At 42.1% G+C, this 236,944-nt stretch overlaps 5 protein-coding genes across 9 annotated transcripts; 1 reads left to right on the plus strand and 4 right to left on the minus strand.

The window, feature by feature from the left end:
* Nucleotides 1-2,367: 2,367 nt before the first annotated feature.
* CRYBG3 (crystallin beta-gamma domain containing 3) lies at nucleotides 2,368-91,713 on the plus strand. Its single transcript, XM_061365334.1, has 22 exons — nucleotides 2,368-2,522; nucleotides 17,806-17,884; nucleotides 29,641-30,077; nucleotides 41,836-46,732; nucleotides 47,746-47,793; nucleotides 47,983-48,098; nucleotides 49,136-49,283; nucleotides 55,763-55,902; nucleotides 57,228-57,342; nucleotides 58,286-58,321; nucleotides 59,225-59,358; nucleotides 61,321-61,444; nucleotides 66,892-67,034; nucleotides 68,287-68,413; nucleotides 69,390-69,422; nucleotides 73,784-73,893; nucleotides 74,411-74,537; nucleotides 82,452-82,591; nucleotides 85,690-85,813; nucleotides 87,906-88,064; nucleotides 88,662-88,821; nucleotides 89,805-91,713. The coding sequence occupies exons 1-22, from the start codon at nucleotides 2,416-2,418 to the stop codon at nucleotides 89,891-89,893; spliced, it is 7,593 nt and encodes a 2,530-aa protein (XP_061221318.1). The 5' UTR covers nucleotides 2,368-2,415; the 3' UTR covers nucleotides 89,894-91,713.
* Nucleotides 91,714-92,610: 897 nt separating this feature from the next.
* Nucleotides 92,611-104,383, minus strand: RIOX2 (ribosomal oxygenase 2). Of its 4 annotated transcripts, none has more exons than XM_061365337.1 (9): nucleotides 103,816-104,383; nucleotides 102,346-102,465; nucleotides 101,329-101,457; nucleotides 98,312-98,415; nucleotides 96,734-96,836; nucleotides 95,942-96,104; nucleotides 95,357-95,445; nucleotides 94,016-94,126; nucleotides 92,611-92,864 (listed from the first exon to the last, which is right to left on the minus strand). In XM_061365337.1, exons 1-9 carry the CDS (start codon nucleotides 104,245-104,247, stop codon nucleotides 92,703-92,705), a joined length of 1,413 nt encoding a protein of 470 aa, XP_061221321.1. In that variant the 5' UTR covers nucleotides 104,248-104,383; the 3' UTR covers nucleotides 92,611-92,702. The 4 variants fall into 4 exon arrangements, with proteins under 4 accessions (XP_061221321.1, XP_061221320.1, XP_061221319.1 ...); XM_061365336.1 differs by having other exon boundaries at nucleotides 92,611-92,861; nucleotides 95,942-96,107; nucleotides 103,816-104,381; XM_061365335.1 differs by having other exon boundaries at nucleotides 95,942-96,107; nucleotides 103,816-104,380.
* A 6,204-nt stretch (nucleotides 104,384-110,587) lies between these two features.
* Nucleotides 110,588-116,662, minus strand: CSTB (cystatin B). The gene is made up of 3 exons (XM_061365353.1): nucleotides 116,507-116,662; nucleotides 112,120-112,221; nucleotides 110,588-111,400 (listed from the first exon to the last, which is right to left on the minus strand). Exons 1-3 carry the CDS (start codon nucleotides 116,570-116,572, stop codon nucleotides 111,272-111,274), a joined length of 297 nt encoding a protein of 98 aa, XP_061221337.1. The 5' UTR covers nucleotides 116,573-116,662; the 3' UTR covers nucleotides 110,588-111,271.
* Nucleotides 116,663-118,855: 2,193 nt separating this feature from the next.
* Nucleotides 118,856-157,640, minus strand: CASR (calcium sensing receptor). Its single transcript, XM_061365354.1, has 6 exons — nucleotides 157,207-157,640; nucleotides 148,285-148,591; nucleotides 144,551-145,432; nucleotides 128,225-128,455; nucleotides 124,883-125,006; nucleotides 118,856-122,057 (listed from the first exon to the last, which is right to left on the minus strand). The coding sequence occupies exons 1-6, from the start codon at nucleotides 157,389-157,391 to the stop codon at nucleotides 120,607-120,609; spliced, it is 3,180 nt and encodes a 1,059-aa protein (XP_061221338.1). The 5' UTR covers nucleotides 157,392-157,640; the 3' UTR covers nucleotides 118,856-120,606.
* Nucleotides 157,641-214,353: 56,713 nt separating this feature from the next.
* Nucleotides 214,354-229,061, minus strand: CD86 (CD86 molecule). Of its 2 annotated transcripts, none has more exons than XM_061365355.1 (6): nucleotides 228,940-229,061; nucleotides 223,555-223,604; nucleotides 221,945-222,283; nucleotides 218,112-218,423; nucleotides 215,784-215,918; nucleotides 214,354-214,973 (listed from the first exon to the last, which is right to left on the minus strand). In XM_061365355.1, exons 2-6 carry the CDS (start codon nucleotides 223,598-223,600, stop codon nucleotides 214,954-214,956), a joined length of 852 nt encoding a protein of 283 aa, XP_061221339.1. In that variant the 5' UTR covers nucleotides 223,601-223,604; nucleotides 228,940-229,061; the 3' UTR covers nucleotides 214,354-214,953. The 2 variants fall into 2 exon arrangements, with proteins under 2 accessions (XP_061221339.1, XP_061221340.1); XM_061365356.1 differs by lacking the exon at nucleotides 228,940-229,061 and adding an exon at nucleotides 224,058-224,504.
* Nucleotides 229,062-236,944: the final 7,883 nt, after the last annotated feature.

Below are 236,944 nucleotides of genomic sequence, written 5' to 3' on the forward strand. Positions count from 1 at the left end.
GCAACTCTGCTGGTGGTTCCCATTTTGTTATTTTACATGTGTCAAAATTAGTTACTCCTCAGTCATGTGGTACTTAATAACTCCAGGGTATGGAAAAAGAAAGGATTATCCAACATGGGTCATGTTCCTCTTTTATATCGATATAGTTTTACTACTTGTATTAGAATTTACTTATGTGCCTCCGGTAGAACTGGCGTTTAGGACATTTATGTATTTTCTGCCTTTAGATGCAGTGATGAAAGGAGAAACAGATTTGAGCACAAAATGTTACTGTTTGGGATTAGCATTTCTGATTAGGTTGGCTCTTTGTTCTTGGACAAGCACAGCGCTGGTAATGCTTCCCGCTGCACTGTGGTGCCCCTCCAGGCGCCTTGCTGGTCGAGTGTGGATAGATTTTGGATGCAGCTAGGTGTTTTGACTGCCTCTGTGTGCAAACCACGCACCATAATATACTTAACTACATCCTGAGGTGGTTATGAGGATTAATTAACACTTAAATCCTTTGAAGATATGGGACGCTTTATAAATGCTAATTATTATATTCAGGTTTGCTACAGCTTAGGGATTAGACCCTACTTAAGCAATAGGTAGGGAAGCTGCGAGATGTAGGCGGCAAAGAAGAATTAAAAGTAATAAACAGTCACTGAGAGCCTAAGCCTCCCTGCAGCTTGTTGGTGCAGTCCCCAATAAATTGCCACTCTTCTAATTTGGTTTTGGAGCCTTAATTACTTTTATTTTCAATGTCAGAGGGAGTGTCTCCTCTATAATGTTCCATAGGGGCTGCTGTTATGTTTTGTAGTATATTCTGTTCTGGAATGAAACACTTCCTATTTTTGCGCTAGTTTAGGGGCATCTGTATGACTTGGATAATTGTCTGCACACTGAAAACTAGGCAGGACCTTGTTGTGTAGTAAATGCTGTTCCCCTGAATAAGTTTTGTGACTGACAATTATATGATGAAAAAGGTCCTTTTTGTAACCTGTTTACCCACCAGCTAGTCCTAACTCAGGCTGGTAAAGGTGTAAGTACATGCCCAATATCCACCTGTGTCTGTGCTTTTACAATCCACATCAAAGCTGCACGGGACCTGGACAACACAAAGGGAGCTGTCTGTGCGTGTCTTTAACATTTTGCTTATAGCTGAGGCAATGGAAAGTAGGCAGAAAAGTAGTCAGTAGTTTATTTTCAGGCTGTTTTATTGCTGCTGCTCTGCAGATGGGCCTAGAGTAGAGTTTTCTATCCACCCCAAGTTGCAGGCACGGCAGGTTGATACTATGGCACAGTGGTAGAGAATACGGGCACATAGGCCTTGGGTATAGAGGGGGGCTTGCACCAAGTGGTCTCTCAAGGTCCCTTAGAACATCAGCCACACTGATTCTGTGAGACCGCATGATGCAACAGGGAACTGGTTGATAAAAAGGTGAGGTTTAGAACACAGAGAACAGTGGAGATGCTCATGAAAGTGAGAAATGAAAGTGTGGCTCTGAGTTGGAAATCCTAACATCAAGGTTTGTTTATTTTACTGGTAATTCACGCTCAGTGAATCATTTAGGTTTTGTGCATCGCCTCTGTCTATAAAATGAGGATAATATTTGTCACCAGGTTGTTGCAATGGCAAGGTCATGTCTGTCGGTAGGGATGTTAACTCTAAGGAGGCCACAGTTCTCAGAGGGACAAAAGCGAAGGTTTCAGTATTAAAACAGAACAAAACTCCCTTACAGGAAGAGATCTCCAAAAGGGGAGCCCGTTCCTGCAAGTCACTGGTCTTCATGGGCAAGAACGGCCTGAACTGACCGCAGAATGACAGCGAGAGGCGAGTGGTGGAACCGTGCAGGTGGCTGTGGTGTGCGGCAGCCGGTCCAGGACAGGGCGAAGCCGATTACTGACTTCGCAGCGCCAAACGTGTGCTATCTCAGAGCTGGCACAGGGTAGTGCTGGTGTGTGCAGCCAGGCGGGAGCGTGAGTTCTCAACGCTGTTCTTTTTATTACAGAGTTAATTTTCCCTTCTGACCTTTCCTCTTTGCTCACGCTAATTACGCCGCATTAACTTACAACCACAGCCACCTCGCTTGGTGGCGGCAGCCTGCGTGCTGTGCTACTTCCACCTCCGTTCCCCCGTGCTCCACCTGGGCAGGAGCTGCTTCCCCACGCGTCTGCGGCCAGCGGAGCCCGCTCCGACAGCGGGGAAACGCCTTCCCCTGCCCCATCCGCACCACACAGGGCCCGGCCTCAACTCTCGGTCTTCCCGCCCTCCGCCAGCCGCGGCCGGCCCGCCGGCGAGAAGGGGCGGGCGGAGCGGCGGTTCCGCCCCTGCCGGAGGAGGAGGGAGAGGTTTGCCGCTGCTGCTCTCCCGCCGCCGCGGGGACTCGGTGCCGGGCGGTTGCTGACGGCGCCTTCTGTCCCGTCCCGGCCACGATGTCCGGCGGCGGCAGCCGGCGGCGGGCCGGTCCCTCCTGGCACAGCACCTTCTCCCGCTTCTTCACCAGGAGCCCAGCCGGGGAGGCGGCGGCGGGCGCTAACAGGTACGTGAGGGACAGGACCTGACCGGGCCGGTCGGGTGGCCGCTGCCGTCCTCTGCCCCGTCCTGCCTGGCCCGAGCCGCGGAGCGAGGGACGCGGGACCGTTCCGGCTGCGCCTTTCTCCCCCGGTGGATGTTGCGACACCAGTGGGTGCGGGAGGGAAAAGAAGCGGGGGTGCGTTCACTGCTGGCGGGGAGGGAGAGCTCCCCGGGCGTCCCGGGGCTACGGCCCCGGCGGTGGGGTACCGTAGGGCGGCTCGGCCGGTCAGCGGGCAGGCGCGGGCCTGGCTCCTGGGAGAGAGCAGGCTCGGCGGCGGGCGGGCGGGCGAGCGGCGGTCCCGGGCGGGGCGGTGTCCTGTCCTGTCACACGCAGTTCGGAACCGGGGGTGCGTGTGCGGGTGTTCTCTGGCTGCTGGCAGCGCCTGAGCCCGTGGTGGTTTTAATTTAACCCAACTTTGGCACGGCGCGGGCGGGCCCTTCCGGGCTTGTCGAGGCCGTGCGACGCCAAGGGGTTCTCGTGGTGGGAGGGCACCGGCGTCCCGCGGCCCCGCCGGCCCATGGAGCTCCGCCTGAAACACGCGTTCGGTGCGGGAGGGAGACTGCGGGGCCAGGGCCGTGCCGGGGAGCGGGTGTCGGCGGTGGGGCTGTGTCCTTTCCTTGGGCACCGAGAGCAGGTCCATGAGGGGTTAGAGGAGGGCGCTTGTTTTTCTTTTGGACTGGTGTAAATCAGACGTTAACTCAATATAAATATTACTGATGTGCTTAAGTCTCAATGCAAAACCTGTAGTTTATGGAAACCTGGGTATTGATAACTATTTTTCTTAGTGCAGGGAGACTTTGCAAGATGAAAAGGTTTGGAAACTTCTTGTGGGTTTATTCCTCTTCCATTTTTCCTTTTTGTTTGATTGGTAGTTGATTCCTGCATGTGCATAGGAAAGAAGCACAGCTGAAGTTTCCTTCTGCTTCCTATGCAGCCTTATTATTGGCCCTGGTTAATTAGGGTATTTTTGTGGTGAAAAGTTGCCAGCTGGCTAGGCCTTATTTCCTCAGGTGTAGTATTTGTTTTTGCATTTAACATGTTGGTTTTAATCTGTGAGTCATTCTCGATACTACATACCTTTGTGTTTGAACTGTCAGAGAAGTAAGTGCAGTTTAATCACGTAGATAGTGGGTATCACAGTAGGTCTTTCAGTGAGAAAACTTTAGGATCTTGCTTTGTGTGGTTTTGGCAATCATGAAAAACATCAGGTCTTATTGCTATCTTATGCTGACCATCTTAAATGGTCTCTTAAGTGCACCACGAGGACTTCTAACTTCAGAGGTTTTCTTTAAGTATCTGACCAATGCATCACCAAGGATTCGTCTGTTCATGAGCATGAAGCATTGCTTCTTATTTCCTGGGGGAAAAAAAGTTAGGAGCAAGGCTGCAGAATCAAGGACATCTTTACAGCCGTGGGAGTAGCGTGCCTGTTGTGTCTGGTGGGGTGGTTAAGATACGGCAGAAGGAAAAGGCTTAGATGTGGCTGAGGACCTGAAGAGGCAATAAGAGAGGTTCCATTGAAGCCCTCCTTGCCAGCTCCCTGCAGCTGTGGCTTGGAATAAACAAGCATAGCGGTCGCCTTGGTGAGAAGGAGGGTGATGCTAGTGTAGTGGTTTGTGTACTGAAAAGCCTATCTGTAGATAACACTCATGGTAGACCTGCTCCACTTCACTTGGAACTGGAGTCTATTATCTCTATCTAAATCACAGTTTCATTTCCTGCAGACGGGAGCCTTTCCTTTATTAGGAAACTGGGATAGTCCACCTAGGTACAAAGAGGCTTGGGTCTCTTGGCCTTGTCCTTGAACTCCTTGTGCAGTTAACTGGAGGTGCTTTCCCTTCTGGAATGGAAGCAAGCAAAAACCCTCCCTGTGTGAGGAGTTCCATTTGGTATGTTAAGGAGCTTTTTTACATTGTGCTGGGTTGCAGCGTGGCACGTTAGTCAGGAATGCTGACGTTCTAGTATTTGGTTTCCACTGGCAGCCTTCTTCACAGATTAGTGTAATTGCATGCATTAAACAGCGCTGGGTTGGGATGAGTGCCGCAGGTTTGCTTGTCATGTTTATTTAGTGAGCTTGGCAGCGTAGAAAAATGGATCTCTGAACAAAGCATTGTGTGTGGTGAGGGGGAACCAAGGCTGCTCTCTGTGTTTATTGTTAAGGTGTGGAGTGTGTGAGGCAACTTGGGGAATACATCTTCTGCAAAGTGTTGCAAGAAACGTGTAATATACCAGGGTGGTTAATTTCCTGTTCACGTTATTGGTATGGTATATGTTGGAACAAGATCAAATCTGAAATATATAGAAAGAAACTGATGTATGGAGGTACTTAACCTACCATTAAGTTTCAGAAAAGCAGAAGGCCTAAGTAAAAAGGGCAGGAGAGGGAGCAGTATGTTATACAGGGCCAAATACGCTCCCAGTGTACCTGCATTGACCTCTGGAGACATACATCGTGCTTAATGCCTGTGCAGAGCTCACGGTTTCCTAAATATTTAAAACATGCAAAAATGAGCCTGTGTATATCCAAAAGTCGTTTCCCATTTGCTCCCAGAAGTTAGGCGATAGCAACTGGATGGAAGCCCCTCAGCTTGGCAGGGTAGGGAGCTCTCACCCACTCCTTCTCCGGGCACTGAATTCAGATTTAGCTTAAAAAGAAATAAAACCCAAACGTACTGTGGCCCTGGTTTAAAATGAGAGGAAGGGGAGGGGGGAATTACAGTGTTTGTTAATCACTGTCTTAGGCTCTTCTGAGACCCTCATTTGATGAAGAGCTTATGTTAATAACCCTAGAGCAATTTGTAGCTCTGATGAACATGAGAATTGCTGGAGGCTTGCTTGCTTGTGCAAAAAAAAATAACCCATCCAGATTAGTTGCAAGTTTCATAGAAGCAAAAAGTACACCACATGCATTAACAGCTTACTTGGCTTTCACATAAAATAGAGACAAACGTGATGCATCTCCCACAGAGATTATGCCTGTGAGCATAAGCGTGTTCATGAGAGCTGGGGCTGCTTTGAACGATAGCTTAGGCGCAGTTCTTTATCATTAACTTCCATCAAAGGCTGGCATTATGCTCCACTTGGTTATTTGCTGTTTTCAGTAATACAAAATTGATTATTTGTTACCACAGTGCTTGTCTTGGAGTAGTCTAAATCCCCAGGGTGAAAAAGATCCCATTGAATCTTCACTATTCTAATGGGAGTGTGTTTGGTTTTGGGTTTGTTTGTTGTTTTGGTTTGGTTTTAAATGTAAGTTTCTTTAGTCCATCTGGATGAAAATAGAGCTTTTACGGTGCAAGTCAATCCACTGCTGATTCCTTCAGAAACATGCAGCTTCGGTGGCTGTGCAGTTGTTGTGTTGCAAATAAATGTGACCTTTCAGGTCATGCTAGAAGCTGCCAAGGAGGTGTAACACTTTTCACTGAGCTCTTTAACCCAGAGCTACCACCAAAATCTCCTCTAAACTATGGATTAATTTTGTTAGTTATTCTGCGTGTTGTTTAGCAGATTCATTTCAGGTTTATGTTTTTCCCCCCAAGTGCTGTTGGCTGCTTGGTCAAATAACTATCAGTGCAAGTGTGCCTTTGTTGGGCTTGTCCATATATTTCTTCTGCATCGCTGAAGTGTACTAGAGACATCAAACAGGGAATAGCATCCTTTTATTTGGGTTTAGAGGGCTTTCGGGTGGGTTTTTTTTTCAAGCTGAGATTATTGTTCTGTTCATCCATTAGATTTGGACTAAGAGCTTTCAGAGATGGAAGAACTTTGTTTATTCTGCCTGAGGAGAGATTAGAGAGTCTCTTTCTTCCTCCGGGGCTGCCAGTCATTGTTCCTGTTTACAAACAACATGTATTTCTGTAGTTGTAAAAACTGCGCATTTGGGGACTGCTGGGAACTGACTGAAAGGGGAGTAATACATTTCAAACTTAGCTCTTTGGAAGTTACTATCTCCTGGCTGGTCTTGGTTCAGATACCATTGGCACCACTGAAAAAATCCATTGTTTGCTGGGAAAATCAGTCTCTGCTTTCTAATAAACTTCCTCCCCAACCCCCACAGTAGGATTTGTTGTTAAAACTTAACTCATTTTTGAGTGTACATCAGGGGTGATGGTTTTTGGGACTGGCAAATGGAATGCTCCCAGCACAGAGAAAAATTCAAGTTAGATTTCCCTAAGCAATATGCATTATGAAAATTTTCTGTTCATTCGTTAATTTCAGAGTTTTATTTCTTTTTGCTTCCTAGATTTTTCTATTATGTCTTTTATTGCAGGATAGTTCAAAATAGTAGCAAAGGCCCTGATCCAGCAGGTTACCAAAGTGGTTGCCTGTCAATAAATAGGTAAATAGTTTTGTGTGCTACTGTGGGACCAGTTGTTCATTAGAATTAGGTGCATACCTAGATGTCTCATGGGACTGAGATCAGAGGGAGCAAGGCCAGCAGCTGGCCATGTATGTGTGAGACATTTCCTAAAGGAAATGTTACTAGAGTATTAATTCTAATAGTAGCGCTCTGTGGAAGAAACAAAGCAACTTCCCCACACACATGCACCACTCTTTTTTGAATGTTAACAGTGTTGTCTGCTTGCCAGTTATTGGTGTAAGTGCTAGAATTAATAAAAACCTATTTCTCAAATGGTTTTAAGAAAGAGAGTTCTGCAAAGATGAAAACTTCTCGGTCTTTGGTGAAGAAAAGGCTCACAGGTGGAAAAGAAGCAAAATTCAGAACATGGTGCTGTGGGGGTTGTATTTCTTATCACTGAAACTTCTATGGAAAAGTATTTTTGGAAATGTTTTTGAATTTCATACATTGTTTGTATATGTACTCACTCAGTATATTATTATTATTATACTTCCAGACAATAGCACAGCAATGTTGCATAGGCTTTCCAGGGGATACCTCTGTTCTTCTGGTATTTTAATTTTCACTTCTGAAATAATTCTTACAGTTTCTGACCAACTTTACAGGATCACTTTTGAATACTTTAACATCAGAAGTGTGGGTTTCCTTAGTCATAGAATTTTAGAATCACAAAGTGGTTTGGGTTGGAAAGGACCTCAGGATTGTAAAGTTCCAACCCCCTGCCGTGAATAGGGGTGTTTCACACTAGACCATGTTGCCCAAGGCTCTGTCCAGCCTGGCCTTGAACACTGCCAGGATAGGACATTTACCACTTTCCTGGGCAACCTGTGCCAGTGCCTCACCACCCTTGCATTAAAGAACTTTTTCCTTATATCTAACCTGAACTTCCCCTGTTTCCATTTGAACCCATCACTCCTTGTCCTACCACTGCAGTCCCTGATGAAGAGTAGGGAAAGTCATTTCCCTTTCTCATGTCAATTTTGCTACATGTAATATAGTCTCTAATGGTATCGTGTTAGTGTGATTTCAGAACTTGCTGTGTTTCAAAATGAGGTTTGGCTTTCTCAGTATTGCAGTGTTCCTTAAATTGCTGAATATTTCACTGAAGGCAGTATATCTGCTTAATCAGCTTGGAGGTGTTGGGCTCTGAGTGTATGAACACTGTGGAGCTGTGCTTTACTGTTGACAGCATTATGTACAGAAAAATGTAGGAAGTATTTCTTGTGAGCACACAAAGCAAAATAGGAGAACCAGAGAAGTATTTTCTTGTTTTGAACCAGTAGCGTTGTGTGCCTCTACCAAGAGTGTTCTGCTCCAGCCTGACTAGAAGAGCTCGCTACATTTTACTGGTGACACCAGTCTCTCTTGCTTGTTTTATTTCCTGGGTGCTTCTTCTTAATGACATCTTTTTAAACTTCTGTTATGCTCTTTTTATCTGGAGGACAGCAATTGCTGCTGCTTTAAAGCTTTCGTGGATGTTTATTTTTAATGTCTCCTATTTTCAAGCTTTTTGCAAGTACCATCGTTGATCCCCAGCCCTGCAAACGTGCCGTTTGGTAACAGTTGTATAATGGGCTGTCTATTCTCTATTAATGCAATAATTTTAACTTCAATACACTTAAATAGTTTATAAACCTATTTCTGGTTTTATACCAAGTTATGTGTTAGTAACATATTTATTTCTTAAGAATACTGGAAACTTTAATCAACCAGACTGGCAAATGTGGAGCAGATTCTACATTAATGTTGGTTACTATACTTGACAGATGCCAGAAGAAAAACCTTTATGTAACCTGGTATAATCGTACTGCCCAATATCAAAGTAGGCTCTACTCAGAAACATTTATATTTCTTTTCTCTAGCCTTTGTATGGCTGTTCAATTCCCTAACATGTAAAACGGATTAAGTTATTCAGCACGGATGATCATGGGCCATCATACTTACTTCATTTTGTTGTAGCGTTTGAACTTAAAGGTACATACATGTTCAGTGTAAAGACATGGTTTGGTTCTTGTATTTTAACTGTAAATTTGCATTGTAAAATGTGGCATACCTCTAATTTTACATCATCTTTATTTTCCCTGATATTTTTAGTTGCATTTTGAAAGAGGATTAAAAAAAAATCTCTTCAATTCATACTAACACACTCCATGTAGCTCACACAGTGCATATAATACAGTGCTGCTAATGCAGAACATGAAGCTGACCTAGCTTTGCAAAGAGCAGTATGGGAATAAGCAGCATAAGCAGGTCTGAAAGGAAACATTGTTTCGGTTGAAACAATCTAACTTGCCTAATGCTGTCTGTAATCAAACCAGTTTCGAAGTGGGATAGCTTAATTGAATGTAATACATCTTGTGCTATTCCAACACTTAAATTCATCAGCTGATTGTTGACACTTCTTTTGCTGAAGTTCCTGTCTCCTCCTGACTCTATTTTGTCCTTTACCTTTCTCTGCTTTCTGTCCCTTTGCCTCCACTTTGCTCCTTGTTTTAAACAAAACAGCAGTCTTGCTTTCCTTTGACCCTATAATTTCAAACTCACTAACTTGTTTTTATAATTTCCATCTGTCTTAATGTCTCTCTGTCTCCTCCCCTATGTGCGTGGCATAAGTTTAAGCACAGGCATAGGAGCCAGAAACTTCAGATTCTAATATCTGTGCAAACACTTCCCCTCTCTTTAAGACAAGCCCCAACAACCTTGCCAGAGATGAGGAGCAGACTTTGTCACTGCTGTTACCATTTGGTGTCCCAGGAACAGTGTCAGCATTGGGAATCTTGCTGAGAAGTTGGCCAAAATTCTTCATTTGAGGCTTTTCAAAAAGGCAATATTCTCTTGGGGGGGGGGGGAGAAGAAGGAAGTGAACAGAGAAAAGTGCTCGTTACTATTTTATGTTAAAATACCATTGTATTTTAACTGTCATTTGATGCAGAAGGCAGTTTTTAGGAATATTCATTGATTTCCTCATGTCTTGTTGCCACTGAGCTTTACAGTTTTCCTTTCGGTTAATTTAACCTATTACGTTTAGCATACCCTTGCTCATGTCGTTCAGTATACATGCTAAAAGTTTGACTCTTTACTTGTCTGAATTCTCTTTGTAGATCAGGTTCTGATAGTTCTGCCTGCCTGCACAGTGCACGACCGGCTTCACAAATGTGATATTAATATCTAGAGTAAGGTGTTGGTGTTTCACTTTTAAACCCATTGTATTTGGTTGAATTAAAGGGTAAGGATTGAATGTTGATTTACCAAGGGTACTGGGTGACCTCAGATGTTAATAAACACCATGTTGGTCCTAACATCATTGGAGGATGGGAATTGTCGAACTCAGTTTTGTTGATGAGATTGCAGTTTTAGTTGATAAACTGCTGAAATAGTATCTTTAGACTCCTTAAGGCATCTGACTTGATGCTGATGCATCAATTAAAGTAATTGCAAGTGTAATTGCAGTGGGCTAAATAATTGACATGTGGAGAGTTATAAAAAGACCAGATGTGAAAAATAATTTTCTACTTTATATATTTGAAGAAAATTAAAAGGATGTATTTTTGAATCAGTTTATTTGTTATCTTCACAAGTAATTTGAAAGAGGACAAAGCTGGAGCATGTGAAGTTTGCAGATGACTAGAGCAATAAGTGTGGGAATTGCCGTATAGATGACGACATTAAAAGCAGACTAAGTTGTGTGGTTCAGTATGAGCTTTGCATAAAGCAAAGTGGTGGCATGGAGAGAAAATGTGATTCTTGGATGTTTAAGTAACAAAGTACAGGTATTCTGTGGATGACCTCTGGTTACTAGAGTACCTAGTCTAGTTGTGGTGTCCACTATTTATTATGGAAAAGATGCTGCCAAACTAAAAAGGGCTCCGAGAAGAGCTCCAGAACAATTTGATGTCTGGAAAACCTCCCTCCCACAATAAAATTAAGTAGCTCAGTAGCATTTAATTTGTCTAAGAGAAGGTTTTGAAATGACAGGGTTACATTTTGAGGAATGACTCTGCCTCAAGGTATACAACTGGAAGGGAAATGAGAGTTCTAAGTGCTTCATGTCATAGTAGATCTGTGAGGATGTTTAAACCTGAGGCCTTTGTAATCTGTCCCACATAGATGTAGGTTGATCCTGTAGCTGAGAGATGAGGGTTGATGAACCAAACTAGTCAGCCTAATTTTAAGTAGGGAATTTAGTAGTAGTTTACGTGGGAAAAGTCTTATTTACAAATGTACATTTTTCCATTGCTTGATGGTTGTTAATCAAAGCTAGTATCTTTTGGTCAGGTGTTAAAGACTTGCCACAAGTCTCCCTTGGTAAAATTTCATCATCTAGATTATGCAGGAGGTCAGCTTCCATAATCATAAGGGTCTGTATGGCAAGTAGGGTAACTGGTACACATAGAAAAATACTAATCAAAAGGTCTGAATTTTTAGCAGTTATCTTTTTAATTACTACTTAGAAGCCAGAACAGAGAAGAAGACAATGCTAGTTAACTTATGGCTCTTTGCAGATGTATAATAAAAGTTTTATAACAACTACTGGTCTGTGGATGTGGTTTGAGACTGTAGTGTGTTGAAACTTCATGGAGATTTTGGTCTTGCACATGTATATTTGATAGTATAATTAGACTTGTGGTTTTCCGCTCATTCACATTCTTCATGGAGGCTCTTGCACAGATGGATTTTGAGTACTAGGTGATGAGATCCTTGTTAACAGTCTCTCTGTTGCTCTGTTGAAATATCCTTCTGGAAGGTCACCACTGAATGTGTTGCTGTGTTGGCACTAAGTAAAATTGGAAAGAAATCATGACACCAAGTTCAAATGAGGTGTTACTTCCCAGAGAGGAGCCTTGGTTTTGTTCAGAGAGAGATGAAAACGAGGGCTCAGGAGCTGGCATGACAGCCCAGAATGCTGAAATAAAGAAACTAACAAGAAGGGAAACCTAAAAATGACATTAGCCTAAGTGAGGACACCAGCAGAGAGTGAATTGTATCAACAATCCCCAAAAATACACATCACCTTGAGGAAAAGTGTTTAGAAAATATTAGGAAGGAGATGTCACAAGTGATGTCATGAAACCTGGATAGATAAATATATGTATAGATCAGGCTTAATTTACTAGCATTATGCCACTAAAACCAGGTGTAGAAGCTTTTTGCCTCTTGGCCCCCTGGGGCATCTTTCAGGTTAGGCATTTCTTATTCTCCCACCATTACAAGTCATCACATTAAATGGCTAAATGGTTTCTGAGGTAATCTGAAGAGAAAACCGGTTTAAACCAAGTGATGATAGCTTAATGCAGTAGCAAAGAGGATTTGACTTCAGGGAGTCATCTTTCCCTGAAAAGAGAAAAAGAGAGATGGCAAAATGGTAGAGCACTTGCCTATCGGGTAACATCTGGACTGCATGAGAAGTACATGCTGGAGCTGCCACACTGGAAGACACTTTGCTTCTGAGCAGTGGGAGGAGGGAGAGTTCACATCCAGTGTGGTTCGATTTGAGCTTTAGCCAACTGTCCCTGTTTACTTAAGAGACTGCCCATTAAGTTCCCCCTTCGCAAACAGCAATTAGCAGCCCTGTACCTTCTCCTTGTAAAAGGAACCTAAAATGTCACAGTGGTTTCTTTCAATTTGGTGAGCTCTGTGTGTGGTCAGCCTCACCAAAACTCGTGCGTTTGTGCTTTATTATACTTACATGCTGCCTGTAGCTCATGGGTATTTTTATCTGACAACACATTCACAATCTGCTGCGTGCATAACGTGGGTGGGGTAGATTAATAAAGGAAGAAGGGGATGGGCTTTTAATTTGCAACTTCTGAGGAATTGTTATGAAGAACTAAGATGGAGGAAGCAGACTTCTTGCGCCATACAGAGATGCCGTGAGGGCCTTTTGAAGATGTGGTTGTTTGCAGTTGTCTTGTTCTGGTTTTAGAGCTGGAAGAGGTCTTGCAAAGATGTATTTGCATTTGCTCAATTGATTTCTTTTTTCTTGACTGTGATCACTCATGTACATTAACTAACTTGAGGCACACACTTCTTACATGCGCCTACTTTTTGTGTGAGCAACAGCGTAGAATAGTATTTCCCCCATACGAATCTCTAACCTCCCCTGCATGAGTGTAATGATTAAAAACTTGGACCACAAACCTGCTTCTGATTCAGACACCACCTGTCCATGTATTACAGAAAGGTCAAAACAGGATTTCAGCAGCAGAGGAACAGAAAGCATTAGAAAACCACACAAAGAAAGGTTTGTGCAGAAGGTATAGAACGGGATCTTTTGTAACTTGAGTTCAGTCTTGATTATTTAAAGAATGGGAGTGATGCTAATCACATTAGGCATGCTGGCATGACAGTCTAGGAGGTCCCTCAACCTTTGCTGAAGCTTAACCCATCCATGTTGGATGCTCTAACAGGGAAAAGGGAATGTCTGGCAGAAATACCAGCAGGAAGGCAGTAGATTACAAATTTGAGTATTTGAGAGGCTTAGTTCCTAGTCTTAATTTTGACAGTGTCTTTATTACTCTGGGCATTATTTAATAATTACGTACTTGTGGGGTTTTTTTCTTAATCTATAGAGTGAAAGTAGTGTATGTGTAAGTATGTTAAACAAGTAGTTGTGACAGTTTGACTGCCTGTATACTTCAGAAGTCCATGGAAGTAAGCTGGTGTTGCAGAGGTGTTTTCTGCCTTCCTAGGGTCTCTTTCACTTCTTAAAAGCAAGTGCAAAGTTGATTCAGAACTTGGGTTAGTAGAGCCCTATTGCTGGGTATATAAGGTAACAAGAGTAGTTTGTGAAGCACAGAGTTGAAGACTCATGAGCTTCATCTTCCTAATTTAGCAAGTGCTGAAATGCTCTCCAAGAGCTGGCTGACTGATGCAGTAAACCAATCCGTGTGGTTAAGCACAAGCCCAACTCTCTATGTGCTGAACTGGAGATAGCCTGCTGAGTACCTGCCATGGCAAAGCACTCCTAAAATGCACCAATCTGGGAAAGCTCAAAGCAAGGTTCAAACTCTGTGGAGCCAAACTTTATTAATAGAGATGTAGTCCAGATGCGCAAGGTGGAATCCTTAGTTTGTGGTAAGCTTGTATGTAATACTGTTGTTTTCAGTTCTTATCAAAGGCATCAGAATTTGGTGGTGTAGTATCACGTAGGTATGAAGTCAACATTTCTAACAGTATTTAGTTGCAGAGATTGTCCTGTAAAAATATATATAAATATAAACCCTCTTAGAATACAGTTCTTGAAAGTATAACATTTAACCACTAATTAAAAAGGATAGCATGGGCATATAAACAGAAATTGAATGGATAATTTTCAGCATAAATACTAAATGTCTTACACATTTCCCAAGAATTAATTTTAACTGTGAATGTCATAGCTTAAGAACTGTGTTCTCTACATTTCTGAATAGACTTATATGGACAACATGGTCTTATGTTGCAGTGTAAGAATATGTGTGGCATAATTACATTAGCTCCACCATGGGATTTTTCAACAGGGATCGCAGTGTGTGGGCCTGTGAGCCTTATTACTTTATTTTCCTCTTCAGAGAACCTTTGGAGAGAATACTACACAGTGTTCCAAAACTTGTAAATAGTGACAGTAAAGTTATTGATGCAATGATGAGAAGGGGGAAACCCCTGAAAATTGTAGGGGGTTGGTAGTAGGAAGTGGTAAGTTGCATCATTTGAGCCCAGTGAGCTGTAGGCAGCCTTCGCTCCAGTCCAAGTACCAAACCTGGCATCAGTTACTGTGGCTGTGATGTTTAGGCTGTAAAAAGTATCTTGACTCTTTGGGAAAAACAAAACAATTTTATCCTGAACAATCCAAAAGGCCTGTTTGCAGCAAATCAAGGTTTTGTACTGTAAACTTCATTCATTCAGCATGAGTCATTCTGTTTCAAAGACCAATTTAAAACTAGCTAAGGGTAGAAGAGGTTCACAAAAAGTAGCTGCAGTGGTGAAGAGAGCTGCAGTGGTTGGTGCTTGCTCATTCCTGCCTGTTGAGTGGCATTCATTGCCCCTTCATTAGTGCTGGTACAAATCACTGCACTGTAAACTGGATCGTGGGCTGATTTTTTTCCTGATGGAAACTTCTGTTTCTGCCTTAATTTTCTTCTGCCCTAACTGAGAGCTCTGCTCAGCTGAGTTAAGGGTGGGAAGAGAAAGCTGAGGTTGAGAGGAGGAAGGCGTGGAGGTTTCTAAAGCTGGTTCTGCTGACAAAGTCTGCACCTTGAGGAACTATACCCTAAAGCAAAAGGTTAAGGAATGTAGAAATGCTGGTGTAAGCCATGAAAGGGTATGGGGAATTGCTTCCAGGTTTAGGTTTATTTTATGCTGGAAAGTAAAGTTTTGATACTTTTTTTATATGACTTGTTGATTTTTTAAGATGCTTATCAGCTGAATTGCATTCTTTTGGGTTTGGTATGTACACTATGGAATTTCACAGCAATCTGTCCAAGCCTGGCTAGCTAGAAGTAATGCAGGCATATATTTTGAATACTAAGTAGGAAAGTGAAAAGAGTTTTGGGAACATATGAAGAGAAGAGTATGAGCAAAACAAAGTGATAAAAGGGTGCTGGTGATCTGTGCTGGCAATACTGAAAGAAAGCAAGGATGTCATTTGTCTGCAGACAAGCTCCATAAAGAGTGATCTCCTGAAGCCAGGAAGAATGTCTGGTGGAGATCAACATCATTATTCTGCTTTTATGTACAGGGAATTCTTGTTCATGTCAAGTGTATCAGCAGCAGGAAAAGCTGTGCAGATCTGACAAGAGTGGGGGTTTTATATTAAAAAAAAACCCCAAACAAACCAAAAAGCAAACCCTGAAACAACCCAAAACCAAAATGTAATGAGAAACGCTTTTATTAGTGTGCCAGGTTGTCCAGAAGTGGTTGTGATCGCTCCTTCCCGAAGCACGTTAACAGCAGAAGAAATTAATAGGGTCTGCCCTGTCTTACATTGAAGCAAAGAACAGCCAAGACTTTCTGTCTGATGCTCTCCCTGAAAAAGCATCTTTGTGTTTATGAATGCATTATGGAAGATTACCTGGGGTGATGTGAAAGTACATGGTTTTCAACTTGAGGATGATCTATAAAAGAGGAAGGAGCTTTTCTTTTGATGTATCTGAAAAGATTTGGAAGGTCTTGAAAAACTTAATTGCAGGAGAGTGCTGTTCTCATTTTTATTCAGGAAATGTCTCTGAGCAGCTGAGAAGGAAACTAACATATAAGTCAGACTGGCTTTTGTATTTGTTTGTATACCAATGTATATTTAGCTTGAATGCGTAAACCACACAAAGAGGAAAACCTTCATTTTCAGAAGTCTTAATGAGACATGCTTTCCTGTGGTTAACAGTCAGTAGCAGTAGGAGTTCCAGTATGTTTAAATCCTTTCTCCAAATGATAGAACCATTGGGCTGGAAGTGACCTTGTAGATCATCTAGTTGGACCCCCCCCGTCTGCCATGGGCAGGGACACCTTCCACTAGAGCAGGTTGCTCCAAGCCCCATCCAGCCTGGCCTTGAACACTGCCAGGGATGGGGCAGCCACAGCTTTTCTGGGTAACCTGTATCGGTGTTTCACTACCTTCATAGTGAAGAACTTCTCCCTTATGGCTAGTAGAAATCTGCCATAGCAGAGGTGCTCCAGCCCTCTGATCAAAGCTGGATGCAGTACTGCAGGTGGGGGGTCTCACGAGAGCAGACTAGAGGGGTAGGATCACATCCCTTGTCCTGCTGCTCATGCTCCTTTTGATGCAGCCCAACGTATGGTTAGGTTTTTGGGCTCTAAGCGCACACTGCTGGATCATGTTGAGCTTGAAATCTTGGCAGAAAGACACCAAAATGAAAATAATTGGGTTTTAATTTTTACTGAAACAGCTTTCGATTCATCTCTTCATGCAAGTTCAGAAGTAAGGGCTTGTCCATTTGTCGATAGCAAAGCTAAGTTTCTAAAACAGATGAGGATTTTATGTGAATGATTATGACTTCTCTTCAATCCTGAGCATTTCTCACGTGATATATTGGTACAAAGTTATTTTAATTCAGCTTGTGATATGCAGTGCATGAACTGATACCTGTCATTAACATCCTCTAACATTCTCTTTGAAACATTCATGCTTTTAAATTGCATGTAGCACAAAGGTTTTGATTAGAATATTGTGAGATGGATTGTGCTTAATGATCCTTCTAAGAATCAGAGTCAGGGGGAGAATGGTTCCCTTCATTTCAAAGAGGGGTTCTGAAGAAAATTTTGGCCAAGATAAACTGGCAATAAGGGTATATGGGACTTTGGATTTCTGACGTTTAGAACGGAACAGGGCATGTTTCCTTGGCAAGAACAACATGCCTGTTGTTACCTTTCTAAACTTTCTTCTGAATTTGCCTGCAAAGCCATTCAATAACTCTTCACTGAACAGTGGTAGCTGGATTTGTAGCTCTTTCCATCTGCCCAGAGTACATTACACTCAATCACAGTCCTCAGTATAATGGCTGGGAGTAAGTTCTAGCTGCCAGGTGTGCCAGGTAGTGCCATGGCAGTGAGTGCTGCTGTGGTAGACGATTGGTTGAACTATAATACCTTTTTGTTTTGAGGCAGAAAATAATACACAGTAAGGTAGGGTTTGGGTTAGCTGGAAGAACTGAACTGCTGTGTGTCGTTTCTGAATGCTTGCGTTTGAAAACCTGTATGAGGTGAAACTGGCTTTTTGGGGCATGGCTTTTTTCAGTTGCAGTATGTACAGAATATGGGCTGTGGTTTGGAAAATAAGTTCTTCTGTCCTTTTAAGTTAATGTTGTCTGGTGTTTAAAATGAATGATTCTGTGTTGGCTCTCTGGTAGACTTGAATAATGCAATTCCTAAGTGTTACAAAATATCTTTGTTTTTCAGTTCTGAAAACAAAGGGAACGAAGCCATAAATTCAAAGAGCCACCAAAAGGAAAACACAACTCTGCCTGCACTTTTTAAGGTATGATTTTTATTTACTTATATAATTGACCTAAAGCCTGCTACCTCTTCTTGTGACTACTTGCTGGTGTTCTGATGTTGGATGTACTCCCGCGCTGCAATGGGGCACTTGGTTGCCATATTCTAGGTTAGGGTCCATTATGCCAGAGTGGGTACTAATGCACATGCAGAAGACACAAAACCTGCCTATGCTTCACATTCTTAAAACAAAATTGATGTCTTTACTTACATTAAAGAAGTGGGAGTCTAGTGCTAATTCTACATGTAGTTAACCAGTGAAGAAGGAAGCTAGTATTTGTATCAAACCATGGTTTCAGGCATTCCTCTAAAGCCCCATTTCTATATATTTTATGAATATCTAACCAGCAAGTGTTTGCCTGCCTGAAGGTCCACTGCTTGCCAACCAAAACACCCTAAGATCTTTCTGCTGAAATTCATACACATGTCAGCTGTTCTTAACCAGTGTTACCCATGTTAATCATGCTTGTCTTGTCCTCCAAGTATTTTACTGCAAAAAAAAAGACACGCTTCTCTGTGATTAGGGCTTTTTCCTAAGTTGCTTGACCCAACATGGTGGTATTGTAAATAAATATGTACATGACATTAATTATGGACAGGGCCTGGGGGTAACAGCCATCTTTGCTGCTTTCCTTTTCCTTGTTTTAGTTTAATGCGGATACTATTGTGGCTACTTCCCCAAAAGGGTCTTGACTAGCCTGCCAGATTTATTTGGGGATGCCACAGGCTTCTTAACACACTGAATCTGAGATTTCTATCCTGTGTTGCATTTACTGAGTACTAACAGTGTTTGAAGAAGAAAGTGGTGGTCTTCCTGTATGGCCTAGAGTCTCTGTGTAGTTGCATCTTCAGTATCTAGGGTCCATTTGTTTGGGCTTTACCAAAGGTGACACAGCAGTTGCCTCTAAAAAGACCAGGTTTAGTCCAACAGGGTTATTAGCTCAAGAACAATTCCATGCTGAACAAAGGTGGGAAACAATGCAGTGGCACTTGTTCAGGAGCTCTGTGGCTTCAAGCCAACTTTTGTCAGTTCTGAGCTCCTGGAAAATGCTACTGAATTCCTTCCTGTTAACATAAATCATGGACTATTGATTTTGTGGGCAGAAAGGAATCTGATAAATGAGAAGACATTCTACTCTAAGAGAATTAAATTTGCTGGCTTTTGTTTTTCTTTTTTTCTTAATCCTGTTTTTCAGTGTTAGATCATTGAAACATTCAGAACTAGGTTTTCCTGTTGAAGAAAGTTTTGATTGAGGAAGGGGAATAATTTAGCATACGTGTACATGGCATGAACACCAGGAGCTGCTTATAAAGGAAGTATGAAGAGGGCTATGTCTTAAGGAACAAGCGAGATATGGAGGTAGAGCAAAGGGAGCACAGCAGCTTGAAGTTGCCTGGAGAATGTTTCTTTCTTGCCAAAACCTAAATCTTATTTCTTTTTTTAATTTAAAGCCCAAATTCAGAATCTTCCCTACCGAATCTAAATTCATTGCAGTAAAGTCTTCTACTTGAAACTTGTGGTTTTGTAATGTACTAAAAGTTGGTGCCAGTATTAATCCTTTAGAGTTTTGTTCCAAGTATCTGATTGGTTTTCTTTTTCTTGCCATAACTTTTTGTTTAATTGTATTGTCTTTGACCTATGTTCAGAAGTCTTACAGTGTACGTTACAGTACCTTTGAAATAATACCTGGTGTTTGTATAGGCTTTAGAAGAAAGGTGCAGTTTTCATACTACTAGAATGTGCTGGCCGTTCAACTGAGAGCTTCCTGTCTCGCTTACTTCCCTCTTTCTTAAGCTGATCAAAAATCTTCTGATTCTCTTGAACTGTTTCATATGTACAGTAATAAGTACTTTTAGCACTATAACTTCATATCTTGTGTGCACTGAAATTGCAACTAGATAGTAAAAACTGAGGTGAAGAAAGTGTTTTCTATTGCCCCCCCCCCTTTTTTATGGAGAAAATCTTTTTCTTACCACTGTTTCCTCCAACATAACACTTCCATTTTGATAACACCACACTGTCCAATGCCTGACACTGTCCAAAATAAGCTGTTGTGTGCAAAGGTCACTAGAATGCAGCTGAACACTGGAAAGAACTTAGCCTGTCTCATTTGAAAGGGGTAATGTTTGATATTGAAAGGTGTTTCAGGTTTTTTCATTGAGTCAGCTGGAAAAAAAAACCAGGTTTTGTTGATATGGGAAGTGTACTTTGTGAGGAATAGTCTAAATCTGTGTATCTACATGGATGGGGTTTGGGCAGGTTTCCATTCATGTGCATGTGTCTGAACTGTACTTCTACCTAGGCCTTTCAGGTAACTAAAGGTACTTAAAGATATATTTTAGGCAGCTAAAAGTTGAAACCATATTGTGTCTGGCACCAAGTTAATGAATTACGTTTCTGATAGACTTACATGCAGACTTGCATGCTGTGATTTTGTATATTCATTGGCTATCTCAGTTGGAGGCCAGGGGCAAAATAGTGGGGAGGAACTCCAAGTCTCATTTAGCAGCAAAGGTTAGATGTCTAAATTGTCTGATAAGGAGAATGAAGCTGAGAAATGTGCTGTGCTATGGTAGCTCTTTGACTCTTCTAAGCACTTTAGTTACCAGTTCTGTACTTTACCCCTGCTATTTTTTCTCTGTGATTAACTATTTAGCTCATAGAGGGAGGAAAAGTTACCTTCATAGTCACCATTATGAAAATGTGAAGCCTAATCTCTCTGTGCCAAGGTGACTTTATCAATCATCATTTGACCGCTTTTGAGAAAACATTACTGAAATAAATGTGCCAGAAAGTTTGCACCACTATTTACAGATTCTGTTCCACTGCTGTTTCTTTTAACTAGAGCTGTAAACACTGCTCTTTCTGAGTAAATGGTCTATTTGACTGATGTAATTGTGAAACAGATGGTTTTGTGGATGTAAACACGTTTTGAACTTCATCTTTAGTGTTCTAAGTATCTGTGCAGTACACAGTAGTGTCCAGTACACAGTAGCATATTATTAACCTCACTTTTAGTGCTACAGGGACTTGTATTTCTAAAAGGAATATTGCAGTAGTGCTTCCTGCAGAAGTATGTTTCAGGTCATGTCCTTAAAACAGAGGTTTACAACTGGGACATAGGTGCCAGCTGGATTGTGTGGACCCACAGGAAATTTGTGCTACCAAGTAAGCTAACACTACTGTTGTAGTGAGTGACGTGCTGGAGAGCGTCATGTCAGTACAGCTTGGAAATCACACAATGCTCATGTTGTACGTGCTTGTGCCACAGGTCTAACCTACCTGTATTACGTATGGAAGCAGTAGCAGTGGTGGTGGGTGCTTGGGTTAGTTTCAGTAGTAGTAAATGCCTTAGGTTCCAGGCTTGCCCTGTCTGAGGTTTTCATCCAGCCAAAGGCTTTGCCTCAATAGTCTAGGCAAATCCACTTGCCTGCTGATCATATGCAGGTACCCTTCCTGTAGCGGCACATGGAGGAAAGAGCACATTCTCCCACAACTGATTAGGAAAGAATTCTTAACCATCTCAACATAGTTCACTTAAGTGAGCACTGTCAAGAAAATGCAGAAGTTTGCAAAAGTAGGTACAAATGTGATATATCAAATGTGTCATTTAGACCAGTATTTCAGTAGCATTAAATATTTTATAGTTTGGGCCATAGGCTCAAGCTTGGGTGCTAGTCACCTGGATTAACCAGAGGCAGTCTCAACCTTCTTAGGAAACACAGGGACAGAAATTACTGCAAAGATTACTTAGTCCACTGCTCTGCCCCAAGGTGAGATCTCTGTATCTGTCATACCTGACAGAAGTTTGTCTAACTTGTTCTCAAAGACCTCGAGGGATGGAGATCTCCAAGATCTCTGCAACTTCACCAGACAACTGTTCTACTGATTTCATAAACCTTGTAATTAGAATGTCTTTTTAACATCCCATCTGAAGCTTCCTTACTACAAATTAAACCTCTTGCTAATTGTCCTCTGACAAGTACTCCTGTATGCTGTGAACATGGAGAAGATTATATTATTCTGTAGCCCTGCTTTCTCACATGAATTTCATTTCAAGATAACATAAAGATGGCTATATTTAAACAGTAGACATGGTTTTAAAATTTGATGGCAAGAGCTGCAATTACATGATATGATGGAGCCAGATTCTTTTTGGAGTTGCAGCAAATAGGACAGGAGGCAACGGGTTCAAGTTGGAACATGGGAAATTCCAGCCACTTACAAGGACTTTTTCTCTTTTCTTCTGTTTTCCTCTTTACCATAAGAGTGGTCAGATACTGGGACAGGTTGGAACAATGAAGCTGCAGAATCTTTATCCTTGGAAATAGAAGCCCTGTTCTAACTGGAGCTGTTTTGAGCAGGAATTTAGAATACCTGACCTCCTCAGCCACATTCCTTTCAGGCTAATTTGTTCTGTAATTCTCTGTCACACCATTTTTCATTCAGTGTGTGAATTCATATAAGGTTCAGAAACTGTCCCATGAACTTGCTGAATATATGTACCTGTTCTAGGGAATATCCCCAATTCTGATTTAAAGTTGTACAAGAAGTTAGAGCTCATAATTAAGGCTACTGTCTTGCCTTTATTTTATATTGTATTTCATATGTATATTATCTAAGTAATTTCACCTTTATTTTTTATCTGATTTCAAACATCAGGAAATCATCAAGTAAAAGAGAAAATTATTACATGTCTGTGAAAACGTTTTTGCTAAAAAGCAAGGGAAGTGTAATACCAGGAGAATTATAGGAAACAATGGAAATAAGCTAAATAATTCTGTTCTTTCCAACTCCATACTAGATAATGGAGTAATGAGGCAATGGTTACAATTCTTAATCTTTAACCAAGAGCTTTGCCATAATCTCAGGAGAAAATTCAGAAGGGAGAAATTCTGCAGTAACTGTAAATGGTGTGAACAGAACTTTTAACTTTACACTTTGTCATTCTAGAGGCTTTCACCAAGTTGACAATTACTCTGTGAAGGTGGCCTAGCAGAAACTTTATTTCAGATTGGTACCTCCTTTACCTTTTCATTTGAAGTGTTCACCCTTGCCACCTTGGGGTTTGGTTTCTTGTCAGGGAAGATGAGTCTGGGTACTTCTCAGATTTTAGTAGAATGCTAGAGTTTCAGACAACGTTTGTGTCATCTTTTCTTTACTCATCTCACAAACCAAATCTATGTTAAGGACTCCTCGATGTTTTAAGAATTCAAATGGATAAACAAGTCCCATTCCTGAACTTTCAACAGAGGCAATAGTCTTTTCAAATGTTAAATAGTCACAGAATTTAAATAGGTTTCTTTTAAAAATGCAAAATTTACAAAGTTTAAAAGTCTCTCCCTGTTGTTTAACTTTCACTCCCAGTTATGAAGATGCCATGATTTCTTTAGTTCTCTAGTTATTCTTATCTTCCGGGATGGTCGTGACCTGATTTTTTCATGTCAAAACAAGCAGAGAAAGGAGGATGTGAAAACTCCACGATATAAAAAAGCCAGAATATTCAGAGATTCAAAGCATCGTTTACTTGTAGAGATACAGAGCTCACAATTAGCTGCAATCCCCCCAAAACACCAAGGCTGTCTTTGTTAATTTTAGGGGTTTGTGTTTTTTTTAATCTTTTTCTGATTATTTAAAACATATTTTTTAGTTAAAACTAAACAGTTTTTGTCAGTGGTGGACCCCCCCCCCCCCATCCCCACTCAAATTACTGGCATAAATAGGAAAACCCCACTTTGACAGTGTGGTTTTTAAGTCCATTTTTCTCATGAACACTAGCAACTAGGCTTTTAGGGGGTCTGTGCTTATCATGTATTTCACTGTCTGGTAGTACTTTTCCTGAATTTTTCTTGGTAACATGCTGGTTTTCTTGTTCCTAATCTCTCTCACTAGGGCTGGTCCATTCTCCTATATATATTGCCTCCCATTGATTGAGAACCCCTAACTTCTTTTCCTCACAGTAGCTGAAAAAATGAAAGCCTATTTCATATATGGAGTTAACAAAGCTCAGTGTGTCCCACTCATTGCAAACAAGTGGGAGATTACACCAAAGAAGCTTTAGTCTCCCAGAGAAGGGGTATCTGCTGAAGAGCTTCAGTGGTGGCTCATTGTGGGGCTGTATTAGTCTGCCAGCAACTCAAACTATTTTGCTGTGGATTTTGTTTAGCATGCAAAATGCACAAACTGTAACATATGAATGAGATGCTCATAACCGTTAAATGAAATGCAGCCATCTCAGCTATGTTGAAAGGTCAAAGCTGAGGCTAGGAATGTGGTTAATGTTACAATATTAGAGGTAGCAATGCCTAAACATGCTACTTTGTGCATCCAGCACTTCAGTCTGAAAGTCTTTTAAACTGTTTCTACATGCTGGCAAGCAGAAATTCTGGGATAGTGCTGTGACCATTTCTTGGATGAGTCAGTTGGGATGTTGGGGTTAAATGGCTTTGTTGAAGGTCCCTGTGGTGAAACAATGACAATCCCCAAATCCTGATAGCTGGCCATGTTCTCCCACAACCACAAGTGGGATGCACTGGTTGGAGTGCACACACAGTACACAGAATGTCCTCCATCAGCAGCTCCCAGTGCCGCAGGACAGGCAGTCTGTGGTCTGTGAGAGGTCTCCACGCGGCTGTCTGGAGTTTCTGCTTCATAATGAGCATTCGTTTGCTGGGAGTGCAATCCGAAATGTCTGGCTGTTGTGGCTGGAAGCTAATTCTTTGTTCACAGAGATCTGTGTTTTAATGCTGTTAATGTTTTCATTTCATTCACTTGTTAGGGCAATAAAAGAGATTGTATTCTTGGCAGACAGACGTAACTCCTGCTGAATGAGAACCTCTGGCAATTTGAACTTCTGCCACCCGACTGCTGAGAGATGCCAGCTTCCAGGGTGGCTGTTCTCAACTGATACAGGAGGCAAGGCAAACCTGGCAAGGCAATCCCTCTTCAGGGTGCTGTTGCGCTGCTGGAGCTGCTCTTTGTACTTTGGGGGGCACACACTGGTAGCAAGCCCTGTCCCCCCGATTGCGTAGGTACAGTTAGCCTTTAGGCGTATGTCTGTGCTAGTCAGGAGTGTATTACAGCCTGGAAAACATACCTAGTCTGCCACTGAGTACATTAGCTCACATGAGAGTCATGCTTGAGACATGACATCGTATGAGTCCTGGCTGCCAGGCACTCTGCAGCGGTTGCTCCAGAAAGGTGAGCTGGCACAACTTGACTGCACAGTAGATGCAGGTTCAGTTACTGCTGCAGTGTCTTCAGTCACCTAATTGAAGTCATAATCTTGTTTCATGCTCTGCTGAGCTTCCCTTCTACACCAGCCTCATTGCATGTGAGGCCACAGGACCATAAGATAATTCAGGTTGAAAGAAGCCCAGGATGTCATGTCGCCCAACCTCCTGCTTGAAGCAGGCTCAGCTGGAAGGTCAGGCAAGGTTACCCAGGGCTTGCCCAGTGAGACTTTTCAGTAACTAGCTGCTAAAAGAGTAAAAGCTAATTAAAGCTTTATGAAACATGTCACAAGCAGGAAAGCTCATGCAGAGTGGGGACGGGGAGGTAAGGGAAAGACTGATGACTGTATGCAAAAGGAGCAGGAAGACAACACTATGGCAGGACAACTTGTATTTGCACCAGCAAGGATCCCAAAGGGGATGTGGCAGGTAGGTTTTCAGTCAGAAAGTGTTGTTTGTGTGGTAAGCCTGAGAAACTATTGATACTGCTCTGACACTGGAGAGGACTTTTCCTTTTGTAAACCTTATTTTCTTAACTGATGACATGAAGTATAACTAATACAAGAGTCACTGGTGTTGTGAATATCAAAGTGCTTAAGCCTAAGTGCAGCACAGATGCAGTTGCTCTGTTGAGGTCAGCTAAAGGCCCTGACTGTTGAAAACTGGTGGGATTTACCAGGGAATGGGTTACTTTGTGTATACCCCCTCATCTTTTTTTCTTGAGCATTTGCTGGGGGTTTCTGTCAGCAGCAAGCTCAGAGAAAGGCATGGGAAATAATAAGCGAAATAAGTGAAAGTTGTCATGATACTGCCTCGTGGAATTGCCATCATACTGCTGCATGTCAGGCACTGGTGCCTGAAGGCTCTTGCTGTGCTAAGGGCTTGCTGGCTTTACAGCTCATGTGCTTTTCTGACAGTAATTTGAACTTGGCTTTAGCTTGAAGTGCAGACTTAGGAATCTGTAGTGTGAACAGTTCAAATGTTCAAAGTTTGAATTGAGCTTTTATGGGCAAATGTTAAAAGCACCAATAGCTCATGCTGTCTTTTGTTGCAAAGGCAAAGTGAAGCAGAAGAGAGAGTATATGGAGAATAGGATTGATTATATTGGAGGGAAGAAAGAAGGATTTGCATAGTTTCTGTGTTGGGACTTAATATCCGCATGTATCTTCAAGTTAGCACAGTATAAATGTTCTCCAGGGCTTTTTTTTTTATGCAAGAGACTATTTATGGTTAAAGGTAGGGAAGGACCCTTTCATTTAAAACATCCTGTTCTTTTGATTTACCAAAAGATAAGTAAGGAAAAAAAGATTAAAGGGGAAGGAAAGTCTAAATAGATTTCTGTTTCTGGAAACAGAGACTACAAAACAGCTTTTCATGCAGGGCATGAATTACATTTACAAATAAGAAGCACAGGCTTCACAAGCATTAAGTCTCGGAGATGCTAGGGGAAGCATTTCACATGTAGAGATGTGGCCGTGTTTGAAGTCTTAGTTATCTGTAGGAAAAAAAGCCCCCACATTAGTTCCTGAATACAAATTACTTTAGAAAAAATAACAAACAAGTAATAACAAAAAGGTGCTAAACTTTGTCAAGTTTTTAATGTTTTCTTTTGTAGCATTTAACTGTTATAACTATTATTAACAGCATTTAGCTGTTAAATTCATAGATACCATAGTAGTTAATGTAAAAGCTTATAGCCTATAATGGTTTTATCTGCAGGGAAAATAATGAGATTTGTGTGCACTTCTTGCACTGAGATATGCTTTTAAATTGACAAATTTGAGTGAATGATGCCAATCACAGTACAAGGGAGAATTGCCCTCCCTCACTAGAAGTTGTATCAAAACCTGATATTGAAGAATGCTGAGGTATTAAAGTAAAAGAAGAAACTGTGACAGTAGAACTTTGAAGGTGAATCATAGAATCATAGAATGGTTTGGGTTGGAAAGGACCTTAAGATCATCCAGTTCCAAACCCCCTGCCATGGGCAGGGACGCCACATGCTAAACCATGTCACTCAAGACTCCGTCCAGCCTGGCCTTGAACACTGCCAGGGATGGAACATTTATCACTTATTTGGGCAATCTTTTCCAGCACCTCACCACCATCACAGAGAGGAACTTCTTGCTTATATCTAACTGGGACTTCCCCAGTTTAAGTTCGAACCCATCACCCCTTGCCCTATTGCTACCATCCCTGATGAAGAGTTCCTCTCCAGCATCCTTGTAGGCCCCTTTCAGATACTGGAATCTGCTATGAGTTCTCCACGTAGCTTCTCTTCTCCAGGCTGAACAACCCCAGCTTTCTCAGCCTGTCTTTATTTGGGAAGTGCTCCAACCCCTAATCATCCTCGTGGCCTCCTCTGGACTTGCTCCAACAGCTCCATATTCTTATGTTGAGGACACAAGGACTGTACACCATACTGCAAGTGCTGCAACCCTTGTTTCTGTTTTGCATTTCCTCATGCAAAGTACTTAATTCCTATGACATAAAGTTAATTGTTCAAGAGATTCATCCGAGGTTTGCATGTTACTTGCATAGTTTGCCTAATTCTGAAAATACCAGCTTGTAGTGTGGTGCATCTGTAAGCTGCATTGTTGTTTTCATTTCTCGAGTGGGTTTGGGTAGGGGTGACTTGTAAAGTGGTAAATCCTTGAATACAACAGGCATGCCTACCTACATCCCTTTGCTGACCCATCCACTAATGATTAGTGCAGCATGTGGGGGAAGCAGGTGAGATGAAAAAATGCTAGAGTTTGCCTCGACCTGCTTTAGGAAGCTTACTTAAAAGTCTAATGTGGTTAAGTGTCTTGCCTCTGAAGAAAACAGATTGTATGGATTTCTTAAGGACAAATTAGTGCCATTCATTCAATTTCTACTCTCACATAAACAGCTCCATTTTCAACACATACATCTGATCACTTAATATTAAGAAATTGTACCTGCTGTTTGTATTAAAAAGGTGAAAAAGTTATTTCTTGAAGATTAAAGAGCAATGCTCCAGCATCACTAAGTGTAACTTGCAAGTTTTTAAGAAATTGCTGTTCCCAAAGAATTATACTGTGTTCATTAAGACACTTTTTTCATCATTAACATGGTCCTGGATGGACTATTAACAAATCAAGTTGAAATAGGATTAATGACCTAATGAAAATAGTAGCATTCTGCTGAGATTAGATGGGTAGGTGTTACCCAATTCAAACCAATTACTCTTACCCAAAGATATTGTTGACACAACTGAAATTTGGATAGGACTTTTTGTTCATGCGCTCCTTCTGAGCAGAACAGATTTAATTTAAGAAAAGCAGGGGTAACTTTGTTCTGCTTTAGTAAACTGGGTTGAAACAGGGATTGAAATTACAAAGATTTTACTGGAGAGATAAAATAGGCAGCAATATCATATGGCACCCACCAAAAAGGATGAGGATCAGGGGGAAGGTATTTCCCAGAACATCTTAGTCCAGGGAAAGAGCATTTGCAAATTGTGAAGCTGAAAACATGGTTACATGTGGTGTTTGTGAAGCCTACCAGTGAAGTTGCATCATCTTTAGGGGCAGATGGTGGTGGCAGAAGTTGGATGGGCTTGGGCAGTGGTTCTTGGATCTGTAAGAGAAACTGAAGAGAATCAAGGGTGTAAATTGGTGAGGAACAGAGCTTGTGTTGTCCCTTGGGGTAGGCGCTCAGCTGAGTTGTGGGAAGAAATTAGCAGGTGATTGAAATGAGGTGAAGCCCTGCCTTAATTATTTGCAGTTAGCTGGCAGAGCTGATGGGTAGTTCAGAAGGTTCTGGGTGCAGGGACAGTGGGGTAGGGCTTTGGCTGTATGGAAACTCTACAGTTTGAGGATGGTAGACTACGGACCTGTGTGAGACTACAGATAGATTTGGAAATAAAGCTGTGTGGTTAATTGTCTATGATGTTGAAGAAAATCTGGCTAAAGGGTGCAACATGGCAGTGAGCAGGTAGGATTAATCTTTGGCACATGAGTTGAGGTTTTTGTATCCAGATTCTGTCCTTAATTCCCCTGGGTTTTTTTGCAAGTGCAGGTTAGCCTGTGTTTGAGGCTATGGCATGTTTGTGTTTTGCTGTCATGTTCTTGCATATATTTGCAAGCTGAAAACTGTTCATCTCACAAGCACATACAGATTTGTTTGTGAAACTGTGCTTTTTGAGCAGATTAGAGTCTGAAGTGTGAAAATTTATTCCTTCTCTCTCAGTTTTCCTGCCAGTTGAACCAATTGTTCTCCATCTGTCCTTCTGTATTTTACTTCCACAGCAGCTGCTTCTTGAATCTTCTAGCCTATGCCATCCTCTTGACTTTTTGTAGAATAAGGACCTTTTTAGAACAAAAAGAGAAGAGAGAACAGGGCTTTGTTCTGAAAATGAACCTTTAAACAACAGATCTGAAAGAAATACAATGCATAGGAGAAAGTTAAAGTTAAGGAATTTGGGAATGTGGGAAAATGACAGAAAACATCATCTTTATGTGCCTCTTGTATTTATCTTAGGTTCGTCAAAATGAAGAGAAGAACCATTCCACTGAAGAACTTAGCAAGTCTGAAATCCAGGAGGAGCTGAAAAAGGCTAATAGCCTTCCCAGTTTGATTCCTGGAATCAAAACAGCGGATAAAGACAAGCAACCCCGAGAAGGTTTCTTTCATTTTCTTGGGAGCTTATTTAATATTGCCACAAGATCTTCTTTGGTAGAATCTAAACCATCTACCTTCCAAGATGAACCCAACAGATGTGAAAAGGATTTACAGAACACAAATACACTTCTGGAGGACATGCAGGCAAAGAGCCCGAAAATTGAAGAGCCTATCTGTTCTACAGCTAGAATAAAAGAGGATTCTGTAAATAAAGATGATGCCATCTTAAATAATACTGGGAAAGATAGCTTACAGGATCTGCCAGGAGGCCGGAAACGACCTGCAGATGGACGAAAGTAAGTTTCATAATTTAGTATTAAATATGTTAATGTTTGTGCATGTGTGCATGCACAGAGCTACCTTGACTAAGTTCTGCTGACTATGTAATGAATGACTGTCATTTCTAAGGATGGTTGGAGTGTCCCTGGCTCACTCTAGTAGCAGCTACCTTAAATAAATGAGGAAAAGCAGACTATGTATATTATAACTTTAAAGGCTGTTTTCTAGAAGTCATCTGAGTGTGGATACGTAACAGTGTACATCTGTCAGTTAAGAGAGGGTAAAGTTAGGAATATATTTGGTATGGTAGATCCACTTAAAAAAACCCCAAACAAGCCAACTCTAAAGAGCTTATTTCCATCTGTATTGTGGGCTGAATAAACGTTTGAATGTTTGTCCTCTTCGTATCTAACTAGTTCAGTGGTTTTACTTCTACAAATATGGTTTCCTCATTTTTAAATTAACTTTCCTGGGTTATTTGACTTGGTGATTTTTGCTCATGTGTTTTGGTTCCCCTTGTTCTTTGGGGTTTCCCTGCAATGTAAAAAAGGTTCTATAAAAGACTCGATTAGCTTAAATGTGGAAGATCCTTAACATTCCTGTAATATTTCCAAAAAAGATTAAAAGAAAATAAAATGGTGCCAAAGGCATCAATGTGCGTTTGAGAGTAGAAAAGTGAAAACATTGGCTGTGGTCCACACCATGTATTAAAAAAAGTCTTTCTGACTGTGCCATAAACATAAGTAATAGTATTTAAAAACCATTTGTAGCTGTTATGTTGAGTATTTGACTATATGTGCTGGACTCTAGTACAGCACAGGTTTGGAGTTAGGTGTGTATGTACACCTATGATACCTGTCCAGTTTTTGGTAGGTGTGTTGATTATGGACTTGTTCACAAGCAGTGAATCTGTAAGTAATGTTTTACTCAGATTTGTGATACTCCACAGGATATTTATTTTAAATTTAAGCCAAAAGGAATGATTTGGGGTAACCATTAAGTGCTCCTGCTTCCACTGCAGGATGGAAGGATGTACTAAGAAGAAATACCTTTTTTTCTCTTTTAACTTTTAAAGCTAATTCAGGTTGTGCTCAGTATATTTATCTGTGGCATGTGATGTGTTTAATCTCCATGTAGGAGGTCAGAGATTCTGAAACTAGCTGCGTAATGAATTTCATTTCCATGTTGGGGATGTCTGCAGCACTCTGTCTTTATTTATTCTTCAGTACACTAACAATTTGTGGCATTTTGTCGTTCACCTTTATATTATAAATCTAATGGCTGATCAGGATATGGATAGGGGATGTGATACCTCTTCAGGTAAGACTGTTTCCACCACCAAAATACAGTACTGTTTGTAATTGATAACAGCAATGGTTGTGTTCTCATGAGTACTCTGGTTTAGTCTGTGACGTGTGGTTGCCTGGTTTTTATTGCAGATTCTTATCATAGCAGCACACATCTGACAGAAGCCGTTTCCAGAGTGCATGCGGCAGCCCAGCACCACCACTTCACTGACTAATACAGAAGAACATTTCTTGTTCTCTTGGTTGTAACCTAGAGAGGCCTGGGAGCATTGTGTTATTCAGTCTAGTCCCTGAACAAACTGTGTTTCTTCAGGCTTGTTGGACAGGCTGGCTTCTTGCATCAGTCTTTTGCCTGCTATTTGCTGTTTTGGTAGCATACTCTGAAAACTGGTATTTTTTTGCTCAGAGAGCTTAGTCAAAAAAGACAGTAGACATAAATTGATCTTTTTTGCTTTTTACCTCATTCCATGTAGTTTCTTATGCATTGTGTCTCAGCATTATTTCTGCTGTACTTTCTTCAATGCTTGCTCCTTTTCTCACTCTTGCCACCCACAGTTACTGATTGCATTATTTGCAGTGGTAGTTTGTTCTCTATGCAGTTTCTTTTTTTGATTTACACTCTTTCCTAACAAAATCAATTCCTTTTTATGCTGTGCTTCTCTAACTTACCTAGAATTTCTCCTGTATTCAGACAAATATGAATCTTGGAGATTCAACTGAAGGCCCAGTATGTGGTGAGCTAAACATGGCAGTTGGATCCCGCAGTAAGTGGATTGGTGGCAGTGGTGGTCAACCCTTAGAAAGTCAGTCTTTCTCCTTTTGGTTTTTATCTTCAGTCCCCTAGCTGATGCAGTAAGGAGCTGATGCACACTTTGCTTCTGGGTAAAAATCTCTGATTGCCGATGGCTTTTCAAAGTGGATGCGTGAGCTTTGTCTCACTTTCCCATTTCATTGATACCTCCAAGCCTGTGGATAGGAGCTGTGGAAGTGCCAGAACGTTTTGGGATTTTTTTGCTGCTCTGTTCTTTTGATACTGCTGCATTTGAGATCTTGACCAGGAAACCGATCAGGTGCTGGATAAACTCTGCACAGGTTAGAGGGTCATATAGTCTCAGTATTCATTTGCTTCTTGTGAATTCTTCTTTAGAACAGTGTGCATTAATAAGTTTGGCTTACAGACTTTAGAAGGTGTGAATATTAACTTACTGAAGTGACCTTCTTGCTCTGTTCAAGCATTTTTGAGTTATTTGGGTTTTTTTCAAAGTTGCAGCAGGCATTTTCATATTGAGTATATTTTGACATTGTCCTATATTGTTAGATGACCTATGCAAATCAGTGTAGATTTCTCTCAGTACAGAGGACCTGTCTTACGGTCAGGCAAGCATTATAAAAATCTGTGTTGGTGTTTTGGAGGTAGGGGGGAAGTTGATCTAGATACAGAGCAGAGGTTTTCTGTGGAAAATTCCTATTTTAAGATGGAAGAAAATTTGTGGGGTTTTCATTACAGCTGTTGTGAAATTGGCCAAGCAGTAAACCAGTCATTTTCCTTTTAGGCTCATGCTCAAAAGTACAGTGTACATCCTGCCCTGTCTGGCTGAGGATAGAAGCAAGTTAATCTCAATGTAACTTTCATGTATGTTTTTCTCTGTCTGACTACACAATGCAAACTGTGTTTTTGAAGTAGGTAGTAAAGAGAAATAAAATGATGGTGCAGAAGCAGAGGTTTGTGCTGTTGGCCTTTCTAAATACTTGAATAGAGGATAACCTTTTTCCTGTTACGGAAGTGATTATACCATATTCTTCTCTTTTAATGTTTCTTTTTTAATTATGCCGTGTTTCTTCCATTAAAAGTTTAAAGGATGTAGAGCAGGTTTTTGTCTTCAGTACTAGCGAGCTTCCTTACTAAATATTAACTAACTGGTATTCGTTTAGCAGAGTTAAACTGTAAAAGTGCCCCCGATTGCTTATGGTTGTGTAGGTGGTTTTGTAGAAAGGACTAAGAAGTAGTTGGAAGTGGGTGCTAAAACCACGCAAATAATTGGGGAGTGGAGTGTGGAAGCTGTAAAACAAAGGAACAGGAAGGTCCATGGATACCATGAAGGGAAGGGATGATGCAAACGTGGTCTTTTGCTAATCTCTTGAGGACTGGGTCCCAAAAGATAGAAGAGACATGCTAGTGATCTGTGTAAATTCAAAGGTACTATTGATTTTACTGATTGATACATTAAACTACAATTTTACCATTTAATGTGAAAGCAAAGGGAAGCTGAGATCTTTACAAATCCTTAAGGCAACTGTGTTATTAATCTTACATCTGCTGCCGTTGTCGTGAAGAAGGTTTAAATTAATTGGTTAATTTAAACTACTGTCAAATATTTAATCGGAGGTTATGTGTGGTTAGGGAGGAGGTTGCAACAGTAAGTGTAAGAGGGACTGTTGTTAGATTGCATAACCCAACCCAAAACCAAACAACTTTCAGAACTAGAATATGTAACAAGTGGTCTCAGATGCCTCTACCCAGACAACTTCATTAACCTCATATCCTTAAAGCAAAACTTTGCAAAATACAGGGAAATCAGACTGCTCTGACCTGTAGGCTGAGGTTAATTTTGCTCTCAGTAGGAGGTTTGGCACTTGCTAAAGGCTCAAGTTTCCAGGCCTCGAGCCAAAGAAAGTGGAATTCATGAACTCAGTCTGTGGAGTACGTGTTTGTAAGGGACAAAATGTGGAGGTCACATTATTGCTCCATCACCCTGGCTGGTTGGCTCAGAGGTAATTGTGCTTTAAGGGCTTCTGCTCCTTAAATCCAGACAGTGGAAAGTGGTAAAGAAAGAGCACAGAGGACAGAACCATGATAAATTTGGCTAAGTCTGTAGACAACAACTACTGTGGACATAATAATTGCAGCACTGAAGATGGCTGAGGGTTGGGTTGGCTAAGTCTTGAGTTACTACATCTGTTAGTTTCCCATTTGTCTGGGATGGTTGAAGATTTCCTTGCACCTGGGAAGTGAAGCAAGAAATTGGGGTTTTGGTGTTTTATAAAAGGTTAATGATGAAGAGGTGAGGTTGGTAAAATATAAGATACAGTTTTGAAGTGATCCTTAAAAAGCTGTGAGTGGAAAAGAAAAATGCAAAGTAAGGTATGTACTAAGCACAGAAAAATCAAATGGGTAAGATGGCAACTTCGGAGTATAACAGGCCGCTGGGCAGAGGGTTAACTATAGAAATAAGTTCATGTTTAGTTTTAGCCTTTGCATTTCTCCTTAATGATGTTAAAAGCCTGACATCTCCTTTCTGTTACGAGCCTTGTGGACTTGGAAGTGAGAGAGAGAGCTCCCAACCCCATGACTGCAAGGATTTTCTAACTGTAGGTAGAAGATGTGAGGGGGTGATTTCAGAAACAAATTCTCCAAACAGGATGCTTTTACAGTGCACCCTCCCAGGAGCCAAGTCCTAGTAATAGTTAAGCGAGATCATTGCAAATTCTTTAATTCAGGAAATTAAATAGAAAGGTAGCCTTGAGGAGAGACCAATTTCTGACCATTTAGAGTTCTCCTGTGTTATTGTCGTTTTTTGTGAGGGGTTGTTTTGTTTTGAAAGTGTAGTAAGCCTGTTGCTATACATATAATCGCATGATATTTTCCATCTTGGTACTGTCAAAAAACCTGACCTTTTCTTTTGCTCTGCTGTAAATATGTCTAATAAAATCCTTCAGGTCTACATAATTCTGGTTAACATTTCTGTTTTGGAGGTTGTCATTCACCCTCGTGTTACTGCTCAGATGCAGGCTTGTGGTGATACAGAAGCTATGTACCCCTTTAGTTTGTCTGATGGATTGTGTATTGCGGTTTTGATTCAGTCGGTAGCAGCAGCATTCATCTTTCCCTACAGATGCCTTTGGCAGACAGTCAAGAGTAAGTGAGCGGAAAATAAATCACTTAATTCCAAGCCATGGTCTCACCAGGTAATTCCTGAGAAATAATGCAGAAGAGTGGGGAAGCTGCTGCTGCTGCTTTTGTTGAAATAACATCTGTCTTGTGGTCAGAGCTATCTCCTCCTCTGTAATTGCCTTCCCACATCCTATTTTACGTACAGGACCTGAACATTTAAAACCGTAAGTGTACACAACAGCACAGCAGTGTCCATCCATCTTAGAAAGCATCTGTTGGGTGATGACAATAAGAGGAAAACGAGCACTGTGTTGATTACTTCTATTATACTAATACCTGCATAAAAATTCACATTGTACAGGCAAATAGTAATAAGCAGCCCATCAGAAACAAGGGAGACAGCTGCTTCCCTTTGTAGTAAGAGGTTGCCTTGGTCGTGGCTTTGGGGAACACCAGGACAGCTGTGGACCCCAGGTAGTCCTGCCTGCATGTGCCCTGCATGCCTGTTTGGACCTAGATTGGTGAGTTCTGGTTATAATTCCCTGATGCAGTTTGCCACACAGACACATGAAGCAGCACAAGGAGGAGTGGGAGGCAGAGCTATGCATCTTGGGTTGGGGAAAATGGTGAGGGAGAAGGGAGGCATAGTAATTCATCTTCTGATAGCTTTCTGCTTCCTGCATTCAGAAACACACTGTGGAAGTGCAGTGTTGTTCAGCTCCTGATGCTCAGGCTGACAGGGAGTCATTGCTGAGTGTGACCTGCTGCCATTTCAGAGAGGTATGAACTATGTGGATAGCTCTACCCTTCTAGGACAGCCTGATATGACCCAAAATGGATTTAGCAGGCTGTCCCTGGGAAAGCATCAGGACCATCTCGCCCCTTACTCTCTTGGTGAGCTGTGAAGGGAGGCCTCCAGCAGTGATTGCAGGGTTACTGCCCAAACTCTCATGGATGGATTTAGCGTTAGGTCACTAAAGAAGAGGGCTTTGTTGTTCTTAAATATATTCTTCCAGGCACATCTCTATGCATATCTTGATTTGAGCAAGCTGCCCTTCAACACCACTCGTAGACATTCAGATTTAGACGAGAGCACAAGCCTATGTGGGTCAACTGAAAGATGCCATGCTGAGATTTTAGCGGCCCATTCCAACAGTGGGGTGGGTGAATTTCAGGGCTCTACTGTAGGAGAAATGCAGGTCCAAGCCTGCCTGCCTGCCAGAGAAGGGAACCTGCCCAGAGCTGGGATGTGGGCCAAAGGAAAGGTTCTGGTTGACATCGAAGCAAAGATTTCTGTGTTTCTGAAGGATGAAAGGTTCAAGTTCAAGTAATTCATAACAGATGCATGGTGCAAAATGAAGCTAACCTAATTCAGCTGAAAATTAATTTACTGGGTGGTTTTTTTCCACTGAACTTTTTCCAATAAGGTTGTTAAGCTGTGCACTGTATTCAGTAGTGATTGTTTCTTAGAAACAGCATTTTCCAGTGTGATTTTTGAAGTTAAGGAGCTACCTGTAATGTAGTTGCTCAGGTGTCCTAGGCCTTTAACTTGTCAATAAGGGCTTAATCCTCATCTTCCATGAGGATCATCTCATCCTTCATCGTTACTGTTGTTGGGGTGGCAAGTAGTGCCAGTTAGAGGGTCTGAAGCTCCCTTTAGAGGGCTTTCCTAGCTGTAGTTCTTCATTACATATGAGGAGAAGTCAAGAGTAGTGGCTTAGTGGCTTTCTTCAGCCTTGAGAAAGCTAAAGGGAGACCTAACTGCTGGCCTCAGTTCTCTTAATGGAGGCCTTAGAGGAGATGGAAGCAGACTCCTCTGAGAGATGTGCAGCTGGGACAAGAGGCTTCAGGAACATGGGATATTGGGAAATGTGGGTTTGCCATGAGGGTGTTCAAACCCTGTGGCATGTACACAGGGCTCTTGTCCCAAAGGCCCATCCTCAGAGTTGCTCGGAAGTGGTAGGACAAGACCGCAAGCACCCTGATCTGGTTGGCACAGCTTGGAACAAGAGTTCCAAGAATTGAAAAGTCTGACAATATCCCATGCTCCTTTCCAGCCTGTGTTACAACTGTATGCCCAAAGACATGGCCAACTTTCACGAGGCAACGCTGTGCCATCCAGCCTGTGACTGTGATTTGGTTTTCATTGGGATTTGAAGCGTCTTATAAACCCTCCTTGCATGTCAGTGTGAGGCAGCACAGGCACTATGAGGCAGATCACAAGCATTTCAGGGCCTGAATATCTGAGTGTGATGGAAGGGAAGGGACTGGAGGGCTGAACTCCATGGGATGCAGGGGAGCGAGGTAGGTGTGCATGGATACTTCCCACAGCTATGGGGCAGAAAGGCTGACTGCTGCTGGGCATTGGGGAAGATGACAGTGAAGCATCAGTGGTGATCCCAGGCTGGTGATGGTCTCACAGGTGTTTTGGATCTGCCTTGTTCTGTGCATTGTTCCTTGAGACTCAAGGGGTAACATTGCTTTCCAGACTTGGAAGATAATCAAGAAGTAGTACCATGAAGGGCAAAAGGAAGGAAAAGCATTCCTTCTAAGCATACAGAGACTACATTTGCTTTTATTAAAATTGTCTTTGACTCTTAATTGTGCATATGGAACATTAGCTTTGAAATTTCCTGCAGAATCAACTGTGTGCAAATGACTTTGTTCAACCAAACTTTTGACCTTTTGAAATGTACATTGTAAAGTCCCAGGACAACAAAATATTTCAAACTTCAGATTTAAATCACAAAGCTATCCCCTCTGGCTAAAAACATAATCATTTTCTTTCCTCTAAGTTGTATATGGCAACTTTTCAGTTAGGTTTTTATGAAGATCTAATGTGTGTAGAAACCATCTGGCCAACTAAGTTGGAATCCATCAGAAGGTTTTTCAGAATGGCTTTAAGACAGTTGTTTCCAGACAAAGAACCTTAAATAATTCAAGAAAGTTGTCAGTTAAGTATGCAGTAGGAAAAAAAGCCAAGTGGAAAAAATTAAACAATAGCATGATTTTGTAATAGTCAGGGAGGGATAGACTGGAACCAGAAGAGCTGGACCGATTTAGATCAGTGGTTTTCAGCCTGTAGCCTGCAGATCTGTCTTCTCTGGGAGATGCTTCTGAGGGGTCAGCGAGGGGGGATGAGAGGAAATGGTCACACATGTGCTTGATAAAGCAGAACACTGTTGGGCTGGGGAGAAAACTCCTGGAAAAGTGAGGTATGAGGGGAAAATAGCTGTTGCATGTCTTGGGCGCTGGTAAAACTGAGTTAGGGAGCTTGGAGCTAAGCAGTGATGCTGGTCCAAAGGACTTACTCGTGTGGATGCCATGCTGTGCAAATGGCCTGGGGATCCGAGATGCTGTACCCATGTAGTGCTGTACCATGCTGTATGATCTTCCTTCATCTTTTTGAAAATAGGTCTAGGGATGTCTGCTTTCCACGTTATTGTATGGTACAAAATGATACCAAGATTGGAGGGGTCACCGTCTTGATGACATACACTTGAAAAAGATGCTTACAGTGTAGTCTGTATGGACACACTGAGATGAGGCATTCAAGGTAGTAGGTTTCCTCCTGCTTCAGGGCTTCAAAACCAACAAGATTGTTTTATAATGATTGTTATGTGTATATTACTAACTAATGTCACTTTTTGGACAAGTCATTAAAGATATCTCCCATATCCCATGTCAGAAGATGTTTGCCTCTTCTTGAGTTAGCCCCTCTTGAACTTTCTATTTCTCTTTAAAAATAGAAGAAAGCTCTACAAGCACCAACTTTTGACAAATTTAATGTAACTCATGTTGACATCCTCTCTTGTTGCTGTCAAACAATCTTTTGTGAAACTGAATTAAGGCTTCATAGGGAATTGAATAGCTTCTTGTGAAGAATGGAAAGAAGGAATCTCCCAGTATTTGAAATATGTGACAGAATACACAGTGGGTTCTGTGTATAATCAGGCTTTCATCTGTATCCTCATGAGTTGAAAAAAAACTTTGCAAAGGGTTTTTAAGGTAGGTTCTGAACTGACATGTTCATTTGATGATCAGAAATGAATTACTTTAAATGTCTATAAAATAAGTTTCTAGTGACACTTTCAAAAGATCTTGTGACACAGGCTCCTTCTAAATGTATTTCATAAGGCTTACAGCTGAATTGCTGCTGCTGCATAGGAATGTGGGTTTTCGTAGAATCATAGAATAGTTAGGGTTGGAAAGGACCTTAAGATCATCCAGTTCCAACCCCCCTGCCATGGGAAGGGACACCTCACACTAAATATCTTGTGTTCAAATTGAACATCCATCTATGTGCTCTAAAAGTAAATACATTAGGACTAAAGGATATGTTGGCAAGAAGCAAGTTTGGTATCAAACGTCAGTTGCCATGTCTATGGAAGAAAAGATTGGTTCCTTTTCAAAGTAGCATCTGTTGAGTAACTCTTGGTAGAAGCAAGTCTGCAGGAAAGCAGAGCTGTCTGTTAGGAGATAGTGGCAGAGGCCAGCTACAGAATGAGGTTCTTCAGCTGAAGTGGTGCTGTAGCCAGTGCTAGTCAGGATTGGGTTTCTGCACAGAGCTCTGTAGGGCAGGTAGCTTTCAGTTGTGCTCAGACTTGAAAGTGATCAATTTGAGCATAAAATTCCCTCAGAAGACAGCAAAAAGAATTGGGACAAATGATGAAGGGAGCCACATGGGCAAAAAGAAAATTCTGAGGATGTTTGTTTTACATGACCACGTGTAATAAATGGTATAATGGTTTGTTGGGATCTGATCAACGTAGATGCAGTACCCCATCTTTCTGACTTCTTCTTGTCGTCCCTGTATAGGCAGTCTTCTGTAAAGTTAACCTATTCAATCCATTTCTGAATGCTTTGGATTTGAGAATTGCTGAGTTCATGGTAGAAATTCGAAGGCAAAGTTGGGTATGGGAGACAAACTGAAGACTTTCTCATCACATGTTTATAGATAAATCCTGAATTCTTACCTCTGCGTCTCAGACAAAATATCAACCATGAAATGAAAAATATGCAGTAAAAGTTAACTGTCTTCAAGTCATTTATTCAAAATAATGTCTTGGGTTTGGTGGAAATAGCTTGGGAGACATGCTGTTGGTGCATGATTTTCTGTTTCCTCTATACCTTAATATACCTTGCTAATATACTCTATATTGAGATCCTGCTAAAGCCTTCATCAGAGATTACAATGAATTTAACCTCAATACAAACTTAATTTTTGTGTTATCACAATGTCTAAATTCCAATATTTGTGTATTATGACAGTATCCTGAATCTACCTAGCAATGCTAAATATGCGTATTAATGACTTCATATCTCTGTTTGAGTGCTTATGGATATGAATAAATTCCCTTTTAGTTCACTTGTGCTCTTTGCATGTTCGAATACTGCACAAACAAGGAGTTTGTGATTTTAAATCATACTAAACTCCCTATTCAGAATAACATTGAAGTAAGAATATGGGCCTCTAAAGCCTTATCCAAAAAAAGATTCTCTTTCAGATTGGAAAATCCACTTAATTTTTATATTCTTCTGTATGTGTTGAGAGAATACATGCTCTGAATCTATACAGATAATATTTGAAGTTACAATTACTCAATGATACTCAAATAAACAGAATAATTTAATTTGCTGTTCTGTTTTCCTTAGTGAATTTGTGTTCTATTTATGACTTAAATTATGTATCCTCAATTCGAGAGCTGTACTGACTTCTCAGTAAATGTGAACCAAGCAAAGAGCTTTTAAAAATGCCATTAAGATATCTTTTATCTGTTGCAATGCTTTTATATTAGAAAACAAAATCTTAGCTAACTCTTTTTTTAAGGAGACCCTTCTGAAACAGGAATGGCAATTTCCCAGAAAGGTGAATGGCCGCTTCCAGCCACCACCTTAGCAGACATAGGGCATGGTGGATTTCAATGACACCAAGCTGTGTGGTTCAGTTGATATGCTGGAGGGAAGGAATGCCATCCAGAGGGACCTTGACACGCTTGTGAGGTGGGCTGATGCCAGCCTCATGAAGTTTAACCATGCCAAGTGCAAGGTCCTACACCTGGGTCAGAGCAATCCCAGGCAGAGCTACAGGCTGGGCAGAGAAGAGATTCAGAGCAGCTCTGCAGAGAAGGACTTGGGGGTGCGCGTCAATGAGAAAATGAACATGAGCCAGCTTCAGTGTGCACTTGCAGCCCAGAAAGCCAACCGTATCCTGGGCTGCATCAAAAGGATTGTGACCAGGAGGTCGAAGGAGGTGATCCTGCCCCTTTGCTCTCGTGAGACCTCACCTGGAGTATTGTGTGCAGTTCTGGTGTCCTCAACATAAAAAGGACATGGATCTGTTGGAACAAGTCCAGAGGAGGGTCACAGTAAATGGTAGCGTATATGTATCATTTGTCACACAAGTCCGTATTTAAGAAGAGCAGGGAAAGGACAACAGTGTGGTGTGCAGTCCAGAGTTTGTGCTAACCTATGGAGGAAAAGAGTATTGTACATCATCTACAGGTTGTGTTAACCTTTATTATCCCGCTGGCTATTTAGTCTTTCTTGTACTGATAATGATGGTCCTCGTTACAGGCAGATGCAGCGGAAGCCAGAAGCACCTGCAGTCACTTACGCAACGTATCGAGGTTCTGCAAGGATAAGGCAGCTACTGAAGAATCAATCAGAAACAGCTGAAAAAGGAGAAGAAAGTATTGAGAACACAGGTGCTTCAGTGGTCAGAGAAAATGGGGAAATCCATACAACTGTGTCTCTGAAATCAGAACACTTAATAAAAGAAAATGGAGAACTTGAGGGTAAAGGTCATGAAGTTGATGCTGTAGTAAATTCTTCTGCAGTTAACATGGGAAGGAAAAAGTCTGGTAAAGCTCAACATTGCATGGGTAGCAATAAACATGAAACAACTGCAAAAGCCACAACTTCTCATGAGATAGACTTCAAACCTACACCTGCTTTAACTGCAGCAAATGTTAAAAGGACATATTCACTAGATTCATTACTATCATCTAGTAGTAGAAACGGTGAGATCTTAACCAGTTCCACTTCCCAGATTACCAGTTCCCTTAAAACGAGTTCTGCAAATGATTTGTTGAGCAAAGAGGATGGGCTGCTGCGAGAAGCAGAAGCTGTGTTTCAGACAGACAAAAATGCCTCTTCTAACTTTGATGAAGAAAATGATTGTAGTAAAACAGCTAATAAGGAGGCCACAAATGAAATGCAGGATGATTGTTTGCATTCACCCAAATCGGAAAGCAAGACAGTTAATGAAGAACTACAGGTGAATAAGGGAGAATTTTGCTGTAACTATCAAATGGATCTTCACTCGGAGCTAACATTGGATGTCCACAGGCTTCATTCCAGTACCACTACATTTCAGCAGCGAGTGGATCAGCATACAGGTAGTGCAAATAAAAATAGTGATACACAGAAAATTGTGGCAGCTGTAGGAGAGCAAAGTCCACACAACTTTACTGCTACAGGTCCTTTACCTTTTAGTGAACAAGTACCTACTCTGCTTAGCATGAAGTCCAAAGGAGAAAAATGTGTAGCTTCAGGTAACCTAACTACTTCTGTGTCACCTGTTAAAAATGATGAAGATACTGTCATGGACAAGGGGACTTGTAATGAAGAGCTGTTAGAGAAATCGGTACATATACAAAACGATCACCAATTAACCTGTGTGGAGAATTCTGAGGATACTGCCACTCAGCAGACCTTTTTACCTGGTCTAGAAACTGAGGGTGAGGAAACAATGAAGGTTTTACCTGAAGTTGTAGCAGAAAACCTTGCCAATGTATCATCATGCATAAATGGGTTTGAAAGCGTGAAATCTAACTTTGATGATCTGACAGCACCTCTCTCTGTAACTTATGAGTCTTCCTTTGAAACTGGAGGCTGTCGCTCAGCTCCTCTATATCCGAGTTGCAAGTTCAACAATAAAACTGTAGGGAAAAGAGAAGTTGGTTTGAAAGATGAGAGAGAGACACTTTCTTGTTCTGATCTTGAACTTGAGAAGAGCAAATCCTTTGAGCCTACAGAGATGAGCATCCCTGAAAACTCTATTCCTGTCCACAACCATCGTCCTGTTTCCCTTGAAAGTGTTCAAGATGCTTCTGCTAAACCGTTAGTTACACTCACAGAAGGTAACACAGCAAAGCCTGCACCTTGCTCTTTAATCCCTGTTGACAAGACACATGATTGTGCTGCTGCCGCTTCTGAAGTTGACAAGACTGGTAAGCCTGAGGTTGCTCCTGTTCCTCCTGAGTGTAAAGATTACATCTTTGAACTTCCCTCTCATATTTCTCAGATGCAAGAAAAAAATCAGGAGGATTCTCATTCTGCCTTGAGAAATGGAGAAAGACCTTTGACAAATCATTCTGCTTTTGTCTGTGAAGGTGACATTGATGTAGACATCGTTTCTGAATCTCCACCCATTTCTGAAGATAGGTGTATTAATTTTTCAGACAGTAGTAAGTTTAGGCTGTCACCCACAGTACTTGATTCTTCATCTGACAACCAAGGAAAAATGCCTTCTCCTGACACTTGCTCTGAAAATGGCCAGACTGCTAGATGGTCTGCTGCTTCTGAAAAGGACAGCCTTATTTTTCCAGCTGCTAAGCCTAGGAGAATAATTCCAGAGGACAGAATGACCAAGGTGGCACTTTGCTCAGGAGACCCAAGAGCTTTGTGCCCAGCTGGTTGCCTGGAACCTGAGCTTAGTCTAGCTACACTTGATAGCTCCGCTGTAGGAGTAGATGTGGGGCATGTTTCTGTCCCCAGCCCCACTTCACCTACTCTGGGATCCAGAGAAGCCTCCAACCTTTCTGTTTTTGCCATGGAAATGTTAGGTATTGCTGAGGGGAACAGTAATTCTTCCAGTCACAGAACCAGTGATGGTGTAGAGGAGGCCTCCTGCATGCAAAAGGCAGACAGAAGTGTCTTGGCAGGGGCAATGCCTTTAAAGTCTTTGGAAACAGCATCCGAGTCAGCCTGTACTGAGAGTGTGTGCAGAAGTGCAGTAGGTCAGGTGATACTTGGTTACTGTCCTCCTATCTCAGAACCCCCTTGTGTGAGGGATAACGAAATAGCTGCTGCACCTACAGAGTTGAATGAGCTGTGTTCTGAGGAGGTAGGGGAAGATACTGATGTAAAGGGACAAGAACGTGCTAAATTCCAAGATGCTGTGGTTTTGTTTAAAAAAGCTGAGGAAATAACGGACTCAGTTTTACACTTGGCTATAGAAGAAATAATAGCAAAACAAGCCATTGGTATTTGCCAGCTTTGTGGGAGCAAAGATAGTTCAATAAATATGGATATTCTACATGATCAGAAAGATGAAACTGTGCAGCTGAAAGCAGAAGAAGTCCAGTCAACTGTGCAGTTATTAAAGCATTTTAATGAGAGCGGTAGAGGAGGCTCAGCTTCAGTTACAAGAAATGAAACAAATCATCAAGATGAAAAGATGCTATCTTATACCCCTGATAAAACTGACCTGCACAGCGCACTAACACTAAAAGCAAAAGAAACAGTTGATGAAGTCATTAACTCAGCCATACAGAAATTGGCATCCAGTCAGCAGCAAGGCAGTGAAAGTAAAAAAACTTCTGAAAAGGTCGAGCCTAAACCTAAGGCTGAAATACCAACAATTTTAAACCTGGATATCCATTTACCTGCAAAAGCACAGAAACTAGCAGAAAAGAAGGGAACATGGAGTGCAACTGTAAACTGTGAAAAGGCAGATTGCTCAGATCCTCCTTTGCTTCCAAATAATATGGCAAACGGCATAGACTGGCCCCAAAGAGGTGAAAAGATACCAAATAATGCATTTACATGTCAAGCAAATGGTTTTCTACCCACTGGAGGTTCAGCAAGGCCAGAATCAGATCTTATGACGCCAGTAAAAGAGAGGGACAGTAGAAAGGACTGTGAATATCTGGCTGCAGCAGAGATGTGTAGCAGAGCTGGAGCATCAGCAACTAACAGAAAATCTGATGGATCTTTACATTTAATACATAAAGATGCTACTGTGACTGAAGAGATGCTTTTGTCGTTGCAGTTAAAGGATTCTTGCAGTAATACAGATGTGCCTGAGTGTTCATTGCAGCCAATTATAAATGATAATTTGTCATCTTCTATGCCTGATGAAGAATGTATCGGTGTGCAGAGTGAATCTAAAGACAGAAGCAGTGCCTGGGGGTCTCTGGAAAGAAGTGCAGAGGACAGTTTTTATGAACGCTGCAGTAGAGAAGCTGCAGAAGTACCTGCACAAGTAAAAGCAATCTTAGAAGATTTAAAGGCAGTGGACAGTAAAGAGGAACTAGCAGAAGGGGCAAGTGAAATAGCAGAGATTAATGCTGGCTTAAATGCGCAGTTCATTGTACCTGAATTGTCTGTAATTGGAGATGAAGAGGAAAACTGCTTCAGCACGGCTGTTGCCCAAAATAATGGGAATCTGAAGCAGGTACAAATGAAAGATGAAGACATGAAGAGAAATGATCAGCTTCAAGAAAATGGTCTGGATTCTGACGATGTTACGAAGGAATCCACAGATCTTTTGGCCTTTTCTCCACTAATTGAACAGTGGGAAAACAGTTCTTTCACTATCATTTATGAAGGTGCTCTTCAAACTGAGAACAAATCTGTCTCAACTGATGACATGCAAACTTGTTTGCTTTCTTCTTCTGATTTGCATTCAGATAGTATAGGTCATTTAATGTGTGAAAGAGCAAAGAATAAGCATGAGCCAACGTGCCTTTATGGGAAGGATAACAAGCTGAATGAAGCAACAGATAGCCGTAGCTCAGAGTCATTTCTGAGTGTGGAGGCCAGGCGCTATAGAGTATATCCTTTCTCTTTGTCTCCAATATATGAAGACGACAGCTCTCAAGAAGATTTACTTTCCACAGATGTGTCACCAGAAGGCCACCCTAGTGGAATATCTAAAGATAACTCTGACCATGCTTCTGTGCTTTCTCTTCTCCAGTCAGTTTCTGAGCGCTTACAGTTTACTTCTCAGTTCAGTAAAGAGGAGGAGGAGGAAGGAGTGGAGGATGAGGAGGAGGATGAATCATCATATGAAGAAAATGCAGTTAATGTTGAGAGAGAAGACGACTGTTTTTCCAGTCAGTGGAGGAGAAATTTAAAACCAACCCTTCAATCAAATGACCAAAATGGAGCTTTGTTTTCTGAACAATCACTTTTTCTCTCAAAAGAGCTTGACTCTAAAGAGCAGCCAGAACTGTTTCCAGATGCAGCTTCTCCCAGTCAAACACCTTGTAAGCCAGTTTCGCAGAAAGCTGATGCTGCTCTAGAGCTTCCTCCTCCAAGTGTGTACTACCAGTACTTGAAATCTGCCAGCAGTTGCTCCTCTGAGAAGGGAACCAGGTTTGGAAGCCTTCTCCAGGATATGTTTCTGCCAAAGATTCACTGGTCTCAAGACAACACCATGCCAAAATTGGGAGAATTGTCAGCGGTAAGATGTTGTGTCACCTACTATTAATAATCAAAGCGATTGGCCCTGATTCCAAATTGCTCTCTCCCTGTTCTGCTTACTCCCTTTTTAAAGCTAATTCTTTTACCATAAACAGAAGTAATTAAGCTGTTTAAGATCAGAGGTTGTTTTGGGTTTTGTTTTGGGTTTGTTTTTTTTTAAGTCTTTTGATAAAATAATTTTTTAAACTTATTATTCTTGGTTTAGCAGATAGACGAATGTGACTTAATTTTAAAACAGAATATCTGAACAAAATATGCAACAGGAAAATACGCGTAAAAGCAAGTCTGCATAATAGTAAAACACGGACTTGTCCATGGTAAGAACATTTCAACCTGAAGAAGATGGAATTTTGAACGAACAGTGTTATTTTGCTCTACTTCTGAGATTAGTGGAGCTGTATTGTCCAAAAAACCAAATAAATATCTGCTTACTGAGCTATGTGATTGTTCTATCATGGTCTTCTACAAATTGTAGCTCAGTTAGCAAGTAAGAAATGTAGCTGCTTCCGAAGATGAGCATTTTTATTTAGTTAGGTATTTATAGCTTATTTAAAGCAATGGCAAATGAGGGTATGGAAACAGTTCTTTCAATATTTAGAAATTGAAAATGCCACGTAGACAAATTGCGTAACTGAAGAAAGTCTTTCCATGATGTTGAGAATATTTCAGCCTGTGTTAGAGGTCTCTTTTGGTTTTGCCACTGTTAAGATACGAAGTTTGTTTGCTGAGAAATGGTAATGGGTTTCCAGAAGTTATAACTTTTACAATAGTTCTTCCTTAATAGCACTTAAACTTTCTGTGTATTGTTTGATTCTTTCACATCAACTCTGAACGACAGTGAAACAAACCCCTGTTGTTTCTGCTCTGATGTTTCTGCAACTGTTTCTACAGTTGCATATGTTGATAGAAATAGTGAACTCAGAATAATCTGTATATGCTTTGTGCTACTGTTGTAGATGTTTATATTTGTTTTCCGTGTCCTTTTAATTTCAGAACCTCGTTGATAGGGCAAGTCTGAAATATAATCCAAGACCAGGAAAGGTAAGTAAGCAAAACTTGTGTCACATAGATCAATATGATACATGGAGTAATTTGTCACACGTTTTCTGGTTTTTAATGGTGCATATACTTGGGCAAAAAGTTGAATAGGTTTTATTCCATGCAGAAAATAACTGTCTACACTGCATGTTGCAATGGGCCCTCATTTGTATGCATTGTATGTTGTTTCAGATTATTATTTATGATATTTATGGCGACAAAAGTAAACAAGAAGTTCATTCTGATGTGCTAGATACCACGTCCTGGATCTTTCCCATTGGAGCATTACTTAGGATAATTAGAGGATGGTAAGAAATCTAGGTCATATTTAGTTTCCGGAAGACTGTATATGTTTCTCTTATATTTTCATTTATTTATGACACACGTCTGATCTGCAAGAGTGTCTTTTTCTTTCTTTATAATTAGACTGATACCAGTGAAAAAAAGCATGAAACAAGGCTTCAAATGCTGCAGTACAAAAAAAAGTAAATTGTTTCTCCTGGGAACTAGCTTCAAACAGAAAGTTGCTAATAGAACCACAAGTAAGTTTAGACTTCCTGCCTGAAGTGCTAAGACAGTACAGCCATAATCATCGCTAGAAGCATGTGTATGCCAAAGAAAATGTTTCTTTTACAGTTCAGTTCCATTATACAGTAGCTGTTGCGAAAGAACCATAAAATGAACAATCTCAGCTGCTGTTTGTAATGTAGTGTTTAGAGGAATGTGGATGCGGAAGGATATACAAGTACTTTTAAGGTAGATTTTGCAAGTGTGTCGTGGTTTGCTTTGGGAAGCTGGGTCTGGGACCATGTCCGTTGCATTGGAATTTAACTGGTGAGGTTTACAGTGAATGTTTTGATAATAAGCCATAGTAACAATGCATGTCCCATTTACATAGTTTTGAAGCAGCCTTGTTTGGCTTTGCATACATTTTTTTATTTCATGTCCTAAGAAATACTGAATGCCATTATTGTATGTAAATGTTTTATGCCTTGCATAGTATCTGCCTGAACAGGACATGTTTTGATGTGTCAATTAATATTTTTGTTCTGGTAAAGTAAGGCTTTCTATTTACATCGTGGTTTAGCTTTTTTTCTTATCCAGTTAATGTTTTAAGTTGGGTTAGGCTACATCCTGGAGGAGAAGTGTGTATTTTACTTTGGAAGCACGGAAGTACAAGCCCCATATTTATCTAAATTGAATGTGACTACTGAGGTACAGGATAAGAAAGGTGTGATAGTTGGCTTGATAAGAAGAGCTCATTACTGAACAGCACAACACATGTGCTGTGTAAGAACAGTCTTACCTAACTGCAACAACTCAGTTCATGATATCATTATTACAGTTGGATTTTTTATGAGAAACCAAAGTTCCAGGGTCGGAAGTATGTACTAGAAGAAGGAGAAGCTGTGCTGGATCACCTTTGGGATCTCCCAGGTGTGAAACATCATCGAAGAAACCTCACAGTTGGTTCGATCAAGCATGTAACAAAGGTATAGACTTCATTAATAACATACTTGCATACATAAATAATTTCTGTTGGCCATGCTGGTATGCTACTAGGAATGGACAATGTGTACATGCTGTGTTTCTGATCTTAATGAAATTTGTTATGAATCAGTTCTTTCACTTTCAAGAGAAATTCTAGGGATTTTGGTATGCTAAATTTCCCTTTCTTTCTGAAGATAATGAGCAGATGGATCATCTTTATTTGCCACCACCTTTACCTGACACACTCTTAGATATTTACCTGTCCAGTTAAATTAATTTAAATGGAATCAATTCATTTTTGTTTTGTTTCTCAGTGAAGTGTTTGGCTTCTGTTTCAGAAGTTAGTAGTTGAGTTTCTAATCCCATTTGTACAGTGTAGCCTCGCAGAATTACTGTCGCTCCCTCTACAACTTTGTGCCATCGGTAGGGTGTATGTGTGGACAAGTGGTACACCTACAGCATCTGGCTCTGAGTACAGCCAGAAGTTTAAAAAGCACTTTGTTGAAAAGATGGGAATCAAATGCCTGAAACTAACTATAATGCATCCATTGTTATTCAGTGAATGAGGAATATATTTACCAGATCTTGTGATTTAAGAAGACTTAGCGCTCTTGTATAGCATAACATTCCAGTTATTCACAGGGTAATGGTCCTTTACTGCAAGTGAATTGTCATTTATATCACAGTGTGAAGAGTTTTTCAGAAAAAGTGTCTGCTGGTATAGAGGTCATTTTAAAATGGAGATAGCCTTTTTGTCGTCAGTACGGGGCATAATGTCAAGCAGTCAGAAATGCTTTTTCGTTCTCTTATATAAATTCAAAAGAAGGTGACTGAAGGCATCAGTAATAAACTTAACATTTATTTGAGCTAAACAGATTAAAAGCATTTGAACAGTATGGAATCTGAGTATTGATCACTAATGTGGAAGGCAGCTAAATAATTAAAGAAATGCCACAATAACATGTGGAACTATGGTCTGAAGCCAAGGGAAACTGGGTGTGTCTTGGGTATCAAAGAAAACTCTTGCGTAGAAAAGACACTGGTGAGCTTTGTTATGCTTGCTAAAAGCCTTTGTAATACAGCTTGAGTAGGTTTGAGCATTGTTTTTCTTCCAGTATGGGGTTCATTTGTATGGAACACAGATGGAGAGCTTTGTTACATTACACTAGTTCAGTAACCAACACTGTTTCTCACGTAACTTAAACCTCTATCGGGTATGGTTGGTTGGGAAGACTTTACTGTTAGACCATAGGGCTGTGTGGAGCTAATGTGGGTATGGAAGTCACTAAGCTGGGTTTTGTCCTGTAAACCTTGATTTGTGAAAACATCCCTCTTTTTTTAGCTTGTACTTTAGTAGCTGCTATGGAGCCGCTTTTAGAAGGCACTTTGCCAAAGTACCTATTTTTTGTGGGAAATATAGGCATTGTTTTTAACTGACAAATAGCTGTGAATTTTGCAGGCAGCTCATGTGTTTGCAATGTGCAGCATCGCGTGTTTTACATCATTCCCTTTTTCATAGGGTGAGTAGCTCAGTGGCTTTTTTTCCCCCTGCCTACTAGGGTCATATTGTCTGTGTGTCCATGCTGCCTGACTTGTCTTCTAATTCTTAAGTGGCTTTTTATGGTGCTTGTTTAATGGCTGCTCAGATGCCTTGAATTAGCAGATTTGCAAATTGGCTAAGTATTTGAGAAGAAAATGGCTTGCCCGGAAGAGAAACCCAGATGTTTACTAAAGAAACTGTAGGAGGTACATTTAATATTAGTTTTACTTTTTACTGGTGGATGCTAGTGAGCTGAGAAACAGTCTGCCAGTAGCTTTATGCTCTGATTTGGCTTCAAGCCTCCACAGAAAGCAAAGATTCTGTTAGCTTTGCGGTTAGCTTGTGGCTTGACTTACTGTGGATATGCATTAGATGTATGCATGTGTATTTAATTTGAAGGAATTGGGAGAAGTAGAGGGGGAGATCCCAAAGGAACAGACTGTGCAACTAGTAAAGCGAAGACCTATTTGAAGTAAGGTCTGAACCTCTACTAAGGCAAGTCAACATGAGTCTAGGCTAGCGAAATCTGCCTGCACATACAGATTCAAGTGCAGCTCCTGCAGCACAGTCTGTTTAGCCAGGTCAGTTCTCTGGTCTATTGCAAATGCATATATTGGTCTTATGGAAATGGATGGCTTTCTCTACCTGATTCTAGAAGACCAAAAAGAGTGCTTAATGTTACTTTCCTGGAAACAAGGGCTGAGAAGAGTTGCTGACGTTCCCATTCTGGAGTAATCTTGTAAACCACTATTTTGGAAGGTGACAAGAGATCTGAAACAGCAGTTTATAATTGCTGTCTGCAAGATAATTAGGCAGGGAATAACTGGATTCCTGTTGGACTCTCCTTAATCAAAGTTCTTTTGTAATGGCAGTGTTCACAGTGTTACATAAAGGGCATGTTTCATTTGTGTGGTTTGCTAGGTGAAAGGTTATTAATTCAAGCAGGGACTACTTTGTTAGATGCAATAGGAAGACACCCAGCAGCTTCATATTGTATCATTTGCTAGTTGGTATTTATAAGACAGTAATAATTGATTTCATTAATATTATTTTCTTTTACTACCAGTCCTGTGGTGTTTTGTGGTTTGGTTTGGTGGTGATGGGTGGTAGCAAGAGTGGTACAGAGTAGGAGCACTGGGAGACAGAATTATGAGTGAGTAAAAAAGGCTGGAGGACCAATAGAGTAAGATTTAAAATAAAGAAATGCTGCAGAAGCTGATGTATCACAGACACAAGCTGTGTATCAAAAGTAAGATGCATGTCTAGACTGTATTAAAAAGCAATTGTGTGGATACCAGCAGTAATTAGGCCTGTTTTTTAATAGACTCTTCTGTCATCATTGTTTTCATATTCAGCTTAAGCAACCATACTGCAGTCATTCTTTGTCCTGGTGTTGACATAAAAGGCTGCCTCACGTAAACAGGCTATTTTGATCATTTCTGTCACAACAGATTTAATGTCCAAGGAAAAGACCTAACAGTGATGAAATTATCTAGCGCTGCTAGTCTGTTACGGCTATGACCCTAGATCCAGAAGAAGGATAAACAGCCAAGACCACCTTGAGAGGGCTGAAGGCTTTAGGTCTGTTACTTCTGATGAAGCTCTTGGTCACACTAGAAGAATGTCATGCCACCAAAGAGTAATATTTCACACTAAGGTCTTGAGGGTCATCTTAACCCTCTTCCAAGGAAGCCTTAACTTTTCTGCTGGTTGCTGTGTTACTGTTTTGCAAGTGTCTGTTCTCTATGGGCTAGCATGAGTATTCCCTATGCTTTTGTAAGCATCTCTGCTCCCAAAAGACCATGAAGGAAGCACAGGCACTGCTGATGACTCTGTGGGAGGTAGGAGGAGAGTACCACAGAGTGAAGGAAGACAGAGTGTGGTGCCTGGAGGCTGCGACCTACCTGAGCATCTGCTGGTTTTGTATTAGCATTGGAAATGAACATAGATAGCTAATCTGTTTGCTATGCTTTTTATTTTATGTTTTTGCTTGACATGTCAGTAGGATAATGAATATGATATGAGTTTTGACTGCATGTGATGGGGGTGGCAGGGCCAGGGCATTTATAGGGAGAAAACGTTCCAGTTTGGGATCTGACCTGAAACACTGTGGTAATAGTTTTGCATCTGAGTATCTTACGTCAAAATCTTGACGCCTTGCAAATGAAAGGGCTTCAGACTGAAGGCTCTTCTTCTCAGCCTGAGCACTATCATATTTGTATGGTTGTCATTTGGTTTCTGAAGATGGTGGCTTTATTGGGAGAGTTAAAGAAGCCTCTGGAAGTAATGATGCCTATTAAATATGTTCAGACAAATATGAACATGTTAGGGAAAATATTTACCAAGCTAAAGCTCACATGCTTAAATTATATAAATTAATGGCATAGTACTTAAGTGTACATCTGCAGATGCATAGTGTTCACCTCATACAGAAAATCCTAAATTTTACCTTTTTCTGCAGTCTGTGAATTAACATATGTAAATTGAATTCAGTATTTAAGTCAAAATGTATATTTGTGACTTTATATTTTCTAAGCACTTTTTTTTAATGTACTTCATGCTGAAACATGTTATTACCTTTAAAAATATGCATTTGAATGGCTTTTGGTGACAGCCTCAGCTTACTGTGTGGCGCTTCATGAAAAGACATTGTGGTCTTAATCTAGTGCACATAAAAATACCATAAAAACAAGTATTTTTTTTCATGACTGTCAAAATCTGGCTTGAGAGAAATGATGATAAACAGGGGAGATCTTAATACAAGTGCCTGTGCTTTACCTACCCTTTGGAAAACTGCTACATTCCTCATCTCTTGAGGTGGAGCCTGCCTCATGAGCTTCCAAGTCAGGAGGGCAGACTTGAAACGGAGAACACAGACTGGCTTTTCTTCAGACTTCAAATGAGGGGGGAAAAACCCAACCCACAAACCAACCAAAACAAAAGAAATCTATCCAACCTCCTACTGAATTAAAATTAAACTTCCTCTGTCTCATATTCTGTCTGAGCCCACAGGCAAAGATACTTTATTTTGCTACTTGCCTAGGCTTGTAGGTACTTTGCTTCAGCATTTATCTGAAACCATTAAGTCTAGAGTCATAACTTGTGGAATTCTTATACGTGCAACTTAGTTTTCTGTATCAAGCTTTATTTTGGATTCATGGGTTTCAGCCATACTACATATCAGGTATTATTAGAAAAAAACACAAACTTCATGGCTTTGTAGCTTATTAAATCACAGTTAAATATGTGAAAACTATGAAGAGATTTTCTCTTAAACTGGTCTAGCATTATACTTAGAATTGAGGAATGTTGTTCCTTAGCACTTTGCATAAAATAGCATTATACTAGAAAGTCTTTTTCCTAGTTTTTCTGGGTTTGCTCATCTGAATCTGGTATTGCAGTTTTTTGTTCTAAAAACAAATGATGTGCATTGTTTGCAAGGTACAATACAGAGGAAACACAATTGTGCATAAGGGAGGGTTGCCAAAACAATATACTGTGTTACTGCAGGTCTCATGGAAAGTGAAGTAATACCCTGAAGTTCATCTATTATAATTGCCATATTTATTGCTGGCAGTTAAATAATTACTGAGAGAACTTTGCTAAGCAGGAAGAAGTGTATTTCTAGGTGGGATGTTACTCCATCATTTGAAAGCTCCACCCAATACCTATGTAAAAAAGGAGATCGTGAGGGTGGCGTCATGAGGTGAGGTGCTCTAACTGTAAGAGCTTTTGTGCCCTGTTGTTGGGTTTCTCTGCAAACTCTTGTGTTCTGCCCTTCAGGGTCTGGAAGAAGCCACAGGCCATGTAAGATCTCAGTCGTGGGCTGTGCCTGGGTCCTCAACAGGTTCAGTAACCACGTGTTTCTCTGAGTGCACCCTCAGGGATAGCTTCTTATCCCTCTTTTCTAATGCACATACGAGGGGCATCTTTCTCAAGACACATTTAGCAGGTCTCTCATGTTGTCCAAGCCCTTTGGCTTAACGCAAACGGGCCTGTGTGTTGGAAGGGTAAGGGGAATGGTGCTTTGTAGTTATCACTGAGATCTCAAGTGCCCCAGCTACTGCTGAGCAAACTATAAGCACATGAGCTGCCTTTCACTGTAACAGGAGGACTTTTCTGTAACACACTGCTGAAGCAGGACTGTATAGAAAGTCCTCATTGATTCATGATGTGTTTGAATGAAGTGCTGGTAATGCATTTTATATAAATTTTATGAAATCAGCTTGATTCAATAAAAGTCCTGCAAATTCTAGAGAAAATCATGTATTCAACAAGTTGTTCTCTAACATGGTATCTGTCAGAAAACCCTTGCTAAGATAACAGAGGTTGCTCCATAGTAACAGGAAAATTGCTAAAGTGTCTACTTAACAAAACAAACATTTGCTGTTACTGATCTTTTTCTTTCGTTGTCTAAAATCCTGTAGATTTATTTAGCATGACAAAAAATAGAACTCATATGGCTTGAAACCATAGTTGGATGCATGCAAAACTTAATTAGCACTGAGGGAGGGAGGTGAGAACGTAGTAGGCATTTCTAGGAAGTTTTAGTTCTACGTGCATGTGGTATGTGTACTATGGAAACACTGTCTTTAAAAAACTTGGTATATTATATGCATGGTTCATCTGTCATTGAATATTGTCAGATCCTTTACTTGGAGAGTGTTTAAACTGAGCTTTTTGACAGTAGCCCAGCAGGCATAAATGCACAGTTCTTTGAAAGTTAATGGGAGTTGCAAATTTGCTTCCCTTAGCTTTTCTAAAAGTTCCAAGTCTTCACTTAAAAGAAAACCAAAACCTGTACATATGTGAAGCCTAGAGTTAAATTAGAAGGGTGAGAAAATGGGAAAAAAGAAGGAAACATTACTGGTTATTCTCCCCTTGCAATGGGGCAGGCTCTGTAAGTGCGGATAAGACTTACCCTTTGATTTCTTTCCACAGGACTGTGGTGTTCCAGAGGTTGAGTTCTGCCTGGCAGCTGGTTGTACAGAGGGACTTCCTATCTGCATACAGGGTGCAGTTGCCAATTTAGAAGAACTGGATGTTGAGAAAAACCCTTATATAAAAGTCAAATCAGGAGTGTGAGTACTGGACATTTTTAGTAGCATTTTGGCAGCAGGTAGAAGAGCAACATCATGGGATGAAAGTCAGTTGGTGATACAAACAGTATTTGGGGGATTTTGCTACAAATCGGTTAACATATGCTATATATTCTCAGCTCTATGCTTCAGTATTGTGCTGTGTGGGCTCCTAGGAGTGGAACCAAATTTTTGAAAGCATTTTTACTCTAGTTGCTGGCAGTTTTCTGTAATTCCATCTTTGAGTGGCTTTATAAATAGAAGAAGCAGCTCAGCTATAATTAGCTTTTAGTTCATTGGTGAATAGATACTGTTTCCCTAGTCACTCACCCTGTTATAGCTATAACACTATGGCTGAATAGAGAAAATTAATACTACATCATGTAAGCATTTCTCAAGCTACAGCCATATCCTGACTTTCTGGAGAGAGGTGATGCAGTATGATACAGGCCCCTTGGCAACCCAGCATTTCCTGTATTGAGCAGAATAATGTTTCCCGGGTAAATGGCCAACACTTCACAGTTCCTGAAGTTTGGGAGTTCTGTGCCTCTTCTCATAAATGGTTTCAGAATGACATTATCTGTTACGAGAGTGTTGAGTTTGCTTTTCATGAGACAAGCCTTCCTTTCTACAGCCTCACAATTCTTGTGAAGCTTAGGTGGTGAAGAAACTAAAAACATTCTTAGTTTCAGTAGAATTTAGTATAACTTTTAACTGCTTGTGGCTGTGTGTTAAGTTTTAAGAAAATAATTTTCTGTATGGATCAGTGCCTTTTCCTCCCTTCCTTATTTGGTTGACTTAACCATGTGCCCAACTTTTACATTCAGCTTGCTTTTTGATTTAAAACAGTCTGAAGGAGTCTCAGCATTTTAAATCTTAATGTCAAAATTACAATAGCCTGCTTTCCAAAGCAGTGTTGTAAATCCTCATATGTTAATAACTGAAAAAATAAGTGGGATTGATGTTAGAAACCTTTTAATTCCTAAGGTGACAATCCTTGGTAAAATTTGATGCGTCTCATCTTTAGTACTGACATTGGTTTTGTATACTCACGCTGTACCAAACTGGCTTCTTAAAGTAGGTGAACAAATTGGTTATTTTCTTCTCTTTCATTTATGTTTAGCTTGGAGTGAGAAAAAGTATTTGAGATCTTCTTAGCATTGATGTTGCCAATGTGTTTAAATATAGCTTGGTTTTGATGTGATGGCAGTATCTGGAACACATTATCTAGCTCTTATGAGTACAAAAAGGAAACTTATTTTAATAAGATCTTTGTATTTGTAATTTATCTAATGAGATTAATAAATCCTTTGTCCTTATTGTTGCAGATGGCTTGCTTATTCAGACTTTAATTACAAGGGAGAGATGAAGGTCTTGGAAGAATGTGATTCACCATCTGAAATTCCTTCAGCAGATGTAAAATCTCTGCGTCCCTTAAAAATGGTGAGGAGTGCACGATTCCTAATAAGTTGTGTGCCTTCCTTTTCCTATAGTTGCTCCCCTGAAGGTTTTGACCGAAATACATCTTGGGTTCTGATGTCCTTTCAGGGTTAATCCTTATACATGTAACACTTGTCTCATGGCACAGCAGTCGCTATGGCTTGCTGGGCTTCTGTGTCTGCCCAAGTAAAACCATGTAGTCAGAGGGAATGACTGATTAACTAGGCTGTATTCCTGGGAAACAGCTCTTGATGAGTGGAAATCAAATAATACAGAACTGAGAGGGATAATAAAATATGAGAGGTGTGGAAGGGTATAACAATTCTATTGTATACATAGCAAGCCTACAGAAAGAGAATTTAAAAGCTACAAAGGCGTAAGACTGAACAGCTGTCTCTTTAGTCAGTCATAGGAGGTAGGTGTCTTGTTCCCTCACAGAACATCATTCACTAACATTTCTAGAGGAAATCCATTTAATACATTTGCTCTTTGACCAAGAAATGAATATGTCTGCCTATATTTTCCCTCTCTTCTGGTGTTTATAGTTTCTTAGTATTCTACCATCTGTTCTTAAGAAATTGAAACATATACAACAAAGCTTTAGATTTTAATTTAAAAATTTGGTCAATATGAATTAGTTTAAAACAGTAAGTACTTGCTTTAGATTGCTAGGACAGCAAAGGAATATTTTTAAGTTGCTTGCACCGCTGCAGGCTTGTCAATGCACTGATTTGTTTTCAGGACAGGTTTGTAGTGTCCCTAACCTTTATGAATTACCAGTGCATTTGAGCTAGTGTTTCATTTAGCCAACACTGAAAGTGGTGAGTATAATTACAAAGACTTTGTGCTGTGAAAATACTATAAGTGCTATAAAATACATGTCCAAGCATAATTTCAAGTTTTATATAAATGCATTTATTTCCCCTTTCCACCGTCTCTTTTTTAGGGTGGGCTAAAGGTACAAATGCCAATGAATGTCAAGGTAAGCACTGAAGATGGTGATAAAATGGGAGCACACTGGAAATACAAAACCTTTATTTAAGCTGTTTTCTTTTTGTTGGGTATATGATGTTTGTTTTTAAGTATTCAGTGTTTGCTGCTGAAGAAAAAAATCACAGATGCTGTGTCAAGCCGGCTTTCTTACTAGTGTTTCATGAGTTGCAAAAGTAGCAATAGTCTGGTTTTCACAAAATAGAATGTGAATTTCCTGAAGAATTGTAAAACTTACACAAAATATGGTGAATTTTCCTGACTTGATACATCAGTCACTAATGAACCCTTCTTTTTTTTAGTCTGCACAAGAATACTAATGCTTTAGGTAACTTTTAATGATACAAATACATGCCAGACAGAGGCGTTTTTCTAATAAATATTGCAATAAATATTAATACTGTTAATACTTGATATGTGTGTTCAGCAGATGAGCAACCTTAAGAAGGTGTTAACTGCAGTCACCGAAATAATTTCAGCAAAGTACAGAGAAAGAGCTCTTGTCTGCTTGTGAAGGATTAAGCTCTGAATGTCTAGCTGTGACCATGTAGGATTCACTGAAGGCTAATAAACACTGTCCAGGCACAGGATTACAGGATAAATTACAGCCGTATAACTGCAGAGTATGTTTATGTATGTAGAATTGTGTGGATAAGTATCCTTCTGTGGAAAAGTCTGCAGATAGCCTGACAGGCCTATCTAAATCCAGATAGTGTCTCTTCAGCTTCTAGGGCACTCAAGAATCAGAAGGGCTGAGGAATGCAACCCTGAATTTTGTTCATAGTGATGGCTTGTTGGAAGTGGTGGAAAAAGATGTCTTCCACACCCTGTATCAGTGCACACACCTGAACTGTTCAGGGCATACTCAAGGCATTGTCGATATCATGTTTTCTAGATAATAATATATGAGAAAACCCACTTTGGAGGAAGGTCCAAAGAGTTTTCAGAAAACATCAGTTCTGTCCCAGCTCTGTTTGGTAATGAAGAGGGATTTAAGGAAATTGGATCAATACGTGTAATTGGCGGAGTGTAAGTATATTTCACTTTTATATTGGCTTACTTTCAAATGGGAAATCATAACTAAATGCCAAGAAGTGCAAAGTGATGATTAAAATCACTAGTAAAATATTTCTAAAAGAATATATTTTTGTTGTTTATCAACCTTGGATAAAACCGCTTCTCCACAGCCTCAGTATTACGGTATCATCAAGATTAGGGTTAGGGTTCAGAGAGCCACAAAGCCTATAGGTCCAGAGACATTAGGGCTGCAAATTTTATGCATAGGGTAGTATGACACTACACCAGTACTGGTCTTTGGACACCTTTCTCATTGGCCACCTGTAGTGCCGGGGACCTCAGCCTGAGCACCAAGATGCCGTTCAGGTGGGGTTAGTTCAGAGAGCCACAAAGCCTACAGATATAGATATGGTTTATCTATCAAAGGGAATATAGGAAGATAAAACTACCTGTGTGAGGTGTGAAGTCAGTGTTTACTACTTGGATGCTGATAAATTAGGCCACTTTGTTCCTTAATGACAGTATTCCCACAGACCTTTAATTTATATTGCTTTATACTTCTGATAGTCTGTACTTAATCTGCCAAAAGGATCTTGGGTAGGTGTAGTCACTCTTCAGTTTGACATTTTAATGCCTCTGAAGTCTATAAACTGTTTTATTGTCTTAATGGTTTTCCTTTGCCACCTGTTGTGTGTTGTCTGGAATTAAGAATCTACCCTTATTTTCCTCCGTTGAAGCCTCAGAATGATTGTCTGTTGCCCTGCAACACACACACACACACACACAAAAAGGGCTGTGCAATGCCATTTGATCACAAGGTAGGCTCAGAGCCAATTATTGCCAGCTCTTCTAGCAAGCTACCAACCCCACACATTATTCTTTCAGCCTTTCCTGACACTCAGAAGGGTAGGACTCCTTAAAGTGTTCAGGATGCTTGCTCCTCCCAAACAACTTAGCAACAGAATAGTTTTCAGATTCTTTTTACTTCGGGGATTTCAGTGTAAGGATTGGATAACATACATCCTTTCAGGCTGTTGTCAGAATCTTACAAGCACCAAATTCAAACTAAGTTTAACTATGGATGTTCAGATAATGTGTTCATAAATACATGAGGTATTTGCTATCTGGGAAGCCTCAGATTATTAAAACTCATCCTTCTCTCTGTTGTGGCAGCTTTTATTTTCAATACTGCGGTAACTTAAACAGCTGAATTAATGTAAACCAAATGGTACTAAAAGTAAAGCAATCCCTGCCTGCCAGATTCCAGTGCCAACAGAATTTGTACAGCACTTCTAATACTTACAAGGGAACTTTAATGAAAGAAATGCTTACAAGAAAGAAAAGAGGGGGGACCACTTTTTCAAAATAGAGTTTTCAAAGGTGATATGGAAATATCTTCTTTTCATTGAGCCTTATCTGCTTCTTCAAAATACTTTATAAACTTTTGTTCCCTCAGTGCTAAAACATATTCCATACACAATATATTGTATATATTCAGTTCACTTTTCTATTCATATATATATGTTTAGATTAGAATGAGAAACAATATTAGCACATGACATTTTTTTCTTTTGAAACCATTAATTCTGTTGCCAGCTCCAGCAAGGGTAGAATCTCACCATTTATTAATACACTGAAGGGATCTGTTTGTTTTTTATCATTAATATTTGGTGGCTTACGGTGTTTTGGCCAGCCTCTGTGCAGCGAATACTGGGCTGACCAAGAGGAGATACATGGAGAAGCATTGCACAAATAAACTGTTGTAGGAGAAAGAATCACATGGTGGGATTTTGATCCACGATGAACATGGGTGCTGTTGTGATTTCAAACAAGCATTGCTTTGTTTGCTGAGTCTGTGATACCCATTTCAGTGTTCTCAGGATGTTCTCTTCCCCTTTTGTTACAGAAAATCATGTGTGCAGTTGTTTTTCCTTTTAGTTATTTCTCTTTCTTCTGTTGTGTGGTTTGCTGTAGATGGGTTGCCTATGATAAGGAGCGTTACAAAGGCCATCAGTACTTGCTGGAGGAGGGAAATTACGAAGACAGACACTCATGGGGGGGAACTGACAGTATCCTGTCTTTCCGGTTCCTTCAGGCTGTAAGTACTTCTATGAATTTCACACAAATTCTGCACCATTCTATGCATAAAGAGAATGGTTATTCTTTGTATATGGTATGGCTGTCTTGGGTTAAGTCATTCTGTCTTTTGCCCAAGTTCATTCTCATTCTTTTCCCACTTCATGAAATCTGGACTGCGCTGTATACATTGCAAAGCAGAAGCAGGTTCTAAATAGCCTTTATAAAGTTCATACAAAGAAGGTATCATGCAGAATTCCTTGTCTACCTGCCACATTTTCCAGGTATCTTACTTCTGCCCTAGAGATATTTGTATCTCTAGAACAGAATTTTCTTAAAAGTTGAATGTGCACAAGTGTACAGTATAGCTCCTTATTAAAATAAAAATAGCTTTTCAGCACAGCAGCTGTTGCAAGCCTTAGAACAGCATTACTCTGTCTCTGTGATTTTTGTGCCAGGAAGTTTTGGCAGCAAAAATAATCGTGGTGACAAAATCCCTGCTACTCAAATGTGCTTAGTGGGGACAAAGAGGAAATAATAAAAACTATATCGGAGTCCAGTATAGGAAACAAAGTTAGATTTTACAGTGACAGTGAAACATTGGATTAGAACTTCCTTATAATTTCCTTTGATTTGGGTTTTTCTTGCTTGTTTGGGGGTTTAAAGGGGGGAGTGTCATCATAATTGAAACTCTGAGAGCTTTAAATACAGCTGATATTTATATTCACTCTGAGATTATTCAGTCTTTTACAATCAAACTGCTCATCTCCTCATGTGAGCAGATGTGATATTCCCGAGCCAGGAATTTCGTGAAGTTTGAAGACAGGCATTTAGAGCAAACTTACTGTCTCAACAGTCATTATGGAAAAAGGCCGGAGGGGGGGATTTACTGTGAATGCAGAAAGGCCATGCTTACATTCACCATTTGCCATTTTGATTTTTTGTGAAAGGCACCTAGTTAAAGCTGTATTTATAATTAACACCTATCATGTAACTTAAAATGAAGACAGAATAAGCTGAAGGGAGGAAAAATGCCCTTCCTTAATTTCTTTTTGTGTTTATGGGAGAAACTGGAAGAAGTTTTCTCTGACTCCTCATTTTAAATGTGCAGAATCCTATTAAATTCTTGAGTAATCTTACTTTTTCTTTCTTTTCAAGCTTTACGTAGGGTGCTTGGACAACTTAAATGGATCTTTTTAGATCTTTCTCTTGGTGGAGGACATAATTACAAGCTTAGAATTGTGCACCAGCCGAGTAGAGTGACCTGCGTATGCATTTAATATGACTTGTGCCTAGAACAGTCAAGAATCTCAAGTCATTAACATTTTAAAACCATGTATGATTCACATGTGTATTTCATCATGTGTCATTTATATTGGCAAATAAATATACATCAATATGTACATATTGATAATAACAGTCTAAGTAATACTTCTCCTTAAACTGTACCATAGCTAATGAGCTATTTGCCAGTAAAATTACTAATGGTGCTGGCATTTTGCTGTTTGGCTTGACCAACAGATTGACTGCCTCTCTGACATGCAGTACATAGGTCAGTGTTCAGGCTTGCCATATGCTCCCTTAGTGACTTTGTATATGATACTTAGGGTCAGGATATTAAAAAGACTTTAGTAACAAACTCTTGTTTCCAAGAGGATCTGGCCAGAAATCCAAAACTAGTGCTGTGTGCTTTAAGGCCCCTCAGTGCACAGCAAATCATAGAGTCGTGAAATGGTCAGGGTTGGAAAGGACCTTAAGATCATCCAGTTCCAACCCCCCTGCCATGGGATTGGATGGCAACCATAGACCATGTCACCCAAGGCTGTCTCCAACCTGGCCTGGAACACTGCTAGGGATGCAGTGTACAGTACAAATGTTACTGTAGTGACAGGACAAGGGGCAACGGGTTAAAACTTAAACAGGAGAAGTTTAGATTGGATATAAGGAAGAAGTTCTTCACTGCACAGGTGGTGAGGTACTGGAATGGGTTGCCCAGGGAAGTTGTGAATACTCCATCCCTGGCAGTGTTCAAGGCCAGGTTGGACAGAGCCCTGGGTGATATGGTTTAGTGTGAGGTGTCCCTGCCCATGGCAGGGGGGTTGGAACTGGATGATCTTAAGGTTCTTTCCAACCCTAATTATTCTATGAATTCTGTGGAGCATTTACTACTTATTTGGTCAACGTGTTCCAGCACCTCACCATCCTAGTTCTTCTGTTACCTCAGATTCTGTCAGGAGAAATGCAGTAAAGGTTGTGATGGTGTCAGACTCCACAGAGGTGTTTCCAGGTATCAATCCTTATTGTTCTTCCCTAGAACTTATGTTTTAATCAGATGAACTCAAGACTTTCTATAGAAGAGTAAGGATTTGGGGGAATGTAGCCAAGTTGCATTATTCATGGTCAGCTCAGGTACGGAATGGGGCTGGTTTTTGCAGGTACTTGCTGGTGTGCTGTCATATGGGGGCCTATCTAGCTAGGCTGTTTTCTTTCTTTCTCAGGCATGACACCACATGACCTTGACTGTGTTGGCTTTAAGGCCAGCCCAGACCTGAAAGCAATTTAGCCTGGCTTACATGGCATGAAGCTGAAAGTAATGAGCCTGTGTACCTGAGTCAGCTTTAGGCAGAGTCGGATCAAATGTCTCTGTGCTGTGCTCCCAAAGCAGGGAGTGTGGTACAGAAGTATGTAAATGGCTCTGCAGAGAGCCAGCCTGGCTACAACGTGCCTCATTAGCCTGTGTCAGTACCAGCTCTGTTAATGTGGCTTAGTACTATGCAAAGCTATTCAGATGTTTCTGCGCCACCGTGTTCAACATGACAGGTTCCACCAGAGCCTTATTAGTGCTAGGAAAATCCAACCCATGTTTCTGTGCACATACCAGTGACTGCAGTTGAGCCAAGGCATGAATATAATTTCTTGACAAATTAGAAAGGTTAGACATCACACACAACAGAGGGGATTGTTGCAAGGCATCCCTTCCCATCCACTGGTGAAGGTGTAATCACAGGTAGGCATACTGCAAGAGCTTTTAGGTTTTTTTCTGTGTTCAGTATTTCTGCTGTGAACAGTCATAGAATCATCTAGGTTGGAAAAGACCTTTAAGGTAATCAAGTCCAACTGTAAACCTAACAGCACCAAGTCCACCACTAAACCGTGCCCCTGAGCACCATGTATACATACCTTTTAAATACCTTCAGTGGTGGTGACTCTACCACTTCCCTTGGGTCGCCTGTTCCAATTCTTGACAACCCTTTCAGTGAGGAATTTTTTCCTAATATCCAGTCTAAACCTCCCCTGGCACAACCCGAGGCCATTTCTTCCTGTCCTATTGCTTGTTACTTGGGAGAAGATAAACTCTTTGCTAACAAGCTCCTGTCAGGCAGCTGCAGAGAGCAATAAGGTCCCCTCTGAGCCTCCTCTTCTCCAGACTAAGCAACTCCAGTTCCCTCAGTTGCATCTCACAAGACTTGTGTTCTGGACCCTTCCACTGACTTTGTTGCTCTTCTTTGGACACACTCCAGCACTTCAATGTCTTTACAGTCTCTAATGTGGTGATTTGAGGAGTGTTTTGAAAGCAGAGATATAAAGTACTTGCAGAATTGTTTTCTCCAAAGTACTTCCAACTCTGCTATCTGTATCTATATTGGACATGCTGGAGTCAAATGCAGGGCTTGTTCCTGATGGCAGACAGCAGTTTGTGCTGTTTTGGGGAGCAGTTGCATTTGCTTCTTTTCTGCAGTGTCACATAAGAGAATCTGTGAGGCTGAGGTTTGCCTGTGGCTGTCGTGACCAGGGAAAGAGCGACATTTGAGTTTCTTTCAGTGGAGCAGAGTAGAATGCCTTTGGAGCTTTCCCACTAATGTTTTCAAGTGTAAAATGAATTGCCTTGCTCTGAAAGTCTATTTTTAAGTTTTTTTCCTATTGCTTATTGTAAGAGAAAATTTAGGGAGAATAAATGATGGCTGAATTTGAAACATGTATTAAATGTAATTACAATTGTGAGTTTATTTCAGTATTACAAATTTAGTCAAAGGAATTATCTGTAGATTTGATCTAAATGGCTTTTCAGGAACTCCTATGAAGTCCCTCGCTTTACAATTTAAGAGTAGCTGGTTTTCTTTCTTCCCTACTCCTCCTTTTTGTGTCTAAAAAGTAGCATGAAGCTGCAGTGGTTCATGATGATTCTGCCTAAGCTGTCACTTGAATTTCTAGTGTATACATGAAGTAGTTGCATCTTTTTAATAAGTGAAAGGAGGAGATGGGCAATGTAGCAGGAAGACCAGGTTTACTAAAGAATTTGTTCTCTCACTCTTTACTGTCCTGTAAGCAATGCAGAGAAGTTGAGCCACAGCAAGTGTTCATTCTAAAATAGGTTTTCATTATTAATTGTGATTGAATGCTGTACAAAGGCATAGTATCCTCAAAGAGCTTGTTAGATGAATTGGCCAAACAAATCTGGCTGCATGCTTGGCACAGTCCTAATTTCTAAGTGTTTTTGCTTTCTCAGTGTAGCCTTCAGTTTACTGCTCTCTGGTTGGTGTCTGGTGCTACAGCAGCAAGTATTTAGTGTAATAATTCCTATGATGGTGTCCTCCATACATTTGTGCATCTGTGTCAGTTCCTTTATTTGCTTAATCCTTTTCTCTTGCTTGCAAGACCTACTTATTTTTTACTTCCTACAACTTTGCTAAGTATTTGATTTGAGTTCATGCTTTTTGATCGAAGTTAAAGGAATAAAGTGAATGAATTGCTGTGTTCTGTTCTCCCAAGCAGTGACTGAACTTTGTGCCTAAAATTGCTAAGTAGTTGAAAAGCCGGAGATTTGAAACCCAAACTCAAATAAGCTGGAGCTGTGCAAGTAATCTGATTAAGTAGCTATGCAAGCTGAAAGAATAAAGCAGTGTCACATGGGTGTATAAAAGAGAACGTGACAGTGTCATGTGGGATTTATTTTATAGCTGTAGTGATTAATCATACAGTGGATGTATCCAAAAACTACCAACATCTTGTGCTGGAAAGGTAATCTTTCCCAGTCTTTCCTCTTCATGTTTGTTGCCTTATTGCTGGAAGGGATGAGGAAGGAGAGCTTAAAGTAAAAGACTGTAGTCATAGCGATGCTTGGAGTGGTCATTGGTGACGCTGTTGAAGATCAATGCTAAATCCCCAACCCTGAATCTTCTCTTTCTCACACAGGCATCATTGCACTCTCAGTCATCCTCGTAGAGGAACGGGTGGTGCTCATGACCAGTAGGTTCTTGTCAGTGGAAACCACTAAAGGCCATATCAGGCTTCCAGCTAGACACTTCAATGCCAGAATATCCCCTAAATATCCCCACAAGGGACCTAATTCCCCTCACTGCTTTATAGAATGCTGTTTTTCAGGCAACAACTCTTTTCCAAAATGTTTTGTGTTGTGAAGTGTCACTGAGCTATGACAGCCTGTCTTTTAACTGCTGTTCTGCCTCTTAGGATTTCATAGAGTCATCAGTGGCACTTTTTCAGTCTGATGATGAAGACGGGAAAGCATTAGATATCGTCAATGAAGAAATCCCTGATTTGGAGAAGGCTGGATTTGGTTCAGAGACAAGGTCAATTCTTGTGAGAAGTGGAGTGTAAGTCTGCTCAAATACATGGATTGAGCTATTAAGTATTTTTGTGCACAGTTGTGTTTGGGTTCAGAAATACGTTTCATGTGGTGCAGGTGGTAAACATCAAAGGGAGAGCAATGTTTCTTTCCCTTTCCTTGGTGAATGGAAGAAAAAAAATAATAATCTTAGGTTTTGTCTAAATCTCATGCCTACACCTTCGTTTGGATCCAGGCATTCTTGTTACTACAGAAAGGTTGTGATGTCTCACACACTGTAGTTTCTCACACACTGTAGTTTCATGATAGAGGAGTTTTGGTAGTAATACAGAAAAGGGATTTTAGGTATGTTAATAACTGGGATACCTTTTGGGACATATACTTAAAGGATGATCTATGCCTTATTTGTAGTGAAGTCAGGCTGCTGGCACTAAAAATAAAATACTTTTCAGAGAACTATAAAGCAGGGGATTGAAGGAACACGTGTGGTAGAGTACCTGGTTCAAGATGATACAGCCTACAGGGTGGACTTGGCTGACTTTTTGTGTGCATATGTGAAGTCCAGGAGGAAAATAAACACCACAATTGCAGTAAATAAGGGAGATAAATTATACCACCTGCAGTGGTATATAGACGGAGATAGGCAGTACTAACTGGTGGGGCAAGGGCAAAACTTAGAGGAGCTAGAAGCCTAAAAATTAGAATGGGGAACTGGAATGCTTGGGATGAACTAACAGCTCTGATAGAGCAGATTCTGAAGAAATCCACAGGAAGGATAAGCAGAGGAGCTACAAACTCTTTAGGAAGGATGGAGTAGGCTCTTATAGGCAAGGAAGTAGTACAGAATGGTATCAAGTGCTAAAACATAAAATACATTATGGGAAAAGAGCACTGTGGAGTCATGGGTGGAAATTCCAGACTTTAATAGTAATGTTAAAAGTGCAGTATTAAGATTGTCATACCTACCCTAATGATGATGACTGTAGGGATCAGCAACCGTTAAGTGGCACTATGAAAGATTCAGACTCTAGGACAAGTAACAATAGTGGGTGTCATGGTTTAAGCCCAGCCAGTAACTGTGTCAAAGTAGTGTTTGCAAAGTAAAAGTAGAAAATCAAGTGTGAGATAGTTACATGCTTCTCTTTGGGATTAGTATTGCATTGTCTGTCAGATGCACTTGCCAAGGAAACTCCAAAGACAATAGTTCCATTTAACTTGTTAGTAATTTCACCAAACTACGTTTTCTACGTTTTCAGTTTAATTTTTGTCTCATTCTCCAGGTGGATTGCATATCAGCAGAAATACTTCTGTGGAGAACAATATGTGCTGGAGAAAGGAAAATACAAATGTTTCTTTGACTGGGGAGCATCTAGTAAAATCATCATGTCGATTCGACCTATTAAGTTGGTGAGTTACTGGAACTTGTTAAGGGGGAAACTTAAAAGAATTAAGACCTTTGGAGTTCAGAGTGTACAATAATGTTGCTGTGCTGTTTAATCAGTTTGTCTGTTTACTTGGAAACAATTTGTATGTGAATGACAAAGTGTCTGTTCAGGATGGAAACTGAAATGGATACTCTGGATCTTTCTTTCTGTTGAGAAGAATTATCAGGGAAACTTTGTAAGAAGAAGTTCCATTTGTCAGACTTCACTCATGGAAAGAACAGCATGGCCTGAAAAACTTGATTTGCCTTAAAACATAGTAATTTATAATGCCTTTATATCCACTATCAATGGATATAAAAGTACTTGAAAACTTACCTGACCCACATGTTGTTGTATAGTAGAAGTCTGACTTCTTTTCAGTATTTATGCTACAATATTTGTGATGCATATAGGAAATAAAGACAGGAGATCTTTTTAATCCATTATTAAATCTAAGGTAGTACAACTTGCCCAAATAGAATAGTGCCAGAACTTCAAAACCATGATGCAGAGCAAAGACAATTCTCAATAATAAATACATAATAAGTGATACAATACACTGAAAACAAGGAAGGAACATTTAACCTTATTTTGAAGAGCACATGTTGAAGAAGTTGTCAGTCTGCTGTTGTTTTTCATTCTGTCTTTTTTGAAGAAATAGACTCAAAAATAAATGCAGAGATATTGACATGGACTCTAATCCCCATTACGTGAACTGATCAGTGCTGATGCAAGTTCTTTGTGTGAATGGCACTGAACAGTCAGGCAGGTAGTCATGAGTTTGCAGGCAGCTGGTGGCCAAGACCAGGGAGGAGAATTGTGCTGAGAGCCTGGGAATTGTTTTTCTCTGTACTTGACTTGGTAATCAACAAATTTGAGGAGCATGACTTGACTTCTAGGAAATGAATAGCAATTAGTTTGATTTATTTATATGTGTGTGTATATATTTATTATTGCAGGAACCACTTGGAATGAATGAGCCTCCACATTTGGTATGTTGATGCTATATAACAGTCTCTAGTACTAAACTATAGTTAATAATTAAATACAGGTAATCTTGAATGTCTTGCTTCATTACTTCAAATGGTATCTTAGTATTACCATTTTCATGCAGCAGACCACTGATGGAGGAAACGGGTAGATGTATAACAGTTAAGTTTGCTAACATTCTGCTGTTGCTGTATTCTGAATCATACCCTTTAGTATTATGTCCTCAAAAATACAAGCAGTTCAGTAGGTTTTGAGTGACTTTGGATGGATCTCTTTTTATTCTTTCCTTCCTGTTCCTGGTAACTCACTATCACATGCATTTATCCTTCTCTGTGGCTTATTTTCTTTCCATTATTTTGCACTGTATCTGCTTGTCACTGTCTTGTTCATGTATGAAGTGAAGTAGGAAGTATAAACTGCAGAAAATTGAACTGCAGTCTTCATACCTGCATATGCATCAACAGGGGAAGTTGTGGGTTTTAGTCGCATTTGCTGGTCACTCTGCTTCTCATAGTCTCTCAGGTATGTATAGCTACTCCTTAAGGAATAAGCACCACTTACTCCATGCTTCCTGGTTATAATCAATCTGTGATAAATCTCTTGTACGATAGGTTCTGACTATTTCCTTGCAAGTGGTGTGTACTTTGGTGACAACTTACAAAAAGAAAACAGTCTCTATAATTCACTTTTAGTCTCAAGAACAAGTTAGTTGGAGGTTTTACACTTTTGGTCCTTACCTTACAAGGTTAGATTCCAGTAATGTACCTTTGTGATGCCTTTCTAAAACAAAAACCTGCTCTAAGTGTTTGTGCTCCTCACCAAGTGTGGTCTGTGTCTCCTGCAACACTCTGTCCCAACAGAGCTCTCCTCCATTCCTGCTTTAGTTGTTTGGTTTCTCTTTTTCTGTCCTGGAGTGTGCTGCTAGCCTGGGTGATGATCTGTGGTTGTATTACTCTGTCTATGACATGCTTTTGATTAGGCAAATTCTCTTCAAGAAACAGGACATTTCAGATAAAAGAGGCTTTAGAGCTCAGTGATTATCTCACAGAAAACTTAAGTGTTTTGCCATGTGAATGCAGTTTTGCTCTTTCTGCCTTGGATAGGTATAATAGCCGTAAGTGCATGGGAAATACATGCATTGTATTACTTAGCAGGTGGACCGCACCCTGCTTTTTTCTTCAAGTATTCTAGCTCTACAATTTTATGATTAACCCAGGACTACAGGAAATGCTTCCTGTCTGAAGACATAATTAGGGTATTATTTTAGTCTTAAACACTTACTTCCTGCCCGACCTATTCATATGGCAGTTTGTGGCCAAATCCAAAGACTTGCAAGTGTGTTCCCAGTAAGGCCTTGGTAAATGATACCACGTAAAGTAATCAACTCAGAGACCGGTGGGATCCAAACAGTTGAAGGTATTTTTCTCTTCCACCTTCAAGGATTCTGTTTTTTTGAGGCTCTTCCAAAAACTGTTCTTTGAGTGCTTTAGTCCAGTTTTGCAGACCTTGAAGATACATTCAAACCTTTAAAGTTTCAGTAAATTGTGCTTTACAGTCTTTATTTCCAGTAATGAGTAAGACACAAAAAGCCAACTCTGTGTGTGTATATGCACAATCACCTTTAAATACTGATATGTACTAGATAGTGTTTTGTCTTTTGTGTCTTCTAACACCAGTCTTAACACCATGTGGAAAGAATACTGTTCTGATTTATCACAACCCTGGTTTTCCCAGGGTTCTGCCCCAAGGCTAGAGAAGGAGGAACATCATTCGTATTGCTACAGTTCTTTTAGGAGGGGAGTTATTTTGAGTAAGTTTTAATGGGAAAACATTTAATTGCATAGGATGGGTAAAGGGCGGTCTTTTGGCTAAATATGACGAGTTCTCCATTCAGAGTAGAATAAAAGTCTCTTAGGTTGGAAAATCAAATCAGGGTGTGTATGATCTGGCAAATCCTTAAGCATCCGAATGCTTGACGTTTGTATAAGCCACATACTAGTTATTTTGAAGGATATACATTTTTCCACCTTTAATAAACATAGTTCTGAGCTAAGGGAACTGTTGTAGCGGTGTACAAGATTGTGTCTTTTTGCACTTCACTTTTCAAAGCAACTAAATTCTCTTAAATCTCTTGGTAGCTTCCCTGACCTTTTCCTCCTGCCATATAAACAAAGTACGTACAATGTAAGAATGCCTGAAATCACCAATTCTATAAAGCCATTCATTTTATTTATTAAAACTTGGTTTTGCCCAGTAAGAACAAAGCCTCTTTCAATAGCAGCTGACTTGTACAGATAATTGAGGAAGCAGGGGTAATTGCTATGATAAGTTGCATTTATATTTAACATGCTGTCTGTTGAGTTTTTAGGAAGCAAAACCTGAAGGGGGCCTATAGGGATGCTGGGGAGGGACTCTTCATTAGGGACTGTAGTGATAGGGCAAGGGGTAACGGGTTAAAACTTAAACGGGGAAGTTTAGATTGGATATAAGGAGGAAATTCTTTCCTGTTAGGGTGGTGAGGCACTGGAATGGGTTGCCCAGGGAAGCTGTGAATGTTCCATCCTTGGCAGTGTCCAAGACCAGGTTGGACGAGGCCTTGGGTGATATGGTTTTGTGTGAGGTGTCTCTGCCCATGGCATGGGGGTTGCAACTTGATGATCTTAAGGTCCTTTCCAACCCTAAAAATTCTATGATTCTATGATCCTATACAGTAATGTAAAATCCTGACAAAGTGGAGATACCTGCAGTCTGAGACTGATTTCCTGGACGTGTTTAGGAAATGTGTAAACATGGTGCTTAGGGACTTGGTTTAGGTGTGGACTCGGCATTGTTAGATTTACAGTTGGAACAGATCTCAAGTGTCTTTTCCAATGTAAATGTTTTTACAATGCAGTGTTTTCACTGAGGAATCAGAGCTTCACCCCAGCTTTTGTAAAAGTAAGACCATCATTCACAATTATACATATTCTGTATAAAAATGAGTTATAGATCTTTTTAAAAGCCTTGCATAGCACATGGCCTATGAAGACAGAAGGTATGCGTGTGTGCATGTATATGCACACACACCTTTATAGAGTTTTGAGGTAAGTGGGCAGAAAACACTATGTAATTACAGCTTAAATAGCTGCTTTCTGACATGGCAGTGCAGTTATATTTACAGAAAACCCAGACTTTATTCATTATATTGTAGGTGATTTGTGCTCTCTAAGTTGCAGTTACAGCATGCAAGGCCAGGTTAAGCCTTTCTTGTTCTAACAGGAAACATGTTTATTTCTTTTAAAAACACAGGCTGAGCTTTTCCATAAAACCATTTGCCGATATTTGTGTTTGGCCTTCTCTCTGTGTACTGGCGAAGGCGTTTGATTTCTTTGGCAGGAAGCTAGGCCAGTTTGGGGCGTGAAGGGGGAAGTAGCTCTTGCAACAGCCATCGTGTTTTTCTTCCATTACAGACTATGGGCTGTTCTTTTGATGCAGTTAAAGTTTTAATTCTTTTCCAACCTTTCTTCAGGCTTTAAAGTGAAATTCACTTCAGTTACACAGGGGCAGCCCAAGGGTACAGAATTCTAGGCAACTTTGCAATAGATCATAAGTTATATCATTCTATTTTTTTTTTCCTTGTTTTCCTTTATTCTTTTACTGCAACGCTTTCAATCTTGTTGCTGTTTCAGGCTGCATTGGTCACATCTTAACCAGCAGGGTATGGTTCAGTGTGGTTTGAAGTTCTTCACTGCAGCATGTAGAATCAGCTTAGCTTAACTTTTGAAGTTCCTAGTGCATCTAGAAGGCTGTACCCAGTTCCTGCAGAAATTCTCCTGCTAGTCTTAAATGAGAAGCTGTCTGTGATCACTGCAGTCACAGAAGATTTCAAGGCCCTTTATCTTTTGACCAACGCTTCCCCATCCTGTTCTGAACACTAGCTTGTTGAGCTGTAGCAAGAGCACTGCGGTTCAGGGGTACTTTGGATGGAACATAACATCATTCAGTCCTAGACTTCTTTTTCTCTGGGCCCTCGCCTGCTGCAGTTGAACTTATGTTTGATACCGTCTGCCTTAGTATCACTGGGAAGCATCCTGTACTGGGCCCAGAGATCATAAAACACTTTGTCTTTCTCAAAATAAGGCAGCTGTGGAAACATAGAAGATGCTTTTAATGAGAATTCATTCTATTTATTGTATCTTTGTGAATTGAATGGGTACTTCTCATTATCCCTGCTTATTGCAGGGGGGTTGGGCTTAGATGATCCCTTCCAATCCAAACTATTTTATGATTGATTCTCTAAGAGCACAGCTATCTCTGTTTACATTAATGATAATGCATTTGTTTTCCTTCTAGTCATTGGTTTTGTTTTGTTTTGTTCTTGTAGCTCAAAGCTTTCAGTAATACACATTTCCAAGGAGCATGTATAGATTTCACAGCAGAAGTTTCTGATTTTACATCATTCATACCATGTTCTTTTAAGGTTCTTCGGGGATGGTAAGTCTTGTTTTACATGCCACCATTTTAAGTAATAGGAAAACTGGATTTTTTAACCATTACTATGTTTCAGACAGCTGTAAGTGCATAACACATGCGCATCGTATTCCATCATGTATTAGACCCTTTGTCTTGCAGTGCATCTCAGTAACTGTTGTCTTCTCATTGCTTTGGGTAGTGTGCATTTTCCTTTCCCCGTGGGAAGTTTGCACAGTTACTGTAATTCTTGTTTTTACTCCAGTTAGAATTTATTCCAGATTTTGAAAACTTGGTGCAGAAGAAGTGTCTGCATTCCACTTGCATCGTTTGACTCGGGAACTGAGATTTCTGTACCACATGATCTGATTTTTCCTATTGTGGTTGCTTTGTCCTGTAGCATTTCAAGTCATGTTACTTTTAAACTTAACAGGAACAAACATTTTTTTTATTCCTTATTTCCTTAGCAAACATTAAATCTTGAAAGAAACTTCATAAGCAGCTGGGGCAGCTGATCTCTTCTGTTATATTATTCTTGCAGTTGGCTCCTGTATTACCAAGGGGAAACCACTGACAATCACTGTGTGCTGGAAGAAGGCCTCTACGTTGACCTCAGTTCCTGTGGCTGCCCGACTGCTACAATCAAATCCCTCAAGCCTATTCAATATGTAAGGACTTTATAGCAAAAAAAAAATGTAACCTGTTGGAACTGTTTTCCTAGTCAGATGTCTGAAGCAAGTGCTTGTGCTAAACAAACTCTCACTCAGGGAATAGCCTGAAGTTTGGTTTCTTGGCTTACTTTTTTGGGGGCTGGGAAGAAGCCAGGCTTCATGTATGCGTGTACGTGGTCACTTGTAGGGACATACTTTTGGGTGTTCTAGGCTCAGAGTTGCTCTCTTTTGTCCAAGTTGTATTAGTTGGCATTTTCCTGACTGCTCTTGTGGTCAGTTGACTCTGGCTGGGTGCCAGGTGCCCACCAAAGCCACCCTATCACTACCCATTTTCAACTGGACAGGAGAGAGAAAATACAATGAAAGGTTCATGGGCTGAGATAAGGACAGGGAGAGATCACTCACTGGTTACCATCATGAGCAAAACAGACTCGACTTGGTGAGAAATTCATTTATTACGAATCAGATCAGAGCAGGGTAACGAGAAATAAGATGAAGTCTTAAAAACACCTTCCTCCTACCCCTCCCTTCTTCCCAGGCTTAACTTTGCTCCCAGTTCTCTCTACCTTCTCTTACAGCATTGGCACAATGGGATAGGGAATGGGGCTTGTGGTCAATTCATCACAACAACAAAACCAAACACTAAAAGCCATGGGCTTTGAGAGCTGGTCTCTCTAAGTTACATAGATACGGTGACTTCACTCAAGCTATAGCTTCCCACCTGCTGAGAGCCTGGGTTTCAGATTAAAGATCTCCTTTTCACATTAGGCTTTTGGACTCTGTTAAACCAGAGGGAAGTTTTGACATGAAGTGGTATGTCTTATTCTAATCCCCCAGCCTGTCACCTCACAGGGAAGTTACTATGCAGTTTGGCGTAGTAAGAAGCTACTGGCAGCCCTTGATTTACCAAAGGCCAAGCTCTGGGAGAAGTGTGTTTGGCAGGCCAAGTGTGGGAAGCTTACACACATCTTCCTGTACTTTGTAAATGCCTTGCACCTCATAGTTCAGTTCTCTCTTGCAAATAGCCCTTGTATTTTACAAAACCAAGGTACTCAACAGCATAAAACGCTATTGAACTACACCTGTTTCACAAATAGTAACGCCCTCATCAGCTCCTTATGCATTGTGTGTGCTGATAGCCTGGGACAGCACTCGAGCCGTTGTGTAGTACAGACGTGATGTTAAGCACGCAGCCCTAAGTTTCGTCAGTGGTCAGAAACAGCCGTAGTTCATTCTGTGCATTGTCCACAGTGCACTGTTCTTGGAACAGAGCCCTTCTTATTACAAGATATTTTTGTTAGCTCATTCAAGAGAACAGCAGACATATTCCCAAGTGGAATTGTTGTGCAGCTTTATTGAATTCAGTTGTGACATCAGGTTTATTATTGAGTTTTAAATACCAGCCCAAGCTCAGACCCAAGGTGTGTATCTCAGTAGCTTATGTGTGAGAGGAAGAATGTTTGACCCTGACACCAAGCTCTGAATGTGCATTGTCTCCTGCTTTCCTTTAAGTGAGATGTATTTACTGTTAAGTGTGACTGTTGGAAGGACTCTCATGCTGGGGGGGAGCCATGTATTGCTTCAGTGTGTGAGGTTTCTGCTTCCCAGATGCTGACTACAAGTAGAGACCCATGTGTGGCACTGGCAGACGGGAAACAAAATACGCTTTTAGCAGTACAAAGGACTCATAAGGCTTGCTCATTACCAGCCTTTGAAGATGGTCCAAGACTGTTGACTGGTGTAGGTGTGGTCCAGCTGTATCTTTAAGAAGTAGATTGTTTCAGCCAGTCCTTTGGGATAGGAGAACAAATCTGTTGGAGGAAATGGGGACCTGGGATCTGGGTATTCCCTTCCTAATTTGCCTGATTGTAGTGATAACTAATGATGTGTTACATTGATACTGTACAGCTGAGTGAAGTCCCAACTCTGGGCCTCTTCAGGGTATATGTAAGAGTACAGATGATTTGTGTGGGACTGACTCCAGAGTAGCTGTGAAACGGAGCAGTCAGCACAGGCCACTGACACATGTGGGATGTGCAGCTTGGCCACACGAGTTACTCTGAATCAAGATGTCCTTTCTGTTCCAGTAACTAAAAGGAACATCCAGCTTTCTTTTTTTCTGTTGCATGCAGCAGTACCTTCAGTGTAACTTTCTGAGTTTTCACTTCAAATCTGTTACAGTTTTGAGGAGCTTTTGGGATGTTGTCAGGTGCCACAGGATTTCTGGCCTCTGCATTTTGGAATGAGAATTTGGGAATTAAAGGTACATACTTGTAGTACTCCATGGCATGGGTGTGATTCTGTTGGCAGAGTTTGGCAGGTTTGTAAGGAGAGTGGGAAAGGTGTTCCCTTATTCCTAGGAGCCTCTTTCCATCTTGGCTTATTCTCTGAGGTGTATAATACTTCAGCTAAATCTTTAATAGGCCTTACCTGTATTTTTGCTCCTCCTGATCCAGTTCTCTCAGAAATTGACTATTTTCTCCTTCTGGGAGTGTTCAGGAAAAGCGGTAGGTTAATCAGAGGATACAAAGAAGAAACAAAGCATATTTGTATCTTGATAATGAGAAAATAATGTCCTGTGTTTTTGGTGTTCTGGGAGGGAAAAAAGTGTTGTAATATCCATGTATTAATCGAGATTGCATATTGAATAGCATTGTGTTACAAGGCACCTTCCCTTCTGAAAAGGTGAATGCTTCTGAAAGAACAGTCTTATTCATATACAATTTTGTGTGGAAAATATGCTAAGAAGTGTCACAGGAATGTCTGTCTTTACGTGAGCAGGTAGTGACACACTTTGGAAGCCCACTTACCATTAGATGGCTACACATGTGTTTATTAGTGGTAGGAGGAACACTGGAATGAATGTAAGCTGCTTCTTACTGTTAATAACAATTCTGCAGGCAGGCAAAAGCAAAGCCCAGGTTAAGGGTTGCTGCATTTTCTGCAGAGGTGCAGGTTTCCTTGCCTGCATCAGCAAGGACTTAACATCTGCGTGGCCATGGATTCGTGGAAGGGAAAGTGTGGGCCACTCACCTGGTGGCAAGAGAACGCGTAAAGGCAGCCGCGCCACTCAGAGGGCCAGGGTTGCTTATGGGGGCTGTTGTCCAGTGTTTGTTGCTTGAAGAGGTTAATCTTTTGGGATAGAAACCCTTATAGGATGTTCTTTCAATGGGAAGTTCAGCTCTAGTGCTGCCTTGTCTCAATCATGTTATTTTGCCAAACTGCCTGTAATGCTTGGTGTGACTTAACGTGGACTAGAGCATCCAGGGCTGTTGCAGTGAGCAATTACTTTTCCTTCTATAATGTTGCCTAACTTTAGGGCTGAAGTTAAGTCTTACAGTTTCTAAAAACAAAAATGAGATCTGGGTTTTAGGTTGCACAACGTCTTTGGCTTTAATTCCTTTTTGTTTGTTTTCTTATCTTTTCTTTTGAGGCATTCCTTATTCTTGCTGTGATAGTTTGTGTGTTTCTGCATTGATTATCTTAGTTAAATACAGGTGTTAACTAATCTCCCCAGCATTCCTGTGAGGCAAGTAATGAAATCAGATACAAAATTGAATCCGTGTTTCCCAGGGCCAGTCAATGAGTCATTCTGTGGAGCTGGGACTGGACTGTGGGTGTTCCTGTCATCCAGCACAGTGTTCCTCTTCCTCAGCCAGGCGTCCTTCCCACACTGAAGGGAGTAGCCAGGCGAGTGCAGCTTCAGTAAAGGCAGTTGTAAATGAGGAGTTAGCCAAGACTAAAGGTTTTTCCAGGGATGGTGTAACACAGCTGTGGAGGCTCCTCCAATTAAGGCTCTGGCAAATGGTGTTTGCAGAGCAGCAGGGACATGAAGTGTGGCTAGCCAGACTAGGGAAGTAATAATACCCCTGTACTGGGCACTGGTGAGGCTGCAGCTCGAATCCTGTGCTCAGTTCTGGGCCCCTCACTGCAAGAGAGACATTGAAGTGCTGGAGTGGGTCTAGAAAAGGGCAGTAGAGTTGGTGCAGGGCCTGGAGCACAAGTGTGATGGGGAACGGCTGAGGGACCTGCGGGGTTCAGTCTGGAGAAGAGAAGGCTTAGTGAGGACATTATGATTTTCTACAACTGCCTGACAGGAGGATGGAGCCAGGAGGGGGCTGTGCTCTGCTCCCAAGGGACAAGCGATAGGACAACAAGAAATGGCCTCAAGCTGTGCCAGGGGAGATTTAGACTGGTTATTGGGAAGCATTCTTCATCAAGGGTGCTCAGGCATTGGAACAGGCTGCCCAGGGCAGTGTGGAGTCACCATCCCTGCAAGTGTTCAAAACCCGTGTCTATGAGGCCCTCAGTGGCACGGTTCAGTGGTGGTCTTGGCTGTGCTGGGGTAACGGTTGGACTTAATGATCTTAAAGATCTTTTCCAACCTAGTTGATTCTGTGATAACCCTTGCAATGGTTGGGTTACAGTCATGCCGTAGTGTGGCCCCATGGATTTCTTTCTTTGGCTTTATTAGGCTTTCCCTTCAAAATCTGCAAAATCTAAGCTTGCAAAAAAAGGTATGAGGAGCAGAATGTTTTGAGGCGAGTCCTTCTCAAAAGAGCTTGTTCAGTAATAATTTGCACAAAGTTCATAATGAGAAATGACCCTGATGTTATCCATAGCTAAAACTCTACTTGTTTTTATTATAAGCCTGTGTGCACATTCACCCATGCACTTGGATCTCAACTCTGGCATCTCTGGGTGAGCTTCTTTGTGTCTGCTGTTGCCTTACCATGGGTCAAGCACTTAAGCCTTGTACTGCAAACAAAAGGCATTTGAAGGACGCTCCTCTTGCACTGATCTTTGTTTAATATCAAATGAGGCTTGCATTGCATCTGTTTCTGAACTGGCAAAACATGAAATTCTATTCTGACTTGTGAAACACCAGTGGTGCCTGGCTTCTCTGGTTAAAAAAGGTAGAAGTCACGGGGGGGAAAGTCTGAGCTGAGTTGAGCTGTGCAAGGGATTTTTAATACATTGATTTCCTTGGCTTGCTTTTCAGCCTCTGAAATCACACGGTGGGGAGGAAAAGAATCAAGCTGTGCCTCTTTCATTGCATGGCGTGCTGCATGAGCCATAGACTACCACACCTGCTAAGTAAAGAGTATCACTGTGTTTAACAGTTTACAATGCTGCTTATGTCTTGAAGTGCTATGTAAATACAGCCTTCCTTAATCACTGGCCTCTTGAATGTATTAAATCTCTTCAAGCTTCTCCCTGGACACTAGCATTCAAAACCAGGGCAAGCAAAACCTATTGAAACTTAATTGGTGCTGGTTTAAGCAAGACAGTTCCTTAATGCACAAAGATCAGGTAAAGTAATTCCTTAGTGCTCTGTCAACTGTTGCAGTTGGCAAGCTTCCCCCAGAGGACGGCATTTCTAGTGTTCTCCTTGAAATAACTACAGAAGGAAGCAAAGGTAATCCTGACCCAGACATGGGAATAATTTGCCAGTCGTGGGTAAATGTAGATGTCTTCAGCTCACCTTCCAAAACTGGGGACTGGGGTCCACCTAAAGCAGCTGTTGTATTCTCTGCCCAGTTGCCCTGTTCCTCCTTTTCCTGTCAGGATAGGAGGAAGGGTGGGAGCAAGATCCTCTGTAGTAAACGTAACTGCATAGCCTCAGAACCCTGGGTTTTGCTGTTTGTGGTTTCCATGGAGCTGTGAAAACAGAATCAGAGAAGAAAGCCAGGCCAGGTCTTTGCTGCCAGCTGTTGGTGTAAAGCGGTATATATAAAGTGAGTAATCGGCTCGTTGCTCTGTGTTTGGTTATGGAAATACAAGAGCTTCAGCGCTTGAGGCAGCAGCATGTTTTATTTATTCTGTCCTTCACATCCATGCCAAGGTCAGTGGAGTCCTGAGGTCCCCCTGGAAAGGTGGTCTGTGTCCTGATGATGGGTTGTGTGTGTGTGTCATAGGTGCAATGTCTGCTGTGTACTAACAGGCTTGGGAGCCTTAGCAACCAGATGGGGCTTGCTCAGATCTAGTAAGTTCAAACAGCCTCCACCACAGAAGAGCTATAAGTCACTTAACTGACCCCAGCAATTTGCTGTTCTGATTCTTGGTGTACAAGTGGATGTGCTGGATCAGATGACTTGTTCATCTTGTACGGCATCCCTTGTCTCTTAACGTATTGAATATTGCAAAAGCAACATGAATTTTAGGTTTTGGGAACAACTTCTAGCAATAAGGGTGTCAAATGGTGTTTCCCATAGTTGCTAATGCACTTGTGAAAATTGGACCTGTTCTGGACATGGCTTCTGGTCTCCACTCAAGTGAAAACCAGTGCTGAGGGAGCAGGCATTTGCAAACTTGTTTGTGATGATACTGTCTTCCTGAGCAAAGCAGCCTGCACTAGGTCTTGTAAGTAAGACCTTTAGGCTCATTTTAGAGTAAACCTTTAGAGTCACCTCATCCAGTAGAAGGTAGGTGGGAAGAACTGACATAGAAACACAAACACGTTATGGGTTTCAGTCTCCTTCTGTATTGTGCCATTAGTTTTTTAGGAGCGCAGTGGGCTTTAAAAGTCTTTCTGGGTGGATGATCCCAGGCCCTGCTTTTAAATGTGTCAGCAAACTCCCTGTCCATGCAGTGTTGCATGGCTTACATTGTCCCTGCACTGGTTAGCAGAGGAAAGCAATTTTTCTGGGGCAGGATTTGAACAACCGTATACATACCAAGTGCACTGAGTCGGTGCCAGTAAATTGGTAAGTCCTGAATCACCCCTGAGCTCTTCAGGGGCACTGCACTACAACACATGTGCCTCTTCAAGCATGAAAGTGGAGTTGTCTTCATTATGCAGTGCCTGTGTCAGCTTTAATTCAGGATTTTGTTTCATTTGTCCCACCTGAGGTCATGGCTTCACTAAAGAAGAAACCCTGCGTTTTGCCTGGGCTCATAGTCCCAAGGTAACGTTTCCAAAGAGCAAAGTGGCTTCCTTGGGAAGGGGTTGCTGATTGAAGCAGTTACTCAGACCTGTTCCCTCTTCCTTTACCAGCTGCATCAGGATATAAGTTACAATGCTTATGATTTTGGTCACGATACTCCCCTTACAGTTTCAGGTTAACAATGCTGGAAGACTGTACAAGTGTTCCTTGTACTAAGGCACAGACTTGATGTATTTCAGTCTGTTCCCTTTGTGCTTTTCTGCTCATCTTACAGCTGCACCACATTTTTTGTGCAAACTGATCTTTTTATTTGCTTTCGTAGGCAATCTCTCAACTGTGGAGAAGGACATTGAGTGAAAAACCTTTCAGTTCTGCATGAGCTTGAAGGGGTTACTGATTACACTGCTTCTTCAAGGTTGTCAGGAGAATAATGGGAATGCCTCTAAAAACATGGAGAACTTCTTAGTTCTGATGTTTTTAACCTTTTTCAATCTGTAGATCCCTAAGACTTTTCAGTGAACCACTGCTAATTGAAGTCCATAGACAACAGGCTTGTGATTTGCCTCACTACTTCAGACGCAATCCACAGATCGCCCTGAAAACTACTGCTGTAACCTTCTCCATCAGTGAGAAAATGGAGTTAGGAGAAGGAACCAAGGCCCTCATAATACAAACCAGATCAAAAAGAGATTTTTCAGATGTGACCAGAGGCACTTTGTTGGCAAGTTTGTTCCTGGAATTTTCTCCGAATCACTCTGCATCTTGGAAGTGACTCCCTGTGTCTGGCCTGTGTCAGTGGGGCACCTTGCTGACAAAGACACCCATAAATCCGGTGTTTCAGCTCCGTGTGCTTTGTCAGTGGACGTGCATTTTCCTTTTCCTTATGTTACTGCTGAGGGAGCGTGATCCAACCCAGAAGCATGTGGAAATTAAGCTGAAGTGGGCCCATGTGCACACATCACACACTTAACAACTGAAGTTAGACTATTCCTAGTTAAGCTTTGCTTTCTTTCTTCCCTCCCAGGTTTTTGCTGAGCCCTCCATCAGTCTGTTTGCTCTGGAATGCTGCAAGGGCAGAGAGCTGCACTTCAGTGAACCAATCAATTCTGTTTTGAATGAGGACCTTCATTTTTACACTCAGTCTGTGTGGGTGAGAAGTGGATTGTAAGTATGGAAGAAACGTTCTCGTCAGTTTTGCACTATGGCTGATAATAACTGAACATGCATTTTCTCCTTTTTTTCATAGGACGTGTTTTACATTCTAACTTCTATTTTGTGACAATATAAAATCCTAAAATGTGGTTGAGTGTTAGACTTACTTTTTGTATCAGGATTCAAAACGAACAACAACTGAACAGAGGGTATATTTCCCTCTGGAAGAATCATCCTTTTATCCCTATATGTCCTTTTATCCCTATACGGTAAGGAACAATGGAGCCTGTTGTTCAAGTCAGGAACCAGAAGTAAGTTTTGATTGCTGACTTACAAAGACAGGTGGAGTAAACTCAGAATGCCATTATTAACTGGCTGGAAAACACCAGCTATAAACTGCAGTGATTTAACTTGAAGCACTGCAGTGATTTAACTTGAAGCACTGCAGTGGTTCAGTGGAGCTTGACATGCTCATTGGCTGCCAAAGAGCTTGTGAGAGAAGCTCAGGGTGGATGTGACAGCTGGAACAGTGATTTGCTCTGTTATTAGTCTAACCCCCTCCATGACTGTCAAGACACACCCAGGACCTTCTGTGAAAACCATTTTATATCTGCAGAAGTGACCACCTAACCCTAACCTCTGCCGCATTTCTCCCTTTCGCCTTTTGGAGAAGCTCCCAAGGACTCTGTCTGGGCCAGGTTTTCAGCCTCCACACCCTCAGCAGCAACAAATAACTTGCAGAATCTCATCCTGTAACTGAGACTGACTGGAAACTGGTGTTTTTCCAATGTGACACATTTCCTGTTTATTTAACCTTTTCCCCACCTTTCCCACATAGACAAGGCTGTAATTTTCTCGAGAGATCTTGTGGGATGACACTAAACCATGCAGAATCTGAACTAATTGGGCATATAATCAGTATAGACTGTTCATGGCTTAGGTGTATCTGTGTGATTCTTATGGTGAGCTTTTCAATGCACCTAGTCTGTTACCACTTAGTAGTCAAAACCCTTCTAGGAATACCTGTGATAACACTGCTGAGCCCTTGCTGGAAATACAGGGAGTAAGGGACCATCTGCTGCTGCTGTTGTCTTGAGGTGCCTCAGGTGACAGTACCAAGCAGCTGCTGTCTGAGGCTGAGGGCAGCATACACGCATCACCCTTGGTCTGTGCTTGTTTGGAGAAGGAAAGGCTTTCTCCTGGAAGAATACCTGACTTATATCTGATGGCAGCATGTAAATGTTCATGCCTTTGTTGGAGATCTGACAGCCTGAAGTGTGTCCTGTTGGGGTATGTCTCTTCATGAGCTTTCTCTGCCCTCTCCCGTTGCCCCCGAAGCTGGCTGTAAAGGAAGGATGATGGCTTTGGTACCACACAGGAGAAAAGAACTGAGAGCGCAACAGATGAGCCCTTTGTCCATCTTTCTCTTTGGTCCTGAGTATCCAAGCCAGGTTAGGTGCTTCCCTGGCTCTGGGAAAGGTCAGGGCAGAATGGCTGGGCTTTCGAAGCTCTGTAGGAAACAGAGCTCCCCAGCCTGTCCCTGTGCCTCATTGCAGCTAGGTAGCCTCAAGGCTGAGGGTGACATGATTGTGGGAGGTCTGTGGAATGTCTGTATGGGGTTTGCTTGCCTTATCTGTGATGAAGTGTTCAGGAAGGTGGATTTAGAGGGGTTTTGGCTCCTTGCCCCAGAGCCCACTGTCAGCTTTAGACAAACGGCAAAGGTTTAAGTAAATATACCTATATTGGCATCTTGCTGCCAGGCCTAGGCTTGAGGATCCTTCCTGACCTCCTCACTGAGGAACAGCCCAAGCCTGGACTGTGACTTTGCAAAAGGGGCTAGGGACTGATGTACTCCAAGGTGTGGGAAAGATGGCACAGGGGAGGCTGCTGATCAGCATCAGAGCCAAGATGAGCTTTGTCTGTGCCACTGAATGCCTGAAGCCCAACCTGGCTTCACGTGGTTATTACTGTAACAGTTTCGATACTGTTTTCTACATATGTCAGCTTTGAAACCGCATTTCACATGAGGTGCTCCAAGAACATGAACAGTGAATTCTCATTGACTTGACGATTGGCAAGAAAGAAAGTCAGGAATGCATTACAAGTATAAGGAGCACACAGTGGTGGTCAGGCTGCTCTGAATACCTGGTAGGCAGGAGGTATGGGGCTTAATCTGAAGAGACAGGCTCTTTAAGAGGCATTCATGGTTGGCACGTTCAGCCTCCCTGGAGTCCTGAGCAGGGCTGGCTGGCAGTTTCTCCACATTAGCAATGGGAAAAGGTAAATTACAGGTGCTGTGAGCGCTGTGGATGCCTAAAGAGTGCAGCCATCCCTCGTGTGCCTGGCAGCTGACCTGTAAAACAGGTAATGTGGGGAAACCAGTGTTTTCCTTATGTTTGGATGAGTTAATGAGTCAGGCATTTAGGATTCACTGCCTGCACAACAGTGTCCTATTGATACAAACAAAACCAATCTGTGATCCAGAGGCTGCCTTTGTAAGCAGCTACACAGTACTTACTGAGCAGATGCCTGGATAACAAGAGAGCTGTATTTGCTTGTGCTTTAACTCTGTGTTAAAGGGTTCAGCTGTGTCCATGGCTCAGATGTATTCACTACAGGAAAGTCTGTTGGAGCATTGTGTAGGTTTTGGAGTATTTTATGTGTGTTTTCAGACAACAGCTATAGAAATAGCTATAAAAAGCTTTATTTATAACAAAAGAAAACATTACACAAGACCCTCTCATAACTGAGATGTACCACCAGGCAAAGATGGAAGTAGCGCATTGTGGTATGTGGCTTTCTGGATTCCAAATGCATCCCAGTGAAACCTCCATTAGTTGCATCTGGGTTCATGCAGAGGTTATTTTATTTGTGGGGAAAAACTGGGGGGAGCGGAGTTTGCAAGTTTCAGGCAGGCAAACAGAAAATAGCTCTTAATTTAGACTGAAAACGGTTAAATCACTGAAATGGATGGCGTTTTGCAGTGTGGCAACAGAGGTTTGATAGGAGCACTGCTGTGGGGAGGTTTGCTGACTTTCATGAACCCAAGCCTGCAGTTCAGTTCTGCTGTGGCTAATGTGTATTCTTCAATGTTCTGTTCCTGTGTCCAGGTGGATTGCATACGAGGGATGTAATTTCTTAGGAAAGCAGATTCTGCTGGAGCCCAGTGAGATTTCAAACTGGGATGAACACAGTGGCTGGAAAGTGATTGGCTCCCTTCGTCCTGTGAAGCAGGTACTGTAGGACTATATGAGAACAGTTCTGGTTTTGAGCAGGGGGTTAGCACACAAGTATCAGCGCTACAACTAAGTATAATGGGGTGCATTGTACTCCTTAAATCGGGTCAAATGATGACAGCCCAAAGGACCTACTGGAAGATAAGTGAAGCAGAAAATTCCTCTAGTGGCAGTTAGGGATCAATATTAGGCTCCAAAAGGGAAATAATTCCTGGTTCCTTTGGAGCCAAGCTTTGTTTTTCCTGAATAGCTCATTAGCATGTTCTGTAGCTGCTCTATTTTTATGTTTTTGCCATATAATGAGAAACCCAATTTTGCATTGGCTTGATTCATAATGAACATAAATGGAAGCAGTTTTATTGTGCTCTAGCCTGGATTTCCAAAAGAAGCGAAGCTTATGCTTTCCCACCAGGATTTCCCTCTCTGCCTCGCCCCAAGCAGTGCCGGTTTCAGTCTCATTCAGAGATTTGGGTCTCAAAACCACACAGTGCTCAGGAGCTTTGGGAAAGATGGGTGGAGAGGCAAGACTTGAGATAAAAGCCCCTCACTGAAGGAAGAGCAGGTACAGTTCTGCCCCTTGGCTTAGCCAGGATGTCTCAGGATGCATCCAGACCAGTCAAAGCAAGTGTTGATGTGTGCACCTCACACAGCTGTGGGAGGACAGCGTCCAGGTGGATAGGAAGAGGACAGGGAAGCACTGCAGGGAATGTGAGCAGTTGCTCTGCTGGGAATGTTTGTTTCTGCTCTGTTTCTCACAGGCAACTTGTCTCCACTTAGTGACAAATTCTGCTTTATTTTTAAACACAAGATTCAAGTGGGAAACATTGCAGTGAAGAGAAACAGCAGTCATGAGCACTAGTTATGCGTTATCCATTACCTCCCTGCAAGGAGTTTTTAGTCTAAGAAGCTGATGGCTCCCTGGAATTCTTTTGGAAGTGATAACTTAGAGAAGGATGTCATTTTGGCAAATAACACTGAAAATAATCTGCACTGATCTTAAAACCAGAATCCTCTCTTCAGCCAGCAGTCTGAAGAGCTTTTGTATTTGGTAGCATCCTTTTTTACAGTGCAGCAGTTACCCAGCCTGCTTCAGCCACTTTGCTGGGTGTTCTGTGATCATTGCTTTGACTTGGGTTTGGTTTGAGTTTGTGCAGTCAGCTACCGGTGCCTGGTGCTTCTGTGAGTGCGTGGTGTTTTGAGACTGGGGGGGATACTGCAAACCTGCACTGCTTTATTCTCCCTTCCATCTCCATTTCATATTATAAAACTGGCCAAGTCAAGAGGTAGTGCGACAAAAAGCAGAACATCTGAAACTCGTCCAAAATGAGACGCATTTTGCTTAGTGACTTCATAATACGATGCCTTCCTTGTGCAGAATGTGCTATAGTAATGCACATTAGTTTATGGGTGCTTGGTGGAAGAGAGGCTTTATTGTCTGTACCTTAAGGTTTGTTTGAATATGGAAAAAAGTAAGGGAGATTCAAAACTCCCAGAGGAAAACTATGCTTCAGTTGGGGTTCCAGCAGAGCTGTCCTTTATAACTTGCTGTTCTTTGTGCCAAAATCAGTGAGTAACAGAGCAGAGGCTTGAACCCTACAAAATGTCCTTATTATTTGAGTAAACCAAGTAGTCAGGGATGTCAGGGCAGCACCCTGTTTTCTGTGCGTGTTCAGAAGCAGTGGTGTAACCCTCTGCTGTATATTGCAGTTAGCAGGGGTGGAAGTTGTTGGATTTGTGACTCAGTTTTGTGTCCTGAGAACAGAAAGCTTGTGGAGTACAGCACATTTACTGGCCTTGGAATGAGTGAAATGTGCTTAACTAGATAGTTCCATGCTGCAGGAATTAGTTCTGTAGACATACATTGTTTTAAAACAGCTTATCTGCTATTGCTGCTTACAGCTGTCTGTCTGCATGTGAAGAACATTGATTGCTGCTTTACCATGCACATTTGTTTCCAACAAGAAAAACACTTTCTGAAATTGGAAATTACGAACTTTAGAACTGGTGTAAGATGGAGGGGAACCAACTATTAACCAATTAACCAGTCCTTAATCCCTGTGTTATAACTACCTACCTTCACACTATTTCAGCCAGCAGTGTACGTCAGAGTGAAGAACCGAGGCCAAGGCAAATACCTGACAGTGGCTGGGAGCCTGGCTGATGTAAGAGCCACATCAGTGTGTGCATCCCCATACAATGGCAAGAACACCCAGATCTGGCACTACTGTCGTGGACTCTTCAAATCCAAGGTGAGTCTCCAGATGCTGAAGTGGGCGGGTTGTATCACTGGTGGTACTTTCACCTTCGCTTCTTGCTTTTGCCCTAGGCTAGCATTAACACCAGGATAGCTTTTGGCCTCTCCCAGGTGTCTTAGACCAAAACCCTTCTAACCTACATCCTCCTGCTATGTAGAGACAGAAGTGATGTGTCTGCTCTGGCAAACTGGGCTGCTTTTGACATCTGTCTAAGGGCACTGGTGTTCCTGCAAGTAGAAACCTGTTTTTTGTCTAAAGTTGCAAGTTTTATTACCTCTGAAGAGTTAAGAAATTCTCTAGAAGGTAATACGTGTAGAAAGTAATGATTTTTGTATTGATGCTGCTTTTGCTAGTCTGTTATTAATACCAAAAGCTGATGATTTAACATAAGCAAGACCTGAGTTAACAAAGACCACCCCCTTTGACCAAGCTGCTGGTCAGATGCTGAATGATCAGTTCCTAGCTTGCTTGCCAGGCTTGGTACCAGCTGCAAGAGGATCACTGCAGTGTGCTCAGTGCCTCAAACAGAACCAAGTCAGACACAAACACAAGGCTTTGGTACTGGGTCTCATTTCTCTTCTCTTCTCTTAGGCTAACAACGCCTGCCTGGATGTCATTGGGGGCAGAGACGTACCCGGGGCCAAAGTGGCGCTCTGGGCAGAACATGGGAAGGACCGGCAAAGGTGGAGACTCAATGAGGATGGAACCATCAGTTCATACCTCAGCGAACAACTGGTGCTTGACATTAAAGGTATTTGAAGAACAGACAAACACACAACTGAACTTCCAAGAGCATTTTGTGATTGTTGTTAATTGCCATATTTCAGCTCTTTTTTCACTTGAATACTTAATCCTGTTGTTCCTGTTAGGTTTATGTCCAGTTGCCTGACAATTGGACAAGAAACAACAGGGCAGGGGGGAACCTTACTCTGTAGATCCCAGAGGTTTATTTTGATCAGGTTAACTGTTCTACTTGAGGGAGATCAGCAGCGCTCATGGCAAGAAATGCAAGTGACAGAAGACAAAACAGTGAAGGAAAAGCAACCACAGAATAGTTTAACCACCAATTCATGAATAGTTACTACAAAGCCATTAAATGCAATCAGGTGATAGTGGTGGCAGCTCTTACAGTATCTGCAAGCTGTGCTGCCTAGGTTACAGCACAACACAATGTTGAATGCTGGGGTTGTGCAATCCTGCTCAATAGCTCTTCAGAACTTGTTTCTTTTAGTCAATTGCTATGTATGGTATAATGATTAAAAAAAAAAATCAGTGTCATTTCTATGCTACATGTATTCAGAGAGAAATCTTATTTTAAGGACCTCTAAGTTTGTGGTTGAAACGGATGTGCTACACCAAATCTTTACACATCTACTTGTGAACTTGTGTATTCCTTGTAGAGCAATATGTGCCTTGAAAATCCATATAGCAGGAGCTCAGTATCTGCTGAAAGCAGAATGTCTGTAGGGGTGCTGATTTCTGTGCACCAAGGTACATTTGTGGTATGTTCTGCTTCCTGACCAATGGAGCCTCTCAGGGCTGAAGCTGACAAGTGACTATTTGAAGGAGACAAACATAACAGAGGCAGAGGGGCACAAACAACTCCCTATCTCATAGAATTTCTGGTTCCTATCTGATTTTCCTACTTAGTCACACTTCTTAAAGATCATACATAGGCTTCTCTGAGCATTTCTTTTTACAATTTTGCCTTCATGATTTTGTTCTGTTTTTTAGGAGGAAATTATTATGATAAGAATCACATCATTATGAATCAGCCGATAGACAACAAACAGTCACAAAAATGGGATATTGAAATATTGTGAATAAAACCCACCGCACAGATGCACCTTGTGTGTGTTATTAACACCTAGAGGGGAAAAACACCCAAACAACTACTGAAGTCACACACCACTGGAACAGTAAGCAGCAACTCGTCTCTGCTTTCCTTCCTACCAAGCACCAGCTCCTAAAAACAACTGAATTTTGCACAAATACAGAAGATGGGAGGTTCATATCATGTGTTTCTGCAGGGAAGCTGTGCTTCAGAGGCCACTCCTGTGAAGGTCACTGTTACTTTTCATCTGGAGTATTACATGAGACTACATGCAAGTTTTGCAGGATGTGAACTGCAAGGGATAATATGGGAAAGCCTCTTTAGAAATGTTGTCTTTACCTTCCCCTCAAACTGATGGAAGCTCAGTGAAGAATGAACGCAGCATGAAAGAGGTTGCGTTGGACTTCCATGTCCCAGTTGAAACTGTTTAGGTTTCAAGTGACCATGAAGCTCAAACCATATCTCTTGCTAAATGCAGTTTACTTTGTTCATAGAGACAACGCTGAACTGGACTTACCAGCTCAGCATGTGAAATGAAGCAGTAGAGAAAGCTTGACTTCCCCCTGCCCTGATGTTACTGGTAGGTCTTTGTTTTCATTTGTTTTAGCAGTACCAACTTCCCAGGTTCAGGAACTGGTTTTGCTGACCCGTGGCCTGTTTCCAACCAATGAAATTGTGAGTTATCACTGAAGATCACCTTCAACACGGAGCCGTATCTACACGTATCAGAAGAAACGGTCCTGGGTCAGGCTAGACTTCTACAAGGGCTAGCTGCATTTAGAGCAGTAATGATTTTTAAGTCTAGCCAAACTTTTGTTTTGCTGTATATAGATTAATTTAATGTAATTTGGTCTTGAAACCACATCCTCCTTCAGAAGATAATTCCTAGTAGGTATTTTCAAAGGTGCTAGCAGGCTATTTCCAAACTAGTTTAATGTAAAAAGAACAGCATAACTACATGCTCACATTACTGTGGCTCATCAAACCTCAGGCATCTTAGCCCAAAGGATAAGGACATGCTGGCCCTTCCCTCAGTTTCAGCACTGTGCACCCAGTGATACGAGCTATCACTTGAGACAGACAGCACCAAATACCTGACTGGAGTGCAGCTGTTGCAGGCTTGAAAAGCAAACGGGCAGAACTGTAGACAGCTGTTGAAAACCTGATGTGAAGTGCCCTTGGATTACTGGTAACTTCATTTGGTTTCAGTATCACTAAATTAATCTATTTCATTAAAAAGGGTTTTTTTTCCTTCTTTGTATATTCAGGGTATATATTTCTGTAACTATTTAAAGAGTCCAGGTTAGCTACAGATGGATATTTTGGTTTCCAAAAGCTGTAACTCTTCCAGTTGTTCATTCAGACACATCCCCAGACAAATCCAACCACATAACCCTAAGTTTGCCACAGAAATAAAATAAATGGATGTCTATTTTTGTATGAAATGGAGTTCTATATAGTATTATTTAAAAATAAATCTACTTGCACTTACTATTTTACATTCTAAAGTTATCCTAGCTCTTTAAGTAACAGATTTTCCACTGTCTGTATATATTTTACCAGCTAAAGCACTTGTTTAGCCTTTTCTATGTAAGTCAGTGTGTCAAGTGTTCTACATGGGACTTGCTCTCCATATGAAATTTTAAAAGCCTGTGTAAAAAGTTCTAGTCTTTTAGCCCAAGGATGAGTAAATCCTCTTTGATGTGGCAGTGTTAAATAGCAAAGTAAAAGCAGGCTTTTGTACTGAAGAGATCTCGAATGTAAAATGCCAAGCGTGTATATTTTAATTGTATGAAACTTTTTTTAGGAGGAACATTTTGCTTGTTTGTTTCTTTTTAAACAAACTAAATACAACTCTCGTTTTTAGCAGGTGGCAAAGCATGCTCCTGTAAAATACTTCCTTTGGAATGGACAGAAAAGGGATGAGGATATTGAATACATGACTGTGACATTAGACTGGGGGGGGTTGGAAATAAGATGATCTTAAGGTCCTTTCTAACCTTTACTATTCTACGATATCAAATATTGATGTTCAATATCTGCAGTACCTGCACTGCTCCCATCAAACTCCTCTCAGTGAGCACTGAAGATGCATATTCCAGTTAAAGGTTTGGGTTACTTTCATGTTAAATGGAGGCAGACATTAAAATAGTACAGTTTGATTATTCCAGTGGTTTCCTGTGGTTATAGGTTGATTACAAACTATGCAACCATACAGTTTGATTACAAACTACAACCAGTGGTTACAATAGTTTGATTATACCAGTGGTTTCCTCTCTTCTGAGAGGAAAGGGGTTTTCTTGAGCAAAGTCCTCACCCCTTTGGGAAACAACAGACAGCTTTTCCTGAGCAGCTTTTAGTCTCTGGGGGGGGGCAAACAAACAGAACAAATGGGTTTTCTTGCTGGTGAACTTTACACATTAAAAACCAAAAGTTCCTGTTTTTAGCCCAAGCTCCTGGAGCGTGCTCCATCTATACGTTTGGATGTCCTCCACATGAAGGCATATAAACAGAGGAAAGGGGACACCACAGCACTATGGTCTTACTGTGAGTAGATTCATCCAGTCACAGACCCATAGCTGCAGTCACTGGACACGAAGCAGCTTACCTGTTCTTTCCCAGTGCCCGTTTTCCCAAAGCTAAGGGAAGTATTTGGCATCAAATTTTATATATATTGCAATGCCTTGGCAGACAGCACTACAAACCTGGATATATAAAAAGGTATTTAATAACAAGAATCAGGAGAGATTCTTAATGGCTAGAAGTACTATCTGCAGTAGCAGCTTTTCATAAAAGCATCAAATAACTTCAATTAGACATTCAGTCCATAGTGACAAGGCAAGGTTTTCCTTCTCTTCATCTGAAGCCAGGTTTAGCTCTTTAACACTAACGGTGCTGCTACACCAAATCTGCTTCAGTGCATCCAAGTATGTCAAAGGAAACCGCAGTCCATGGGTCTGCTGGGGGGGAAAGAAGAAAGAAAAAAGATCTTTTAGCAAAACACTGTGTCCCTTATTGCACACAGTGTGTTAGGGTCTAGTTGCTGACTAGCAGGTATATGCTCCTTTCCCACATCACACTGGTGTTTGTAAGTGCATCTTCCAATTGATGTAGTATTATCCTATCACCTCTCAACAGAAAAATCCCTCCCATCTCTTACATGTTCTAGCACACTTCACCCAGGAGCCTGGCTTCTATGCTGAAGAATGACATACCATGTTTAAATTCATACTCTTGCCTCTTACCTTTGGATAGAAAGAAGCTTCCATATGCCACACACAGCCTTTGGACACAGTATGCCAGCACCACAGAGGGCCCCCAGTACTATGGCTGGAGTCTTTAAGCCAGGAAGGTATAGTCTAGGATTTGCACACGTTGTACAGGAGCCAGCGTGCAACATCATCTACCCCTATTCTCCGCACTGGAGGCCAAGTGAGATTTACCTTAAAAGGAAAGTAGCTGCCAGCCAAAAAGCCTTGCTGTGATTACTGGGCCAAGAACAGGCTGTGTTCTGCCTCTACAGTGTGTTTGTGTAGACCTGTAGTCAAGTGGTTCAGGGCACAGACCTAAGACAGATCTTCTTAGTATCATGAAGTGGAACAAAACGTTCCAAAGCTCACAGCCATTCTTCAGGAGTGCTTATGTTTCCACCAAAAGCACATTCTTACTCAGCAGGTATAATGCAGATGAACCACCTGCAGCCTTTATTAACAATATTAAAGTTCTTTCCTTACATTTCTCATCTTGTGGGATGGTTCAGTTGACACAGAACCTAACAGGTTCAGTGTGGCATAAACATGTGCGTGAAGCAGTGTTCCCTGCTATGAGTGACCAGGCACTAGTGTATTTAGTAGCTGTAATAAAGGACGTACTGAAGGACACAGCAGAAAGAAGCACTTCTGGCCACTGCAGAGGCTTTGTTAGCTAGGAATGAGGGATGTGCAAGAAATTCTGTTAACATATCTAACATTTAAAGTGTGAGATTACATTCCTTAGCTTTACTGAACTAACTGCCTTTGTGTTGCAATGCAGCACCCTGCTACCGTTCAGTCAGGCTCATCTAACACAGCAAACAGAGCAAACACAGCAAAAGGTGTGTGTGGGCACAAACCTGGGGTGTGCCTTCCTCACTGGGTGTATCCTCTTCGGTCCCCATCATGTGAGTTTCTCTTTTGTTCTTTAAAGAATGATACACGTAAACCATCTCTCTGCAAATTTCATCCTAAAAGACAAGAAGAGAACACTTAGTTACATGTGACCCACAGCCTCAAATTTAGCTCACTGAAGTGACAACAGCCCCTTAATTCTGGATTCCACTGCTGCATCACTGAAAGCAATTAACATTCCCAACTGAATGATCCAACAGCCATAAGGGAATCTTCAAACCCTCTTTGAAAATCTATGTACCACATATAACCTTTTGCTTTAACACTGCATCCGCCAGACTCACAGGACTGATGCTCTATAGAAAGCATAGCATTTAAGGTGCATTTCCCAAAAGGTCTTAATGAACAAGTGGGCATCAGTAAATTTCCATTCTGAGCCTGATCTGTCGCTTAAAGAGTCATATGCCTGTTATCACTTCTTGGTCAAAGCTGTGCAAACCAATTCACAGCACTGTGGGCAGGTCTCACACCAAATCTGCATCAAAAGGCTTGCATGTGGGCTGTTATTCAGGGTTTATCTGACTGACATCAAAAGGCAAGGTGGCAAAAGATAACAGAATATCCAAACCCTACACAGTCTCACAGCAATAAGGACACAAACAAAACAGACGAGGGAAGTCAGAAAGTCACAGCATGTTTGCCTGGGAGGAAAACATTCTAGGTGTACAGAACCAGCCAACAGAAGTACAAGATATAGTCTGTCCCATCCACCCTCACCCTCCCCTTTCTGATTAAGACAACAAAAAGCACTTCTACAATTCCATACTAATAAACCTCCATAACTAAGAATTAGTCTGAACACAACATACTACAAGATGCCAGCACCTATTTTGTAGATCAACTTTGTAGTGCCACTGGTCCCTGTTTAGGGACAAAGCTAACTAACTGGGAAGTAAAGACTAAAGCAACCACAGTTGGGAGCAGCTGCGATCAAGAAAATTCCCTCTCTTAAAGGAACCTATTTTTATAATTTATTCATGCTGTCAAATACAAAGAATAAAAAACAAAAATCCATTATCAAAAGCTACAGATCATTACGCCTGCTAAATGGCCTGAATCTGTAATGATCTAGCCTCAGATAAAAGCCTGCAGCTCTCCAGGAAGGCCTGCTGTCTCTGCTTGACAACAAGCCTACTGTCTCCTACCAAACCCTAATGGGATGCAGAATCTAAGCATTAACTGCACAACCCTTTTAGACCAGTACAGAGCAACAGTTCACATACCTTCTGCTCCCCACTACACACCCCCAAGCACAGGCATAGCAGGCTGGGCATCACCATACTTACAGAGTTCTCTTGGTCTGGTTCCACTGTGATGATTGCATGATCTCTGAACTGCAGTCGGATTTTGCTATCAATTTTTGGAAGTTTCCCACCTATGTAAAAGAAATTCTTCATTAGAAAGGAAGGAAACCAGATGGACAGCACAAACTGAGACCTCTGTGCGCTGCCCACTCTCTTGTGGTGGGATTGCTTTGCTAACATATGTTTAAACACCCATGTTGTCAAACCCAGGGAGCAAAAAGGGAGAGAGGGATTTTTTAGTTCTCTCATCTTTATGGTATACAGACAGCTGTAACAGCAAGCTAGTACATAAGGTCAAACTCTACCAGTTAAACAGTCTCAGTACACAGCAGTTTATTAAGGCTGCAGTCTAGTACCTTTATTTCACTGAGAGAGATGTGTTGTCTCTTCCGTTAGGTACAGGGAATTAACCAGCTGGAATGTGCACATGCACATGTAGAGCCTAGCACAGCATGGGGCTGATGCTAGACCAGGATCTCTGTCTACCATAAAATATCACAGTTCTAAGAGGCAGAGTTAGCAACAGCTGTACTGTCTCATCAGCCACTTTGGTGACTTCAAATCTACCTGGAGTCAAAGCATCAGAGTTGCATCCCAAGCAAGGTGGCAGCCGGTTCATAATGAAATCCTTCTTCATGTCAGATGACCTTAGTTCTCTGGTGTTTTCCAGATGGTCTGCAAGCCGCCTCAAAAGGCTGCTCAGCTTTTTTGTTGAGTCAGTTACATCCACCTGCTAAACATGCACATAGTTACTCACATGAATTTAGGCTAAACAGACTAGCCTAAAGAGGTGCAGCAACACAGTGAAAACCTGGACGTTCCTCTCTCAGCTTTGCAGAGGCTAACACTTACTCCCAACACAACCCTTTCTCCTACCCATTCCCCATGAGCTGTTCACGCACCAAAGCTGATGTTCATTTTCTCCCACCCCACAGCTACCTGCTGTGCTAAAAGACTTGCTAGTGTAGCTGAAAAAGGCACCTGTTCCTTCTGTGTGCGCTTACCAGAGGCACAACCGGACTACCACAATGAGATCACAGAACAATTTACAGCTTTGCTGACTTTTAAAGATTCAAAAGCTTGTCTGACAGCTCCAAAGCAAACACCATTACTTATAGAAGGAAACAAGCTATACAAGGACACTGTGATACAAAAGAAAGGCAGTGCAAAGAAGCAGACAGTGCTTCAGATGGAGCAAACCTCTGAACAGTCAAAGACTTCAAAAGAAGTGATTGTGCTAGTGGACAATACAGTGCCTTTGCATTGAGCTTTCAAAGCAGATCAACAAGATACACGCTTGCCGCAGTGCTGAAGTTCCGGCTGGATGCACCGTTACTCCCTTTAGTCCCACCTACTTACCATAAGCAGCTTCCTTGGTATGCTTGTCCGCAGTGCCACATCTTCTTTTGCTGCATCAAACACTAGGCCAGGAATTGCATCCAGTAAGAAATCTCCCCAGGAGCTGAAGCACGGGAATTAAAATAGTAATAATAATTACTAAAATAGTTGCACTGAAATAAAACAGACAAATGATGTCAAGAGCTGGAAACACAGTGCTCCGATTCCAACTCTGCTTCATGCCTTTAGCCCTTCCATTACCACTCCGTAGTCCTGTGCAGTAGCTCACTCTCAACTGTATGTGCATCCTCACTAGTTCCAGGTCAGCAGCACAGAGGGAAAGGACTGGCTTGAGAAGGGTCCAGTTTGTTTTCATTCAGGCACCTGCCATTTACCAGTGGATTCAGCTTAAAGCTGACATCAGTGAATTAAGATAATACTCGCAGGGCCACTGTTATCCAACTGCATGCACATACAGCCTCACTGCATACAATGAAGTGTGGGGGAAGGTCATTTAACATGCTTTCAACACACTTCTATTGAAGGAAGTAATGCACTCACGTTTATCAAATCCTTAAATCAGCTTTTATCTTTACTACAGACTTAATTGTGACCCCAGGAACAAGACCCCTAACATATCTCTACAGCTATATCAATGATACTTAACAGACACCCTGTAGGTGCCTTGTGTTAAACCCCCACTGTTAGCCTGCATACTTTAAACAGCAACAATAAAAAGCCTTTTAATCTTGTGCTTCTGTTCCCCAATTGCAAGAACAAACAAGAGGAGGGGAGGTAGAACTACTGCCTGCACTCTCTGCCCAGCTTGAGTCAAGCTCATCAGGAATAGGCGTGCCGCTCATGCAAAAGTGCTCTCCTGTCCACATGTGGCCTCTCTCCCCACCACATCCTCAGAGGCTGGTTTAACAGGCAAACAACACGGGCAAATGCCCAGTACCCATGCTGTCAGCAGACTCCACAAAACTAGGGCAAGGAGCAGAGCAGGGCCTGTCCTCTATCACATGCTTCACCCTCTGCTCTTGCCCTCTCTCAGCACTCTCCATTTCCAGCACTGACCTCTGGACACTACTTTAGAGGGCTGGGTTTTTTTAAACACACCAGTTGAGTTTGCAGGTGTAACATTACCTTCCACGTTAAAGTCTACCTCTGGTAAATAATAAAATAACAAATTAAAAAGCAATCAAGCTTGTGGCACAAAAACCTGGTAAGCAGGTGGCTTCAAACAAACCCTTCCTTCTCCCAAACACCAAGCCTTCAATTACTGCTACCTGAACACTAGCTTAGATTCTGTAACTAACACCAGGGCACATACGTAATAGCGGGGTACCAACATATATTCATATCATTACATCTCTGGGGCAAAGGCAACATGCCCTATCCCTGTTACTCACAGAAAAACAAATCACACAAGGGCCAAACAGAATGAACACAGAGAAGAGCTAAGCAGAGCTCATTATAAGGGGGGTTTCATTTTAAGAAACAGCACATTGCTTCTTTGAAACACCGATTTCAGGTCTGTACTATTCACACACATTATCTGGAAAAAAACCATTTCAGAAAAGGCTAAAGAATACTTACTTGTTTTGGTAGGTACTGATGGTCACATGTGTAGAATAGGGGATCCCAGGAGGAGTGTCAGCTTGGTGAATAGTCCCTCTTGGGAAGTACAGCAAGTCACCTGGCTGCAAGAAAACGAAGGAGAATTGATTCAGGGCACCTGGTCAAGCCTAAATGTAGTCAAAATAGAGAAAATACTCCCTGAGCAGACAGACTGACAGCATCTGTTCTTTAAAATCACAAAATAAGAGATCTGCCATTGTACACTTTAATAACATAGAAACTAATAGAAACTAGTAATGTAGAACCACTCTTAAGCCAGAAGTCCAATACCTTAAACTTTCCAACTTACTGTCAATATTTACTATACACCAGTCTGAAAATAGGAAGCAAGCTTTTACCATGATAGAACATGCATACCCCAACTCAGCTGCATAAAGGAGACAAGCAGCTGAGATGAACCTGCTGACAATACAACGGGTTAGCAGAGGAGCAATACAAAGTGAATTTGGTAAAATCACGTTAAAAGAAAAGATCAATATCCCACAAGAAAAGCCAAATATTCTATTAAGATGTTAATGTGTTACAATACTGCTGTCTGAAACTTCCATTTAAAACACTTAAACAAGGACAACCTTCCTCCTACCTATCTTTCTTCTCACCTATCTAAATTAAATCTCCACACTGATGAAAATTTAGATCCAGGGAAGTCAAGATAAGGGATAAGCGCAAAGTACACAGTTTACTCATGGCTTCTCCTATAAACATTTATATAGTTGGATAGCACAATCAAAATCCAAGCAACAGTGGCGAAATCTGATTCCATTTTATTTTACCATTCCTTAAATTCAGTCACGTCACCTACTTAGAGCCCAGGGAACTGTAACACAAATACATTTCAAGTGAATGCTACTTAATTTTTCACTGAAAGGTCTCTTTAGACTATGAGGCTTCACAGGACTCAGCAAGATCAAGTCTCCTCATCCATTTCTCACAAGCTGTAAAGCACCACAGATCAGCTTTGTACGATCCACTTGCTCTGAAGCAAGCCTGTCTCTGTCATTAGTAAACTGCCTTCCTTACCAGTGCAGGGACTACACTAACCAACTAAGAGTATTTTTAAATTCTCTTCATTTGCTACGTTGCACATCCTCAGCAAGAAAATAAATTGGAGGAAGGGTCACACAGGGGAACAGCAAGAGCCCTGAACATCTACCAGAGTGGTGGCAAACTAGTCTGCAAAAGAAGTTACTTTGTGATGCAGCACCCTATGCCTACCACTAAGAAGCGGGGCATCATGATTTTTCCAAGCAGTCTTCACTGCGAAGTCCAGCTCTTATCGATCTTATCTGCTGGACAATATCATCACCACCATTCACGTTAGCCAGCAATCACAACACTCTGCCATCAAAATAACCAGGATCTTCAGATTCCAGGTGGCAACACCCAGGCTGGGGGAGGACAGAGCATGTGACAAGAGACAATGCAGATCTGGTCACTTTGCTGCCTTCTTCTTAACTGGAGGAAGGAGAGGAGAACAAGGGAGAAGGTACCAGGAAATCCAAATGGAAAACCATGCAGGAAAAAGGATAGATCACCTCCTGTCAAATAAGCTATGCTTGACATCAGTAACAAACCAGCCACTGCAACAGTCTGCGGGGACCTTATACACAAACCAGCATGCTTTGCTCTCACTCACCTACCAGGTTTTGGTGGAATGGAAGAACACCACCAGCACAGTCTCTAACTGGTTCATTTGTTCTAAACTGCCCAAGGAAGGCAGACTGCAGGCAGGAATACGAAAAAGGAGAAAGGAACTATTCTAGCAGGATGTTTGGGCAGGGAATCTGAGAACATCCCTGTTGGAGACAGCTCCAAATAATGAAAATCTGACAGAAAAAATGGGTCATGGGAACTGCAGAACATCAAACAGAAGAAAAATAACCCTAAAAAACACATCATTTATAAGCCCTTTCCAGAAGCAAGTACTGTCACCCCATTAATGCCAGTAAAATGGCTTGTGACAAACATCGTTATTCCATAAAAATCAAAGGCATTGAAGTCCAGCCCAAAACATTCCCAAAATTAAAAAGGGACTTGTAATTTACTAGGCTTTGCATCACCCAATAGGTCATGACAATTGCAAACATTACCAGCTGTCAAACTACACAGCTCATGATGTCAGTATCATATCAAATGTGTCACACAGAAACTACCTACAGCCAAAGGCAGGACTGAACAATGGGAAGAGCACAGACCTTGCAGAGAGAGGTCCTACAGACAGGCCACAAGGCAGAGAAACTAATGAGGCTTCCAACAGAGCAGCGCTGTCTGCAGGATAAACACCATGCTTCAAAAAGCACAAGCACGTAGAGCAGAAAGGGACAAGTACCAGATGCCCTGCTGTCAAATGGGCTGCATTCATTAATCTTCATGAAATGCTCTTTTTATTCCAAATAACAAAAAAACAGTCATACTGGTTTGGGGTTTTGGAAAGGGAAAAGAAACAAACCAAAACCAATTAATACATAAAATGAATACGGGGATAAGGTCATGCTTTTGTTTAACAGCCAAGGGTAAATATTTAAAACTGATTCACCAGAACAGTGACAACCTCTGGTAAAGCAGTAAGTCTCAGTGCATAGAAGGATTACCCTGGTGGATTACAGACAGCATGTAAAAGCATTAAAATGTTTCATAAACATACATAAGCCTAGGGTTTTTCATGCACACAACTCCACAAACACGATCCAGGAGTCAGGATGCCCGACTTGGAGAATACTGGAGAGTTTCCAGAAGTAACTGGTTTATTCGTCCATTGTTTAAATGCTACAGCAAAGGAAAACTTTGGAAAAGGATAGGTTAGACAACTGGCACCCAAATCTCTTGTGCTCATGGCGTTTTGTGCACCAATCCTCCCCTCAACTTCACAACCACCATCATTCAGAATACTGCCTTCAAGAAACAGACCATTTTAAATGTGACTACTTTTCTGGCAACCACAACCCAGGCCATGTAAAACAATTCAATTATAATACCTTTAATATGAATTCATGCGTGGGATTCCCAATCCTGTCTTCTGATTCAACGCTATATTCCCGAGCTAAATGCACCGTTGGTTTATAGAGCCGCCAGTGTTTCTCGCCTTCCAGCTGAAGGATAAACACCTGCAAAAGAGCATCAATCCAGATGCACAAGGAGGCATTGCTGCCCCTCACACATCCAACTGATCAGGAATTCCAAGTCATCTTCTGACTTGGAAAGTCTGTGGAACCATGCCAGAAATAAGGGATGGAAAGCAAATGAAAGTGACAGAGGTTGCTTTTCTGACAACAGAAGAAACAGATTTTATCTTCCCAGCCCTCAGCACCTCCACAGCACAGCAGGATTCCTTTCACATTACTTTTTAGATGTCTACAATGCAGAAATTTACATCTGAACTAATTCCTTAGGCTCTAATTAGAGGTAACAGAGTTGTGAAATGTGATCTGTTTCATCCTAAGGCAGGCATTTGCAAATCACTGTTTCTCTCCAGTCCCTTAGATAAGTGCCAGACAAGTAACTCAAAAGTAATGCCTACCACACAGATACTCAAGATCTCAGGTGAGAGAGGTCTTATCACCATTCACTGACAAACAAAGCATCAGAAACATGCTGTGAGCATCCAGGGTTGATGACATACACCAGAACATGCAGACTGGGGGGCTGCTGAACAGCAAGCATAATGAAATCAAAACTCTAGGTGTATTTAAGGGAAATTAAAATAATAAAGAGCAAAAAAATAAATGTAAGGGAGGGGGAACAAATTATCTTTTCATCTAATGGAAATGCCAGGGCTGGCAAGCACAGTTCACATGGCATTACCATTAGATATACTATTTTCAGTAAAATTAGAGAAGAAAAATTACTATAAGCCCGTGCAACCAACTACTGTTAAGTTTTCAGTGGGGAAAAAAAGCCAAACATTTTCGGGGGTGGGGGCAAAAAAAGGACACATCCACTGCCACTAGCAAAAGCCCATGCAGAGTCTGACAGCCAGCATTGTGCTGCCCTACCTCAACATCATCGTAGTGAGGGGGAAGGCCCTGGGACCCCTGGGGAGTCATGTAAACATTGGATCCAACCAGAGACCCGAAGTAGCACTCCAGCTTCTCCTGAATCTTCCATAGCTCCTCCTTTAAAAAGAAATGATGTCGTTAATGCTGAAGAGCTCAGCCAAGCCAGGCTGCCACCCAGCCCACAGCCTCCCCATCACTGAAGAGGCTGCTCTACAGGATGATCATATCCCCACATGGGGACAGAGGCTGTGAAGGCAGATGCTCTGTACAAGTGTTTCTCCTGCAGTGAAGGTAATTGTAAGCCAAGAAGTTTGGTGCCCCAACATAGCATTGATGTTTGTTCTCTTCCCTGTAACATTAAGTTGCACAAATAAACAAGACCAGACAGAAGCAAATAAATCATCCTACAAACCACAGAGCATCTGAAGACAATAAATACATGCAGAACTTGCATCAAACAGAGCATACAAACGTTGGACACCTTTTTCTGGTGACTCCAACTGTTTGAGTATACATAATATTATATACATAATATATACATACAATATAGTATTTGAGAACAAATATTCATCTACATCTCACATGTGACAGGCAATGCCCCAATGGGATGACTGTCATGTCAGAAAACTCCCAGACCCGAATAAGTGCAACTTCAACCAGAATTTAGGTAGGTTCAACTCAAGCTGCATGACTTCAGCATAAGCCACACAACATTTCAACTTCACCTGCAGCTACACTTAAACTGAGATCAGCCAGTGACCCTATGCTTCAAACTCAGATGCCAATTTGGGTCTTTATGGACCACTTCACAATTACACTGTATTGGCACTGAGGGACAGAAAAGACTACCTAAATCCAAGTACTTTACCAGTATGGAAACCCTTCACACAACTGTGCAGACAACACTGCCTCATTCTCATACATGAAGACTGCAAAAGCATCAAAAAGAACAAGAGAGGACACTCAGCCAAGAAAGGGTGGAACATTTCCATGGTACAGTACAGAGGGAGTCACTGGCAAGAATAGTAGAATGTCCTGGAAACATTTTACATGGTTTCACACCTTGCCCTCCATTAAAGGAAAGCAATACAAAAGCCCCTGTTTGCACAATGAAAGAGTGGGGCAGAAGTGATAACTTAAGAAGACACAGATACATAATCAATTTTGTGCATTTCTTTTTCTAAACTTGTATGTGACAAAGCAAAAAACTGCTTTGGCACATAAACTAAAGAATGCTTAGTTTTATAGCACAAGTCAGATTTTGTTCTTGTTAAAAGAGCACTGAAACATGATGGGCTGTGCAAAACTACAAGATTAAATTACTACAGTTCATGTATGGATTTCAGCAGGTCACCGCTGTCCCCCCGGATTTACTGAGGCAGAGATGAAGCTCTGTCTAGTATGACTGAAGCAAAGCATAGCACATTATAAAGTATGCATTGATTATATTCAATTAAACAAAACAACCTTAAATCTCTGAGGCTGATGAAACTGTATCGTTGCCTTTTTCTGTTCAAAATCCTTCTTCAGCTGCATGTAGTTCACTTTGCCTTCTTTATTTAAAACTTTCTTTTTTCCATTCACACATCTGCAGATATTTAGATCCCGCCCATAGTACAGACCCCGGCCACACAGTTCCTTCAGATCCGACAACTGGAACAGGGACTGGTAGTAGGCAGCCAGCAGGGGATTGTTCCTCTGAACAAGCAATGGCTTTTGCTCCCAGTACTCCCTGAAAAACACCTCTTGTTTGATGGGAGAGATCAAGCTTTCAAAGAGGCTGTCTGGGTTCTCAAAACTCATGGCTGATGGAGAACAAGATGCTTCCACCTTTGGTCGTTTACACTGTGAAGGCCCATCTTTTCCCGTGTCAGCATGCCTCCCTCCTTTCTTGGGCATGTTCCTGTTGAAGAGGAGAGAGAACCAAAGCAGTCAACCAGTAACAACCTCAAGAGCTCATGGGCCCAGAGCAGCTCCTCTTGCCTTATCCAGTGGGATAATCAGAGCAAGCTGAGAACAGCTCTGTTTTCTGATGCTCACTATGTGCTGCCAAAGAAATAGAAAACCTCAGAGCAAACTCCCTGCAGCTGAAGCAGGCTTTAAGAACACAAAGTAAAAGCACCTGATTGAGGTCTCAGGCCCTGGGAACAATTTTAGTGCCAGGCATCTAGCCATGCTCACCACACAGTGGCAGTGGCCCACACATCAGCCTCTGAAGCCATCTCTGTACTCTATCCTGAATGACCATGCTTAGCAAAACTAAGTTTGCAGAAGAGAGGGGACATTGTTAGGCCTTTCTGTTGGTGCTATGCCATTACACCAAAAACTAAAATCATAATGATTCTGCTTTCATTTCTGCCAAGCTGTCAAACTTTATGGCTTATGTAGCATAAAAATATTATTTTCATTCATTTAATTTTAAAGCTGGAAGCAATTAAATTTATTTTCCCAGGTAGACAATAAGCTTGGTCTATCATGTAGAAATAAAAACGTTAATTCACAAAGGGTTTAGCTGCCAAGTTCTCAGGAAAGTTAAGGTACAAATCAAGTAACGGTAGGTCCAACACCACAGTAGGTGTATACTTGACATAACTTTAAGTATGCACCAGCATTTCATCCCCCAGAGTGGCCCAGGACACCAGGCAGCAGTAAAAGCCTGCCTGAGAAGCTGAATTAAGTATCCTGACAATGAGCCAGCACCATGTCCCCTAGCACAGCAGCCTGCCTGCTAGGGCTGGGCTGGCCAACTCAAAATGACCCTGGACATGTCTGAGCAAGTCTGTGAAGCCAACACAAGGAGTTACAGTATGCTGATGCTTTCATTTTGGACTAAGAAAAAAGAATAATCTCAGCTTTACTCCCCAAAATAAATGCTCTCATTTATTAAGATGCTTTTACTTACACAGATCCCTTATCATGAAACTTACACTCCAGTTATGGTACTTACACACAGCACTGTTTCTCCTGCACAGCACAGTGCAGGCCCCTCAGTGGTCCACTAACTCTTGGGCACTGTTTTATCAGTAGTTCCTGTAACACCCTCAACAGTAACCTGCAGTCGACTTACTGGTCACACCCCTTTTGATGGGGCCCAGCATACAGCTGGCTTTCTGGGCTGTAAATGCACACAGGGACTCGCATCCAATTTTTTATCTACCAGTACTTTCACGTCCTTCCCTGCGGGCCTAGAGAAAAAACACACCAAGAGAACGGACCTGCTCCACACCGGAGTTATTTCACATCGGTGTTTCCAACTCGCACACCCCACGCACCCATTCGTGACCACTGGCCTAGCAGCTGCGGGGCTCTCAGCTCCCTCCGAAGTGATCGACGAGAAGGAGGATGGCCACAGGGACTCGGCAGCCAGGCTGCCGCCCCGCACGGCCGCACCACGCTCTAGCCAGCTTTTCCAGACGGGAAAACCGCATTAACCCGTGCTCCCAAGAGCAGCCAGCGCTCCTCGCCCCCAGCCAGCCTCCCGGCCACGCTGCCTGCAGCCGCACCGGCCGCGCACACAGTGACGGTGCCGCAGCCGCTGTAACCCCTTCAGAGCCCCTCTCCTCCCGGTGCCATCAACCCCCCTTTCCCACGGCACTCGCCCCGCGACACACACTCACCCAGGCGGCGGCCGAAGGAAATGACGGCGGAGGCGCGGTGGAAGCGTCACGGGAGGCGGTGTTTCCGGGTGCCGGCGGGAGCACCTGCCCGCGGGTCCGGTTGAGAGCCGGGTCCGGGGGTCTCCTCGGACAGCTCCGGCCTCTTTCCGAGCCCCTCGGCGGTCTCTGACTCCGCTGCGGAGGGGGAAACGCGGTGTCCCGTGGTGCTGAGGTAGCGGGAAGCGGCTGCTCGAAGGACGCGGAGCAGGGGCGGTGCTCACCGCTATTCGGCAGCAGCGGAAGCCCGTGTGCCTAGCGGAGTGCCGAGATCGCGATGAAGTCTTAAAGCAATCGCCACCTGAAAACAATCAGTGCAAGGAGTTTTTTCTTCGTCTGCTCAAGTTATTTGGCCATTATGTGCGAGAGAGAAAAGTACTCCTTTATTTCCCAATATTACACAGCCGTATCCCCACTGAAGTTGGAGATAACACGGATTAGATGGGATATAGAACATAAAACCTCATGGTTGATACACAGATAGACTCCACAACTCGTTAGAGTTGTAAAGCAGGTATGCTTTATTCGGCACTGAGGCACATGGGGGTTGCTCCTCCAAAATCACGCGCACCTTTCCTTTGCCACTCAGTTCGTTTATATTACATATAATGATTACCTAAACATGAGAGTGCTTCACGCCTAATACATATGCAAAACCTATTCCCGTCTACTATTATAATTAGTTTTCTGGCATTCATCCCATTGGTGCACCTGTGCAGTGCCTCCAGGTGGTGGTCGTTAGGGGGTCATGAGGATGAAGGCCTGGAGTTCCTCTTCATCACCGCGAGTAACCTTGCTTTCATGCAGACTATAGGGTTTCGGCTCCTGTCCAAACCTCAGGTTCAGTACAAGCCAGTTTTATGTATCTTAAAGCAGAAACTTGTCAAGTTTGCAAATTTTGTTACTCTGGCTGTCTTTTGTTCCTTTTCTTTCTAAAGATACTATTTAAACAAGAATGTCTCAAATATTAAGTTATAAATCTTATCTACTACAATTCTGCCTGGCAGCTGTAACTCCTACAATTCTGCCTCACCATTCTAGCAACTTTGCCTCCTACAGTTCTGCTTCACCAAGCACAGCGACTGCTTAAGAAAGCAGGCACAATGTTAACCCTTTATTTCCCAGTATCATGGTTATTTGTATGACGTTAGACTTCGTGCACACAAAAGTGCCTGGTTTTTAGCTGCATTACTGTTTCCTGGACCAAAATCTTGTTCCAGACCTCGTCTGAGGCTCCTCAAAGAAAACTTTGCAATCCTCACTAAGCAGATGGAAACCTCTAGAAATATTCTTAGTTACCCTCATTAAAGATGTCTCTGTTGTTGGATTTATATGGGCTGAAAGACGTCAGGAGAATTGTTAGGTAGGCTTTGCTAAAGGTTTGATCCCCTGTACTGAAAACTTGAAGCATGCAAAGCAGAAAGACAGCATACAGAATGCACCAGTAAAAGGTGCATTTTGGAAACCGTGGCAACCTTACATTAAATTGCTAATGTAAGTACAGTTAGATGGGGCATAAGTTAGTTACTAGAATGACCTTCCAATGACAGGTAAAAGAGGGGTGTTTTCTATCATCTCCTTATGGAAGGAAATAATTAGGAAGGAAATAGTTAGGCTTGGAATAGACTTTAAGATCATCCAGGTCCAGCTCCGCTGCCATAGGCATGGACACCTCACACGAAACCATGTCACCCAAGGCTCTGACCAACCTGGCCTTGAACACTGCCAGGGATGGAGCATTCACAACTTTCCTGGGCAACGCATTTCAGTGCCTCACCACCCTTACAGTAAAGAGCAAGAGCCAAGCCTAAATCATCTGACTAACTCACTTTTAGAGTCTTGTACTCCATGGCCTACAAGTGAAGTCTAGGCAAACTACATGGCTAAGCTCGGTTCCTACAACAGGGAGAACGAATAAGCTATCACCTCTCACTGCCGCCAGGAAAGCGGTGTGCTGTTCGTCACACGCTCTAAAGCGCACAGCTGTGCTAAACCAGAGCTTTAGCGCAACACTTCGACATAAACAGCCCAACAGCTTCACAAAGAGCTCATCTCCCACTTCCTCAATTACTCTTGTGGATTTTTCCAAAGGAAGGTGCAGGCAACAACAGTCACTGCTACCACCACAGACACGCTGCACCCGCAGACTCCCAGGGGAGAAAAAGCCAGGCACAGCGAAGCATGCAAAGCATGGCTGTTCCCTTCCATAGCCTGTCATCTCCAGAATGCATTATTAATCTCAATTCTATTTTTCTCGCTAAATCAGCAAAGCAGAACTTTCCTTTTAACATATCCAGAGCTCAGGAACTCCTGAGGGAAAAACCAAGTTTTGTTCCAGTCTCCTGGCCTGTCCATTTATATGTTGCTATCGAGCACTTGTAAGGTCCCCAAGTCTTAATTATATAAACAGATCCCACATCACATACTTTTAACCTGCCCTAGATGTATTGAGTTTATTCCAGTGCAAAATCTCAGTGTCAGGCTTAGGCCACAAAACTCACCTGATTTTATAATGGATAAGGTAGCAATATTTGGGGTTTTCTTTTTAAACAATGGCATCTACCATCCTATTGCCCCTCCTCTCTCCAATCAAGTGTACAAGCCTTGCTGCAGAGAGAATACAACTCGTAACTGCCAACCAGAAAAACACACAAACACTACAAAAGCCTACAGTTTCATCAGAAATTAAATCATTTGCTACTACACAGAACTGCATTGGTTTTCTGTCATAAACGTCATTCAATTCCTACATACACTTAGAAGACAATCATTAAGATGTGTAAACATAGAACAGGTCTGCGTGGTCAGTAGAAAGCACCACACAAAGTACCTAGAAAGCCTGATCATAAATACTTTAACAATTTAGCTCTAGAAAACTATTACTTTGAAAGGCACCTTTTATTAAGTTATTCCTTTTGGCCAGGGCTGCTGGGGTTGTTCTATCCCTACTATATTGCAGCCACCTGACTCTGTCTCCAAATCCTTTAACTTTTCTGGGAGAAAAGGCTACATGTGGCTGGGATCTGTGAGACTGATTGCTGCAGCTGCTAATGAGCAGCCCTGATTAAAAGCTGTTCTTTTCCGTCCATAAGAGTACTCTGAAGCAAGTTCCTCTCATAAATTAGCTCTTGAGCAAAATGATCACTAGCGGGTGTAGGTCTTGAAAGGATATCCGAAAGCTGGTAAAATGGGGTAGAGCTGAACGTGCTGTCAATTAATTTAGGGTCAAAGAGTCGTCTCTGGGGTGTCAAAGTGATCTGTCACTATCACCATTCCCCCCAGTTACACCTGCGAGAACCAGGTGAGAGAGGGCAGTGCCCTTCCTAATGCAGCTCATGCGTACCACTGGTCACCTTTGCTACAAGGTGTCTGATGGGACAAATCCCATCTCCTTTTCTGCAGTGCTGCTTTCCAGCCAGCCTGCTTTTTCCTTTCCAGGTGCAGGAATGTGTACCTCCCTTTGCTGACAGTTGCAAGATGCCTGTCTGCTCACCTCTGCAGCCTGTTGAGATCCCTCTGAACAGCTGCACAGACATCAGGTGTATCAGCCACTCCTTTGGGTTTTGTATCTGCAAACACGCTGAGAGTGCACTTGGTCCCATTGTCCAGGTCACTGATGAAGATGTTAAACAGCACTGGTTCCAATATCAGCCTCTATGGTGCACCACTAGGGACTGACATGTAGCCGGACTAGGCGGTCCTCAACTTCTGGAGCACAGCCATTCAGCTAGTTTGCAGTCCACTTACCTAGCATGTCCTTAGTTTCCATATGAGGATGCTATGAAAGACAGTATCCAAAGGCATACTTAACAATCAAGGTAAATAACATCCACAGCCCTTCTCTACCAAGACATTTATCTCATCCTAGTGGGCTATCACATTGATTAATCATGATTTCGCCTTTGTAAGCCCACACTATTTCCAGTCATCTTTTTGTCCTTAATAATTGTGGAAATGAATTCCAGCATTATTCACTCCACTACTTTTCCAGGGACTGAGGTGAGGCTGATGAGCCTGTACTTCTCCAGATGCTCCTTGAACATAGGAGCATCATTTTCTTTCTTCCAGTCCTTGGGAAGCTCCTTTCATGCCCATGACTTTTCAAAGACTTTTGAGTGTGGCATCCATGGATGCATCCCATCCTACCCCATGGCATTGCCTAAGTCCAGCCAGTTTAAATATTTCCCTAGCCTGATCCAGCTCTGCTGAGGGAATTCTTCTGTTCTCCAGGCTTTTCTGCTCCTCTTAGTTTCAAGTTCCTGAAAGCAAGTCCTACCAGAAAAAAGCCGAGACAGGGGCAGTGCTCAATCCCTCAGTCTCTTCTGTGTCCTCTGCCGGTAGGTCCCTGCTCCACTGAACCCATTTTCCTTAGTGTGCCTTCTATTGCAGAAGTCTTTGTTACCTGGCATGTCTCTCATCAGATTAACATATTTCTAATTAAGACATAGAAGAAACATAAGGTTATCTGAAATATGAAAAAAACGTATTTCCCATACGAAAATATGGGGAAAAAATCTGAGCAAGATAATAACCAATACTGAAAACCAGTAAAGAGAACAGTGAAATACCAGTCAAAATATGCCATGTCAAGTCAAGAGAAATATTTATTGTTATTAGTGCAGAAATGCTTGTCCAGCTTAAGTTCCTTTCCAGGACTTTTCTTTAGGACTGAGAAAATAAGCAAGATTTTTGGGTTCTTTTAAACTCATACACCCTCTACTAGACATTATATTCTACTGCTGCAACAGCATAAACATGATTACCAAGGGAATGTTTGTTACAAAAGATGCACTCCTCTTACTTTCAAAATTGCTTCAGCTCAAGTCTCTCCTCAGGTAATTCCCAATAAAATATATAGTACAATTTGAATCTGCAGAGACATTCACAGTTGCAGAACAGCACAGAAAAGGTTCAGGCTTTCCTCTTGCTCCCTGCTGCAAATACACGAGTGCTAGTGTCAGTCCCCTTCCAATTTCCAGACCAAGGAAGTCCACAAATGGGACTCAGCCACAGTATTCCAGTTAAGTTGCACTGAAGTTGGTGCAGCCACTTGGGTTTGCATTGGTGAAGGTGAAAGGAGAGCCATGTGACTCAAATTTAGATGCTGCAGAGGAAGGGAATGGCATAAAAAACATGGATGTTTTCCCCAGCATTAAGTTAAAAAAAAAGAAGATACTTTCTTTTCTCCTTTGTTGGCACAGGAATCAATACTTTGCAGCCTATAGCAAATGCACATAAGAAACCGTAATAAAAGACCCAAGATAAGCTTGCTAGAAAAAAGACAGTTCATCATGCTTAGTCTTGCTGCTCTGATAACTGTGGAGACTCAGTGGCTTATTCTCATGAGGAAGGCTTCTGAACACCCGCAGATGCATGAACTCATCATTGCCAATATGGACCTGCAAAGCATGAAAACCAGTGAGTTACTCCATGGAGTAACAGCAGCCTTAGACTGGTGTGTTTCAAGGATGGAGAAGCAGAGAAGTAGTAAGAAAACCCATCACCTCAGAAAGTAAGGTCTTGTTTTAAACCAGAGTCATGACTGTGGAAACACCACCTAATTCTTCTTTGCCTGTTAATCCTCTCTATACCAGAGATAGGGAACATACAGGGAGGGAATCAGACAGGAGTTGCAGAGAAGTGATTACTGCATTAAATACATGCAAAATGCTCTCATCTTATCTGGCACAACAAGTGCTTGGTTTGTTGTTTGGCAGCACTACAGGCAAAGTCAGAGCAGGTTGGATGCTTTCTTGTGGCTTTGCACATCTGAACTTCACTTAATGCAATGTTAGTGCTCGACATCACACACGTGTAATTATCCCCCAAACCAAGCTTCAGAGAATAACGAAAAAGTAAAAACGATTATGGAAACAGAGAAGTATTTTTATCTCCATTTAATACAGGCTGGGTGGTGGGTGGATTATTAATTTTGGTTTTTTAACATTGGCGTATTTTTAAATGGACAGAGTTTTTTCCTATTCAGGCCAAATCATAAGCAACCCTCTCTAGGAAAGTAAAAACCCAAACCAGAACAAAAAAGCAAACCCCACTACTCCAAATATTATACATGTTATTTAAAAAGGAAAATAAAGCCTCATTGCTCAGTGTCCTTTACCTTGATGAAGTAGTTTGTTCCAGCAACCACCTGAGTTTTAAACTCCACGGCAGTGAAGACATCAAAGGTTTTCCCTTCTTTTTCTTCTAGCTGAGATTTCACCTTAAGGAAACAACAGGTTATTTAAGGCTGATTCAAGTATTTAGGACCTAAAGCTTACACTACCAGTGTGCTCCAGCACCCTTCAGGTCACTGCTGCTGAATTCCCACACAGAGAATTCCTGCTTTTCTTAAGTTATTAAAAAATGAATAATGCTAAGTTTGGTGTTAAAGCAGGTCCAGAAATGTAGACAGAAGCAAAGCCAGGACAGCGGTGCGATTCAGTCGCCAAGGCTGGAGTCTCCAACAGAGAACTGTGAGCATATTCCAGATTTATTTGACAAATTATTTCCTCTGTTGATATCTCAGCTTCTCTTTCTGTCCTCTATATCTAACAAATGTAAAGTGGTTCAGTATCTAAATGCACAGGACTACACATTTTTAAAGAGAAGTTTTCAATATACATCATTTTTACAAAAAGAAAAAGGGCTGCTTCTGCATTAGCTCCCTTTTCAAATTCAGAATGAGTTCTTACTGATCTGGCATCACAGAACAGACATCTGTCCACAAATCAAGCTTTGAAAGCAAACTACCCAAGCCTAGGCTTTTACAGCTCTTATTTGGTACTTCTGCCATATTTGCTGGAATCTGTAGCATTTTAAAACTGCAAATATTTTCCTAAAAATAACAGAACCATAAAGCCTTCTGAATTATCAACTGAGTTTTCAGAGTGTAGAACCATTGCTCCAGAAGTCAGAATAACTTGTCCAGCACCCCAGAGGGAGGCACAAACTTGTAAGAGTTGCAGTTTTTCTCTCCCATGCTTGACTCTCTAGAACATCATGGCTAGATGGTGAAATTCCTGGTCAGGAAAGCAGATGATTTCAGGCTTTGTTTATAAGGGTGAGATGAATTAGTCTTGGAAGTCCTTGCTGCAAGCACAGCTCTACCCAGGCCTTAGCTCCTGCACTGCATCATTATGTAGCCTTCCCTCCACTCTGAGTGCAACTGTACCAAGCAGTGAGCAGATCTTCACTTTCCAGTCATACGGTGTACTTCCCCTTCTTCCTAAATTCAAGGGGAATAAATACATTTGCTCTCCTGCCTGAATTCCACCTACTTCCTTGGGAGAAAACAAGTGCCAGTTTACCACTACTCTTGGTGAAGTGGGAACAGAAACAGTTCCTGCTACAGGGTACGTTCTCCCACCTCTCCTAGCACTGAGAAGACACAGGACTAGACTCTGGTGCCTTTCCAAGACAGCTCAGCAGTGACCAACCTGTCCCTGGGAGCCATGACCATACTGCACCCCTTCTCTCAGAGGTCTCTACACTTCTTCCAAGCTATGAACAGTACATCAAAAGTAGGATAATGATGTTTGGATGCTTTTGTACATGTTTTTTGCCATATGGAAATCAAAGTGCACCCAACAAGCTTGCATTCTAAGATACAAGGAAGGGGACAGGCCAGAAAGCACACTGACTCAGTCCTCCACTTTTTCTTTCCCCTGAGTCAGAGGAAGGAGCAAGTGGTTTCAGTTGTCATCACCAGAGCTACTACTACAAATCTCAAGCAGGGGAGAGGGCAGACATCAGTATCCCACTGACCCTATCCTGCCCTGTGCTCCTTTAGCAGTCCTAGGCACTGTACAAGGTTGGTTTCGTAGTCTCAGAATCGCTCTGGCTCAGCACATTTTGTATTTCCACCAGGAAGCTGACCACTGGGCTCCATGACCACAGACAGCTCAGAGCCGGATGTGGCTGGAAGCTTATGGCAGTGACTCACCACAACATGTTACTAGTTACTAGTGAGCATCCTGATTCAGTATGGAGAGGGAGAGCCCAGAGGGAAATACTCTGCAAGATCTGGTATCAGCCCACCCTGCTAGCTCATGATCTCCGTCTAGGTCTGGGGGTCCCGGTGGGCAATGCACTAAGTATGAGCCAGCACTCTGCCCCAGTAACACAATAACAATCAGCAGGAACCTAGCTGGAAGAGAGAGGCAGGAAATTATTGGGCACTTGTTGGAGAACATCTGGAATATTGTGTCCGGTTTTGGGCCTGCAATACAAGAAAGATGTCAGTAAACTGTAGTGAGCTCAGATGTCTGGAGCATTCGTGCTGTGAGAAGAAAATGAGCTTGCTCAGCTTGGAGAAGGCATTGAGGCTTTCCGGTACCTACAAGGAGTCAGGTCACTGAGGGCTGATGGCAGAATGATGGGACACAATGATCATAAATGGAAACTGGAGGTTCAGACTGGGTATAAGGAAAGCTTTTCCCCTGGGGACACTCTCGCACTACAGCAGGTTGCTCAGGGAAGCTCTGCAGTTCCCATCCTCTGACGTGACTGGACAAAGTCCCAAGGAGCCCAAGGCTGCTGACCCTGCACTCAGGCAGAAGATGCAGTCCCTTTCCACCCAAACAATCTGTGGTTCAATGACAGGGCTGAAAATGATCATACCCCAAAGGCTATTTACTGTTGTTCAGTGTGGCTCTTTTGCTTAGTCTTGGAGCAGTTACTAAAATGCAGATGGCTCAAAATCACCCTGAATAACCTCTGCCACAGCTGCCGGTGACAAGCCAAAGGCTGAACAGGCTCGGGTGGAAATCCCTGCAGTACAGATGCAGTGCCTATGGGACTCCTAAACCAGACACCATCAGAAGGAAGATGTTCTGCTCTGCCTCATGCTGTACCTGTTCTAGGTGAGCAGCAGTACCTGCCAGGGCCACATCTGGTCATCACCAGAGTTCTTATGAAACAATACAATGGAGGCAAGAACTGGAAATGTATTTATGGCAAGTGTACTGTCAGGTTGTAACAAATCTCCACAAAGATCTGATTTTAAGCAAACAAACCGATTTGAGGTATCTACCTTTATTTAACAGAACTAATGTTTCCTTCACAGTCTCTGACATTTTGGGTTTTCCCACACGTATTTCAATAATTTAAACTGGCAGTCAAAACAAGCTGGACAAACTTTGAAGTGTTTGTGTGATTTAAATGAAGATAACAGATTTTTGTTAATTATGTTCACTTCTGAATCCAACTGGGTGTTGTTTTTATACTTTTCATCTCAGTTTTGGATTACCAACCCCTTGCAGCCTGCCACAGAACAGAAAATCAGGATTTCAAACCTAGTGTTCAGCCCCTGTGCAATGCTAACTGCATATTTGCATTACCATTAACACGACATGTAGGACATGTCAGGTCAAAACAGTAATTGTGACTCTCTCAGCAACTCTCAGTAATGTAATCATTACTGCAACCCCAGGCTGGTGCTTAGGAGATGCACATCTCTTTTTTAAATGCAAAATCATCAGATTCTACAAGCTAAATGTTAAATTCAATGACTGTTGTGCCTTTGGGCACTCTGTAGGTGTTTAGAAACAGCTGCAGCCTGGGGAATAAACCCAGGGAATAAACAATGACAAAGCACATAAAAAGCTGGAGCTCATCCTTCATCTGTCTTCACTGGCTTGACACACCCTACCTACAACCAAAAAGCAGAGGGAACTTGGGTTTCTCAGGACTGCAACACCACCACGTGCTTTGAAACAACTTAAACTGTACACTGGCATTTTCAGAGTAAAAATATAGGCAGTACTTAAGTTACTGTAAGTAATATCAGGAGCTGGAGCTGGCAGTGATTAGAGCTTAATTCTGTGTTAGGAAAAAGCAGAAGCGGCAGTTTTTTTGCTTATCCCCTGACACCCTCCAAAAGCCCCCCCGAACAAACAAGGAACCAAACCCCAACACACGAACGTGGTTACAGTGTTTAGACCTTGTAAAAACCACCTGAGGTCCTTCCTCAAGCTCAAGAACAGGCACACGCTAGAGCTGCCCCGTGCGCCTGCACGGACGCTGGTAGGCAACACATCACCTGCACAGCCAGCAATGGAGCTGGGCTGGCCCCAGCTCTCCCTGAGCACTTAAACGCTGTCTACGGGTCCTCTAAATCCTCACTAACGTCCTTCTAAAGTGCTGAACCTGCTCTGAACAAAGCCACGCTCGGCCAAGCGGGCGGAGGGCGGGCTCCAGAGAGGCAGTGACTGCGCACACATCCCCGCCGCTTGGCAGCCTTCCTGCTTTCACCCTCATGGCAGTAAAGGCGTCTCCGCGCTCACCTGCGCACACGGACACCCGGGCCCCGCCATCCCCTGCACTGGGATCGCGCCCGGTCGGCGCATTCAAACCTACCGCCGGTTGGTGCGGCCCCCGCCGGGGAGGCCCAGCCCGGCGGCAGCCCAAGCTGGCGGGCTCCGACCGCCAACAGGCCCGAGGGGCGCAACCCCAAGACAACCGCCGCCAGGCCCTGCCGGGGCCCGCGGCTCACCCGAGCCCCTCACCTCGTCCACGATCTGCTGCGTCTCGCCGGTGGCGGGCCGGGCCGCCGAGGCGCCGCCGCACAACATGGTGGAAGCGTCTCCGTTCTGCTTCGACCCCTTCCTCCCCGGCGGGGGGGCGGGCCTGGTGGCGGGGCGGGATCGGAGGCAGCACCGGGCGGGTCCGGGGGCGGGGGGTCCGGCGAGCTGAGCGAGTGCTGCGGCAGCAGGGGGCAGGCGGGCTGGGGGGGTTGTGGTACAGCACAGCGGCGCCCCCCTGCGGTGACTGGGCAGGAAGGGGGAAGAGGGGAAAGCTACAAGCGAATCGCAATAAAAGCTCCTGCAGGACGGCCCCACCGGTGACACCGCCGTGACAGGTCCACACGAGGGTTGTCCTCGCCTCCACTGTGGCTGCTGTCTTTCCCAGTGTGTCACGTTTTCCAGCAGCTGCCACCTTTCGCTTTACCATGGCAAGTTCCATGGCTGGGACTCCCTCGTTCACCACGTTGTTCCCTCTCCCCGGCTGATTTTGCTGTTCCTCACCCAGCAAACTGAAGGCAGTGTTGAATTATCCAACTTTTGAGACCCCTCTTGGTGAGACTGCAGTCTGAACGTGCAGCTTTTTAGCTATATTTCCCCCCAAACATCCGGATTTCTTGGGAAAACAAGAACAAAACCCTACCTCCCCCCCTGCTTCCCAGTACCCCTTGGAAAATTCGTAAATACAACCCTAAATTTCGCAGCAGGAGGTATTGCATAGTGGATGGATGTTCTGCACTGATACGGATGACATGGTGAGAAGCATGAAACAGAACGAGGAAGCAGGGTATCTTTCCTCTGGTATCATCTCTCTCCTCTGTGGAGGGCAAATACCCATCCTGCTGGGGCTTTGGGAAGGCAGAGCTCTGCCAGGTTTGTGAGCAGAGTGAGGATGAAAGATCGGGCTCTTCACTGGGACATTTCCTTGCCTGTGAACCAAGTTTGCCAATAGAAATGCCACCACAGAGCACATACACTCTGTTGTTGCTTTGCTGCTGGTTCGTTCAGGAAACACCACAGTGGCACATGCTTCCCAGTAGGTTTTTGAGCCGTGGTAGGTGTTGGGGTGGGGATGGGGCAACCATTCACATGGTCAGCTTCTAGTGGGACATGCCAGTGGAGGTTCTCAGGCTTGAGCTTTCAACAGAAAGGTGTTACCCAACATCAGTATTGTCTTGTGTGACACTGGTTTTTGAGTGACCGGCTTTTGGGTGGGTGTCTGAGCAAATCTCTTATGCTGGACTTGGCAGGAGGAGAACATACACCCTCCTCTGTGCGTGGGAAAAGGGGTCTGCCTTCAAACCCCTTCACGGAGGGGGTCCTTTTCTGCTTAACTTTCTTTGCATCTAGTGCGTGTGTCAGTTTACAGGCTGCAGGAGAGGCTCTCACACAGTGTGTGGGGCTTGAGGCTTAGAACTCCAGGTGGGTGTGCACTGGAGGTAAATGGGGGTTCCCCAGCAAACTGAGCACGGTTGGTCTGTTGCAGTAATATTATGGCAGCTGTTAGAGCCTCATTGTGTGCCAGGCTATAAATTCCTTTTAAGTAGATGTAAAGAAGTAAAAAAAAACATCCAAAGAATGAAAACTACCCAAAGAATGAAAACCACCCAAATGTCAACATTACCTACTGTGTGCCTAGCCAGTATTGTTCTCCAACCGAAGCAGCTGAGGGTGACTTTTTGTTTTTCATGTTGCATGTGTTTGTGCAGTCTTTGGTTTGTGTCTTGTGTCATTTTCATTTCATTCATTAAGCTCTTCTCTGCTTTCAGTGCTGTCAGTTTCGCTTCAGTTTGGGTTTGGAAGGATTCACTAGCACTAAAATTACTCGCTTGCTGATAATTTGGGAAGTGCGGGCCGTAGCCGAAGTACTTTTTTTAGCCCTTTCTGCCACCTAGTGCCTATCTCCATTTGTGCAGTCAGACTGAGGAGACCAAGGATCTCGATTCCATAATCCAAACTAAACCTAGAAGCCATGGTAAGAAGGGACCGGTTTTTTTTTAGCAACTTTCAGTGGGTCCAGGGATGGAATGTGGTTTCCAAAACTGTGGCCACAAGGATTTGTGTTTTCAAACTACTTTTTCTTTTTGAGTTTGAAACAGAGCTCTTGAAATTCAAATACTTGTAGTTTGCAGGCCTTACAGTTGAAGTCAGATGGTTCTTATGTGCTGCAATGAAATTTTGAGCCCATTCTGTGGGGGGATGCAACAGATCACCAAACAGGCTAAAATAACTTGTCTGAATAGCATACTTCTTGGGCTTCTGGACTTCCATTTTGCTCTCCTAAACCAAAGCCCCTGTTCTCAGTCAGCAACAAGTGGAGGTGGCAAAACAAAGTTTTTATGCAGTAATGTTGCCTGTAAGTTTTATTTCCTGCCCTGGCAAAAGAACAACCAAGCAAAAACAGTAACAAGAGAATTGTGGTATTTTCCCTAACGTGTTCACATAGTCCTTTCATCTCTGCTCACACTAGGCTGCAGACCTTTCCATACTGGTTAAGACTACCTTTACGCCTGATGAGGGAGGGTGCTGACATCTTCATGTCAGACAGTTGTTCTTGCACATGGGATCTGGGAACAGGGAAATCAGTTCTGCAGTGTAACCTGCCCCCCTCCTGCTAGGCTGTTGAGCGGTGCTTTTTCTCTCATCAGGCTGCGCCACATTTCTCTTCTAATGACTCTCTTACTTCAGCCTTTCAGGCATGGATGGAGAAGAACCAGGCGTGCCTTGCAAAACCAGAAGCACTTATGTCTGCTTTTGGGGGAATGGGACAAAAGTAATGAAGTTCTGCTATGCTCTCTTCTGAAGTCCTTACAGTTTCAATTTAGGTACAGTCCACCCTTCTTGTGCTAAGTGCCCTCTATTCAAGACGGGCCAGGAGGGAAATAACCTAATAGGTGGCCTATAGGAGCCAAAACATATCTGATTTATCCATTTGTCTTTGTGCGTGTCTCAGAGCCCAGGCCTGTACATCTTCCTCATCCAGTCATGTACCAACACACACACTTAGATGCTCATCCATTCCTGCAGTCATATTACCACACCTGGAGGCTACTTCTCCACACCTAACTCAATTTCATTTGTTTCATTTGCTTTGTATCAGGCCCACCGTATCATCACAATTAGCTCAATGCTCTGTGTAGGTGCAAGGCAGATTAATATGGCAAAGCACAACACTGACTATGGTGCAAAAGGGTTAGCCATGTATGCCATGTGGAATATTACAGCAGCAACACTTTGTTAAGCATACAACTACTAGTGACATAATTGATCATGGATACATCTCATTGTGCTCTCACAACGTTCTCTGGGAGGGATTTATAAGATGTTCTCCCCCTCCATTAAAGCAGGCAGGCTGGAGGTAAAACTACCTCAGCTGAAGGAAACCAGTAGGAACCCAGTAGCTTGGGCTAGTGCAATGGAGTCTATGAAGATTATTGTCCAGTATTTCCTGCTGGGCAGAAGGGAGTGACTGGGACATTACTAAATATAAATAGCAGGGCGCTCTGTCACATTAAATACTTTACATTTTCACACCCTTGGCTGTACACAGCATGCAGGATGTTGGGGGCTTTTTTATTTTCCCCATGACCGTGCTTTCCCCAAGTGAAACCGTGTACCTTGCTTTTGGTAGAGCTGGGAGTCCTGATGCACATGGTTACAGATCACATATACTGGATAAAGAGGGAGTATTATACATAGTGGGAAAGAGGAATATTATACATAAATGTAAAAGCAGAGTATAATGGAATTGCCTAGTGCCTCCCATAGTCAGCTGAGTTGCAGTCTGGTGGGAAAAGCTTATGGAGGCAAGGCAGCATGCAGACTTCTGCTTAAGCCCCACCAGAGGCGATCTTCACTTGTCCTTCTGAGATGTCCTGGTTTCAATAAAGCGAAAGCAAATCCAGTCCAAGGCTCCCCAGACACAGTCCTTCCTCTGGAGACACGTGTGTTACCCTGCCAGTGCTAACAGTAAGGTTTGGTGGGGCTGTGTCACAGGAATGTGTCTTTGTTATCTTTCCCATTCAGAAGCAAGAGGTGAGCAAGTTCCTCTTGGGGGCTGTTGTGCTTTTCATGATCTTCTTTTGTTAGGAATGTACCGTGTTCTCTGTTACAGAGCCACCTCCAGTGCCTATAAAATTTCGGGAGTTAGCTGATGGCAGGGAAGGCTCCACCTCAGGGCTTGGTATCTCTTCTTTGGTGTCACCTACCACTGACTCCTGCGAGCTGGTCTCTGGGCTGGAAGCTGCCTGGAAGCTGGGCTCAGCGCTGAGGGGCTCATTGTTCTGCAGGGGAAGCAGGGCCCGGTGCCGCATCAGGCTTTCATCACTGTTCTGAGCCTCCAGGGAGTTCCTGCGCTTGGCATTCCTGTTGGCCATGGCGTTCTTCTGCGGCTCCTCGAAGCTCAGTGACAGGGTGACCGCGCCGCTCCCGAAGCTGACTTTCTGCTTGCAGCCACGCTGCTGCTGGCGCTGCCGCTCAGCGGAGGCTGGTAGAGGAAAGGGGTCTTCGTGGTTGCTCTTGCTGCTGATGGAGGAGGAAGGAGTGGATCCGGTGGAGCCCCCCAGGCTGTTGGAGCGTTTGCGTGACACGTTGCTCCGTCTCAGCGTGGCCCTGGCAGCCACCTTGAAAGCATGGGCAGCTGTGCTGCAGCGCACCTCCTCGATCGTGTTGCGGGAGGGCTTGAAGAGGATGATGTAGACTTTGTTGAAGAAGATGCAGGCCAGAAGCCCAAAGCTGGCAGCCAATATTGCAATCACCTCCACGGCAGAGACGAACTTGCCGTATGTGCTGGCGTATGCAGGGATGAAGGAGATCCACACAATGAAGAATATCAGCATGCTGAAGGTGATGAACTTGGCTTCATTAAAATTCTCAGGCAGCTTTCGAGACTTGAAGGCGAAGAAGAAGCAGATGGCTGCCAGGAGACAAGTATAGCCAATGAGGAAGCCAAGGGCCATGAGGGAGCCTTCATGGCAGGTGATGAAGATAATCTCATCCTCCAGTTCATGGTTTCGGTAACTGGATGGCGGGGCTGTGTACAGCCAAATCACGCAGATGACAATCTGTACAAACGTGCACAAGAAGACCAGGAGGAACTGGAGGTTGAGGCCCCACCACTTTCGGTGGAGGCTCGTGGGGATCTTTGCCTCAAAGACGAGCAGCACACGGTTGGTTTTCACGAGGATGCAGGAGATGCAGAGGACAAAGCTGATGCCAAAAGCTGGTTGCCGCAGGCGGCAAGTCCAGTTCTGGGGCTCGCCAATGAAGAATAATGAGCTGGAGAAGCAGCAGAGCAAGGAGAAGAGGAGGAGGTAGGAGAGCTCCCGGTTTGTGGCCTTGACAATGGGTGTGTTGCGAAATTTGGTGAAGACTCCCAGGACAAAAGAGGTCAGGAAAATTCCCAGCACAGCAAAGAGAGTCAGAGCGATCCCAAAGGGCTCGGTCCAGGACAGGAATTCTATCTGCTTGGGGATGCAGGATGTGTGGTTCTCATTGGACCAGTAATCCTCAGGGCACTTGTCACAGGCACTTGCATCTGAAAAAGAAGCGACAGGGAGAGGGAAGGTTTGTCACACTGAGAGGCTGAAACGTGGGTTGACATGTATTGCGGCTACATACCAGCCTCCATCTTAAATACACGGGGTGTTCCCTTCAGGTGTCTGCAGATTCACAGAATCGTATGTTGGTGTTTCAGAGTGTCTTACACTGAAACAACTGGCCTCCCACGGGCAGATCACAAGGCATGCTTAGTTTCAGCTTTAAGCTGGAAAGTCCTGCCCCTGCCCTTCTGTTTTTGGTATCTGTTTCTTGGCAAAAACTTGCAGCTACTGTAACACAGGCACTGTTCCTCTTTCTTGCTGCTCCTTCATTTTTATCATCTACTTCTCTCTGTCTTCATACCTCTCACACTTTTACCATCATGTGAAACATCCCGCATATCCCTATTACAGAGAAAATCAAAAAAACGTGCCTGCCTCCTTTAGTGCTTTGAGATCCTGTTTCATATTCTACAGAGGCAGGTCTTAGAAGTGTTTAAATCGGTCTTTCCTGAAGGCAGGGAATGCCCTTGACTCCCAGCACACTCATTTCACGTTGGAGCATCAGGGGAAGATGTGTCTTAAATATATCACTCTCACCACACCCAGCAAAGTGTCCCACTGGTATTTTCAGAGGGAAAATTGATGCCTCCATCTCTTTCCTCTGCATCAAACTAGTTGTGTCTGCTGGGAGGGCAATGTATGTCTCCAATGACTGCCATGATCAAAAAGCAATGACCTGCTGCTTCTGGTCTTCTCCTTTGATCCAAATGGGTCTTGGCCTCCAGTGGAGGCAGTCATGACTCCTTTGATGGCAGTGGAACGGGGTTGAGAGCAGTGAGTTGGAAGTCACAAGCTACCTCAGCCTTTAGCATTTCAGCAGGATAGCAATGGGCTGCAGTGAGCTCTGGGAACAAACATTCAGACAACTCCTTCACCAGCAGCCTCCCTCTGAGCTTTGCATCTGAGCACAGAGACTCAGAGCATAGCTTCCAGAACAGCATGGTGCTAATGAGAAAGACAGGAATACCCAGCTAATAAGGAAGGAGGATTTCAAGCTCTCTCCTGCAGGCGTCGTTGGGAGGAGCATCTGTAACCTGATACTGCTTTCCTAAGGACTGATTGCCTGACCTAAGCTGTTGATGTGAAAAACTGGCACTAGATGCAAAAGCTCAGCCAGAAGGTCCCATCACCATGTGTCATTTCATTTACATCCATTGAGCCAACACTTTGATTTTTCTTGTGTCTTTTACCTGAAATCTCCTGCAAACTGCAGGCAAGGCAGAGCTAACTTCACATAGCAGGGATTTCATCCCTCTCCCAAGAGACAGGGGCAGCTATCTAGCACTGCATCCTAAAGATGTGCTTTCACTGTTGTCTTGAGGTGACCCAGAGACCGTGCTGCCACAGAAGGGAGTAAACCAGATCTTTCTCCTCCCCCAAGGCTGCTCATTCCGGCCTTTTCCTTTGTGTTAGCACTAGAGGTCACACAGCTTCTCATTCTAGCTGGAAATTCAGCCTGCCAAGAGCTGGTTTTCAGGAAGACTAGATAAGTTGCAAGGAACCAGCGCTGCTGCCAAAGGGTGGGAGCAAGCAGCTGCAAGGGGACACAACAGATTGTCTCCTTCAATAGCATCACTGTCTCAGCTGGATGAGACTGGTTGTAAAACTGCTCTCTATGCCTGTAAGACTGGCAATCACAAGAAATAAAGAGCATTACTGTCAGCTGAAATTGAAGCAGGAAACTGTCAGAAGGCAGTTGCCCCCCTCAGCCCCACAGATTTCACCAGTGGACCAAGTGCTAGCTCCCAAAATCAGGAGGAAAACACCAAAGACCCCTGTTACACATGACCAGAGCTACTTCCATTTAATCTGAAAATGCTTCTCCCAAGCATCCTGTAGCAGTATATGTTCATGATAAAACATAGAATTCCTGTGTGACAGGATACAAATTAGGTTCTCCCAAAGAAGAACGCTTGCTCTAAGTGTTGCAAGCAGCTTACTGAAGTTTTCATGTTGGCCAAGGTCTGCAAGTGTGCACTGGGACCAGTGCTGCTGGAAGGGGAGTGAAGAGATCCGAAGTGCTCTTCAGTGTGGAGGGAACTACTGTCCTAAAAGGATTTATTTGCCTTCATTGCCCAGCACTGAGGGAGCACTAATGGTGTTGGAAATACAGAATTTTCCAGCCAGTTCTAAAACTGAGGCTGCAGAACTTGAGTGGCGTGATCCAAGATCCTACTGAAACCAACAAATAAGATGTCCATGGGTGTTTGGTAAGACCCCAAGATTTTGGTCTCTTGCAGTGCCAGTGATCAAGAGAAACTGTGGTTGATGATTCCATAAAGGGAAATAATCCTCTCTGCTTGTGAACTCAGGGATGGAACTGACTTTCTTTCTTCATAAAGCATGAAATAAAATTGTGCTAACATTAGGAAAAGATGGAGGCGGACAGATAACTATGGAATTTAGGATTAGGGTAGGAAGTGTCTCCTTCCTTCAGGTTTTTGGAGGAATAAAAGCTACTTCTACAGTGCAATGGAGTTTATTTGTGGCTGCCTGAAAGGCTTCCTATATGCGAGTCTTTTTCTCAAGTTCTCTGCCTTAACTTTTGTAACTGAGCACAGCAGAAACAAGCAGGTTTAGCAGAAGACAGGATTTGGGAGCCACAGGACTCAACTCCTGTAAGCTTTTCAGAAGCCCTTGCAGACCTTCTGTGCAGCCCCCAGCTCAGCACTGCAGGAAAGTGCTCTCAGCACAACTGCAGGTGATGCCCAGGGGCTCGTGTGGTCCTCTGCAAGCCCAGCATAGCTCCGGGGGTATTTACCTGTTTCATCACTGTACTCCCCATCGGGGCAGTCCACGCACTCAAAGCAGCAGGTGGGCTCTCCCTCAATGATGCCCTTCCTCGTGCCTGGGAGGCAGTCTCTGCTGCAGTTAGAGAAAGGCACCTGCAAGAAAAGAGCCCAAGGAGGGTTAGCAGTGTCAGTGCCCCATGTGCAGCTTTTCTACAGCGGGATCCTCGGCTTCCTCCAACAGTGTTATTGCTTGACTAGCATGCTGGATGGAGAACCTCAGAGGCTCACCTCTTTCCTCCACACAACAGACATTTTGCACAGCAGTTCTCCCCCAGCTCTCTGCAGTGGTATTTCTTTGAAAGAACACATCAAGGGATGGTAGATCAGCAGATCTTTGTAATCTCTTCTGTGTTGTGGGCACTCTGAATTTGTATGTGACCCATGATACAAACACCAGAAAATGGTCATTAGAGGGTTAAAAGACAACCAGTCTCTACTGGCAAGCATTTGAGTCAACCTTGCGAATATATCCCATAGATTGCATGTTGAGTGCTAACAAATTTATGGGAGTTAAAACAGTTTCATGAAACCCAGTTCCTCTTGTTCTTCTGAGGACCCTCTCCAACCCAGAAACAAAACAGGTAAATTAACTAAACCAGAAGAGTTTCCATATGAAAGAAAGGCCTTGTTTTCTGGAGCATTGAGCATCTAAAGATGCAAACTGGCAGCTATGTGCAAATCCAAAGGCTTCCAGGTTTCTGCTGCTGCAAATGATGAGCTGTGTCACCTGCTGGCTGTGCACTTACGCTGTGTGTGAATCCACCTGGGCATGGTCATATCCCTGCAGCAAGTGGTTGCATGGGTATGCTCCCTGCATGCCTAATGCACATGGACAATGAGTTCAGCATAGTAAGCAGAAGGCTGCGCCTTCTTTACTGAGGAGCACAACCGGAGGCTGGACTCACCTTTTCCCAACTAAATTAAGGAAAGAGGTAGCACAGATGAGTTTCCTAGCTCAGGGAAGGTAAACCCATAATTTCCACTGCCAGCAAAGTACTATGATCCATACATACTTAGTGGCTGCTCTGGTTGGAAGCCTCCATTCATCTTTTTATAAGTACTGCTAGTTTGCTCAAGTGCTGATCTCCAGGAACCTACTGCGTGGATGCACTTAGGTGGTGAGTCTGGGATACAGTTTGGTTATTTCCTGTATGCAGGCACTGACCTCAGTCACAGGGTACGTGAGTACTGCAAGTAAGTTGCCTTGATAGTGGCAGCTCCTATGTGGAGATGCCTGTTTTGATGCTCACCTGCAGCTGCCAGTGATCGCTGTTGCCTATCACTCTGAAGTACAGGTGCAGCACAGTCTGGGAACACTGTTTCTAAGCTGTTAATCAGGATTGCAAAATTCATTGGACAGATACACGTCCAGGACAAATACCTGAAGCTCCCCACTTGAAGCAGTCTTTGCTGTTAAGACCTATTCCTTGGGACAGTCTTTCAGCATGCAGTGCATCCACCAAGAGGACTTCACCAGTCTAGACAGTCTGCTGATTTTGAACAGGGCTGAATCAAAGGCCTGTCTGAAGTCATGCACTGCTTCCCCATTATCTACTAAGCTGACTGAGCTTCGAAGGAGAAACATCAAATTGATCTGGCATGATTTCATCTTGACAAATCCATTTTGCTTTTTCTTATCTTCCATTTTACTTTTTCTTATCTGTTTATTGTCCTGTGCTTATAAACTGTTTAATAGGGTTTTTTTTTTTTGTCTAGTCTTTGAGGTTACTGAAACCCAGCTCAATTGTGTGCAATGCCCTTGGCTCTCCTATCTCTGCTTTTAAAAACAGGTACCCTCCTGTAATCCTTTGAGATTACAATTTTGAGATTACAATCCTTACAATCACCCTCCTCTAATCCTTTGAGACATCACCCATCCCCCACATTGCTCAAAGATAAATTGCTAGTACTTTTGAGATTGCTTTGGCTGCCTTCTTAAGTATTCTGTGGGGAATTTCATTAAGTTCTGCCAAAATGAATCTATCTTACCTGCTCTTTAACTTGTCCTTTTGCAAGTCTGGCCAGCACTGAAGTTCCTGTGTTAGAATTAACTACATTTAATCTTTTTCCGAGGATGGCAGAGGCACAGAATACTTCAGCAAGTGAAGTACTGACTACTCACTTTGAGCAAAGCCTTTTACCTGGAAGAAGTTCAGACTCTAGAAACAGAAACTAAGCTGCAGCAGACAGAGGGATCACAAACCCCTCCACTGGCACACAATTTACAGGACACTTGGCAACACCCAGTCTAACTTTTAACAATTTAGGACAGAGAATGGAGGTAAATATAGGGCTGTTGGAGGAATTTAGACCAACGGAACGCAATTACTTGGTTTAAGGAAAAACCAGTAACATCTTAGGTCTTGGAAAAGGTGCCATTGGCATTTGCAATGATCAGAAGCAGGGGTTAGGACATCAGGTTTTTAAAATGCTGCTTGCAGCTTGTCTCAAAGACTCCAGCTGCTTAGAAAAGCCTGAGCTCAGTATTTCTGTAATGTGCTCTGCCTGACCCATGCCTTCTTCAGAGAGTTCTGGATTTAAGCTGTAAATGAAGCAGGGCTACCTGGAGTAAGTATGGCTTAATGGATAGTGTAGTTGTATTAGACAAGTGTAGCTACTGCAGAGGCAGTTACCTATCTGTCAACCAATGTGAATAATCACCTGGAAGTGAATTGCCTTGTTCAGTAATCAGGTACTGATTTAACACATCTAAACATTGCAGCCAGGCCTCACAGTGACATTTCTAAGCTCCCTGTGTCACCTCCCAGGCCACAGGCCAGATGCCTGCTTACCATCCCCTCTGCAAACCAGGGTTTCTGTCTAGGCTGGAGGGGGCTCTTATCCAGGGATCTCTCCATCACCTTCCCATCACACGAGAGAACACAACCCTGCCTGCTAGCAAAAATGGTTATGCTGAAAAGTTCTAACATAAGTGGAGAAGGATTTAGGCCTGACTAAAATCATTGACTACATCATGTACTCTTGAGACTGCAGAAGCACCTTCTGGTAGATTAAAAACAGTAGCAGGCACTGGCATCTCTATTTGAGCACCATGTCCAAGTGAACCTGGGCAGACTGACAGGCCTTAATACTCAGGCTCATCAAAGGTATAGGAGGGGAGAAGCAGGTGCCTGTTATTTCCAGAAGTGTGTAATCAGGATGTGAGAGACTATGGCAGAGACCATGTATACAGTAAGATGAATGGATCTTTTTAATGAGACACAGACATAATACAAGAAGTGTGCAGGGTTAGTTCAAATTTCAGTCCGCAGAGACTTGGGAAATGGTGCTGCGAGGATTTAAACACCTACCTCTTTAGAGAATCCACTCCACAGGATCTTGTTTTCATTGATAAAGAGCCTCTCCCCTTTCTTGGCGTAAACATTGTAGTGCCCAACCTCTTCAAAGACGACGGAACCATCTTCTGGAGAGAGGTGCCAATTGATTATGGAGTAATTCCCTACCAGGTCCCCAAATTCATCAAAATCCACTTGCTCCCCCATGTTATTGGTGAAATTTAAGTGTCGCAGATGCTTGAGCACCTAGAGAGAGATGAAAAGACATCATGAATGTTTGCCTGTCACAACTCTACCACAGCACACATCAGCTATGGGGACAGAACTGGAAATAATTACTTTACTACAGTTCTTAACCTCTTAAAAATTAATTAATTACAGTAGTAGCAGGTTTCTCTCATAGACATCACACACAGAGAGAGCCTGTACAAACCCTGTAGGCAGCACAAGGTATCACTGCCCTCAGGGTGGTTGGCACCCATCTGTAACACCAGTTGTTACCCCATCAGCCATTTAGCATTCCTATTCAGTCCCTTTTGACACACCTCTGCAAACCCATCAGGCAGCTCTTCATCAGGGGCAGAGAAGTGACAGCAGCCACTGAAGTGTTTCGGTCACCCATGCATCCCTCTCGCCCTGCTCTTGTAACCACTCTGCATAAATGCTGTCAGTTGGCATTGCTCATCCTGAATAATCCAACACTCAAAATGGGAATGCTGGAGAAACAACTCAAAATTGACTTTTCATTGAAAAATCCAAAGTGCAACGCACTGCAGTAAAAACCAACAAATCAAGCTGGAGAATTCATACTCTTTTTTCTTTGATCCTGACTCTTGGTCGTGTAGTTTCAAGTAATCGCATTCTGCCTGTCCCCATATGTTGACTCCTGCAGTTTCCACCTCATGCTTTAAACTGTCATATGCTGCAGACAAGCGCAGTTAACCTCAGGGAAAACTGCAGCTGCAAATTTCATGATCTAGATAGCCTGACAGGTAGACCAAAGGAACTGCAGCATGAAGGAAAGCCTGTACTGGCTACTGCAATACAGTTCATCCATATATCTTCAGAAGTCAGTTGCTGGTTTATGCACTTTCAGATTTCCAGCCCTCCCTCTCTGCCACCCCCCCCATCATTTAACAGCCATGGCAGGGGGTTGGAAGTAGATGATCTTAAGGTCCTTTCCAACTCTAAATATTCTATAATTCTGTGATTCTTAGTTTCTCTGTAGAGGTCGTCTATGGGAAGCTGAGGTGTCGGCTGTCCCTAGATCGCTGAGGTATAGTCGCTGCTGTGGTTCTAGCATTTGTGGCAGGCCGTAAGCCCAGTCTTCTCTCTCTCACCTGTAAGTGCCCAAACTTACAATCTTGGATGGCAACATATAAGAAAAAACTCAATGTAATTAATTTGTCTGGGCAGGTGGAGCCCTCCTCACCTCGCAGACATAGAACAGACAACATTGTTTTGATGAAGCCTTTCCACCTGAAAGCACAGGGACAGGGGAACAGAATCACTTCATTAATTCTCATCAGTTTTGCTAAATTGTCTCATTTTTCTCTGTTTTCTTTTGGGATCCTCCTACCTCAGACTAAAGTCTCCAGAGCTACTGACATACCCTCCTCTCACTGCCTATATCAATGCCAGCCTGATAGGGTCTGGAGAAATCACAGTATTACTAGGCAGGATGTGGCTGGCAGCGCCTTTTCAGTTTTGTGTGATGTTGATGGAAATACCTCAAAATGTTGCTCCAATATCCAGTCTTTGGATAACGGATGAGATGGTGGAGGCAGGAGTTTTTTCTGTCTTTTTCATCTTCGCTGGCCCTCCTCTGTAGACCAGCTACTCTGTAAGTTGTGCAGCTGAAGTGGTCTCACTTAAAAGCCAGGACCTGTCCCTTGAAGACCTCACCCTCTGATGGACATGGCAAAAGAAGGTGTTCTGCTCTGGCACTTTGCAGTGGAGAGCCAGGGCATTCCTGCCATAGCTCTCCTTTCCTCCCCCTCCTCCCTGAGTGGCAGTCAAGAAGATGCTACTTGCCCAGTTCCATCAGGGAACAGTGAGAACAGAGCAGGAGCAGCTCTGAGTTCAGAACAAGTGATACAAGGTCTGCAGATCCCCAGTGACATCTGTACTGCATCAACTCGCTTTGGCCTCATTTTACTGGGGCTGCAATCTTGGACATGCTAGCAGGAACCTTGTTCATCATCAGTGTAAAGTCCCAAGCAGGACTTTCCTCTAGCACCTTGTCCTGGGTTCAGCAGTAGCAGTCATATTTCTCCTTCTTAGTAGCTGGTGCAGTGCTGTGTTTTTGACGTTCAGCCTGGGAACAGCACTGATAACACTGATGGTTTTAGTTGTTGCTAAGTCATGTTTAGTCTGACCAAGGACTTTCTGAGTCTCATGCTCTGCCAGGGAGGAGGGGAAGCTGGGAGGAAGCAGAGACAGGACACCTGACCCAAACTAGCCAAAGAGGTATTCCATACCACAGCACATCATGCCCAGGATGTAGAACTGGGGGCAGTTACCCGGAAGGGCAAGATCACTGCTCGGGTCGGGCTGGGTATCGATTGGCAGGTGGTGAGTGGTTGTATTCTCTTCCCTTGTTATTTCCCTTATCATTATTATTATTGGTGGCAGCAGTAGTGATTTATGTTACGCCTTAGTTACTAAACTGGTCTTATCTTGACCCATGGGAGTTGCAGTCTTTTGATTCTCCTCCCCATCCCTCCGGGAGCAGGTGGGGAGGAAGGGAGTGGAGTGAGAGAGAGACTGCATGGTACTGAATTACCGGCTGGGCTTAAACCATGACACACCTACCACAGGGTGACACCTGCAGCTGTGACATCCAGATCAGGTTTGAATCACTGAGCTGAATTCCATGTTTCTCCTTACTCTAGCTCCGCACTGCACTCTCATGCAGCACTGTAGCACTCTGCAGAACAGCACTAGAATATGCTGACTGGGTATCACTTCTGGGTTGACTGTTATCTGTATAGACAGGAGGTGTAGGCTTTGCACTTCTTTTGATTACAGCTACTACACACATTAGGAGACAATCTTACAAGAGCCATATTGAAGATTCTCCAGTTTGAGTTTTGCCTCTCCTGGAAGGAGGTTGGCTGGTTTTATAGTCAGCAAGAACAACAGTGGAAAGTGCTGGGTTCCCTTCGTGCACTTTCTTTTTTTCTTTTCTTTTTTTTTTTCCCCCCACAGCATTCATCTCAATAGTCTATTCCTTTCCTTTTTCCTATAGTCTTTTCTTATTCCTAACATTATGACGCTTAGAAAATGATATATACCCCTAGCTCCTGGCGGGGTTTTGTAGGATTAGTTTAGCAGCGTGTTTCCCCACCTACACCTGACGATTCAGGTTACAAACCGTTTCATGTATGGGCTGATATCTCTATCTGGCAGGTAAATATTCATATAAAAGCACTGATCTGCATTTAATGTTGTTTTTTTATCAGGCACACAATAGCAGCCTCAGCTATGCAGCCGTAACTAGGGAGCAGCAGAGCATGGTGTATCAGTTCATGCAGGAAAGACACATGTCCTATTTAAAACACCAAACGGAGGGGCAACGGAATAACAGGAGTAACAAAACCTGGCTTCTCTTTCCAGGAAATACCAAAGCTTGCCTACAAGTCTAAATTTCTGAAGGGCATCTTGTGAAACGGTAACTGAACACCTACTAGGACATGTTCCTTGGTTAGATGGTAAGAAAATCCCAGGATGATATCTGTGTACTACACAATGAATACTTTTAGCAGGATGAAAATACAGTTTCAACAGCCAAGGAATACAGAAGCACTAAACTTTAAAAGAGGAAGTTGTAGACTCTGACTAACTACAGTATTCTTTTTACAGGCAGCAGTCTATCAATGATTAGCTAAAGGCTTTACACTGAAGAATGTGTCACAGTGTTTTGTAACTAAAAATAGAAACATAAATACCCAGGGCTCAATGCACAAAGACTTAAAAGACCCTGTTTCCGTGAGGGCAAGAGCAGGTGTCAGAGATGCATGTGTCATATTCTGGAACCAAAAGTTTAGGAAAGAAGCTTTGACCTCATGCCTTGAATGCACCATCAGTAGCTGGTGGAATCCCACAGGGACAGCATTGTGCAAGCTGCTTCAGGTAGAATTTTTCCTTCTTTTTTTCTTTTTTCCCCTCTGTCACCGGCTTCAGGTTGAATTGCAATGCTTTTTCATTAAAACACCTATTATCAGAGAGGACTTGCAAGCTGCCCTATAGTTCACCCTCCTGTTATTCCTGGTAAGGCCATTCCCAGCCTCATAGCATCCCATGCTTTATCCAGGCTTGATATTCTAGGTCATGTGCTTTTCAGTTTTATGGGAGGACCATAAATACAGCTCTATTAGGGCAGACTGGCAGCCCCTCTCCCATGACCTGCTTCTGACTGTGGCCAACAGCAAATGCCAACACAAGAGTAGAAGGGGATGTGATAATTCCCCAGAATACTCTTGCATTTTGCAGCTCAGTTACTTCCTAGGCTAAAGGTCTTTGTACCTGGTAACCTGTGGTGGATTTTTCTACCAAGACATTGCACATTTGTGTTCCGCACCAGTGCAAACTTCTCAAATCCACAGCCTCCGACAGCAAGGAGACCTACATTTGATGAGAAAAGCACCTCTTGTTGCCTGTTGGAACAGAGTAGCTACAAATCTCTTTTGATGACCTTCATGCTGATGTTGGAAAAGACTTGTCATTTGCTAGTCATGTTTTCCATGTCTATCAGGACTTTAGAAGCCTTTATCAGAGCTCTCTTCAGCGACCTCTTCCCCAGGCTGATGAGCCCTATCTGACTTAGCTGCTTCTTGTACAGAAGCTGTTCCATGGACCCTTCTCCAAACTTTCCCAGTTTGGAAGTTTCTCTTTCATCCATTCTGAGACCTGAACGTGATATTGAAGTGAGATGCACCAAGGGTTAATAACTTGGCCCCAGGACACTCTCTTTACCTCCCCGTCCCTTTTCCAGTGTGAGTGTTCTTAAGAGTACCTTTGCTTCTTTAATTGCTACTTAAGACCTGAGGAGTTCACCCAAGGACCTGTTCAAGCTTGAAGATCACATCTGTGATTAGTTAGAACTCACCACTTATTTTTATCCTCTGATGACTTTCAACCAACTATTCATCCATGTGAGGACTGAATTTGATAACAGGCTACCAGAAGCCTCTTAGAAGCCTCAGCATTCCCCATGAGATTCCTTATCCGTATACAGCCCAATGCCTTCAAACAGCTTCAGGAGAGGCAGTTTCTCTTTGCAAAAGTCATCAAGTCCTCAGTATATTCTGTTTTTCCTTCCTGATATATATATATTATTTTCTTTACTAATGTTTCTAATAAAGGTCTCCTCAGGCTCTGCTAGTTCCTTGGATTTCCTCCAGGGCCCTTTTAGGAAATTGATGTTATATGTGTCAACTTTCTAGGCCTCAGGGCCTAAGACTCTTTCAAGTGACAGGTTGAGCATCATAGTCAGCACTTCAGCTACTTCATCTGTGACAGAGCTCATCTGTGACAGAGCTCTTCATCTGGCAGAGCGCTCAGGTGAACATCATTCACTTGCACTGAAGTATTAAGGTTCATTTCACTCTTGTGTCCCATGGCTTCTTCAACAGTCACTTCAGACAGAACCTCTACAAGTCCCTCATAAATAAACAAATGCAGGAACTTTCTCAAGTTCATCTATTAAAAGCACACTTCTCTTCTGTCACGGCCTCACCTTGTCTTTTGCAGTGATAATCTATAGCTCAACAGACAGCCCTACTGCTGAAGTGTTTAAATAAGGATTTATGAGCTTTTTCCCATTTACAGCATGTTCCTCATTTGTTTTTTGTCCTGCCTTATTTTATTTTTGCATTTAACCTGCCAGAGTTTATGATCTTTCCTGTTTTACTCACTGGACATAACTCAGCTATTTGAAGGACGCTGTCTCACTTTCAATAAACACCACTCAATACTTTGTTTTTGCCTTGCCAGCTCCCTTAGCTTTTCTTCACCTCTTTGTGATCTGCAGTAGACACTTATTTTATATCACTAGTATTAGGGCCAGTGGCAGGCAAAAAACCCCACTTAAATTGTGAACATTGTTAGGCAGCAGATACTTGTGTGTGTGCTGTGTGTAAGCTGAACTATCACACTCTGGAGCACAGGCTAGCTGCAAGCAGTGTGTACTAGCTGTACATTTTGATAGCAGCTGCACTAACCAAAAGTGGCATGTCCCAGACCCTCCAGTTAGTAACAAGATGTGAGACCGAACCCCAGTTAGGAGGCCAATTGCAACCAAAACCTAGGGCTCAGGGCTAGAAAGAAGACAAGATCGAATCGGGATGAGAAACACTGGAAGTGGGGAAAGATCCTGGAGGAGGAGATGTATGGAGACAAATGTTGGGGGAGCATCATCATCAGGTTAATGATGATGCTCAAGACTGGTAAACGAAAAGCTGCAGAGCACGAACCGATGACTTCCACATTGACAGCCCACCACCGTGTCCCTGCTGGGAGGGGAAGGTGAGACCTGGTGAATATAACGGTGTAGGGAAAGCAAGTGAGTGTGTGAGGCACCATGCAGGTTAAATGCTCTAGTCTTGATAATTCTTAAATAAACATCAATATTCAGATCTGCTATAGGTTGTAGTTTCCTTTGTCTCAAGTGTGACAATTCCTTAACTGGTCCCCATATACCAACAAGGGTTTAATACCATTTGCTTTCTTCTGCGGTTTCTTTCTGATGTGTTTCCTCACTAGGCCAAATGGCCCTGCAAGGGAAGTGACCCTGGGCACATTATAGGTGTCTGTCCCTATAAAAGACAAATGATGGCACATTATAGGTGTCTGTCCCTATAAAAGACAAATGATTCCCCCTTCTCTTGATGCTTTTCCCACACTGAGTTTTGATTTCTGCTCACCTAGCTATATCCAGGCCTCTAAAACAGGTCTGGACCAATGGCTACCAGATGTTTTTCTCTTTGCTTTGACAGAGTGCCCATGCTGAGAGCAGCGAACAATTCTGCTTCATGGCTTAGTGTGAAGATGAGAAGCTGGAAACTACACTGAAGATGGCACATACTCCTTTGCATTCTGAATTGCTGAGGGCCCATTCTCTACTCTCGTTCTGGATTCCTAATCAAGCACCCAGAGAAGACGATTTCATGATGCTGAAAGAGGTGTAAGGACTTGAGAGCTCAGCTGTCATGTTAGCCCAGGGGTCATGGCATATAGGATTTGGTTTCTGCCAGTGGCCAAGTATCAGGAGAAAATATGCCCATGTCAATTCTGAAAGAGTCACTTGTAAAATGCTTTAAGAGAAATGTTCCCTGAACCAATAGTTGTTTGGTTTTTTTTTCTTCCTTGTTTCCATCTATCTATATGTCAATCTTTATATACATGATAGCAAAGCTCTAATTTTTGCTGTCTATATAAATGTTTAATTTCTGCTACATTCTCCACTTTGGGTTATCTTGTTCTGCCTGTTTTTTTTATGTAGGGCCAACTCTTAGGCTCTCTCAAAGGCAATGCTGTCATCACACTGTTGACCAGTTCTGATGCAAGGGACCTGACCAGGCAGAAAGGCGCTAGCCTTAGCCCCTAGAGTCAGTAATACCTGTTTCAAGAAGCCTGGAAATAATCACACCAGTCTTCACCTACTGTACCAGGACTGGACTGTACTCCAGGAGTGAAACTGTCAGGTTGGTAACAGTGCAGATGAACAAAGGGAGATGAACTCTGGAGAAGGGCTCGTATCAAGAGGTTGACATAGATAGTCAGTCAGAGATTCATTGACAGTACTGCAAAAGAATTCTGGCAAGATGGGGTGGAAATCCCAGCTCTGATGCAATGCTAGGTCAGCCACTGACTTGAAAAAGAGGGTGAAAGAAAGAGCTTAGTTCAAGACACAAAAACAGCTATAAAAAGGCTGAGAATAACTCCAGAACATTCAAAGTTGTTATGCTTTGAGTAACATCCTGGTAAAGCTAGGTAGGTGGACAACTTGACTGAAGGACGAATGGGTACAACTAATACAATGTGCAATATGTTGGAAGTAGTAATTTAAGCTGTTGATTACTTTTATTGGAAACTTAATTAATTAACCACTCAAGACAAAGACCTGTTGATGATTGTAGGCAGTTCAGTAAAAACACTGTGCATTATACAGTTGAAAGAGCAAACAAAATATTAGGATATGAAAGTAAGAAAGAAAATGACAGTGAAAATACGGTGCCAGTACGTACATGGATAGTACAGTTTTCCCTGGAAAATGCACTAAGTTCTAGTCACTTGATCAGAAAAGAACAAAATTAAAGGGAGGTTAGAGAGGTCCAGAGGTGGTCATGATAGACAGCCAGTTTGACTTCCATTTGAACAGAAATGAAGTGTGGAATTACTTAAGTCCTTATGACTCGTGTAGTTATTTGTGGGAAAGAGAATTCCTCCAGTCTCAGTAAAGACACACTGTTACCAGTATGTTCATCATCAATACTCCCGCAGGAAATACAAAGGTGCTGCTGGAAAATATGCAGAAAATGCATGGATTAAGGTAAAGGTAAGTAATGATCAGTCAAAGCATCTCCCGTAGATCGCTCTCAAACATGTGTTTTATACAGTGGATTTTACACTTATTCATCAAGGCATAAGAAATTCAAGCCACAGGCACAGAAAGGGTACCATGTCCTGCAAAGTATTACTGGTAACTTAACGTAACCCTTCTGTGCATGCTGTGGCAAAAGCAAGTCTAATGTAACTTGTGCACATATAAATAAGAAAGTAATAAGAGTATGTAAATGTGGGATCTTTTTTTTCCACTGTCTGGCTGTGTTGAGGCTGTTAAAGCAATACTGGACATGTGCCAAAAAGGGTGAGTAAGTGGACAAGATATAGAAATAAAGCAGAAAACATATTTCATGACTAAAACCCCCATTCTGTTTAAATTATCAAGACAAGACCAAGGAATAATTTGATCCAATTGCATAAGTACCATATGGAGAAAAATTACGAGTACTTCATCTGGGCTGTTAAGTCTAATAAAGCAAGGCCAAGTAATGACCAATGGGGCTAAAGGTCAGTTAAATCCCAACTAGAAATAAGACACAATCTGTGACAAGAGGTGGGACCTGGCATGGATCATACTAGTAAAAGTATACTTTTACTAGTAAAAGTATAGTAAATACTAGACATACTAGTAAAAGAGGTCTACCAGTCAGTATGACTTTTGGGAAAATAAGTCTTGCTAAACCCAAGTTTGACTGGCAAACATGGCCCTTCAGAAGTTAAATACTTAGGCTTTACAACCAATCTGAAGCATCCCTTATCTGGATCAAGATTACATTCCTGAACATGGCATAAATTCACATTTTTTATTACACAAAGGATTTCAAACTGAATGATCATTTGGGAAGTGGCTCCAATTGAACATTCTTTAGGTTTTATTAAGGTTTTGTGGAGAGAGATGGTCTCTGGACAGACAAAGGCAACACTACAGGTACAGGAAGAACTAACTGTCAGTGCTGTTAGATGGTATTTTGTACTCTGTTTGCTACTGTCTTTACCTACAGCCATGCTATGAAAGAACGATCATGGCCACCTACTCTAGTCTTGATGCTATAATTCCACTGTTTTTCAAATTCCATTGTAACAAATATAATATGGAGAAATCCACTGGGTACAATGGCCCAGGGCGCTGTGTGTACTAATGGTGAATACTGCTCAATAACTGCTATGGTGAATTACTGAAGAACTTGAGATAGGGCTCTTTCTATTAATTTAAGTCTGAATTTAATGCTAAATAATACAGAATTAATTGTCCAATTATTAAAGGTAATAATAGAGCCAATCATTCAGTGTTTTCAAGTAGCATAATTCACATATAATATCTTGTATAATCAAAAACTGAAGGAAATGTCTTTTCTGGGAGGTGTTCAATGCTACCTCTACCCAGCTTTTCAGAGAATGAATCTGTATATGAGTCTCTCTGCACCCGTTTGATGTTGCTTTCTTGTAACAGCCCTTTATGGATCAATGTCCCAATAAGATCTGAAACTGCATCTTGCGGCTAACACTGATGATATTGATTTGCTGATATCGTGCCTTTCTCTAACAGAGGAGGAAGTCATAGTTTTTGACTGTACATTCATTTCTATTTGGAACTATGGGATGAATCATTTCAATGCCTGGGTAAGTTGCCTCTCTGTTAGAATAAGAACCAACTAACACTGGTATGTTGTCATTTCTTCTAATGAAATGATGTCCATTCATCAAACCTAACCTCAATGGTTATTATAGTTTATGTAAGAACTGCTATCTGTTAAAAAAGTAAATAAAAATAAGAGTCCTAAAGTTTCCTATAGTCACACTGAGTTGAGTGAACTCCTGCAACGATTTCAGGCATTTAGAATGGGAGCCTCTTGCAAACACAGACATGGGTCCCATCAATGGCCAACTGAAGTCCCAGTGGATTCACTGTTACTTTGTTTGGACACATGATACACTTGGACACCAGCTTAAAACTGGGGTTTTTCCTAATTCCTTTATCAATATAGGGCTTGGCCAACAAAAAAAAATCTCATGTCAAGGCTTTAATTTCTACAGTTCCTAAATAACCTTAATGTAATTCCTCCTAGAAACAGAGGTAACAGTTCTTTCTAAGCAAGGTATTGCTTCTGGTCCAGTAGGGAGATCACTCTTAATCCTGCAAGACATAAGGGTCCTATGTATGTCAGGAAAGGCAATTTGTTCTCCTTCCTCCAAACTTGGCCCACTGTGTGAAACGAACACCAGTCCTTCGTAGTGCACAAAAGTGCACTTTGGGGTTAAAACTATGTGGCTGGTCAATAAAGCATCTGTGCAGATGACTGACCACCCATGAAGAAAAGAAATAATAAACTATGCTATGATTATCATGCCTTTGAACTTAGCTTCAACACTACCTTGGGATAAATGGAAATCAGCCAAGTCAGAGGAATGATTATAACATGAAACTGAATTTTCTATAAATCCACTTGTTTCCTCACCTCACTTTCTGAGTGCCTTTCAGGAGGCTCTCAAGGAGCCCTTTGTCATCAGCTCCATTTGTCGGTAGCATCAGAAAAGGTAATTCTTAGAAGAAGCTTTACATCCTTTTGTGTCAGAAAGACATGCTGTGTTGTAGTAAAAGATACTAATGTCTTGGTAATTCAAATGATAAATATCCAAAGTCACTACAGACAGAGACATTATATGAACATCTCATGGAGCCTTCCTTAAAGTTGCCAGGTGCAATACAGGCTGCAAAACTGACTTCTTTCCCCCAGGTGACAAAGGTACAAATAAGTGTCATAAATATTAGAAAATGCTTCCTTTCAAATACAGCACATAAGTGACTATATTAAAAATTACTTTTATAAAAAATTCAACATGCTTGGGGTTGGGCAGGAATCCTGTGGTTTTTTGTCATCAGGCAGCACGTACTACCCTGATTGAGAAGAATCTCAGCCATCCTTTATGAAGTAATTAATAACCACAACTCCTCACTTTGCAACATAGAGACTGTGTGTTTGCTGTATGCAGTTCACTCACCCTTCTCCTAGCAAGAAGGGTGATGGCTTCCCTGTGCATTCTCTATTGGAGACCTTACACACCTGACACCCTCCCTCTCCTGCCCTTAGTAAGGTCCAGATAAGTCTTGTTTTCTTTAGTTACAGAGACATCTGAGTAATACTCCATTTATTGTCTGTTTACATGAAGTCTGTTTACACCACAAGCCATGCTCTCCACTTACAGCAAGTTGTTATCTCCAGACTGATGAATAAGTGATCATCTGTTATTGGCCTTGTGGGGAAATGGCTGTGTGTGCTCTATTGACCCACACATTTCTTTGTGTGGCTCAAGCTGTCTGCCCCTCTCTCAATTCAGACTCCTATAACAAAGGCACCCTGGTAAAACCATAAAATCATAGAGTAGTTTGAGTTGGAAGGGAACCTTCAAAGGTCATCTAGTCTAACCCCCCTGCAATGAGCAGGGAAAATGCTTGCTTTCTCTTCTTAACAAATATAGCTCCAGTGCATTTGTAAGGCAGACTAGGTCAGGTTTTGCAGTTGCTTGATATTCAGCAATTGTGACTAATTTTCACACCAGCCTCAGTTAATACCTGTTCTGAGGGCGTTTCAATCTCTATACCACAAAGTGCCTGCTTTCCATGCACCATTTTAATTGTTCAGACAGGCCCATGTAGTTCAACAGACACAAAATTGATTAGATAACCCATTAGGCTCAAAGGTCTGGAGAGATGTGTGTCATCTAAGGCATCATTCACTCCTTTAAAGCCTTGCAGAATCAATTTCCAGCCAGCCAGACATACGTAAATGTAAGATTGAAGAAGGTACCAATCCATTTTTACCTTTTCATAACACAGATCACCAGTGCAGAGGAAGGAACTCTTGGCTGGAAGGTGCATGGGTGCAATAAGCTTTAGGTGTTGCTAGGTGAAGCCAATTTGTGTTTGCTTTGATTTTGTTGAGCAGCATATGGCAGCTTTTCACAAAGGCTGAGGTCAATCAGATTTCTAGGCACAGCATAATTTAAAGGAGCACATCTTTAACCTGCTAATCATTAGGACAGCTCATTTTTCAGCCTGTGCAGCATGCTTTGCCTTGATGCCTAGAAGAGCTAGCTCATTTTTCACTCATGAACCTGCCAAAGTTCACAGCTTGCAGCATAACCACAAGCAGCAAGTCTTGTGGGAATCCACCTAAGGATGCTCTGCTCTGTGACCCTGTGACTGCACACCTTTTGCCTTCTCAAATCCACAGGAGCCTCTCTTCCCCATTTAGTCACCATACTCTTAATGTGAGTCAGAAGTGACTATGGAAAGAGCCACATGAACAAAGACCAAGAAGATGAAGGAATCTGAAGGCACTGGGAAATCTGATCAAGGAAGATACTAAGAAAAAAGGGCTTCAAAAGCTGTTTGAGCTGGTATGGAGAAACAGGCCAAAGATGCAGCGAATTTCGAGAAAGATGCAAAAGTCTTGGGTCCATGTCCCAGCTCTTGCCTCACCTTCCCACTGCTATTCTGTAGCTTAAGGGAAAGCCTGTGTTTGGGGGAGACCAGTTCATGATCAGAGCAACACATAGAATTAACTCTACTTAACACAGTCTCTTAAAAACATTCACAGCCCACCACAGAAGAGAATGGGCATCTGACAATCAGAGGTGATGGAGTCTTTTAAGAGAATACTTTCTGTTTTGCTATTTGCTGTCCTGCACTTTAAACCTCAGTGTTTTTAAAATGTTGCCTTTTCCAAATGTGACAGATTTGGTGATACATTTCCTTCTAGATTGCTCCTCACCTTGTCATTTCCTGAACAAAACACTGCAAAAAATAAGTAATTAATCTAACCTTGTGCAGGACACAACAAAGGCACATGCAGAGAATACTATCTGCCCTTTGATAGCTGTGCTGTGGTAGCCTGTGAGCTCAGGCTTACCAGTCCTGTCTGTGGTGGGGAAGCCCACTGCCAGTTTCACAGGCAAACAAAGCAATGTCTCTGGGTCTGTGGATAGGGTCTGTCATCACAAACCACCCACTCAGGTGGAAAAAAGCACGGAAGCCCACCCTGGTTTGGGTTGGAAAGGAGCTTAAGATCATCTGTTCCCAACCCAGTGCCATGGGCATGGACATCTTCCATTAGACCAGGTTGCTCCAAGCCCTGTCCAACCTGGCCTTGAACACTGCCAGGGATGGGGCAACCAGAGATTCCCTGGGCACCCTGTGCCAGCACCTCACAACTGTCTTAGTGGTGAAACGAACAAGCAGCTTCTTGAACAAGCAGTGGTAAATAAGTAGAGAAGAAAGTTATTAGTATTTGATATTTCAGCTTGGAAGACACAGAAAAATCCCATGTTTCTGATGCTGAAACAGAGTTTTCTTAAACTGTAAATGGCAAATTTTTAATAGAAGAACAATACTCAATTTAACCAACTCACAGTAACCCTGTGCTAGGCTTCCTGCTGTCCAGTTCAAATGAACTGATCACTTAGGTAAAAATGTTATTTTTCTATACAGACTCACACAAGTATCCTCCACAAATTATATAAAGCAGTTCCTCCGAATGATTTGTGTTACAAGTACATAAAATTAACAAGTAGCAGGCAATGAATAAATAACAAGTCACATATGTTAACGGGATAACACCACTGAAAGGCAACAAAACCAAATGGTACCTAATTAAATTGTGGAACGCACCATTTATCTTTCCTAGCCACCAACCCTGCTGGTAAGGGCTGCTTGGTACAGGATCAGGCTAATCTAGCCATGAGTTCATCAGGTTTGCCTTATCTGTCCCCCATGCCACCTGGTCAGTTATTGCAGACAGTATTAGTGGCTGCTGCCTCTAGTCTCATATGTGGATGCTTCCTAACACTGTCCTTGCTCTCCCAAGTCACCTCCTATCCAGCTGATTATAAGAAGAGGGAGCTGGTGTTGACCACCAGCAGAAGCACTACTGAAAATGAGACTGACTTCAGCAGAGAGATTTTCTTCTTTCTGGCTGTCATACCCTGTAGAATGCTCCTCTGTGAGGTGAATTCATTAACCTCATGGCTGAGGAAAGCTTCCTGAGGGTAATGAGCCGCAATGCCTGATATGAAGTAGGTGTGCACACAGATTTGGCATTTACCTGCTATTCATGTGTTTGATTTTTAAATGAAGTGAAAAAAACGCACAAATATTGAATCTGCTTGACAGCCAGCACCACATAATGGCAGTCATTTCAGGTATAGCCTATTCCTTTGTAGCACCCACTGCTCCTGCCCGGTGGTGTTACCCCCCACATATTCTTTCTTGATGCTGATTCCCTCCTTTAAGGCAAGTATGCAAACCCAAAAGCCTAGATGACCAGGATGCCTTACGCATTGGTACAGCCATCCTTCAGCACCAGACAAGCAACACCGAAATTAAAGGGAATTCTTCCTGTTTGTGGAATCCTCAACAAACACCACATTACCTTGCTTAGCTGGGGTATGAATATCCTGCTTTACTTTCCAAGCTGACAAGGCATAAAGGACCAAATTAAAAGTACATTTATTCTGGATCATTTTTACCAACATAGTGAAAGCTAAACCTGCCTGTGCCTTGCCCACTTCTGCCAGAGTGCTCCTGAAAAGCAGAATAGCTGTGAAAGACACAAATCTCAGAAAGAGCCAGCAATCACCGATTTACCTGATCATGGTCAAACCCTGAACTCATCAACTCGGAGTAAACTGGCTTTGGTAAACCCAAATCAGGTACCTAGAGGAATGCAGGTTTCCCATAAAGCCTTTTACTTTGATCTGACTGATGTTTTGAGTTGACTGAGACTAGACAGGAACCAAACTGCAGTTCCCACTGCAAATGTTGACCCAATACCTGCAAGGTTTATGGCAGAGATAGCCTTAGTTTTGGTTAGATTATCCCAAACAGAGGAAATCATTCATGCACGTGTGGATGTGATTTCACATCCATCAATATTCACTCATAATATTCTTATTTCATGCATATTCGGGCCTAAGTCTTCTGTGATGACCAGAATGGGGCAAATGGAATTTGCTACCAGTCTGGCATATCTTCATTTGATAGCCTTACAAACTGATCATCTGATGTAAGAATGCAGCAGATATTAAAAACACATACTGAATATCGCATCAGATAACACAATCAAACATATGCTAAGGTACAGAGTATTCATAAAGGATGCCAGAATACTGTGGGCAGCACACATTGAATGAATGGATAAATGTGACTTAAGTTGTTAGTGTCATTTTATCAGTTCATACATATCACTGCCAAATCAAAGCATCTATCTATTATTTGCCCAGTAAGCACACATTTTCTTTCATTACTTAACCTGCTTTAGTTTGATCCTATATAAGCTTAAAACTGTGGGAAAAAATACAGCCTGTATAGAAAATTGCTGTGGGATTGTAAAACATACAGCTTGCCGAAGCAAATGAACTCTGAAAACTGTTTTCCTTGCTTAGGTGCTCTCTAAAGGCCCTCTTGTTTATGTAAGACTCAATATATGATCAGGTTACTTTGCATCAGGCAGGCTGTGGTAATTGTCTGTGGGTGCACTTTTGGACCATAGGAAATGCAAGAAGATTTAACTTAGATTAAGTCCCTTTTGTTGCAGACAAACCTAACACAACCTACCTTACATTCCCTGTGGGGTGGGAGTACAAGCCTAACTCACACACAGGGATATCCTATGTCCCAGGAGCCTTATGCTGTGTCTGAGGACTGCGAAAGGCATCTGGGACAGATTGTCTTTTTTCTGCAAGTGTATGGCACAGGCACACAAATGAAAGACTTACCTGCCATGCCTCAACCTTCTTAATGTCTGCACAGGATCCGTTCGTGAAGAGTCCTTTCCCAGGTGTACAGGTATATATATCCTGCAAGGCATGGGCAATAGAATATACTGCCAAATACACATTATAGGATATCCGCAAGTGCGTGTAGTCCATGTACGGTGTCTCCACACTGGTGATGTTTTCATCCCCTGTGCATGGAGGTCGGAAGGCAGCTGTTCCATTTCCAGCTCCCAGTCCCTCTTCATGGCTCTTGTGGAAGGAAGTTGAAGATGGAGAATTTTTGGAGCCATCGGGGAGATAGCAGTTAAATGTCTCCTCCCAAAACTCCTTGGCAAAGCCATTGTTGGTGGACTTCTTGGGATGCACCTTCTGCAGGAACTCACGAAATCCTGGAATCTGTCCTGCCTTGAGTGCAAACCCAATGGTGCTGCCAATTACACGGAAGAACTCCGGCATGGCTATCAGGGAAGAGCTGGCCCAGGCCTCACTTGCCAGCCAGATCTTGCCAGTGATGTTTCGCCTGACAATCTCTTTGATGAGAGGCTCCAGGTCTGGGCCACTGGAGAAAACAACGATCACCCTGGCTGTGGAGTTCTGGATGACCTCCACCACCTGTTGGATTTCCTCCTCGTCTGAGTACTGCGAGATGAGCTCGCTAAAATCAATGCAGATATCCCTCTCCTCTGCCTCCTCCCGAAACTTTTCAATCCCTGGTCTGCCATAGTCATCATCAGCTGCAATTGTGCCCACCCAGTTCCAGCGAAAGTACTCAATGATGTCTGCCATCGCTGTGGCCTGATGCTCATCGTTGGGGATTGTGCGGAGGAAGGACTTGAACTGGTTCTTATTGCTCAGGAGACGACTGGATGAGGCATAGCTGACCTGTGAGGGCACAGTAAACAAGGAAAACACACCATGAAGAGAACTGCCTGGGAATAAATTGCCTACACTTATCTAGCATCACTGTCAACCTGTGTAACCTTGGATGGGATGAAGAGAGAGCTGAGCATCCCACTGGCAGCCATGTACTCTAAGCCTGCAGGTGCACAAGATTCACTCTGAGATTCTGTGTGTTGTAGCCGACTATCTTACAGGGGCACACATACAGATGTAGCTGCTCAGACCAAGAGGCTGGAGCAAGCTCATGTCCACCCATAAGGTCAAGGACCTGAAGGAGAGAGTCAGTGACAGTAGTTTGGAGGAGTAGCAAAGAGGCGAGCCACCTCACTGCACTTTATTCCAAATCCACATACAAGAAGAATGTATATTTTAGATAAATGAGGGCAATACAGATAATTCAGACAAAATGCAGGCTTCCCCTGGCACGAACGTGACATGAGACAGCAGGGTGGTATTGCCATCCTGAACCTACTCTATCTGTCTCTCCTTGCCTCTGTCCCCATCCTTAAACAGGCTTCATCCGGCACTCTATGCATGTTATATACAATCTCTGCTAGCTGAAGTAAGAAGAATGTGTTGTATATCTATCATCCTGACCCTGCAGAGTGTTATGGTCAATATGGTCAATACTACCTTAGCAGTATTTCCAGACTGCTGGCCAGAATCAGCAAAGAAGCCAGTAGGCATTCTATCCTCCATAAGCCATCACTTTTTACAGTTAAAACGGGATTTTATTTCCTTTTCTAAAGCTATTTAGAAATCATTTTTTCTTTTCCTAATCAGAACAAAGGCCATATGCTTTTAACATATAATTTGGATTTTCTACAAACAGGAAAAAAGCCATACCACCCAGGAAAGAATAAAGTTGTGGAGAACTTTTAAATCTCACTTATCTTTGCATTTTGAAATTGGCATCTGAACTCTTTAAGACTGACTCTCATTTGTAAAGGTCTTCTATAAGCAGTTCATTTTGTACAAAGTGGAAATTCACAGAAAACCTTATCTCCTCCTTAAACGCTAGCATATAATGTTTCTGCAAGAAGGAAGAAAAGGGGGTGTCCTTGCAGTCTCAAGGGACACAGGATTACTCCCTTCACAAAGCTACACTCTCCCCTGGACAGGCTCCTGCTCAGTGCTACTCTCATCTCCTAGAACCTATTGCCATGAGGTAGAGGCAAGGTACCACACTCCCGCATGTGCTGTAAGGGTACACTGAGGAGAGAGATTGAAAAACAGAAGTCCTTACATTTTCAGTTTCTATGTCAACGGAATGAGTAATGAGCTCTGATTAATTGTAAAGTATATCTCCAACTTGGACTGAAACACAGGGTCTATTAAGGATGGATTTACTAATGGCCTTGCTATAAATGGCAGTGATAATGTGTATTCTAATGCTGCCCAATAACTCGCAGTTTAAAAGCCTGCTTTCAGTTGTCATGCTTAACCACCTGGCTGAGATTTTGTTCCAGGGCTGAACCTCCTGACACCTCCCCATTTTGGCAACCTCTAAATACAGCTCCTGCCTTGTAGCACAAGCACCATTCAAAGGGAAAATCTGAGAACTGCAGACATCTCTTATGCTCAGTTCAACCTACCAGCCCTTCTTGGCTGCCCTTGTCCACCTGGTAATGTGATGTGTAAATTAACAATGCCCCTTATATGCCATTTTGGTATTTATTACAGATAATGTAATAATGTAGCCACTTTCCAACACTACGCCTGGAAATACCTAGGTAGCACATACTGATCTTGGCTTAAACCATTCTTTTACTCTGTTCAAAGACCAAATGTGTGTTTTTTCAGCCTCCTGCGAGGGAGTCAGACTGATAACATGAAGTAGACAAGAGATATTACTGTGCACCAGGCAGTCAGGAATTCTTCCTTCTTCATTTGTTGTGCAGATGAGAATTGGAGCCCTGACTGAAGTAAAGATGTATCATCTCAGGATAGACGGTATTGTGTGACACAATCTTGTTATAAGATGTGAGCTCTGGCACCTGAATTCATTTCTGAAGAGGAGCTGGAAGTATTAGACTATGCAAGGCAACACATAAATGGATAAGGCAAAGCATTTTTTCCAAAGTTGTCTTTGGAAGAGCAACAACATTAAGCTATAATATACTGGCCTCATACTTATGGTCTTGACAGAGCAACAAGCTTGTTAAATAAAAGGATGGGACCATGGGTACTAGCACTGGCCCCAGCAGAGGCAGCATACAGCAGGAAGGATGCTGTGACATGGGAGCTGATATAACTACACCACCACACAGATGACCCCAGGGCAAGAAGGGGCATATACATGTGGGCATATACAAGAAGGGGCATATACATTTCACAAACCCTGTTTTGGAGGTCCTAGGGCAAAACAAAGGCAGGTCAGCCCAGAAGAAACCTTCACAGCACCTGATCAGCAGAAGCAAATAATTGAATAACCAAAGATGCTGTGAGACCCAAGAGTAGCTGGCAGTGACTGAGTTCTGCCTTACATGGGCTCTGTGGCCATGACTAGACAGTGACCATGGTGAAGTAACATGATAACTAACCTGTTGACGCTATCAACTGCCAGTGACTGACGTAAAATACACATGTTCACGGACTAAACCACTCCAAAGGACTCTAGTCCTCCTAGACTGAGTTGGCTGAATGTTGTTATTGGCTGCTTGCTAACCTTTGTGTTTTGGGGACTGCAAATAGCTAGCAAGATGTATTTCCACTGTAAGAACCACCCCCCGTTTGTATTGTTTTTCTCCTTGAGGTTCTACGGGAAATGGCAAAGATGAAACAACCTTTGTTTAACCACTTCTGTAACCTAAACAAGAGAGGTGAATGCATACCTGAGGTATATAAAAGAGTCCCAGCAGATTGGCCACAGCGGTAGAGATGCCAGAGCCGGTTGCCCCCACGACTGCAATGGTGGAAGGGATATGTTCTGAGCAGTTGCAGAATTCGTCCAGGTTCAAGGAGTCTATTTTGTTCTGGGCCACAAAACTCAGTGTGGCCTCCAGGGCTTTAGAGACTGTATTGCAAGTGTCAAATATCCTGTATCCCAGGGTCATGTTGGGAAGGAGAGTTGGGCTACTGTTTATTTCTTCTATGGCAAAGATCATAGCCTGGAGCCAGCGGAAGCCTCGGAAATTATACCTGGGGGAGCAAAAATAACAATGAAATAGAGTAAGAAGGAGGGAAGCAGAGGAGATCAGGACTGAGACAAAAAACACAAAAGCCATTTTTGCCATTTCTTGCATCCTACTGGATTTGGGAAGTTTTGATTTTGTCTCTAGTGGTTACAGAAGAGCGTGCATATGCCACAAGGTTTTGTTTGGTTTTTGACTTTTCAGTTTGGGAGTTCATTTCAGAGGTCACGTGGATGGGATTTCTGAGTCTACTGAAGTCTGAGAAAGTTGACCAAGAACACTGCCTGGGGGTTGGCTCTGGCCTGTCCCTTCTGCTCAGGACCCTAACCTGCGCCTGGTGATTTCTAAGCAAATGCTCTGATACAAAGCTACACCTACCACGTTTCCTTCCAGGCTCCTCTGACATGTTTCTGAATGCAGATGGCAGTGTGTGCTAAGCTTGTGCTGAGCGTGATGCTGCCAGGGACTTGGGCTCAGGGGTACTCAGTGTGTCAGCTCCTCATGGCTTTAGGCAGGCAAAGCAAGCTGAGACACTGCACTGGCATGCCACCGGAGCTCTGCTCAGGGAAATTGGGCCTCGCATCACACGCTTCACATTGTGAAGAGAGAGCACAGTCAACCTGTTTACACCAGAGAACACAGACATGCTATAAATGGAAATCCAGGCGTAGCTTGCTAAGTTGTTAATTAGTTATTTCAGTGCTTTCATTGAAGGAATGACTTTTCTCACTGTGCTCTCATACATTTGCTTTAGACATGAGCTCAGAAGATGCCCTAAGAGATGACCTGTGAAAAAATGTGTTTTTTGAAGCCTTCTCTGATCTCTAAAATGGAGAAGCTGAGTTTCTGACTGCTTCTCAGCAGTGCATGGAGCTAACCCAGAGTGGTGGCAAGTGTGCTGCAGGACCTGGGAGTCCTTGTTCAGAGCATCGCAAGGACTGGCAGTGAAAGAAGCTGATGCAGGGTGAGGGACTACTCATCCACAAGAGAGAGAAGCTCCTTTGTGGAAAGCAGCAGGAAGAAAGAAGCTCTGATACATGCTATTCTCAAGTTTCACTTACTGTGTTTCTTCCTGCACAAGCAACCAGGTGCATGCCTGTGAAGCTGCCGTGTTTTAGGGTAATTCAGCTGGAATGGCAGAATCTTTTATGAACTGAAACCTACCTTTCCTTGTAATGCACTAGGGGTCAGGGCAGCAGTCAGTCTACAGTTTTGTGTTGAGTTGCAGGTGAAAACAGGAAAGTGTCAAAGCTGTTATGCTTGAGATCCACTGGGAAACTGACAGGCTCTTCCCAGAACTCGAAGAGCCTGGGGAAATAGCCTGCCCAAGAACAGATTCTATATGAAATGGTAAATTGCAGCTTTCACTTGAGTGCCATTTTGAAGTGCTTTGAGAGACGTTTCTTTTACCAACGTGACGATTTCTGAAGATAAACTTTATGAAATCACAAACTTTCTGTCTCTTAGATACATAATTCGATTTTTATATCTTTTTTATAAATTGCTGGATTAAATGGATCACTTCTTCAAATGGAACGAACGTAGCCACATTACTTCCATCCCAGGAGTTTTAGCTGATTCATCTGGGATCAGAATTTCTAAAGATACCACATCTCAGGTTTATCCTTAAATCTTAAAAACTTCTTTTATTCAACTTCAGTCACCTACTCCAGACATCTTTGGCCAATTTCCAAACGAGGCTCTGCTCTGAGGTTGTACGCCAATACCCAGACAGCACAGTTTCAGTACAAAATGTCTGAAGCCAATAAAAATCCTTGCTTAGAACTTACAACCCATGGGACAGCTTTCTCAAGATCACTCTTTCTAAGGACACCATTTTGAAACATGGGAGTGTGGGTCACTGTGAGAAGTAACTTGGTCATTTAGATGATATTTTCTTCTAGTTCCAAACCACTGAGGAGTGAGATGCAGTAGGAGAGCTTGGGAAAAAAAGGGAAAGCCTCAGAGTGAATGAGGCAGTGAGTGTTGCACACAGCAAAAAGACATGTTGGGTACACCATGTTGCCTCACGTGGTCAGTAATGCGCATGGGATGAATGGCAGCAAGGAGGGGTTTTGAGACACTTCTCTTTAAAAAGTTAAATGTGTTTACAGATATTTTTAATTAGAGTGAAAATAGGATTGGAAGAAAAAAAAACCCCTATATCCAGGCTCCTCATGTAAAAGAGAAAAATCTGAAAGCATTTTCTGTATTTAAAGAGAAGACTGCTGAGGAGCTGGGAAGTTCAAAGGTACCACTTCCCTACTGTGAAAAGCTTTACATATTTGAGTATGTGTAAAAGTAAATTTAAGCCTCCCAGTAAATGATACAGGTGGAATATGAGACAAAATCATTTTCCCTGCTTGACAGCAATTTGGATTAACTTTTTTAAATGCCACAAGGAGATATTTTCAGGTGATACCTTCAAAAGCCATGAGAACTGGACTGTCTCCCCTTTGTCTTCAAACAAAATATTTGCCACTGAATTAAGTAAATGCAGACTAAGGCCCATGCTACACAACTGATTTTATTTCCCTTTGTGACAAACGCTCTTAATGACTGCTTATTTACAGCATAAGGCCAGTACTTCAGCACAGCCTTGAGTTAGGACTGGTTCCATTTTGAAGGGGAAAGGAGGACAGGGGGTGTTTTCTGGGAACTAGACTCAAAAATATCCCTGAGATGCTCTTGGCAATTTACCTCAAACTAGCCTGGGCAGGAGACATGCAGGTCTCTTCAGTTGTACCTCTGCTGATAACAGCATCAGCAGATTGGAAGAAGAGGATCTGATGGGATGGAGAAAAACACATCTTGCTCTATCTCCTCTAATACCTGATACAGCTTCAGAGAAGGCAGTATGACTAGTCGATGGAATGCTCTGTCAACTGTTCAGGAATTTAGCTCCTAATTTCCATGAAGAAAACTGGAAAGGATTTGCTAACAGAAGCAAACCTTCCATTAGATTTCCAGAATATTTAAAAAGCCATTGATATTTTCTTGGTGGAAAAGAAGCTGCTTCCAAAACTGCCATATTACTTTAAGGTATGTTGGCAATAGTCTTAACATTTCTGAGATGCGGTACTACGAAAAATGGCCATTAAGCTCTAAATGAGAGATTAACGTAAATAATTCAGTGCCTGAAGGTATAGATAGGCATTTTTATTTACTCTCATTTCTTTAAAGGTTTTCCTTCTGATGTCTGTTCTCCCACCTATCAGAGCATGCAACCCACTGATCTTTTTATTCCCAGGGAGGAGCACAAACAGGGAAAGAGAACTCGGAAACAATTCCTACACAAATCTTCACTTTAATTGTCATGTCTGCAAGGGACAGATTATCTTTGCAGCAGCTCAGATTGCTAGATAGCAGCTTCACAAATGTCACTGATGCCCACAGGTTTCTTTCTAGTTGTTATGAATGTGTCTGTCAAGGGGTGCTCAGTCTGGCTTAAGTGTCTCAGTCAGTGTTACAAGGGTATGTAAATTAAAGGACACAAGACCACTGCATGGTTTAAGATCACCATAGCTTCATCCCGTTTGCTTGTTTGTTTATCTGGTTTGGTTTGAACAATTCTTATTGTCTGGATCCCACATGGAAATTAGTCCTGATCCCTGTTGGTCTCCATAAAGGAATAATTCACAGTCTCATGTGAATTCATGATCTTCATTTGTCAACACTTGCAAAGCACTAAACTAAAAGCAATAGAATAGGAAGGAAAAGGAGAAAGTAACGTGAAAGCTCTAAATACAGCTTTCCCTTACCCTCCCATATCCGACAGGTAATTTTATTCAAGAAGGGCGGCAAAGCCTGCATATGCCTCTCGGCTCATGCCAGTACTCCTCTTTCTCTAGTGGTTGTATGCACATACTAATTTCTCTGTTCTCTCTAGATTTCCAGTACATTAATTACACGTTATTGCTGCTACTACCACTGCTATTACTAAGCTATGCAAAGGGGAGACCTTCAGTCACTTGCTGGATTCCTGCGGTCGGTAGGTATAATGAGTTGCTTACCACTCTTTCAAACTAGGACTATGGGTCCTGTCCAGACCAAGGAAAATTAAAAATTAAAAGCTCGGAAGGTGTGTGGAATGCAAAGCAGAAAAGGAAATAATTTGGTCTCAGAAAGGAAATGTTAAACATCCTATTATGTATTGAGTGCAAAAGCGGGATTAGCAAATACATCTGCAAAGGGTAGAATTAAAACTGTTCTCTCAGATGGACAGACTCAGTGAGCTAATGTGTCCCAGACCTGTACTCTGTGAAGCCCTGCACTATGACATGGAGATGATGTCTCACCACAGCGTGTGTCACAGTGTGGGACCTTGGCCTCATTGCTGATCAGAATACTGGAAACACGCACGAAACCCCATGATCTAGTGACACCGTACTGGCCACATTGTATCACACCTCAGGAAGATGCATTCCTCATTGCAGTTCATTACAGTACGAGGAACACACGGGTATGGCCCATCACTGCAGTAATGTTAACAATAACACCAATGATACCACCACTACTGCTAATTTACCTGAAAACAAGAAAGGACAGAGAAATCAGGTTACGAATAGGCCTTTGCAGGTGCTGACAGGGAATAGGGGTCAGGGATCGCTTGTGCTGTGCTCAGCCACTGTCTCCCCTGTACACATCAGATGAGCATCAGAGAATGTTACATGGAAAGTTGCTGCAACAGCACCTGAGGCATACATAGACAGAAGGTGTATTTATATCAAAAGTGGGATACTTGATTGCTTAAGCAATAAGCAGGAAACAAAATTGCTCTCACTTTCTGTACTCCCATCTGACATTTGGTGTGGCAAAATTGAGAGTCATTTTTCACTTTGGACTCTACAACTCTGCTTAAAGCATGAAGATGCATTTTCTGCCCAAAAGAATGGAGAACAGACTGTTACTGTACTCTTTGTCTTTCACTGCTGAGTTATGTATACATAATCAAGTGCAAGGTATGCACAGTAGGTTCAGGCCAGTACATATGCTGAGCTGGGGAGAAAAAGTATGAGGAGTTTGAAAAGCAAAAAAGGGTACAGTAAGTGTCCTACCCATTTTGAGAAGCCTTGTTTGGGAGCATAGGTATGCCACTGAACACAGATAAATGTGTGGAAAAAGGTTCAAACAGCGCAGATCAGGTTGAACAGTCCTCAAAAGAAAGGAAAAGCCACATTACCTTAAATTGTTTGATACTGAACTCCAGAAGAGACTGGGGCAACCGCCCACAGGGTTTCAGTGGGAACCTTAGGTCCCTTTTCTTCATTTCAAAGCAAGGAGCTTTTCATATGATCTGATGATTTTGCCGCTGCCCAATGGAGGAGAGTATGAGGAAAGATGGAGCATGCCCATACTCCTACAGTGACCTGGGTCTAATTTTCGTATGTGACATGAGACACTTTCCTATGTACACAGATACCTGAAAAGGGGACAGGTCTAAACACAAGTGCTGGAGAGAGCTCAAAGGCAACAAGAACAGTCAAAGGTATGGGACAGATAGAGCACATTTAGGTTTGCCAGGTACAGCCACATTCAAGCTTCTGTAGCATTTGCCACCCTGCAGAACTTTTTGACACTAGAAGACTGGGGAGGTTTTACTTTGGGAAGAAACCGGAGCCTTTCCCTGCCCCTCTTCCCCTCCCTGAAAATACATCATTCAATCATTCCAGACCAGGCAATTGTATAGAACTGCAGAAACTCAAACGTGGCATGAAAGCCTTTAGCTCATGACTTTAAGAATGTATTGGACTCCTAGAGTCAGCATGCACAAACAAGCCACAGGCTACCACCGAACCACAGAGCCCAAAACTATAAAGGACCACCACGGTTGTGTTGAGAGATCTCTGTACAAATCCAGCCAGAGGAAAGTTGTGACTTAAATGCTGCTGAAAATTGAAAATCCTTTCAGGAAAATGATCTGCTCTCAGTTTAACTGTAGCAGTAACAAGGAATACACATAAACTGTCCCATGGAATAATTATCTTCATCCTTAAAATATGATGACCAGCCACAAAAAATCTTCTCAACCTAATTTCTTTTGAATTAAACCTTTATTGGAAATGGGCATTTTCTGGTAAAGACATCTGCAATCAACAAACTTCCAGTCTTCTCAGGTCTAACCATCCTATCCTTGTTCCTGCTGATTGCTACTACTTCTGCAGCTAGACCTCTGACCTTCATTAAGAATCCTTTTTCCATTTGCATTATGCTGTCAACTCACAGTTTACCCAGTTCCTTGAAGGAGTGCAGTGAAGTGCCACAAATGCCTGCTTCTTCAGTTAATTCTCTTTTTTTTTGCACCTGCAGCTTCTTTGTGCAGGGACAATGGGCACACAGATTTTTACCCAGGCAAATTTCAGGTGGAAGATGCCACTGACCAGATCAAATGCTGCTCAGGAGGATCTCCACGCATCCTTCTCTTCTCCAGGCTGAACAGCCCCAACTTTCTCAGCCTATCTTCATACGGTAGGTGCTCCAGTCCCCTGATCATCCTCGAGGCCCTCCTCTGGACTTGTTCCAACAGATTAATGTCCTTTTTATGTTAAGGACACCAGAACTGCACACAATACTCCAAGTGAGGTCTCACAAGAGCAGAGTGAAGGGGCAGGATCACCTCCTTCGACCTGCTGGTCACGCTCCTTTTGATGCAGCCCAGGATACGGTTGTTTTCTGGCCTGCAAGTGCACGCTGCCGGCTCAAGTTCATTTTCTCATTGACCATCACCCCCAAGTCCTTCTCTGCAGGGCTGCTCTGAATCTCTTCCCTGCCCAACCTGAGGCTGTGTCTGGGATTGCTCCGACCCAGGTGTAGGACCATGGTTAAACTTCATGAGGTTGGCATCAGCCCACCTCACAAGCGTGTCAAGGTCCCTCTGGATGGCATTCCTTCCCTCCAGCGTGTCAACCGAACCACGCAGCTTGGTGTCATCGGCAAACTTGCTGAGGGTGCATTCAATCCCACTGTCTGTGTCAGTGACAAAGATGTTAAACAAGACCGGTCCCAACACCGATCTCTGAGGGACACCACTCGTTACTGGTCTCCAGCTGGACATTGAGCCATTGACCACAACTCTTTGCATGTGGCCATCCAGCCAGTTCTTTATCCATGGAGTGATCCACCTATTAAACTGATGTCTCTCCAATTTAGAGACAAGGATGATGAGGATTTTAATAAGTCTTTTGGCAACCACATGCTTTTACTACTCGTGGGGGAACATTGTCCTGTGATCCATTCTAATAATGAGTCACTAAGGCTGACTCAGCAGTGACAGAAATGAAAGCTATGTTCAGTTTGCAAATACCTGCACTGTCCTGCTTGCCACCTGGAGTAGGTGAAGAAGACAATCAAGCTGAAAACATCTATTGCTTTTCAGCATTCCACTTTCAAAATACAGCATAAAAAAAAATGAAAATCTGGCAGAGCTTCTTGCTCCATGAAGTAGACATGCCTCATCCATTTAGTTCATGTCTTTCCTATGCATGCACAGAAGAAGCCAAAAGAACCCTTGCTTAACTGCACTTCTTTCTGTTTGCTGCGTATGAAAGCATCTGGGGACAATCTCCTAACCTAGATGGACGTGTCTTGCTCAGTGCCTCAGTGGGAAACTGCACCTGAAATCTGTAAGCATAGCAGGAATGCTGTCAGCCATTCTTTACTGCCATCTGCAACAAAACTGTACTACATCAGCAGTCTAGGATGAGCAGTCCAAAGAATTCCAGATACACAATTTTTCAGGTATGATTATGGAAGAGGTCCCATAACACTGAAGTGTTTTCCCATGCATGGACATGACAAAATTCCACATCCATTTCTTATATTTTGTTTATATAACATTTCAGTTGCAATCAGTTTCTGTCACACTTTCATTTGTGATGTGGATTATGTGTCAGGTTGTAAGGTTAAAAATTCCTCATGGTTCATCCTAAACATGGCTACACTTCAATAATAAGAGAAATTGTTTTCATGTGCATTTCTTCCTCCAGGGGTAACTGCCGAAGGCTGAAGACAAAACCTACATGCACTGTATGCATAAAAGGAAAGGACTTCGGGTGAGGAAAGCCTGTGTAAGGAGTTCAAGTCTGGGACTTTGTAAAGGTCCTAAAGAGACACCTATGTGTTCAGTGGGAATATTTAAAACGCAGTGACCTATCTCACTTTCACCTATTCAGTTTTTAGGCAAGTGAACAGTTTGTAAAATCTTAGAAGATGAGAGGCATAGCTGGGGGGAAAGAGTATTTCTAAGCTATTTTGCTGTGCACGACTGTAACCAGATGAACTTGAGGGCACTATGGGTTATTTTTCATCCTTCTACTAGGAAAGCTGCTTTTCAGATTCTACTCAAGTATCTCCTGTGAATGGCCAAATAGATCAGTAAATTCATGTTTTCATAGCTTTGAGTAATACAAAGATTGCCCCCCTTCACTGTCCAAATATTATTAATGTTACTGTTTAACATATTCACTTCCTGACCTTACACACTTGTTTCTTCTATTATTTACACTATACCTTCCCATTGCCCCTACAAGCATGAGATCACAGTGTGTATTTATGCAACATATAGCATGTCACCTGAAATTGAGAAAGGTCAAGACTTCCTCAGCAAATTTTTTTCTGGCTTACCTTATGCACTCCACTGATTCTGGTCTTGATTTTAGATCCTGGTCTTTAGCAGCCACTCCAAAATGAATGGGGAACAATCCTCCAAGAATAATGTCTCCCTTCTTCTGTGCCCTTTGGTTTGGCCCATAGGCAGCAGTGTTCCAGGTAAATAGCAAAAGAATCAAGCAGCAGCTATATAAAGTCATTGTTCCTCTTTTCACCAGGGAGTTATAGGATGCAAAATTGGAAAAGATGATGTAAGAAAGCAGATGTTGTAATGTCTAAGCTTTTCCTTTCCTTAATATAGCACAGAGAGGATATAGGACACATGTCTGCAGGGAGATAAGCAACAAGGTGGCAGCCGCAGTGCTGATGTTTCTCCCTCTGTCTTCTCCATTGCAAAACAGCAATTCAGCAGTCCTTCTTTCTTCATAACCAAAGCATTATGGAGAGCCCATCTCTGAGAACTGTAAAAGAAAGACATGAAAAGTGATCCCAGTTACACACCAGGGCCCCATGCTGCCATGGTGGCTCTGTTTTGTCAAATCAACCTCTCAGTATGCCCCTGAGTCTGCCCCCACTCAACAACCTGCCTGGGACACATACCAACCTGACAGCAAGGCAGGCACCTCAGTGATGCCAGCCACACCTCCTCAAGTGTGAGATGCCTGATTCTATGGTTCTCTGTGTGAATCTGGTCACAGGCGACGCTGTAAAACCTGTGACTGGATGTCCATCAAGACACCACATAGTGAGAAACTTGGATGGGCAAGTGGGAAATAAGGACGCATCAAATGCAGTGAGAATCAAACCTTTCTCTTAAGCAAATAATTATGATAATCTGTTGATGCTGGTCCACCCCTCCTTTCCCTTGACTGTTCTTAACTCTGGTTTGAACTTATTCTCACTAAAAATGAAACAAGGACACAAGAAAGACTTCCTTCTCATTGAAAGTGAAAATGACTTCCAGGGAAGCCTTTGAAATCCAGATAATACTCCGTAAGGAATCATGAAGGCTTGAAAGCCTTGGTGATCATGTCATTGCTAGCTTAGCTGTAGAGCTTTAAAGCCTACATCTTGGAATGAGAAATATTACAGCTTCTCTGTGCTCAGTATATTTTCCCTGCAGCATATCTAGAGGCTTGCCAGATGAAGAACTAACTTAATTATGGCTTATGAAAATGGATATGGCTATGGAGGAGGAAGCAGCACACAAAAATCACAATATACAGCTCTTTAGTCTTTTTGGAATAGGTCTTAAAACTAGTAGTGCGAATCTAGAGTTAGTCAAATTTGGAATAGAAGTTAGGCATATGCTGCTAATCCTGAGGACAGTGCGTTTCTGAGGCAAGACATCAAGAGTTTTCAAGTGCTGGGGATCTTCTTATGAAGATGATGACTTATGTACTAAACATACCTAGATGGACCTGATCTCTACCTAGGTCAAAAAATGAGATACTGCCTGGAAACACTGTGATCATGAAGGTTCTTCTAGCAGCTATCCTTAATGATTACACATGCTGTATAAACACCAAGCATTTGTAAATATTATATACGTTTTTGTTAAAATGGAGGTCCAGATGCAGCAGTCAATGGAAGAAGAGACAAAGCTCACATCATTCTCATGCCTTTGTGGTCAACACACTTAGACACCTGGGTAGATGCTGCACTTCTGTGTGGTAGGCCCACTCTGTTCTTTGGTCTTGTCTTGAATAAGAGCAATTTATTGGCAAGGGCAATCAAATCTGCAGCTAGAGATCAAAATACATCTAAGTAAACAAATTTCTAACAGGAAACGGGGAGTCACATGGAACATTTGGTTTTCACATGAAAAAAATACGTATTTCATGTTCACAGCATCCAAGTGACTCAATCCAAAGTCAGAAACTCCCATTTTTTACAAACTTGACTGCTAGATCCTTCCTCCTGACTGGAGATTCCAACACCATTCTCAAAATCTAAAACATGGACATGAAATGTCCAGTTACTGCTGACCCTGGCAGTCGAACACTTCAGGATGTTCCTCTGGCAAGCAACTGGAATTATGTCACACTGCTCTAGTCAGGATGCAATACTGTCTACCACTCGTGTTGTTTTAACATCTGATTGCTACTCTTCACTAAGGAGCCACTGGTATTGGCATGTGGCCCTTTGACAGCAGGATGACCGAACTTTAACCAGAGACAGGATTAGGTGTCAACAGACACAAGTAAGCGTCCCCAAGCTTTTGGGTTCCCATTTTTCTTGGCAGATGGATGGTAGTTTTTGCTTCTTCGGTGCCCAACAGAACGAGGAAGGAAACACTCTGTCACATTTCACCTATGGTAAGGTCATCCTCCTCCCACCACTTATGGATTCAGAAAAGATGAAAAAGGGTATCAGATATTTTTCAGATGGATGTTCTCTCTCTCCACCTGGCTGAGGCTAACTCTGCCAGATCCTGTGAGACAAATTACTGGAAGGCAAACAATCACTGCAGTCAGATGCAGACACTTTCCATTCCGTCCTGGTTCACAAAGCCCTCCTGCCATCTGACGCCCCATGGAAATATGAATGGGTGTTTTGGGCTTGTGCCTGGAAGACAGACATGGAATGCCAGCTGCAGGAGAGTGTTTTACACTATGGCTCTCTGTCTTGACAGATAGCTAGCCTTCCTGTGCATACAGCCAGACAGAATAGCGAATGTGCAGCAAGCTCAGTGCTTCAGGAGTGCATCAGACATACTGCAGAAGGGAAGGTCAAGTATGCCATGCATGCTTTCTACATCTGCTCACAGCTCCTTCCCTGCCCCAGTGTCAGGACCACCTTGGAAAATTTCCACCCACATGGAGGATCGTGGCAGGAGCATCCCAGGTGCTACCCTGATTGTCCTTTTGCCAAGCACTACTCAGGTCAGGCAGCAAGGAGACATGTATTCAAACCGTTCTACTACTGTCAGCCTGCTCCTTGCAGCCCTCTTTCCAAGGGCACCCTCCTAGCACTGGGTGAGCTGATAGCATGGGGTCCCTGAGGAAAAGAGTGGTCTGCTCTTCAGCTGAACTGCTTCACCTGCTTTTCAGTCTGCTCTTCAACCACATCCAAAGGTGGGTAGGGCCCTCACGAATTGTTCTGGGACTGCAAATATCCTGTGAGGGACTGGGGTGACAAGTGAGGTTCAACACATGAGCTCTGGTCCAGCCAGTCCCAGTGTTGCATCCCAGTGGAGGATTGTGCGCTGCCTTTGGTGGAACTGGTTGCACTTGCCTCTTCACCTGCTTCGTTGATATTATCTGAGTAGATACACATCCTGCTTAACCACCATTTCTGTCTGGCACAGGCATGAAAAGTTATGATGGGAATTTCTGTTCTTAGAAGCAACTATGAGATGAACAATATATTTTTACACTCATTTTCATTAGCTTCTGTGCATGTTCCAGAATGAGCACTCGCAAGAAAATCAATAACACAGGCTAAAATTGGGTTCTCTTCTGGACATTTCAGTGAGAAATGAGTCAAAAATAAGTAAAATGCTCTTCTGGGTAGCAAAGTGAGATTAAAAACTATGAAGTAATGTGGCAGTATTATTAAAGTCAATCTAAATATGCCTGCAGCTACTTTTGGCTCAGAAACGCCTTTCCCAGTGTAGCGTAGAGCACAAATGAAAGCAGATCAGAAAGCCAGAAAGAAAGTTGTGTGTCCAGGAGTGATTTTGTGGTTAGAGAGGTTTGCACTGTCTGAATTAAGAGAGGATACAAAGGAAAGGGAAGAGTAGAAGAGATCTGAGATTATAAATAGTACATGAAGCCTGTTGTGACAGGCAAGAGCTCATGGCTGACACTTGTGGGCAAAGAAAAGCAACCTAGAACTTTGGCCAGAGGCCACTTTCTACATCTGTGAGAGACTGAGGGGATGCAGGGGAGCTGTCATCATGGGCACAGCATTCTTGTTTAGGTTTGAGGATAGTATGACTAAAATGATGTTAATCACATCTGGTAAGGAATGGGCAAACCCTGCTGTGCTCAGGGCCAGGCTGGGGGGGGGGTCACCCCAGTCATCAATGTAGCCTTCCAGGAGAGCAGGGAGGAGCCCTAGGAAAGGGAAACAAGAGGAAGAGGGGTTTGGATTTTAATTCCTTTGCTAGTTGTAAAAGAAAGAAGCAGCAGGTAAGAAGCTGATTCAGCTATACTGAGGTGAGAGGCAGTGCAGGTCGGGTCAGGGCTTACAAGAGATGTTTGAAGCAGGGAGAATAATTTCTGAAGGGAAGCTACAAAGAGGTGTGATGGTCTGACTAATGTTATTTAGCCTAGGGCATCGCCTCCCCTCTCTTCCTCCTGGCTGGCAAAGAGACCTGACTGCATGCTCCTTCAGAGGCAGGGATGGAGGAGGCCAGCATGGGGTCTCCTGAGCCTGAAACCAAACATAAGACTCCGCCAGGGTGGGATGGGATCAGTGACTTCCCCATCTGCTGTGGACAGAGGGTAAGCTTGAGACCACAGCCTGCTGATTTATTACTGGTTTTCTGCTTTTTCTTTAATAACACTTTCTTTTAGCTTCAGGGTTCTTTGCTTATGAGAAAGGAAACTGTTTTCATCATGAACAGACAGGCAATGTAATTTAGCTTACTGAGATGCTATGGAGGAGTTTGAGCTGATGCAATGGAATATTTAGGAAGCACTCTTTGCCACCAGACAGTACGTGGCAGAAGTTTTAAGTGTAGAAAGAGTAAATTCACATTCTTATTTCTCTTTTTCTCAGTTGGAAGATCTAAAGTGGTAAAATAGGGTTCATTTTAAAACAGCATTTACAGCACTCAGTATTCCAAGATGTCATTTAAGAGCGCAACAAGGGATTAGACAATGAAAACAAAGTTATTGATTCATGGTACAACTTGATATCCCCTGAATACTTTGGAACAACCTAGTCTCAGGCACAGGACACAGAAGTGAGATAGTATCAGAGGTGCTGTCTGTGAAGAAGATGGGATGTGGGATGTAGGTATATGAAACATCCCTGAGGCAGCAAACTGAGGGATCAGTGTCCAAAGATGCTCTGGCACAAAGTGATAGCCAGGAAAAACAGAACTGTTTGCCCAGCTCCTTGTAAATCTCAGTGTCAAAATTTACAACTCTCTGTACCTAAATACCAATTATAGCCATGTAACCAAGTATCTCAAACTCATTTAATAGGAGATACAGGTCTCCCAGCTGCTTTCAAGTGCTCTCAGTGCCTGAGGTTGAAAATATTTGAAGATACTGATTTTCTGATGAATGTTTATTAGATTGATGCCAGTGCCCCAAGGTAATATCCTCTAGTATCATCTTTTGTTGTGGCAAATTTTCCTTCAGTTCTCTTTCCTTTAATTGGATTAAGATTATGAGCCTCTTCCTTATTAAAGGAAAGCATTATGCAGCCAAAGATTGAATTACCTGTTAATGCATGCCTGAAGACATGAAACTTAGCAAAATATAGCTGGAAATTATATTACTAAGAGAACAAATTGCTGGGGTCTCACAGTTATCAGCTAATAAATTGAAAAGAATAAATTAACAAGCATCTGAATTATGAAGGCAGCTTGGAATCCATTGCTATTTGTTTCCTTTGCAAGGATTTTTACATAGAAAACATTATTTACTCTTAGCACAAAAATTCTTTTATTATGAGCTCTTCAATGCAGAACACCTTTTCCCTGTACATATACTCAGCGAATACAATTCCATTAGAATTCATTTGCAAGAAACATATAAAACAATAAATATTATAATTTCTTTTTTTTTTTTTTAAATATGGCCCTGCTTTTAATCCCCCCCCCCCCCCCTTTTCAAAATATTCTTTAATACTTCTTTTTCCACCCTGTTTTATAGCTATCAGACATTCTGATTTTTAACTTTCTTGGAAGTAAGGTAGCAGCTATCTCACCTAAGCTTTGGTAGAGGGAGTTGAAGTGGTTCCAGGAACAGGGGGAGACATCAGACCACTACTGTCATGGCAGAAACAGTACCTGAGCAGGTACTGTCAAGGCTTGCAGCAATTGGTACCATGCTAGTTAGAATCATAGAACCAACATGGTTGGAAAAGACCTTTAAGATCAAGTCCACTTGTTCCCCAGTACTGCCAAGGCCACCACTCACCCATGGCACTGAGGGCCTCATTTACACGGTGCGCAAGCACTTCCAGGGATGGTGAATGTTTTAGTTGTCAGATCAAACCATACAGAAAAGCCAGAAATGTTCAATGAATCTTTGTACTGCGGATGAAAAGAAGATGAATGGCAGGCTTATAGCATGTATTACTTATGAAGTACTTCTTAATGAAACAGTAACTAATCACTGCTTTAAACAGCAGCTTCTCAAGCTCATGTAATAGCTGGGTTGGAAAGGATCTCGAGCAGTCATGCAGCCTGTACCTTAGCCTAACAAGGGCTCGGCAATGGTAATGCTGTTCCCAGCATATTTTCTCTAACACCTTTTGCGAAGGAAGCCCTGTCAGTCAGCCAGGCCAGCCGATTCCCATGTTTCTCTGCTCTTACCATGGCAAATGTTTTCTCACACCTAAATTGGGTAGTTTGGAGGAACCAATCTGCTCACCCACCCCCTGGGGCCTGATGGGCAAGAAGCAAAAGCTTGTGAGAACTCCAGGTGCACCTCAGCAAAGCACTGTCCCACTGGGAGTCTTCCACTTTTGACAAATCACTGTTTCCTGATGGAATGCAGTTTTGTCAGAAGATGCTGCTTTGAGCACCCCCTCTTCAGCTTTTTCTTGTTCAAGTTTCAATATTTCTGTATCTTTCCAGAAGATCCAGTACAGCTTATTCAGAACCTGTGCATGTGATTAAATAATGACTATCTGGAGAGCTATACCTTGTATAATGCAGGTGCCAGAATAATTCATTAGGGATTTTGGTGGCTTTTAAACCTGGGATTCACTAAGCCTCACTCTAACGGAGAGTCGTATCTTGCTGAAGTGACAGGAATTCCTCAACAGATATCCTGCTGTACCTTGAAATTATCGATGAAAGGCATACAGTAAGATCATGGTAAGCCTGAAGCCATGATCAACACACCTGCCTTCAACAGACAAGGAAGAGTTCAGGCGTGGCCAAAGTTGGCCATGAAAAACCGAAGCACTTGTCATAGAGTAACATTATCAATTCTACAAGATAAATAAAACATTCTAAAAAATACAGTAAACCAGGCAATTGCATCACATTTAATTCTGCTACATCTAATAAGCCCAACATCGTTAAGTTTTTCAGTGAGTTACCATTTAAATCTCTAGAATATCCATACCTATAACATTATTTCACATAGCAGTCATAAAATTAGTTTTTCCTTACTCTTAAGTTCATGTACAGGTGTCTAAGTAATAAAAAGCCTACTATGAAAGAGTGTGGAGTCATAACCTGACCCATGCTTAGCACGAAGAAATACCGAAGTGGCAGAAATATGCCTAGGCTGTCACTGCTCATACTCTGCTCAACACAGACACTTGAGAACAAGGAAGCCTAAACCAGTAAGAGCCTCAGAGTCCTGTCCGAGCCTCTGGGGAACTGCAGAGATTGAAAAAGGAAACCAGAACACTTTGTTTTAATGGGTCTCATACAAATTTGGTGGTAGGAACAGCAGTCAAGAAGAGCATCAGCTCCTGTGTCTTGCACAACCAGGTAAAAATCAAAACCTGCCCAAAGGCAGCATTTACCATGTGTGTGGATTTAATATGCGGTTATGAGGCATTTGGTCTCCCTCCCACTTCAGCACCGGCTCATAAAGAGCACACGATAACATTCCAAGCAATGTAGCTGGGGTTGCATGGCTTTATAGCAACCTCCTGTCAACCATGACTGTTCTTTGGGATTCACATAATACTTCTCAAGTAACTTGCATCAGTATCATGTTCAAAATCCCTGATCAGTATAATTTTGGTCCTGGGAACTTATATGCCTTTGTGGAAATAATTCTGTATTTGCTGATGGTGGTAAGCAAAAAACAGAAACAGAGGTGGTAATAGAAAATACCTTAGAGACTCATTGAATGCACTCAATGAACACCATTAGCAGACACAGGGATGTGTTAACCAACACAGAGCTCAAAGTGTTTTCTGAGTCACGAGTACTTGGTGAAAATCTATGTGGAGGGTGACCTATGTTTTTGGAGCCATTTCCACATAGGCACGGCTGTAAACTAGCCTGAGAAGCAGCTCTAAGGGCCTTATAGGCCTAACTGCTCTTATTCCTCTGAAGGGTAAGAGTTTCATGCACGAAGAGCTAAAACTCATTTCTACAAGACATATCACAAAGTTCTGAAACAAATACTGGAATGGATTAAGACCATTCTGCAGTTTCTCATCTTTCCACTCCTGTGATTTCTTCACTACAAATGAAGCAAAAGTGTATGTGTGTACACATAACAGGGAGTACTGGGATGCATGAGGTTATCAAGGTATCATCCTACTAAGCAAAACACTCTGCTGCACCCCAGCACTCACTGTGAAATGACTAGACAAGAAGCAACATGTGACAAATTCATTAGACTGCTTAATGAACTGGCAAGAAATGCTGAAGAGCTACAGCACTGCACAGGAGCCATAGCAGAACAGCAGGGCTTGGAGTGACTACCAAATCCTAAGGAGTTCCAGAGCCACAGCAGCCCATCTACAGCCTTTTGGGAAGTTGCCATAAACCCACCAGTTATTAACTACCCTAATTTATGCTGTGAGCTGCACCAGACCCCTGAGCAATCTCAAATTTAGAGAACATAAGAACCAGGGAATCCATCTGTCTTCATCTTAAAGCCATCCTGTTTTGCCTCTCTATGTTCTAGACTCTGACCTTCCCTTGTTGTGTCATGGTTTACTAACTTGGTTGTTTCCTACCCCTCCTCTTAAAAGCCTACCATCATATCAGTTGAGTAAAGTGAAAAGATACCTTAGATATAAGATCAGTCTAAGGCTTCTCAGTAGTTTCAATGATTTTTGTCTTCAAGTACAGGGGAGATTAGGAGCCTTAAAAGTTGCAGTAAAACAGGAGGTGAAATATATTTCTAAGGTACCATTTTTTATGAAATTGGTGTTTCCAGCTGTCCTTGTTTCCAAAGAAAGCTCCACCAACCACACTAAGGGACACACATTTCAGTGACAGCTACTTTGCCTCACTCCAGAGTTTTGGGAAGTGACTAGATGGAGAAAGAAAGCCTGGGAATGCTCTGCAGAATTAAGACACTCTGCATCCTTGTGGGATGGTGCACATGGCACTGGGCTGTTGTTTGCAAAACTGGAATAGTTCAGACTTCTGTGTGCAGGTGAAACAGCAGGCATTCAACCTGTATGCCTTTCAAGGTACCTTACATTCCTGCATATTATATATACATTCCTGCATCTCAAGCAAACCTTTCCTCCTACATCCAATAAAGAAGTTTTGCCAGCAAGTGTCACCCAACTGAATTGCTCTTAATTCCTAATTTGCAGGATTAATAGCTTTTCTGAGGATACAGAAGTGTTAATGGGTGTTGTGTTCATAGTCCTCAGAAGTAAAGTCTACCCCTGCTCTACAGAACAACCCTGTGTATATAACTGGGAAGTTTCTCCACCTTTCCCAGCTCCTGGTCTATCTTCTTCCTCTCACAAGAAACATCTCTGGGGTTGACAAGAGGGCTCAGTCACCTCTAGAGCAGTCCTTCTCCCTTGCTAAGCATGCCCATAAGACAACATGGTTGTCTTAGGGTCTTTTGCATCAGGGCTTTTCTTTTTTTTTTTGAGATGCACTTCTCTAAAAGCAAATGAAAAAAGGCTTCAGCTCAATTCTTTAATATCAATAAATACCAATCCAAGAACATAATTTATGAAACTGTGCTGCTCTAGTCTGTCTTGGAAAGAATAAGAAGGAACTATCCCTGTTATCACCTCCTGGATGCTCTATACCCTACATCTTAGAATCATAGAATGGTTTGGGTTGGAAAGAACCTTACGATAATCTAGTTCCAACCCCCTGCCATGGGCAGGGACATCATGCACTAAACATGTCACCCGAGTCTCTGTCCAACCTGGCCCTGAACGCTGCCAAGACATTTGTCCTTAATTTTTGTCTCATATGTTTAGACCATAAGATGTTAGAAAGACTGGTCACCAGGATAAAGCCATTTTGAACCGTTTTCATTCTGTGCTACACTGTGGGGCAGGAAAGAATGAGGAAGTGGTTCAGGAGATGCCAAAGCAGTTAGCTGTTAGCAAGTAATTAAAATCACACAATTTAGTGCAGCATTACTCAAAAGGGATGTCACACTTTCTGACTGGCCAGAGTAAGATCAACTGGTGAGTGAGCCAAGAGATCAGGGAACATGAAATAACAGAGTAAGAACACTAGAATAAGGAAAAGCATAATTAACTTTCTGCATTTCTCTGCATTAATCAAACCAGCTTTTGATCATTCTTTTAGAAAATAGCAGGAGCAAATAAGGTCAGATCATGTAAATAAACACAAGAAGAAGAATCTGGTTTGTATCAGCAAAATTCTTCTTTCCAAAACCTTCTGTGATGCATTAGTATTAGGTGCAAGCCACTAGAAAAGTCAATCTGCCTGTAAAGTGCAGCTTTTAAATAAACTAAGAGAACAGATTTCTGATAACCACTTGGTATGGCCTTGTTGAAAGTCATGTTCTACCAGAGCTGGCGTGGAGAAGGATCCTCGACATGATACCTGCTTCTTTCTTCTGCCTGGCTCGGCAGCCTTGTGCCAGTTTATCTGTCTTACAGTGTCCAGAAATAAGTTCAGAAATGTATCACAGCTATGTTTCATCCATGTCAATGGATGTCAAGCTGAGGATCAGCTGAATCAAGGCTGATTCAGGCATTTCTCTAGAAAAAAATTAAAATAAAAATTACAGATTTGAGAGTTGAACATTTTTTCTAATTCAGCTTTGTCAACTGCCTACAAGAGAAAACCGTAATTTGCTTTGTAATTTCCTTTAATTTTACTTTTATTCTAAAAAAACCTTTGTCTGAGGAAAATGTTTTATTTGATCCCTTTTTTTTCGCCTGCAGAATCCTCAGTGAACCAAACAATAAGGACAACTGTAGTTCCGAGCCAATTTCAACATAAATCTAATTCAGGAAAAACACTAAAGTATGTGCTTAGCTTTAGTGAGACTTGACTTTAATGAAATTTAGTAGATTCTAAAAGCTTAGCATGTACTTTGGTGGTTTGCTGAATCAGAGACTAAAGTAGCCTCTGGCTGGCTGTTCCATTCTCATTTATGCTATTATTAAAAACAAATAAACACTTTCTTTGTGTTGGATGGTTTATTTTTACATAAGTCCAACATGATTTATTAATAAATCTTTATGAATCTTTTGTGGTCTTTTTTTCTACCCTTTCCCTTACATTTCTACTTCTGTACAGTCCCAGGATGTCTTTACTTCCTATTTTCTCACTGCTTATTTTCTCTTCTTTGTGATTTTCTGAACGGCATACTTATTGTTCCTTCTCCAGCTCTCCTTCCACCCCTTCTGTTATTCTAATACCCAAACACTCTTTCCCATTTTTTGTATTTCCTTTGCCTGTATACTATGTGTAACCTCTTCCTGTTAAAGAAGGCAGGAGTGAATGGAGTCCCCAGAAAAACAAAAATAGGTTCAATGTAAAGGGAACCTCCATAAGCTCACTAGAAATGTTGGATTCTAGCAAGGACAGAAGTTCTGTTGAACCCACAAAATCACTAAATATATACCAGTGGAAGGCAGAGAAGAAAATCACGTGTAGAAATTCATGTGTGAGGGGAGGTAACTGGCCTGAACAGGCAGATGTCCCACTCTAGTCCTACAGTGTGAGAAGGAAGGTTTTGCTGACTCTTCCTTGCAGAGCTCGCTTGTATTAGCATGTCTCATGGGGGATGGAGCACGGGGTGGAATACAATACTGTATGCTACACTGACCCCTGAACAGGAACAGTGACCCTTACCTGCCTGTGCAATGCACTGGAAGATCAATGAGATATGCAAGGACTTGTTTATCAGTTAGGACTATTTACATTATTCACTGAAGAAATGCTGGCTTGGCCTGTGGGGCTGCCCTTCCCTGCTGAAGATAGCAGTAAGATGACTCCTCAGACCCATGACACACTGCCAGTACTGCCTAGTAGCAATACCAAAGCAGCTTTCACCTATTGCTCCACCTGCCCTTCTTAGACATGCACTGTATTATTTGCAAGTTTGTATGAAGCAAACTTTCCATGCTCATCTGTAACAGATGGGGAGGACAAGCATAAACTTGCTTTCAATAATCCCATTTAGATTGTTTAGAGGATTCATCTTGAACCCCACAGAGGCATGTTTTCTGCCCTGTAACATAGGAGGATGATGGAAATTGCTGTCCAGACTCAACTCAGAAGTCCGTCTAGCGTAAGAAACTGGCTCCAGAAGTACCCAGTGATACCGGTTTCAAAAATGCCAAGTGTGCTAGACAATTACAGCATCACTGTCTTAAAAGGAATATTTCTAGCTCCACTAGTTAGGAGTTGATTAATACCCCTGAGTGATATTCCCCTATTGGAAATTCCCTGTCACTCTGCTCAGCTGACATGAACACCTAAAATATCCCTAGCTCGCTTGTGATTTTTTATTGCACCACTCACTATTGGAGGTCATCAGGAGCTTGAAAGAGTCATCAAAATAGATCTTAATCCTTCACCTTAGCTTTTCCTGCAAATCCTGGCAGTTTAGCTCAAACTGCTTTGAGGATTCAATTGACCAAATTAGCTAGAATTTGACACTGAAGCATGGTTCTTGCTGGGGAGACTGCCCAGTTGAGGACCATGCTGATGTAAGAATAACTCCTCAAACTGCTGCAGCTACATCCAGACGAACATGACAAATAATGCTTAAGTGTGGGCTTCATCTGGCTACATTTATCTCAACAAATCTATTAACACACTTTTAATCCACAGTAAAAGGGTAAGGAATTGCATCTTTCTCACTTCCAGATTTACTTAGCTGGTGAATCATAGAATAATTAGGGTTGGAAAGGACCTTAAGATCATCTACTTCCAACCCCCCTCCATGGGCAGGGATAGCTCAAGTAATGCATCTGATTCTACTACCATATTCTGCAAATGGTTTCATGTGATTTAGCTGGTAACTAAGTTATCGCTCAGTGTAAGAAAGGACAGCAGAACTGACATGAAGGTAGGGAAGGCTTCTAACATAACCTATTTCCAGAGCAAACGACTTCATCCATTCTTTTCATTGTGCAAACATAAAATTCATAAAGTGCACATGCTCATTTTCTTTCAGCACAAAAAATCTTATCTGCTTAAAACAGTGTGTCAGAAAATTGCCATCCTTCCTGGCAGAGCTCCTCTCTGAAATAAAGAAAGAGATCCCAGGCTTGTCTTTGATGAGTCTGATTGCTAGGCTTTTTGCTCTCTGTCTTTCTACATGAAGCCTGGCTTTTTCCCCCTTGTGTTAGAAACTTCCAACATCATTTTTCCACTTCATAATTTACGAATGATTGGTAAGGGCTACTAGAGCTTCAGGGCAGGACAGGTGACTCCCTCCTCTGCATCATTTCTGCATCCAGCACAAAGAGTTCCCAGCAGCTTGGGAATAGAAGCAAACCTGGTATTTGTGTCATGGAAAGAGCTGAAGAGCACCCTGCTTTATTGCACAAGCTAGGAATGACTTGAAGGCCCTCAGCTGGAAAGAAAGCTTGGTCGCTGGAGTACTGGCTGTCCCCCAGCAGAGCTGGATTGCCTGGGAGCACTGCAGAGCTGGGACAGGCTGCAGCAGGGAGGGAGCCCTGGACCAGCAAGGGAAAAACTACCACCAAAACCACTGGAAGATACATGGCAGCTTTAGTGGCCTTCACAGCCCTTTTGGACACGTTCACAAGACACTGTGGCCACTTACTTCCTCCGAGCATCCCTAAGACACGCAGCCACCTTAACTGCCCATGGTGTGGCAACCCCTCATGAACACAGCACTATGAAATCAATATGTTTGCATTGACTTCCCCCTGCTCCACTCTGAAGGTGATCTTTCTGGAACAGAAAAACACGTGGGGTCACACTCCGGTGAGCCCCAGCACCTCGCCTGCCTGCCAACTCTGCAGCGATACGTGTTTCATCTCCGGGACGACGGTGTGACTTTTGGAGGCTCCATGCCTCATTTAGCCCTGGTAATGGCCTAATTGGGTTGGAAAAATGCAGGAGCAGGAGCGTGACAAAAAACCAGCTCTGCTGTGCTTATTTAAGCAAGTGGAAAAAGGAAAGAATAGAAAAAAAAAACCCCAAGCCCCCCCAAAAACCCCAACAAACCAACATGTTCTACCTTGACTAGATATTTTGTGTGTGTATTCGTTTATAATGGGGCATTTTGCTGACTGCTTGTGCTGCTGTCAGGATTAAAGTGGCAAATGAAAGAACACGAGAGGGGCACACTCGGATGTGTGTTTCACCTCTGGTAACGTTTTCCATGGGAGTCAGCCCCCTGTCCACAGGGCTTCACTCCATCCCTACATGGTTCTCAGAGGCATAGTTAATGGGCGCTTTCGTTTTCTACGTGGGAGGGGAAAGGCAAAAGGGAGAAAAGGTAAGTAATGAGAGTCACTGTTCCAGGCCCAGGAATGGAAGGAACTTGTGATATTAGCCAAATGTTCATTCACCATTTCTTACCCATACTTTCCCCTCTCCTGGGAGGAATTTTGCTCCCTACTGAAAGAGAAGAATCCTTCCCTCCCTTGAGCTACTCCTGTAGTCTTTCCTGCAGCCTATAAACCTCCCCAAAAAGGGCTTCCATCGGGAGATGTCAGAAAAAGAACTGGAGGGAGGCAAGACAGTCCATTTTTAAATGTCAAAAGGTGAAGAGCCTCTTCATTTAGGGGTAGTATTGCTGTCCCCTAGCAAGGACATGAGTGCAAGACCAGTGGATGAACCAGATTCCCCTTCACCAGAAGATAGAACCAAACTGTACTTCATAGTGGAAAAGGCAGCCTTCCTTTCTGATTGTCCTTTATTCATGAGCTTTCATCATCCCCAACAAGATCCCAGGTATTTAACTTGAGTTTTTTATCCCTTTTCTCTCTAAGGGGGAGCCCTATAATATCTCAGAGTAAAACTTCCTTAAGATGCAGCCAAGATTGTTCATACAGCACTGAAGTTACAGAAGACAGCATGTCAGCTACACTTAGAATCATAGGATAATTTGGGTTGAAAGGGACCCTCAAAGCTCATCTAGTCCAACCCACTGCAACGAGCAGGGACATCTTCAACTAGATCATGCTGCCCAGAACCACATCCAGCCTGGCCTTGAATGTCTCCAGGGGTGGGGCATCCATCACCTCTCTGGGCAACCTGTGCCAGTGTTTTACTACCCTCAATGTAAACAATTTTTTCCTCACATCCATGTAAAGAATTTTTTCTCACATTCACCCTGATTCTCCCTCTTTTAGTTTTAAATCATCCCCCCTCATCCTGTCACAACAGGCTCTTTCTTATTTCTTATCATTTTAAGAACTGAAAGGCTGCAATAAGGTCTCCCTGGAGTCTCCTCCAGGCTGAACAAACCCAGCTCTCTCAGCCTTTCCTCACAGGCTTTCCTCCACGTCTTTCCTGTACTGAGCACTCCAGAGCTGGACACAGTGCTCCAGGTGGGGTCTCACCAGAGCAGAGCAGAGCGGCAGGATTACCTCCCCGACCTGCTGGCCACACTACTCTGAATGCAGCCCAGGATACACGGGGCTGCAAGCACACACTGCCAGCTCATATCCAGGTCTTAATCCACCAGTACCCTCAAGCCCTTCTCCTCAGGGCTGCTCTCAATCCCTTCATCCCCCAGCCTGTATTGGTACCAGGGGTTGCTCCGACCCACTGTGCCACCGTGTAAAGAATGACCTATATCCAACCTAGCTCTCTGCTTTGGAGACAGGGACAAAATATACTGTCCTGTGCTTTATTCAGTCTGGTATTAAAACTGCCAAGAATAGACATTTGTCTGATAAAACTTCCAGGGAATGCTGCTATATATCAGAACACATCATTGGTTACAAAATCTGATTGGGTTTTGGTGCTCTTATTTACAGCACAGCTCTATAAACGCTTCCACTAGCACAACAGCAGGGGCTGCAAACAGCATGGAGCAAGCATGAGCAACCAGCAGAAGGGAAAAAAACCCTAAGGATTTTGAGGCAACCCTTCATGCTTCCTTTGGAAATCTCATTGGAATTGTTCTTAATGACTTATTGCTCACATTTCCTGCCCACTTTGTACTACAGTTCCCTTGGTAACTTGAAATAATCTGTATCTATGTTAAAATAAACTGGGTCATGGGAACGTACTTTGCAAAGGGTATGTGCTATACCTGTCAAGTGGCCAGTAACAAAATGATGGTCAAGTTTCCTTGGGTTCTACTGGTAACACAGAATTTTCCCTGTGAAGTTCAAACAGCTCAGCCACCGACTTGTTTGTGATGGCCTAGAAGTTTTAAGTGCTTTCCTTGAACCTCGCAGTTTCCCAGGTACCAATACTGGGTGATATCGTTACAACTACAATATGCAAGCAGAACGTGTCATCGATCAGAAAGAGAGTACTGGTTCCACAATGTAGGCTTGGAGCTTTCAACAGGCCAAACTTTAAGCTTAGAACATTAACCAATTCAATTGACTGATAATGTAAAATGAAATGGGAAATGTAAGCTGAAGTGTTAACCTACCCAATCACAGCCCAAATAAGCACTTACAAGCATAAAAATATTTATACTAAACCAGAAGCTGTCTGGGGAAAAAAAATGGCAATAAAACACGCTAAAAATCACTTATTTGTAGCATGGAAGAAAGAGGAAAGTAAAAGTTAATAACCATTTTAAGATACAGTATGCAGGGAACTTATGAGGGCAGTTAATAAAATCAAGGAAGTACTAACAGTTAACAGAGGTAAAGAGACAAAAAAGATATTTTTATGAGTATCAGTGTGCTTGAGCCTGGCCATGAGCCCATTGCTGGATGCGGGTGATAAAACTGCAACTGACAATCCCAAAAAGGCGGAAATATCCAATAAACATTTTGTCCTTCGCACATTGTTTTGTCCTTGGAATGAAGCTGGAGAATGTATCATCCCATATTACGTCAGCACAACAAAATTCACTGTAGGTAATAAAAGGAGATGTGAGATGAGGTCTGCTAAAATTAAATGTTTTTGAATCAACAGGCCTGGAGTCTTACATAAACTCAATGAGGAGTTCTCCGAACCACTAGTGTTGATACTGAACAACTCATGGAAAAATGGGAAAATTCCAAAGGGTCAGAGAACTGCAAGTATCTAGGTATTAAATGGCTACTAAAGAAGGAAGGCCCAGGAAATTAGAGACACTGTACCCCAACATCAATATGGATACAACGAGGAAATGAGTTCAGACAGCATTTTTCCTAAAAAACAACAAGGATAAACCACGATTAATGTGCACCATGTTGTCAGAAAAACCCACCCCACTGTTCTATTTATGAAAAGCTGACTTGATAAAGGCAACTGTACAGGGTAAAACATGGACTTCTTCAAGGCATATGACTATACACATGTAAAAACTCCAGTAATAGAAAGATTCAAAACTACTTTATGGATAGAGTTCAAAAGTTTTGTTAAAGGCCTGATATCAATGAGCGGAGTAATTTCTAAAGACATCACTCAGAGATCAACCTCATTCTGAACCTATTCAATATTGTTTAATCCGTCCTCTAGATAGCAAACTGAAACTGTTTGTTAAAGACGGAGAAGAACACAAAGCTAGCAGTGAAGAAGACAGTTTTGATGTATCAGTGGTCACTAATGTTGGAATATACAAAACTACAACTCTTCCTGGGGACCAGTGGTTTCCTGCTTTGTGCTCAACATACCCATCTTTCTGGTAGCTCTGTATTGAGATGAACTCTACACCTAAATCTCATGTTTCAAGGCTTCTGCTGACAGCCTGCAGGAGGGAGAGGACAGTTCCCTTTCTGATGCCCAATTTACTCGCAGGCGCTAGGATGCTGGAGGGAAGACAAAGCTTCACTGATTGGCAGCGGCTAGACTGGGACCCTGAAAAAGTTGCACCAGTGTCCTGCTAGAACAGAAAGGATCTTTTTTCTTTTCCTGAAGTGTGTGTGTTGGTCTATCTTGCTCACATGCTGAGGGTCAAATTTAAAGTCAGATATGGAATTAGGAAGGAATTTTCCATCCCACAAAGACTGGCGAGAATCCCAAGCGCAGCTAACTCACTGTTTTCTCTTCTTATCTCCGTAGACTTGCACAGGGAGATGTAAATAACAAACTTAAACCCAGAGATTTCATAGATTTACAAGATCTTAAAAAAATCAGACATATTTCTTCAGGGGATGCAATCACTGCATGACTCAGAGGCTTGTTTTTTCTCGGTAAATGTGGGGCAAAAGACATGCATAGTATTTGGGTAAAGGAAAGGTATCTATGATGTTGCAGGTCCCATGACAGTTTTACTGCAAGCTCCTCAGGGCATAACACAAGCTGGTGGCATAAGGCAAGCCAATGTGTGTATAGGATGTGCTACGGATGTGCAACTGTCATAGAATAAGAAGGCTATGACACTGAGTTCTGCTGGAGATCATCTGAACTTTGGTTGTGGAGGCATTAACTCCCTGAGCAGAGCTGTCAAGCTGCAGTTGTTTAGGCAGTTCTCTTACAGGATCTAAAAAAATGACCAGAAAAATAGCCAAAAAAGTAGCCACTAACTCTTGTAACTCTTATAACTCCTTCTGCTGTTGACATATCAACTTACTGACAAGGGAAGCGTTTCCTATAGTGTCAGCACAGTAAAAGTTGAAGTCTAGGTCACATGTACAGTTGTCTTAAGCGTAAACAAAAAACACTGATAAGTTCCAGATTCAGAGTCGTTTTCCTGTGGGTGCTACTGTAGTGAAGCAGAACAAGCCTGGCCTGATGTTCAGATAGCAGGCTAAAACCTGCAGTGTTAGCAATGGTGTGATACTTTGTTTTGACTTACAAACTGAATAGAGCAAAGAGTAAACCTCAAAAGGAGAATAAATACAGATGAGCAAGAGGTCATTTCACTGATACCTCACTTTCATGAGAGCTGCCCGTACTTACAAGGGGAAGTGCAAACACTGCACCTGAAAACTCATTCTCAAACCCTCCTGAGGCTCCTCACTAAAGTGATATCCTGTTTTCTTCTCTTTCTGACTGTACAGATTCAGTACTCAAAATGCACCCTTGGTAAGCCCAAGTCTACCAGGTCTTTAGACAGCCAAAAGAGCTAATATGACACAAAGGGAACACTCTTAAAATTAATCCATCAGTGGAAAATAATGGCCCTATTATTTACCTTCAGACTAATGAAAAGACAAACCTAAGGTGTACCACAGAATCACACACGAGCTAATCTGGATTTCTGTAAACTAGAAAACTCTATGAAAATACCACATAGGCAGTGAAAACGTCAAGGCAACAAACATTTGGACCAGGAGCAGCAAATTTTAATCAAATTGTTCAGCCCTTTTGTTTGTTTGTTGTTTTATGCAATAACACTGGAAAGAGCCTTGCTAAAGCCTCAGCACAATCAGCTTTGTAAATGATAAAATACCGAGGCAGGCTGCTCCTAAACCTCCAGAAGACAGCATATTCTTGTCTCTTGCTATTTGCAAAGCTGAAGGAAATAATTTGGAACCAAACAAAGCACCCCCTCCATGGCCTTTCTGCAAGGAATCAAAAAGAGCACAAAACTGTCATTAGCATTTGTAACCTCCTTCTGAGCTCAACCCATTTGCAACAAAAACATCGCTAGGAAGACAATAGTAGTAGGCACTCCTGTAAACAACTGCATCAGTTAAGATTTCAAGTGCTCACTGGTTATGCCTTACTTCTTGACAGCTTCATTTACTTATTATGCTGAATGCAGCAAAAGGAATCTCTGCTCCCCCAGCCAGTAACAATTATCTTTGACCTCTTCTGTGGAGGATGAAGGATGCTGAGACTGAATCGTTGTTCCTCAGCAAACAAAAATAACAGAATATATAATTATACATAAAATTATGATACTGATACTGCATAGTCCTCTTACAGCTTCTCTCCAAGGATCCAAGACTTCCTAATAAACATAAAATTAAGCCTTGCTACCACAGTCTTGGAAGACAAATGGCTCCTCACTATAAGTTGCAAGTGGGAGAATATAATGAACAGCTAATGCTTATACACCTAATTTTAGAGAAATGCTTTAATTATTTTATTTGCAAATGTTGATTTGATTTCCCAAAAGTGAAATCAGGAAAAGGATACTATTTCATGCCAGCATCTCTCCACCCCTTCAGGTCTTTGAAGCCTTAAAATATTGAGCCTGTAAATTCAATTTCTGTGTCTGGATGCTCAGGCACTAATAGCTCTGTCTGGCATATCAGTATCAGGGGGCAATAAGTGTCTTCAGAGTTTAGAGGAAGCCTACAAAGGGCTTTCTGGAGAGACAAAAGAAAATTTCCGTCATTTCTTTTAGAGAGAGCTTAGTAAGGGGGAATATTTTAACAGATATTTTGATTATCAGCATTCCAGGAAAAGCACCAACACTTATGTACAGACACAGAAAACTGTGGATCCACACTTCTGCAGAACTTGCCCGGGTTCTCTCTCCAGCAGAAATCCACCCCGGGTATTTCAGAACAAGATACACTGAGCTGGGACAATGCACCTCCCACCTCACGTCCCACCGTCATCTCCAACAGTTATAAGTTGTTTAAGCCCCAAGGACTTCATCCTTCTACCAATAGGCTCATCATTAGCAATGAATATCTTTACTGTTACGACTATTCATCAATACTTTCTTTTTTAAAAAAAAAGCATTTTTCCAAGCCTGCTATATTCTTAGGCCTGTAAATTCTTTCTGCTGCTTATATTTTCCACTGACATATACATATATATCCAGAATGCTTTTAAAAACCTACACTGATTTTCTGTATCTATCCTGACTGAAGGGCTGGGTAAGTGTCCCCAGACACATTACTGAGTATACATGAAGACCATCAGGAAGAGATAATGATCAAACTGTACTTAGGAGACAAAAAAAGAGGAACACTGCTGAAATCCAGAAAGTTCACTTGCTCCTTTTCCTTCTTTTAGCTCAATTGTCCTTATGTGTGTTTGTCATCATATCTTCTATCAAGAACTACGAATCAGACACCATCACTGTTCTTATTTGCATATTTGGGTGACTAATATTTCTGAATTTATAAACATTGATTTATATTCAGTTCTTTAATGTATTTATGTATTTAGAGTAACATAAACCCAGCAATGTGTCTCTGTCTGCCAGCCTGTTCTTCCTGGCTTTGGCCTTGCTAGTCAGACTGTCAGCTATGCTGTCTTCTGGGATATAGCCATATTGAATGAAGTTTTTTTTTATCCCAGTAAAAATAAGCAAATTAGTCTTTACCTGCAGCTTTAAAACAACGCAGGTTTTAGGGGGAAAAAATGATGTCTCATTTGCAGTTGAAACATGGGTTCCAATCCAGCATGGTTTACACAGCTCTGTCACCTTAAAAAGTTCAGGCCTTGAGGCAGGCAGCTGGTAAAGCATCATTTGCTATTAATGCATTTGACACAGGTTGAAATGCATGAATCACTGTAGTTTGTTCAGCTTTCCTTAAGCCAGAGTGTCTTATATAGACCTATAAATATGTATGCCTATAAATAGAGACCTATTTCTGATATACCTCCAGCAAAACAAATTTCTGAATAAAGACAGCTACAATGATTTCTAACAATAGGAAATGAAGAAATTAACAACTGAAAGTAAGAAGTGGAGATTTAGTGAGAGAAAACATACTGTGCTACGGTTTAACAACATACCACTGTCACTTGCCATCTCAATGGACGCTCCAGAGTTGGGTCCTCAGGCTTGGGAACTGAAGAGCCTAGACAGAGCTGGGCAATTAGGGGCATTGGGAAAGCCCAGTAGGCTACTAATCATATATTTAGGTATTGATCAAAAATCTAACTGTTGAGAACCTAGGTGGTGCTGAAAAGCATCAGGAGTTTGGTTTACACCTGTCTAAGGGGTAGTTGTTTACTATAGAAGTGCCACTTGGAGTTTCAAAACCACACGTCAGCCATCCCTATAATGAAGCTATGTAAGAAAAAATTCCCCCATGCAGTGAATGCTGAGAGAACTTAGGTCATTTTTTTCCATTCCACATCGGAAGAACTGCAAGAACTTTCCCAGTTTTAAGCTAGAAATGTAAGAAACATTGGTCAGTGGTCAGTGAGGCCAGTGCCATTGGCGAGATGTGCGCTTGTCCGCCATACACACCTTCTGGAATCCAGATAGGTCTACTTGGCCCTGATCTGGCTTAAAGGCTAGAACTGGGCCATCCTACCTAGCAAGTAATCTACCTGCACATTAGGTTATGATCATTCAACCATGAAACGGGTCTTCCTCTTTTTGACCCAAAACTGTATTGTGTATTTGAAGAAAAACCAATAACTTTCCCAATACAACTTTAATACTCTTCCATGATTTGATTTACATCATTTCACTTATTCTGTCAAATACTATCCTCATTTCCCCTAGAGCTGTATAATCCAAAACATTTTCAGACTCTATTCACACAGAACCACAAGAACCTGCTGTTTTGTTTGTGAATGTACCTGCACTCTAGACTGCTCAGACCCCTGGTCAGGGTCCAGAGGCAGGGCTGTTAACTTAGGCTGAAGAACACAACTCTTGCCTGCAAAGCACCAGCCTTTGAACATGCTCTGCCACTGGCCAGACCACACAGCAAGACGACTGAACCAATCTTAGTAACACAGGGAAGGTGTGACAAGAGGAAATTCTGGTTCAGTGTGTGAAAAATGCACAGTACCAGAAGCCTGGAGATGGATTAAAAGAGGACACAGATTTGAACAATGATGCAGGATAGTTGTTCAGAAAAATAACATTTGAGGAAGCTTCTTTCTCTTGGTATCAGATGACCTTAAAAGGATCAAACTTCAACAGGGGAAGTTTAGATTGGATATAAGGAGGAAATTCTTTCCTGTTAGGGTGGTGAGGCACTGGAATGGGATGCCCAGGGAGGTTGTGAATGCTCCATCCCTGGCAGTGTTCAAGGCCAGGCTGGATGAGGCCTTGGGTGACATGGTCTAGTGTGAGGTGTCCCTGCCCATGGCAGGGGGGTTGGAACTTGAAGATCTTAAGGTGCTTTCCAACCCTAACTATTCTATGATTCTATGATCCAGTAGTTGCATATGTGCTTTCTAATTTCTAAACTAATAGTTTAAGACTATGGAGTAGCAAACAATACATGAAGAACTGCAAAGGAAATTCATTTCTGATAGAAATTTCTGATAGAAATTTCTGAAAATTAAAAGCTGTGTAAAGTTAATTCAAATTTCAGAACCTGCTATCAACTTTATCTATATTCAATTTTAACCATCTGATTACTTATGCATGATTAAATCATCCTGTAACCAGGGAGCATGAGCCTTTCCTCAAATCGCAGCTATTTTGTTTAAATAAGCTGAAATAACTTCAGTCGTGGTGGCACTGAGCTGAAGAATTAACTGGCTCAGCTCCACAACATGAGCTCCAATTTGTACTGCTCTATTCAACCATGTTTTCATTTTTCATCACAGTATAGAATAAACGACAATGACTTTTTGATTTCTCAACTAGCTGAGATGCTCATTATCATGCAATGCTTATTTACACAGTCATGCAATATATTCCTAGAATAATACCATGTCAGGCAGCTGTTACTGTAATTTTATATGTATCGATGCCGAGTCTTGGAACATGCAGAATATGTCTGAAAAAGTGGTCCAAGAAGATAGTGTAACAAGGACAGCTCAGCTACCAACCTGCAAAGGAGCTACAAGATCCTTTCTGTTTCTTCAAGCATTCAGGAAAAACAGAGGTATAGCGAGTAAAGGGGTAAGGGTTGCCAATTTAATACAGTTATGAATTTTGTTTGAGGTGAGGCCATCTTGACATTTTTAAATGTAATTATTACTCCAAACCATTTAGATTGTACCTATTAACGTGCACTGTGTTAAACAGATGTCAGGACTGCAGTGGGCTGTACACATTAAATAAGCAGTGGAAGAGGGATTTATTGTTTGCCTCCTTCAGATTTACACAGTCCATGCAGACAAAGATTTTATTACTTTATTAATAAAAAATAAGGATAACAGCAAGCAATGAATCTAGGCATCTGTTACAACCCATAGCTTAAACATCTGACTGAGAAGGGACTATGTGCTGCAATGAACAATTACACATACGTAAATACTGCTGTAAAAGCCATACCTAGATTCTTTCTTGGCATAAGCCCAGAGAAGGTGAAATAAAAAACAGCTTTATGCCATCTTTGCAGTTGCCCAAATCGAGTAATAGACAGTGAAGCCAACCCCATCCCTACAAGTCACCTTGTACACGATCACACTGTACATCACCCACTTGCCTGTGGTTCCAGCAGGCGTTTTGATGACTGAGGGCCACTGAGAGAAGGTGAACTTTAATTGCCACAGGTATTTCCCCGACTATAAGAAACATCAAGGGGGGCTGGCAGGTACTGAGGAAAGAGAAAAACTGTACTCCATGAACTTTTTGGATGAAACAATGCCATAAAGTTAATACGATAGAACTTAGATTTAAACTGGGCAGTGTACAGGCAAAGTAGAGAGATCCCTTTATCAGTGTGTTCATCTTCAATTTCTATCAGTCCACAGTATATAGAAGAAAAAATGAGACCTGTGAGTTATTTAACGTCACTGTTTCAGTGAAACTGTATTCCCTTAATTAAGAGGTATATATCTCATAATCCCTTTTTCCAGCAGGATGTGAACTCTTGCTCACCTAAAATCCTTCATTTAGGAGGAAATGTGCATTGTTAGGTGCACGCCAGCGCTGCCATGTTACACGCTTAACTAAGAATTAGGACTTCCTAGTTATTGTTCCTGCAATGTTTCCTGAATGATTTTTGTCGTTGCTTGGCTTCTGAAGAAGGTGGCATGATATTAGTGTAACTGTCATAGATGTGTCAGGCGGCAACTACAGCCTGAAGTCAGAGAAAATTATCAGAGGCAAAAGAAATCTAAAAGCAGAAATCCCAGGGAGAAACAAAATATTCAGGCTTTTAAATGTTTTATATGCTCATAAAAAATTCTTACTTTTCATCCTGGTCTGGAAATAAGATACTTTTCAAACGTGAATGCAAGTTGCCATCTAAACTCCATATTTAGATCAAAAACATGAGCATAATACGAATGTAAGTACCCAACAATTGAAATATGAATCTGAAATTATAGCAGTGTATTTTTTCTACTTCGATTACCCTTGATACAAAATGGCAACCCATTATGTTGTAATTAGACATTTTTAAAAGCCCTTTTAGATCTTTGGATGATAGGCAATATCTGAATGCCAAGCTGTCGTCAAATATTTTTACTGTCTGAAATTGTATGTTCAAATCCTGGCTCAATCAAGCCAACTTTTGTTATTCTGAGACAGCTATTTCAACATGCTCTGATTTACTACAGGCAGAGCTTTCAAACAAGGCCATATAATGTAGGGCTGTTTCAAAAAGTGCCTATAAAATCAAAATCTTAATACGCCACATGTGGTGTGTGCACGTATGTTCTTTATAATTTACAAGATGTCATTGTTTTTAATGGCTATCCTTTCAGTCTTACCTGCCAGTTTGCAAATTGCTAATGGCAACAGAAAGTCGTCAGAACAAACTGTGCACTCAGGGTGCCCTCAGCTACACTCTTCTGCACACCTTTTTGTTTGTTGGCACAACTGTCAATAATTCTCAATTAGAAGTCAGTAATTATGCAACGCACATGAAGAGAGAGGATACAAGCCATTGTGTCAGCTCCACTAGTCTTGCAATGTTAATAAACCACAGTGCCAAGAGTTGTTCCAGTCTTTAGTAACTGCAGCCATCACCTTGATAAACATGGCAACAGAGGTACTGAAGAAGAAAATGAGACAACTACAAATCACCTCCTAGAATAATATTTCACTCTAACAATTGCAAACACTAATGATATCATGGCATTGTTTATAGGAAAGATATTGTGGTGAAAGTATAACATTTTCAGGAAAAAAGAAGTAATTTCAAAATAAGTTATTTATATTATTTTGATATAGTGGCATTAAAATAATTTGTTCCTCAATAGTAATCTTTGTCAATAGTCTCTTCTCACAGGATGTCTTTGGCATCTTTAGTGTCATTTGCCAGGCACTGTCACCAACCTAAAGGGTCTATGAAAATGTCAAATGCAGCTACAACCAGCAATAGTCCTCACCTAGAATTATGGGAATTAAGTGCTATGACTCAGTGGCATTAACAGGCAATAAGCCTATTGCTACAAATAACATATTGATGTAGAAAGCAAGGAGTAGTTTATGAGGGGAGAAAGGAACCAAGCATTATATAGGGAAAGCACCCCATCCTCATACAAACACCACGACAGATGGGGAGAGCTCAGTCTTGCAGGCCCTTGTTTTACCTTGCTGACCCTGTTCACTCTCACAGGCACAGAAGGCATGGTGTTCTTCTCACTTAGGCAAGTCTGTAAGAGAGGACAGTGCCAGCCTCAGCTCCCACCCACCACTGTCTCTTGTGAGATCTCCACATCTGCTCCACACCCTCTCACTACTACTTGCGCTACTACAGTGCAAGGCTTCTCATCGCACTGTGCTGACAGCTACCTTGCCTGATGCTAATGGTATAACATGTCCTACTTCAACTAGAGTAATTCCAGTTTGACAAGTACTGAAAAATGGCTAGATCCAGGCCCCTAGCTGAGTATCTTCAGCTTTGTCACTGCTCACAGGAAGTCCAACCAAGGAGAACTACTGCACTTCTCTCCATATTGCTCACCTGGACTCATTCAGATATTCATCATCCATTTGAGGGACAGATCTTTCCACCGTCAGAGGTGCTATCCAGCTAGCCTAGTGGGCTGAGATCTCATCTCTGCAAGCCAGTGCATTAATGCTGTGCTGCACCACTTCATAGAGAATCTCCTTAAGATTAAGCAAAGCTTTCTGACCAAGGCTGCTTTCAAAGGTTTACATATGCAAATGTCCATGAAAATGGACATGACACATCAGAAATCATTAACTATGCAAACACTGCTTCCCGAGAAAAGGAAGCAGCAATAATTGTACCTTAGCTAGGTACTGCAGTTACTCAACCTAAGACCATCCTGGGAAGTAAAAGAAGCATAATCTGCTATTGATGTGTTTTTAAAGATGGAAGTCTGAATCATACCAAGAATTCATGCTTATTCATTCATATATACCTTCACACACCACTGTTGTTATTACTATTTGTATCGCTATTGCAATGCTTTGGGCAAGGGTATCATATGGAGTAATGTATTTAAATGACATTGTGGCACAACAGATGGAACCTATTTCTGCTGCTCAGAAACCAGATCTGTCATTCACTAGCTGTGTTAAGCCCCTTCAATCTCTAATACATAAACCAGGAGAATTACAGTTGCCTCCCTAAGGTAAGATAAGGACTGTAAACAGGTTCCCTGAAATAATAAACACAGGCAGCAGAAGATTTAGGATTAGAGCTCAGTTTATAAATCTCTGGTTTTCCCAAGGCTGAAGGCCACTGAATTGAGGAAACTCATCAGCAGGGTTTGACATGTTATAATTTGTGCAAGAATATGACAGTCGTGCAAAATATATGGCTCTGCAGAAGACATAAAACACCTGTGGGACTTCAATGTGCTGTAGATTAGTAGTCCTTTGAGCAGACTGTTGTCTTTCCAGTACAAAGTCACCTGGAAGGAGCTACCTCCACAATTCAAAATACTTACAAGACACTTGTCTAGAGAGAATGGCATCTGAACAGCTGTAACACTGCATGGTGCAGAGTGTACCGCTTGGTGTAGACTGGGTACAGCTTAGTTCAATTCTTCCTCAAAGGCTAAAGGTAAAACATTCTAAGATGTAAACAAAGACAGATACCTGAAGACTGGCTTGCTGTTGCAGGACTTACTGTGGCAGTACAGCTGACTTGCTCAGGGTTTCTCAGAAGGTCCTAATAAGAACCAATGATTACATGTTTGGGATATTTAAAAACACATACAGCTAAATAGGTAATCTTGAAAGTAGCTACCATAGCAGACTGAGTATGTTACATGAGGACCTATTCAGTCGTGGCTTCCTCCAGCTTGGTTTCAAGTGGCACCACAGAGCTGAGCAGAAACGTGCACTGCACTGCACAGCAATGAGGTGAAAGGTGGAAAAAGAGGGGAATAAGGATCCAATCCCTTCGACAAGTACCGACTACCGAGGCGCTAGTTTAGACATTTAAACCCACTTACACCATGCCTCGCTAGAATATCAGAGAACTGCACTGGAAGATGTGCAGATTTAACTTGCAAAAGATCCTTGCCCTTCTGGAGCCCAGCTGCTGCAGGCTATGTACCATACTGCTGTGCACCTGAAATGGTACTCACTGTGTATTTTAAAGGTACCTGAGACTTTCTGGGAAAAGGGGTGCCACCAAAACCATCTGCAAGCTCTAGATCAGCTCAGACTTCTTAAAAAAGGATTAAAGTAGAAGACTGGATGAAGAACCCATCTGCTACCTCAGTCACTAATCTGTAAATTCACTGATGAACCCATCACCACCAGGCCTCAACTTCCCTTTTTACCTTGCCTCTGTGTAAAGTTTTGTGCAATGGACCATGGGACCACAGCCATGAGCAGATGCTCTTGGAGAGCTCCTGAGTTTACTGGATGCGTTGACACTAACAGTTGGTGTAGGAGACACGGATCTGTTGTGCATTCACTGAAACAATCAGTCTGCTCTTACCCCCTCCTGATGCTTCCATTTGGTACTAGAGGAGCCAGGATTAATGGGGATAGAGGAAACCTCCCCATAATATTACATTCCTCCAACAGCTTGTCTTCAGTGGCCCTCCTTTAACACAGGTAATTCTCAAACAAAGAAACTTCACAAACAAATGCTTAAACAATGGTGCCAGTCCATTTGTGAGCCAGAGGGTAGAAAAAGAGGAATGGGAAATAAATGTCCACTTGTCAAAAAGATTAATGTTACAAGACAAAAATAAAGCACAGAGAGCAGAAAGCAGAAAATACAGGTTAGACGGAAAAGGACTTAAATCTGTTAAACTCTGGCTTGAGGAGTTGATGACAGGAAATGGAAACATGAACTGTCTTTCATCTCCTTAACCTAATCTGCATGACACAACTTCAGCACCTTATGGAAGGGACCAGCTCTCCCTTCCGCTTGCAAGAGGATACTGCGAACCACTATTCCGGTTTATAAGATGTCCTCTTAAGTGAAGACAAGTAATGGTCAGCAGCTTTGCTACTTGCAAAACCCAGCAGACTGCTCTGAGCAGTGTCATAGTGCTGGAAGGACTAGCTGACTGACAGCAGGGAGCAGGCAGAGCTTCTTACAGCAGGGATGATTTATAGTTGCTCCTAAATAGAATCATAGAATCGTAGAATGGTTCGGGTTGGAAAGGACCTTAAGATCATCAAGTTCCAATCCCCCTGCCATGGGCAGGGACACCTCGCTCTAAACCATATCACCCAAGGCCTTGTCCAACCTGGCCTTCAACACTGCCAGGGATGGAGCATTCACAACCTACTTGGGCAACCCATTCCAGTGCCTCACCACCCTAGCAGGAAAGAATTTCCTCCTTATATCCAATCTAAACTTCCCCTGTTTAAGTTTTAACCCATTACCCCTTGTCCTGTCACTACAGTCCCCAATGAAGAGTCCATCCCCAGCATCCCTATAGGCCCCCTTCAGATACTGGAAGGCTGCTATGAGGTCTCCACTCAGCCTTCTCTTCTCCAGGCTGAACAGTTCTGTTTCTGGCAAGATGTATGTAAAAAATCCCAAAGCCCCTAGTTTCCCAACAGTTTAATTGAAGATATTAAGTGTCCAAGTACAGCAGTAGCACAATAGGCAAACAGAAACATCAGATGTCAAACTCTTTCCAGTTAAAGTGTGCTTTCTGTAGATAAATAGATCTGTATGTGGATTGCTTATGACAAACAGCTGCAATAAATGTTGAAATCAACCATCTTAAGTTCTATGAATTCTTGTGTATTTGTTTTTTATATATCTTTTAAAGCTATTTTCAAGTAGTAAGCTTAATTACCAAAATTTACTAATCTGATCCCATAATTTAAGAAAGTGCTGCACTTACTGTGCATAATGCTGCTCATTATTTACTGTGTTCTTAACTTATTAATCTGAGAGAACTGTTTGTAGATGCTGAATAGTGGTTAAATAGTGTAGTTGTGTGAACTATTACACACATCTAGTGGCTCAAGGAATTCCTGTAGACAGCAGCATGGACACTGAGTTGTTTCGGTTGGTTTTGCTTTAAATACATGCCAACAGTTTAGCTGCAATGAAGAGAGTATTCAGATAACTTACATACTGCTTTGGTTGTGAGATGTCTGTGAACACACTGATTCTCAGCGTTTATTTTAGGACCACGAGTGCACCTTTCTGGTTGACTCACTGCTATGTATTCATTTTTTGAGAGGACTGAATTTCATTTTATGACTGTCTATGAGCTGCATCATAAATTCAAGACTACACGCTTCCCTCTCTCCACTGATCTCCCACAGATGCCAAAAGGAAGCTTGTACAGAGATCAAAGGAAGAATTTGGGCTCCATGTAGTAAAATAAAACTTTCAGTTGTTATTTTTTTTATATCACATTTAGAACTGCTTACTGGAAAATGTTTCCTTTGCTAGGATTATTGCCACCCTTGCTCCTGTCTCTTTTTCTTTCCCCATTCTTCTTTCTTTCCTCTGTCTTCTTTTTCTTCTCTTTGCACGTGGCATCACAAATTCCCATTCCCTGTGCAATGTGCTGGAATGGTCACTGTTAGCATGCAAAGTGCCACCAATAACCATGAGTACACTGACAAGTCCTGACATGTGATAGCTTAAATGTACCTCCAGACTTTGGACACAGCGCTACAGCCCTCACTTTCTGACAAGAGCATATTGCACATCTCTACCTGCAATGTCACAGTTGTGGTTCATGCCCCTGCCCCTCCATTTTTCAGCAGCCGAAAATCAGAACCCAGGCACTAACTGCCATACCCATATCAGACATTCAGACAGGCGGTCGGTAGCTTGTCCACCAAAGTATCTGGCACCAAGTAGACTCTGTTCCAGTGCCAGGTGCTGCAGGCAGAGACAGTTTAATATGCTAGCTCCATGTGCCCCAAACTATTAATAAATACAAATTATTATCAAGTTCAGTAGCATGAAGTTTTCCCTCCAACTCCAAAATGGATTTAGATCAGTCAAGCTAGTTTCAGGTACACGGGATCTAGTTATGAGGTCCACCTGAAGACTGCAGAACAAAGAAGTGGCTGCCTGACCCTGTGCAGTCAGTTGAACCCTCCTGGAGATGGAGGGCAAAAGGTTCAGAAACTTCTTCACCCTTCTGCTTTGTGTGTACTCACATGGTAACCATACCTTGGAACAACACAGAGCTTTTTGCATGGAATTTCCAGTGTGCTTTATAAACCTCTGTTTCTAAACATGACATTTCCACAACACCCTGTGAGGTATAGTTCTTATCCCCACTTTTGAAACTGGAAAACTGAAAGGAAATTGTTTGTCCAAGGTCAGTGTTCAAGCCCAGAAGAGGTTCTGGAATTGTCTTTACAATGAAGTCTCCAGATTGCGTTGCCTTCACTAGCATTTCATGTGTGTATGGAGAGATTACAATCTCTCATATGTTGTGAGCTGAGTGGTTCATCTATCCTAACTTTCTCAGCTGAATGAAAACTATCTTTGATACACCAGCAGAGAAGATTGTAGTAATAGAGCTACCACCACTCTGTCAATGCCCCCCTCAGTCTACCTGAGTGTCAATAAAGTTCTTGCAATCGTTGGCACAGATTAGTGCAGGTAAAGCATTTCGCACTCTTGCAGTTAATAAGTGACTGAAAAACTCTATCAACTTATGCAGAAGAGGCTGTTTGCAACCAACAGTAAATGCAACAGTTTGAAACCAATATGCAGATGGAATAGGAGTGGACTGAAAAGCTGCCCCTGTTTCATTTGATATTTCTGCTTGTATTTGAGATGATAATTCTAACAAGCTTACTAAATATCAAGAAAGTATTGAGGATGGTGCAAAGGATGTCAGACTGACAGACCTGGGATGGGAATTCTTTCATTGGCCCATAAAGCCTAGCACATGAGGTAACTGTACAGCCTTCTCTGTACTGCACTAGTGCTACTCTGAGAATGATGTCCAAATTTTGTCTGCATGCCACCCACTCCATCACCTGCCTCTTTGAGAGGTTATGGGTAGGCCAGTCTTGTGCCAAATACTGTGATGAGACTGACACACACTTGGGCATAGACTTGGGATCACCCTAATAATTCTATAGATCACTTCAAACATCAGCCATGTCATGTCCTAGAATAAAAGAAATCACTTTGGGATGCCTTCCCATCATCAACCTGCCATAATCATTCTGCTTTAAAACTATCTACTTTTCAAGAACTTCAAACACATGCATTAGAATGTGTTAGCTAGTTATTGAGTGTTTCATCTGAACAGCCATCGGCTCCCTTCACCCTCACTCAGTAAAGCTCAGCAAAAATATTCCTAATAACCATCCTACTAATTTTCTTCCTCTCTCACAGCCATGTCTGGATCCAGACTTTACAATACTGGGATCAATGACAGGACCCCAGTGAATGCACAGGGAACAGAACTGGATCCTGTCCCCAGGGCTGGAACTCACATTTCTCATGCAAAGGAGAGCTTAGCCCTGCAGCATGGTGAGGCAAGAAGGGAAGGACATTAACTGAAAAGAGCCCACAGCTGCCCAGCCCCAGCCTAAATCCAGAATAGGAGTTAAGGTCCACAATTAGCATAAACGCTTTCAGGGACGCTGCACTGCCTGGGAAATAGCCGTAGCAATGCTTCACCAATACTTCCCTGACCTTGCCCCTCCCAGCACATCTTCTTTGCATTTACACCAGGTGGTGAAACTCGAGTAGGAGACAAAAATGTCCTGACTGTGACAGAGACACTACTGGAAAAGGAAAATCAGGAAGAGCCTGCAAAGCCACTTCCCTACATACATGATGGAACAAGAGCACTGCACCGGGCATGGCTGGGAGACGTAGGGTTGGTGGTCTGTTACCTCCCCTACTTCTCTGATTTCAGCCCAGGGTTAGTTTCTAGTTTGCACCGGGTCTGCGAAGAAAGACACATGGAGAAGGTTTTGGGGGGCAGAGCCTAACAGTGAGCAGGAGTGCTGTGCGAAATGGACCACCCGTTTCAAGTAGGAAAATCATCAGTAAAAAAGCAAACATTTCAAGCAAACATATGAAAGTACGATTCTCCAGAAATACAGTGAAATCTGTTTTGAGTAGTGCTAAGAGCCTCCAAATCTCCTAATTATGTTATAAATAGGTATGCACGATACTGCTATTAGCCGTTTTCTATCAGCACCACCTGAGGTGATTTGTTTCCCAGCGCGTGTGATTTCAGTAAAACAACCTGATGCTCTTCAAAGTTTTGTTATGAATGACTGTTCTTCCCCTCAATATTATTTCTAGATAACTTCAGCCAGAGAAAACAAGTCAGAGCTCTACGGAAACTTCGCCTTTTGCCTGATCCTACATGTTTCAGAAGCCACCCTGCCCAAGATTTGGGGAGGGGAGGCGGAGGGGTCCCTCCGTGGAATTACGTCTACATCTGGCATGACCGGCCGGGCTCAGCCTGAAATGCCCCTGGCTCCCCTCCGCCTTCGCCTTGCTCCCCAGCCCGCCTCTCCGGGGGCTCTGCTCCTCCGGGTGTCTGCACCCCGAAAGCCAGACCCCGGCGCTGCAACTGCGGGCTCTCTCCCCCCACCCCGCCCCGTCGCCCTTGCAAACCCCGCCGGCTGCGCTGCGCTGCGCCCCGTCCCTTTCCCCCGGCGCCCCCAGCGCGGTGGGGCTGTCCCCAGCGGGAGCAGCACTGCCCGCCCCGGCCCCGGCCCCGGCCCCGCTCCCGCACCCACCTGCCCCGCTCACCTCGTCCCGCCGCCGGGGCTGCTCCTGCCGCCACCAGCTCCTGCCCTCACTCCGGCGCTGGGCAGGGCGGCGGCAGCATCCCCCGCCGGCCCCCCAGCTGCCGCAGCGGCACTTGCAGCCTCACGGGAACCGGCGGCGAGGGGAGGAGGGGGTGGGGGAGAGAGAAACCCCTGGCCAGGGCCCCGTCCCAGCCCTCCCCGCCGCCTCCGGCACCCGGGCCCGCTCCCACGGGCCACGCAAGGCGGGGCGGGCGGCGGCGGCTACCGCGGGACCCGCCCGGGGCGTCCCGCTCCGCGCCGCCCCGCTCTGCGCCCGCAGGTAGCTCCGCGCTGCTCCCGGGCAGGGCATCGCGCACAGCGGCCCGAACGGGCAGCGAAGTCGGATACCTCTCGGCGAACTGCTCCGCTGCTGCGCTGATGGACGTGCGAGGGCCGCTGCACCGCACTGGGGTACGGCCGCAGGGTCAGCGCTTCCCCAGGCAGCGGCACTCGACAGGTTGGCACCCGAGTCCTTACCCTGCAGCAGACACCGCTGTGGGGACAGAAAAACACCCCACTGCTCGATCGGTTTTGTTTTCATGACTGGGGTCTTTTTCCAGCTCACACTGAAAGAGTCTGGCTGCCCACTTCTCTGGTACCCGAACCCCATGCAGTACAGATACCAAGATCTGTACCTTTTCAAGCAGAAGCAGCAGCTTGCACTGTACAGTTAAAGTGTTGTGTGGTTGTGCAGCCATGCACGCTCCAGGTTTGCTATACTCATCAGATGGTTTATTTCCATCTTAAGAATTGAAATACAGAGAACAAAATGTCTTCATCATTATTTGCTAGCGCTTGTGTTGCTACACTGCTTTTCATGTCCAAAGATCTGCCAGCTTTGGTTGAGAGCAACACTGTCTTCTGGGATCACTACACAGTTTATATCTGAAATCTCTTAACCACATAAAATACTTTTGGGTTTGGGGTGTTTCATTTTATTTATTATTTTTCTTAAGGAAAAGTAGCACATAATCCCATACTTGGATTCTGGTGCCATTCTACATCATAGCCCAACCAGTCTGGATCTGTCCTGATAGTCCACTTTTCGTTTTCCCAAATAATAATAACAAAAATCTTGTTAGAGTTGCAGTGTACTGGTGAGAGTGACACTTAGAATATATTAAAAGTGTATTGTACTTTTTACTTTGAAGAAGCGTCAGACACCTTTATTTCTGAAGGAGATCCATAAGACCTAACGTCAGTAAATGACTAGTCCATCTATTACTACAGAACTACCAAGGGACTTCAGCCCACGTAGGTCCTCAAGTAGCATTTCCTGTATTAGAATGCAGTTAATTTAGGTAAACTATTGTATTTTTTTTTTCCTGCTTCTACTGCAGTACATTAAACTTTTAAGAAATAAAACATCATCCTTATGATGGTTTTTCAATACAATTGCACAACCGTAATGAAATGACTGCAAATACTTTTCAGATTAAAAAAAGAAAGAAATTACTGAATGCAGAGGTGAGTGAATAGCTTCCTTAATTCTTCATTGTGCTTAATTGGAGATGGTTCCAGATAAAAGGTCTACAAATTCAGAGAATTCCCTATTAAGGTTAAACTAAACGTTAATTTAGGGACCCAAGCAAACCAAACACTTCCCTGCAGCAGTCAGAAGTGTTAATGTTTCGAATCCGAAGTCAAAATAAACTCTTGTTTGGAGAAAGAGTAGATATTTCTTGGTAAACCAAATATTTGGAGCCATTTTTTTCAGGACAACAATGTGGCATGACAGCAAAAAATAAACTTTTTCAAGGTTGTTCTCTGGTTGTGCAGAAACTGGAAGAGGAAGCTGCCTATTTTCGCATCTAGCTATAGTAATTGGGCAGAGGCAGAAAAGATGGAAGAAAACAAAACCTTTAAAATGGGAAATGGGACAGTGGAGAAGCAGGATATCAAGCCCATAGGGACCTTCTGCACTCCTGCTGGACAACTCATTGCTAACTGCAGCTAGACAAGTCAAGGTAGTAAAGTTACATCCCTGCATCTAAGCCTGGGCAACACAACAGGCATTCTTCCTCTGTCTCACCTATGTCACTCAAGCAGTCCATGCCAGAATGCACTTTGTCAGGGCACCCTCAAATCCTAGTGTCTGTAGAGCTCAGCCAGGATGTAGAAGGTTCACTTCCTCCTGTGTCTAAGCAGATTTGAACCCACATCTCTCACTTAGCATGGAAATAGAGTAAACAGTTGGCCACAGAGCATCCCAGAACAAGAATTACTTTAAACCTGTGCTATCCTTCCTTTTGTTGCACATGGCCTCATTTTATTTTGAAATAGGTGGGAGGGAAAAGAAAGATTAAATTCCTTGCACTGGGGAAATGCTAATATTTTCAATCCTCTGCTAATGACAGTTGATTGCAGCTTTGACTTTGTCGCTCTCTTTGCAGATGAAGGGCCATTTTTAGTAGAGACTCTGGATCCAAGCCAGCTTCAGTAGCAGCTCAATTTGGGAGCTAGCCCTTATGCCCCAGCTTCTTTCTGCCTTTGCCATGTGCAACATATGCTTAAAATACAGCGTTAAAAATAATAAAAATAATATATTTGGCTTTTACTTGTTATTTCATTCCCTATTTATTGTAATACTAAACAGCATTAGTAGCTCAATGCATGTCCATTGCATTGTACATGCAGTACACTGCCTGTGAAAGAAATAAACCAACAAATACTGAGGATCACTACTACTTCAGATCCACACGTGAGAAAAGGAATACACAGAGCTACTGAGACAGACTTTCTGCTCCTGTAAGTTGGCCTCTTCCAACTTATCCGAGTCTTTCATCCAGGGTATGCATGCGGTAGGAGAAGAAGAAAGGGTGAGGAAGAAGGTGTAAAGGCTGGATGACGAGGTGCAAAGTCACATGGGGTAACTGGAAAGTCTGATGTTTGTTCTGAGAAAGCTTTCAGAGGATGCAGCAAGTGCTTGCCAGAGGTATGCTTAATACAACGGGTGTGGATGGAAGCGGCTTGAGCCAGTTGCCTAGGAAGCTGAAGCCCAAATTTGAGCCAGGTTACTGATGGCTGAATGTGCTGAATAGAATTATACTGATAAAGCCTAAACCAGGCTTTACTGTTTTGTTCTATTACAGAAGTTTAGGGAAGTATGTGAGAGGGAGAATGGCTGTATTTGCCTCAACTACTTTTATTGCTAGACTGGTGGTTTGAAGATTGGCATCCCAGAAGTTGAGGTTTTCTTTCCATTGGACAAGCTGAGAACCACAGGCAGGGCATATCCCTGGCTTCCTTTACCCCAGAAGATACCTTATCTTTGGCTTGTACAGGAGAAAAGGTTTTATTCAAGCCTTCCTCTCTGCTGAGAATGAATGATGGTTGCTCAGAAGGGACGTATGCAAGCTGAGTTTCGACTGGGATTCAGAGAAAATTTGAGCTGCTAGGCTGTGAAGGAAATGCTAGAGAAAGGCTGCGGCTATTACAAGGGTGTGAAGCTCACATGCTTTGGTTGTGTAGATGTGGCTATATCACTGTCTAGTGGCTGCCCCATGGAACACAAGTCCCCTCACTGCAGCTAGACTTTATGGATACACCATGTGCTCCGATAATGAGTTCTATGTTTTTCAAGCCAAAAATTCTTCTTCCCCTGCTGAGGACCATGAAGTCTGTGTATCTGCAACACATGGATCCCTTGCAGAGGAGCAGGTTTTCTCTTGCAGGGGAGCTGATGCTGTTTTGGTCATTGCAGGAATGAAGAAAGGAGTCAGTTTTTAGTATCTAAATGCTGAAAGGACTAGACTGCTATTACACTACCCAAAATGAAATCTACTGGTCCAGCTAGGAGTGAAACATAAACAAGGTAAAATCTGAATTAAAAGCTGCTAGAGAGAGACAGCACCCAGTGCGCATTGGATAAAACCAGCAGCCCTGTGGACTGAGGGCAATCCAACAACAATTCCAGCCCAGCTCCACAAATGTTATTGAACAAGTCTCATGAAGGTGTGTCCTATGTGAATTAGTCTTAAACAAAGGGGACTAAAACTCTCAAGCCTGTTCCTTCTTCCTCCCTGCTGTCTTGGTTTGAAAAGTTGAAAAGTCATGATTAAATTGGCTGAACTTGTTATTTAATATGTTTTATGTAGTTTGTATCTATGATTTTTAAAATATTTATCATATTGCTAAAGAATGGTGACTGTTTTCATAGAAACTGGAGATGGAAAAGACCCACTAAGTTCACATCCAGTCCATCCCCCCTGCTGCCATTGCAGAAGTGTTCTGCATGTATATTTTCCAAACTCATTTTGAAATGTTCTACTTTCTTGGGTCTCTGTTCTTTGTGTACAGATCTGGAAATAGCTGGTGATATCCATTCCTACCTTTCCTTTTCTTTGCTCATTTCCCTCTTCATCCTTTTTGTTCTTATATTCCCTTTTCAGGCACAGGCACTTCTTATTTGGTTATCCTTAAGAGTTTCTTCTCCCTCTTTAGCTTTCTGAAAAGGATATGCACAGTTGGGCAGGGCTACTCTGGCAGATACAAGCAGCCTAAGCAATATCATTTGAGCAGTTATTTGTTGAGCAACCCTGGAATATCCTGCTCTGGGGAGTATGAAAATCTAAAACCAAAGCTCCAAGGTATTTGCTGGATATCAAAGCAGAAGCACACAGAGAGCATTGTCCCTCTGTCAATCACAGCTGAGCACACTCTTATTAAAAACCTATTTTGCTATAATTTTTCAGCAATGAATTTTCTGTTAGAAGTGTTATTTATAACTCTTGTAGCTCCTTTCTTTGTTATTCAGTCCTTGCGTTTGTTTGATCTATAGGTCACATTTGGCCTACTTGATGCGGCTTAGTGAGCTGGCTGTTTTCTCTCATGACAGTCATCTTGTGCTTCAGGAGCTAGCCATGGATACAAGAACAGCTTCATGTCTACCTTTTGTGATGGCAAAGAAAACTTCCTAGAAGTGACACAGTCAAAATGGATGTGGTGATATCTTCCCCAGAACACTGCTAGCTTAAACTAATTCTGAGAGGCAGGAATTGCTTTCCACATTGGAGCTCTAGAGCCTGTTAACAACTGTTTAAAAATGAGTGTGGTGAATAATCTGCTCACCAATGAAAAGAGAAAACTAGCCTGAAAAGAACAGGCCACTGAATATGAAACTTTCCAGTGGTAGCACAATAGCTGAAATGAAGGCAAAGTTTACTAGTGTCTAGCTGTCTGCTTTTTCAAGTCAGGCTCCTCCTGTATTCTCTGATCTTCTTTCCTCAGTCAGTTTTGCTTTGTTTTGGTTTGATTTTTCCTTTTCCCTTCCCCATCCCCCAGCCCTATTTCCTTCTGATATTATCATAGAATCATAGAATAGTTAGGGTTGGAAAGCACCTTAAGATCATCAAGTTCCAAACCCCTGCCATGGGCAGGGACACCTCACACTAAACCATCTCATCCAAGGCTTCGTCCAACCTGGCCTTGCACACTGCCAGGGATGGAGCATTCACAACCTCCCTGGGCAACCCATTCCAGTGCCTCACCAGCCTAACAGGAAAGAATTTCCTCCTCATATCCAATCTAAACTTCTCCTGTTCAGGTTTTAACCCATTACCCCTTGTCCTATCACTACAGTCCCTAATGAAGAGTCCCTCCCCAGCATCCCTATATGCCCCCTTCAGATACTAGAAGGCTGCTATGAGGTCTCCATGCAGCCTTCTCTTCTTCAGGCTGAACAGTCCCAACTTTCTCAGCCTGTCTTCATGCTGGAGGTGCTCCAGTCCCCTGATCGTGGCCCTCCTCTGGACTATTACTATTTCTCTCACTGTCTTCCCTCATTTTCTCACCTTTATTTCTTCCCTATATTTCCAAAGTTTGGCTCAGGAGAACGACAGAAAAAAATCTTGTGCACACTGCCCTGTATTTTTTCCCCTTACTCAGACTAAAGCATTCTGAGGCACTAGTGATCCGTACATATGCAGGTGTGTAAATGTTACTCCCTGTGTTAGTCTGCAATTAGCGCAAATGAAGAACTGGGATGGAGAACCATCAAATCTGACCTCAAAGGAGACTTCCAAACATCCCTTCAGTACTAACAACCCAAGCAAATTTATACCATTAGATTAAAAACAAATAAAGAGCTACTTTGAAGCTTAAAGAGTGTTTCTTTCCCTATATTTTGAAGTGATTTTGGAGGATCCGTATGTATTCAAAAATGTCAAGGTCAAAACTGAACTTCAACTGTTCATTTATTCTTAGGAAGCCTCATGATCTTCCCTTTTGTTTCCCACAGCCCCTTAGCTCCTGTCCCTTCTGATCTCTGCTGCACTTCTATTAAGAGAGCATATCACAGAAGTGCTGCATTTTAGCCAGATTTCTAGCCATATTCACATAAGATTGTTTTTCTGGATTATTCTCCCATCTTCTTTCTCTTGTAATTTCTGTTCCAATTTTGAGTTGTACATACGATCTGTCCCAGATTTGCAGCATTCGCAGAGAACGTACACTTTGAATAATAAACAGCCTTCTAAGAACAGCCTGATCTTCAGTAGCTCATGCGCTCAAAAGAACTTTAAAATGCGATTTCTTTAAAGAGTCAATTCTGTTTCATGTGGTTGCAGGTTGGAGCAGATTCTGACAGACTGCCTGGGTGTGATGTGGGTTTTGTGTTTGGTATTATCTGTCTGGACCAAGCATTAACTGAGAGATGAATCTTCAGTTCAGCTGCTGTTGTGGTTAATTATTCATGATGATGAAGGTTAATAGCTACTTTTCCCTACAATCTTGGTAAGAGAAAGTTTATAGTGTAGGAAAGGCTGAATACTAATGCACTCCTCCATATAAATCACAAGGACCTGCCTTTCTACAAATTAGTTGCTGTCTCCTATTGTTCTGTAATAACAATAGAAAGATGAAGAACTGGCAGTGCAAGCATGATCTATAATGCAGATCCTTTAGGATACTTACTATATAAACAAATAACAGAAGGTGAGTGAATGTATATAGTCCTATCAAGAGATCTGAACAGCCTGCTGGAGGTGCCTGTCTCTATGGAGCAGAGAGGCAGCATGTGGCAATTTTCGCTCCTAACCAAGATACTTCAGCCAGGGCCTTAAAATGTAGATGGAAACTCTCCCCCATCTTAAATCCAGGATGAATGTAGTTCTCAGTGTCAGTATCTTTTTAGATTCACACAAAATGACATCAGTCTTATCTCAGTACTTCTACTCAGCCATTCACAACAATCTAATCTCTTTAGCTGATGTTGGGTCATCCATGATGAGAAATCCACACACACTGACATTCATGCATGTATTCATTAAGGGCATAGTCCTCAACTGCTATGAAAGCTTGAAGATGTAGGTGAAATCAGGTTCACCTGAACAATGCTGCACAGAAGAGTATTCATTTATAAACTGTGATTCATTTATAAATCTTCTGCCTCTGATTTGCACCATGGCAGCAGACGGCATGGTGTATCAAGTGCAAGTGTTCTCACTTTAATACAGATGGCCTTAAAATAAGATGAGCAAGAAAAAAGACAGAAGAATTATTAAAGATTTGGGAAAAAATGCCTCAGTGAAAATTTGAAAGAGACAGATTTGTTTAGTTTATGAAAAAGAAGGTGAAATAGTGAGTTTATTACAGCCATCAAGTATCAACATGGCAGGGGGAAAGTGGCAATAGAGAGCTCTTCAATTTCAAAGCCAAAGACAGTTTTATGGTAGTAAAGCAAAAAGTAGATAACCATACCTGCTGGGTGTTCCAAGCTAGGCAAAAAGAGATCAGTAACAAGGGACAAGCACACATGTACCTGCATTTACAGACACCTAGCAGGGCAAGAGTGGTTTTCAATTTGTGCAAATTTAGACCTGAAATCAAGTAAGTTTTGTAATATTTTTGACAGAGTTGTCAGAACAATTACAAACAATTTATGGTACAATCTCCTGCAATATAAATCTCTTCTATTCAAAACTGTTTGTTGTGGGTTTTTTTAATAGTCAGGACATTAATTCCAAATCCAGCAGTCTCTGTTACAGAAAAGGTCAGACTAATGTTCACAGTGCTTTCTCCTGTCTTTATAACATCCCAGCCTCTGCATTTATGCCTTTATTACAGTATTGTTTGATCATCAGTCTTAATGAAGCTCTCATTAACCACCTCTGCTTTCCTGTGAAATGGTCACATGTACTGTTCAGCCATAACTAAATAAAACTAGTCATTAAAGAAAGGAAATAATTAATTCCTTGTCTTCTGTGTCATAGCTGCTAATAGGATGATATAATATCCACCATGTACATCAGAAAGTACATTCTGTTTCTTTTAAAAACCATGAAAAGTAATTTAAAATGTGGCTATTATATTGCACATACTTTTTGCCACATATCATGCCTTAGAACATATTTCTTGGGTAGAGTGACTCTTTAGGCTTTTATAGAAAATGAGAATTTCCTGGATGGCTTTTAAAAACTCAGTTATTTGTCAACATTGACATCACTTTTGAAGGGCAAGGGAAGAAGTGCTACCATGTTTAGCTATATGTCCTACTACCTGCTTTTTCTACATCAGTCTTCATAGTTTCTATGACAAAATGTCTCCGTTAAGGAAGTACTTTGCTTCTGAAAAGTTCCTTGGTCCAAAGACACAGTTAAGTATTGTCTCTCCTTTGCAAATAGGTATCAATTCACTGGAATTAATATCCGTATTCATTATTGCACAGATAGTTACAGATACTTACATGAATAAGTAGCTCTGCAAACAGTCTGTCTCTCTTTTTTTGCTGCTGGGCAGTGATTTATCACTTAGGCTTTTAGTCCACCTTACCAGCTGTGACTTGGTATAATTGTCTATAACAGATCCTGGTATGATCTTGTTTGCCTCATTATCTGTCAGTGACTGGCCAGTTTAGCTAACTGATTCCAACACCACATCCTCTCCTCTGCCTGGAAGCTGATGCACTGACTAAGTCCCTATTGAAATAAAACAAATGGACATATTGTCATAACACCAATAGTTCTGGATTTCTACAAGAAAGAAAGAGCCTAACAAGACACACATCCCCTGTCTATATCTGAAGCTACAGCTCCAAGAAAATCCTCCTAGCAGAGCCACAAAGTTAAGAAATTCCTACTTGTTTCTTTGGTCCCAAAAACTCCTTTACCCCTCTTTGTTGTGTGTGGCTGACTGTGAACATGGACAGGAAATTGGGGAATTGTTCTGATTAAAGAATCAGAATCTAAAATGCACGTTTTTAATCTGGTCCTGTTCTCCATACAGCCTCACAATCATTCGTATCATCACAACTAAGGAGGCTAGATGGGAACAGAAAGGGAACCTGCCTTAATCAGGAGAAATAGCTGTAAAAAAGTGGCCAGAATGTTTCTATTCTTTGAATGTTCCTGAAACTGTTCTGAGAAATAATCCAGAAAACATTGCTTAGTTCAAGGAAGAGTCTTCCAAATGGCTAAGCCTTACTTAGGAGTTCTCAAAATGCTTTTGTAAGATAGAGTCACTCTTCAGATTGAAAGGTCCCTACTTTTAGTGTAATCAAGTTTCAATGATATTGAAGATTTGCCTCTCAGTGCTCACCTCAAATTTCTAGAAATTTGGGGAAAGACTGATGTACGTACAGTTATAAATCTAGTTAGTCAACTCATTACACATTGTAAACTCTGAAACTAGAAGAAGCACTTTAAACAGAGCTTACTTGTTATAGCAAAAGCTTGGCAATCAGTGTCATCACTTCACAGTTTTCCAATCTGGCATGACTGAACGGCAGTACTCACAGATGATATCTCATGTAGTATTTCAGGGTCTTAATGTTAGTATTCTACCTTTTACTTTATGTTGATCATTACATAGTCCTCCATCAGTAGCTGTCATACTGCTTTCACCATTTGCCTTCTCTTTTATTCATTATGCTTTGCATTGTTTGCTTTTCTAAGTAGCACCTTCCACCTTCACAAAGTATTACAGTTATTAATTTTTTAACTTTTCCAAAATCCAATTTATTTTGTTTGGAGTTTGAAATAAAATCATCATCTATCATCTTGTAAGGCACAAGGCATCTTACACTGATTGCAACTGGTTGCAGTTCAGCTACCAGTTGTTTGCCTTTCAGCTTCTTGTTGACTAGGAAATGCAATGGGAAGACTAAAAGCCTCACATATCAATATCTTTAATGCTGTCCTCAGTTCTGGTCTTTCCCACTGAAAAGAGAATATACTGAAACAAGGAGAAGCACAAAGTAAAGGAGTAAGAATAATCAGTACACTGGAATAGCTTATGTACAGGGAGAGACTAAAATAGGCTGTTCAGTCTGGAGAGGATGCAGCTGAGGTATGCTATGGTTATGGTACAGGTCTGCAAAATCATGAATGCTTTGGAAAAAGTGAAAAAGAAATTTGCCATTTCTCATAATACAAGTGGATTGGGAGTCAGGTAAAACAATATGGAGAATTGTCAAACAAACAAAAGGATATATTTATATATTATATATATATATAATATATATATATATATTCCTCATAAATAGTGGAGTTCAGTGACAAGGGACGTCACGGAGGCCAAAGGTACAAATATGCTCAAAATGGGGTTTGACAGTCTCACGAAAGAAAGTTCCAGCCAGGACTGTTCTGGCTTTTGGGGACGACTTGAACTGGTGGATTTCTAGAACCTGGAAGAGAATTAAACCACATGGGGACTGTTCTTTTAGTACAACTGAGGATGGTGTTCTTACATGCTTAGGAAGACTGGGACCCAGGAGGGAGAGGTGGAGAGTAGACCTGAATGCATTAGGATATGAGATCAAATCATCAGTGAGACAGTGCTGAGTGATATGATTATTAGCTGAGTGCTAGACAAGAAAGACAGAGTTGAGAGCAGGGAAGAATCTGCCTTTTCATCTACTTGTCCTACTTTTCATCTACAAATACTTGAAAGTACTTGAGTACTTTCAGTGAGAAGCTGCTGTCTTGTCTCCTATCTCACATTTTCATCCTCTTTGTGACCCTTTGGAATGGGCAAGCAGCCTCCTTGGTTTTTGTTTTGAAACCTTTCAACACAATCACCATACAGGTGCATTGTGTAAGGTGTTCGTGGCCATCTCTGTTCCTATTCCTACCCACTTCATAGCCCCAAAAGATTCTCCAAATCAATTATTAGAGGCAAAGTGTCAGTTAAAAAATATTTGCCCTGAAGTAAACCTTCCACATTCCATACCATCACCTCCTTTGTCACCAGAAGCCCTATAAAAGTTGAATTTCTTCTTCAGGGTGCTGTTCTTTTCTTCTAGCCATAATATTTCTTATTCCAAGCCAGCTACTTTAATATTGCTAATGGTTTCCCCTTGTTGTATAAACAAAGGTCTTTTTGCACAAAACAAAGTCGAGTTATCATCTTCGATCAGATTGTTTGGATCAGTTTCAGCTGACAACTACAGAGTTGTTTTTCCACCCCTATGCATTTTCAACATGCTGCAGATCCATTATGCTTGAGGGATTTCTGTTTATTTGCCTGGGTTTCTTCAGAGGTTAACTTCTCCAAAGAGCACTGTGGAAAAAGAGAGGAATGCAGCAAATTTCCCAGATCCTGAGGAGCAAAGAATGTGTGTTGCTGGCAGAATATGATTGCTAAGAAACATCTTGGATGCCATCAAGCTAAAAGCATAAGGGCTGTGAAGTCAAAGAGTGCATCTGCAGGAAAAAGGTGCAGCTGAAGCAGTCAGGCCTTTGAGCATATGGTGAAATAGATCTTCAAGATCAAAGGTTGAAAGTTATTTTTTAACTCATGTAAACAGTTCTTTTGTGCTTCCACAGTACCTTTTGTCTAGGGATGCTGAAGTGTTTTTGTAGCTTGGGGGACCATTACCTTATCTAATGGTCAGGGACACTAATGTGAATAAAGTTGGGGTGCAAAGTCAAGTCATGCAATCAGAAAGGCTGGCAACAGCAGACACTGTTCCTTACTCTGTGGGCCTTGTTTTTACAGCATCAAAGATTTAATTTTTAAGAGGGCCAAATACTTTGTTAATGGTGTAGTTATTAAATGACCAACCCTTCCTATATCTAATAGACTACCAAAATGTGACTTTATAGTGTGATTTACCAAAGGAGAGACTGGTGCCTACCCAGGCAAGGAAGTATTATTATTCCTGTTTTAGAGATGAGATACTCAACGCCCAGTCCCATGTTCTAATGAATGAATGACATTTGCAACAATTCTGTGTACATATCTCTACTCTGTCCACTTTTATAAGAGCACACATATTGAAACACATGCAGTTATATACAGCACATAGTGCAGCAATACTTTTGCTTAAATCTTAGCCTTCTTGCAGGTTCCGATTGACTCCCTGAACCCTGAGTATCAAATCTCCACATGGGACTCAGGACTAGCACAATCAGTATAAAAGAAGTTGTTTGCTGGATACAGAGCTTGACAAAAGTAGTGCCAAGTGTGTTTTGTCCAAGGTATGAAACATCAGTACTCAAAGTTCAGATTTCATTTATACTTTTAAGTGCTTATATATCTCTTCACTTTCCCTCATCAGCCAAGAATGAAAGTAGAAATCGCACAGTATTGTACAGATAGACGATTGTTCTTGCAGTATTTCAGACCCTGGAACTGAACTACGAAATGGTTGTTTCTTTGATCTAGAAAGTCTGAATAACACCTAGTGTCCTGTAGTGATCTACAGGAATGGGCATGATGGAATGTAGTCATTTTGCCAATGGCTGTGATTTTAAATGAACCTGCTGAACACAAGCAGATGTTTGGAAAATAGGCAAAGTTATTGGCAAAGGCCCCAGTAAGAACCACTTTAGAAGAGTGCCTGATTTGCAGTATCAGAACAGGCATCAGTGATGTGAAAAAAGTAATTAAAGTTTACAGAGGAGTCTCAAGCAATTTTGTGTTTCTGTGAAGGTCTGATTTTGAATTATCTCTTCTTAAGGTGGCACAACACCCCTAAGCTTACCCAATATAGTGAATAGAAATTCTGGGGGGAAAAAAGGGTTAGAGAGATTTGAAATGTTGTTACGCTGCTTTTGAAAACCACTTTTTCCATCTAAGCTTCTGAATATTTTAAACCTTTTAAAACACAAATATTGGAAACAAAAAGATTTTCCAGTTGAAAAAGAAGGCTTAGTTTTGAAAACATTAAATTCAGATCTCATAACCACATAATTTATTCCTCAGATTTTACTGAGTCAATTTATGCAAAGCTGGTCTTTCTCCCTAGCAGGGCTGGTTTCAAAGAGATGGCTTTTCCTAATGAACAACATTACTTCAGAAAATCCATAACCAGTTGCAAGAAGGACTGTTTAAAAGCAATGCAAAACTCCTCACATGCATCACCTTGTGGTAACTAGCTTTGTATTAAGAGCTGTCAAAAAGCTACAGGTCAGCAAGATCAACACAGGAAAAAAGTGCTGATGCAGGTATCCTGAGTAGGAGACCTGATCATGTAGGGTAAAGAGATGGCAACATGAAGGTTTGTTGGGTTGTTTTTACAGGGACTAGAATTACCGGAGACGTCAATTAGCCACATGGATATGCACACCTAAGAAAGCATGTTCTTGATAGCTGCACATGAGACAAATCATTTGCAAGGCAATCAGTCTATTTCTGTCTATTTTCCAGCATGTAAAGTTCAAAAGTGTCTGATCAGGTTAGTAAGGTGGTCCCTCCTGCCTACTGACAGCTTCTTGGTGCTTCCCATTAGCTATATCTGCACTGTACTGTTGATGCAACATGCTTCCTTAGGTGCCTGGGAAGTGAGCAACTACAGAAGGATTACTATGGAAAATCTATTAACACTGCTGTGTACTGATTACACATGTCTAGGATTCGGGAGCCATAGAAATGCCAATGGCTGATTTAAGAAATAGAGTTATTAATGAAAGATTAAGTACACCTGTTTTGATGGTTGACAAGCAGGGATATTTGCTTTAGATAGTATAAAAGCATATATTCCAATAAGAATATAGGATACTTAAGCCAATAAAGCAATACTTCCTTTAATCAGATTTGTCAAACTGCTACTTTCAAGCTTCTGACTTATTTCCTCCACTGTGCTCTTTTTTCCTTGCAGGTTGAAGCCTGTCCAGATTCTAAACCTGGTTGTTACCCAGTTACCATTCAGAAACATCTACATTCTTCTTTTAACCTCATTCAAGCAAAGCCCAGAATGTGTATTTGCTGTTGGAAAAGCGGTTTGCAGTGACTGAGATCCCTTGTCAAGCAGTTCACTCAACAAGGAAGAACAGTCTTGTGAATCAGAGTGGAGTGATCCTCAGGAGATCAGATTCTGTACCTTTCTCCATCAAAGCTTTCCTGTATGGCTTCAGCCAAAATGCTTAACTCTGTGCTTTGGTTCTCCCATGGCTGGCCCAGTGTGACAGTACTTGTCTACATCCCTTGGGAATTTCTTGTATATTATAGTGATGCTGACGAATCGAGCACCCAAATGTCTAGATAGCTCTAATGCCAATTTCTGTGTCTACCCTGACATACACCTCACTGTTACAAAAACACTGGGACCTTCACATGTGTCTTCCCTTAAAGTCAGTTTCCTAATGTTTCCTCAGCTCTTCTTTGGAGCTGTTTAGCTACTTCATTTCAGCTCCAGGCTTTCCCTGTTGCTGAAAGGTTTCATTTTTGCCAGATTATAAATCAGCTCGCACCTGATTGTAACATAGAATGAATACGACACATACAGAATTAGGCCTTCACACGGCTCCCTCACTAGAGGTAACTTAATCTCCCAGGCACATTTCCTTATGGCCAAGACTCCATTTCAGTGTCATTCTCAGGACATGTTTCCATAGCAGGAAAACCAGTAGGAGATAGCTGTAGGTCAGGTCTTAGTTCTCTATTTTTATGTGGGAGTTAAGCTGCAGGAGAGAAATCATTAAGGGTAAGGGTCCACAACACCAGTGACTTGTTTTTTACGCTCACCAGGGACATTGTAGAGGACCCTGTAATTCTTTTTCTATGACTTAAAGGTGGCAGATTCCTCCTTTGGTCTGTGAATCAAGAAATCTTACTTAATGAAAGAAGAAAAAAAAAAAAGAAGAAAATTCCCCCCAAATATTCATCTTAATACTTTTTTCCTTATGATACATCACACAAGTTGTTTAATTATAAATTAGGCTGGATAGCTTAACAGGGCAACCACGTTTCTCTTTCACTGAAAGCACTTCACCTGTCACTCCACTGCAGGAGTTTCTGAACAGAATGGAGCTTCAGGCAAACATCTTTACTCTTTCCCATGTAAAGAAGCACCAAACACCCACATCTTCAAATATGCAAACTCACACAGATAAATTCTCCTTTTGATGCTGGTCTGTGCGCACTTACCAGAATGATAAGGAAGGGATGAAGATGTTATATTTCTACTAGCTCCCAGCATAGTTCATGCAGGACTGGTTCCAGGGCCAGTTAAGAGTGACTATCACTCAGCTGCTTAATCACATCAGCTGCTTCCAACTCTCAGAATGAGGAAGAGAGTAAGCTTGTTCCTCTTCAGTTAATTACTGGGAAAAGACCACTGGACAAACATGTCAGAACAATCTGCATTCTATACAGTGTAAAATCCAACTCACTTCTTCCTGATGCTACCAGCTATATATAAAAGCAGTGGATATTCCCACTGAATGCTGAGTATGTGCTCAGTAGCAGTACTGCCATAATATACTAAGAAATTCCTCTGATTTTCTCCCCCTGAGCTACTGTGAAGGTCCTAATGTGCCAAGATCTAGATTTACCTGAACCAATGCTCAGAAACTTTTCATTAGGAGCTACAGAGGATCTCCATTTTTTTCACAAAGAATCTTTGTGGAGAAATCATTTAAGCCTGTGGTGATCTGCTGTTATCTTTACCTTTTCACATGAAAAGCATTTTGATTGTATTTACATCACCTGGAAGAACTAGGAAGGCAAAGACCCATTGCAATTGCTTGCCATCCAATATACTGTATTGGTTGACATATGTATTGGAGGTTATGTAAGGAGTGCACTTGAATCAGGACATTTTCTTCTCTGGATGCTTTTGAAGCACCTTTTGGTTTTAAAGCTTCTTATGCAATTTGGCTTTCAGGCAATTTTTTCTTCTCATATTAGCAGAGCAAAATCCATGGGGAGTCCAATGACTGTTGTGTCTGAGTCAAAGAGACTTAGGGGCTGGCAAGGTCAGCACAGACACTATTATTTTACTGCAGATTGCTCAGACATGTACAGTGAAAGGTAGAATAGAGAGGCTCTTGCCTACAGTTAAGGTATCAACTGCAACAGCCCAAGTGATATTGGTGGCTTTCCTCCAGAATATTTTGTATTCTTGGAACATGAAGAGCTGCTGCTGGGACCAAAAGGGTGGCCATTCCCTGTTATTCTTTCTTTCCTTTCCTGCACATATGAGAGGGAGAAAGGAAAGAAAAAGAAATGGGGTTTTAGGGTACTTCTACTGCCCAGGCAAAAACTTCAGTTAATATTGCTTGTATAGCCAGAGTAGGAATGCACACAAAGTATCTCAGAGCACATCAATAATAGGTAAGTAACCTTTCAATATAAAGCCAATAAATAATGATGATCATGTCTAAAAGACTTGAAGTCCCATGTGCTCTTCAGTTTACCACCTCAAATGCTCAGGGAAAGCAAAAGTTGGCTGCTAAAAATCTGTAATCACAGGAATACTTGCTTCATTCTGACAAAGCTTAAACTCTTCTTCACTTTCTGCCTTAGGTAGTGTCATAAGGACATGATAACACTACCCTTCCTTAAGATGTTGAGGTCACCAGGGAATGAGACAAAATCATGCTTTGCAAAATGTCACTATGACACCCCCACCCAGCTTCACACTTCTGTCAGTGCTACTCTACATTGTGCAGTGGGAATCATGTCATTACGGGTGTGTAACAAAAGTGATGCTGGAGCCATCTTCTACAGGCGCCTACTGCCTGAATGCTTGGAAATAGTCAAAGGCATGTAAGAAAATGGATTTTCATGTCTCACGTGGCTGATGTTTTATTGTATGGAGTGCTAGTGCAAACTGAAAGGCTTTAGTACTACACTTCTTGTCTTTTCATGGTTATGTTACATGTAGACTCTTTTTAGAGGGCCTTTTCTTGTCTGACCTTCTTGACCAACAAGAGTCAGGATATACAGCTGATGGAGAAGAGTATACACAATGGAATTGTACTATTCTATGTAGCTTAAAAAACATTGTACTTAAATTAATACATATCTAATGGCAAATACTAGATAGTGGATTCTATGTAACCAAAACCATCAGGCCTCTTTATTCCTGGTAGATCCCAGTGTTCCTTGTTATGTTGGTTGAAATCAGCCACTAAAGAAAATTCAGTGCAGAAAAGCTTTTAGGTATTAAACATAAAATTTCGACAGATTTTTTTATTCCTCTTGAAAATGTTGAAAACAAATCACTAAAATTGTCTTTAAAAAGTTGGGCGAATAATTGAAACTCAGCAAGGATTATTTTGATATTTCATATATTCTCATTCTGACCCTTATTTTGTTCACATTGTACAGCACTGACATGATTGGAATTGAATGCTTGGACAGGATTTTTTTCCAGTTTTTACAAACCCTTTTTTTTTTCCCCCATAATTTCCCTTTTAAGAGTGAGAATATATTTTAAATTATTAACATTTTCCCCAAGAGAAAAAACTGCCTTCTATCAACTGCAACTTTCACCTCCATGGTTTATAAGCTTCATAAAAAAGGAACTTCTCCCCTTGGAGAGTCTATGTCCATCTCTGATGTGTTGTCATCCAGATTCCCAATTGTCTATATGGATTCCATTCTCCTTGTTGCAGTCAGTTGCTGAATATCTTTTCACTTTCAAACATATACTATAATTCATTTCCCCTCTTTTCTGAACTTCAGTCTTGAAGACATAGAAGTCTATGGCTTCTTATTTTGCCTGAACTGCTTTACAGTTCTGTTCACATGAATAAATGTCCTTTTTTCCTGTATCTTTATCTTGGCAGTGCTGGGGAATAGTTGAACTTCACGATCTTAAAGGTCTTTTCCAACCCAGTTGATTCCATGATTCTGTGATTCAGGAGGTCTTTGGTCCACCTTCCAACTCCAAAAGGGGTCAGGGCTGAGGCCAGGCTGAGCATCTTCTGAAAATATGACTTATGGTTCTGGAGACAGTAGTGTATTTACCAGTGCAAGGTAAAGAAGTAAGATCTCTGCTTCTGTGTCAAATCCCTTTTCCATACCTGCAAGGATTGCATTAGTCCTCTCAGACTGTAATTCTGGCAAACTGAAAGGCTGTTTTCATGGTGTACCTTGAGGAAAGTCTCTCAGACTGTGGGTTCTGTAATACTTGTATGAGAGAGAGGGTGAAGATGAAAAAGGGTGCAAAAGAAAGTTGTTGAAGTGGAAGATGCTCCTCAGTTTTGAACCCTCTGAAAAGGGAGCAGTTTCTCTTGATAACAGGAATAGAACTAGGCTGAGAAAAGCTTTAGAAAATCATTCTGAATCAAGCTAGTTATGCTTTTTATTGAACTTCTCTTCTTCTGTACAGGGTGGGCAATGTACACAGTTCATCAGCTGTGCATGGGTATATGTAACTGCAGTTTGAGCTGTTTTCACCTCATCTTTCCGTTCTTTTCCTAGGTCTATGTTCTTCTGAAATAATAAGCACTGCTTATTAGGAAGGGGTGGCTAGGCATCATTTTTAGGATTCTCCTGATTATTTTTTTTAAGAACTGTATAAAAAAAAGCAGTGGACAAAAGGTGTGCAGGTCTTGACATCAAACACATACCAAGTATAGGAAAATCTGATCTGTCATCAAGTTTTAATCTACTTACACCTGCCATACAACTCACAAGTATGTTAGGAGGTACGACAAGCCAAGGGCTGTGGGAATATTCCAGGTTTCAGGACTTGTGTGCGGAAGCTGCCCTTGCTGTTATCTTGAGAGTAGCTTTTCCCAGTAGGCAACAGGCAGAGAGCTGCTAGAACGTTTTATTTCCTGGGGTCTGTGATGAATGGGCTTGTGCCTAGACTGCACTTGATGCATGTGCACTTCCTGTGGCTGCTAGCCTGGTGCATTACACTTTTCCATACATTTTCTCAGCCCACATCATCTCCCCCAGCTTTCCTGCCTAATTGTATCTTTTGTCTTGAGAACCTTCTGGTAGCTCATCCTGAGATCAGAAAATACGCTTTAAACCCTTGCCTGCCCCAGCATTATGGCCCTTCTAGTGCAGAAGATGGGGGAACAAAGTGAGACCAGGTATGAATAACAGCAGCCCAGCATTCCAGTGTGGGTAAGTGCTTCATATATTTTTTTTTCCTTCTCCTTTTTTTCCATCTGAGTTTGGAAAAGGGGCAGAACTAGAATCTGAAACCAAAACCTAAGAGGCAATGTACGCAATAACTAGATTTCTTTAATAAAATTGCCAATTTCTGTGGTCAAATGTAACCCTCAGGAGCAAATAATTCACTCGAAGAGCAAAAAGTCCACTAAGGGACATTTTTCCATTAGATGGCCCGTTAAATGACAATCCCCTCAGAACTGACTGTGGACTATGCTGGAATAATCCCATGCATCAGTACAGGCTGGGGCGAACCGTCCGGAAAGCAGCATCACAGAAAAGTACATGGATGGGCCCAGTGGACAAGTTGAAGGTAGGGCAGTAGTGCGCCCTCGTGGCAAAGACAGCCAACGGTATCTGGGCTGCATCAGGGAAAGCATTGCCAGCAGGCTGAGGAAGGTGATCCCTCCCCTCTGCTCAGCGCTAGTGGGGCCCCACCTGGAGTCCTGTGTCCAGTTCTGGGCTCTCCAGTACAAGAGAGTCACGGACATACTGGAGAGAGCGCAGCTAAGGGCCACAGGGATAATTAAGGGACTGGAGTCTTTTTCATCTGAGGAAAGCCTGAGGAAATTGGCACTGTTTAGCCTAGAGAAGAGAAGCCCCAAAGAGATCTCAGTGTGTATACATGCCTGAAAGGGCAGTATGAAAAAGGTGCTGTTTGTGCCCACTGACAGTACCAGAGTCGATGGGCACAAACTGAAACCCAGAAGCTGCCCTTTGAACACAAGGAATGAGGCTCGGTCACCCTTTTTCATTGAAAAGGGTGTTGGAGCCCTGCAGCATGTTGCCCTGACAGGTCGTGGAGTCTCCCTCCTCAGAGATGCTCAGAAACTGTCTGGACATGAACCTGTGCAACTTGCTCCAGGCCTGAGCAGGAGGGTTGAACTGGATAATCTCCACAGGTCCATTCCAACATCAACTATTCTGTGATTCAGTGATGGGTTTTCACTAAACCTAAAGCAATTTATCACAAGTCTGATGACAGGCATGCCTTAGTGCACTGTTTACTGGTCTAACACACCATTTCCATTTCTTTGTTAGCATTTTCTGGAATTCACACTGTTCTGCCTAGAAATGAAGGAATGGTGTTTTTAAGTGAAGCTGTTCCATGCTGTGGTATGTAGTGAGTGTACACTGATTTGTTTGCTTGCCATGTTTATGGAGTCACTAAATGTCTCAAAGCATGCTGTCAAAGAAAAGACTACAAAGTGGGTGAGGAGATAACCTGGAAACCTGAATGAATTCATATGGAGGACAGAAATGCGAACAAAGTGGCTACGTTTTTCTTGTGACTTGCTACTGTGCTCATTACACCTGCTAGTGCAGAGGATTAATGCATTTGAACAGAGAGACACAAACTATGATTTCCCTGAAGCCCTTCTTTTTCTTTCCCCCTGAACTGCCTTTAGCTGCAGGTGGGGAATACAGTTGATTTTAAGAGCAAGGAAAGAGGAGGCAGAGAAATTGAGCAGGTAAAAGAAGCAGGTTGGTAGCCTAAAGCAGAGGGATGGCAAGGGAGAAAACAAACAACTTCACTGATGGGCAACAAATTAAGGATGGAAGGGAGCTGTCAAAAGAAAAAATGAACCCACCATGTGTGTGGCTTTTTGTCACTAGTTACAACCGCTGATAGTGATAGTGGAGTGTATTGGGGTGAAAAGCCCCCTCAGAGGTACTATGACATGTTGCAAAACCTGTTGAATTCCAAGCTCTCAGAATTCTTTTTTCTGCTAAATGAATTTTCTAGAGTAGGACTCTTGAGTCCTAGCATAGATTTCCAGATACCATTGTGAAGAAGCTGTTGGTTGGTTTTGTTCTATGGGGAAACATGGTGAAGGGCTTTTTCCCTCACTGCAGAAAGCTGACCAGCACATCAGAATTTAGGGACTGGTAAGGGAGAGCCGAGACTGTGAGCTCGAGAGTGTATGTGTGCGTTTGTTAATCTAGGCATACGGAAGACAAAAGACCCACAAAGCTTTTTTGGGTAGGAGCAAAGTAGGGTTTAGCTATTGTTTTGAACCCCAATGTTAGTGAGGATTTGGGGTGGATGACTTAGGCGGGAAGGGAAAATGTTGAGAAGAATCAACTGAATTACAGCATGCGTTAAAAAAGGCAGGAGAGACAACATAAATCCAGTGAGCATCTGCCTGACTTAGTATAGCTAATAGTTCAACACGTGCTTTATTTAAGGAACCAAATGTTAATCAAGTTAAAGATTGTGTGACCCACTGGAGATGTATTTGACAATCTGCAGCATAGAATCAAAAGGCCCAATTTTCAGACTGTAATTTTGTATCTAATCTTTGAGGTGAATAGGTCAATAAATCGAGGTATGAATACACGGATATATCATGCACATATATCCAGCTCCATGAATGAAACCTTTAGCTGTGCCATTTTTGGTCATTGCAGCAATTCCTTTTTTATTCATTTGCTTCCAAGAAATAATCCTGGGAGTTTTTTCTCCCTGAGAACAGAAAATGTGGGTATTTCCTTCATGCTTTAATGGAAGGAGAATAAAACACCAACACAGAAAAAAGACATGTATTTTATTAAGTCATTAAATAAGTTTACTAACAAATATAAACTTTTACATAAAAATAAAAACTTTAACTTTTAATAAAATTTGAATGATATTAATCTGAATGTCAATATCTGGAATGTTAGTGTAATAGCTTAACAAACTTACTCCCAAATGGTTTAGCTGACTCAAAAGGACATGCAAATTCTCTCACACACTTGAAAGTGGAGTAAAAATTTAGGTGGAATCTAGCAACTCACATAATTTGACAGAAAAGAGTATTTGTACCCAGCAGATACCATGGAGAGTCTAAGCCCCCAGACTGAAAATTTCAACACATTGAAACTTGTCTTGCAATGTGATGGTAACATCCCTGCTCTTGCTGAAAATATCAGGCCATGAAGACAGCAGGATTCTATCTGAGTTCTGCTGCATTCTTCCTCTTGGAAGATATCAATGCTGTTGAAGAATGTAAAGTGCAGAGATCGCTCAAGATTGGACAACTGGCACATTCTGAGTGAAATGGAGAATCTTTTCTGAAAGTTAAAACTACTTCTGATAGCTGGGCATACCACAGTGTATGGATTGCTCTATCCTCAGGGGTTGAAGCAAGCTTCAGAAAAGGGGAACACAGTCAAACAAATTGGAAGACAATCTACTTATATTTTTTCATTATATGATTACCTTGATTTTGTATATGTAGATTTCTACACATATGAATGATACCTCATGCTTTCATTTTCTATCCCTGCATCCACCTGAAATAGTACAGATTCACAACTTCTGTTGTGAATAGTACAAATAGTACAAATCACAACTTCTGGAAGTCCAGGATTGGCTGAGAAAGTTGGGGCTGTTCTGCCTGGAGAAGAGAAGGCTGCGTGGAGACCTCATAGCAGCCTTTCAGTATCTGAAGGGGGCCTATAGGGATGCTGGGGGTGGACTCTTCATTAGGGACTGTAGTGACAAGACAAGGTGTAATGGGTTAAAACTTAAACAGGGGAAGTTTATATTGGATATAAGGAGGAAATTCTTTCCTGTTAGGGTATTGAGGCACTGCAATAGGTTGTCCAGGGAGGCTGTGAAGGCTTCATCCCTGGCAGTGTTCAAGGCTAGGTTGCACGAGGCCCTGGGTAATATGGTTTAGGGCGAGGTGTCCCTGCCCATGGCAGGGGGCTTGGAACTTGATGACCTTAAGGTCCTTTCCAACCCTAACTATTCTATGATTCTATGATTAAGCTTGGAAGGTACTAAAAAAAGGATAACCAGCAATTATTTAAAGCAAGTCTTTCCTTTAGGTGATTTCTAGTTTCAAAGGTCTCATAGGAATTGTGCAACTTGTCTCAGAGGGTGGGGAATTGCCTTGAATTTCCTCTTTCTGTGGTGGAGCTTTACAAGAAAGTTACTGGTACAAAGTCACACTGGCTATCCTAAAAGTGTTTATGGCTCATAATTAATAACCTGCCTCTGATCATGTTTCCAGTGATGGTTGTGATCCACAGATTGTGGCCTAACACTTTCTATTTCTGAATCTTCTGAAACCCACGCAGCTCTGCTTTCTTCATTGACTCAGGGTTTTACAATGTCACGGTATGTAATGGAAGATGCAGCAAAAAGGTAGTCATGCAGACAGGCAGAGCATCATATTTACTACATTCTGGAACAAAAATAAAAGCAGAGATCACTGGACAGTGTATTTTAACCATCAGGCAAAAATGTTGCATGTTGCTCTGTAGGATATCTGGGGAGGATTCTTTTTCTGGCACACCATGTAAGAACACAGGACCTCAGGCCTTGCTATGTGCAGAGATGGTTTCCAGTCAGCAGTCTGGCTGATGGCTGAAGTTTCAAGCTGGATAGCTTCTAGACTGCTAGACTGACACCTAAAATAGATGAATATGTGATTTACAGAAACATGAGAAATTGGAGCGGAAAGAGAGTTCATAGTAAATGTCTTAGCTATCTTAGGATTTGGAGGAAGAATCAGGTAGGGGTCAGGACTTGGCTGCATAATGAAACAGGACTGTGAGGAATGCATTTCCCTCTTGCTATAAGAAAGGGTAGACTCTAACATCAACTTGAAGTGCAGAACAAACCCTGGACAGCTGAGACCCAGTCTTGGAACACAATAGAAAAAAGCAATGCAAAGTTCAAATTCCGTTCCTAGTACAAGATGATTATTCCAGCCCAGAGTTGGGCTGCCTGTGGTGGAGCAATGCCTTGACCCTTCAGCTCTGCGTTGACAGAGATACTTCCACTTGACAGAAATGACATCTCATCTCTCACCCAGCACCACCTTTCTATAAATGTTGATGGACAAGAAAGGTTTCTACAATTCAATGATTTTATGAGCCAAATCCACCTAACAGAAAAAAAACCAACCCACAACCCAAACCCCAGGAAAAAGGAAATGATGAAACTGCAGAAAAAAGTGGTAAGCTGGTACCTGGCAGTCTCACAGAGCACAGAGTGGACAGAGAATTGGATCCCAGGACAAGATAGGAGAAAGATGTTTTGACTTGCTGCTGGATGGACTAAGTTGTTGCAGGAACTGAATTGTCCAAGAATGGTTAGCTTAAGTCCAGCACGAAATCTAACTTTCTGTCAGCATCTTGAATGTAGGTGAAGGGATAATTACAAAGAGCAAAGTCTGTGACTTGAGGGACAGTAGAACTGAATGAGTAGTAACTTACTCTGGTTGCTGGATGAGATATTTCTACTCCTCAAGATCACAAAACCTAGAAGAACTGTGATCAGTACAATCACAGCTATAAGTGGGCCAAAGAAATGTATCTTCACTTGCTCTATTTCTTCCCCTTGAATTATCTCTGCATAAGAAAACAGAGAAGATACAACAAAGATTTAATTTGGTGACTTAACTGAAACACTCTATCCCAAAGTTATGCGAATTATAATCAGCATCCTTTGTTTTTGCAATGCTTCAGTATTGCAAAGAAATCATTCTCCAATGTTTTATTTCCATTTCCAATAACTAGTGAAACTCTCAGGTCTTAGTGGCCACTTCAACAACAGTAAGGCAAAGTACTCTTTATGATATTTGAGTAATAGGTGAGAGATCAGCAATTTAATTAATAAAAGAGCTTATGTGCTAAATAAAACAGCTACTGTGCTAATGCTACTCTGTGCTACTGTGCAAGTTTGAAGAACCTGGGTTATGTTACTACTGGGTATGTGTGTAAATGATGGCCAAAGCCTAATGAAATGCCATAAAGGATGTGAAAGTAGCAGAGAATCACAGAATCCCAAGGGTTGGAAGGGACCTCAAAAGATCATCTAGTCCAACCCCCCCGCAAGAGCAGGGTAAATCAAGGGACTTTCCCTCTATTTCTGGTTACTGTGCTTTTGAGATTTTGGTTGCTAAGGTTAGCAACAGATAGAGCTTCAGTTATTGCCAAACAGAGCCTTTTTTTTATGTGGAGTTCCTGGTTTCTTACCCACCATCACTGCTTATCACATGACTACTTTCATAGGCCAGAGAGGAGAGAAGAATTCAATAGGGAAGGAAGGATGCAGCACTATAGCTAATAGAATTAATATAGTTAATACGTATATTAGCTAATATAGCAATTTTAACACCCATGTAGAGCTGTGCAAACCTCAGAAGACCTCTATACTGTATTTTAATGTTATTTAAAAATGCTAGAATGTCAGGCCATCAGAGGCAGTTTGTCACGTCAAGCACTGATGACTTAACCCTGTAGCTAGATTTATATGAAGAAAACAGCACCCTGGAACTTTTTCAGAACAAGTGGCAAACTTCTTTTATCTACTACATCTGCAGTAGTAAGGTGCATGCCTATATTGCTCTAGCAGGCTTTCCTGCAATTCTGCCATTGCTCTAGCAGGCTTTCCTGCAATTCTGCCATTCCCTCTTGGCTCCCTGTTCCTGTCTGTCAGTTGAACCACGGCTCTCCACCTTCAGTGCTGTCTAAAGGAAACATGTGCAAGCCAAATGAACTTATGACCAAAGTGGGAATTGTCTTTATTTTGATGTGTTTGTGCTGTAGTTTACAAACAAAAATATGTCAAAGGATGTTTTCCTTTCCCAGGAGATAAATAAAATACAGCTTTATTTTAAAGAAAGGATCAGCCATGTGGAACCCTGAGATGATCCAGCAGAAAAACCTTATTGGAATTCAGGTCCCCAGCTTCTTCTTGCAAGCAGTGTGTGAAAAAAAAAGGAGACAATCTTAGAGGAAAAAAGTCCCCAGATAGCAGTTTTGGAATGCATATTTTGTCCTGCCAAATGTTATGAAAACCACCAGGAATGCTTCTAAGACTAGGCAAAATTTCATGGCCTTTACACTAAAACTCAGCACAGTCTCTTTGGCAGATTTTGAGCCAAATCTGGTCTAAGGGACATTTCTGTTTAGCCTTCTATCTCTCCCTAAGGAGTGATTCAGTTCAAGTACTTAAACATCAGGAAAAAAACCAAAACATTTTTACTGTCAGAGTGATCAAACACTGGAACAGTTTGCTGAGAGAAGTTATCCTGGGAGATATTTTAAACTCAACTGAATAAGGCCCTGCACTGCACTACCTACTGACCCTGCTTTGGGCAGAGTGCTTGACCTGGATAATCTCCAGATGCCTCTTCCAATCTCAGCAGTTCTCTAATCCTGTGAAGTGGCAACCACTCTCAACAGCTGTCACCTCTGGAGACTGGTTGCCACCTAATTATTGCCACCTAATAAGATGTTGCTTATTACAGCAGCATCTATGGAGGTGACAAACAGGACTGTGTTCTGGATTGTGCAGCAGTAACCTTCCTTCTCTGTGCCCAATTCTTGCTGCAATAAGACTTCCCATACAGAAAGAAGAGGGAATTTGGTGGCGGTGGGTGTTGGTGAACTGGATAGAGAACATACAACCCTTGTAACCAACTCTTACTGCTACTTAGTGTTTATTCTCTGCCTTGATTATGCTGCTGTCATTATCTGTACTACAAAGTGCCCTTCTCCGACCCATGCAAAAAGTGGAAAGGGCAAATGGGCACTCACCTATGCCCAGTGGCACTGAGACAAGGCTCCCCAGCTCCTCTCCAAGGTGAAGCAAGCAGCTGATATTAGTGAGGGTGTTTGTAGGAACTGTGGTATTCAGCTTGGTAGTAACATTGTACAGCTTTGTTACAGCATCCTGTGAGATATCCATGTGATTCATAAGCCTGCGTGTTCTGTTTTCATGTGAAATTAACCAAGTCATTTGCTTGGGCTCTGGATAACCTCCACTGGAAGAACAGCAAAGCTTCAAATATTCACTGGGCTTTAGTTCCCCTTTGTGCAGCCATGCTATTGCAGGTTGACTATAGTTGGCTGAAATAGACCAAAGAGAAAGCATCATGAGTCAGACATACTGCATCTCATGACAGTTCCTTCCAATTATTTGAGGTTTTCAGGCAGAAACAAATCTAAGCAATTTTCTTAGGAAAACAATTGGAGTCCCAAGAAGGGTTTGTTATGGTGTATGTCTGAACTTGTTTCTCCTTGTCCTCAGAATGTTTCAAGGGCATAAGTCTGATCAGCCAGACAATGGGTCTGTGAGTATGAATGCTAAATAGAAGCACTCTTTATTAAATAGTCTACCAAATTTTCCCAAACCAGGATTCCTTTTGTTAAAAGGTCATAGTGGAAATAGCAGACTATAAAGGAAAAGGAGAGAATGTAGACATAATACTGATTGCACACTGGCATCCAGCAAGTTAAAATCAATCAAGCACAAGATCAGAACCCAAGAAACAGACTCAAGACTCATTGAGAATACTTCATTACGTTAGTGGCAATAGGACTAAAGGCAATATGGAGAAATACTGGAGAAGGGGAAAAGGATTCTTAGAAAAATATGAGCCTAAGAGAGCCTAACTCTTTTGCACACTTGCTCAAATGTGTTGGATTCAGGCTTCAATCCTTCCCCTAGTGAATTGTAAGTATGGATGGATGAAGAAATATAATGTTACCTTATTTGCTCTATCCCAACACACATGGAGCAGAATTTAGCTTACTCAAATTCCAAGAGAATCCATGGTTGCGAATTCAAAATGGAAAAATTCCCACCTTCTTTATTTAGTTAAATTTAGCTAAATTGTCCCTCAGGAAAGCCCAGACTTCCTCTTTCTCTTCAAGATCTGACTTGCTTAGCTGACTGCTCACTCCAGCTTCTGGTCTATAGTATTTATTCTCTCCTTGGCATTTTATAGGGAGAGCAGGAACGTGTTCTATGCCTATGAAATTTGCCAAATCATCACAGCGATTTAATAGTTTCAATCCTGTTGACAGTAAACAAGTAGAAGCAGGGGAAAATACCCTGATCAAAGCACTTCTGGTTTATGGCTTCTGGGAACCTCAATTTACTGAAAAGTGCTGTTGGTTGCATGCAGGGTATGGGCAATGTATTTGTGAGTTTTGGATTGTTAACAGAGAAGCCTCTTTCAGGAAGTCTTTTGTATTAAAGATAACATATCTTCCAAAACCACTATGGGCTTAAATACCTCAAGAGACAACAGATCCGTCAAGCCCTGAATATTCTTCTCAATGGCTTAATCAACTTACCTGGTTTTGTTCTATTTTCTAAAGTGACAATTTCCCTTACCTTTCACTTACTTCCAGCTGCTGATTGTTTTTATATCTTCACTAAGCAAATTAGCTTTTTGTTCAATATCCAGTGTTTTAAGTGCATTTCAGGTTCCCACACTCTGAAAACCAGTCTCCTCTCAGTATTGTGTCTAATCAGATTGATCTTTTAATGTCTCCAGTTGGACTAATTTTCCCCTTCAGATAACTCTAGTAGAGCTTTTTTTATGCTTGTAAGTTTTCTAACATCCCTTTTAAAATGAAGACACAAATTTTATGTCTCTCTCTTGACATCAGTTTTATTCCTAGCACACAGTTTGAAAAAGCTTCCCTAGTCTCACTTCCCTTATTGATCCATCCAAAAGAAGCACTAGAGACATGCTATAGCAGCAGAATTTCCTGTTAAGTTGCTTGTCCCCGTGGTCCCTACCTTGTTTTTTCCAAGAGTCAAAGCTTTCCATTGTGAAGCCCACCATACCTTCTGGAGAAAGATACGTGTTCGTGTTCTTATATAAATCATCCTGGCTGTGGGATGATTTATGCATATATATTTATTATACATTATCTATATATTTGCCTAATGTAATATATATAAATAACTCATGTAAACTGTATCAGAAGGTACTTCTGTATTTCTGAATGGCTAGGCAACCAAGTGATCAAGATAGCTTTGTATAACTGTCCCATCATTCTTGTAGAGCACTCAGTCTTTCTAACATCCATTTTAACACCTCACACTACAAAAAGCCTTCTATACGAGACTCTACTTAAGAAACAGTAAGTTAGCACATTTCAACATTTGTATTTTCCTTCTAATTCTTTTAAATAGGATTTTATGCTGCTTCTTCCTTTGGGAGCTTATTGAACAGAGAGTCATTTGGAAGGAAACCAGCAGCACACAGGTTAAAACAGTCTTCCTTGAAAAGTCTAGGAGAGTTTCAGTGCCTAACTGTGAGACTCTATAACATGTTGCTCAGACGCTGGCTAAGCTACAACAAACTGCTTGAATTAACTGAGCAGTTGATGCTCAGATTCTCTTAAATTGGAAGCCTTGATCCTGAGTGCACACTGTGAGTTTCTGAGTTATAAAACTTTGCTGAAAATACTGGTCAAGTAGATTCTGGGAGGATTAAAATTAACAATCTAGGTTTCCTATCTGTGGATTGAGAGAATATTTGCTGGTAGCACAAAGCTAAATAGGCTCAGACATCCTGATACTCTGGTTTTGGCTGCAGTTACACATGGCCTGTTCTCTTTTGAAACAGTATCCTGAGGCATGAAAATACCAGTGGAAGTTAGAAACCGTTGTTATTAATGCACTATCACAGCGGAAGAGAGAACACAGGCGTATGGACTAAGGTTACTAACAGAACAGTTTAAAATAGAAAAACCGTAGGAAAATATCTTAGGAATTACTAAAAATACTAGAAGGTGTTGGGAAAAGATTGCTTTCTCACTTCCATTCTCCTGTTAAAAGATCTGCTGCCTTTTCATCTGATAGCACACAAGAAATCAAGTCTAATCTCATCAATGCGTGCACGTTTTCCTCAGAGTATTTTCAGTCTTCCTGTAACTGAACATACGAATTTCTACTCCTCCACGTGAATTGCTCTTTTCTTATTTTCTCTGTGATTTATGTGATCATAAAATAGCTGTGTGTTCACAGAAATCTTATGTTCCAACTGTAATTTGCCACCAACGATGATAACTACTGCTACTTTTAATAGAAGGTAGTGCATCAGATGCAAATGAAGAACTGTATTTTACGGAGTCCTAAAAGCCATAAAACTTCCAGGAGGCAAGAGGAAGAAGGCAGAATGGTTTTCACTACAACTATGGAAGGGTGGGATTCGGGAACATGAAATATTGAGCAAATTATTACCTCATTTTCTACTTCTGATTACTATCACCTGAGTACATTTCATTTAGAGCTGAGGATTTCAGACTTAAACAGGGGAAGTTCAGGTTGGATATAAGGAAGAAGCTGTTTACTGTGAGGGTGGTGAGGCACTGGCACAGGCTGCCCAAGGAGTGGTAAATGCTCCGTCTCTGGCAGTGCTTAAGGCCATGTCTTGGGTGACATGGTCTAATGTGAGGCACCCCTGCCCCTCGCAAGGGGCTTGTAACTGGATGATCTTGAGGTCCTTTCAAACCAAACTAGTCTATGATTCTATGATTTAGAAATCCAGCTCCAGTGACAGAGGACCCCTCCCCCCAAAAACCCCACCAATCCCTAGACCAGATGGCAATTAGAAGAGCTTACTTACCAATGATGTGCAGTAAGCACTCAGACTGATGTATGACACTTGAAATTCCTTCAACTCTCTGCTGTATGATACACGTATACAGTCCCTCATCCAGAATTCCTGCATTTAACAACTGCAAGGTCCATTTGTCCATATCCATCTTGGTGCGATTTTTATATTCAGGACTAATATTATCATGTTTTTCTTGGCCGTGGTACACTTCATGCACCACTTCAAGGCCTTTTTGCCAAAAAACTATTAAATCCTTTATGTCACTTTTTTGAGAGTTTGGAAAATAACAGGATAGGTATGCAGTGTGATTGAGAAATGACTTCACCTGATGCACGGTGCCAGTGGTACCTTCAACAAAGAAGATTTCCATCAGCTACAGAAGAACACCAAGTATTTGCACTCACATAGGCAAGACGTAATGACAGCAGCAGTAAACTGCCAGCATTTAGACACAAATGCTCCCACTAGGTATGACAAGACATGTAGTTCTTCAAACTGACTCACTTAGTCTTGTGGAGTTCAGGTCATAAAACTGTTTCTTGTTTTCCTTTCTATATTTTACTCTCCAACGAAGACCTACCACACAGAGGCTGCAAGCATCTATACTTATCTGCAGGCAAAAGGTCCAAACCATTCTTGCACCCTGAGTATAGCATCCCAAGGATAATGAAATGCTGCCATAAAGGAGATAGATGCACAATTTCTTTTTAAAAAGCTGAGTTTGTTCTCCTATTAAAAGAACACAGCACTGCAGTTTTGAAGATACTGTGAAGTGCACCCTGTGTGGTAAATGCTGGTGTCTAGGGAATATATGACCAGTAGGTCAGAAACAGGTGAACACTTTCAGTCTCATGAAGAATTAATCTAAAGTTTAATGACACATTAAATGTCAGATTTAACTCTTCTGCAATTAATCTAGAGTTTGATGACAAATTAAATGTCAGATTTAATCATTCGGTTGCTGATCTTGTGAATAGAAATAGTCAATAAACACAGTTACGCCTTCATGCAAGGAAAGGATGAACTGTAGCACATAAGGGATGATTTTCCCCTTACTTTCCTCAGTGCATGTGTCCACTGTTATGGGTGGTGATGGGCCAGGAAGACTATCTTTTCTTGGAATGGGAAAAGCAGTCTTCTGTCCCAAAAGATACAAACACCTCTGCTGTGTTCAAAAGGAGGAGAAGATTTTTAGCCTTTCTCCTGGTGCAAAATTTTGACTGCTCTTCAACAGCACCAGACTGCAAAATAATCTCTGCAGCTGTCTACAACTCCAGTAGTCCCACATGAAACTGTGAGGTTTCAGTTTAATACTGCTTTGCTTTATAATGTACGGGGGTGATATGCACACATTTGAAAGATTTAAATCAAAAATTTAAAGAGCAATGTAAAGCAAGTGTAATGTAAAGATATAAAGTTGGAGAAAGTACTTGCTATATATTTTATAGAGCCCCTGCACACAATTTAAATACACATTACATAGGCTATATGACCTTGGTTGTGCAATGGAAATCATTAAATACTGCTAAGGAATGAGCTTTTTAGTGGATGAGAAAGTATCACATAGCAGGACACAAATAATCGAAACAGTTTTTTACAATTAAAAATGTGCCTTTTACCTGGGAGAAGTATCATAGCATAAAGGAAGAATATGAAGACCTCCATGACGCTGTAAGAAGGAAGAATGAAAGAAATATGAAATCACAGAAACATAGAATCATAAAATCACAGAATGGTTTGGGTTGAGAAGGACCTTAAGATCATTCAGTTCCAACCCTCTGCCATGGGCTTGGACACCTCACACTAGACCATGTCACCCAAGGCTCTGTCCAACCTGGCCTTGAACACTGCCAGGGATGGAGCATTCACCACTTCTCTGGGCAGCCTGTTCCAGGGACTCACCACCCTCACAGTAAAGAACTTCTTCCTTATATCTAACCTGAACTTCCCCTGTTTAAGTTTGAAATCCTCACCCTTTGTCCTATGACTACAGTCCCTGATGAAGAGGTATGAGGAAATATGAAATATGAAAACATTCCAGTACCTTCTCCAGTACTCCCAAAGAAGTGGTAAAACAGGAAGAAGTTTTAGCAAGAGAGGCTATTGAGAAAGTTAATCTCACCTTTTCCCATGTACTGGTGCAAAGACTTCTGTGTGCTTCATAGCCTTTAGCAACAAGAAACATGCCATGACAGAGCTCTGGTTTACAGAGAAAGTGATGTGGTGCAGGACTGCTGCAGACAGGGTATGCCATAGGAGAAATAGAGAGCCCCCGAGGTGCAAATGGCAGGATGAATACCCAGAAGACCTCGTGCAGAGGAAAGAGGAATAGGGAACATGCTTGTCCTGGCAGTGTGGGGAAGAAGGGGGAATTGAAAGTAAAGGGGGAGGAGAGGGTGACACAGAAGGAGGAGGTGAGAGAGACAGCGTGATGATGCCAGCTACCGGAAGTGCTGGAGAGTTTACCCTTCAGTATTGTAACAGGAACCTATCCTTCACAACAGTAAAATACAACTGAGAGAAATCCTGTATGGTTTAAAGAGTTGAGTCTAAACAGCATTTAATTTGTGGTTAAGAAACTGGATCTTTTTAAAATAAAAAGGAAAAACCCTACAGCCCATAAACAAAATGATTCTATGTGGTATAAAGGGCCTATAATCCCGGGAAACAACCACAAGCCATTCCCATGCATTGGGGTGACAATGGCACCTGGATCTAACTGCCCTGTGGTAGCTGGTTTGCATTTTAGCAGCACATTTGTGCTCTTCCTGTGTCTTTTCCCTATATCTGGGAGAAGTCTCCACACCACCACTGCTAAGGTCCTTCACTCTCCTCCTTTAAACAGCTTCAAATAATCCTCTTTTGCTGGAGCAGATGTAAAAACTCTTTAGCTCTCACACTGTTTAAAACCAGTGACATGGCTGTCTTCTGTCTTCACTGGTAGTACAGTTTCCTGATTGCTTTTTGTCAAAAGGCGGAAGGATGTATCCTCCACACGCTGGCCTTCCAAGGGGGGAAAAAAGAGGTGTAATTGTTAACAATTCCCATTACATGCCTCCCAAAGTAGAGAGGTGATGATCACGCTGACAATGCATGCCAGCCCAGATCAATGATTCTATTGCATTACAAGTCATTACCATGATGTACAGTGAAACAAGAGCTTTAGCCCAGGCCCCCCAGGTGATAAACACTAAACTAGCAAATACTGGCTGTAAGTAAGGTACAACATGCTGAAACTCTGAGACTGAGTGCAACAGCTCTGAGAGCAAATAAATCAACATTGTGATGAGTGACTATTAATCCGAAACAGTGAATGCTTATCACAAATATGACCAGACACACTCTGGTAAGATCTGTCTTTATCTCAACCCTTCGTGCCCCATGTTGGGTGCCAAAAAGCACTGTCATGGTTTAAGACTCGCTGGTAACTCAGAACCACGCAGCCACTTGCTCACTCCCCACCTTCTTCCCTCACTCCCTCTGGAGGGAGGGGAGGAGAATGAAAAGAATGTAAACCCCATGGGTTGAGATAAGAACAGTCCAATAACTAAGGTATAACACAAAACTACTACTGCTACCACCAATAATAATAGTGATAAGTGAAATAAAAAGGGGAGAGAATATAAAACTAAAAGTGGAAAAGAAAACAGAAACACAAGTGATGCACAATACAATTGCTCACCACCTGCCGACCTATACCCAGCCCTACACAAGCAGTGATCTGGACCTTCCGGGTAACTCCCCCCAGTTTCTGTACTGGACATGATGTGCTGTGGTATGGAATACCCCTTTGGCTGATTTGGATCAGGTGTCCTGTCTCTGCTTCCTCTCAGCTTCTTGTGCCCCTCCTCACTGGCAGAGCATGAGGGACTGAAAAGTCCTTGATCAGGGTAAGCATTACTTAGCATCCACTAAAAGTATCAGTGTGTTATCAGTGTTGTTCTCAGGCTAAAGTCAAAACCAAAGGCCTGCACCAGCTAGTGGGGAGGAGAAAAATAACTGTTACACTGAACCCAGGATGGCTGGTTTGCTGGGTTTTTTACCCCAGTTCCCAAGGAGCCCAAGTCTCTTCTGTTTAATAGTTCCCCAGTTGGCTACCATGGGTTTTGTGTACTGTAATGTACAGAACTGTGAACAGTTTTTCCAGACCAGATTCATCCTGCATTTTCTTAGGAAAGGTGAGAAAGAAGCCCAAATGTCTCGGAGGACACCGATAGTTTTCTTAGTGATCCATCTATCAGCAAAAGAGGAGGGAGGGCCTGTGCAGAATCCATTGTTGTAGGAGGTCATTCTCTTTCTGCTCAAGCTGCCTGCAGTAAAGTTCACATGCTGAACTTTTGTCAAGAGGTTTTACTTCTCAGCTGGGCCCCACTGAATTAAACCACACAAGTGATTGCCTAAATAAAACCGCCTGTGCCAAACCACTGAAAACTACAGAACCCCCTGCTCAGCAGTCAGCTTTTCCTCCAGTGAATAAGAAGTTTTGCTTCCAGTCAAGTAAAAAAAAAAAAGGATAGTCCTATTTATTTTATCTAGTGCATGTGTGTTAGAAGAGAAATTAAAACAATTTAACAACTGGAAACTAAGCAGGGAAAGTACTGCTATAGCTAGGCATGTCTTGCAATCACTGTCTCACAGCAGCAAAGACCAAAACTGGAACTGAAAAGAAGAGTTAGAGAGAAATAAAACCCAGGGAAAAATACCAGATAACACTGCTTGCCTTGCTTTATGGGTTGGATTTGGAGCGGTGAGGACAGAAGCCTCAACGTTCCTACCTGGTTTCTTGGCTGTTGTTTTCAAGGATAAGGCATGCTGCCTGAAGAAGGATCCTGTGCGTCTGCAGAGGGGTGTACACCCATGATCCCTGCAGAGATAGGTCACTGAGTGTGACAAGCGGCTTGTCTTACTTGAACTCTTATGTGAGAGCTGCTGAATCGTGAATCAGTCCACTAAAACTCCAGTATGGCAAGTAGCTTCTCTTTCCCCTTTTTTACAAGATGCCTTTAACAAGCAAATGCACATTCTTTGAGCCAGTGTCCAGAGGACTGAGGGGAAGAAGGTGAATTACACAGTTTCTGTGTTGGCATATTCAATACACATTCGGTGCTCAGTTCTCTTTTTCAGGCCATTGAAAGACTGGTTGTATTCCAGAGCTGTTTAGCAGCCAAAGAGGACAAGAGGAAAAAAAGAGACTTTGCTTCAGGGCATGGCCTGCTGCTGGCAAGAGGTGAGGACCAAACTGCCCTCAGAGTGGCCGTGGCCCAGTGCACGAGCACTCTGCACTCTGCTCCACTTCAGAGCACATGTATGTGTATGTGTATGTATGTGCAGTTTTTCTGGGTACATCCAGCTGTGGAAGCAGCACTTTCTCACAGTGCCGGTGATAACTGATGAGATAGGAGTGGTTCGAAGACCTGGGGCTTACAAATTATCTCTGTAATCCTGAATTACATGAGTCCATTGGGAGGTAGTCATTTCCCCTTGCTAAATAAGGCTAGCACTTTGTGGCATGTCTTTCTTGCCTTTTGAGGCTTTTGTCAGCCTCCTCATTCCTGGAGATGTCCCCATGACTCACAATTACAAGTCATGTATGGATGTCAGAGATGAAAAATGGAGAAGTGTATTAGTTGAAATTCTGTCAGTATGCAGCCAGCAGTCACACTCAACCCTCTAGTCACTATCTGCAGTACAATCACTATAAGGAGAAGAAACCATATGAGTATATGCACTTTACTGACCCTATTCGTGACTGCTTTGGTTTGGCTCAAATCAGCCTCAGAAAAGTCAAGTAGTAGTTCCCACTTGGCTGAGTACAGGGGGATTCCTCCACTGAGGAACTCTTAGATTGATGTTCATGAAAAAGAGACAACTTCACTCCCTTTGCTTTTGAGGGCAAGTGCCAGAAAGCCCTGTGTGACTTATGTTGAGATTGGCTTGTGCTTTCTGTTTCTTGTTCCTCCCAATCCAGCATATAAAAACCCAATGCACATAGTGAAGCATGAAGGTCTTGGAGTAAACAAGGGCTTTGTGCCTGGTATGCTTGCCCGGGTTTTCATTTGCTCCCTTTTTTCCTGCTTTCATTTTTGGATGTAGTAACTATTTTTTGAGAGACACTTTCAAATCTGTGCTCTTTGACTCCTAAATTCCTTCAGTACCTTTCAAAACATTTCTTTCTTACATGTTCTTACATGGCATTAGTTCTTTTTCTTACATCGGGTACACCATCTTACATCTTCTATGGGAAGACTCTCCTCCCCCACGTTTCATGACGAGCTCAAAACAAAACCAGATACTGAAGTAGAAACTGACTCTTTTAACTCCTCTAGTGTAGGGGATTTTTCTAGAATTCCTACCCTGTTCAACACATGAATCTTCTGGAGACAGGACATGTGTGACTAAGACTTTCCACCGCTCACCCAAAAGCTAGCCTAGAGGCATCCAGAAGATGCATTCACCATCCTTCTCCCATGTTGTAAACGCAGGCTGATTTGAACAAGCTGAACAAGCTTTATCAAAGGAAATCACAACTCAAGGAAATTCCTTTAACATGGCAAGGTCAAAGAATTCTCAGATGCCGTCCACCAAACACTAAGCTGTACAACCACATAACTATCCAACAATGGAAACATTTTAAAAGCATACCATTTCCAGGCAATTTGTGTTTCCTCCGCGTTTCTCCAGCTAGAAAGAGGAACTCTTTCAATCAATTGCTAAACTTTTCTATTGCTCAGTCTTTTAGAGCAATCTTTTACTCTAAGCTACATTTAAAAATTCTGGGGTTGTGTTTAATTATGTTGCTATTATATTAAAAAACCCTTCTAGCTCCCTAATTTTTGCCTTTTGTATTCCTTCCCACTATTGCCTGTTTCAATAACACCCATTTATTATACCTAAGATCTTCAGAAGAACTATGATTTTCTCTGCTATTCTGGTATCACTTTGCTCTAACATCCAGAACTGTTCTTTTAATGACAATTCAACAACACCAATTATTTAAATAATACCTTTGGTTGAAAGATCATGGAGCATTCCACTGCCTCTGCTAGCAGAATTCTTCATTCACAACTGAAGAGCAGGTACCTCTGAAAGAGAGCACAGCGACTGCCTAACAATGCACAGTGCCACCACAGCAAAGCCCAGGACACGGGCATGTTCTCCACGCAAGCGAAACTGCAGGGACATTTGGAGGAGAAGAAAGTTATCAACCACAATGAGACATTTGTTAGGATTAGCTGTGGTGTTTATTCTGAGTTCCACCTGTGGAGGCAGTGTTCTCACAGGAGAATGGATAATTGGTAGATAAACTGACTAATCCTGAAAGATACAGCAAGGCCATGAGATGCCCGAGGAAGCCTAAACAAGCAAGATAAGAAGCTGGAATTCACCCAGTTAAGGAGAACTGTGGACTGTTGGCAAGCTTTCGAGGTCAAGTTCTCGCACCTGTGCTAAACCAATTATCTGTTAGTCACTGGGGGTCTTCAAGACATGTATCAATCATAATATGCCAAATCACTGTAAGCGCATGTAAGAAATAGTATATAAGGGGTTAAGGCTTTGTAATAAACGGCTTTTGTCTGATCATATTGATCTCTGACTGGGTCCATGTATTTTCTGCGGCATCCACCTAAATCTAAAATAGATTGACGTATTTGTTCAACATTCTAAGCTACACCTGGCCACAGAATTGGCAAGTTGGTTGAACCGCTTCTGCATCACAGGTAACCACATCAGATGATGTTTGTCCTCCTTTCCCAGTGCTCGCACTTGCCTCAAGGTTAGTCAAACAAACTTGTCAGTAGGGGAGTAGCAATTGCCAGATTCAGTTCTCACCAGGGCACTCTACCTTGTTTGACTTTGCAGTGAAATAGAGGAGTGCAACCCTGCTCCAGAGAGGTGATGGCACTGGACGATCTCAAGATCCTTTCCAACCCAAACTATTAAATGATTCCATGATCCTATGACAGTTCATTAACAGACCTGTAAGTTCCTGGAGTTTCCTCAAGAGTCATTGTACAGAAGAGGGAATCCAAATGCCCACTCCCAGGTTGTCCCTCTTCTGAGCCTTCTACTTCTGCACAGGACACTTTGCCTGGAAACGGCAAAGTATGGCTACACAATGCAGTACAGGCATAACCTCAAGCAGCAGTATCTAGGGCACCTCTGACAGCAAGATATGCACTGTACACAAAAGGATGAATCTGTAGTTGATTCCTAATTTATACACAAACACTCTTAATAAGGATTAGCAGCTATACAATATCTTTTATTTTCAGTCCTCTTTTTCAGTGTCTTTCAAAATCAGGTGGGCATGTGACACAAACATCATACTGCTTCTCAAACAGGATGATCAATGAGCAGGAGCTTCTTTTTCTTGCAATAAATTAATCTCAATTATTAAATGAAGATGTGATATTCAGAAGTGCGGTTAAATGAGCCTCCTGCTCTCAGCTCAGTGCAAAAATCACTCTGGGGACACATACTGGGTTTCTCATAGTACTTCTCATGGCACGTTGATTTACAAAGCTAAGGAAAAGGTTTTGCCTCCTAGTTTTCGGTCCCTCCCTTCAACCACGACCATTACAACAGTTGGAAGAAAGGACCTGATTCTCCTTTTTACTGGTGTAAACTAAGACCACCATCCTTATAACGTGCATAATAGGAAAATGCCCTGCAGGTTCACGTTGGTGCTTTTGCCCAGTTTCTGATTATAAATGTCCTGCTCCAGTACCTCAGGAAATAATTGTGTCGATGCTACTACAGAATGGGCTCTGGCTCTTTCTGGTATCGATTGGTCAGCTTGCTCCAGGGAATAAGGGATGTGTGTGGACCTGCTACAATTAGCAGCTGTGACTCAAACACAATAGAGATCAGCTGGGAAGTCACCTTACTCATAGCACCTACATTTTTACAAACGTATGCTCCCACTTGTTTATAGGAGCATGACAAACGTTTACCTCTGAAACTGCTCAGATTATTACCAGATAAATAAAGATGCAAACTAATTCAATATAAAGCAGTATCACAATTCTGAAGTATTACAAATAAGCAGTACCTTATTTCTTTCTCCAGGCTTCCCGTCTCAGAGGCAGCAAAATACTCCAATACCGATCTTGACAACAGAAATGTTCATTCTTCCCTCTATCCTCAGTGCCTGTCCTCCACCATAAGTAGAATGTCCCAAGCACAGCAAAATCAACCCTTTCCTATCACAAATACGTGTGTGCTGCTTAAAGCAAGCACCCTGTGGTCAAAAGAAGCTTCCTCTTTTTAACTTAAAATTCCCCTTCTTTCAAAGCACACTGAATTCTCCCACAAGTGCCAGTGTTAATCACAGTGTCCCTGAGCTACCGTAGAGCCCTAGTCTTCAAGAAAACTTCTGCCTGGATTTTGCCTGAAGGAAATAACCCTTTTTGAATAAAGTTTACCTTTCATGGCTGGCAAATTCCATTCACTTTTGTTTGCTTAAATAGGTCTTATATTAATAGAATGGGAAATAGATTTCTTGGCAAGGACTGGAGTTTCTCAACACAATTAGACAAAACTGTCTATCCTTCCCCAATACTCTGCTGCTGAAAGTCACCAAGTTAATTTAAGATTTGATGACACAATGAAAATACAGCTGAATGGATTGTTATATGAGAACAGTGGTATCAGGACCTATTCCATAACATTTATGGGAAATCAGAGAAAATTAAGGCCATACCTTTACCACAGCTGCCAGGCTTGCCATGTTCTAATTGATTTTTCTATACGACTAAGTTGTGCTTATGTGTTTGACTATTTGTATGTATAATTCTGTGATAGATTGGTAACTTCATTTTTCTGTACTGCTAATTTATTTACATGGAATTTGGTTTCTCCTGTAACCTCATTTTGATTCTGCCAGCTTAGTAAAACTTGCAACTTTCTTAGCCATCAAGATTTAAGTTGGCTTATGAGCATGCAGTGAGCCTCACAAAAGCTCAGCTTAATGACTGCAGTTGTACTTGCCAGGTGTAGATCAAACATTATTCACACCTAAGCCTTTTTTGTCTGAATCACAGTTTATATATGGCATTCAAAAAGGGCTGTATGGGAAGAAAAATTCATCCTGTATCTATTGCTCATTAAACATTATTAGAGATGAATTCCAAATCACTTTCTATACATGACTTTCTTTGCCCAGGACAAACTACTCAACAGCTCTGATTAAAAATAGAGAAGTAGGCTGTTAGGAGTGAAAAAGGGGAAGTATTTTTCTCCAGTCTGTGGCAATCAGAGAACTATAATTTGCATTTAACTCAAGTTTCCCTGTGAAAGCAGCCAAAAGAATAATTTCTTCAACTAGGCTGATTAAAACCTAATTGGATCTAATTTAAGTGTTTTCCAAACAAGTTCAGCAAAAATCTCAAACCAAGGAGCTTTTACAGGCTTCAGGTTTTTTACTTGCTTACAACTTAGCCTTGCAGTTAACAAGAGAAACAGGGGAGGTGCATAGGATTTTCAGAGATGGTGGAGTATCTTCCCCCTGCTCTAAGACATCATCAAAAGTAAGGGTAGATAAGACCTAAACATTGTACTGGAAATAATCAGATTGGAAATGCTACATATTCTTTGTCTTTCTGCCTACAGAGTATCACCATTTATACTCAAAGTCACACAAATTTACTGAGTTCAGTTTTCACATGTTCAAACAACAGCCATCCAGGCTGGTTGCAGTAGGTAGTGTCCTTTGTAAGAGGAGGTAGTGTCCTTTGTAAGAGACTGAGTGATTTGTGGTGCAGTGGGTGGAATTTGCTTCCTTGCTCATGGTGAAAGCTTTGCTATGCATTTATCTGTTAGCTTTGCCTGTACTGTTAGTGATAATAAGAGATATCTGATGCTGAAAGCTCAGCTTGCAATGTATTGCCTGTGAGTCTCTCTAAAATCTTGCTGAGTGGCATATTAAAAAGGAACCCAATGTGGTTATATTGGAAGAGAACCTATAAAGTTTGGAGCAAGACAGAGACAGTGTCTAGGCAAGGAAAGAGAAACTAGATCAGGCTTTAATTGAAACACATGAAAATGACATCAGAAGACCACAGAGAGGCAGGGATTTTGTAGAATTGCATTAGGAGTTAGCAGTAGATCAGAAGGTTTTTAACAAGAGGTTAGTGAGAACACGAAGAGTGTTAGTGATAAAAAAAATACTTGACAGTAGATCATGAAGAAAAGGTAAGCAATTATTCAGACACAGACTGAGCTCGAAAGCTCAAGCTTAAGACTGAATATTCGTCAACCGTTCCGTCATCTTTTTTTGTCTGTTGCTGAAGGAAAAACCCTTGAAATTGCAGAAACAATGTGAAGACACCAAGTAAGGATTGAAAATAGATCTCCACGTTGGTGTACATAGAACCACATTCTTTGTTCAAATAGGTCACGCTGAACATTGTATTGCTAATGCAGCTCAACCCCAAATGCTGAGAGGTATCTGGAAAGATGCTTCCTTGGAGCCTAGATTCCAGCTCTGAAGGTTTCCCCTGGAGATATGTAGCAACAAGGATAAGATGCTGTGAACTTCATAGAGCCTTGCTGAAATTCCCAATGTGCAGCAGGGATGCAGGTTAAAATGATTTGCCAATCTGAAGCTGCTTGTGATACTGCAAAACACATTATGGTAAGATGATGCACAAGAGATTAACTGAAGTGTATGTGGACATCTGCCTGCCACCCACAGCACGAGTGTGAATGCTGTGAGGAGTTCAGCCTGCATCCCCCATGCTCAGCAGATGTACCAAGCTGACACAGGTACTACTTGCCAGATTAGTGTTAGAAGTAGATTTTACTTATAGTAGGCAGACATTTTGTAGATGCTTGTCATTGTGTGAAAAGCATGGGGTAAAATGGTCAAAGGCAAGAAATCTGGTGTACTGAATCATGTGAGGCTGTGGAGAGGTTTTCTCAGTAAGCTGGTATTTGGTTTCACTGAGAAGGAGGTAATGAAAGTAAGTGCTGCCTTCCTTAGGAACCCCAGAAAGCTTCCAGAGGAACTGTGTGATCCATTGCCTGAGGCTGAAGTACCCACCTGGGAGACAGGTGAGAAATCATGAGCATCCCCGATCTGGGGTGATGGCACCTACAAGCAGGAAGAACAGCTCAGTTTACAGTGAGAGAACCCCCTCAGCCCTATGGAGGTCTTCAGTTTTCTGTTAAAGCCAAAAGGGGTGCTAGGACATTCTTCATTAGCACCAGTATATTAAATGCTGATGCAGAAATGATGCTCAACTGATTAAAAGCAAGATGAGCTCCAAAAACAGTTGTGTTGCAGTAAACAACAGGGAAGTACTCAAGGTACTGTTAGATATCTTTAGACTCTGGAAGTATGATTATGAAATCGTTTCAGCATAGTCCCTCTGGAGTCTTTGGGTACCACTAAGGACAAAACCTCTGCTAACTGGCCTGTGGGTACAAAAAGATTGGGAAGCCAAGCTGTATTGTTTATACTGCCTGAGTCACAACTCATGCCGAGAAATGAAAACAACCCTGGCATAGAGTATTTCCCAAATGGGTCATGCAGGGCAAATTTCAATATCTAGGAAAGGTGGTAACATATTCTTCACTATAAATTGGTAAGACAAGTTCTGTAAACAGAGAAATATATTTTATTAGATCCAAATATTGGTGGAAAAAAACAGGAAGAGCTTCAAAAGGCTTGAAAAAGGCCTGACTTCCTGCTTTCTTTTTCCTGTTATGTGAGTTGCTCCAATAGCAAACATCATCTCTACAAATTTTGCTTCACTTAGACTATCCTGGCTACAGCAAGACTGCTTAGTATAATTAAGGCTTTTCATGGCCACATCCAGAAAACAGGAGATGATAAACACAGAGTTTGCACAATTCATGGGGAGAATGCAGTTCTGCAGAATGGAGATGCTGACAACCAGCACACTGATGAGGGAGCCACATACATGAGTCTATGGGAGAATCTGGCTTTCTCATTCTGTGCTAATAGGTACCTACTTTCCCTCAGGATTCACAAATATTAAAAGACTAGATTGAAGTGGAGGAAAAAAATTACATAAAGCACAAAGAATGTGATGTTTTCATAGAAGAAATTTGTTACCCTTTAGGGGGTACTGTACTGACATATGGTAACTACTTTTCCTACTTTTTCTAGGAAACCCATAAATAAAGCTTTATATATGAAAATTAATTTTTAGAAAAAAAAAACCCAGATTCATGTGACATTTTAAATGGTGAACTGCAGTAAAACTGGAAGAGACCTTCTGGAAAGAGATTTAAGATGACAAATTATTGAATAGTGTAATTAAAATGAAAATCACAGGAAAAATAAAACATGCAGAATTTAACTCGAAGTACAAATACAGTACCATATAAACGCACATTAACAGAAGAAGCTTCTTCTGCTAATAAGCACCTTCATCGCCTCCTTTTAAAAAGCAGCATGCATCACTCCACCAGAAGAGTGCAAAGCAAATCCTCTTTCTCTTGTTTAGGAACCAGGCCACTCAGTCAGGACAGAGGAGGCCCAGGTTCACATGAGAACATTCTGACTTCTTCACACTGCAGGACTACTTTATGTACAAGGCTGAAGACCGCCCTGGAGTAGGACCAAAAACTTTCAAATCAGTTCAACTTTACACAAAAGAATTACCAAGTCTCTGGGTCAGAGAACGGTAAGGAGCAGAATGACATCCATTTTCCAATGCTTAATTTGGGACATGGGAGCTCTGGATTAGTTTTGTTGCTCCCAGGACTGTATTAAGATTATTTTGTTAAATATTAATATGCCAAATGCATTGGCAGTGGCTTGGGACTGAGAAAAGAAGACTAGGAATGACATCTGTGAGAGTGCTCTCATCAGCAGCATTTCCTCTTTCTACTTCAGTTTCAGGAGCTGTCTATAGAGGTATTCCATAACATGAGAGACAAGCATACAGACACCTCACAGGCAAGACTGGGAATTGTCCTGCACCCTCTCCACCTCTGAATGAGGGCACTAACCAGATGTAAAAATAGTCCCAATCTAATAGGCAGAGAGAGACATCATCCTTGTAACAACACTTCAAAGGGACTTAGGCACCCACAATCCAGTTTTTTGCAGGCTGATTCAATAAATGTGTTCTGAGACAACCAACTGCGTCAAGTCCATCAAACAAGATGAAAGAGAGGTAAGGCTTTCTCCTGAGCCTTGACTAGGACTGGGTCTTGCTAGGGCCTGAATCAGTAAACCCTCTCTGAGCATCTCAGATTTTGTCACTGGGAAAACTGAAACCCTGGAGACCAATACAACTTGGTTAAGTACAGCTGATAAAGGGCTTCATGTTTGTCAATCTGTGTTTGGATGACTTAAATCCAGCCCAGGAGAAACTTTGGTGGATTTAGCCCTAACTGGGCAGACTTCTTCCTTCCTCTCGTGGCCAGGGGCACCTGCATGGCTTCTGGTTAGGTCTGTGGTCTCTGGGGATTACCAATGCCTGCTGAAAATAACGCATCTTCTCACCTCAGAGTATGGCAAAAACTTCTAGAGATTAAAGGAAATCTCATAGAAGGTACCTACTGTAATTCCTAGGAAAACAGGAATGTCCAGCAGCGCCTGGGAAAACAGAGATTTAAAACTCTACTTATCCCAGGGCCCATTTCAGCAAGTCCTAACAGTTGTCCAGGAATGAGAACTGCATTAGTGCTGAGGCACACCCTGTTTAGTTCTGATTCAGAGAAAGAAGTAGTTGCTGTTATGGGGCAGGGGAACTACATCTAAACTTCAGTCCTCAAGGTTGTTTAATTGGCTGTCCTACAGGATGTTCCAGTTAAACAGGGAGCAAGATTTCTTTAATATACAATGCCCGAGTTTTGTGAAATGAAGATTAAAGTATCAACTGCACTCAGAAAGGATTTCTTTCTCATCGCTTCTGGTTTAGCAACTTGTTTAAACAAAATGTGATTCTTTGATGTGATACAAGGGAATTAAATGCATAAAATTTGAATTCAGGCGATGAGCTTACATTTAACCTTGTATATATGCTGATG

This window comes from Neopsephotus bourkii, unplaced genomic scaffold (genome assembly GCF_033783945.1).
Source record: "Neopsephotus bourkii isolate Nb327-2 ecotype Australia unplaced genomic scaffold, CSIRO-AGI_Nbou_v1 NB_1287, whole genome shotgun sequence".
NCBI classification, from domain to species: Eukaryota; Metazoa; Chordata; class Aves; order Psittaciformes; family Psittacidae; genus Neopsephotus; species Neopsephotus bourkii.

Bases quoted from the DNA above. Each gene is read 5' to 3' on its own strand.
- CRYBG3 (XM_061365334.1), top strand. From the start codon at position 2,416: ATGTCCGGCGGCGGCAGCCGGCGGCGGGCCGGTCCCTCCTGGCACAGC. The intron at 49,284-55,762 runs GTATAGACTTCA...TTCTTTCCACAG, and splicing joins CGATCAAGCATGTAACAAAG to GACTGTGGTGTTCCAGAGGT. The intron at 58,322-59,224 runs GTAAGCACTGAA...CATGTTTTCTAG, and splicing joins AAATGCCAATGAATGTCAAG to ATAATAATATATGAGAAAAC.
- RIOX2 (XM_061365335.1), bottom strand. From the start codon at position 104,247: ATGCCCAAGAAAGGAGGGAGGCATGCTGACACGGGAAAAGATGGGCCT. The intron at 101,458-102,345 runs GTAGGGCAGCAC...GCTCTTTTGCAG, and splicing joins CTCACTACGATGATGTTGAG to GTGTTTATCCTTCAGCTGGA. The intron at 96,837-98,311 runs GTAAGTATTCTT...CCCGTGCTTCAG, and splicing joins ATCAGTACCTACCAAAACAA to CTCCTGGGGAGATTTCTTAC.
- CSTB (XM_061365353.1), bottom strand. From the start codon at position 116,572: ATGTTGTGCGGCGGCGCCTCGGCGGCCCGGCCCGCCACCGGCGAGACG. The intron at 112,222-116,506 runs GTGAGGGGCTCG...TGTTTCCTTAAG, and splicing joins CGCAGCAGATCGTGGACGAG to GTGAAATCTCAGCTAGAAGA. The intron at 111,401-112,119 runs GTAAAGGACACT...CATGCTTTGCAG, and splicing joins GAACAAACTACTTCATCAAG to GTCCATATTGGCAATGATGA.
- CASR (XM_061365354.1), bottom strand. From the start codon at position 157,391: ATGACTTTATATAGCTGCTGCTTGATTCTTTTGCTATTTACCTGGAAC. The intron at 145,433-148,284 runs GTATGCATTCAC...GTGCCCTCACAG, and splicing joins GACTCTTTTATATACCTCAG to GTCAGCTATGCCTCATCCAG. The intron at 125,007-128,224 runs GTAGGTGTTTAA...CTTTTCTTGCAG, and splicing joins GGAGTGGATTCTCTAAAGAG to GTGCCTTTCTCTAACTGCAG.
- CD86 (XM_061365356.1), bottom strand. From the start codon at position 224,125: ATGGCATGTTTCTTGTTGCTAAAGGCTATGAAGCACACAGAAGTCTTT. The intron at 218,424-221,944 runs GTAAGTAAGCTC...GGTCTATTTCAG, and splicing joins GTGCTTACTGCACATCATTG to CCAACTATAGTCAACCTGCA. The intron at 215,919-218,111 runs GTGAGTGCCCAT...TTTCTTATGCAG, and splicing joins CTCAGTGCCACTGGGCATAG to AGATAATTCAAGGGGAAGAA.